The sequence below is a fragment of the Rhinoraja longicauda genome, chromosome 28, assembly GCF_053455715.1.
Source record: "Rhinoraja longicauda isolate Sanriku21f chromosome 28, sRhiLon1.1, whole genome shotgun sequence".
In the NCBI taxonomy this organism is placed as follows: Eukaryota; Metazoa; Chordata; class Chondrichthyes; order Rajiformes; family Arhynchobatidae; genus Rhinoraja; species Rhinoraja longicauda.
The window spans coordinates 8,233,312-8,510,134 of NC_135980.1; the positions used below are offsets into that span (position 1 = coordinate 8,233,312).

The 276,823-nt window shown below is 42.5% G+C and overlaps 3 protein-coding genes across 3 annotated transcripts; 2 read left to right on the forward strand and 1 right to left on the reverse strand.

The window, feature by feature from the left end:
- The first annotated feature begins 10,961 nt into the window (after positions 1–10,961).
- On the forward strand, positions 10,962–141,357 carry fgf22 (fibroblast growth factor 22). Its single transcript, XM_078423596.1, has 3 exons — positions 10,962–11,527; positions 129,772–129,875; positions 140,887–141,357. The coding sequence occupies exons 1-3, from the start codon at positions 11,239–11,241 to the stop codon at positions 141,079–141,081; spliced, it is 588 nt and encodes a 195-aa protein (XP_078279722.1). The 5' UTR covers positions 10,962–11,238; the 3' UTR covers positions 141,082–141,357.
- LOC144607423 (ribosome biogenesis protein SLX9 homolog) lies at positions 97,137–97,598 on the forward strand. The gene has a single exon (XM_078424282.1). The coding sequence runs from the start codon at positions 97,137–97,139 to the stop codon at positions 97,596–97,598; it is 462 nt and encodes a 153-aa protein (XP_078280408.1).
- A 42,627-nt stretch (positions 141,358–183,984) lies between the features above and the next one.
- Positions 183,985–233,579, reverse strand: rnf126 (ring finger protein 126). Its single transcript, XM_078423866.1, has 9 exons — positions 233,473–233,579; positions 219,202–219,263; positions 216,086–216,149; positions 208,917–209,167; positions 206,947–207,015; positions 202,030–202,099; positions 199,001–199,094; positions 191,493–191,608; positions 183,985–187,820 (listed from the first exon to the last, which is right to left on the reverse strand). Exons 1-9 carry the CDS (start codon positions 233,542–233,544, stop codon positions 187,671–187,673), a joined length of 948 nt encoding a protein of 315 aa, XP_078279992.1. The 5' UTR covers positions 233,545–233,579; the 3' UTR covers positions 183,985–187,670.
- Between the last annotated feature and the right edge of the window lie 43,244 nt (positions 233,580–276,823).

Genomic DNA, 276,823 nt, shown 5'->3' on the forward strand with positions numbered 1-276,823 from the left:
GGTACTAATTTGAATTTTTGTGTAGGAAAGAACTGCAGATGCTGGTTTAAATCGAAGGTAGACACAAAATGCTGGAGTAACTCAGCGGGACAGGCAGCATCTCTAGAGAGAAGGAATGGGTGGCGTTTCGGGTCGAGACCCTTCTTCAGACTAATTTTTACAGCGTTCCTCATTCTCAACTTAGTAACAATGAGGCTACAAGTTGGCATGGCTTTCTGTGGTAAACTAGCCTCCGATAATGTCTATGTTCAAATATGAAAAGCATAGGTATCTTGGAAAGATTAGACTTTAGACTTTAGACTTGAAAAACTTTAGAGATATAGCGTGGAAATAGGCCCTTGGGCCCACTGAGTCCAAGCCAACCAGCGATCATCCCATACACTATCATTAACCTACACACTAGGGGCAATTTACTATTTACAGCAGCCAATTAACCTACACACCTGTACGTCTTTGGAGTGTGGGAGGAAACCGGAGAACCTGGAGAAAACTCATGCGGTCACTGAGAGAACATGCAAACTCAATGCAAATAGTACTCATGGGCAGGATTGAACCTGGGTCCCTGGAACTGTAAGGCGGCAATTTACCACTGCGCCCCTATGCCACCCCCAGATATTAGATGCACATTGTACATCTGTGCTAGAGATGTGGGCAATGGTTTGAGGAAAATATTGGAGAACCATTGGAAAGTTTACAGAGGAAGAGCCTCTATTCAATAATAGAAATGCTTAATAAATAAATAAAAAATCACGACAATAAGCTATCATTCCACTGGACGTTTCCCTGCTGATGAATAAAAAGTAGATCATCCGGCACGAGCTGTGTCTTCATTGTCTCACTATTATGTTACTTTTTACACACATAGAGATAGGGTGGGACAGTGATGCAGCTGGTAGAGTTGGTGCCTCACAGCGCCAGAGACTCAGGTTCGATCCTGGCCTCGGCTGCTGTCTATCTGGAGTTTGCATGTTGTCTCTGTGACCGCCTGGGTTTCCTCCGGGTGCTCTGGTTTCTACCCACATCCCAAAGACCTTCACAGTGTGTAGGGAGTGGATGAGAAAGTCGCAGAACATTGAACTATTGTGAACGGGTGATCGATGGACTCTGTGCTTCCCTGCTGTATCTTTCAAACAATCGATTAAATCAAAACCAATCTGACTGGTGTGGCCTCCAGCAGAAAATTGTTTAATCCAATCATTACTAATGAAGCCAAATAAAACTATTGGAGCATAGTATGTCCAAATGATTCTACAGAAAAGTCCCAGGCCACAGAGTTCATTGTCGGCACAAGGAACTGCAGATGCTGGCTTGCAAATAATGAAACGAAGTGCTGGAGTAACTCAACAGGTCAAGTGGCATCTGTGGAAAACGTGGATAAGTGGCATCTCGGGTCAGGATTCATCTTCAGTCTTAAGAAGGGTCCCAACCCGAAACGTTGCCTATCCATGTCCTCCGGAGATGCTGCCTGATCCACTGAGTTACTCCAGAACTTTGTGTTTTCTTTTTACTCCTTTTCATTGCTGAGGAACCAGCCATTCTTTCATCTCCTTGCTGTAGTTTCTCCTATATGTCCCATTTTAATATAACGCTCTTGTGGAGCTTCTACAGACGGGTGCTGAAGAAGGGTCCCGACCCGAAACATTGCTGTCCATTCCCTCCACAAATGCTGCCTGACCCACTGAGTTTTTCCAGCAGATTGTGTTTTGCTCAAGAGTCCAGAATCTGCAGTTTCTTGTGCCTCTAATTGTATTTAGCTGGCTCCAATTCAATTAATACAAGTCTAATTGCGCCCCCTTGGGGAATTCGAATGATTGAATAATATTCATTTTTCACTGATTTAAAAATAACTTATCAATTAAACTAGGGGATGCAATGAAATAAAAGATAAACCTGACAGTTGTAGGATACATTGTAAGCTGCAATTTGGACATTTTTCTATACAATGTACAGGTACACCACTGATTGTCCGGCAACCGATAGTCTGGTACCTCCTTTAATCCAGTCACAATTATGAGAGCGCACTTGTATTTATTTGGAAAGTAACTACAGGGTTTACTGAGATGAGTATCGTGAAGGTTTAAGTATCATCAGTGTTTAAGAACCAATTAGACAGGTACATGGATAGGACAGGTTTGGAGGGATATGGGCCAAACACAGGCAGGTGGGACTAATGTAGATGGGACATGTTGGTCGGTGTGGCATGTTGGGCCAAAGGACCTGTTTCCACGCTGTAAGACATTATGACTATGACTCTAAGATCATTTAGGTCATGTGATACAGTAGACAGACAGATAGATAGATAGACAGATAGACAGACAGACAGACAGACAGACAGACAGACAGATAGATAGATAGACAGACAGACAGACAGACAGATAGATAGATAGATAGATAGATAGATAGATAGATAGATAGATAGATAGATAGATAGATAGATAGATAGATAGATAGATAGATAGATAGATAGATAGATAAGCCTTGAATGGCAGAGTAGATTTGATGGGCTGAATGGCCAAATTCTGCTCCTATAACATGAACTTTTGATACAAGGAAATGGGGAGAAGGTGCCTAGAAATTGGATCCGACCATTCCTTGGCAATAGAAGCTTAGGCGAGTGGATGCTTGATGCAGACCACTGTTGTGATATTGCAAGGACTACTTTGTTATATCACAAGGACTACTTTGTTTGCCCGCGTAGCAACATGTATATATGAGAATGACGTAATATTGGTGGGCACTCTGGTTCCAGGTGGCCGTGAAATAAACTGAGCCTGGATTTATGCTCGGCTTTCAAACCCCTAAATATGTGTACTTGTGGTCATTCCAGAGTCATAACAACGGTATAACAGATACCGGACCACGAAGTACAACATGGTGGCAGCGGTGGATTGATGGATTCTTGATTAGTAAGTGTGTCAGGGGTTATGGGGAGAAGGCAGGAGAATGGGGTTGAGAGGGAAAGATAGATCTGCCATATTTGAATGGCAGAGTAGACTTGATAGGCCGAATGGCCTACTTCGCTCCAAGAACTTGCGAACTTATGACCTTATGAAACAAGGGATAAAATGGTTAGTAAATGAAAGTAGCACTGAGATTATTGACCAGCTGTAATGATTGAGTGGTGGAGCAGGCATAAGCACTAAATGATCAACAGCTTCTTTTCCTTATAGTCATATACTATTTCTTCCAAACATTCAGAAGGATTATGCAGACTTGATCTTCCCTTTTTGTAATCTATTGATTCATTTGTAAACTTACAATTTCTAGATGTTTCTATTAAATTTATAGGTAATGATCAATTTATATTGTCTATTTTCCCCCACACTCGCTCCAAAATCATTTAAAAATATGTTTAACCTTAACTACTCTTCATACCTTGTGCAATATTCCTTTTGCTGATTATTTTCCGCCCATCTGTCATATGCTCCCTGGCACATTTTAGAATATTATTCCTCTCCTGAGATTTTGAGTATTTGGCAGGTGAACTCATTTTTTTTACTATTTCACACAATGGTGATTTTGAAATTGGCATTTCCCTTGAGTTTTTATTTTATACATGTGCTTGCCTACATGTTTCAGCCTTTCCAATTATGAATGAATTAACAATTATCTTCCATCTTAAGTGTAAAGACTTCCGTTTTGACTTCTCCAAATCTTTTTCTCATCACGCGTAATTTTCCCAGTAATTAAAAAAGCAAAATAATTCTTCAATATTTTGCGGTCATTATCAGCCAATTTTGCATCTCCCACTGACCCGGATCCATATACTGATTTCCTTTTGTTAATTAACATGGCTGCAGAATATTTCACTGTTTGGATGGTTCACTGAACTTCACAGCACAAAGCCACAACTGGCAGAGCTGCTGCCTCACAGAGTTAGAGACCCAGGTTTGATCCCGACCTCGGGTGCTGTCTGTGTGGAGTTTGCACGTTCTCCCTGTGACTGCGAGGATTTCCTGCGGGTTCTCTGTTTTTCTCCCACATCTCAAAGGCGTGCGAGTTTGTAGATTAGAATTGACCTCTGTAAAATTGCCCCTAATGTTTATGGAGTGAATGAGAAAGTAGGATAGCACAGAACTAGTGTGAATGGGTGATCAATGGTTAATGTGGACTCAGTGAGCTGAAGGAGCTGTTTCTATGCTTATCTCTAAACTAAACTCAACCACTTATAATTCAGTGGATTGATTGAATCATTGAGTATCAATCTCTCCTGTAAACATTACAGCAACTCAAATATTCCTGAATACTATGATGGAAGACACACGAGAATGCAGAAGCTGGGATCTTGAGCAAAAAGCAAAGTGCTGGAGGAACTCAAGTGGTCAGACAGCATTTGTCGTGAAAAATGGACAGGTGATGCCCAAAGATAGGTCCCGACCCGAAACTTCTTCTGACCATTTCCCTCCACAGAAGCTGCCTGACCTGCTGAGTTCCTCCAGCACTTTGTTTTTTAATATCATGAAAGAATTTAGTTATCATAGGGCCTGATCATATTTATTCTGAACGTCTTTTTATTGGTCCACCGAGTCATAGCCAACCAGCGATCCCCAAACACTAACGCTATGCAACACACACTAAGGACAATTTGCAATTATACCAAGCCAATTAGCCTACAAACCTGTGCATCTTTGGAGTGTTGGAGGAAACTGGAGCTCCTGGAGAAAACCCACGCAATTCACAGTGAGAACATAAAAACTCCGTACAGACAGCACCCTTAATCAAGATCGAACCCGAGTCTCTGGCGCTGAAAGGCAGCAAATCTACCCCTGCCCATCTCTGTTATATTTACACCACATGCTTCTCTTGACAATATACTTCCCTTTGCTACATTCAGAGCTGAGCTAACTACACTATTACACTTGTGGTAAGAATCACAGGTAGTACATTCATTGCAACCCTTAAATATAGCATCCTGTAACAAGAGTAAAATTATATAAGACTTAAGAGGAGCAGGCAATTCAACCCCACGAGCCATCCAATAAATCCATGCCTGATCCAATGTCTCACATTCATAGTCCCCCAACCCCCCAAATCCTCTCATCCCTTGGTAACTAAAAATCCATTGATTAACATTGGCGAATATTTCAAGCGACCATTTGTAAAGATAGTTTCAAAGATTCACAACCCACAGTATCTCATCATACATTTATCACCAGTTTTTTTTCGTCAAGGGTGGCACGGTGGCGCAGCGGTAGAGTTGCTGCCTTACAGCACCAGAGACTATGGGTGTTGTCTGTATGGTGTTTGTACGTACTCCCCGTGACCGTGTGAGTTTTGTCCGGGTGCTCCGGTTTCCTCCCACACTCTAAAGAGGTACAGGTTTGTAGGTTAATTGGCTTCGGTAAAAATTGTAAATCATCCCTAGTGTGTGGGATAGTTCCAGTGTACGGGTGATCGTTGTTCAGCACGGACTCCATAGGCTGAAGGGCCTGTTTCTGCACTGTATCTCTAACAAGAACAATATACTTCTACCCCTTCTATTTTGTGATCAATCACCTTATAATTTAATAAACTACAACAAAACAATATAAAATCAAGTTAAAATTCGACAAATTTGAACATCTAGTTTTTGCTGCTATACCGTCACAAAAAATAATCGGTAATATCGATAGCGTATTTGAAACAGATATATAACAAAGTGTATTATTTTAATATTCCATAACATTTATCCATTCCTGTCACATGTTGCTACCTCGGTGTGAGCAGTATCATTCACAATTTGGTATTACAATACAATACAATACAATACAATACAATATATCTTTATTGTCATTGTACAGGGGTACAACGAGATTGGGAATGCGCTTCCCATACGATGCAATAAATTAATTAGCTAATCAGTATTAATTTAACAACCCAATGAAACAAATGAGAAACAGTTTTAAAACAGAATAAAGTGCAAGTAGGTCTGTGCCAGTTCACTGTGCGATGTGGCCATCCGGCTCAGCAGGACCGGTTCATGGCAGCTATGGCCCTGGGGATGAAGCTGTTCCTGAGTTTGGAGGTGCGGGCGTAGAAGGCCTTGTAGCGTCTGCCCGATGGTAGAAGTTCGAACAGACTATTGCAGGGGTGTGAGGAGTCTTTGTGAATGCTGGTGGCTTTTCTGAGGCATCGTGTGTTGTAGATGCACTCCAAGGCTGGTAGCTGTGTTCCGATAGTCTTCTGAGCTCTATGATAGTCTTCTGACCTGCTGAGAGGTTAGAAATTCCAAACAGATTATGAAAAGTAAATGATTAAATAATTCTGAACATCCTTTAGTTTTATTTGTAACTGTGGACATGGAACAGGTTGAAAATGAATTAGATTTCTTCCCCACTTTTCACGGAGCAGGTAATGCTACAGGCAAAAATTCCAATCCAGGCTATCCTTTTCAGATCAAAGATTTTCTGTGAAATTTATTATGTTTGTCTACTATCACAGATGTTCTCTTCTTTTTGCCTTCTTGAATCCTTGAATCTCTTCAGTCAAAAGTTAAAAGGAAATTGGAGGCCACACACTTCTACCTTTTTTTGACCATGTACCCCAATATAATTCACACTTTTTGAAAATGGGCAGATAACGGGCATTTTCTCCTGCTTATGTGATTTGGATTTAATAATGAGTAATATAAACATGATTTATTTCTATTCTAATGTTGCTCCCTTTCTCTAGAATGCTTTGACAGAGCTACTCAGTATCCATTTGTTCGCAGATCATGCTTGAGTTGCTTTATTTTTGACCGTGAAAACTGTGAAGCTATTATTTCCATTCATTATTGGAACTCAAAATTATATTAGCTCACTTCTCCGGGGATGATTGCAATTGGCACAGGGATAGCACAGTAGCGCGGCAATAGAGTTGCATCCTTACAGCGCCAGAGACCCGGGTTCGATCCTGCCTACAGATGCAGTGTGGATGGAGTTAGTACGATCTCCCTGTGATCGCGTGGGCTTCCTCCGGCTGCTCCGGTTTCCTCCCGCACTCCAAAGACGTACAGGTATGTAGATTGGCAGCATCTCTGGATAGAAGGAATGGGTGACTTTTGGGTTCACGACCCTTCTTGACCCGAAACATCACCCATTCCTTCTATCCAGAGATGCTGCCTGTCCCGCTGAATTACTCCTGCATTTTATGTCTATCTTCGGTGTAAACCAATCATCTGCAATTCCTTACTACACAGGTTTGTAGGTTAATTGTCTTTGGTAAGTTGTAAAATTGTCCTAGTGTGTAGGATAGCGCTAGGTAATTGCTGGTTGGTGCAGACTCGTTGGGCCGAAGTGCCTGTTTCTGCACTGTATCTCTAAAGTCTAAAAGTCTAAAAGTCTAAAGTGAAGTAAAGTCTATTGCAATCATGGGCCATGCTGAATGTGCATGGGCCACGCTGAAAGTCTATTGCAATCATGGGCCATGCTGAGTGGTCTGCTCCACACTATATGATTCATTATCTCCAACATCCTGGTTGATATTGAGCAAGAGATTAAATTGTCGGGATTCCTGATCTTGAACGCCAAACTTTAGATTCAATAATCTTACTGGGTCATTGGAGATTACGGCTAAAATTTTGTACCTTTATATCTGCAGGGCCATTTTTTTTTACAGGTTAAGGATGTATTACCTTTTCCACAAATTGATTGATTAAATAGATTAATTGAAAGGCACAGCATGGAATCAGCCCACCAACACCCACTGCCGTTCATCCATTCACACAAGTTCTATGTTATCCCACTTTCTCATCCACTCCCTGCACACTAGGGACAATTTACAGAGGTCAATTAACCTACAAACCCACATGCTTTGGGGTGTGGGAGGAAACCAGAGCACCCGGAGGAAACGCACGTGGTCACAGAGAGAACATGCATACTGGATCAAACCTGGGTCTCTGACGTTGAGACACAGCAGATGAATGGATAGGAAGGGTTTAGAGGCCTATGGATCAAATGCTGGCAAATGGAGCTTGTGTAGTAAACCAAGCGTTGTGAATCAAACAGGTTTTATTAACGAAACAGAGGTTGAACACACGCGCTTAGTTAGGAGAACAGTTAGGTGCTAGTTGCTGTTGAGAGGAGCACCACACATCTGTTCACTCGAGGGCTCGAGCAGAGCTTCTCATCTCCAACTGTCATCTCCCTGTCATGTGATCGTTCCAGTTCTGTTCGATCAGTAAGTGGCTTGACCCCTAGATGGCACCACACTTGCTTAATATGTCAGCTTGGTCGGCATGGACAAGGTGGGCTGAATGGCCTGCTTCCAGGCTACATAGACCTAAGACTCTGTGGATGTTGCAAGTCCATTCAGACTGCTATCTTGTTATATTCCCCGTGTGACAGTATGTGCTTTGTCCGGCTAATCCGGTTTCCTCTCACATCCCAAAGACTTGTGGGTTTGTAGGCTAATTGGCCTCTGTAAAATGCCCCCCGAGTATGTAGGGAATGGATGCGAAAGTGGGATGACATAGAATGGCTGATCGATGGTCGGCGTGGAATCGGTGGCTTGAAGGGCCTGTTTCCATGTTGTATCTCTAAACTAAACTAGAGATTTCAACCTGTTTTAAAAATACTCTAATTACTTATCATTGTAACTGAAACTTCTAACTAATCACATGGCATGTTAGCAAATAGACCATCACCTGCTCTTTGGGTAGGTGTTAGATCAGCCAAAGTCAAGATATTGGGTATACATTTTAAACTTTAAAAATGCTAATTTTGCTATCTTTTCAACTTCCAGTAACTCGTATATATTGTGATGGACGGGCCCAGAGGGGCTGTCAGATTTTTCCTTTAGCAGAGGAAGATTGTGTTCCTGAAAGTGAATGAGGCATGAATGTAACTGGTTGGAGGTAACGGTCTCCGTTCCCTTTGACTACACGGGGGACTGACAGGGCTGCCGTCCAGCAGTGCCTGGCTAAAATGGTTCCTCCACGTCCGTGTGGCTGCATTTGGAGCCCCGACTCTGCACGCCACTTGGACCTGTCAGCCAACATGTTTGATGAGGTCCATCACTTCTTAGCCCGGGCTATTTGATGGGGTATGTCTTCCCTTGAAAAACCATGGTGTCAAAGGGACCATAAAACATTTTATTTTTTTTAAACAGGCTTTCCTCGTCACTTACTGATTGAAAACACAGGAAGCTTAAGTGGTTAGGTGGGAGATGTGGGGGAAGGGATTGAGTCAAAGTAATATGCTCAAAGTGAGCAAGGTTTCTGTATTGCATCCTTGACTCTCAAATATCACTGGCCTGAAAGAGTTAATGTTTGCTCTGGATAAACCATATCACCCATTGTCGAGTGCGGGGCAGTTCAGTTCAATCTCACTGAATACTGCCAGGTGAATACATTGCCCTGGTTGGTGAGGCAGATAATCGGCGTGTGGGACCACTTCTGCCTGGTTAAAGAATCCTCTTATAAATACGCCACCACTATCACAAACAATATTTTCTTTCACAATATATCATTCGAAGTCTTCCTTTCGTACCTTAGTTAGCCACAGAGGCATTATCCCCGTTGTGAGTCGTTTCAACAAAGCCACTAATGTATTTATTTTAAGTCAGCGTTTCACCTGAAGCTACATCAGACTCCTGGTTAGAGACCCCAATTAAACTCTGTGATGTGCTGTGGAGATTCCGTTTACGGAGCATTACAGCAGTTTTAACATCATTTCCAGCTGAAAAGAAAACGTTTTTGTTCCTGCACTCTCTAGTTGTATCGCTTGAAGCAAAAGTTGATCAGAGAAGCCAAGGGCTGCTTTCTTCTTTGAATAAGAGGTGATTCGACTGAAAGACTTTGTAAGGGGCAGAGGCATGCACACACAAACACAAATGCACACGTGTGCGTGCACACAGAATCTCACACACACACACATACGCGCACACGCACACACGCACACACATGCGCTCACATACACACAAAACCCCATACACACACATACACACACACACACACACACACATACACACAAATGCGGTGCTGGCTCGAAGGGCCAAATGGCCTCCTCCTGCACCTATTTTCTATGAGCGCATGCATACGCACATGCACACACACTTGGACACACACAAGCACACACACTCTACTGAGACTCTCCAGAGGACATCGGCCACTTATTAAGCTAGTATTGATTCTTTGAAGATTTTTGGAAGACAGAGAAATAAATGAACAGTAATTCAAATTTTAAAAACGGATTTTTGCTTCTAAAATAAGTCTGAAATACTGAACAATCTTTAAGGAAGTAAACTGACCTTTTTCAGCATTGAAGGAGCACTGTGGACTTGCAACTCCTGATCACTAATGCATTAGCCTAAAACTCCTCTCTTGCTTTTCAGTCACCCCGTTTACACTGTCCATGTAATAAAGTGATGAGCATTTTAACGTTGATGCCCCAATTTCCAGCAGCTAAATGCAAGAACTCAGACCATTGATTAATGTCCATCCTCATTTAAGAATTACTTGCGATGATGTAAGAAATGTTGAAGGTTTTGTGTAAACACCCTGTAATCCTGATGGAACTAACTACACGTTCGACTCTTCTGAATCAGGAGCAATTGTGCTGTTATTATTTGGAAATGTGAGATATGATTGCCAGGAGATATGGAGCAAGGCTATATAATGTCATTAAATTGGAAAGCACATAGGTGAGCTGTTAACTATAACCACTGCAAGCTGTTTCCCTGCCTGCCGCTGTTAAAAAAGTGACTTGAGTCAATGCCCAACCCTCTTAATGACATATCTATCGCCAGGCGACAAACTACTGGCTGTTAGGACAAAATAAAACATCCTCCTATCTGAAAAGGGCCAACCCTTTTGCAGCTGTCAGTTGAATGGTAAGCAGATGACAGGCTGCTTGCGATTTGTAGTGTCTGAAGCATTGATAAAAACACAACCCATTCCTTCCCACACACTGCAGCCTCTCAATGCTCTCACTTTAATGAGGCCAATTTAGAAGAATTGAGAAACTCAAGACTGAAGTGTTTTTTTTTCCTCTCATTTTCTTTCCTCCAAATTGCAGATAGCACCAGTGTGAAGGAGGAACTGCTCATCCCTCCAAACTCTGCACGGTTGCTTTCAAGGGAATTGTTGAAGTCAGTGGGACAGATGCTTCAGGTGTGACTGGGTCATGGATGTAACGGTCTCGGGGCAAGTCGGACAAGTTGATGGAAGGCTGGCCGTGAAGGGATGTCTTCGTGAGGTGCTCCCGCTCTGCCCAGGTGAATTCATTGCTGCCTCAGCATGCGTCTCTTCCTAGATCCCAGCCCAGGAGTTTCACCACAATGTGGAAATGGATGCTGACTGGCGGCATCTCCCCCTTGCCTCGCCTCGCCTGCTTCCTCGTGCTGTCCCTGGCCTGCTTGGTGTCCGCCAGCTGCCGCGGAGAGCCGGACGATGCGCTAACGCTGGATGCTACAAATTGCACCTCGAGCCTGGAGCGCCACACGCGCAGCTACAACCACTTGCAGGGTGATGTGCGGTGGCGAAGACTCTACTCTGCCACCAAGTACTTCCTCAAGATCGACAGAACAGGGAAGGTAAATGGGACCAGAAAGAAGAACTGTCTGAACAGTGAGTAATCAAACTTTTGATCTCAAGTCCATTTTTGGCCACGCAATGATGACTGGCCATCAGAGCTACTGTAGCGGTGAGAGCAGGGAGGAATTGGTGGGGAAAAGTAATTATGACGTAGCGACCATCTCATTCCACAACAGTTATCTTTAAACTACTCAACGATGTGAATGCGCACTTTCCTTCATTTTACAGGAATAAAAATAATACAATGTTTGATTGAGGATAAATGTGATTTCATGCTATCTAGACAGCATTTTCTATTTACGGTGGTGGCACCACTGTGGGATGTGACCATTTTCTGAGAGCCTACTTGTGTGTCAGTGGGTAAAGTCATCTAAGTCCATCGTTTCCCAGCCCGGGAACGTCTAACGCAACTTGAAATGTCAAAAAAATTAGCTTCATAATGAATTACTGCAGGAATATTAAAAGGAATATTAATATTAAAATATTATTAATGATAGCTCTGCAGGAATATTAAGAATGTTAATATTAAAATATTATTAATGATAGCACTTCAGGAATATTAAAACGCCTGCTAAAATGTTGGCAGCATCAAACATCATCAGATTATAATGGATATCTGGCTTTTCATTGAAATTGCCAACGCTATTAGTTGTTTTAATGCAACACATGGCTTACGACCTGAGCTACTCATTTAACATTTTATTTCATGCAATGTAGCTGTGGGTTTTTAAAGGTGCAGGCACTCTTGCTGTGGTATTTAGTGATGCAGAACGGTTCAACAGCAGTGTTATTTTAACTTGCATCCTCAACCAGCGTCGATCTTGCGGGAAAATCTCACTTGTGGCAGTGAGTCGATTTCGCCACGCGTTGTCTGCCTTTATTTTTAAAACATCGCTTTCAGCCTACTCGCCGTTCGCTCGAAACTTGTGCGAGACATTTAAATGAATCTCTGCTTTATGTCCACTCTCTGGCTCAGGACAGTGCACAGATGTTACATGTTATTGACTGTGCAGAAAAAAAAGACACTAGACAGGGACCCTCATGAAAAATGCAGCGATAAGGATTTTCGGGCATTGAAGCAACAGTCTTGAATAGAGATGAGCAAAAGCTTCCGATTGTGCATGTTCCTTTAAAAATGTTGGTGCTTTACAAGATTTGGACTAGTTTTCCAGTGATGGTCCGTGTCTGCACTTTGCATAGATTTTCCGCATTTGGCTAATTACATTTGGCAAGCTTCTAATCTATAATTTTGTCTGTATTTTGAATATGTTGTTGGCTCCCTGATTGTTCCCCACCACCACCACCACCACCACATCGCACTCCCCCCTCCCCCCCCCAACAACATGCGGCATCCTTGGGCACTATTAAAGTCGATAAACAACGGCTCAGAGGTGTGAGAGCGCGGCCCGGGCAAATCAGCTGCCAATTTTCACATCCTGTGGGAAGTGCCGGACTCTATGGGGTGCCTCCTCCTGCTGACTGGAGCTGAAGGCCGGGTCTTCGTCCCTGAAGGAAATTGCCAGGCAGGAGCTCACCGCTGTTCCGCTGTGCACATCGTTTTAGCTGATCAAGCAAACACTTCACTTGGGGCTCCGACTGGATTTAACCCCTTGTTATCCAGGTCACCGCAGAGGAGTGCTCAGCTCGCAGTGCAGGCCAAGTGGGGAATCATGGCCAGGGAGCCAGCTGCCCATCAAGCATGGCGGCACAGTAGCGCGTAGCTGGTAGAGCCGCTGCCTCGTGGCGCCGGAGGCCTGGGTTCGATCCTGACCTCGCGGAGTTTGCACGTTCTCCCTGCGACCGCGTGGGTTTCCTCTGGGTGTTCTGATATCCTCCCACAGTCCAAAGACGTGCGGGTTTGTAGATTAATTGGCCTCTGTAAAAACTCCCCTAATGTATAGGGAGTGGGTGAGAAAGTGGGATAACGTAGACACAAAAAAAAGGATAATCACTATTTCCATTTGGGTGCCTTTCTGGGCATTGTTGCCTGGTTCAAACACAACTAAGAGACGTGATTTTCAAAACCTTGTTCAGCCTGCCAGTAACGTGAATCAGCAATTAATCAAACTGAACTCAACCCTCTATCAGATGTTTAAACGGCAGTAAAATGTTGCTCAATTATAAGTTGCTCAATTATGTAAATGAAACCGGTGCCTCGAAACCTGCCAGCAATCAGCCGGAACACAGCCAGCCAGCAATACCTTTTCAGTCTGGGGTATTAAGTCAGTATTCACTGTGAACCCACTTCAGAAATATCGAAACATCGAACCCATCTCACAAAATTGGCTCAGAGCTCGTTCTACCATCAGCTGGAGCTTCGGGTTACCTGACTTGAGGAAGGGACAATCTTTTTACGAAGAATCCGAGCTGCAGTTCTGTCTGGTGCGGTTGGCTGTGCGGAGGTGCAATTGATACCATGGCCCTGTCACGACTCGAATGATTCATCCTTACTGCCCTTGACCTATGAAGTTATTTTCTCTGATGTTACTCAGAGGTTGGAGTTGTTCGCACTTGTGCGCAATTAAACCATGCTTAAGATTTTCCAGTTCGATTTCCGAAGTTTGTTATTAAAGTTTATATTGAAGCTGGTATTTATATCTTGGAAGCAACAGAAAATCTATTTTTTTATATCGAACCTTTCATGGTTTAGGATATTGTAACCCGTCTTTGCGAGCAGTGTAGTTCTGTGGAATTGTAGTCACTGATATGTTACGGTCGAGAAAATGCACACAGTTTGCCCACAAGCCCATTGTGAATAGGACCAAGCAGATTGCTCTGTAGTTGTGAGATAGGGGGTTAAATATTGACTAGAGAGTATTCGCATCATCCTTCTCTTCTTTGATATAGCAGCATGTAATATTGTACTTCCAGAATAGAGACAAGGCCCCGATTTAATATCTCCATGAAAAGACAGTGCGGGAACAGCCTAAATTGTTGTCCTTTTTTTTGTCCTGGAGTGCGACGTGACTTACCAATGATCTGCTTCAGAGACAAGATAGCCACTGAGCTGGTGTAATAATTCTTAAACCACTATATTTAGTAGATAAAATTAAAACGCACAAAGTGCTGGAGTACCTCCGCGGGGTCAGGTAGCATCTCTGGAGGACATAGACAGGCAACGTTTCGGGTCAGGACTCTCCCTCAATAGATTCTTCTTCGGTATTTAGCAGTTCTTACTGTTTGCACACTGCAACTTTGTGTAGAAGCTAGCTATGTCCAAGTGACAACAAATCACTTGCTCTAGAAAAATCAGATACCTGAGTATTTTAGATAGAAGTTCTTTAACATTATTTTCTTCATAATTTGGAGTTATAAATGATAATTACTGCCTCTCCGGTGTGAAGAGTATGACGTATGTTACGTGTTGCATTTCCTTTGTTTCCATTGTTGAACAGACCTGACACTATCACTGATACATGAGCAGACAGGGGTAGCAGGTAAAAAGAGAATTGATATATCATAAGATCATAAGTGAGAGGAGTAGAATTAGGCCATTCGGCCCATCAAGTCTACTCCGCCATTCAATCATGGCTGATCTATCTCTCCCTCCTAACACCATTCTCCTGCCTTCTCCCCATAACCTCTGACACCCGTACTAATCAAGAATCTACCAATCTCTGCCTTAAATATATCCACTGACCTTGCCTCCACAGCTTTCCGTGGCAAAGAATTCCACAGTTTCACCATCCTCTGACTAAAGAAATTCCTCCTCATCTCCTTCCTAAAAGAACGTCCTTTAATTCCGAGGCTATGACCTCTAATCCTAGACTCTCCCACATCTTATCCACATCCACTCTATCCAAGCCTTTCACTATTCTGTAAGTTTCAATGAAGTTCCTTCCTCTTTCTTCTAAACTTCAGCGAACACAGGCCCAGTGCCGTCAAACGCTCATCATATCTTAACCTACTCATTCCTGGGATCATTCTTGTAAACCTCCTCTGGACCCTCTCCAGAGCAAGCACTTCCTTCCTCAGATAAGGTGCCCAAAATTTCTCACGATATCGGTTGGTAGAACGACTGCTGGATGTAGAACTGATGCATAGATGCTGGGGAAGTCACATCTAAAGTCCCTCTTCTTAGGTTGATTTGACTACTCTTTGGAAGGTGAATAGAGGAGGTCCACAACTGATGTTGAATGGTTCAATAGTTCAATTGTTCTTTATTGTCAAATGTACCGAGGCACAGCGGAATTACTGTATTTGCATACAGTACTGAAAAGTATTACCATACATCAGCACAATGTTAGATTAAGTACAAGGTGTTCAGAAATAGTTTATTGAGATAATATACAAGAGTCGCAAGGTTTTGGCCCCATTTTCCAAGTCCAAAGTTCAAGTTGTGTTTAAGACCAGCTGGCCATAAAGGCCGGATGTCCTGGTGGTGTTGAAGGGTTCGCCTGGCCTGGCCAAGCAAAGTTGTAGACATCCTCTACAGCTGCTCCACCATTCTGTGCCACTGAAGGCCACTTTGGGGCTCTTAGAGTGGCGCCTAACCCAGTCAAGCCCCAGGCTGCTGCCCCAGGGCCTCCAGCTGTCACCTCGATCTTACGTCAGGCAGTGAACCATCGCCCCCCTCCTCGCCACCGCCACCGTTTGACCTGGAGAAGGGTCCCGACCCGAAACGTCGTCTGTCCATTTCCCTCCACAGATAAAATCACAAGAAGCTGCAGATGCTGGAACCTTGAGTAAAATATAAAATGCTGGAGTACGTCAGCAGGCCTGGCAGCACCTGTGGGGAGAAGTAGCCAGACGACGTTTTGAGTCTGTACCGTTCTTCAGACTGAAGAATTGTCCCAACGTGAAATGTCGTCGGTCCATTTCCCTCCACACATGCTGCCTGGGCCTGATAATTTCCTCCAGCAGTTTGTTTTTTGTTGATGGCCGGGGAGAGGTGGACAGGAAAAGATATCAGACATGGCTTCCACCTACGAAGCTAGAATTTCAGCCGTCTGGAGTAATTTGAGATGAACATGCTGCCAGACATTGGCAGCAGCCTCTGCAACCTCAGCTCTCCTCTACCACTTATAGCATTTCCACCAGTTCAATGCTAGTCTGTCCAAGAATGGTTGATTCAGCAATAGACACATAGAGAATGCATCTTGTGACAAACGCCACACTGTTTCCACCTGGGCAAAAGTGAAGACGATTTATAACTTCAAATTAACATTTTTGTGTACATGGCTTGGGACTTAAGATAGACACAAAAAGCTGGAGTAACTTTGAAGAAGGGTCTCGACCCGAAACGTCACCCGTTCGTTCTCTCTGGAGATGCTGCCTGTCCCGTTGAGTTACTCCAGCTTTTTGTGTCTATCTTTGGTTTCAACCAGCATCTGCAGTTCCTTCCTACCCATTTTATTTGGGACTTACTTGCAGCAGATTACTCCAATAATCCAGGTATAAAATTTTCAAACATCAGGCATGAGAAGATGATGCCACTGTTACTCTGTTACTCTTCCTCTTTCCTTCCTTTAAAGCAGTTGAAGAAGCATATTTCACTTTAAAAGCCAGAAAGTGCTGGGGTAACTCAGCGGGTCGGGCAGCATCTCTGGAGAACGTGGATAAGGAGACGTTTCGAGATCCTTCTTCAGACTCGAGGAGAACTTTAGTCTGCATCCCTTGAGGAGGTGTCACAGTGGAGCAGCGAGGTACAGAAACAGGGAACTGCAGAAAAAGGGCACAAAGTTTTGGAGTAACTCAGCAGGTAGGCAGCATCTCTGGAGAAGATGGATGGGTAATATGTCATTTTGGGTTCCTTCTTCAGAAACTGCACTTTAAAATGTTCTTTACTTCCTTATTTCTAATGCAATAAAAAGCAAAGATGAACACATCTGAAGAAGGGTCCCGGCCTGAAACAGTGCACATCCATTTCTGCCGAAGATGCTGCCTTGCCCACTGAGTTACTCCAGCACTTTGTGCACTTTTTTGTACACCTGCATCTATAGTTCCTTCCACCTACATTAATCCTTTGTTTTAAACTAGTATTTGCAGCATTTTGGGGCTGAACAAATTCTCCCCTTACGACAGGTGCAATTATATTTAGAGGATTCTTATAACGGTCATGATTTTACTTGTGCAAAGAACTTTAAATATAATCTGAATGTACCATCCAATGGGATCCAGTTAATCCACTGCAGAAACAATACTCTCTAACCCATCACTTTGTTATCTAACTATACTCAAAGTACGTCACATTTTTCTGCTTAAAGCACACAAGTGCTGGAGAAACTCAGTAGGTCAAGCAGCATTTGTGGAGGGAAGAGGCAGGCGATGATTCGGGTTGGGACCCTTCTTTAGTCTGAAGAAGGGTCTCAACCCGAAAGTCATCTGAAGAAGGGACCTGGCCCAAAATGCCATCGGCCACTCTTGAGAACTCAACTGGTCCTCTGAAATAAGGTGACGGTCTTTTACATTCTGCTGGTTTAATATCTTAATCTAAATGATGCTCCCTGACCTGCTGAGGTCCTCCAGACTTGGCGCGTTTTGTCCAAGATTCCAGCATTTGGAGTCTCTTATGCAATTCCTTGCTAACCTATTCCCTCATAAATCAAAGTTTTAATGTTTATTAATGTTTATTAAGCTTTATTACAGAAAAAAACCCACACCAACTATTCAATCATTACGTAAGCTATGCTCAACAGAGAGACTCGGGGGAATTTTACCATAATCAGCCTGATTGTTCGTGCGTACATTAAAAAGATATTCTCAATTCGCGGAGAAACCCGTGCCATCTACAAGCAGAATCTGTGGTCTCTGAGGTTGTCGTGAGAGTGTGGTCAGCTAGCGTTTTAAGAAATAAGATGAGACTTGTTAAATAAGCAACATGTGGTGTAATTCACGGGCACGATAGCACTTGGTGGTTTTCGAAGAAATGAACCGCAGTGTCCTGTTATGCACCCTCTGCTCATACCTGACTGTTAAGATAAAATAAATTAACAAGAATTTTTTAAAAAAAAATACAAGGTTGCAATTACACAGCACCACCCATGTTTCCTGTAGAACATCCCAGACAGTTCAGTAATTTTGAAGATTAGTTAGCAGGGTAATCCAGGAATTAAGGCTGATCAGTTATTCATAACACAGTTCTACAAATGGCTAAGTGATATGATTTTGTCTTCAGTGTTGGGTAAGATGCTGGCCACCCAGGATAGTTAACCTGCGAGACACAAAATGCTGGACAGGCAGCCATCTCAGGAGAGAAGGAATGGGTGTCGTTTCGTGTCGAGACCCTTCTTCAGAGTTAACCTGCTCCTCTTCGAAGTAAGGCGTTGGTCGTTCACATCCAGCTGAGAGGGCATATCAGGCCTGTCTCATCCATAGAATAATGCAATTGATAGTGCAACATTTCATTTTAATACCATAGTGTTTACAGTGAGATTCAAATCAGTCAAACCGTCAGAAGTATTTTTGAAAAGGTTTAAGGTTGGTCAGTCTTGACCAGGGTATAATGATCATTGGGGTGGCACAGTCACACGGCTGCTAACTCAGCGACAGAAACCAGGATCGATCCTGACCACGGGAGCCATCTCTGTGGAGTTTGCATGTTCCCCCTGTGATCGCGTGGGTTTCCACTGGTGGGTGGGTGTGTGGGTTGGTTGGCCTCAGCAAGTTGCCCCTACCATGTCGAGAGTGGATGCGAAAGTAGGATTACATAGGGCAGCACGGTGGCACAGAGGTAGAGTTGCTGCCTTAGTGTGCTTGCAGCACCGCAGACCCGGGTTCATTCCCGACTACGGGTGCTGTCTGTACTGAGTTTGTACGTTCTCCCCGTGACCTGTGTGGGTTTTGTCCGAGATCTTCGGTTTCCTCCCACACACCAAATACATACAGGTTTGTAGTTTAATTGGCCTGGTATAAATGTAAAATTGTCCCTAGTGTGTGTAGGACAGTGTTAATGTGCGGGGATCGCTGGTCGGTGCAGACCCGGTGGGCTGAAAGGCCTGTTTACGCGCTATGTCTCGAAACTAAACTAGTGTGTAGAAACAAGAAACTGCAGATGTTGGTTTACAAAAGAGAATACAAAGTGCTAGAGTAAGTCAGCAGGTCAGGCAGCATTTCTAGAAAACATGGTCGTTTCATGTTGGGACCCTTCTTCAGACTGATGTGGGGGAGGGGATAAGAAAGGTGGGAGAGAGGGGGGCAGGAAAATGCATGGTAGGTAATAGGTGAACACAGGTGAGAGGGGGTTTTGATAGGCAGATGGTTGGAATGAAGGCCAGTGTGAATGGATGATCGATGGTTGGCATGGATTGGATGGGCCAAAGGGCCTGTTTCCATGCAGTATCTTTCAATCAATTCAATCAATCAATAATGGTGGGTGAGGTATAGACCACTCATGAGAACTCACCTGCTGCTCTTTGGTCTTTTCCATCAAGCTGGATGGGCAAATGGGGCCGTGGTTTAATATCTCATCTGAACCATGGAACCATTGACAATGCAACACTCCATTTTAATACAAACATTTTTGGAATGAGATTCAAATCAATTTAAAAGTCAAAAGGTTAAGGTGGGACATTTTGGGCAAGGTATAATGATCATCTCATAAGGTTGACTCATTATATCACAGGTACGATATAGAGAAAGATAGTGAGTGTTTAAGATCAATAGAGACACTTGGAGATGGGCCAATATCAATGGGATAAGAACAGGGTGCAGAATAGGCAGAGTGCAGAAAAGATTCACAGGACTGGAGCGTTTAAGTTAAACGGAGAGATTAGATGGTTTTCCCAAGCACAAAAGGAGGCTGAGGAGTGACCTTATAGTGGTTTATGAATGGCATAGATAAGTCACAGACTTTTACATGGAGTAGGGGAGGCTAAAACTAGAGGATTTAAGGCGAGAGGAGAAAGATTTAAGCACTTTGTGTTTTATTCACCAATTAATAAGATGCTGGCAATATCCCAACAATGGAAGACCTAATTGAGATTCTGGATAGATTGAAAATTGATAACAAGGAGAATTTGGAAAGGCTCGCAGTGCTTACGTGGATAAATCACATCTATATGGGATGCATCCTTGATGGCTTGGTTGCTAAGGAAAATAAGGGTGGAATTTGCAGAGGCATCGGCTATAAAGCTCCAAACATTTATAGGTGCGGGCGTGGTGCTTGAGGAGTGGAACGTTCCGAATGTTACACCCTTGGCAAAAAAAGGTTGTAGAGATAAACTCAGTAATTGCAGACTAGTCACTGTAGTTAGATAATGAAGTGATGGATCAGAGGGCATTGTGTAGGAAGGAACTGCAGATGCCGGTTTAAACTGAAGATAGACAAAAAATGCTGGAGTAACTCAGCAAGACAGGCAGCATCTCGGGAGAGAAGGAATGGGTAACGTTTCAGGTCGGGATGCCTGAAGAAGGGTCTCGATTCTTGCTATTGAGGGCGTGCAGCCTAGGTTTACTAGGTTAATTCCCGGAATGGCAGGACTGTCATATGTTGAAAGACTGGAGGCTCTAGGCTTGTATACACTGGAATTTAGAAGGATGACAGGAGATCTTATCGAAACATATAAGATTTTTTAGGGGTTGGACACGTTAGAGGCAGGAAACATGTTCCCAATGTTGGGGGAGTCCAGAATAAGGGGCCACAGTTTAAGAATAAGGGGTAGGCCACTTAGAACTGAGATGAGGAAAAACTTTATCAGTCAGGGGGTATGGGGAGAAGGCAGGAACGGAGTGAGGGGGTATGGGGAGAAGGCAGGAACGGGGTACTGATTGATAGTGATCAGCCATGATCGCATTGAATGGCGGTGCTGGCTCGAAGGGCTGAATGGCCTACTCCTGCACCTATTGTCTATTGTCTATTGTCTATTGTCAGAGAGTTGTGAATCTGTGGAATTCTCTGCCTCAGTGGGCAGTGGAGGCCAATTCTCTGAATGCATTCAAGAGAGAGCTAGATAGAGCTCTTAAGGATAGCGGAGTCAGGGGGTATGGGGAGAAGGCAGGAACGGGGTACTGATTGAGAATGATCAGCCATGATCACATTGAATGGCGGTGCTGGCTCGAAGGGCCGAATGGCCTCCTCCTGCACCTATTGTCTATTGTCTATTGTCTATCGATCAGAAATGTCACCCATCCAGAGATGCTGCCTGTCCCACTGAGTTACTCCAGCATTTTGTGTCTATCTTCGATCAGAGGGCATGCTTCCTTCGGTGCAATCGTGTGTCCCAAAGGTGGCATACTGAGATTATCCTTAAGGTTTTCTATCCTCTCAAGTTATTTTACCTTTAGCAGTCAGGTATAGGCATCGGGTACATAACAGGATATTGTGGTTAATTTCTTTTTGAACCACCAAGTGCTATCGTGCCTGTGGACTGCACCACAGGGTCTTCTTTCACGAGATTCATCTTATTTCTTTAAACGCTAGCTGGCCACACTTTCACGGCAACCTCAGACTCTGTTCACAGAATTAAAGATGAGCCATGGGTGGCGGGAAAGATCAAGGGACCAGTAATCAGGGACACGATTAACAGTCACAAAATAGAAATGTGTTAAAGATATTAAGGTGAGAGGAGCAAAGTTTAAAGAACTAAAGTGCAGGCTAACCTTTTTACAGAGAGGGTGGCGGGGGCCTGGAACGCACTATCAGGGGAGATGGTGCAGGCAGATATGATAGTGGCGTTCAAGAGGCTTTTGGATAGGCACATGGATACGCAGGGAATGGAGGAATATGGATCATGTACAGGTTTGCCTTGGCATCATGTTCAGCACAGACATTGTGGGCCGAAGGGCCTGTTCCTGGGCTCTACTGTTCTATGTTTTATGTTCTAAAATGCACAAATAACTTGATAGAATTCTTGGTAAAGGAACAGACAGGTTATTGATGGATACGTCATTGACGGAGTATATATTAAGCATTTGATATATAGCAATCCAAAACAATCTTACTATTGGTAAGCAGAATCATACTTAAGTACACGGGTGCGATGATTATGATGTAAGAATAGAGACTGTACACAAAGAGTCATCACATTTACGGCACCTTCTTGTATCCTTCAATTTTTAAAGTTCTTAAAAACATTGAGCCATATCGCCATTGGAGTCTTATTATGGATGCCATTATGGATACCATTCCTTAGTACCTAATCAGATGTACAGCACTTTGGTCAACGTGGGTTGTTTTTAAATGTGCTATACAAATAAAATTGACTTGACTTGACTTTGACTTAATATGTATATTAATAAATTGGAGTCTGCTGTACAGGGCATGTCCAGTCACAGATCTGTTCACCTCAGCAAGGGTCGGCATGGTGGCGCAGCAAGGGGCAAGGTGGCACAGCGGTAGAGTTGCTGCCTTACGGCGCCGGGGACCCAGGTTCGATCCTGACTACGAGCGGTTGTCTGTACTGAGTTTGTACGTTCTCCGTGACCTGCGTGGGTTTTCACTGGGATCTCTAGTTTCCTCCCACACTCCAAAGACGTACAGGTTTGTAGGCTAATTGGCTTGGCATAATTGTAAATTGTCCCTAGTGTGCTTAGAATAGTGTTACTGTGCGGGGATCGCTGGTCGGGACGGACTCGGTGGGCCGAGGGGCCTGTTTCCACGTTGTGTCTCTAAACTAAACTAAGCTAAACAATGGGACCTTTGGGTAATTCCATCTACTCTAATCTCATTTGGTCACATTAGGACCATTATCTCAATGCCTTGCCTATTTAAAGGTGTCTCTGAAGACTACTTAAATATCGTAATTGTATCTCATTCCACCACCAACTCTCGCAGTGCTTTCCAGATATCAACCACTTTCTATGTAAAATTGTTCTCCTCAAATACCCTTTAAAACTCTTACCTTTTACCATAAACCTATGCCTTCTTGTTTTTGATACCCCTACATGGGAAAAAGATTTGGATGGACTACCCTGTCTATGCCTTTCAGAATCTTATCTTCTTCCATCAGGTCACCCCACAGCCTCCTTTGCTCCAGGGAAAACGAGCTAATATTGTCCAATATTCCCCATAACTACAATCCAGGCACCATCCTAGTGAATCTCATCAGCTCCCTCTCCAGTGTAATCACAGTCCTCCATTAGAATGGGCAAAATGTCAACATTTGCAGGTGACAAAAATCTTCGAGGCATGGTGAAAGGTGAGGAAGATCGTAATTTTGGTAGGAAAAATGAGAAGACGTAAAATGAGCTCGAGGGCATAATTCCAAATAGGATACAAAAATTGAGATATTTGAGCGTCTGTATGCATTGGTGATGGCTTATTATTGTCATGTTTGCCAAGATACAGTGAAGCGCATTTGCTTGCGGGCTATCCAAATCATACCTTTGCATGAGTACAATCAAGCCATGCACAAATACGCAGGCAATGCAAAGAGAAAAAAATACAGAAAATTGCAGAATATAGTTTTACAGCATTGTAAAAGTTGCAGTTACAGAGAAATAGTCCAAGGTCTGCAATGAGCCAGGTTGGAAGATCGGGACTACACCTTAGCTGATGGGAGCACCATTCAGTAGTCTAATTAGAGAGGGGACGAAGCTGTTCCAGAACCTGATGGTTCGTGCTTTCATACGTTTGTATCTTCTGCCAGATGGGACAGGGGAGGGAGAGTTCATTAGTCTGTGGAGGTTGCAGGGTAGGTTGAGAAACTGGTTAAAGAGGTAGATAGAACCCCTAGGTTTTACGACTAGAGGAACAGAGTACAAGCGCAAGGAAGATATGATGAACCTTTCTACAATCTTGGTTAGACCGTAACTGGAGCACTGTGCCCAGTAGTCTGTTCCACAGACTACTGAATGGTGCTCCCATCAGCTAGGGGGTATACCCATCAGGGGGTATGGGGAGAAAGCAGGAATGGGGTACTGATTGAGAATGATCAGCCATGATCACATTCAATGGCGGTGCTGGCTCGAAGGGCCGAATGGCCTACTCCTGCACCTATTGTCTATTGTCTAAGGTGTAGTCCCGATCTTCCAACCTGGCTCATTGCAGACCTTAGACTTTTTCTCTGTAACTGCAACATTACAATGCTGTAAAACTATATTCCTTTACATTAGAGGAATGGAAAGGATGCGGGAGAGATTTACCAACGTGATTCTAGGGATGAATGGCCTATGTTCTCGGGATGGACTAATGAGATTGGGGTTGCTCTCTTGAAAGCAGAGGCGATAGGGAGTTGATCTGATAGAAGTGATTAACATTACCAATGGTGTGAACAAAATGGCTCGAGAGAAACTGTTCTTCCTGTCAAGAGTCAAGAGTGTTTCATTGTCATATATACCAGCAACAGAACAAGGAAGTTCTTATTTACAGCATCATGATGGCCTTGCAAACACAATGCACATTGATAATATACAATAATAATAACCAAAAATTAAATAAAGTAATAACCCCCAAATTTTTGCAAAGTTCCTAGTGCAACCAAAGACAGTCCTTAGCTCATACTTGAGGTTCGTGTTCAAGAGCCTGATAGTTGTTATGAGGAAGTTATTCTTGAGCCTGGTGGTCACAGTTTTCACACACGTCTACCTTGTTCCTGATAATAGAAGTGAAATGAGCTGCCTAGGTTGGTTTTGGTCTTTGATGATACAGGGTTGCCTTTTGTAGGCAGCGCCTCCTATACAGTAGATTCCTTCGACATTGGAGATGGTGAGGAGGTTAGTGCGTGATGCACTGGGCAGAGTCTACTGTTCTCAGTAATCTCCTTTTTTCCTGGACATTCGAGGTGCTGAAGCAACCAGTCAATATGTTCTCTACCATACACCTGCAGAAGTTAAGGTTCTGAGAGAAAAATCAATTTGAGCAGCATGGTAGCGCAGCGGTAGAGTTGCTGTCTTACAGCGCCAGAGACCCGGGTTTGATCCTGACTGCGGGTGCTGTCTTTATGGAGATTGCATGCTCTCCCTGTGATTGCATGGGTTTCCTCCGGGTGCTCTGGTTTTCTCCCACAATCCAAAGACGTACAGATTTGTAGGTTGATTGGGTTAAGTAGAAACTTGTAAATTGAACCTAGTGTGTGGGATAGTGCTAGTGCAGGGGATGATCACTGGTTGCAGCGGACTCAGGTGGCAGAATGGCCTGTTTCCACGCTCTGTCTCCGAAGTCTAAAGAACTAGGCGATACAACATGAAGGAGATTGGCAAAAAAAGGGGTAGTTGTGGAGACAGAATTAATTGATGCATTTTTTTAAAAGTATCTGAAAGGAAAGAATTTATAAGGGAGGTGCAAGGATGGAGCAATGGGCCCAACTGATAGCTCTTAGACTTGATGAGTCAAATGGTTTAGTTTTGCGATGTAAACACTCTGAGATGTTTTGATTCTTTGCTGAAATAAACAGATACTGAGATAGAGGGCTAGAGAATGAAACAATAGACCTGAATTTAAATCCCATCATTCGCGCAGTGGAATTTTAATTCAAGTCAGTATATAATCCTGAAATTTATTTTTGTTAAAATTGATAATAGCGCTAACTATAACGCCACCAGATTGTTGTAAAAACCCATCTGGTCCATTAATCACTTCAATGGAAGGAATTTGACCATGCTTACTTGTTCTGGTCTCCAGACCTTTAACTGCCTACTGACTCCTCTTTTTCAGGGGCAATTTGGGTTAGCAATCAAAGACCTCCATGTGATGTAAAGGAACAAATAAAACAATAAGGGTTTTCCCACGGGAGTGACCAAATTGTTTGGGAGGTGCTTCCCACACACAAATGAACGCAGCACTTGGTGGGTCAATTTAGAAGGAACATTCTCGGTAAACAATGGAGCTGAAACTGACTTTAATGTGTGGGGAGAATGGGATGTAGAGCAGAATGTGTCAACAACCATGAGTCAAGAATCAATAGTCAAGAGTGTTTAATTGCCATATGTGCTGACAAGAGGAACAATGAAATTCTCTTATTTGCTGCAGCTTTACGAGCCCATTAACGCAGTAATACACAAATAAATATACACTGATCAGTAATACAATAAATTAATAATCAGTAATACGAGGTAACCAGACCCTAATAGTGGGAAACTAAAGTGTCAAGTCAGGTATGAATATGTCGTGCATTCCTAAATTAACCTGCATATAGCGTTTGAATACTGTTGACTTGAATTAATTGTAAAGTTAGATAAAATAAAAATCCCATAACTTATACAATCCTTCTTGCTTAATTAAATGTGAATATTGGTAAGCAAATAGCTAGAAGAGTTTACGGGAGAGGATAAAATTATGAAAAACATGAACGTTTTTCACTCTGCTAAACAAGTGAATAAAAGTTAAAACCTTAAAGATTGGTGATACAAGTTGTTTGTAATGTGAGCCATTTCCACCTAGTACTAGGATGCATTAGTTGCACTTAAAAGGTCATGGAAGAAAAAAGAAGCAAAGAATACAAGTTGAACCAGTTTACTTTTATTCACATTGATCCTACTTATTTCAAATGTTGAATTAGTATATAGAACATAGGCTGAATCATGCATATTCGCACATGTGTTTAAAAGGTGCCAGCCTTCCTGTGGTTTTAAAAATTGCATTGTTACAGCTTATCTCTACAGGATAAACTCCTTCACTCATCCCATCAAATATTCTTAGTGCAAAATTCCAGCAACTGGGCACAGCGGTAGAGTTGCTGCCTTACAGCACCAGAGACCTGGGTTCGATTCTGACTATGGGTGCTACCTGTATGGAGTTTGTGCGTTCCCCCTGTGACTGCGTGGGTTTTCTCCTGGTGCTACCATTTCCTCCCACACTCCTAGGACGTACAGGTTTGTAGGTTCATTGGCTTTGGTGAAAAAATAGTAAATTTGCCCCTGGTGCGTATGATAGTGCAAGTGTGTGCGGTGTGCGGTGTGCGGTGATCACTGGTCGGCGCAGACGCGGTGGATTGAAGGGTCTATTTTGGTGCTGTGTCTCTGAAGTCTAAAGTCTAAACTGGTTCAAAGTTACATCAGGTAAAAATTATATTGGTATTTGTTTGTTGATGAAATTTGCTTTAAGGTGTTTGAAACTTGAAAAATATAATGTTTATGAAACAAGAGTAGAATCTCAAAGAGTTACTCAGTTTTAATTGTGATTAATTCTGATCAGCTTTGGGTTGCTACCGGAGGGACCAGTGACGCTCTTAGAAGTCCAACTGGCTTATTAATACTATTCTGAGTCTGCAATCCATCGCCCCTTGCTGAAGTGACCTAAACGGCTACCGTAGCACACTAATTGGTGGACTTTTAACACCCTCTGAGGTGGTCTAGCAGTTACTCAGTAGTCAGGGCAACTAGAGGTAGACAATGCAAGTGGTTTTTCCGATGTGTTCCTACCCTGTGTGCAGACAACACTAAAATGTTTGAGGCTGTTTTCATCTCCGGAGACAAATTGTTTACTAATGTCTTTGACCGATTTAAATGGCTCGATTGTAAACAAGTATTGTCTTTGCTGATGGCTGGATAGCAGGCCACAAAAGCTTTTCACTGTACCTCGGTACACATGACGGTAAACTAAACAAACTAACTTTAGCCACAGAAGTGGGATCCAACATTACTGGATCACTAAATTTTATTCCCTTGTCATGTATCAATGTACAGTAAATGGCTCGACTGTAATCATGCATTGGCTTTCCGCTGACTGGTTAGCATGCAACAAAGACTTTTCACTGGTACACGTGACAAAAAAACAAACGAACTAACATTGAGGGGAGCGTTGCAAGGCTAGCAATAATCAAAGCCCATTTTTGAGCAGCTCATGACAGAAGGGGTTAAAATCGACACTAAGTCTCAGCAATGGCTTTCCGCGTTACCTGTTGTTGTAACTGTACACCTTTGCAGCTGTTCTGAATAAAGATACACCATAGCACGGTGGATTTGGACCAACTGAAAGCCCTTTTCCTGTGAAGCTGTTCCAAGGACCCTTTCGGTTTAAGCATTTCCAATTCTCGCTTCCTTGATATCTGCTGAAGAAGCCGCCATTATTTTGACTGGAAGTCGAAGATATCTCGAATCGCATCAAGGGTGCGATTATTCTTTGGGAGGTCTGCCCTTTTACATTCTCCAACAATTAGTCCCCCAGAGCATTAGTCTTGTACGTTCCAGATGCACTTTAAAGAAGGAAAGATTTGCCTTCTCAAAACAGCTTTCATGTCTTTTCCTACAGAGAACTTTACTTCCTCATTGTAGTCTCTGCTGTAACATAGGAACACAGCAAGTTACAAATGTGTCACAAGCAACATGGTAAGAGCAACATGGTAATGGGCATAGACAGTGCTGTTGGTTGAAGTATAGGCAGAGGACACAGCTTAACTCCCCTTTTCTTCAACTTCACAGTAGCACTGGAGTATCTTTTATATTCACCTGAGTGCATTTAATGTCCCACTTGTGAGATTGGTGTTCCAGAGGTGCTGCACTCCCTCAGTACTTCACTGTCATATTTATTAGCCTTGTTCTTTTGTTGTCAAGCCTCTGGCATGGAACTTCAACCTATCACCTTTTGACTCTGAAGTGCCACCAACATAGTCACGGCTAATGCCATTGGTAAAGGTACTATCATGTGTAGCCTGTAATCATTGATATCATTTTGCACTTCATCCTCATAACATCATTGGATCAAACAGAGTTGTCATAGAGTCTTAGTTTAGTTTAGTTCAGAGATACAGCGCGGAAACAGGCCCTTCAGCCAACCGAATCCATGCCGACCAGTAGTATAAGAAAATAACTGCAGATGCTGGTACAAATCGAAGGTATTTATTCACAAAATGCTGGAGTAACTCAGCAGGTCAGGCAGCATCTCGGGAGAGAAGGAATGGGTGACGTTTCGGGTCGAGACCCTTCTTCAGACTGATGTCAGGGGGGCGGGACAAAGGAAGGATATAGGTGGAGAGAGGAAGGTAGAGGGAAGTCTGGGAAGGAGGCGGGGAAGAGAGGGACAGAGGAACTATCTAAAGTTGGAGAAGTCGATGTTCATACCACTGTTCGACCAGTGATCCCTGCACATTAACACTATCCTACACACACTAGGGGCAATTTACAATTTTACCAAGCCAATTAGCCTACAAATTGACCTCGTGGGTTTCTTCTGGGTTTTCTGGTTTCCTCCCAAAGACGTGGGGTTTTGTTCGTTAATTGGCCTCTGTAAGATTGCCCCTAATGTACAGGCAGTGGGATAACAGAACTAGTGTTGACTGGGTGATCAAAGGTCGGCATGAACTCAGTGGGCCGAAGGCCCCTGTTTCTGTGCTGTATCTCAGAACGAAACTCGACCAAACCAGATGAATAGCTACTTCTCTGAGGGACATTTGGCATCATTGTCTGTGGCATCACATTTTGGTCTCTCTAGCTGGACTCGTGTAAGTCTGCATCTGGCAGCAAGGAGAGATGATAGGGTTTTGTATTCAGGTAGATTACAGAGAGTTTTCACATATTTCCATGCAAGGGCATGATGGCCTGTCTCTTTGTGCTTTTGCTATTCCACGATTAGTTTCACTTCCATCCCCGTCCCCCCTCCCTCAGCCTCCCCACCCTTAATCAAGGTAGCCCCGGGTTAACCATTTTGTTTTGTTTCCATCCTGGCTCCCAGTCCATTTGCTGCTTGGCCAGCTCTTAGATTCGTCTTTCTAAACTGTTTGGAGAGTTATGGCCTTCTCCGTGGGAAATGAACCTAAAACCCATTAAAAAAAATCCAAGTTACATTATTACTTTATTTCACATCATTGCTCCCCCCCCACCCGCTCCACCACCCCCCCCCCTCCCCCACTCCTCCCTAGTTGGCAAGGAAGCATGGCTTGCGCTTCATCTTATTTTGAAAACCCTTAATGTGAAGCCAGCATTGAGATGAGTGCTGATTTGAAAAGGCATAGTTTTGATGGAGAATTGCCAGCAAAGAAATAGAGGCATTCTGGGCAAATATAAGCCTGCTCCCTACTGACATGTCAATGGTACAAGATGTTTATGAAATAGTTATGAATACATGACAAAAACAATATCATGTTATCTTCCCGTAATGGAGGGACCTTTCCTCTTGGTGCTTTGCACAATGATGCGTCCAAAACTTTATAAATGTATCACATTAGTTCAGTTTAGTTTAGAGATACAAAGCGGAAACAGGCCCTTCAGTCCACCGAGTTCACCCCGACCAGTGATCTATTCACATTAAAACCATCCTATGCACACTCGGGATAATTAGCAATTTTATCAAGCCAATTAGCCTACAAGCCTGCACGTCCATTTTGGAACAGCAAGAGCATAAAGGGGCAAGCCATCATGTTAAGATGAGACCTATTGGACTCATGTAGCCTGCAATAGAAGCTTTTCACTATACCCCTGTGCACACGACAATGTGTAAACCAAACCAAACCAAACCAAACCAAACCAAACCAAACCAAACCAAGGGAAGAATGAAAGTCAATGTTATAGAATGATAAAATATTCTGAGGGGCCTTGTTTCTGCGTGGATAAACCCCCTTGTGGAGATATATAGAACAAGGGAGTCATAGAACAAGGGTAAAAGGCTTCTGATTAAGACTGAGATGAGGGATGAAGTTTGTTTTGAGGAGGGTTGTGAATCTTTGGAATACATTCTGTGGGAATTCATGAACAGAACCTGGGCACATATGGTAAAAAAAGAAAACAATAAATGGTGGATGCAAGGGTTTTGTATTGAATTGAATTGAATTAAAAGATACAGCATGGAAACAGGCTCATCGGCCCATTAAGTTCACGCTGATTATCATTTACACTTTTGCATCCACTCGCTACACATTAGGGGAAATTTAGAGGCCAGTTTACCTACAAACCTTTTGGGATGTGCTTTGAAACCGGAGCACCTGATGGAAACCCAGGCGGTCTCAGGGAAAATGTGCAAAGTCCACACGGACAGTACCCGAGGTCAGAATCAAACCCGGATCTCTGGTGCTGTGTGGCAATAGCTACACCACTGTGCTGCCCTTTATTATCATATCATATCATCATATATCATATATATACAGCCGGAAACAGGCCTTTTCGGCCCTCCAAGTCCGTGCCGCCCAGCGATCCCCATACATTAACACTATCCTACACCCACTAGGGACAATTTTTTACATTTACCCAGCCAATTAACCTACATACCTGTACGTCTTTGGAGTGTGGAAGGAAACCGAAGATCTCGGAGAAAACCCACGCAGGTCACGGGGAGAACGTACAAACTCCTTACAGTGCAGCACCCGTAGTCAGGATCGAACCTGAGTCTCCGGCGCTGCATTCGCTGTAAAGCAGCAACTCTACCGCTGCGCTACCGTGCCGTACCGTGGTTACTTAGTATCACGGTTGTTGGTTTATTGTATCTTTGATTATTTTATATTTATCTGTGTGATTATTGCATTTACAGGCCTGGTAGGCTGCAGCAAGTAAGAACTTAATTGTCCCGTCACTGGTACATATGACAACGAAACGCTCTTGACTTCTCTCATGACTCTTGATTAATTACACAATGCGGCATTTTCCAATTTCCCGTTAGAAAAAACTCTAACCATCCTGATTCACAATGCCATTGTGCCAAGATTCAGCTGTAGGCCCATGACCCCAGGACTAAGACTGGGTCTTTCCAAATTCTTTCTATGTGATACATTTAAAGCTGTATGCAGCATAATCAGTCCCTGCTGGAGCGAATTCAAGACCAGAAACTTCATAAATTCTTTATCTGTTTAGTTCTGGGTACTTAACATTTGTAGGAAACATTTATAAGTTTATATGTTGAATTTTTCCCAAACTGCGGATATTAAACAGGCAACACTGTGCTGGGAAGAAGATGTAGAATGATACCATGTACTCAAGTCAATTGGGATCCAAATCTAGTGTTTAAATGTTACTCAGTCATCCACAAGATAGAAAGCAAAATCATCAGTAGATTAAACGTTAACTACCAAATGCTTCACATTTTGAATAGATTTATATCGCTGAGTGAATATTTTCAGCATTACAACAACATTTTTTTTATGAAACAAAAACAGAAAATGCTGGAAATACTCAACAAGTCAGCAGCATCTGTGGAAGGAAAAAACAGTTAGTATTTCAGGTCAATGCAATTACTGAAGAAGTGTCTCGACCCGAAACGTCACCCATTCCTTCTCTCCAGAGATGCTGCCTGATCCGCTGAGTTACTTCAGCATTTTATGTCTATCTTCAATGCAATTACTCCACCTGTTTTAACAAAAATGGTAAGATTCAATGATTCAATGCCATTTTATTGTCACATGCATCTAGGTAAAGTGATTTTTTTGTTGTTTTTGCATACAATACACAAAGTACACAAGTGTCGCCAAGTTTCTGGTGACAACATAGTTGCAAAAGTACTTCTCATTTGAGTCATGTTGGTCCTTTATTCTCGCCCCCCCCCCCCCCCCTCCCTCTGGGTCTCTATTTGAATAAGGTGGCCCCCTCACCACTTTCCTCTTTGTTCTTGTCGGCGGGCCCGTCTGACTCAGCCCGTCCACCGGAACTTCAATGCTATTGAGTTCAGCTCAGTAACATGACAAATAGAAAGAATATCCATTGATGTTATCTATTGACGTCTATTGACGGGGACTGAGATAGGGTAGGTGTGGAGAGATAGGGGCAAATGGGGTTAGCGTAGATTGGCGAATTCAGCAGGCTTGGCTGCATCTGTGGAGGGAGGTGGATGGATGATGTTTCGGGTGAGGATGTGGACGCAAGGAACTGCAGATGCTGGTTTATTAGAGAAGGCACAAAATGCTGGAGTAATTCAGTGACTCAGGCAGCATGTCTGGAAAACATGGATACGTCAGCACAGTGGCACAGCGATAGACCTGCTGCCTTGCAGCGCCAGAGACCCGGATTCGATCCTGACCACAGATGCTGTCTGTAAGGAGTTTGTATGTTCTCCCTGTGGGTGTTCTCCGAGATCTTCGGTTTCCTCCCACACTCCAAGGACGCACAGGTTTGCAGGTTAATTGGCTTGGTATAAATGTAAATAGTGTTAATGTGCAGGGATCGCTAGTCGGCACAGACTCGGTGGGCTGTGAAGGGCTTGTTTCCGCACTGTAGCTCTCAACTAAACTAAGGTGATGTTTCGAGTTGGGACCCTTCTCCAAACTGATTGTGGTATGGGGAGGAAGCTGGAAGAAAGATAGGGATGGGACAAAGCCTGACAAGTGATAGGTGGATTCAGGGGAGAGGAAGGGGGGGGGGGGGTTGGGGAGGGGGTTGATTGGCAAATGGTTGGACAATGTCCAGAGATGAAATGACAAAAAGTGTGAGATAAAGATAGAACAGTTGCAAAACGTGAAGCCAGAGGAAGGGATATAAGTGGGAATTAATGGAGGGAAGGGGAAAGGGAGAAATAGGAGCACATCCAAGTGGGGAAAAAGGAAGAGAAGGGATAAATAAGGGGGAGAAAGAGGGGGTTAGTTACCTAAAATTCGAGAGTTCAATGTTCATACCATTGGGTTGTAAGCTACCCAGATGAAATATAAAGTGCTCTTCCTCCAGTTTCCATTAATGGCCTCACTCTGGCATTAGAGGAGGCCCAGGACAGAAAGGTTAGTATGGGAGTGGGAAGGGTAGTTAAAAAGGTTAGCTACTGGGAGAGCCAGCAGGCCTTGGCAGACCAAATGCACTTGTTCAGTGAAATGGTCGACGAGTCTACATTTGATCTAGCTGATGTAAAGGAGGACCCATCGAGAGTACCTAATGCACTAGATTCAGGAACAGTTTCTACTCAACTGAATCATCCTACCACAACCAGAGAGCAGTCCTGAACTACTATCTACCTCATTGGTGACCCTCAGACTATCTTTGATCGGACTTTACTGGCTTTACCTTGCACAAAACATTATTCCCTTATCATGTATCTACACGCTGTAAATGGCTCGATTGTAATTGTGTATTGTTTTTTCGCTGACTGATTAGCACGCAACAAATGCTTTTCACTGCACCTCAGTACACGTGACAATAAACTAAACTGAACTGGTAGATGATGTTAGAGGAGGTGCACGTGAAGGGGGTATAAGAGGATAAGCAAAATGCGTAAATTGAGATCATGGCCGGAATGGATGAAATGGGCCAAAAGGGCCTGTTTCCGTGTCGTATGTTTCTATGATTCAACACTTTCTGCCTTAGTGTTATGCAGGATTAGGTCCAATTAATTGCCTACTCCAAAGGGCCCCAGACAGCAAATAAATGACAAGATAATCTTTCTATTAAATAAGTATTAGCCTTTTGTAAGAATTCCCCATGGAGGTTCACATCCTCTGGGCAACACAACTCCCCCAAATGACATTTCAGCGAATTTCTGATCTTCGGTATTCAGTTTAGTTTAGAGATACAGCGTGGAAACAGGCCCACCGAGCCCACACTGGCCATCGATCACCCGGATTCTAGTTCTGTTCCACACAAATTATGGACAATTTACAGAAGTCAATTAACCTACAAACCCGCACTTCTTTGGAGTGAGGGAGCAAAAACCCGGAGTACCTGGAGAAAACCCTCGCGGTCCATTTGGAACTGAGATGAGGAAAAACTTTTTCAGTCAGAGAGTTGTGAATCTGTGGAATTCTCTGCCTCAGAAGGCAGTGGAGGCCAATTCTCTGAATGCATTCAAGAGAGAGCTAGATAGAGGTCTTAAGGATAGCGGAGTCAGGGGGTATGGGGAGAAGGCAGGAACGGGGTACTGATTGAGAATGATCAGCCATGATCACATTGAATGGTGGTGCTGGCTCGAAGGGCCGGATGGCCTTCTCCTGCACCTATTGCCTATTGTCTATTGTCACAGGGAGAACGTAGAAACTCCGTGCATTGAGCACCCATACTCAGGATCAAACCGGGTCTCAGGTGCTGTAAGGCAGCAACTCTACCGCAGTGCCGTCCCCACAGTTTCTAGATAGCGAGAAGTGATTGTAGCGAGCAACCGATCCAACGGTGATATTGAGAGAGTATCCGGACATAAAGTGCCCATTAGGCCATTGCATTTCAGAGACATCAGGAAGAGATAGCTCTATCGACAACTGGCAGTTAACTCCGATGTGTAAACTAACTGAGCCACCCGGGAAAACACAAACTGCCTTGGAACTCAAATTACATCCAGAGGGAAATCATGGAAGGAAGGACGGAAGACTACAGCTGTAATTGGGATGGATGAACATGAGAGATAAAGTGGCTGCCACCTCCCTGACAGTGATCCCTTACAGCCTCTGAAGAGAAACACTTATGAAATAGGTCAGTGGCTGTACAATTCCCACATGGTGAATAGAATAACATAACTTCATGAAAATAACGTAAGTACTTAAACTCTGGTGAGAATGATATTTAGAAAAGACCAATAAACAAAGTCAAAGACAAAGATCGTGGCATTTTAGCTATTTCCTACCTAAGATATAACAGTCAATTAGACCATGCATCTTCGACTCCAGAGATGATGAACACAAGGACAAAGGAAGCAAAATTGGCTTCTCTGGAGCTTCAAAGGCTAAGATCCTAATAATGGTTTTGAAAGTTATGGGAGGCATTGATAGAGAAGACAGTCAGAGTCTTTTTTTACAGGATGGAATTGTTGAATGTTACAGCTTTAAGGCCAGAGAGGGATAATTTAAAGAAAATGTGCAGGGCAGGTTTTTTACACAGAGTGATGAGTGCGTGGAATGCGCTGCTTGCGGTGGTGGTATAGGCAGATATGATAGTGGCATTTAAGAGGCTTTTAGATAGGTAAATGAAAATGCAGGGACTGGAGGGATATGAATCATATGCAGGCAGAGGAGACTAGTTTCACGTAGTATTGTGGGCCGAAGGGCCTGTTCCTGTGCTGCACTGTTCTAGTACAGCACAGTCTCAGTTGATAAACTTGTCTCTCAGTTCCTGAACTTCAAAGATAGTTGCCATTTTTGGAAATAGGCCTCACCAAACCACAAGTCCTCAGTTTGGACTATTTGAGAATTTCCACCAAAATGGTGGGTTTGACTTGATAAAGTCATTTTGACATTTAATGAAGACGGCACGTGGCGGCACGGTGGCGCAGCGGTAGAGTTGCTGCCTTACAGCGAATGCAGCGCCGGAGACTCGGGTTCGATCCTGACTATGGGCGCCGACTGTACGGAATTTGTACGTTCTCCCCGTGACCTGCGTGGGTTTTCTCCGAGATCTTCGGTTTCCTCCCACACTCCAAAGACGCACAGGTATGTAGGTTAGTTGGCTGGGCAAATGTAAAAATTGTCCCTAGTGTGTGTAGGATGGTGTTAATGTGCGGGGATCGCTGGGCGGCGCGGACCCGGTGGGCCGAAGGGCCTGTTTCCGCACTGTATCTCTAAATATAAAAATCTAAGACGGAAGAAACTGCAGATGTTGGAATCTTGAGCAATATGCAAAGTGCTAGAGGAACACAGCAGGTCAGGCAGCATCGCTGGAGGACGTGATGAGGTGAAGTTTTCGGTTGGGAAGTATCTTCAGACTGATTGTATTAGAGAGGGGATAGCTGGAAAGAAGGTGGGGGGGGGCAGAGGGACAAAGTCAGGCAAGTGATAAGTGAATCTTCCTTGGGTTCCTGACCTCTGGGAAAATAAATATCAACAAAAGAGTTAAGCATTTTATTTTTTTCCTGCAGACACAAGGAGCCTTGCCTGTCCATGTCCTCCAGAGAAGCTGCCTGACCCATTCAGTTACTGTAGCACTTTGTATGTTTTTATTCTTTTTTTCTGTATCCTCTATTACTCAGCGACAAATGCTAAAATGATTGCCAATAAAAATCACAACCAGACGGTAGTAAAATATATAGCTGATAAACTAATTACATTTCGACCAGCAATAAGAATTAGAATAAACTTCCCAGTAGCTCAGTTCCCAGGGAGGGGAATCATGAACTAGAGGGCATAGGTTTTAAGGCGAGACGTGAAAAAATTAATAGGGACCTGAGGGGCAATTTTTTCACATGGAGGATGGTGGATTTATTGAACTGTGTGCAGTTTTGGTCTCCAAATTTGAGGAAAGATATTCTTGCTATTCAGGGCATGCAGTGTAGGTTTACTAGGTTAATTCCAGGAATGGCGGGACTGTCATATGTTGAAAGACTGGAGCGGCTAGGTTTGTATACACTTGAATTAGAAGGATGAGAGGAGATCTTATCGAAACATATATGATTATTAAGGGGTTGGACGCGTTAGAGGCAGGAAACATGTTCCCAATGTTGGGGGAGTCCAGAACCAGGGGCCACAGTTTAAGAATAAGGGGTAGGCCATTTAGAACGGAGATGAGGAAAAACTTTTTCAGTCAGAGAATTGTAAATCTGTGGAATTCACTGCCTCAGAAGGCAGTGGAGGCCAATTCTCTGAATGCATTCAAGAGAGAGCTAGATAGAGCTCTTAAGGATAGCAGACTCAGGGGGTATGGGGAGAAGGCAGGAACGGGGTACTGATTGAGAATGATCAGCCATGAGCACATTGAATGGTGGTGCTGGCTCAAAGGGCCAAATGGCCTACTCCTGCACCTATTGTCTATTGTTCTGCCGGAAGAAGTAGTAGAGGCAGTTACAATAACAGCATTTAAAAGACATTTGGACAGGTACATGGATAGGAAAGGTTTGGAGGGATATGGGTCAAATGCAAGCAATGGGGCTTTCTGGTCGGCATGAACATGGTTGGCCAAAGGACATACTCTTATGTTGTAAAACTCTGTGACGCCATGCAATTAGTGTTCATGCAGACTCGACCCAATATTGTGTTTTAATGTTTGCTCTGCAGTCATAATTAATCTAAGTATTTCTTGTACCAATTATATCATCATTTCTCTTTTAAAATTACACAGAATTAATTGAATCTAGAGCAACATTTTATCAGTTAGTTCAGAGGTGATGGGTGGATTATCAAACCCTGGATGTAGCTGACTAACGATCGTAGATTACTAGTTAATTAACCACCAACACATTTTGTTGAGCGATGCAGTCAAACACAAACCAGAAATAGTACAAGTTTACATTTATATTTCTGATCTCTGCCTTTATTGAAAGTACAATCAAGTTTTCAGCAAGGACAATGTTGGAATTATTGAGACATGCCACATTAGAACTGAATGTACTCCTAGCAAATTCTCTTTTTTATTATAACTAACCTTTTCTTCAAAATGAATTTTTGCACAACTGGAATAGGAGAGAGATCAACATGGCTGTGAACTGCACATATCAGGGTGGAGATTAAATGGAGGAATCCAAGTTTAATGCACCCTGTCCTAAACCAGAGACTTTGATGCTAATGTTCCCAGCTAAAATCAACCACTTTAGTTTAGTTTAGAGATTCAGTACAGAAACAGGCCCTTCGGACCACTGAGTCTGTGCCAACCAGCAATCCCCACACACGAGGGACAATCTGCTATCTTTACCAAAACCAATTAACCAACAAACCTGTACATCTTTGGAGTGTGGGTGGAAACCGGACCACCCGGGGAAAACCCACGTGGTCACGGGGAGAACGTACAAATTCCGTACGGGCGGCACCAATAGTCAGGATCGAACCCGGGTCTCTGGCGTTGTAAGGCAGCAACTCTATCGCTGCGCCACCGTGCCGCCCTATTAACTAACACGGTTTTCTTCAAAATCTGCAATGTTCACCAGCTGATCACCAAACTACCAGTGGGCTCAGGGGGAAGCTTTGCCACTGTAGACTTGTATTAGTTCTCTAAGCATAGTGAATCTGTTCGTATCAGTACAGTAAAGGGATCACCATCTCCAGCAGACAGGCCTAGAATTGTGGGCTACATTGTAGCTCAGGAGGATAAGAGCCATGCTGGTGGAGTATGTTCAGGGACATGGTGAAGACCAAGAGCCAATAGGTCATGGGGGAGCTATGGGGCCTGGCTGAGATATAGGTGGGGTAGGGAGGCAGTGGCTTGGGCGATGGGGAGATGGATGTGATTTACTGTGGTGATGGGGGCTCACTAAGTATGAGTGGGATCTTCAGACCAATGCAAACACAGTTAGAATCATCGAGTCTTAGAGAGATACAGAATGGAAACAGCCCCACTGGCCCATCAAGTCCACGACGACCCTCAAACACCTATTTTTACCCACATCCCACCCTAATCTATTTTATCCACCCCACAATCCCATCAACGTCCCTCCAGTATCTATCACTCACTGCACACCAAGAACAAGCAGTTGCCAAATAACCTACCAGTCCGCAGGTCTTTGGGAGGTGGGAGGAAATCAGACCTTGCAGTCCAAGGGAGGAAGTGTGAAGTCCACATAGACAGCACCGGAGATCAGGATTGAACTGGGGACACTGGAGCTGGTGAGGCAACTACTGGGCTGCACAGTTGTCTTGGGAGAGACCAGAAATGCTTCCAGGCCAGTGGGACTAATGTTACTGGATGTGCATCTGACCTGAAAATCATCTCAGATGTGCAATTACAACTTACATCAGGAGGTGCCCTGTTGAATGTTCAGAATGGAACATATACACGTGCACACAAACATGCACACACATACAAATGCACACATATACACACACACAGAAACATACTCACACATTCATGCATACACATGCATACACACATAAACACATACATGCACTTACACACCCACACATCACGTACATGCACAACACACATATTCGTACATGCACACGCACACAAACATGCATGCACATATGCGTGTGCACACGCACATGGCTGTTCTTCGGCCCACTGAGTCCTCACCGACCAATGATCCCCGCACATTAACACTCTCCTACACACACTTGGTACTATCTTTTTTTACCAATGCCAAGTAACCTACTGAACATCTTTGGAGTGTGGGAGGAAACCAGAGCACCTGGAGAAAGCCCACGCAGGTCACAGGGAGAACGTATAAACTCCATAAAAACAGCACCCATAATCAGGATTGAACCCGGGTCTCTGGTGCTGTATGGCAGCAACTCTACCGCTGCATCACCATGCTGACCATTGCCTATTTAGTATAAAATACCTGCAGATGACATTGTAACTGGGTAGCCTCTCCTGATCTTCACTATCTGAACTATGGGAATCTCACCCAACCTCTGTGTCTGGCAGCAATGCCGAGAACAAACGGACTATGGTTGGGGAAAGTAAAGACAGATCATGCCCACAAACCTGCAGTCAACCTAACAACAGCATGCATTTGTTCCTCTCACCCTCTCTTCCCCAGTTTATCTTCAACATCAAAGGTGAATTTTAACTGCTCTCTTCCTGCACTTTAATTTCAGGACTTGATTTTCACAGCTTACTTTGTGCCTGCCCCACTTCCAGTAAAGTGAGGCTATTTGCTGAGTCAATTATTGGCTTCAATTGTTCCAGCAGACAAGGAACACAGAAAGCACCAGAATCAAACCGTGCACCAACTTCCAAACTGAATCCCCAGACTGTATCAGCCAACTGTTCCATCCTTTTTCGAGAAAATATGCAATTAAAAAGCCAATCTTAAACCTTCCCCAGGCTTACAAAGAACGAGAACGGTGCCATGCAGCAGTAACACCCCACCCTCCCCCCACCACCAACAGTTTATTTTAAGTGGAGAATAAGGTTTGACAATAGACAATAGGTGCAGGAGTAGGCCATTCAGTCCTTCGAGCCAGCACCACCATTCAACGTGACCATGGCTGATCATTCTCAATCAGTACCCCTTTCCTGCCTTCTCCCCATACCCCCTGACTCCGCTATCCTTAAGAGCTCTATCTAGCTCTCTCTTGAATGCATTCAGAGAATTGGCCTCCATGAGGCAGAGAATTCCACAGAATTGAGAGCAAGCATTTCCATGAGTTCCAAGTCTAGAGAGTACATCACCAGAGATGCTGTCTTACCCACTGAGTTACTCCAGCACTTTGTGTTGATCTTTTTAATTTTTCTATGTTCTATACTCAGTGCTTTTTGTAGACAAGAAGGAATTTATATGCAAATTGACCCTCGCCGTTGGTATTTAGTTTAGTATAGAGATGCACATGGAAACAGGTCCTTCGACGCACTGAGGCCACGCCGACCATTGATCACCGCTTGACACTATTTCCGTGTTATCCCACTTTCTCATCCACTCCCTACACACTAGGGGGAATTTTACAGAGGCCAATTATCCTACAAACCCGCACGTCTTTGGGATGTGGGAGGAAACCAGAGCACGCTGAGGAAACCCATGTGGTCACAGGAAGAACGTGCAAACTCCACACAGACGGCACCCAATGTCAGGATCGAATCTGGGTCCCTGGTGTTGTGAGATGGCAGATCTATCAGCTGTGCCACTGTATCTACGGCGGATAATCATCCTATATGTTGCTTCAGCAATTTAAGGACTAGACCATCTGAGTTCATTAATATATTTTATTGTTTAAACTTTAGTAAATTTTTGTAATATTAAAAATCTAGTTTATAACTTTTTGGAGGTGTTGGCAGCTACCATCACGTAAAACGCACAGGTTCAATTGAGATGGAAGTTATTGCACTTGGTCTTGGTCTCCCTTGATTTGGAAGGCTTGAAAGAGAACAATTAACCAGTGTTCCCGATAATTTCAATAGTGGCTCAGTTGCAGGAACTCTTTCCTCTGGATGACTGAAAAAGGAAGCACCAAAATTTAGATGAAGTTTCACGAAGGCACTGAGAGAATGATGTAATATCAATGGTGAGTCATTAAAGAGAGACTCCATCTGCTTTCTCAGGCCAATGTCATAGATCCCAAGGCACAACCTCAAAGAAGAACAAGGTTCTTCCTAGAATCCTGACCAATATTTCTGCTCAAACCAACATAACACTAAAGTTTACCATCAGGTCTGTGTGCAGATTCCAAGATGTATTGGGGAAGATGCTGGAGTCAATTATAAAAGACGAAATTGCGGAGCATTTGGATAGCAGTAACAGGATCGTTCCGAATCAGCATGGATTTACGAAGGGGAAATCATGCTTGACTAATCTTCTGGTATTTTTTGAGGATGTAACTAGGAAAATGGACAGGGGAGAGCTGGTGGATGTAGTGTACCTTGACTTTCAGAAAGCCTTCGACAAGGTCCCACACAGGAGATTAGTGGGCAGAGAGTTGTAAATCTGTGGAATTCTCTGCCTCAGAAGGCAGTGGAGGCCAATTCTCTGAATGCATTCAAGAGAGAGCTAGATGGAGCTCTTAAGGATAGCGGAGTCAGGGGGTATGGGGAAAAGGCAGGAACGGGGTACTGATTGAGAATGATCAGCCATGATCACATTGAATGGTGGTGCTGGCTCGAAGGGCCGAATGGCCTACTCCTGCACCTATTGTCTATTGTCTATTGCCTATTCCTATATTGCACATTTAGCTTCACTTCAAACGGTCTTGTGTAGGAAGGAACTGCAGATGCCAGTTTGTTAACAATAGCCTGGTTCCTTTATCATTGTTATATTTTTGGCATATCTTTCATTCATTTGTTCTATATCTCTCTACATCACTGTCTATATACTTAGTTTCACTTTCCTCTGACTCTCAGTCTGAAGAAAGGTCTCGACCTGAAACGTCATCTATTCCTTTACTCCAGAGATGCTGTCTGATCCGCTGAGTTACTCCAGCTTTTTGGGTCTATCTTCAAAAGTTCATTGGCTGTACTGTACTTTGGGATGTTATAAAAATGGGAAATAAATGCAACTTCTCCCTTTCAAACTGTGCAAGTTATAAAAGCACTGATGGTGACTCAGAGAACTTTAATAAATCTATCTCAGATGAAGACGGATTGTTTTTGATGCCCCTTCAGACCAACAAGGCTGTTGGATGCAATGTCAAAAGCTCGCACATGAATAAATCTCACTTTGCAGATCTACCAGAAGCTGTTTTTATGACTCCATTTATACCTCACGCTGCCTCGGCAAGGTCACCTGCATAATCGCACCCTGGCCACTCCTTCTCTCTCCCATCGGGCAAAAGGTATAGATGTGAAAACACCCACCTCCAGATTCAGGGACAGTTTCTTCCCAGCCGTTATCAGGCAACTGGATGCAAGACAACTGGAGAGCAGTCCTACTATCTACCTCATTGGTGACCCTCGGACTATCTTTGATCGGACCTTACTGGCTTCACCTTGCACCAAACGTTATCCGCTTATCATGTATCTGTACACTGCAAATGGCTAGATTATAATCAAATATTGTCTTTCCGCTGACTGGTTAGCATGCAACAAAAACTTTTCACATTACCGCCTTACACATGACAATGAACTGAACTGTTTACATCAACTGTTTAAAACGTGTAAGAATGGAGGAAGAAAACAGCCGAAGAAGGAGATAGAGTATTAACCAAACCCATTTTTACTCCAGTATAAGATCCCTTCAGACCAATTATTCATTTTCTGTGGGATCTGACCACATACAGCTGCATAATTGCTGACATTTTAGCATCCACACACAAACACCAAACCGATCTGGGCCAATAGAATTTAACAATAAAACAAATGAAAAAATTCTGCTTGAAGGTCAAAGTTTGACATTTTAAAAGCGATTGGGGGCTGTTTAACCGAATGCCGCTGCAAGAAGCTACATTAAGAAGCAAGCACACGTGGTGAGTTTGCTGTAGTGTACAGGATCTGAGATAGAATAAGGCACAATTATAAAGTTGCAGCAGCTCTTTGATGTGTAAACAGATACAGCTGAAGTTTTTTTTTACAGAAAATGCCTTTTAACAAAAAGAATAATTGTTATCATAGGCACAAATGTTTTCTGTTTTGGCAAGCTTTTAAGCTAACCACATGCCAAATTAGATGGGCGGATTTTTCTCAGCCGATTTGGTAGCTGTATTGCAACTATCTTTCCTCACCTTTCCTTCTTGTTAGTAACCCGATCTCTGATTTATCTACAACGTTGACAGCTGATGGTGCACTCTTGAGAGAATTACCAGTGAGCGAAGGGTAGCTTTTATCCTTTTCTCCCCCTCTCAGTCCTTACAAGAATAAAGCTCAGTTGCAATGAACGTGAATGATATTTTAACCGGCTGAATAGTTTCCAATTCATCATTCCACAGAGAGTCTCACTAAGCCTATACTAGTCCATTGTCAGTTTTTGACAACAGTCTAGAATGAGGTAACATGTTTTATAAATGGGCCGTGCTTAATTTTTTATGTCATGAGACATTTTGAAGATATGCTTTACGTTCAAACAAAAAGTCGTTTTAAATGGACAGAGAAAAAAAGAAAGCATCTTGTCATATTCCCAACATTCTGAAATGCACTATTATTCTGTGATTTCTTAGCGATACTTTTAGTTTTTTCATAATCAAACCAGCAATTGAGCATTTAATAAGAAAATATCAACCTTTAATAATCAGGCAATTGATAAAGTCCCACACGTTAGTCTGATCCAGAAGATGCATGTTGACTTGATCATATGGATTCAGAACTGACTTACTCATAGAAGGTAGGGGGATGTGGTGGAATGTTATTGTTCCTGCTGGTGGTCCGTTACCAGTGGTGTTCCACACGGCTCTTTGCTAGAACCTCTGTTGTTCATTAATGTACATACATGGCTTTGACGTATATGTAGATGGGTTGGCTAGTAAGTTTGGACAAGGCACAACAATTGCTGGAGTTATGGACAGTGAGGAAGGGTGTCAAAGTGGACAGCCAGATATTGATCAATCTACAGACATGGGCAGAGAATTGGCCGATGGAGTTTAATCCGAGCAAGTGTGAGGTGTTTCACTTTGGGAGGTTGAATATAAGAGGAAGGTGTACGGTCGATGGCAAGATCCTTAATAGCACCGACTTGCGGTCCATGTCTATAGCTCCTTGAAAGTGGCAACATCGAATAGATAAAGTGATAAAGAAGGCATATGGTACCCTTGCCTTCATTGTTCAGGGCATTGAGTATATGATTCAGAAAGTCATGATGCAGCTCTATAAGATAGGTTAGACTGCACCGTGTATTGCATGCAGTTCTGGTCATCCCATTAAAGGAAAGATTTGGGTGGTTTGGAGAGGGGGCAAAAGAGGTTTACAGGACTGCTGCCTGGCTGGGGTGGATAAGCTACAAAGAAATGTTGGACAAACTTGGAGTGTTTATTCTGGAATGCCAGAGTTAAGATGAGACTTAATAAACGTACATGTGATTATGAGAGGCATAGATAGGGTAGACGGTCAGAACCTCTCTGAGTGGAAATCTCAAAAACTAGAGTTCATAGCTTTAAGGTGAGACATGTAACGTAAAAAGGCTTTAGAGTTTAGACTTAATACTTTAAACTTTAGAGATACAGTGCGGAAACAGATCCTTCAGCCCACTGCGTCCGCGCCGACCAGCGATCCCAACACTAGGAACAATTTACAATTTATTTACTGAAGAGTCTTTTGGAGTGTGGGAGGAAACTGGAGCACCCGGAGAAAGCACAGTCACAGGGAAAACGTACTCCGTACAGACAGGACCTGGAGTCAGGATCAAACCTGGGACTCTGACGCTGTAAGGCAGCCACTCTACCGCTGCGCACCATGCCACCTCGAAAAAGATTGTCAAAAAATTGAATTTGAAAGGTAAAGTCGGTCTGATATTCCTTGACGTGAGCAGATCTCTCATTTGCCACTTTGGATGGAATGGAGTTGCAGGCCCTCCTTGTCATTCACTCACAGATAGAAACCGTTATTGATTTCATTGCTTAAAACGTGATTCTTCCGTCCTTGAAAGCTGCATAATGTAATGGGCAGTTGCATCAATTTCATCTCTGAGAAATATGATCATTTTCAAATCTGCTCTGAGCCCTGGATCAATAGAACAGGTAGGCTAAATGGTAGAGGCCGGCTCAATAGCTGCATCTCACGGCCTGCGCTACCCAGGAACTGCTCTTATCGACATTAATCTGGTTTGAAATGTTTTCCCATTGTCTTTAATATATTATTGAGCTAAAAAGACAAAGTTTCCTATCCATAGTCTCCCTCCCTTTGCACTTCACTTCCTTAAGATTCATCTTCATGCCTTCTGTGGTAGCAGCGATGCGTTAGATACAACTTTAGACTTTAGAAATACAGTACAATGTGGAAACAGGCCTTTCGGCCCACGAAGTCTGTGCCAACCAGTGATGACCCCATACACTAGCATTATTGTACACGCACAGAAGCCAATTAACCTAAAACCTGTACGCCTTTGGAATGTGGGAGGAAACCGGAGTAACCGGAGGAACTCAGCAGGTCAGGCAGCGTCTGTGGAGCGAATGGAACACTCTGAAGAAGGACCCAAATTGTTATCTGTCCATTCTCTCTACAGAAGCTGCATGATAAGTTGAGTTCTTCCAATGCTTTTATGGTTTCCAGAGTATTAAGTCACAGATAAAGAGGAGACACATTCTTATCTACCATGTTAGATGGGAAGACAGAGTTAAGGAAAACATTTCTTAAAGCCACGAGTGTAGAAAGTTTTGTTATCAGAGCAGATACAACGGATTCAAAGAAATTGGCAGAATGGAATGGAGTCCTTAAGGAAAGCAGGTGTGCTCAGGTAGCTATGGGAATCTGTGGACTTGCTTGTGACTGAGACGGATTACAGAGAAGTCAAAAAAGGGAAGGAAAACATCAGAGAGGACTACATGAGGGTGAGAGCAGGGTGGAAATTGGCAGCAAAGCTAATGTATGGATGCAGGAAGCAACCCCAGTGCTGCCAGCATGGTAATAGGCAAAGAGTTGATGGAGAGGGACTGAATAGAATTGAAACAAGGACTGTCTCGTGTACCTAACAAAAAAACAGACATAACCTTCGGCCCGTGCAGGTTCCCATATTGCACCTTCGACTAAGGAAAGCGAGTTTAGTTTAGTTTAGTTTAGAGATACAGAGCATGGAAACAGGCCCTTCGGCCCACCGAGTCCACACCGACCAGCGATCCCCAGACACTAGTAATATCCTACATACTAGGGACAATTTCCCATTTTTACTGAAGCCAAATTAACCTACAAACCTCTATGCCTTTGGAGTGTGGGAGGAAACCAGAGCACCCAGGGGAAACCCATGTGGTCACGGGGAGAACGTACATAAACTCTGTACAGACAGCACCTGTAGTCAGGATCGAACCCAGGTCTCTGGCACAATAAGGCAGCAACTCTATCCCTGCACCATTGTGCCGCTCATTGACGGCTTGAATGAGACAAGTGATAGCGAATGTTGGTGGAGCGGTCTAGTTGGATGAGGTGGAGCTCCCTCAAACTTTGCTGGCGTGGAATGGGAGTGCAAGGGAGTGATGTCCATTATGAAAATGGCCCTGCTGGGACCAAGAAATTGGAAGCTGTGGAATTAAAGAGGGCATCGGATGCAAGTGGGTAGAGAATGGACAAGTGGATAAAAAACAGCGTCAAGGTGCTCCAAGCAAGCTTACCTGGCATAAGCACCTAGTCTTCAGATCCTGTGATCCTCCTTCAATACCCAGTAAAAGTCCATTGGCTTTAGAACACAGCCCTCAGATGTAACAGGAGTCTGCAACATGACAGCAGATTTAGCATTTGTCTGAAATTTAACCCCATAAAAGGTCAAAGCAGGACTTTGGCCAAATATAAGACTGAAAATCAATTGTGCGCATGCGCGACCAATCAATAGACATCTACTGAAAAAATAGCTCCAGTACCTGAGTATAGACATATCCTGTCATGGTTTTGATGTGAGTCCCACACCAAATAAGAGCTTCTTCTCTCAACCAGGTTCCCACCCCTCATCCGAAAATTAATGTGTAGGAAGGAACTGCGGGTGCTGCTTTACACCGAAGAGAGACAGAAAATGCTGGAGTAACTCAGCGGGTGAGACAGCATCTCTGAACAAAAGGAAAAGGTGACATTTTGGGTTAAGATCTTTCTTCAGGCCCTTCATTTGTGGGTTAACTTGGTTTTGCATGGTGTTTGCAATAACAAGCTAGTTCTATTTTACTTCATTCCTGTTTTCAGTTCAATCTAGTTGAGTTTATTGTCAAGTGTACTGAGGTGCAGTGAAAAGCTTTTGCTGCGTGCTATCCAGTCAGCGGAAAGACAATACATGATTACAATCGAGCCATTTATAGTGCATTGATACATGATAAGGGAATAACATTTAGTGCAAGGTAAAGCCAGCAAAGGAAACGATCAAGGATAGTCCCAGGGTCACCAAAGAGTTTTAGATAGTAGTTCAGCACTGCTTTCTGGTTGTGCTCTCCGTCTCTGTTTTGCTCTTTATCTTAGGGGGCTTTAGTACATTGATCCATCATCAGGCAGCAAGCTGTCTTGCTGAGGTAACTGAAGGCAGATGCAAGGCCAAAACCATGTCATAATGACCTGAGAAATGTACTTTCCCTTGTCCGGTCTACTCCAAATTTTCACTGGGGTTTTGCATTGTGTCACTGTTCTCTGCTGTTGGTGCGTACGATCATTATAATGTGTAAGATGCTTAGAATATTGATCACAGTGACATCAAGAAGTAAAACTCTGTCCCTGATGAGATGCTGAGGATCGATGGACATGCAGCAGCAAAAGAGTATGCACTTACATGAAACAACCTTGGGTGCTCCAGGCTCCTCTCCTTCCTGATAACACTCTATAATGTTACTACATTATAAAACAACAGTTGCAAAGGACACAGCCCCTTTTACGCGGCAGACAAGGTTATCTTTTTAAAAGGTTCTCTTTTTAAAATGAGAGCACATACGACATATTGAGAATGCTTCGCTGACTGTCTCTAAGAAGCTGTGCCGATCGATTCAAGTCTCTATTTCAGATTGATCTCCTGCAGTCTGGAATGGATTCATATCACTAAATGTAGCTGTTAGGCTTTTACTGGCTGTATCTGAATTGACCCAGTGTTCACAATGAGAGAGAATGGATTTGGTTCAAAAAACCTCTTTGTTCTTACAGAAATGAAAGAGCGAGTGATGGGGCTTTTGCTGTCCTCAAGAAAGGCATTCCTTTCATACAATCTCATCTGGACTTGTCACTGTTAAACTCAGAGTGGTTTTTAGTTAACAAGCGATGTGTCTGATACAACTAAGATATTTCAATTGCGTTATTTGGAGTCAGGTACGTTTGTGAAATTGACCTTTAATGTTACACAGGTGGATATCTGAGTCAAGCAACTCATCGGCAAATGTTAACAAGAACATTACATCTTACTGTGGAAAAACTAAATCAACCCAGATCATAGGAATAACCATAAATGCAGCATTTTATCAAACGATGCACTTGGTTTTCACATTAATATACATGACATCTTCTCAGCAGCATTTCAATAAAAGGCTGCTTATAAACAGTCATTTAATACTTTATGTACATATAACGACAAATTAAAAATGGCAAAAGCTTTTGGCCAAGCATATCTTTGCAATAGTGTAATGCCACCAAAATGACAAAAACATGTCCATGTTAACAAAAATTATAAGAAATACACAGGATATGAATCAATATTTACCACAGCGGAAATATTTCAAATGGAGAGGATAGACTACTGGGGAGGGTTTACTAATTCAGGGGGAGAGGGGGAGAGGGGGAGAGGGGGAGAGGGGGAGAGGGGGAGAGGGGGAGAGGGAACTGCAGATGCTGGTTTACACATAAGGGCACAAAGTGCTGGAGTAACAATGGGTCAGGCAGCATCTCTGGTGAATATGGATAGGGACATTTCAGGTTGGGACCCTTCCTTGTGTGTGTACAAAGCACACATATGAGTTTGCATGCTTCTATGTGCATGTGTGTGCATAGAGGAGGTGAGGAGGGGCAGCATTTAGTGGTGGGTTCCTTAAGGAAGGGGCCTGACGTAGAGGAAGTAAGTAATTGGACTTAACTGAATGACTGAATGAGGCCCCAGGCCAGACTGGCAATATTCAGACCTGGTTGTTCCCGGAACCGTCAATGATGGCTGGTTCTGAGAGCAGGGCTCACTAACTTCACAGGCATTGCTCAGCGTGGGAATGATATCACCCCATCTATTAGTAATGCAGAAATTGCACCATCTATGCAAGGATGACTAATGTGGAAATGGCCCTTTCAATTTCCAGAGTGACGAGGTTTGTGTTAAAACTCAGACATCCCACACTGGAATAACTGACATCAGTTGCACAGTGCTGTCAAAACATTCTGCTCCCAATGCAATGAATATTCCAGGCACCATTCTGTCAGATATATTCTTAAAGCAAGGTTTCTTGACTTCCTTCGAGTGAAATGAAACAGTCCGGTTTTGAAGGGGAGCAGGAGATTTTCATTGGTGCCCTTGCCAACATTGTCTGAATTGTTAGTACATAAGTTACTAGATAATTGTTACTCAATGAAGTTACTAGATAATGTGCTGTGGAATCTTACACGTCAAAGTTTAGAATGGCATCAAGCACAGTCAGTGTGGGTTGTTAAGAGAAGATCACACTAACTAACTTGTCTACATTTTTTTGAGCGGATAAATGATGTTAATGAAGACCTGCCATTTGGTGCTGGTGCCATTTTTTGCAAGGTATTTGACAAACATCAGATCAGAAAAATAAAAGCTCATGGAATCCAAGGACAGGTTGGATCCAAATTAAATGCAGTGGAGGAAGTAAAGTTATTTTAGCTATATCTCCAATGCTGTTTTGAAAAGCTCTATAAAGATCAAGAATTTGTTAGTGCACATTCAAAAAGAGTTGCGGTGACTTTAAACTTCCCTCTTTGACCTCAATCTGTGCCCTCTGGACATTTTCTCAGAAAAAAAAGATTTTCACTGTCTACCCTATCTACACCTCTCGTAATTTTATTTACTATCAAGTCTTCTTCACTCAGTCTCCAACACACTCCAGAGAAAACAATCCTAGTTTATTCAACCTGGCCTGAGAACTAATACGCTCACATTCCAGGCAGCATCCTGGTAAACCTCCTGCACCCGATCCAAAGCCTCCATATCCTTCCTGTAATGGGGTGACCACAATGCACACAATGCTCCAAATGCAGCCTGGCCAAAAGTCTTATAAAACTGGAACAGGGCTTACTGATTCTTATATTCAATGCCCCAATTTGGATCCCAACCTGGATCCCAACTTGAACAGATTTTTAGAGGTTTGTGTTATAGGGTTTTGCGCTCTCTGTGAATGAGGAGAAATACTTTTGGCCTTAAAAAAACCCTACAGTTTCAGCCTTCAATCTTATTAATAGCTAGTCTCTCTATGAATGACAGTAACCATCTTATTTACAGAAACATTGTAGGAAATCTTGCTGGAGGCAAATCTTAGGTTTTGCATGTCTTTTGATATTATTTGGACACCCTAGTAGAGCCAATGAAACAGCAGCAGCATTCTTGATCTTTCACACTAATGCGAAAGAAATATCCTTTTTTGACCAGCATTGAATCCTATGGGGGAAAAAAAAGACAGATATTGTTAATACAAATTTATCTTTGCAAGTTGATTTGTTTTTCGCATTGGATTAATGAATTTTAAGGCCATTGTGTTTGTATCTTGAGCATGGTGATGAGCCCATGCTACCAAATGAAAATAAAGTTATATTTCCAAAAGCATAGTTTAGACAGTGATCTGTGCATCTCATGCCAATAGGGGTGGAAGCTGGCACAGTTAACAACTAACATTCTCCATACATGATCTTCTCTTGTCAAAATAATGTAATAAAACATAATTTACTTGAGATGAGAGACTTTTCTTTGGATTAAAAGAAAAACTGAGAACAACAGCTCAGTGTGTTTTAAATCTGGAACTTTCTGCTGAGCTGTAAATAGCTAGTGTTTCATTCACTATTGTAGCTGTCTTGCTAAATTTGATATTAACCACAGTTTCTTCTGAATTTTAAATATAGATAACAGAACAGATTCTTTTTTTGTCACATTGTTTTATATAGTTCCCAGTCAAATAAAATGAGTAAATGTTTACAAAATTCATCAGCCAATCTGGAAAGATAGAACATAAAACAGCACAGCATACGAACAGGCCTTTTGGCTCACAATGTCTGTGCTGAACATGATGTTCATTGAACTAGTCTCATCTGCCTGCACGTGATGCATATCCCTCCATTCCCAGCATATTCATGTGCCTATCTCAAAGCCTCTTAAATACAACTATCGTATTGTATTTTGTATTAACAAAATACGGAAGGCACTGTGGTGCAGCTGGACGAGCTGCTGCCTTACAGCGCCAGAGATCCAGGTTCGATCTCGATATCGTATGCTGTCTGAGTGGAGTTTGCACATCCCTCTTGGGTGCTCCAGTTTCCCACCACATTCCAGAGACGTGCACGTTTGTAGGTTAATTGGTCTCTGTAAATTGACCCTGGCGTGTAGTCAGTGGACGTGCAAGTGGGATAACACAGAACTGGCCTGCCCAATTCTTTGGGGCCGAAATTCCAGAGATTAGATGTTTTTAAAGTGACAACCTCTGAATCTCCATTGATTGCCTGAGGGAAAGGTTTTCATGGGCTTCCACGCCCTGGCAATGTTTACCACAACAAAACTGCTATAAGTGTTTTTGAAATAATTCAAAATGGGAACCACATAGTTGATGAAAAATACAATAATATTGGGGTTGACAAAGCATATTATTGAAATGCTGGGGAATTATACCTACAGCACAGTCCTCGGCTACATTTTCACTTTCAGCTGCCAGAGCTATAAAAGTATCAAGCAAATTATAGTGATTCTGAAGGGAACATTAAATTAATAAAGCTATGCTTGACATGAAAGGTAATTGATTTTTTTCTTCCGGGCATTACAAACTAAAAGTTGCATAGAATAGAAACAAGTTTGAAAATTCTTTCCATTAATTCAGTTGTTTCAATATTCTATTTCATTCATAAAACATCTTCTACGGACTATGTCTTTGGTTGCATTATGGACTTTGGTTTTTGGACTATTATGGTTACCCACTATTACAGTTATTAATTTATTGTAATATCATTATATGTTTATCTGTGTGTTATTGCATTAATGGGCCTGTTGAGCTGCAGCAAATAATAATGTCATTGTTCCATTGCCAGCACATATGACAATTAGACGCTCTTGATCCTTGACTGTAAACTTTTCTGGCTCGGCATCTGTGTTTGCTTGACTCCTTAATACTTTACCTTTATAATTCCCTTACTGCATGCCTCACTTTTGTTTTGGTTGATTCTTACCTCTACACTTCAAGTTTTCTATTATTTACCTCTTCTTCCATACCCTGAACCTAGTTTTATCTCTCCCTGTCATGGGGAAAAAGTCCCTACCTTTCATTACCTCTCATCAATTTTTATGCCTCAATCATGTCCTCTCTTAATATCCTCTGCTCCTGGGAAAACAGACCTAGTCCCTCCAGAGTTCAACCCCTGTCCCACTTAGGCGATTTTTTAGGTGACTACAGGTGACTAGGCTGTCGCCACACGGTTGCCGGGGTGTTGCCTGTATGGTCGTGAGTCGTCTCCAAAGAGGCGTAGCGTTTTTCTGAGCACCGCTGGATTTTGAAATGTTGAAACATTTTTGGCGACTGTTGGTTTGACGCCAATGAGCGAAGCTTGACGTCTCCTGACGTAGGTGCTGTTGTAGGTTTTAGCCAGGTCGTCGCCAGGTGACGTAGGTTGTCACCGGTGCTGACTTTGTTGAATTCCATTGGCGACTACCTACGTCAACCAGTGCCAGGTACCGGCATCAAAACCGGAGGCCAAAATTACATGAATTGTCTTCAGTTGTCGTCGACACGGTCGTAGCTTGTCGTAGCTTGTCGCGGGTAAACGTAGGTTGACTTCAGTTGTCGTAGGTTGCCACCTGTATGGTCGTAGGTTGTCATAGGTGCGATCGTAGGTGGACATCCTAAGTCGCGACGGTTGGATCGCCGGTTGTCGGTAGCTTGCCATAGCTTGACGTTGACTAGATGGTAGATTGTTGTAGCTTGTCGTAGACATTGTCGTAGGGGGGGTCCAGTCGCCGGTTTTTCGGCGAACTGCTACGACTAGTGCAGTCGCTGGCAGTCGCCTAAAAAAATGCCTAAGTGGGACAGACCCCTTACTTATAGAATCGGTCCGAAGACTCAAAAAGTCGCCTATCCATTCCCTCCACAGAAGCTGCCTGACCTGCTGAGTACCACCATCACTTTTTAGTTTAGTTTATTTAGTTTACTTTAGAGATTCAGCACAGAAACAGGCCCTTCGGCCCATCGAGTCTACACCGACCAGCGATCCCTGCACATTAACACTATCCTCTACACACTAGGGACAACTTTTACACATACACTAAGCCAATTAACCTACAAACCTGTGTGCATTTGGAAAGTGGGAGGAAACTGGAAGATCTCGGAGAAAATCCATGCGGTCACGGGGGGAACGTACAAACTCCGTACAGACAGCACTCGTAATCGGGATCGAACACGGGTCTCTGGCACTGCAAGCACTGTAAGGCCACCGTGGGCGCCCACGTTTTTTTTTTTTTCCCTCAAGACTCCTGCTCTTTACTTGTATGTTATGCGTGTGATTTTAAAAAACTTTTGCAACAAATTCTTGAATAAGCGGAACAAAATAAAATAAGCAGGATGGTAATCCCCAAAACATAAAAGGCGGTCAAAACCAAATTACCACTTTGGATTCCAACTTCAAAATTCGTTACATATTTGGTTGCTGAAAGCTAACATCACTGGAGAATTTACTCTGCTCTTGTCTCACAAAGCATTCAAATTATTTGCAGCACATTTAATTACACCATTGGATCAGGAACTCTGCTGAGGTGATATACAGACAAAGCCCACCTAATTCAACAAAGCACATGCAAAAAATGCCTTCAATTAATTTTTCTTTCAATAATGTGAACGAGGCTGACTTAAAAGATGCTGTGTTCAAATATTGAATGATAACATGTTTTAAAAACTTGGCTGGTTCTTCCAATCCAATAATTACAGTGGGGACGCAGGAATTTTATGCTTGGATGTATTTCAAAATGTCGATTGTTTTCTGCTGATAGATTTAACACATCAAACAGCTGTAAATATGTCACAACATGGGTCAAGGAGGGTTGGGGGAGGGGGTTTGGGTGAGGGTAGAAGAAGGAAATGGCCTAATTACCAGACACTAATGAGGTGGGATGATCATACAGGGTTGGACAGAAGAGAAGATAGCCTCTGGGTACAACTGTCTAACACCAGCAGTTCAGGCCGCTTAACATATCTACCATAGTCAGAGGACATATCCTTCTATCTCTGTCCTATTTAGCATGCACTTCACTTCTGCTAACTCACTTTTTCTGAATAAGCAAAAGTGCTTCAAAGGTCAAGAAACCAAAGATTGGCAGGTACCAGTTCGATGCGTTTACGCAATTGGGCCTCTTGTCTGCTGAACTAAAAGTACTGGTTGCAAAGCAGCAAAGAAACACATTCTTTTGCACAGTTTGGAGCAAGACTAAGCAAGAGAAGGAAGAAAATCATATGAACCTGAAGAAAAGCTGAACTGAAAAGACGAAAGAAACTGCAGAGTTTGAGAAAACCCCCCAAAGTTCTGGAGGAACATTGAGGGGTCAGGCTGCATTTGGGGATGGATTGAACAGATGACTTTTCAGGACGAGGCCCTTCTTCAGAGAAGATTCACAGATGCTGCCTGACCTACTGAGGCCCTCCAGCACTTTATTTGTTTTGCTGGAAAGCTGAACTTAGCTCTGGCTGACTAAGGAACAAATATGTCGTTGCCGATCATTCTCATTATTATTTTACTGATGGAATTAAGTGTTGGTCTTGTCGATGGTGGCACTTAAAAATCCTTCAGGATTTTTCTTTTTGCAAATTTACCTCCTGAATTACAATTAAAACACAAAGTACTTGTACGAGAAACATCAGGATAAGCACTCAACCAAGAAAACCAAGCCCAAAGCCATAGTACTATCTAAACTGAATATATCAACTTATGCTAAGGACAATAACCAACTCCATATGCAATAACCAGCGACCTACGTGTTAACAAACTCTTTTTTTTTAAATGATCGTGTAGATGGAAGCATATCATTGGGGTTAACAAGTGGGCACCTCACGTCACTGGTATTTTGTCGAGGTAGGCCCAAGACACCTCGGGAAGGCTCAACAGTTAGTTCTGGCATCTGAGAACAACAATAAAGTATTTTGCAGGAATGCGAAAACAAAACCATAAATGCTGGAAAACTCAGCAGGTCAGGCAGCATCTGTGGAAAGTGATACTGAATTAACGTTTCAGTTGATTACTCTTGAGAACTCTGCTTCTCGCTCCACAGATGTGGGCTGACCCTCTGAGTGTTTCCAGCATTTTTTTCTCCGTTTTGGGTTTCCAGCCTCAACAGATTTTTTTTACAATTTGTATTTGTAAGTCTGCATAGATCTATGAGCTAGACCGTGGATTTTCAGTAAAAACTGTTTAATTAGTATCTTTCCCCTGAATGCATCCAAAAAAAATGATATCTTTAAAACCTGTAGTTGGAGCTGTGCCTGAATGTAGAAGGGTTTTGCAGGTTGGAATCTGAGTGTGATCCCATTCAGAAAGGATGCGGTCATAGAGTCAAACAGCACGGAAACAGGCCCTTCGGCCCACCTTGCCCATGCCGACCAAGATGCCCCATCTACACTAGTCCCACCTGCCCTTGTTTGACCTCTATCCCTCTAACCCTATCCTATCCATGTACCTTTCCAAATGTCTCTTAAATCCATCTCAAGGAAGTGGGGAATGATTTTCCTTAAATTAGATTGCAAAGAGTCTGTGTGTTTTTACATGCAGTCTGAAAGTGCCAGAACTGTTCAGGACATCCTTGCTTATTACAAAATAAATGTTCCGTGAATTAAGGTCATAATGAGTAAATAATAAGCCATTCCAGCTGCAGATGCTTGATTATATTGCTTGGCGCAGACAGAATATCAACAAACAGTTTTAATTAGACGGTGGTACTTAAAGGAACAATGTCAGGCTGTAGGCAGTGTTATGTCCTTGATCTTCTTTTCTCCAAGCTATAATGCAGCAGATATAAAGGGGAAGCTTACCTTAATGTCCTTTAGGGCTGAGGCGAGCTTAATTTGATGCCTGGCCAATTTTACTGTCTGTTGAATTCAATCCTAGGGACTTCCCTTGCCGTGAGTTAGGCTAATGTTAGCAAAAGTGCTGAAGCAACTCAGTGGGTCAGGCAGCATGGTGCAATGGTCTGGAGAAGGGTTGCACCCCAAAATGTCATCTGTCCATTCCCTCCACAGATGCCGCCTGACCCACTGGGTTCCTCCAGTACTTTGTGTTTTGTTCAAGATCCCTGCATCTGCAGCTCCTTGCTTCTCCATTGGGGTAAATGTTAGGAAATCCATAACCACATTGTGATCATTATTATGGAGCACCCGGGTCAGCACGGATGAGTTGGGCCGAAGGGCCAGTTTTTGTGCTGTACGACTGTATGACTCTATGACCTCTGAAGCACTTGGCACCACTGTTACCGTGTAGGAAAGACAAAGTGATGATGGGTTGTACTGAGACGTGATGTTATGAAGACCACCACCCATCCACCCCAGTGGATTAAACATCTGATTACTCCAATGCAGAGATTGTAAGCCTACTGGAGGTTAGCTTGTGCAAGTAACATCCAAATTTGCTGATGGGCTTACAGCTCGGGGCTCTGAGCTGACGGCTCATGTGTACCAGATTCACTCCCCATCGGGATACTGGTGAAAAAACACCAACCTTATGCATTCAAGTAGAGTCATCAGCCTTCAATAGAAGGATAAGTCATAGTTTCCCTGAGCTGTTCAGCATGGAAACAGGCCCATCTGCCCATTTTGTCCATGTCCACTTCCTCACATTAGGATCATCTCATTTGCTTGCATTGAGCCCATAGCCCTCTAAACCTTTCCTATCGATATATCTGTCCAAATGCCTTTAAAAAGTCATAATTGTATCTGCTTCTATAGCTTCCACAGGCAGCTCACTCCAAATACCAACCACCCTCTGTGTGAAAAAGTTGCCCCTGAGGTTCCTCTTAAATCTCTCCCTCTTAAATCTCTTCCACCTCACCTTAAGCCTGTGCCCTCTAATTTTTTAATCCTCTATCCTGGGAAAAAGAGTATGAGTTCCAGTTAAGTCTTTTGTTTTTTTCACTTGATTGATTGATACTTTATTATCACATGTAACATGTCACGGTGAAATTCTTTGTTTGTAAACCACACACAAGGTATGCAAAGAGTCGCCATATATAGGGTGCCGACAAAGTTACAAGTGTTCAACACAATCCCCAATGGTCCCCCTTTGTTCTTGATGCTCCCCCCCTCCCACTCATGTGGGGTCCCTGAATTTGCAATAGTTTAATAGATTGTTAACTAATTTTTTCAATTGATTTTGCTTATATTAATTTCTTAAATCATTTATAACTGTTTTTAATGTATCTGAATATCAGGGAAAATTCAAATGGTGAAAATGCCTGTGACAGCAGCAAGCCACCCAGATGGGTTAGACTTTAGCTTCTGTCACCTAGGGGCTGGTTGTCTTTGGAGAGGATGCTTCCAATGCAATGGATTCCATGCCATGAGGTTAACTGATGTTAACAATGCTTATAATTCTTATAGATATGGAATTATATTTAAAAGGTTGGAATAATTTACATGGCCTTTCATTTTATTTAGAGACATAGCATGGAGGCAGGTCCTTCGGCTCACTGAGCCTATGCCAACCATTGACCACCCGTTCACACTAGTTCCATGTAATCCCACTTTCCTGCACACTCCTTACACACTAGGGCACCTCAAACAGGGCGGCACAGTGGCACAGTGGTAGAGTTGCTGTCTTACAGCAGCAGAGACCCAGGTTCAATCCTGACTAACGGAACTGTCTGTACAGAGTTTGTACGCTCTCCCTGTGACAGCATGGGTTATCTCCATGTTCTCAGGTTTCCATCTACACTCCAAAGACGTACAGATTTGTTGAATAATTGCCTTCTATAAATTGTCCATAGTGAGTATGATAGAACTATTGTACGGGGATTGCTGGTCGGCATGGATTCGGTGGGCTGAAGGGTCTGTTTGCACGTTGTGTCTCTAAATTTAAATTGGTTGATGTATTTCCGAAATTACACCTCTGACTAAATTTCAAAAATGCTACCTTGTTTTTTTTGTTGGAGATACAGCATGGAAACAGGCCCACTGAGTCCGCGCCGACCAGCGATCCCCACACACTAACACCATCCCACACATTAGAGATAATTTACCATTTTACCAGCGCCAATTAGCCTACAAACCTGTACTTCTTTGGAGTGTGGGAGGAAACTGGAGATCCTGGAGAAAACCCATGCAGGTCACGGGGAGAACATACAAATTCCTTACAGATATCACACCTGTAGTCAGGATTGAACCCGGGTCTCCGGCGCTGCATGGCAGCAACTCTACCGTTGGGTCACAATGCCCCCCTAATTATACCCGTTTGTAAAATACATTTGGGCCTCAAAGTTACGAAAATCATTGTATAAAGGCAGGCTTCTTTATTGAGTACTTTTTCCTTTTAAATTTAAAATTAAATCGAATCATCTTGAGGACTAATTCAGCTTCTTTATAACCCTTGAGGAACTCATACCTAACTGATGAGACTAGCTGAAGTCATATTGAAACCTTCTCCTGAACAGTTAGCAGCTGGGTTGGTTGAGACATATTTTCAATTAACTCCAAAGTATTGGTCAGACCTCGGAGGGTATTTGACATGGATCCAGATGTCTCATCCCATTGCACCGTTCTGTGACTCTGGTTAATTTTGTGGTGAGCAATGTAAACTATGATCTGCAAAGTTGTTTTTCAATAATGTCCCCTGTCGTGCCAACCTAGAAACCCAAGAAACAAACACAGGATGTGGGAGACACAAGTAACACGCAACCAGATCGGCATGATTTGTGAGTACAGTGTCTTCTGTAAATGCAGTGAGCAAACCTTCTTATTAATCGCAATGGTGGCGAACTAACTTACACTCGACAAGTGGCAGAGTGCAGTTCAGCACTGCGATGCCTCCACTGGTTCAGTACATGTGGTTCCCCGTGCAGTGGACAGAAAGGTGGACCAGTGGTTTTTAGTATCTGTCACTAAAAGAGACATTGAATGCTGTGGATCACATGCTGGATTGTGACATGTAGATGTGTACAATACAAATAGCATTCTGCAACTGAAATAGAAAAAAAAAAAACCCTCATGATAATAGAAAAACGTTTATTGTAGGTTTCTGGACAAAAGGAGCTGAAGATGTTGGTTTACAAAAGTATCTGACAAATGTGGGAGTAGTTTTAGTTTAGAGATACAGCATGGAAACAGATCCTTGGCCCACCCAGTCAATGCTATCCATCGATCCCATGTATGAGAATGTGCAAACTCCACACAGACAGCACCCAAGCTTAGGATCAAACCTGGATTTCTGGTTGGTGCTGTAAGATAGCAGATTTGCCCACTGTGCCAGTGTGTTACCCAACTGAGTGGGTCAGGCTGAATCTCTGGAGAACATGGATATGTGATGTTTGGGTCCATCAGACTGAAGAAGTGTCCCTACCTGAAATGTTACCTATGCACGTCCTCCAGAGATGCTGCCTGTCCCGCTGAGTTACTCCAGCATTTATTAGTGTAGGTTTCTAAACTGATTTAGCTGACTGATCAGTTATGATCTTATTGAAGGGCATTGCACGCAAGGGACAAAATAGGCTACTTCCTCATCTATTTCTTAAGTTCTTCTGAAAACAAAATATAAACAGAAAATGCTGGAAACGCTCACCAGATCAGACAGCATCTGTGGACACGGAAACAGAGTTAGCATTCCAAAATATTAAATCAATTGTTCTACGATGTGAAACCGTTTAAATTAAAACAATGTCTAACCTAAATTAAAATAGTCTCACCCTGGACTGTGTGAAATTCCGCATATTCTTGCTTTGCTTTAGAAAGGTCTTACCTGGTGCTTTTCTTAGATATGTGATGAGATAACTTAACCCAAGCATCCGTTTGAAGCATTTCACATCACGCATTGTGGTTTGATGGTTCGATGGTGCCTTACTGTCACATTTACCTAGTGACAGTAGGCACTAGGTAAATTCCTTTTTTGCATATAGTTCTGTAAAGTTCCTTTTTTGCAGTGAAATTCCTTTTTTTGCATATAAATTCCTTTGAAATTCCTTTTTTGCATATAGCTCAGTAAAAATCGTACTATACATAGGCTCAATCATATTTAAGTACAAGAGTCTAGGAATAGTAGATTACACTGAGACAGTATACAAGATTCAAGTCCATATTTGTTAAAATTGTTTAGTTTAGTTTAGTATTGTCAGGTGTACTGAGTGAGGTACAGTGAAAAGCTATTTGTTGTGTGCTAACCCATCAGTGGAAAGACTATACATGATTATAATTGAGCCATCCACAGTGTACTGATACACAATAAAGGGAATAACATTCAGTGCGATATAAAGTCCAGGAAAGTCCGATTAAAGATAGTCCGAGGGTCTCCAAAGATAGCCCAGGAATGTTCTCTAGTTGTTGATAGGATGGTCCAGTTGCCTGATAACAGCTTGGAAGTGACTGTTCCTGGAATCTAGAGTCTTAACTTGGCCATAAGGGTCCGTTGTCCTGGCGGCGGCACTGGGTCGGAGTTCAGGGGTCGGCCTGGCCTAGCGATATTGATGCCCTCCATTGCTGCTCCACCACTCTGAGCCGCTGCAGGCCGCGTCCGGTCGAGAGATACATAGGCAATGTCACGGTCACTTTTATGGAAAACTTTAAGAAATATTACTCGGTGACATTTGCTAGCCTTTCAATAGTTGACTGAGAATTCCATAATTAGTGAAATAAAAACACATATATAGGAGACTGAAAAAGGGTCCTGACCAAAACATCACCTATCCATGTTCTCCAGAGGTATTGCCTTAACCACCGAGTTATTCCAACACAGTGTGTCTGTTTTTAATATAGGTTTCTCAATGATTTAGCATGGAGAAGTAAGCATGATGACACATTTTTAATTCAATACCTTTTTTAAGAAGTACCTAATTAAAGCATTAAATTTGGCTTTCTTTAAGGTATGTAAAATTTGAATTAGTCAAACAAAAAAACATAAAATACTTGAAAATCTTTTTTAAAAAGCTGTTCAAAAAAAGCTGGGGAAAATAATTTCTTACAAGCCTTGTTGTTTTTTGCCATCTGCCCCAATATTAATAACTCTAAATTTATAACAAAGTGTGCAAATAAATGGAATTATTCAAAATAAAAATCCCAATAAGTATACATCCAATCCTTCAATAATACAATGTTTACCAATGGTCATCCCATCCCTACCCAAGTTTAAATTTATCTCATCACTTGTTCCATTATCTGACATCATCCTCTGGATCTTTGGTTATAAGACCTCAATGCGTCTCATTGTTGCTGACCATAAGACCTTTCTCTGGATTCTGTTGTGTATAATGTCGGCTTGGACATAGTTTAGCCTTATTGTTGTCACATGTACCAAAGTAGAATGAAAAGCATTGGTTTGTGAATAAATCAGATACATGTATACCAAACACAAGTACAAAGAGGAAAGTATCAGTGTGCAAGCTATAGTTTCTCAGCATTGTCACGTAACAGTTCTAGAGAAAAGGTCCAATGATCGTATGTACTGTAGTTTAGTCAGTTTAGTTATTGTCACGTGCACTGTGGTACAGTGAAAAGATTTTGTTGTGTGCTAACCAGTGCAGGATAAAGTCCAGGTACCCTGGGCTTACAGAAGGGCAGTTTAGAAGTCTAATCACAGAGGGTAAGAAGCTGTTCCTCAGTCTAGTAGTATGTGCTTTCAAACTTCCACGTCTTCTGCCTGATGGGAGTGGGGAGAAGGTTTTATCAGGGTGGGACCTGATTATGTTGAAACAAGACACAAAGTGCTGGAGTAACTCAGCGGGTCAGGCAGCATCTCTGGAGAATATGGATAGGTGATGTTTTGGGTCAGGACCCTTCTTCCTTCTAAAGAGTCTGAAGAAAGTTCCCAACCCGAAATGTCACCCATCCAGAGATGTTCTCCAGAGATGCTGCCTGACCCGCTGTTATTCCAGCAATGTTGCTTTTTTTGTAAGCCAGTATCTGCAGTACCTTGTTTCTACTTCTCCTTGATTATGTTGGCTGCTTTCCTGAGGGAACCCCATAGAATATAGATGGAGTCAATGGTGGGGAGTCTAGTCTGTGATGGACTGGGCTGCATCCACTATTCATTGCAACTTGGGCAACAGATGTACCCTGATGCGTAGGATGCAATAAAAAGATACTTCAAAATATTTAAAGCAATTACACAAAAATGGATCTAAATAGTGTCATTCAATAGGCTTATAATGTAATAAAAGTTGTAAAAGACCATTTTTACAGCATGTTTAATCATTGTAAAAATTAAAATGTTTGTCAGTATATTTATTTTTTCTTTCTATTTATAAACAACTGGTGCCAGATATTGGTGCTTATTCCAGTAATTAATAAACACAACTAAACTCAACATATTTAAAAAAGATTTTGCATATTCCAGTAAGAACAAATTTTGGCTTTAAGAAATAAACAGTTATGTCCTAAATTTTAAATCAGGCATCGATGGATTTTCAACTTTTTGGTACATTCATTTCTTTCATTACACTTTCTTGCCACATTTTTAAGAAATGTTGCTTTTAGTTTAGTTTAGTTTAGAGATACAGCGTGGAAACAGGCCCTTTGGCCCACCGAGTCTGCACTGACCAGCGATCCATGCACATGAACACTATCCTACACACACTAGGGACAATTTACATTCATACCAAGCCATTTTACCTACAAACCTGTACGTCTTTGGAGTGTGGGAGCAAACCGAATATCTCGGAGAAAACCCACGCGGTCACGGTTAGAACGTACTAACTCTGTACAGACACCACCAGTATGGAACGCGGGTCTCTGGAGCTGCAAACGCTGTAAGGCAGCAACTCTACCGCTGTGCCACTGTTTTATTGAATCTGGTATTTTATTTCATTCCTCACATGTTTAAATTATAATGTTTTATTCTTAATCATTTACTGTACATCGTGTTGTTACTTGCGAGCAAAGCACCAAGGCAAATTTATTGTATGTATACATACTTGGCTAATAAAATTTATTGAATTCTTTCCAATATTCAATTAAAAAATTATTACACTTATGGAAAGAATCTTCTCAGAATCTATGCATGCAGTGCCATGGAACATATGATCGAGTACAAGAATATCAGATATGAAGAGTGTTTTACTATCATGCATTAGAACAATTAAATTCTTACTTAGCAGCATAACATGTCTATAACTCAATATACAGGGATAATAGATAATTAACAACATGAAAAAAAATCATTAACGCCAACACCAGTGCAAAAAAATAGTTGAAATCCTTAGAGTAACCAAAGACAGTCCATAGTTTATAGCTTAGTGTTGTGTAGTGTTGAGTCTGATGGTTGTTGGGAAGAAGCTGTTCTTGAACCTGGTGGTCATGGTAGAGGTTCTGAAGAAGGGCCTCGACCCGAAATGTCACCTACCCATGTTCTCCAGAGAAGCTGCCTGACCTGCTGAGTGTTGACCTCCAACACTTTGTGTCCTGGTGGTCATGGTTTTCATATTCCTATAACTTCTTCCCGATGCACAAGAGGTCCAGTTCACAAGAGGAACTTCGGGTGGCCTTGAACTTTGTCAACATCCATAATGGACAACTTGAGGTTCATGGGCTACTAAATGGATTCACATGAGGTAGACCCGTTCCCGGGTGTCCTCTGGCAATATGTTGACTGCTGGAGATTAGCAGTGGGAAACCATGGAGTTCCGCAAACGTTGGTCGATCGTTGGACAATTTTGCTCAGAACCCATAAATGGTGTTGATGGGTACAGTTCAGCTGAAAGGCCACAGCTGTTGATCAGTCTGCATGTCATGGTAGACACAAAGTGCTGGAGTAGCACAGCAGGCCAAGCAGCATCTCTGGAGAAAAAGGATGGGTGATGTTTCGGGTCAGGACCCTTCTTCGGACTGAAAGTAGAGTGAAGGAAACTGGAGGTAAGATTTCTTACCCTTCTTAACCTTTCTAACCCTTTTTCCCCAGAGATGCTGCCCCACCCGCTGAGTTACTCCAACACTTTGCGTCTATCTTCGGTATATACCAGTATCTGCCATTCCTTTCTACACACTGGTGTTGGTCATGGGTGGGGTTTAGTAGTCTGGGGGCAGAGCAGGGCGGTCAATTGAGGGAAGTGGATGCCTTATTTTTAAAAAAGGAGGAAATTGGCTAGTCAGGCAGCATCTGTGGAAGGAAATGACGTGGGCAGATGACGTGTTGGATTGGGATCGTTCTCAAACTGATGGAGTAAGGTCCTGACACCAATTGTGTTGCCTGTCCATGCCTCTCCAGACATGTTAGGCTTCTCCAGCAGTTTGCCTTTGGCTCAAGGTTCCAGCATCTGCAGTCTCTCGTGTCTCTGTTTGTCTTATCTAGTGTTCATTGGATCATGGTCGAGAAGATCCTGGGTGGCGCAGCGGTAGAGTTGCTGCCTTACTGCGCCAGAGACCTGGGTTCAATCATGACTACGGGTGCTGTCTGTATGGAGTTTGCATGTTGCTCGGGATTTCCGATTTCCTCCCACACTCCAAAGATGTATTGGTTTGTAGGTTAATTGGCTTGGTATAATTGTAAATTGTCCCCATTGTGTGTAAATAGTGTTAGTGTGCGGGGATAACTGGTCAGTGCAGACTCGGTACAAAGTACAAACCAGCAATCCCCGCATATTAACACTATCCTACACACTAGGAACAGGTTTTTTTACATTTACCAAGCCAATTTACCTACATATCTGTACTTCCTTGGAGTGTGGGAGGAAACCGACGGTCTCAGAAAAAAACCTATGCAGTCACAGGGAGAACGTACAAACTCTGTACAGACGCCACCCGTGGTCAGGCAGCAATTCTACCGCTGTGACACCGTGCCGCCCAGTTCTTGTACAAACTGATTATTTTTATCAGCAACTTTTATAACTCATAATTGCTAACTAACTCAGGTTTATCAGGATTTGTTGTGCAAAGTTTAATAAAATGTAATTAGAATCACATTTAATAAATGTAATGATTTCAAATTATCTCAAGGTAATCATTCTGGTGGCAATATTCCCAAATTTGCATTTGCAGACACTGCAATGACTTTTACTTCATTTCAAACTTCATTTCTGCTCTTCAATCCAAAGATGGTTATAGAAACCAATGTAGCCAAAGAATCAATGATAAATTAAGTCATCAATTGGCGGAAGTGGCTGATCAGCCATGATCACATTGAATGGCTCGAAGGGCCGAATGGCCTACTCCTGCACCTATTGTCTATTGTCTAAGTTTAGAACGCAGGGCAATGGGCTCGGAGGGGTGGCTTTGGTAAAGATTGTAAATTGTTCCTAGTGTGTAGGATAGTGTTAGTGTATGGAGATCGCTGCTTGGCACGGGCTCGGTGGGCCGAAGTTCCTGTTTCTACCCTGTATCTCTACATTAAACTAAACTAAATCTGTTGAAGTGTGGGCATAGGGTTACAAAATTAAGGCCTCTGCTGAGGACCGAATGTTCTGCATTTGGGCTCAGAACTCGGAAACTCAACAACTAATTGTTTTACCTCCAGGCTAAAGGTAAGAAACTAGTTCACACCATAGGTATGAAAGTGTCTTCTCTGAACCTGTTCTTAGATCTTCCATAAAAGAACAGGTAATTAAAACTGTGAAGGATGTGAAAGTACAAAATAATTTTATTCATAATTCATCAAACTAAATGGTTGAGCAGACCGGGGGCATGGATGAAATCAATTGATCACAGTCTTTTTTTCCAGGGTAGAGGATTGGTTTATCTTGGCATCATATTTGGCACAGGCATTATGGGCCGAATGGTCTGTGTCTATACTGTACTTTATTATGTACTACGCTCCAAGTGCCTTTATTTGCAGATACAGCAGTAGATAAAAGGTAAAACAGGAGATAAAAAACAATATTAAGTCTAATAACTTGTATTGGAAACATATCTCTCGCCTGTAGAAAAATCAGCACTCACTGTTTGGTGAGCAGAGCCAATATTGCTGTCAATCTCAATTCTATTGCTTGAAATGTCAAGCAGTTGGTATGGCAGGTGAATGATCCAGTTAGAAGGTCAAAGGTCTTGACCAAATTGAATCAATTACATGGTGACACTGTTGCAAGAAATCTACCTGACTGATTCTGAAAAATCTACATTATAGCGAGAGTAGGCGAGGCAAAGAAGTCAAACCTCTTTGCTTGCTGTTGTCTGAAAGCACTTCCCAATGAAAGCTTCAGGGAAAGTTATATTTTGAAAATATATTAATGCCGGAAACATTATAAAGACTGAAAATTCACAATGTGTCATCCGACGTTTAATCTTCAAGGAATCTAAGGAGCAGGTTCAAAAGAAAAGTTCCCAAAGCATTAAACTATCTTTTCTGAATTTGAATTCAAATCTGTTTATTTCTGCTGTTTCTGTTCCATCTGCGAAGAAAGTAATTGCTATTTTTACATCATGAGTTATCATCTTTGCAATTTCAATTTAATCATGCGAGGAATTTTACAGCAGTTTTGCGGAAAATATTGACCTCATATTTTAACACAGCCAATTGCAAGCACAAGTCTTTCCAGTTAAGTGGTGATATATATTTATTCATATTTTTGGTGTGGCTGCATTTATGTGGCAAATCTGAACGGCAGCGTATTTATGAGTAAAGATGCTTAACCATCCCTTCATATGTTTCAGAGTTATTTTTTGAAAACCCTCCACATCTGACTTTGCAGGGTGTGTTGGACCCATCGTATTGAAGGTAATCCCAGGATTGCTGGCAGATCAGAGAGCACAATGCATCTCCATATAGAAGCTTCCATTCTGTTTTACAACAAAGTACATGCTTCACTTCACAGACCCCAAGTTCTGGGCCATTTTCTTTCAGCTTCAGTCTCTCAGTAATGAGACTGCCCTGTAATTTGTGGAAATAGTATAATTGGAGACCTTTGACTCTGCTCCATGGCCACACTGCTTTTATCAGCTTCCCATCAGTAATTGCCTAATTAAATGTTTCCTTCTGGTGAACAGATCTATTTTACATTGCAGTCATATTTAACAACAGGTATACTAAAATGAAAATTACAGATACGCTCAAGTGAAAATAAGTGGAGGATTTTATTGTCTGAATATTAAAAAACATAGGGAATATAAGTGCACTAAACTCATTGTTTGGAAATTATCACAGATGCTCTACTTCTATTTTGCGACGTTATTTAAAAATTGTGTACCAAATTACAATTCAAACTGCAGTTCACTCCCACAGTCTTCAGTTGAAGAATAGTATTGTAAAAGTAAGCTTCATTTATGCAGAAAAAGGAGAATAAAATATGTCAACTTGGTAGCTAGTATGTAATCCCAAGAAGCAATTATATTCAGATTAGGTTTATTTATTCATTCCCGTATTACAATAAACCCACACAAGCAAACATATCCTAAAAACAGTGAACCAAGGAAGTTTGCGCAAGCTTAATAAGTATTCATTCACTGAGAAGTATCATAACTAACATTAAAACCTTTACTTGGAGGAGGGGCTGTAGGGGGGAGATCATTATGGGTTAGTGGTGAATCATTAAGTTCATGACCACAGATGTTTTTGCTTTGCAATGGTTAATACTACATCTTGCAATATTGCACTGTTGGTATTTTGATGCCCTCTCTTATAAACAAGTGGAATGGAGGAATCGGAATTCTGCAGCAGAGAGGAAAACCATTCTCTTTCTCGTCTTGGTTAGCAAAGAAGCACGGTGGCGCAGCAGTAGAGTTGCTGCCTTACAATGTCAGAGTCTAGGGTTCGATCTTGGCACGTGGAGGCCAAATCAATGGATATTTTTAAGGCAGGGATTGATCGATTCTGAATCAGGACGGGTGTCAGGTATTATGGGAAGGGAGGAGAATGGGGTTGAGAGCGAAAAATAGATCAGCCATGATTGAATGGTGGAGTAGACGATGGGCCAAATGGCCTAACTCTGCTCCTATCACTTATGAACCTGAGACATCAGTGGAACTAAGTGATCCAGAAGAAGAGAATAAGTTACTGTTGCTAAGAAATCATTTTCTAAAGTGTTCATGTATGAGTGTGCAAACACTCTACTTCACTGAGAACATGAACTCCACTAACACAGCCATTTGCAAAAAGAAAATATAAAACCCACTGTGCATAATCAAGGTTACTCAAGAGTGTTTTAACGTCTTATGTATCGCCTGTGGAGCAATGAAATTCTTACTTGCTGCAGCCGAACAGGAACATTAACACAATATCTCACAGATAAATAAATAATAATCAATGATAAAATAACTTAATAACAGTAATACTAGGTAATCATAATAGTACAACCAAAGGCACAGTCCGTAGAATAGCATAGTTGCTAAATCGTGTTGTGAAGTATTCAACAGCCGATGGTTACTGGGAAGAAGTTGCTAATGAACCTGGTGCTCACGGTTTTCAGGCTCATGTACCTTTATCCCTATGGTAGTAGCGAAATGAGAGCATGGCCAGGATGGTGTGGGTCTTTGATGATATTGGCTGCCTTTTAGAGGTGATGGAAATGGTGAGACAGAATGATGATATACAACCATGCCTGGGAATTAAGGTTTGACTTGAAAAATAACCAATAGTTCTGTCACCTCTACAGCCCCAGTCCACTAGCTTGACACAGATGAACTATGGAGATACTGCTAGATTGTTCAAAATGCTGTATTTCTGATGAAATGCTGAATTAATAAGCCTCATCAACACTCTAAAATGGACTATTTGTAGAAGAACCAAGATTTCTCCCATTACTAAGGAAAATACTTGCCCCTTAATTCCAATCAAGGAGAACAGATCACCAAGTTATCACTATCTATGGGGCCAGCAATCTATAAGTTCCATGCCTGACTTAATTAGATCCATCCAACCAGTTATCATTTAGTTTAGTTTAGAGATACAGTGTGAAACAGGCTCTTTGACCCACTGAGTCCGTGCCAACCAGCAATCACCCACACACCAGTTCCATACACAATAGGGCCAATTTACAGAAGCCAATTAAGTTCTTAAGTTATAGGAGCAGAATTAGGTCATTTGGCCCATCGTCTACTCCGCCATTCAATCATGGCTGATCTATCTTTCCCTCTCAAACCCTAATAAACGTACAAACCTGCATGGTGTTGAGATGTTGGAGGAAACCGGAGCACCCAGAAAGAAACCCCATGTGGTCACAGGGACAATGGGCAAACCCTGTACAGACAGCACCCAAGGTCAGGATCGAACCCTCTCTGGCACTGTGAGGCAGAAATCCTAAATTGCTCACTTTAACAACTTGGCTAAAAATAAAGTTGTACAATGCGGTAAAAGTGGAAAATGCCAATAAAATATTTCCATAAATGGGAAAGTAAAATCTCCAAATCCCATCTGTGGCCTCCTTCATGAAACTGAGGAGAGGTTGTTTACAGCTACTGCGTACAGACAATGTTCAAGGTGCTTTTAAATCCTTTGCAGCTCTCAGCTGCTCCACATTTTTTGTTTCCTCTACATGTGGGGAAAGATAATGTATTGGAACTGTTAGCAACTAAGAACTAAGGGCGGCACAGTGGTGCAACAATAGAGTTGCAGCCTCAATAGACAATAGACAATAGACAATAGACAATAGGTGCAGGAGTAGGCCATTCAGCCCTTCGAGCCAGCACCGCCATTCAATGCGATCATGGCTGATCACTCTCAATCAGTACCCCATTCCTGCCTTCTCCCCATACCCCCTCACTCCGCTATCCTTAAGAGCTCTATCCAGCTCTCTCTTGAAAGCATCCAACGAACTGGCCTCCACTGCCTTATGAGGCAGAGAATTCCACACCTTCACCACTCTCTGACTGAAAAAGTTCTTCCTCATCTCCGTTCTAAATGGCCTACCCCTTATTCTTAAACTGTGGCCCCTTGTTCTGGACTCCCCCAACATTGGGAACATGTTTCCTGCCTCTAATGTGTCCAATCCCCTAATTATCTTATACGTTTCAATAAGATCCCCCCTCATCCTTCTAAATTCCAGTGTATACAAGCCCAATCGCTCCAGCCTTTCAACATACGACAGTCCCGCCATTCCGGGAATCAATAGCAAGAATATCCTTCCTCAAATTTGGAGACCAAAACTGCACACAGTACTCCAGGTGCGGTCTCACCAGGGCCCGGTACAACTGTAGAAGGACCTCTTTGACCTCTTTGCTCCTATACTCACAGCAGCAGAGACCCGGGTTTGATCCTGACTATGGGCGCTGTCTGTACGGAGTTTGTATGTTCTCCCTGTGACAGCATGGGTTTTCTCGGAGCACTCCGGTTTTCTCCCACACGCCAAAGACGTACAGGTTTTTAGGTTAATTATAAAAATTGTCCCTAGTTTGTGTAGGTTAGCGCATGGGGTGATCTTTGGTCGACGTGGACACAGTGGAGCTGAAGGGCCTGTTTCAATGTTGTTTCCACCTACAGGACTTGAGTATTGCAGGGGTGGTTTAATAATATATTTCATGATTGTTAGATGGAATTCTAAAACGCATTGGTATAGAAACTTGTGATAGATCTCATAAACTCAACTGCAACATAATAGAAAATAGGTTTTGTGTAGGCTTTCCAAACTTCACTTCCAATTAGCGTATGCTATCAAGATGAAGTTTCTTCCCCATGTTGTCTGATAAATACCATTCTCTTTCCACCTAACTCCAAATGTTCATTGAGCCAGGAGAATCCACAGATGCTGGGATTTTGAGCAAAAAAAAGTGCTGAAGGAACTCAGTGGGCAAGCATTTGTGGAGGAATGGACAGAAAACGTTTCAGATCTGGTGATATCATTAAACGTAAAGGTTAATTGTTTGCATTTTCTCTGTCATAGAGTCATACAGCACAGAAACAGCCCCTTTGGCCCAACCTATTAATGCCAACCAAAATGCCCGATCTATGCTAGTCCCAATTGTCTGTGTTTGGCCTATATTCCTCTAAATATTTCCTATCCATGTACCTGTCCGAATGGCTTTTAGATATTGTGATAGTGCTTCCCTCAACTGCCTCCTCCGGTAGCTCATTCCAAATACCCTCCAGCCTCTGAGTGAAAAGGTTTCCCCTCAGGTTCCTATTAAATAATGCTCCTCTCACCTTAAACGATGCTCTCCCTTTCTTGATTCCCCAACCCTGGGGAAATGACCCTGTGCATTGACCCTACCTATTCCTCTCATGATTTTATACCCATCTAAATGATCACCCTCAGCCTCCTGCCCTCCAAGGAATGAATTTATTTCCAACTTCTCCCACTAATACAGGTCCTTGAAGTCTTAGCAACATCCTCATATATCTTTGTTGCATTCTTTCCAGCTTACTGGCATATTTCCTGTAGCAGAGGAACTTAGCACAATACCTCAGGTGTGGGCGCACCAACATCTTGTACAACTGATTTTTCTGTCTTTTCACCGTTGTTTGCAATGGGAATATTGCCATTAATGCCCGGATACCAAAACATAATTAAAAATTACAACTTGATGATTTACAACCTCTTTCCTATTTTCGAAGAAACTGTTTTTTTTCCTCCCGTTTTGCAAGGATATTGCCAGGACTCAAGGGCCTGAGCTGCAGGGGAAGAGGGGCAGGGTTGGACTTGATCCCTTGAACCATTGGAGGCTGAGGGGTGATCATACAAGGGTGTATAAAATCTTGAGGGATTCTATATCAGAATTTAAAAGATACTTGAACAGGTGCATGGAAAGGAAAGGTTTAGAGGGATTAAGGCCAAACGCGGACAATTGTGAAATATTGACTTATTTAGATGGGATATCTTGCTCGGAATTGGCAAGATGGGACAAAGACTCTGTTTCTATACACTTTGACTTTATTTTGGGCCTTTAATATTCAATTGATTTGAAACAGTCGAATGAGAAATATTCCAAGTACCTTTAGCTCCAATGTACATTTGGAGAATGTGACTGTGTCACACTTCATTACAGACTTTTTTTAAACCTCCTTTAACAAATGAAGCAATGAGCAAGAGGCTTAAAAAGTAAAATCAATTTCTTATGCTTCAAAGTGGCTCCTTCATATTACCTGTTTCAATAACAGCAGCATCTTTAGAATTAAAACCAGAATTAGCGACATTCTCAAGAATCAAAAATGGTCAATAATGAGGACATTTCGTTTTGAAAGGAAAATGCTATTAACTATCCGATATACAGATCTATGTGGCTTTCCCTAGAGGCAGGAGTTAATAAACATAAGTTTCCCATTACACGTGGAGTTCCTGCTCGCTTTTTAAATAATGTATTAATGTAAGGACAGGCTGAAATCTTACTTATTTGTGCTAAATGTGAAGCAGAAAAAAAGGACAATTTTGAGAGCCTGACTTTGATAGAGCTGTTAAAATTTGATGATGGAGAAAACAAACTAAAATCGCCAGATCAGTGCTTTCGTTTGTGGACAATAAGATACCAGTATGCGTTTCAATTAAGTGATATTTAGCAACAATTTTTTTTCCATCAATGTACCCAACGTTGGAGACACTTGAACTTGTAATATAATAACTGAACTCTAACATCCAAGGAAATAAATGTTCTAATCCATTCACCTACGCTATCCATTAGCTAAGCACGATTAATATCTACGTGCCATGTTAAAGGTGCCGGTATACCATCACAAAAGAAGCACTGGGACAGGATATGATAGTCTTCTTCTTGCGTTTCAGGCAGCAGAATTTATGTGATGCCCTCCAGGCGCTGTAGCCAGTGCAATGTGCTGTTGTCGAGGGCCGTGAGGTCTACCCCTCCACCAGGGGGACAGAGGACAGCGCAGTCGAAAATGCTGTGCTGCGCTGTTTGCTGGTCTGCTCCACACACGCAGGCTGCTGATGCACGCAACCCCCAACGATACATGTTGGCGTTGAACCGGCCGACCCCTGTGCGGAGCCGGTTCAGGGCGACCCACTCCTTGCGGGGCATGTCCGTGCCGGGTGGGGCTGTGGTGTTCGGTGCGACAGTGAATTTAGGAGGTCGCGATGTCTGTTCCCAACTGGTTCTCCATGCTCCTAGTATGTTGAACCCGGAGCCACAGAGGGTCGCTGCATGACGGGAGAAAGGGTGACGAGGTGACAGGCATTGAGGTCCCAGTTGCTGTGAATCCTGGGCGAGGTGGTGCAAAGGATGTTTGGCGTCCGATGGGGCTTTGCACACCAGCCTATGAGTGAAGAACTCTCTGCGAAGCTTGGCGGGTGCGATACCTGCGAGCACCGGCAGGAGATCCGTCGGAGTAGGGCGTAGGCAGCCAGTGATGAGCCGCATGGTGTCGTTGAGGGTGGCGTCTAGCTTGCTGGTATGAACGCTGCGGCACCATGCTGGGGCGGCGTACTCAGCGGCGCTGTACACGAGTGCAAGAGCACTGGGTCGAAGAGTAGATGTCCTGGCGCCCCATGACGATCTGGCCAAGCAACGCAGGAGGTTGTTCCGTGCCGAGACTTTAGCACGGAGAGCTTCAAGGTGTTGCTTGTAGGTCAGCTGCCGATCTAGTTTCACCCCGAGGTATGTAGGAAATGGGTTGTTGGGTAGGGGTGACCCATTGAGGGTGACGGTTAGCTGGCGTTGAGCTTCCTTGTTGTTCAGGTGAAAGGCCGTTGTGGTGGTTTTTGCCACACTCAGTTTTAGTGTTTTAGATATGATAGTGTAAAGTGCTTAGTCCTGGGCATAATTTGGAATACACGGGCGCTGTTGGCAGAGTTGCCATTTACTCCCCATCCCTACCACCACTGAATGTTTTGCTGAGTCACATCAAAGGGTAGAGAGGAATCCAATATATTGATGCAGGACTGTTGTCACTTTAATTTAGTTTAGTTTAGTTTACAAATACAATGTGGAAACAGGCCCTTCGGCCCACTGAGTCCGCCCCGACCAGCGATCCATGCACATTAACACTATCCTACACAGTAGGGACAATTTTGCATTTACACCAAGCCAATGAACCTACAAACCTGTGCGTCTTTGGAGTGTGGCAGGAAACCGAAGATATCGGAGAAAACCCACACAGTTCATGGGGAGAACGTACAAACTCCGTATAGACAAGCACCCATAGTCAGGATCGAACCCGGATCTCTAGCTCTGTAAGGCAGTAGGTCTACCGCTGCACCACCGTGCCGCACTTGTAGACTAAATGATTAGCTTTCTTTAGCTTTCTTTCCTAGATGTCATCAGCAAGCTTGCTGAGTTTATTTGACATTTATCGGAACCTGTACTTTTCATTGCATTTAGTATGTTGTGGTAAAACTGGATTCAAATTCTCAAGTTACACCAGTGCTTCTAGAATTCATTTCCTACTGAATTATTGACGTGGGCTTCTAGATTACTAGCAATGCAACCACCATGTTGCTGTACTTGGTTAAGGAATGATCTAGATCGAGCTAGATAGGCTAGATAGAGCTCTTAAGGATAGCGGAGTCAGGTGGTATGGGGAGAAAGCAGGAAAGGGGTACTGATTGAGAATGATCAGCCATGATCACATTGAAAGGCGGTGCTGGCTCGGGCCGAATGGCCTCCTCCTGCACCTATTGTCTATTGTTGGTCTGCATGTTTTTCCCACCGGACACTAGTGAATCAGTGCATGGAGTCACTAGGCATCAGGAATAAAAGTTGTTTTGCATCACTCCTGAAATTTGATCCAAATGCACCCCCTTGTACTCTCTCTACCAGTCCTTTTTTTTGTGATGGGAGGTGCCAGTGTGGAGTACCAGCATCTCTAAACTCCCTCTACACTTTACTCCCTCTACACTCACGACTGCGCCCCCACCCATCCCACCAACACCATCATCAAGTTCGCGGATGACACGACTGTGGTTGGACTCATCTCAGGAGGAGATGAGACAGCCTACAGGGATGAAATCCAAAGGCTGGCAGCATGGTGTTCAGTGAACAATCTTGTCCTGAACTCCTCCAAAACAAAGGAACTTATAATTGACTTCAGGAAAACCAGTGCAGAATACGACCCACTCTACATCAATGGGGTCTGTGTGGAAAGGATACCCGCTTTCAGGTTCCTGGGTATGCACATCGCAGAGGATCTTACCTGGTCTACCAACACCATCACCACAGTGAAGAAGGCACAGCAGAGACTCCACTTCCTGAGGAACCTCAGGAAAACCAACCTGCAGGAGAAGCTCATGATGTCCTTCTATCGCTGCTCCATCGAGAGTGTGCTGGCATACTGTATAACCACATGGTATGCCAGCTGCTCAGAAAAGGGCAGGAAGGCCTTCAGAGGGTCATCACGACGGCCCAGAAGATCATCGGCTGCTCACTGCCCTCCTTGGAGCACCTGTTCAGCCTACGCTGCCTCAGTAGAGCAGGCAAAATAATAAAAGATCCATCCCACCCCGGCCACCGTCTGTTTGTTCATCTGCCCTCTGGTCGACGTTTCAGGTCGATCAAATCCCGAACAAACAGACTTAAGAACAGTTTTTACCCCAGGGCCATACGAGAACTGAACACTACCTTCTGCACTAGGTCACACTGTTAAAACTTTTGTACTTAATATAATTGTATTTATTTGTTTTTGCATTTATTGCATATATGTTTTTACGCACCGTCAGGATTGGCTATTTTTTAATTTCGTTGTACTCGTTGCAATGACAATAAATGAATATTATTATTATTATATTATTATTATTATTATTATTATGTCATTAAGCCTGGCAAGTAATCAGAGGAAACGTGCATGAAGGAACAGTAGATGCTGGTTTAAACCGAAGATAGACACAAAATGCTGAAGTATCTCAGCGGGACAGGCAACATCTCTGATGAGGAATGGGGTGACGTTTCAGGTCAAGACCCTTCTTCAGACTGATGTCAAAGGGGAGGGAGATACATAGATAAGGAATTGTGAGGATTTGAAAACAGGGCAAAGGGAGTGAAGATCAAGGAAAATGATTATTGTTAGCTGGGAGAAGGTAACAACAAAGCAAACATAAATAAAATGTAGTCGGAGACATTAAGACTGGTCGGAGAACTGGGAAGGGGTAGGGATGGAGAGAGAGGGAAATCAAGGGTTACTTAAAGTTAGAGAAGTCAAAGTAACCAGAGGATACAGTTGAGGGGAAGTTTTTTGATAAGTAGATAGTTGGCCAAAGGCCAGAGATGAAAAGACAGAAGGTGCGAGATAAAAGGATTGAAGAGTTGCAAATTGTGAACATTTGAACCATTGAATTGTGAAGCTAGAGGAAGGAATGGTGGTAGAAGAGGCGGGGGAAGGGGGGAAAACAGTGCGAATCCTGGTGGGGTATAGGAGAGTAGGGGAATCAAGAATCAGAGGACACAGGTTTAAACTAAGAGGGGAAAGATTTAATAAAAACCTGCGGGGTGATTTTTGGTGGGTATATGGAATGAGTTGCCAAAGGAGGTACTTGAGCGAGATACAATAACAATTACTTGAGTTTGGCTTGATTACATTCATGTATGTATTATCTGATCTAATCGGATAGCACGCAAAACAAATCTTTTCACTGTACCTCGATACACTTAATAATAATAAATCTAAACCCATTTACTTGAAGGTCAGGAACACACAGAGTGCTGGAGGAACTCAGTGGGTCAGGCAGCACCTGTGGAGCGAAATGGACAGATAGCATTTCAGGTTGGGACCTTTCTTCAAACTGATGGAGTAGGGGGGAAAGAAAGCTAAATAATGATGGTCAGCATGGACATAGTCGGCCGACGGGCTTATTCAAATAATTTATGACCAGTGACTATGTCTTAGCCACAGACTAACTGCCACAGAGATGATGGAAAATGCTGGAGAACTTGGATCTTCTGCATCAATGTCCAGACCCATTTACTAATTTGCCCTGATGAAGTCCCCTGACACAAGAGGTCACAACCTCACTGCAAGGTGAGGGGAGGAGAGTGAGGCACAGATTGCACCATGTTGCACGGAGGTGCAAAAGCTAAAACAGCAAAAGCACATACAACAGTACGGCACAAGAACAGCCCTTCAGCCCGCAATGCCTGAACAAGACGAATAAGATGCTGACAGCATATCTTATCTACCTGCATATCCTTCCACTCCCTGCATATCCGTGCGTCCATCTAAAAGCCTCTTAAATGTCACTACTATATCAACCTCAAATGCCAACCCCGACAGCACCTTCCAGGCACCCACCACCCTCTGTAAATAGGCCCTGCACATCTCCTCTAAACTTTGCCCCTCTCACCATAAAGCTATGCCCTATCGTATTTAATTTTTCCATCCTGGGGAAAAAGGTACTGACTCTCGACCCCATTTATGCCTCTCATAATTTCATATTCTCCTATCAGGTCTCCCGCAGCCTCCGGCATCCCTGAGAAAACTATCCAAGCCTGTCCAACCTTTCCCCATAGCTAATACCCCTGAATCCAGACTATAATCATTGAAGAACCGAATACATTTTTACAGATAATTGGACAGCTGCAGAAGGAGGGTTGAAGACTGTCTGCGTAAAACACATCAATAATAAAATGGACTTTCATATTTCATGTTTCAAAGGCCATTTTCGGTGTGCTTTGTTCTCTGATCTCAAAAATTCCCCGACTCCACCCCCCACATAAAACAAACCAGAGAACATGAACACATACTTTTAAAAACACACTAAAAATAACAAAAAAGACGAAAAGACAGACAGACCGTTGGCGAGACTGCCATCGCTGACGACGCCACCTGGTGTAAATGCTACAATTGGTGAGACTGAATTTGGAGCATTTCAGTTTTGGTCACCCTGCCATAGGAATGATGTCAGAGAAGAGTGCAGAGAAGATTTACGAGGATGTTGCCAGGACTCGAGGGCCTGAGCTACAGGGAAAGGTCAGGCAACCTCGGACTTTATTCCTTGGTGCGCAGGAGGCTGAGGGCGATCTTATAGGTGTATAAAATCATGAGAGTTGGGGTACACCCAGGATAGGGGAATCAACAACCAGAGGACATAAGGTTCACAAGTTCACAAATTATTGGAGTAGAATTAGACCCATTCAGCCCATCGAATCTACTCCGCCGTTCAATCATGGCTGATCTCTGCCTCCTAATCATGGCTGATCTCTGCCTTCTTCCCATAACCCTTGACACCCATTCTAATTAAGAATTTGTCTATCTCTGCCTTAAAAATATCCATTGACATGGCCTCCACAGCCCACTGTGGCAAGGAGTTCCACAGATTAACTACCCTCTGACTTGCGGTGCTGGCTCGAAGGGCCGAATGACCTCCTCCTGCACCTATTTTCTATATTTTCTATGTAAAGAAGTTCCTCCTCTCATCCTTTCTAAAAGAGCGCCCTTTAATTTTGAGTTTATAACCTCTGGTCCTAGACTCTCCCACCAATGGAAACATCCTTTCCACACCTACTCTATCTGTGGATATGGAATAGAATATGGATGTGGAAAGGTGAGAAGGAAAGAGTTAATAGGAACCTCCTAAGGGACAACCTTTTGGGTGGTGGATGCATGGATAAGGTAAGTTGAGGAGGTAATTAACACTTTAATCCTGTCTTTCGTCTTTTCAAGCATTTAAAAAGACACTTAAACAAGTACATGGGCAAGAACTATTCAGAGGGGTATGGGCCAAATGTGGGAAAATGGGCCAAGCTTAGAAGGGGCATTTTTGTCGGCATGGATGAGTTTGGGCCAAAGGACAGTTTCTGTGCTGTATGACTCTACGCCTCTATTAACCTCTGTAGCTTCCTTAAAAATAACTACAAAGGGATTTCATTAAGCAATCATAGGCCAATATGATGAACGATACGTTTAAGGATATTTCTATTCGAGTCATGGATTCATAGAGCTGTGCAGCACAGAAACAGGCCCATTGGCCCACCTTGTCCATGCCGACCAAGTTGGCATCCTGGGCGAGTTCTATTTGCATGCATTTGGCCCATTCCACTCTTTATCCATCCTATACAGATATCTGTCCAAATGTCTTTTAACATTAAAGTCCACATTTGTATTGCAAGTGTCTTACGCTTATCGAGTACAGATTTTATTGTGTGAATTACCCCAGGAGGACAAATTATATAATTTGAATATTAGTTGCCTTTCCACGTAATACATTTGAGTAACAAAATAGTTAAACTAGGTATCCACGACCAATGAAAAAGCTCTGTACAGACGCAACAGGAAACAGGTGAAACAGTATACACTTAATCTAATTACAGGCATCTCAGGTTCTCGCCTAAGTGAAATCTTTTGCATTATTAAGCCAGTAAATTAGATTATTGAATGAGATAGGCGACAAGGTAATCAGCATTAAAGAATCATTAGCTCTTTATTCTGCATCTAACCGCTGATGATAACATCAGCATCATTATTTTGGAAGCTAATGATTCTGTGGGCAAACACTCTGCTCATCAGCATGGCCTTTGGATTGTTGTGCGATGCATTTTCTGGTACAGTGGCAAAATATTTTAGTTAAACAGCTGAACGCAGATTGAATTCCAGGGGATGATTTATATTTCAGGCTCCACATTACGAGTTGTGCTTCTTTCTGGTGAGAGAGCGGTTACAAATGGATGTTCCGAATGGATTAGCAAAGATTCAGAGCCGATCATATTTTAGAAAACAATTGGATACACATTCGAGTCAGTTGCACTGGAGGGTAAAGAGGTGAATAATTGTATTAGTCGTGCAGCACAGCATCCTTAGCTGCGTGAATGGTACAACAGGGGCGGCACGGTGGCGCAGCAGTAGAGTTGCTGTCTTACAGCACCAGAGACCCGGGTTCGATCCTGACTAAGGGTGCTGTCTGTATGGAGTTTGTACGCTCTCCCCATGATCTCCCATTTTCACCCACGCTCCAAAGACGTACAAGTTTGCAGGTTAATTAGCTTCGGCAATATTTGTAAATTGCCCATAGTGTGCAGGACAGTATAAGTGTGCGGGGATCACCGGTCGGCGTGGAATCGGTGGGCCAAAGGGCCTGTCTTTGTGCTGTATTTCTAAACTAAACTAAACTTCTTCTTTCGTATGTCAACTACAACAGTCAAAAGTGGCAATTGGTGCTTCAGAGTACCATAGTTGACGCTTTGCTGCAAATTTTGCCAGTTCCGTAGAACTACCCAGGGTGGACGAAGGGGACTTAAAGCAGCTCCCACCCCTAAACTAAAGTAAACTAAACAAAACTAAACTAATAGTGACGTACAAAACTGGCAGCGTTCTCCTCCCTGAGTATTTTGAAGGATTTAAGCAGCAGCAATTTTTTTTAAAATCTGCATTAATCTGCGGCTACCTGTTCCTTAAATGGATGATAAATGTCTGTGTCTTATCTGAAACGGAATTGTAAAATGTCAGTGTGGTTCAACACTTCTAAAGTATAGGCTACAACAGATAGCCAACAGTGTAAAGCCACGAATATAGTCTTTTTAAGTATCACTTGATTTGAAAACAGAATGATTCTCTGATGGTTTCTATGGCAATGTGCTCTTTCAAGTGTTTAGTCTTGCAATCCATGCCCCTATTCTCCCTTTGTAAAATTCTCCTTTAATCATTCATCTGGTAGAGTCTAGCCAGTGCAACCATTATGCATGGCGCTATTGTCAACCGCCCTAATATTGCAAGTATATTGAAGTAAATATTTCCCAGGTACAATGGATTTTGCCCCAAACACCCCATCCTTCAGTGTATGCCTTGAAAAGATCCAAATGTGGCAGAAACATAATAATAATAATAATAATAATAATAATAATAATAATAATAATATTCATTTATTGTCATTGCAACGAGTACAACGAAATTAAAAAATAGCCAATCCTGACGGTGCGTACAAACATATATGCAATAAATGCAAAAACAAATAAATACATAAATACAATTAAATACAATTATATTAAGTACAAGATTTTTTAACGGTGTTGCCTAGTGCAAAGGTAGTGTTCAGTTCTCGTATGGCCCTGGGGTAAAAACTGTTCTTAAGTCTGTTTGTTCGGGATTTGATCGACTTGTTCGGGATTTGATCGAGACAATCCACAGGAAATGTGTTCATTTGATATATTAACGTGGCATATGCTGCATTGAGCACATCAGTTCTTTTCAAAATGTTATTTTCCGAAGTTGCTATATTTGGTAAATCAGGCATCATCTCTCTATGTATCACGTTTATGACACGGTTTAAAAAAATTAAATACATAATTGACATCATTGGCAAAATCATAATTAAATGCCCTCACAAAGATAATGGCGAGATATCTTTTTTATTGTTGCAGCTCTTCTGCTGTGGAATTTTGCACGTTGCTGTTGGGCAGGGTGTTCCAGGATTTAGATACGGTGAAGATGAAGGAATGGTGTTGTGTTCCTCAGACAGGATGATGTGTGTCTTGGAGGGATTAGTGTTCCCATGCATCTACTGTGCTCGTGCTAGAGTTTCAAGTATGGAAGATGTTGTTAGAATAGCCAAAGCAAGTGGTTGCAGTGCATTTTGTAGATGGGACATCGAAGCCATGGTATTGAAGGGGCGGAAAGTATTCATGTCCAGGATGATGAAAAGGGAATGCCAATTAAGTAGGTTGTATCATCCTAAATAGTGTTGCATGGTAGAAAACAAAGAACTGCCAGATGCTGGTTAGGAAACGAAGGCCCAAAGTGCTGGAGTAACTCAACGGGAGGGACAGCATCTCTGGAGAACATGGATAGCCAACGAATGCAGGTAAATGCGGGTCTGAAGGGTCCTGACTTGAAACGTCTCCTATTTCCTTTCTCCACAGATGCTGCCTGACCTGCTGAGTTACTCCACCAATTTGTGTGCCTAATGTACAGTATGATTGTCACTGAACTGTATGCAAACTAAAAAAAATTCACTGAACTTGGGAAGGCATGACAATGGAGTAGCTTTGAACCATTTAACAATTTTCAAAGATCCAAGGCAACAATTGTTTTTCTAATTATGTGAAAAACGTAAGGTCAAAATTGTGCTTTTCGTGCCCCAGAGCAAACTTGAGCAGAATAAAGTCGAGGGCAGCAAGTTCCAATCGTGCATTCTGAAGCCTGACTTTCTGAGTTACTGTTGGTAAGATTAACATTTATTCCAACATCCATGATACGGAAAAAGATAAGAGGAAGGATAGGATAAGGGGATGAGTTGCATTGTTTATGCCCAGGACAGGATGGCCCTGCAGAGAGTAGTGCGTTCGGCAGAACGCACCATGGGAACTACACTCGTCCCCCTGCAGGACCTATACATCAGAAGGTGCAGATCCAGGGCAAGCAAGATCATGAGGGACCCCTGCCACCCCAGTAACGGACTGTTCCAGATGCTACGATCAGGCAAATGCCTCCGCTGTCACTCTGTGAAAACGGAGAGGATGAGACGGAGCTTCTTCCCACAGGCCATCAGGACTGTCAACTTTTATAACCCCAGAGACTAAATTTTTGTCGACACTAATAGTAACTTATTAACTTTATTTATATGCTGTAACTGTAATTCTTTTTGTGCACAACCCGCAGGCATTGCCACTTTCATTTCACTGCACATCGTGTATGTGTATGTGACAAATAAATTTGACTTTGACTTTGACTTTGACTTTGAAATGAAATGGCACTTTTTTGAAGGGATAAATGGCCTTTTTCCATTGCGATTATTTTTCCATTCACCTATAATTCCCATCTATTGTTTGCAGCATCACTTGGTACTGAATGAAATAAGAATAGGAAATGCTGGAGATACTCAGCTATAAATATTACCGGGGTGTCACAGTGCACAGTAGTCTTTGCTGCCTTTTAGCGCCAGAGACCCGGGTTTGCCCTGACTACGAATGCTGTCTGTACAGAGATTGCACATTCTCCCTGTGAATGAGTAGGTTTTCTCTGGGCGTTCCAGATTCCTCCCACCTTCCAAACACGGTTTAATTGGGTTTCGTAAATTGCCCCTACTATGTAGGATGCAAAACTGGGACAACATAGAACTAGCATACGGGTGATTGTTGGTCAGCGCAGATTCGGTGGGCCGAAGGTCCTGTTTCCAGGCTGCATTTCTAAACTAAACTAATATAAAGTTGAACTAAACCAAACTATTTGTAAAAGCACATGATGCATTTGGATGAATGCATTAGGAAGCAATCTGCGTTCTTCCAAATCTGCAATGCTGATCGATCACCTGAAGGAAAATGATAGCAGACGCAATCAAATTTCACATCTTCCCTTTCAAATTGTACTCTATCAGAATTAGCAAATATATCCCTGGTCCTCCATCAATTGTAAATTCAGGAGCTCCCAACCCCACATCAATGTCGGAACATGTTCAACAGTTAAATTGCAATGATTTAAGAAAGCTCACCACTATGACCTCCTCAAGGGCAATTAATGATCAGCAATAAATCAGGCAGTGGAGGCCAATTCTCTGAATGCATTCAAGAGAGAGCTAGATAGAGCTCTTAAGGATAGCAGAGTCAGGGGGTATGGGGAGAAGGCAGGAACGGGGTACTGATTGAGAATGATCAGCCATGATCACATTGAATGGCGGTGCTGGCTCGAAGGGCCGAATGGCCTACTCCTGCACCGATTGTCTATTGTCTTGTCTATAATAAATCCTGGTCTTGTCAACAATGTTTATCACCTTGCTATAATTGTTAAATAGTTTATATTTGCAAAACTAAAATTTGACACATATTGTAAGTAGCCTGGTAATTTTATTTAGATACAGAAAAATTAATCATGATAATTGACAAGAAAAACACAAAATACTGGAGTGACTCATCAAGTTAGGCTGCACCTCCTCTCTCCGATGGGAGTTCTGTGAGACCCTCTCTCACTGCCCACCCTCTGTGACTCCTGCTGCTGCCTAAAATATTCCCTCCACAGATGTTGCCTGACCTGCTGAGTGACTCCAGCACTTTGTGTTTTCCTCAAGATTCCAGCACCTGCAGTTCTTTTGTCTCCATAATTGATAAGCACTTGGAAACAAGGGCAATAGATTGAATGTAATGGCAAGAATGGAGTCGTCATGAACATTGCAAATAACACGTACACATGATATATGGACACTGACAAAGGAAAGTGTATGCAATGTTTAAAGAAAGCAGATGCAGATAATGGAAGATGCCAACAAGGTTAATAGAACAGGGCAGTTTCACAAATCCACATGTATTCTATGGAAAAGCTGCAGAAGATTAGTCTCCTCAACTTTCAACACCAGAACTGTGCTGACTACCATGACAAACAGGACTGTAGCAATATGAATATATTGTTAAATAAATCTCACTCAGATCTGAAATAAGCCTGAACACTTACGCTGAGATATGTACTCATAATTACCATCTTCTTTATTCATCAAATGCTTGAGAATGACATGCAAAATTACTAGATTGTAATGTTTGGAAAAATAATCTGAATTATTAGGCAGTCATACACACATACATATTAAGAATAGCATTACGCCAATGGGCCCTTCAAGCACACAAAGAAGAGCTTTTCACTGTTCCTAGGTAACTTAGGTACATGTGACAGTAAAGTATCATTCATTCATTCAGCAGCTCCGCCATTCATTGGCATTGATTTATTATTGTCACGGGTCCTGAGATACATTGTTTTGAAAAAACAAAGTGAAAAGCTTTGTTTTGTGTGCTATCTAGTCAAATCATACCGTACCCGAGAACAATTAAACCATATGTGAGGACGAAAGAGGAAGGAAACAAAGCACATGTCAGTCGTGTTATCTGCAAATTTGTAAATGCAATTAGAGCAGAATTTAGTTGCAGAATCATGAGTGCATAGGGACTATAGTGAGAGGCTGAGAATGCAGCCTTGCTCGGGCACTGGTTTTGAAAATAATCATGGAGGGTGTTTTATCAGCTATCCTTAATGATCAAAGATTGTAGGTCAGGAAGTTGAGGATCATTTACTGAGTGGGTGCTGAGTCTTAGATCCAGGAATTTGGAGATGAGTGCGGATGTAATGGTATTGGTGGTGGAGCTACAATTAATATGTAGATGTCTTGCATATTCAGATGTTCCAGGGATGAGTGTGGAGCCTGGGAGATAGTGTTCATGAGTTCATAAGTTCTAGGAGCAGGATTAGGCCATTCAGCCCCTCGTCTACTCCGCCATTCAATCATGGCTGATCTATCTTTCCCTCTCAACCCCATTCTCCTACCTTCACCCCATATAGTGGTGGTCCGTACAGGGTTTGAACCCGTGACATTGGAGGTATTAGCGCCGTGCTCTAACCAACTGAGCTAAACAGTCCTGCTTCCAGTGTCTGCCATGAACCTATTGTGGTGGTAGGCAATATGATCAAGGCCGTGTGGGAGGCTGGAGATGATGTGTGCCAAGACCAGCCTCTCAAAGTACTTCATGATGGTGGATGTCAGAGCCACTGGACAGAAATCATTCGGGCATGCTTACTTGATTTTCTTTCACACCGGAATGATAGTACAACCTATCTAACACTACAACCTCCAAATAAGTTCTGAACTACATAGACTTGGTGGTATTAGTTTTGTCTTTCTGCACTATTATTGTTTGCTGTCTTTATGTGTATGTACATCTATAAAATATATATATATATATATATATGTGCATGTGTGTGTATGTGTATATGTATATATATAGAGAGAGATATGTGTGTGCGTATATATGTGTATATATATTATATAGTTATACATATACATGTGTGTGTACACACATATATATATATTTATATACACACATATTACACACACACACACACACACACACACACACACACACACACACACACACACACACATATATATATATATACTGATCTTTCTTTACTCGTTTGTTATATTGTTTACAGTGTACTATGTTTACATATTCTGTTGTGCTGCTGCAAGTCAGAATTTCATTGTTCTGTCTGGGACATATGACACACAACACACATATAGGCACACACACTCACACAACACAGAGAGACACACTGCACACAGACAGACACACACACAGAGTCAGAAATCAAATACATATTATTACATTAAATTCTTTAGAAATGAGTGATTAATTAATTAAAAATCAACAGGCTGAAGGAACTCAACGGGTCAGACCGATCTGTAGAGGAAATGGATAGATAATGTTTCAGATCAGTTCAGTGCCCTTCTTCACACTAATGGAGTAGGGTGAGAAAGTTGGAGAAGAGAGATGTAGTGCCAAACTCTAGAGAGAAAAAAAAGTATTTTAAAAGCCAGCCTGGTATTTGTAGTGGAGGAGACTCTTTAACGGAACCTTACGTTTTTTTTAATGTAATGATCCCATTGAAGCCTCTCCTACAATGTGTGGAAAGGCGACAATGGAGAAAGACTTTGTGAGTGTGGGTCGAGCTTTGTGTCTCAAGGTTGCGGAATAGCAGATAAGCCCAGCTCGCCTCCAGAGACACACACGTCTTGCCGGCTGATCGCACAGAATGGCTTTGACAATGACCATGATATCAGACCGTTTCTTTCCTCCTGAGCGCAGAGGAAGCTTGGCAGTGGGTGGCAGCAGTGTGGGCGGAGAGGTGGGGAATTGATTAGGGCTGGGATAAGAAAGAATCCCGGCTGAAATTCGGCTTTGGAGGGGGGGGGGGGGGGGGTGGAAATCAGATGAGTTAGTCGTTCCTTTGATCAGATCACTCACCCCAGTAGCCTAATGCAGGGCAGTGACTGTCAGACTGAGCTACTGAAAACTGACAAGAACAAGATCAGACCAGCATGACATCTGGACACATAAACTGTCAGTCACACCAGAGTGAACTGCCTGCTAATTATTCCTTTGATAATGCATTGCATATGTTTAAGCAAGGATGGTGTGACCGAGGGCACATGGTAACCAGTACTAAGCAGATTATTTTCATCCATCACTGCAAATATCCCACACCTCCACTGCTTTAGACTGCTCACTGGTCTGGTAGTTTTGACCCTTTCTGCCGCACGATTGTCTAAATAACCTTCTCGCACTGCCCTGAAACAGAACGAGTCACGCTATTGAAGGAATCGGATACTTCTAATTCACTTAATAGCCCAAGAACATCCTAGCTAATTCCCTTAAGTACACATTGAATAGCTACATTTCCGAAGGGAGTGATTTTTATCTAGTCATTTGCAGTGAGGGGGGAAAAAAACACAGAAGAATACAAATTTCTTTTGAACTTTCTTCCTTGATCAGGCACAATTTAAGGTAAAATAAAAGCAGCTGTTGGGAAAATTGCTGCATCTGTTCCGGCTGATCTTATCATTGAAAATATATCAAATGAAGGGAAAACGGTGCATCCAGCTCAATGCAAAATTGCTCTGGTGTAATTGTTTCGTAATTGGCGTCTGAAGGGAGGGGAAAAAAATCCTTTACACAGGAAACTTCCCATAAGAAGACATATGATCTGCGCGGCACTCAGCGGCTCCAGAGTGCACCAATCCTCATTCGGGAGCACAGACAACCAAAACCTGCAAATGGATATTGACTTAATAGAAGTCAAATTCCAGGTTGTGTTTTCTGTGTCCTGATTACGCAAATGATAATCTCAAGGCCGGCACTAACGATCCCAGATTCCAAGTCCCACCACACTTGCCTTGGAATTTAAATGCAGTTAAGCACCTGGAATTTATAACAGTAACCACTCTTAGTAATGTCAACTGCAAACGCTGTCCAGTTGTAACAATAACCTATCTGTTTAATGTCCTCCAACAGAGGACGGCACTGGCGACACGGTGGCGCAGCGGTAGAGTTGCTGCCTCACAGCGCCAGTGACCTGGGTTCGATCCTGACTATGAGTGCTTCTCTGTATGTTAACTCCATGACTAGTTAGACCTCTTAAGGATAGCGGGCTAGATAGAGCTCTTAAGGATAGCGGAGTCAGTGGGTATGTGGAGAAGGCAGGAACGGGGTACTGATTGAGAATGATCAGCCATGATCACATTGAATGGCGGTGCTGGCTCGAAGGGCCGAATGGCCTACTCCTGCACCTATTGTCTATTGTCTATTGACGGCATGGGCTTCATCCGAGTGATCCGGTTTCCACCCTTGGAAACATGGACTTGGGGGCATTTTTTGTTGTCTTTTTGTACTATTTGTGTGTGTTTGTTTTATGTATGTGTATGTATGCATGCATATAGACAGTATATATATGTGTGTGTGTGTGTGTATAAATATTTGTGTGTGTGTGTGTGTATATATATATATATATATATATATACACACACATATCTATCACATATCTATACACACACACACACACACACACACACACACACACACACACACACACACACACACACACACACACACACACACATATATGTGTGTGTGTGCATGTTACTTACAATGGTTTTTTGTGGACAAAAAGGTGCCTGGGCACACGATTAATAAACGCTCATGTCACAGGGTCGGAAAACATAATAAGTACGCTTAACATTTTAGAGGTGTTGGTTTGTCGTACTGCTTCATACTGCCACAGAAAAAAACATTGGTTTCTTACACAAATGGTTCTTTTCTTGCTTTCTGAATACAGGGTAAGTGCCAGTTACTTTGACAGCAATCGTTTATGTAAGGAACTGCAGCTGCTGGAGGGAAAAAAATGCCCCCAAGTCCACCCCCAAGACACCCCAAAAAATGACCCCATAGTCCAAAAGACCTACAGGTTTGTAGGCTAATCGGCTTGGTATAATTGTAAATTGTCCCTAGCGTATGTAGGATAGTGTTAGTGTGCGGGGTTCACTGGGCGGCTCAGACTCGGTGGGCCGAAGAGCCTGCTTTCACCCTGTATCTCTAAACTAAAAGTAAGAGCAAATTTGCCAGTCTACTGCTCCAACTGTTGTACCCACCCCACTTGGTTAATTCTTTAAAAATGCCCTCTTCTCAAGGAGAAATTAGGATTGGAGAATACACGCTAGCATGGCTAGCAACAGCCAGATCCTGAGCAATGAATACAAGAAAAAATAAGACATAAATTCCCTCCAAATATCATCCCAAAACATTGGCTATCCGTTCCCTCCATGCTGCATGTCCCTTGGAGTTCTTCCACACTTTGTTTAGTTTTAGTTTAGTTTAGAGATACAGTGTGGAAACAGGCCCTTCGGCCCCTCCGATTTCATGCCCCCCCCATATACTAGCACTATCCTACAATTTATAATGTTGATTCTTGATTAGTACGGGTATCAGAGGTTATGGGGAGAATGGGGTTAGGAGGGAGAGATAGATCAGCCATGATTGAATAGCAGTGTAGACTTGATGAGCCCCGAATAACCTAATTCTACTCCTATCACTTATGATCTGATGAATATTTACCAAAGCCAATTAACTTGCAAACCTGTATGTTTTTGGAATTATGGAAAGAAACTGGAGCTCCCAGAGTAAGCCAAGGTGGTCACAAGGAGAAGGTGCAAACTCCATGCAGACAGCATGCAGAGTCAGGAACGAACCCGGGTCCATGGCGCTGTAAGGTAGCAACTCTACCACTGCGCCACCGTGCCGCTCTGTTTTGTGTTTTGCTCAAGGTTCCAGCAGCTGCAGTTCCTTGTGCTTCCCTCCATAAACGATTGCTGTCAAAGTGACTGCCGCTTACCCAGTATTCAGAAAGCCAGAAATGAACCGTTTGTGTAAGAAACCAATGTTTTTTCTGTGGCAGTATGAAGCAGTATGACAAACAAGCACCTCTAAAATGGTAAACATAATTATTATGTTTTCCGACCCCGTGACATGAGTGTTTATTAATCGTGTGCCCAGGCATCTTTTTGTCCACAAAATTCCATTGTGAGTAACATGCACACACACATATATATATGTATATTATATATATATATATGTGTGTGTGTGTGTGTGTGTGTGTGTGTGTGTGTGTGTGTGTGTGTGTGTGTGTGTGTGTGTGTGTGTGTGTGTGTGTGTGTGTGTGTGTGCGCGTGTGTGTGTGTGTGTATTTACATATATATATATTTTTAAATATATATTTATATATATATATATATATATACACACACACACAAATATTTATACACAAACACATACACACATATATATATATACTGTCTATATGCATGCATACAAACACATACATAAAACAAACACGCACAAATAGTGCAGAGACAACAAAAAAATGCCCCCAAGACCATGTCATTCAAAGCTTATTTGGAGGTTGTCGTGTTTAATAGTCTGATGGTTGCAGTGAAGAAGCTGTTTCTGAACATGGACGTCACCATTTTCAGGCTTCAATATCTTCTTACTGATGGCATAATTAAGACTGTGAATATCGTCACTGCGATGTGTTGGTCTGTATACTGAGTTAACTCGGGTGACAGATTATACTGCAACTGGTCTCGGTACCATTGAGTTAACCACAAAACACCAACAAACTCTGACCACTGATTGGGATTTCACCCCTGCAGAAAAATGTGCATGTGTAGACATCAGTTAACAACTGGGTAGCACGTAAGATTGATGCACTACGCGGTCAAATAATCAGTTGATGTTCATTGTCCTTCTCAGACAAGAGGAATAACACATTGTCCTGTATCACAATTGTAGTAGCAAAGGCCAATATGTTGGTGTTGGTTTATTATTGTCACATGTACTGAGATACAGTGAAAAGCTTTTATTATAACTGAAGGTTACAACAATTAACCTTCTTGGTTCAGAAGAAAAGATAACTGGAATTTTAAAGAAAAGAAAATAAATAAATATAAATGCATTCCTTTTCTCCAGAGATGCTACCTGACCCACTGAGTTACTCCAGCATTTTGTGCCTATTTTTGAAAAATATAATGATTTTTTTTTGTTGTATTTCATGACAACAAAGTAATTTCAGTCTGGATATAAACTGTTGGTGTCAGCATGGGCTGAAGGGCCTGTTTCTCTATCTATGACTCTAACTAAATTTTAAATTATACTAGACCAAGTGGACCCGTTGGGCCCAAACCTCTCCTGCATTGGTGCAGCACTCTCTCCTCCCCCCTTCCCCTCCCCTCCCCCCCAATTCATCCCCCTCAAGCCCCCTTATCCTCCTCCCACCTCCCTCCCTCTCCCCCTCCCTCCACCCCCCTCCCTCCCTCCCTCCCCCTCCCTCCCTAGAAGATAGATTTAAACTTTAAAATGTGAATAACTTTAAAATATAATACCGATTTCAATGAAACTTCTTCCATTAGCACCAAAGGGACAACGGTGAGTAAGGTGGGCCTAAAATTGTTGCGCTGTCGTGTACCGTTTTGGCTGTAGTTTAGGAACAAACAAACGTTTTAGTATATAGATTACAAAATATTTTATTTCAAGCAAATTTAATCCGAGTTTCACAAAATATGTTTATAAATTCTGACAAATGCCTTGAGAAGACCAGTGTTCAAAATGTACTAGTCATTTAAATCATCTTTGCAATATATTTCTCTTACCTTGTTCATTGAAATATTCCATGGGGGAATGCCAGTGTATTGTGTAAAGGACAGGCTTGAAATATAACACCAGTGGTAAAATCATTCAACAAGGGCAAGCAGAACACAATTAATGCATTAATAAAATCAGTCTGGATTTAACTAAACATCTGAGTGCTACAAGCCTCCACAAAATGCAACACTAATGTGCGTATCAATGCAAAAAGTGGCCAATTTCATGCTTGAATTGGTTATAGTATTTATAAAGATATTTCAAACAAGATTTCTTGCATGTGACCAGAGTTGTATTTCCATTATATTTTCACAATTGGAAGTCAGGTGTCTTTATGTGTAGCGTATAGGTTTGTGTCCATTAGTCCAGCGATCACCAAGAATTAAGAATCATCACCAGGGAATTTAGTATGGAACTCAGGGTAAGAGAAAAATGGGCTGAAAATGTATGTCTTTTTACTTAATAATAAAATGATTGGCAATTGGTTAAAAAGATATCTGGGCGACAGTCTAATATGATTGAATGATATAATAAATATTCTTAATTTCTCATTGGTACTGGAAGCTGGCATTATGAGGCATTATGAATGAGAAAACCAATGGTATTCTTAGTCTAGAGACAAGTGTTAATTGGATAGGAAAGGTTTGGAGGGAGATGGGCCAAATGTGGGCAGATGAGACTAGTGTAAATGGGGCATCTTGGTCGACATGGGCAAGTTGGGCCTAAGGCCACTGTCTCCGTTCTGTATGACTCTAATTGTCATATGTATCAAGAACAGTTAAATGAAATTCTAACTTGCAGCAGCAAAACAAGCCTGTAAACGCAATACATAAATATCATACATAATAAATAAGATAATAACCCCAATACCATTGCAGAAAAAAACCCTAAGTCCTTACTGCAAGCAAAGACATTCCATTGTTCATAGTTGAGGTTAATATTTCGTAATGTTCAAGATCCTGATGTGTGTTGGGAAGAAGCTATTTTTGAGCCTGGTGGTCACGGTTTTCTTCCTTCTGATGGTTTTAGATTTTTATTTTTAGATTTAGAGATACAGCGCGGAAACAGGCCCTTCGGCCCACCGAGTCCGCGCCGCCCAGCGATCCCCGCACATTAACACTATCCTACACACACTAGGGACAATTTTTACATTTTACCCAGTCAATTAACCTACATACCTGTACGTCTTTGGAGTGTGGGAGGAATCCGAAGATCTCGGAGAAAACCCACGCAGGTCACGGGGAGAACGTACAAACTCCGTACAGACGGCGCCCATAGTCAGGATCGAACCTGAGTCTCAGGCTTTGCATTCACTGTAAAGTAGCAACTCTACCGCTGCACCACTGTGCCGCAAGGAGGTAGGAGGGAAATGAATGGTTGGTATGGTGTGGGTCTTCGATGATACTGGCTGCATTTTGAGATAGCATCTCCTATAGATACCTTTGACGATGGGGAGGTGAGAACCCGTGATGGGCCTGGAAGCGTCCACCACTCTTTGTAATCTCCTTCGTTCCTGGGCATTCGAGTTGCTGAATCAGGCTGAGATGCAACCAGACAAAATATGATCAGGCAGTGATAAAACATGGTGGGATTGTGAATGGGAAGAAGAATGCAAGAAAACTTCGAGAGGATATAGATAAGTCCAGTGAATGGACAAGTGGACAGTAGATGAAAGATCATTTCGAATAATATGAAACTATCCACTCTGATGCACCAAACAGAAAAGCAGGGTATTTTTGAATGTTTAGAGAATGGGTAATACTGATACACAAATGGACCTAGTTGTTCACAAGTTATGGGAGTTGAATTTGGCCCATCGAGTCTACTCCACCATTCTTCTCTGCCACCTAATCCCATTTTCCTGGCTTCTCCCCATAACCCTTGACACTCGTTCTAATCAAGAACTTGTCTATCTCTGACTTAAAAATATCCACTGGCTTGGCCTCCACAGCCCTCTGTGGCAATGAATTTCGCAGTTGTCCTTCAAAAAATTCAAGAGAGTGTTTATTTGTCGTAAGCACCGGATATGAACTGGAACAATGAAAGTTTTACTTGCTGCACCTTTACAGGCGTATTAGATGCAACAACTATAATACATATACAATAACTTATTCGTTATTCTGACTAGACCACGATAGTGCAAAATCCAAAGTTTCTCGAGCAACCATAGTAGTGAAAAGTCTATAGTGGTTCGATGCTGAGGTGGGTTTGTAGTTAGTGTTGTTCAATAAATATTTTTGTCTCCCACAATTTTAAGTTGAGAGGCAGGGAATTTAAAGGAAACTTGTTTTTCCACAAAGAGAGCGGTGGTTATCTGGAACAAGCTGTCAGAGGAGGTGGTGCAATGCAATGCATTTGGACAGGTACTTAGATAGGAAAGGGAGATGGGTCAAATGCAGGCAAATGGGATTAGCGTAGATGACTTTGGACAAGGTGGGTTGAAAGAGTGTGTGCCTGTGCTGTACAGTTTTCTGGTTCTATATACACAAGGCCGAAACAGATTTATATACTTTAGTTTAGAGATACAGCAGAGAAACAGGCCCTTTTTCCACTGGGTCCCATGCTGACCATTTCACACTAGTTTTATGTTGTCCCATTTTTTCATCCATGAGGAGCAATTTACAGAGGTGTGTCTTCGGGATGCGAGAGAAAACTGGAGCACCCAGAGGAAACCCATGCAGTCACAGGAAGACCTTGCAATCTCCACGCAGACTAGGGTTGCCAACTGTCCCGTATTATCCCGGACATCCCGTATTTTGGGCTAAATTGTTTTGTCCCGTACGGGACCGCCCTTGTCCCATATTAGGCCTGGATGGCACTGTAGGCTCAGACACTGTAGGCCCCGACGCTGTAGGCCCCGACGCTGTAGGCCTGGACACTGTAGCCCAGGGGCCGCTGCAATCCCTGACAGTGTAGGCCCGGACGCCGCCTAACGGAGGTTGCGTAGCAACCTGCCTCCCGGCCCAGGTGGCCGCCTTTGATGGAGCGGGAGCATGTGGCCGCTGGCTGGGTGAGGTCACGTGGGGCGTGGGGCACCTTGTCCCGTATTTGGGAGTGAGGAAGTTGGCAACCCCTAACACAGACAGCACCTGAGGTCAGGACTGAGCCTTGCTCTATAGTACTGTGAGGCAGCAGCTCTGCCAGTACATCTTAGTGAAATAAAGAGTTATAGGGAACAAGGAGAAAAAGTGAGAATAAGATCAAACAAGAAATGCATAGACTTCTGCTCCGATATCTATTTTTAGTTTAGTTTAGAGACACAGCAGGGAAATAGGCTGTTTCACTGACTGAGGTCACGATGACCATCGATCACCCATTCACATTATGTTATTCCACTTTCGCATCTACTCCCTACACTACAGTGGGAATTTACAGAACGTGCAAACTCCACACAGACAGCACCCAAAGTCAGGATTGAACCCACATCTCTGGTGCTGTGGCTCTACCAGCTTTGTCAGCAGAAGCTCCACCAGTGCCAGAGACACGGGTTTGATCCTGACCTCAGATGCTGTCTGTGTGGAGTTATGCCTTTTGTCTTTTTTTCTGGTGTCTTTTGTTCTATAATATCAGTAATATTTACATCCTGAGAATGTAGTTTTGAAACAGCATCAGAGAACGTATGGTGGTGCAACGGTAGAGCTACTGCCTTACAGCGCCAGAGACCCCAGTTCAATCCTGACTATGGGTGCTGTCTGTATGAAGTTTGTACATTCTCCACGTGTCTGTGTGGGTTTTCTCTGAGATCTTCGGTTTCCTCCGTCACTCCAAAGATGCACAGGTTTTTCGGTTAATTTGCTTGGTAGAAATGTAAAATTGTCCCTAGTGTGTGTAGAGTAGTGTTAATGGGCGGGGATCACTGGTTGGTGCGGACTCGGTGGGCCGAAGGACCTGTTTCCACGCTGTTTCTCCAAACTAAACTTTTAGCCTCGTCACTGGTGAATGAATCAAATGCAGAACTTTGATTTAGCTGTTTGGGTGGTACAACATAAAAATTCTGCAGGAAAAATGAAAAAATAATTAATAAAGATTACGGTTCCCCAAATAATTTCTTCACCTGAAGTTTAGAAGCTCTGTATGGAAACTTGAACGAGACCAAAAAAAAGCCATAAGTTAAAATCCAGCCCAACATTATGACAGTCTATTGACGTTCAGCAGGATAGACCTAAGAAATCATTCAAGTTTACTTTTTTTTTAAATCTTGGACCTTCCCACAGCACTGCAGTCTCTGAGGAAATCACTGTGGCAGATTTTCCTGATAAGGCACTTTAACTGTTTTCTTATTACCCCAGGGAGAGATGTTTTGTGTTCCCATTGCGTGATGACTTTAATTATCACAGAGCCATTGATAACAGGCCTGCAGCAGGAACATTGATTCTTCCCAATTGGAGCTAGGTCTTATCAGTCAAACATGCCAGATGAAAGTGCTTATCAGATCTACCAGATGCTAGGTTATATACTAACTCTTTCATTAACTGTATGTGGCTCAGAGTGTAAAAGTCCCATTTCAGGTTCATTCAAGTCTGTGCCGTTTTAAACAGTGCCAATGAGAAAAACTTGCACCGTGCTTACTGTGGATGCAGCCCAGACCAGCCTCCCTTCCATTAATTCCATTTATACTTCACACTTCCTTGGCAAGGCCAGCAGCGCTTCACAAAATCGAGATGATCAAACTGGCAAAACAGAAGAAGAAAGACCGAGAGAAACCAAAATCTGCCCCTGTTGTGGGAGACACGCAGCCACTTTCTGATGCGCTGCCAAAGTTGACAGAATTGATCAGTGAAAGCAACAGTTCAATGGTCAATAAATCAAAGAGCCATGCAAAGAAGAAACCAGAAAGGATACAGTGCAGTAGGATGAAGCAAGCTCAAAAACGGAAATTCATAGAAGAAGAAGTTGCCCAATTCAAAGTTACCATTGAGAACCCAGCATTTAAGGCAAACCCTCTTGCAGCAGTCAGTGAGCATCTTCACAAGATGAGTAGGAAAATAACTGCAGATGCTGGTTCAAATCAAAGGTATCACAAAATGCTGGAGTAACTCAGCGGGTCAGGCAGCATCTCAGGAGAGAAGGAATGGGTGACGTTTCGGGTCGAGACCCTTCTTCAGCCAAGAAGATGAAATCTGAAGATCTGTAAAATACAAGGACTTCTGCCAAAGGGCATGTGAAATAATTTGCAAGTTGGCCGCATTTGACAGACCTTGTGTCAAAAAGTATTATTTGCATATACTGTTTCTGAATGGGAATCTTTCACACAGAATTTTTTTTTAAACAGCGTAATCAAGAACGAGTCGCACCCTGGCCACTCCCTCTTCCACCCTCTCCGATCGGGCAAAAGGTATATAAGTGTGAAAATGCACACCTCCAGATTCAGGGACAGTTTCTTCCCAGCTATTATCAGGCAACTGAACCATCCTACCAACAAATAGAGAGCAGTCCTGAACTACCATCAACTTTTTTTGGAGACCCTTGGACTATCTTTGATCAGACTTTACTGGCTTTATCTTGCACTAAACATTATTCATGTTATTCCCTTTATAAAGTATCTGTAGACTGTGGATGGCTCGATTGTAATCATGTATTGTCTTTCCACTGACTGGTTAGCACGCAACAAAAGTTTTTCACTGTACCTCGGTACACGTGACAATAAACTAAACTTAAACTCAAACACCATCAAGTTTGTGGTCGGCCTCCAGGTTGTGTTGTGGAATCGAGAACTAGAGAACATAAGTTTAAGGTGAGGGGGAAGGAAAGACTTAATAGGAACCTGAGGGAGAACCTGAGAGGCAACATTTTTACACAAAGGGTGGTAGGTATAAGGAACAAGCTGCCCCAGGAAATGGTTGAGGCATGTACCATCACAATGTTTAAGAAACATTTAGACCGGTACATAGATAGGATAGGGATATGGGCCAAATGCAGGCAGTTGGGACCAGTGTAGATGGGGCATGTTGGTCACCATGAACAAGTTGGGCTGAAGGGCCAGTTTCCACACTGTATCACTCTATGACTCTGTGACTCTATGAATTGTAAAGGCGACTCACGGCAGGAAGTGCATAGTTGAGTTTCACCATTGGCATGATTTGACCCAGAAAAGGTTGTGTTTGTGATTTAATTCTGGTTTACATTGTGCTGAAGAAATATGATGCAATTTAATCTCTTGGCTTCTCTGCATTGATAGCCATTGGTGCAATGCTTTAAGAGTTGGGTATTCAGAGGTTTGGTCTTTGGTTTTTTCAAAAGCGGTCTTTGGCTTTCCTCTCCTACCATGCCCTTGATATATTATTGATGTGTTGATATGACACCACTCCTCTTAACAGTGTCTGTTCTGCAGCGATTGAGCAATACTGATCACTTTGAAGTGGTAGCAATGAGCCAACTAAAACATTATTCCAATCCACTGCCCTTTGGAGCGATGCTAAATCTATTTAAGGCCAACTCGATGGAAATATTATTAAATCACCAACTAACTGAGGGATGCTGTTTATTTTGTATTGATGATAGAGAAAAGTTATATACTCTCCGTTGGGTTGCAGGAATTTGCAGTGAATCGGTCTGCCGAATTATGGAAGCTATTAAAGTGTTATACTTTCTCCCCATTGCTATTGGTATGGTAATAATTATGTTCCTAATCAAGGTTTCTAAAGTGTGTAAGAAGGGACTGCAGATGCTGTTTTACACCAAAGATAGACATGACATGCTGGAGTAACTCAGCGGGTCAGGTAGCATCTCAGGAGAAATGGAATAGGGTCTGATGAAAGGTCTCGACCCGAAACATCATCTATAACTTCTCTCCAGAGATGCTGTTCCACCCTCCCCCAACACCTACATTCCCTCCTCTAGCTTCACAATTTGCAATTCTCCAATACTTATCTCACATCTTCTGTCATTTAATCTCTGGTCTTTGAACAACCATCAAAAAATCAACCCACTACCTCCCAGGTTTTGTCCTGCCCCTCTTATCTTCCAATTCCCTTCACCCCCCCCCAACCTAAAAATCAGTCTGAAAAAGGATCCCGACCCAAAACATCACCCATCCATGGTCTCCAGAAATGCTGCCAGACTTGCTGAGTTACTCCAACATTTTGTGTCTTCTTTTGTAAACCAACGTCTGCAGTTCCGTGTTTCTTCATAATGGTTTGGAAACTGTACCATTCACATATTGTCAAATACTTTTTATACAACAGTTTTATTTTTTAAAAACAGTACATTATTTGCCTTCGGGCATCTGACCCAATTAGTTAAGGCTACTGAGGGGAACGGGTAATTTTGAATTAGCAGGTAACAACTATTCTCATATTCATTGTCCACAACACACAAGCAGTTCCCAGGATTACGAATGACCTGACTTTTCCCAACATTTTTCTCATCAGTAATAATAACATTAAAATCTTTTGTGCTATTCATTAATCGTTGCATACGGTATATATTCCATTATTAAAGACACAAAGTGCCGGAATCACTCTGCAAATCAGCCAGCATCTCTGGAGAATGTGGATAGGCAATGTCTCAGTCAACCCAAAACATCGCCTGTTCATGACCTCCAGAGATGCTGCCTTACCCGTTGAGTTACTTCAGCACTTTGTATCTTTTTTTGTAAACCAGCATTTGCAGTCCTTTGAGTCCACATATATTCCGTTTATTTAATTATGGCTAGTTTAGTTTAGAGAGACAGCGCAGAAACAGGCCCTTTGGCCCACCGAGTTTGTGCCAACCAGCGACCCCTACACACCAACACTATCCCATACACACAATGTACAATTTTATCAAGCCAATTAGCCTACAAACATGTAGCTCTTTGGAATGTGGATGGAAACAGGAGCTCCCGGAGTAAAAACCCACGCCGGTCACGGAGAGAATGTACAAACTCTGTACAGACAGCACCTGTGGTCAGGATCGAAACCACGTATATGACACTGTAAGGCAGCAACTCTACCGCTGTACCACCGTTCCACCCTTCTAGTGTTAGCGTGATTATTCAATGAATTATAACAAGTGTTATGTAGAGCAATATGGACATCACTGACTGATGGAGTAATCGACTTTTGGGCAGTTCTCAGGAAAGAAACCCCAACATAACCAGGGACCGCCTGCATTGCCAAGTCCTAGTCAACAGCACTAACTCTGAAGGTTCCCCCAAGGTCCAAGGGATCAGTATCGTTTCTTACAGGTAATCTTTCACATGGGCACATTTGGTAAGGTGGGACGTGTCCATTGAGAATACCTACGGCTACTGTTTAATTACTTCAGTACAACTGTAAAAGCGATGACTCTCATGGACTTGAATTTGGGAATGGCTAGTTAAACATTTGATTGATTGCCGATACAAAGGGATTATCTTGCTGGGAAGATGAGAAGGTTTGACCTTTACATACTGAAGGTTGGAGGAGTGATGTTAATGAAGTAAGAAAGGGCTCGACAATATAAATGCTGGGACAATGTATTCCCTGGTGTGCAGATTTAGAACTTAAGGGTACAGCTTCAGATAATGGGTCACCCACTGAAGACTGAAATGGGTCACAAAGGTCATCTCTCTCAGAGGAGGCTGAGTGATACAGTACATTCAAGACAGGTGGGATTGACATTAAACTCCGATGGAATGAAAGGTCATGATGATCATGCAGTAAAGTTGAATCCATGATCTTGTTGAACAGGTTGGAAGATCTGTAAGCTCTTGTGTTTTAACATGTGACAGGCTAGGCCTGTTCCCAAAATTAATCCATGGAGAGAATATTTCAAACTCCAGTCAGCATCTGCGATCTATATACTAAAACTCTTGTTTGTTTGTTTGTTTGTTTGTTTGTTTGTTTGTTCCTGAACTACAGCCAAAATGGTACACGATAGCGCAACACTTTTAGGCCCACCTTACTCACCATCACCCCTTTGGTGCTAATGGAAGAGGTTTCATTGAAATCGGTGTTATATTTTTAAAGTTATTCACATTTTAAAGTTTAAATCTATCTCCTAGGGAGGGAGGGGAGAGGGGGGTGGAGGGAGGGAGGAGGGAGGATAAGGGGGGTTGAGGGGGATGGAGTGGGGGGGAGGGGAAGGGGAGGGGGAGGGGGAGGGGAGGGGGAAGGGGGAGGGGGGCTGGGGGAGGGGAGGGGGAGGGGAGGAGGGAGGGAGGGGGAGGGGGGAGAGGGGAGGGAGAGGGGAGAGAGGGGAGGGGGAGAGGGGAGGGAAGGGGAGGGGGAGGGGGAATGGGGAGGAGAGGGTGTTGCACCAATGCAGGAGAGGTTTGGGCCCAACGGGTCCACTTGGTCTAGTCTTCTAAATAACTACGGAGCTCTCCTGCCAACAAGTTGGGATGTTTATTGGTTTAAGTATCTGTACAACCTCAAATATATAGGAGTATGGTTGCTGAGTGATTAAATTGCTCCAGTGGTTTGCACTAACCAACTAGAGGCATGAGTTCAAATCCCACCATGGTAGCTGGGGAATTTATATTCAGTTAAGTAAATTATTCTTGAATAAAGAGATTAAGGAATAACTGCAACCACAAAACTACAGAATTTTTATTGCCAATTAAGTCCTTATAAATTTGATCGATATGTGACCCCAGACCCTTAGCAATGGGTTACATTTTAACTGCCCTCCAGCAAGTGTAAGATGATTTAGAAATGTCCAATACATTTCCATATCATGCAAAAGAATGAAGATAGCTTTCAATAATGTGAAGAGGTTAATGCACTGATCAATACATAGTCAGAGTTTGACTTTATTGAAATAGTTTGCAGAGAATTTAGACTTTAGAGATACAGCATGGAAACAGGCCCTTCGGCCCACCGAATGCGCGCCGACCAGCGATCACCTCGTACATTGGCACTATCCTACACACAAGGGACAATTTACAATTGATAGGAGCCAATCAACCTACAAACCTGTACACCTTTGAAGTGTTTGAGGAAACCGGAGCACCCAGAGAAAAACCTTGCGGTTACAGGGAGAATGTGCAAACTCCGTACAGGCAGTACCTGTAGTCAGGATCGACCCTCGTCTCCAACAATTCTACTACTGTGCCACTGTGCTGCCTCAATTCAGACATGATAATTCACTGATATTGTCTATCTATATTACCCAAACGTGCCGCGTCTAACATGGAATATTTGAGGGTTGTCATAGTAGAAGATGACAGATTATTATATTGATTACACTTGCAATTAACAGAACTGGTTTTGGTTACTATAGCACTTCTCTTCTTGATCACATTGTGCTCCTCAATTTTCCATCTGGAAGATTTAAAGAAGATTTGGAGGCTGAGGGGTGACCTTATTAAGGTGTACAAGATCATGAGGGGCATGGATAAGGTGAATGCTTACAGTCTTTTTCCCCCAAGCCAGAACTGGAGGACAAAGGCTTAAGGTGAGAGGGGGCTAGATGGGAGAATGACTTCTGGGGCACCTACCACATTGAGAGGGTAGACCAGCCCAATATGCCAACTTGGTTGGGATGGATAAGGTGGGCTGAAAGGGCCTGCTTCAATGGTGTACAACTCTATGGCTCAATCAGTGATGATCGTATTAAATAGCAAGAGCAAGATCAAGGGCTTACACCTGCTCTTAATTCGTGCGTTTGTATGTTTGTATGTTCCAATGCCTTCCTGTTTCCAGGTGTATCCAGAGCGCTGCAGCAGGGAATTTCTGGTTCAATTTAGTTTTCCCCTCCTCTCAGCACTCCCGTTTTCCAAAGTGCATCGATGCCCCTCTGTGACATTAGCACCACCTCCAACTCCTCCCTCATTTATATAACTTGGCTCGTGTGTCAGCTCTCGGAGTCATGTTTTCCATTTAGTTTGTGTCTCCATTTACTTTCCTTCCACAGCTTTTCCATATTAAATAACAGATGAGGCAATGACCACTCTGTGGGCTGCACTGCACAGCACATTGCTGATACTTAAGGTGGCAAATCATCCTCCCTATTGCATGTTGGTCTTGTTCTACATCATATCCCACACTGGGTTCACTTAATGAGTGCTATTTAAATCGCCCCCTAACACCACTCCCTGACAATGCTGCCACTGGCAAACACAGAAAGTGTTTGAACCCATTTCCCTCCCCGTCCTCTTCTGCTTGTATTCCTTCACAATCATCTCATCTTCTATCCTTACCTCACACCTTTTGTCTTTTCATCTCTGACCTTCGGCAATCATCTGCCTATCCAACCACCCCCCCCCCCCCCCCCCCCCCCTTTCCCCATCACCTGTATCCACCTATTACTCACCAGAGATAGGCACAAAATGCTGGAGTAACTCAGCGGTTCAGGCAACATCTCTGAAGAAAATAAATAGGTGACGTTTTGGGTCGGAACCCTTCTTCAGACTGCTAATAAAGATGAGGGATTGGGGGCCTGGAAACTGATAAAGACTTGGTCCTGCTCCTCCTCTCTTCCAGCTTGATCCTACCCCCCCTCCCCCATCACAGTCAGTGTGTAGAAGGGAACCAACCCGAAACGTCACCTACCCATGTTCTCCAGAGATGCTGCCTGACCATCGTCTTATAAAATGACTTATAAACCATCGTCCTTGTGTATACTTATTATTACCTATCCTGATGGACTGAAAGCATTTGTGTTTCCAAGGCCATTTAGTGACATGGAGTCATGCAGCATAGACACAGGCCCTTCTGCCCATCATATCCATGCTGACCGTTTTGCCCACTTCCACTAACCCCTTGTGACTGCATTAGGTCTACATCTTTCTATACCTTGCCAATTTAAGTGCATTTCAAAACAAATCTTAAGCATGGTCACTGTAAATGATCCACCACCTCCTCTGGTAGCGAGCTCTAGATATCAACTACTCTCTATGTAAAAAAAGCCCTCCCCTCAAATCCCCTTTAGAACCCCTTCTTCTCACCTTGAACGTATGCCGTCTTGTTTTATGATAACCTACCACAATAGAAAGTTTCCGACTAGCTACCCTATCTGTGCCCCTTATAGTTTTGTATACCTCTATCAGGTCGCTCCTCAGCCTTCTTTAGTCCAGGGAAAACAAGCCCAACCTATCCAATAAATATACCCAACCCACCCCATAAATATAGTCCTCCAATCCAGGCAACATCACGGTGAAGAACACAAAGTGTTGGAGTAACCCAGTGGGGCTGGAGGACATGGGTAGGTGACGTTTTGGCTTGGGATCCTTCTTCAGTTTTCTAGCAGCCTAAAGGTCGCCTATCCATGCGCTCCAGAGGTGCTGCCTGACCCAATGAATTATTCCAACACTTTATGTGCTTCGCAAGATTCCAGCATCCGCAGTTCCTTGTGTCAACATCCTGGACAATCTTCTCTGCACTCTTTCCAGTACAATCACATCCCTCCCATGGTGTGGCACCCTGAATTGCCCACATTCCTCCAAGTGTGACTTAACGAGTGTTTTGTACAGTTGCAATATAACATCCCGGCTTCCATGAAACTAAACATGTCATATGCCTTCTTCACCACTCTGTCCACCAATGCTGTCTCTTTGAGGGAGCAATTACCTTGAATCCTAAGGTTACCCTGTTCCTCAATCTTCCTTAGCACCTTACCATTTACTGTACATAACCGACCTTCATTTGACTTCCCAAAATGCATCACCTCACACTTGCCAGGATCTAATTCCTCTGCCCAACTTTCCATTTGATCTCTATTTTGCTACAGCTTTCATGCTATCCATCACACCAGTAACTTTTGGTCATTCACAAAATTTGGCTCAAAAAGCGCACACCACCAGACTCAGAAACAGCTCTGTCCCCTCTATTATCCGGCTATCCATAAGCTAGACTACTTTCTGATTAATCTCTATCCCATTGTGGACATGGACTTTGTCTACGGAACTGATGCGTTACAATGCTGAGAACTATATTCTGCACTCTGCACCTTTCCCTTTGCTCTAACTATTGTGCTTGAGTTTGATTTGATTGTATTCATGTATAGTATACCTGATCTTTATGGCTAACATGCATAACGATTTTCACTGTGCCTTGGTACACATGACAGTAATAAACTTAGACCTAAACTTAAACTTATTAATCATATATCCAAGCCATTAATATATATTGCAAAAAAAGAGTTCCAACACTGATCCCTGTGGTACACATTATTCGGTCAGAAAAGCAATTTTCTGTCACTACCCTGTGCCTCCTATCACCAAGCCAATTATGGATCTAATTACATAGCTCATCTTGGACCCTATGTGCCTTAATCTTCTAGACCAGCCTAACAAACCCACCAAATGGCTGACTAATGTTGATGTAGATAACATCTATTATCCTCCCATCTTCAATCTTCTTATTCACCTCATACAACATACAAAAACACAGAAAAATAGGTGCAGGAGTAGGCCATTCGGCCCTTTGGAGGCAGCACTGCCATTCAATATGGTCATGGCTGATTATCTAAAATCAATACTTTCTCCCCATATCCCTTGATTCCTTTAGCCCTTAGAGCTAAATCTAACTCTCTCTTGAAAACATCACGTGAATTGGCCTCCTATGGCAGAGAATTCCACAGATTCACAACTCTCTGGGTGAAGAGGTTTTTCCTCATCTCAATCCTAAATGGCCTACCCCTTATTCTTAAACTGTGACCCCTGGTTCTGAACTCCCCCAACATCGGGAACATTTTTCCTGCATCTATCTTGTCCAATCCTTTAAGAATTTTATATGTTTCTATAAGATCCCCTTTCATCCTAAATTCCAGTGAATACAAGCCCAGTCGACCCATTCTTTCATAATATGTCAGTCCCTTCATCCCAGGAATTAACCTGGTGAACCTACACTGCACTCCCTCAATAACAATAATGTCCTTCCTCAAATTAGGAGACCAAAATTGCACACAATACTCCAGGTGCGGTCTCAGCAGGGCCATGTACAACTACAGTAGAACCTCCTTGCTCCTAAACTCAAATCCTCTCGCAATGAAGGCCAACATGCCATTAGCTTTCATCACTGCCTGATGTACCTGCATGCTTACTTTCAGTGGCTGATGTACAAGCATACCCAGGTCTCGTTGCACCTCCCCTTTTCCTAATCTGAACCGAAGATAGACACAAAATGCTGGAGTAACTCAACGTGTCAGACAGCATCTTTGGAGAAAAGGAATAGGTGGTTTCGGATCAGAACCCTTCTCTTCCCTTCACACTTTTCTCCTAAGATGCTGCCTGGCCAGTTGAGTTACTCCAGCACTTTGTGACTACTTTAAACAAATTAGTGGGGACAAGAATCTGAAGAAGGGTTCCCACCGAAAACCTCACCTATTCCTTTTCTCCAGAGATGCTGCCTGCCCCGCTGAGTTACTTCAGCATTTTGTGTCTATCTAAGATTTCCTTTGTATTAAGCCATGGTGACTTTTCCTGATCAGCCCCAAATTTACATCCCATCCCATCCCATAGGATTTCCCCCAATAATTTCGCTATCACTGATGTTAGGTTCACTGGCCTGTGATCAAAGATACTAGAGGAACAAGATGAACCACTCCGTTGAATTCGCCTATACTGAAGTGTAGTACGCAAAGGAGCTTAACGTCCGCCATTTTAGTAGGCAAAACCGTTATGCCTCTCACAGTGTAATCAGTGTTTTGGGAGAACAGTATGTGTGATGATACCATTAAAATGCAGAATATATCTCATCTATCAATTCACAGATTTTTGTCATTTTTCTTTTTAAATGTTTCTGCAAGTTTCTGCCTACTAAAATGGCGCCATGACATACTGCGTTTTTTAGGGTCGAGTGGTCTATCTTGCTCCTCTAGTATCTTTGCCTCCTCTAGTATCTAGTATCCTATTGCTTCATAAATAACACATTAGTGATCACATTGGCTGTCCTCATCTTCTAGCATATTATCTGTGAGTAACACAGTTGCAAAAGTTTCATCAGTGCCCCAGCTACCTCCTCCCTTGCTGCCCATAGCAACCAGGGAGAGGCCTTATCTGGCCGTGGGGGTTTATCAGCCCTAATGTGTTCCATGACATCTACCACCTCCTGCTTCTTAATACTGCTCCAGATTATCGATGTGCCCCTCGGAGAATGGAGGGATATGGATCACGTGCAGGAAGATGAAATTAGTTTATCTTGGCATCACATTTGGCTCAGATATAGTGCATTAACCTCTCTATCTCCATGTCCTTCTACTTGGTGAATTCCTCTCCATTCATTAAGGACCTGGCTCTACAGATGGGTTACTTCTTTGGTCTCTAAGCAGACCCACTCTTTCAGAAGATGGGTCCTGACCTGAGATAATGTCTATCCATTTCCCACCTTGGATGCTGGCTGATTCGCTGCGTTCCTCCTGGTACAGTTTCTCCCAGCCTCCCAGTCTCTCCTTGATCACCCTCCTGCACCTGATATATTTCTCAACTGTCTTGGGACATTGAGACAATAGATAATAGACAATAAGTGCAGGAGTAGGCCATTCGGCCCTTTGAGCCAGCACCTCCATTCAATGTGATCATGGCTGATCATTCTCAATCAGTATCTCGTTCCTGCCTTCTCCCCATACCCCCTGACTCTGCTATCCTTAAGAGCTCTATCTAGTTCTCTCTTGAACGCATTCAGTGAATTGGACACTTCTGCCTTCTGAGGCAGAGAATTCCACAGATTTACAACTCTCTGACTGAAAATGTTTTCCTCATCTCCGTTCTAAATGGCCTACCCCTTATTCTTAAACTGTGGCCCCTTGTTCTGGACTCCCCCAACATTGGGAACATGTTTCCTGCCTCTAACGTGTCCAACCCCTTAATAATCTTATATGTTTCGATAAGATCCCCTCTCATCCTTCTAAATTCCAGTGTAAGGCATTCAAGTCCTGCCACACTGAGGCTTCTCTGTTTAGAAGCTGCATTTCATGTCTAATTTAAATAGTTAATTATCCATTTATTTGAAGATATAGATCTTCCAGCAAGGGTGACACAGTGGCACAGCTGGTAGAGCACCGCTGCCTCACAACACCATAGACTGAGTTCGATCCTGACCTCAGGCATTGGCTGTGTGAAGTTTGCACCTTTTCCCTGTGACCATGTGGGACTTCCCCGGGTGCTCCAGTTTCCTCCACAAACTAAAGACATGCGGGTTTGTAGGTTAATTTGCCTCCCTAAATTGCACGCAGTGGATGCAGGGAGTGGATGTGGAAGTGGGATAACATAGTGTGAAGGGGTGTCGATGGTCGGCATGGACTGAAGGGCCTGTTTTCATGCTTTACCTTTCAATCAATCGATTGATTACAAAGAAGTCTTTAATATTTACAAAAGTCTGGATTTATATAAAAATCTGAATGATTCTTGATTAATTCATATCTAGTGGAGTAGATTTGTCAAACAAGATCTACTGTTTTATGATTAACCTATTAACGACTTGAATAGATGTTTATCATTGGTAGATAGTGCTAAGTGCACTACATCATATCACTGTTATTTGCCTGCTAAAGACAGTCGTATTTCAGGGGCAATTTACATCTATACCGCATATTAGTGCTACCAACTAGCGATGAATTGTTGGACAACTCTGTTCTGATGGTCAGATTTCTGCCATCTAATTTCATTTTGCTGATGATGTCAACGGCATTGGTTATAGTTCTCAAGTTTACAGATGAGACACAAAGTGGTGAAATAACTCGGGTCAGACGGCATTTCTGGAGAGAAAGGATGAGTGACGATTCAGGTCGGGACTCAACTTCTGAAGGAGGATCCCGACCCACAAAAATCCCATGTCCATTTTCTCCAGAGATGCTGCCTGACCCGCTGAGTTACTCCAGCACTTTTGAGTCTAGATTTGGTATAAACCGATATCTGCAGTTCTTTGTTCTATACTCAGGTTTACAGTTCCCTGGAACATCATATTCGTTTTCCTTCAGAGTTTTAGCACAGTTTCCATATACAGTGGTAAGAATATTGTTGTTTCTTCATCGCTAAATGCCTACTTACCTCCTCAAAAATACAGTAACAGGATAAATGTGGTATTGAAAGCTACCACTGTTGATAGATTGTCTTTAGTGGAACATTTTTTATGGAGAGCTCTTGTTTGCCTGAATTGGATGTGAGATCCTTTTAAATGATTCTCGATGAACGATCTGCTCTGTAATAGTCAGAAGGTTTATTGAAATCCAGATCATGATGTTAAGGACACTCCAGGCCTCGAGGTTCTGAGCTGTAAGGAGAGGTTGGGCAGGTTAGGACTTTATTCATTGGAATGCAGGAGTCAGAGGAGTGATCTTATGGAGGTGTATAAACCACGAGCGGATGAATATAGTCTGTTTGAGGGCATAGGTTTAAAGTGAGAGGGAAGCGTTTTCATTGAAACCTGAGGGGCAATATTTTCCACACAGAGGGTGGTTAATATATGGAACCAGCATCCAGAGGAAGTAGTTGTGGCAGATGCAATAACAGCACGGTGGCGCAGCGGTAGAGTTGCTGCCTTACAGCGAATGCAACGCCGGAGACTCAGGCTCGATCCTGACTACGGGCGCCGTCTGTACGGAGTTTGTACGTTCTCCCCGTGACCTGCGTGGGTTTTCTCCGAGATCTTCGGTTTCCTCCCACACTCCAAAGACGTACAGGTATGTAGGTTAATTGACTGGTAATATGTAAAAATTGTCCCTAGTGGGTATAAGATAGTGTTAGTGTGCGGGGATCGCTGGGCGGCGCAGACTTGGTGGGCCGAAGGGCCTGTTTCCGTGCTGTATCTCTAAAACTAAAAAAAATCTAAAAACATTTATTGGACATTTGGACAGGTACATAGATAGGAAAGGTTTAGAGGAATATGGGCCAATCACAGGCAAATGGGACTAGCTCAGAAGGGGCATATCATATCATATCATATATATACAGCCGGAAACAGGCCTTTTCGGCCCACCAAGTCCGTGCCGCCCAATGATCCCCGTACATTAACACTATCCTACACCCACTAGGGACAATTTTTACATTTACCCAGCCAATTAACCTACATACCTGTACGTCTTTGGAGTGTGGGAGGAAACCGAAGATCTCGGAGAAAACCCACGCAGGTCACGGGGAGAACGTACAAACTCCTTACAGTGCAGCACCCGTAGTCAGGATCGAACCTGAGTCTCCGGAGCTGCATTCGCTGTAAAGCAGCAACTCTACCGCTGCGCTACCGTGCCGCCCATCTGGTCAGCATGGACAAATTTGGTTGAAGGGACTGTTTTTATGCTGTATAACTATCACTTAATCAATGTTATTTTTGTTTGTCAGGATATGATGTTCTGAGTTATGTTTGATGGTCACCAAAGTAGCAACACTTGGTATTTATTAAGAAAGTGCAACAAAGTAAAGCTAGAGTGATTTCTAATTATTTTGCTGATGACATGGGTGGCATTGCAGATGATACTAAGCTGGGGGGTAGTGTGAATTGTGAGGAAGATGCAATAAGGCTGCAGGGTGACTTGGACAGGTTGTGTGAGTGGGCGGATACATGGCAGATGCAGTTTAATGTAGATAAGTGTGAGAGGTTATTCACTTTGGAAGTAAGAATAGAAAGGCAGATTATTATCTGAATGGTGTCAAGTTAGGAAGAGGGGATGTTCAACGAGATCTGGGTGTCCTAGTGCATCAGTCACTGAAAGGAAGCATGCAGGTACAGCAGGCAGTGAAGAAAGCCAATGGAATGTTGGCCTTCGTAACAAGAGGAGTTGAGTATAGGAGCAAAGAGGTCCTTCTACAGTTGTACCGGGCCCTGGTGAGACCGCACCTGGAGTATTGTGTGCAGTTTTGGTCTCCAAATTTGAGGAAGGATATTCTTGCTATTGAGGGCGTGCAACATAGGTTCACTAGGTTAATTCCCGGAATGGCGGGACTGTCGTATGTTGAAAGGCTGGAGCAATTAGGCTTGTATACACAGGAATTTAGAAGGATGAGGGGGGATCTTATTGAAACATATAAGATAATTAGGGGATTGGACACATTAGAGGCAGGAAACATGTTCCCAATGTTGGGGGAGTCCAGAACAAGGGGCCACAGTTTAAGAATAAGGGGTAGGCCATTTAGAATGGAGATGAGGAAGAACTTTTTCAGTCAGAGAGTGGTGAAGGTGTGGAATTCTCTGCCTCAGAAGGCAGTGGAGGCCAGTTCGTTGGATGCTTTCAAGAGAGAGCTGGATAGAGCTCTTAAGGATAGTGGTGTGAGGGGGTATGGGGAGAAGGCAGGAACGGGGTACTGATTGAGAGTGATCAGCCATGATCGCATTGAATGGCGGTGCTGGCTCGAAGGGCTGAATGACCTACTCCTGCACCTATTGTCTATTGTCTATTGTCTATTGTCTATTGTTTATAATTCCCAAGTTTCCAGTTTCCAGGAACAGCAGTATATTTGTCTTTCTTCAGTGTCTTGTCACAGTTTCCATATTCAATGAGGAAAGAGAGCCGGTTACAAAAGAGAAGCAAGTGTTATTTTCTATTAATAAGAAATAAAATAGAAGTTCAACAACCAGGGCGACATGGTGGTGCAGCATTAGAGTTGCTGCCTTACAGCGCCAGAGACCTGGGTTCGTTCCTGACTATGGGTGCTATGTGAACGGAGTTTGTACGTTCTCCCCGTGACCTGCGTGGCTTTTCTCCAGGATCTCCAGTTTCCTTCCACGCTCCAAAGACGTCCAGGTTTGTAGATTAATTGGCTTAGTGCAAATGCAAAATTGTCCCTAGTGTGTGTAGGATAATGTGTGGAAATCGCTGATTGGCGTGGACTCGGTGGGCCAAAGGGCCTGATTCTGTGCTCTATTTCTAAATTAAACCAAACTAAACTAAATTAAACTAAACTAAAACTTAAAATAACAACAGCATGTTAGAGGGGCAGTTAATCAAACTATTTCTGAGAACAGATGTTCAGGTACAACAGTTGGAATGCTTATTTCATTCATATGTCAAAGAAACTAATCCAATGAAAATATTTTAACACACCTTTATTTTGAGGCATTTATTCACAAAAAGCTGGAGTAATTCAGCAGGTCAGGCAGCATCTCAGGAGAGAAGGAATGGGTGACGTTTCGGGTCAAGACCCTTCTTTTGAGGCATATATCTGTCCTTGCAGGACTAAGCAGCATGTTTTTTACAGAATTACTCATTTGCTTATATAGAGGGCACAGCTCTAAGGTGAGAGGGGCAAAGTTTAAAGGTCATGTGTGGAGAGAGTGGTCTTGCGCAGAGAGTGGTGGGTGCCTGGAATGCTCTGTGGGGTGCGGTTTTGGAAGCAAATATGATCGTGGCATTTAGGATTAATAGATTTGAGTTAGAAACATGGATATGGATATGGATATGTAGGGAGGGATATGGATCACCTGGTGGATTAGATTCATTTAAATTGGCATCGTGTTTGGCACAGACAATGTGGCCCGTTCCTGTGCTGTACCGGTTTATGTTCCCTGTAAGGAACTTGTTGAAATTAATCTCTGTCTGGATGGAGTACTGTCTCTCTGTCAAATCAAGTCGAGATTATTGCCAAGTACATTGAGGTACAGGTACGACGAGAAGCTTCCATGCGGCAGCATGTACGCACACATTGAATAAACCTACCCTTGGAACCATAGTCATAATCACTGCATGTCATTCGTGTTGTGGTTTGTGTTGTTTTTCTACAATCCAACTGGAGACAGAGCTGTAAAGGACAGGCAGCTGCAAAAACGACGGGACATTTCGGGAGGAAAGGAAGATTAATGATGGGTAAATGTTTACAAGAGTAAGATAGCACGGTGAAGAATCAACCCTCTAAATCACTTTTCAGAGTGCCATGGGAGATGTGTAGTTCAAAATAAATAGTTTGATGAGTGTTTTGAAAACAGGCAGAGGAAGTATAAACCAATACACTGAACGTCCTGCCTTGTGCAAGCTCATTAAAACTATTGACACAGAGTTTTGCACCAATGGAATGAAAGACAAACAATTAAATAAATGTGGGGAACATAGTCAAGAGACAGGGAAATGATTTTTTTTCATCTCAAAATACCTTTAAGAGTGGCAACAAAGGCTACCCCTATGAAAGACTGCCTCTTTTGGAAGTTTGCTATCATTTTATCAGTTGCATTGGAAATTGTTTTAATGGTTCAATGAAACTTTATTGTCCCATGCCCAGTGAAATTCTTTTTTTACTTTAGTTCATTGACTTTCCAACTATACATTAGGCACAATCATGCTAAGTATAAGTGTGTAAGATAGTAGACCACACTGAACCAGTGCACAAATAGTGCCATCTTGCACCTTTTAAATGGATCTCAGTGTATGATATCCTATATGCTAGTGTGATGCTTTACCAATATCAATGTCATTTTTGTTTAGTTTTATAGTTTTTTAGTTTTAGACATACAGTGTGGAAACAGGCCCTTCGGCCCACCGAGTCCACACCGAGCAACGATCCCTGCACATTAACACTTTCCTACACATTCCAGTGACAATTTACACTTAAACCAAAGCCAATTAACCTTCAAACCTGTACATCTTTGGAGTGTGGGAGGAAACCAAAGATTTCGGAGGAAACCCACGCGATCACGGGGAGAACGTACAAACTCCGTACAGAACAGCATCCGTAGTCGGGATCGAACCTGGGTCTCTGGCGCTGCAAGCGCTGTAAGGCAGCAACTCTACCGCTGCGCCACCGTGCCTCCCTGTTTGCCAAGACTTGAAATTCCGAGTTCTGTTTGACTTTTCAGAGCAGTTATTCTTAGCAATTGTTTCAACTTCTGAAGGAAGTCCTAGATCAGAAAGGGATACAAAATATAGTTTGCTGCATCTACAGATTCCTCTCCCCTACACAAAACCAACACTCAACCACCCCCCCTCCCCCATCCCCCCCCCCCCCCACACACACACAACCCAACACACACCCCCAGCCCCCACCCAAAGAAAAATCCAAGGGGTGAAGAAAGGCTTTTGTTCACATTTAACTGTGCCAGATCACCACTGCAGGGCCAGAATGAGAAAGGCGTGTTGTAATGGGAAGGTAGACCTTAAGCCTACACAAGTGCAGCCAGCATGGGGCACAGAGTCCCAGATCAAAGGTGCTAGTCACGGTCATTAGCCTCAAATGCAGAGTCAACATGAAAAGATGTCTTAGAAGCAGGCCCTCTCCATTTATAACTGAGCAAACTGTGAAATAATTGAAAAGGTATGTCAATCAGGGGAAGGCCACAGTAGGATTTGATGAGTTCCCATGCAGTATTGTACTAACTGGGCTGTGGAGATGGGGCCAGCACAGGAAAAGCTTACTAAAGCCTTAGAGGACTTTGGGGCTGCCCTTTAATCTGTACAATTAATAAGCCTTTTACTCTTTTTTGTACACTCATTGAATATAACTGGGAGCTATTGTTAAAGGCACTCTCAGGTGAGCACTTTGGGGTCAAAAAGGAGCCTAGTCAGAGCTTTATTCTATAGACCACACAGTATTTGAAACCTGACAAAAGGCCCTGTCAGGCCATCAGGTCAGAGACGGTTGATTGATCTTATACCCAGTCTTTTTTTTTCTGCGAAGGCCTGTTTCCTTTTGGAAGGAGCAGAGTCACTCTTATGTTTCGACCATGTTACAGCTTTTATTTCAAAGCCAGGAACATTTAACTAGTTTTCTTGCCCCGGCTCACCAGAAGCCGAAATGCATAACAACAAAGAGTTCTGAAACGGCTTTGTGTTGCTTCACTAAACAGCCCGGGAGCATTAGAGGCAAGCGTATTTAAAAGACAAAAATAGGCCGCACTCAGTAGCCAGACAAACAGGTGGACATCATATTGTGGGGTTTTTTCCCCTCTCTCTCATTCTATAATTAAAGCGCACTTAAAGATGTTTTTAATACAATTGTACTTGCACCAAAACAAATATTTCCCAATGAAGTCTGGCACTGAAATTTGGAACATTTCACAAATAAAAAGACCGGGTAAGCCTGGCTGAATTGTTTACCATTCCTCACTGCTGATATATGAAAAGTATGCGTGGAATCGTGAAGTACAATTCCAAGAAGATTGGAAAATTCATCGCCCGTTATAGTTAAAAAGAGAATCTGAATTCTCTTTCATCATTCCTCATTCATCTTAAATCAGTGGGCAGAGGTATTGATGGGTGGATTTCAAGATTGTGATGCCCGCAACCACAGGAAAGATATCTGGGAAATCCATGCAATAAAATGGAATTAAACTTGTCCGATTGTGGTCAGATGGTGGCACTGCTAATAATGGACGTATAACATGAACCAGAGGTTACAGGGTTAGTTAGAAACATAGAAACATAGAAAATAGGTGCAGGAGTAGGCCATTCGGCCCTTCGAGCCTGCACCGCCATTCAAAATGATCATGGCTGATCATCCAGCTCAGTAGCCTGTACCTGCCTTCTCTCCATACCCCCTGATCCCTTTAGCAAAAAGGGCCACATCTAACTCCCTCTTAAATATAGCCAATGAACTGGCCTCAACTACCTTCTGTGGCAGAGAATTCCACAGACTCACCACTCTCTGTGTGAAGTTAACGAGGAATGGTTTGCTTTAGTCCTCCTTCATTAACAGTTTTGAAAACACACGGGAATAATTGCTCTGATCGCTATTTCTAATGAGATTAAAAATGCGTCCTTGCTGGATCAGTTAGAGTGGAACTGAGGAATGGATCGGCCATGATTATGAAACTACAATAGTCTGGTAGGAGGAAATCAGCTTCATATTTAGTTTAGAAATCATATTTAGTTTAGAAATTTAGTTCAGAGATACAGCAGGGAACCAGGCGCTTCATCCCACGGAGTCCATGCCACCCATCGACCACCCGTTCCCACTAGTTCTGTGCCATCCCACTCCCTCATCCACTCCCTGCACACTGCGGGCAATTTACTGCAGCCTGTTCACCTACAAACCCGCACGTCTTTGGGACGTGGGAGGAAACCGGAGCACCCAGAGGAAACCCATGCCACCCCTTTTCCGGGGTGTCATCCGCGCCCGGGTGGTGTTGGAGAGGGACTACGCGCTGTCCACGGGCACCCTGGAGGATTTCCGGGACCGCTGGGCACCGCGGGGGATTGGATGTATCCTGGATGGGGATTGTCATATAATTATATAATAGTTTCTTTTGGTATATTTGTTTGTATAGTATTCTGGTGGTGGGTTATGTTCTGTTTTATTGTATTGTAAATATTGTTTTTAAATAATTGAGTATAATTTTTGATAATAATTTTTAAAAAGAGGAAACCCACGCAGTCGCAGGGAGAACGTGCATACTCCACAAGGACAGCACCGGAGGTTAGAATCGAACCCGGGTCTCTGGTGTTGTGAGGCAGCAGCTCTACCAGCTTCGTCATTGTGCCACCCTGCTAAGTTTGATTGAAGCATGAACTGAAGAAATTGATGGATAAAAACCCAGAACCATAACATTGTTCTAAAGGAAGCTTGTTATCCATAGAAAGTGTTGGAAGTGGTAAGGGACACTTTCTTCACTCAGAGGGTAATCCTTATTTTCAATGAGCTGCCAGACGAAGCTGCGGAAGTGGATACAACTACAACTTTCAAAAGACATTTGGACAGATATATGGACAGATAGGAACAGTTCAGAAGGGCCAAATGGACTCACATGGGACTAACCCAATATGCCGACATGGACAAGGTGGGCCGAAGAGCACATTTCCATGTAAACAGCTCTATGACCCAATGATTATAAAATACAGTGTGCGCTGCACATGACAACAGGAAGGTATTATGGTAGATCAACTTACTTTGTAACCAATTACAAATACATGGTTTGTTATGAACTCCAGACTTGTGAATTATGTAGAAAGGATTAGATTCTAATTAGCAAAAGAAAGAGGGTCGGGAACTTGTAGGTTATCTCAGGGTACCAAGTGTTAATGTGAAAAGAGCCATGGTGCTCTGGATCATCTGCAGGTGCTCTGGATCATCTGCAGGTGCTCTGGATCATCTGCAGGTGCTCTGGATCATCTGCAGGTGCTCTGGATCTTCTGCAGGGCTAACTCAGCCCAGGACGTGGAAATCACCAGCCATAATTTTCAAGTCAGAAATTTGAGTAGTGACCACGTCCATTTACCCAAACAACACAGCCCACAGCTGTTGTTCAATGTCAGATCCACTGACTTTTTGGTTTTAAAAACATAGAAAATAGGTGCAGGAGGAGGCCATTCTGCCCTTCGAGCCAGCACCGCCACCTGGTTTTGGGGAGAAGGCAGGAGAATGGGCTTAGGAGGGAGAGATAGATCAGCCATGATTGAATGGCGGAGTAGACTCGATGGGCCGAACGGCCTAATTCCACTCCCATCACTTATGAATATGACCATGGCTGATCATCCAAAATCAGTACCCCGTTCCTGCTTTCTCCCCAAATCCCTTGATTCCGATTTTGACGTTCTCCTGTCCGTTGACAATGGTAATTACTCTTGAAACATGATTAGAACTGGATCAAGCACATTTTTTGGAAAGACCTGACCAACTCACTCCAGCGAGTTTGGTCAATACTCCAACCCTGGTCTGGGAACTCTGTATTTGTTGATCTCTTTGGGGCAGGGAGGGTCCTGGTTCCTATGCAGTTTTGCTTTCTGGAAAGGGCGTGTCATCATTTTTTCATTCAGTCTTGGAATGTAATTCTCGCCAGTAAGGCCGGCATTGATTATCATCCATTAAGGACCTTGAGAAAATAGTGGCCAACCAGTTATTTCACAAGTTAGTGGCTTGTTTGGCCACTTATAAGGATAGTTCAGGCTCAACCACATTGGTAAGCTTTCAAGTCATGTCGAAGAGTCAAGCATCAAGAAGAGTGTTTAATTATCACATGTGCTGGCAACAAAACAATAACATTCTTACTTACTGCAGCTTAACAGGCCTATTAACGCATTAACACACATATAGTAACAAATATATAGTAATCAACAATACGATAAATTAACAACAGCAATACTAGGTAATCATAATAATGCAAAACTGAAGTCCATACTGCAACCAAAGAAGACCATGGTTGCTGAGATCATTGTTAGTGTTGTGCAGTGTTCAAGATCCTGAAGCGTTCTGGGAAGAAGCTGTTCTTGAACCTGGTGGTCACAGTTTTCAGACTGCAGCAGCGAGATGAGAACATGTCCAGGGTGATGGGGGTCTTTGGTGATATTGGTTAGGTTTTTGAGGTAGCGCCTCCTATAGATCATAAGGTCATGAGTGATGGGAGCAGAATTAGGCCATTTGGCACATCTCTTCTACTCCACCATTCAATCATGGCTGATCCCTCCTAACCCCGTTCTCTTGCCTTCTCCCTGACACCCGTACTAGATCCCTTCACTACTGGGGAGGTCAATACCCATGATGGACTGGGCAATGTCTACCACTATCTGTGTAGCCTCCTTCACTCCTGGGCATTCGAATTGCCGGACCAGGCCGTGATGCAACCAGTCAGTATACTCTCTACCATACACCTGGGGAGGTTCGGTAGAGTGTTGGTCGACATATCGAATTTAATTAAGGCCTGGCAGCTTCAGTCTCTTGCGTAAATGAGGATGGCTTAGGGAACCAAGTAGTTTGTACAACAGCATAGTCACCTTTGTTGATAAAGGTCATTATTAAACTTCAGACTAATTTTCATATTTAAGTTCTGCTGTAATGGGATTTGAACTCATGTCTGCAGATTAGCAACTAATAAAATGATAATGGTGCTATTGTACCAGTTTGGTTTAGTTTAGTCTGGTTTAGCTCGGTTTACTGATACAGCGTAGAAACAGGCCCTTTGGCCCACCAAGTCCACGCCAATCATCGATCACCTGTTCACACACAAGTTCTACAAACTCCCTACACACTAGTGGCAATATACAGGGGCCATTTAATCTACAATCCTGCATGTCTTTGGCATGTGGGAAGAAACTGAAGGAAACTCACGCGGTCATAGTGGGAACTTGCAAACTCTACGCAGACAGCGCCCAATGTCAGGTTCATACCAGAGTCTCTAACCCAGTGATGTAGCAGCTCTACCAGTTGCGCCACAGTGCCTCCCATGTGTGTGTTAAATGGGTTTAACACACTCATAGGGGGTTAAAGTGTGTGTTACATGAAGCAAGATATGGGCAGCTGGAATACCACGCTCACAAAACTCACAACAACTGATAGTACTGTCATTTCAGTGCTTTTCACTGTACCTCGGTACATGTGACAATAAACTAAACCAAAGCAAAATAAACTAATTTGCTGTCTAGATTCAGACAGGAAGAATGACGGCTTGAAAATCAGAGAGTGCTGATTCTAATCTAAAATGAAATCAGAGAGTGCCTGATTCTAATGGACCTCATCACCAATAGTGATCAATGGTTTACAAAACAGACCCAGAGAACAAACGCTAACAATGAGTAAAAATGACTGTCATCATCAACGAGTGCATTCTTGAAACCCAGTTCATTCTTTTATCTATGATTATTGGTGTTGCTTTCTTATTGTCACGTGTACAATCAAGCCATACACAAGTTCAACAGGTAGTGCAAAGAGAAAACTACCAGAGTGCAGAGTATTGTGTTACAGCATTGTAGCACTTACAGAGAAAAGGTCCAGCATCCACAATGAGGTAGGCTGGAAGATTGGGTCTACACCCCAGTAAATGGGAGGATCGTTCAGCAGTCTGATGCAGAGGGGACAAGACTGTTCATGAGCCCAGCGGTATGCGTTTTCAAGCTTTCGTATCTTCTGCCTGATGGGGGAGCAGAGAAGACGGAATATCCGGGGTGAAAAAGATATTTGATTATGTTGGCTACTTTCCCGAGGCATCGTGAGTGTAGATGGAGTCAATGGTGGGAAGGCGGGTCTGTGTGATGGACTGGGCTACATCCACAACTCTCTGCAATGTCTTGTGGACTTGGGCAGAGCTGTTTCCAAACCAGCTTTGTGCATCCTGAAAGGATGCATTCACAGCTTGGCTTGGAAACATCCTGATAGGATGCATTCCATGGTGAATCTGTAGACGTTGGTAAGGGTTGTTGGAGATATGCCCACTGTAAGTAGGAGATAGCATGTTTGACCATAAATCACATTTAAGATAATGTGCATCTTATCCCCACATTCTTAGTAATGGAAACCTGGGGAAAAAACATCTTCACTGTAAATGCCTAAAAATGCTTGTATGATCTTTGTGACAGAAAGAGAGAGAGAGAGGGTGAGGAATTGAGGCTAAAATTACCTACAGATCAGTTTATATCAGTCGTGAACTGCCAATTGGATCAAAAGCTTAACTATTACTGCCACAACATGGCGGCATGGTGGCATAGCGGTAAAGTTGCTGACTTAAAGCGCCAGGCAACCAAGGTTCGATCCTAACTACGGGTGCAGTTTGTACATTTTCCCTGTGACTGCATGGATTTTCCCTGGGTGCTCCAGCTTCCTCTCACACTCCAAAGATGTTCAGCTTTTTAGGTTAATTGGTTAATGAGGTAAGAGATAGGCCGACTCACCCGGCCTAGATGCCACATTTTCTGGGGGAGTTCCGGGGAGGGGGTATTTTTCTAGATTAAAAGGGAGGACGGACCATCAGTTACTGGCAAATTTGAGGAAGGACATTCTTGCTATTGAGGGAGTGCAGCATAGGTTCACTAGGTTAATTCCCGGAATGGCGGGACTGTCGTATGTTGAAAGACTGGAGCGACCAGGCTTGTATACACTGGAATTTAGAAGGATGAGATGGGATCTTATCGAAACGTATAAGATTATTAACGTTAGAGGCAGGAAACATGTTCCCAATTTTGGGGGAGTCCAGAACCAGGGGTCACAGTTTGAGAATAAGGGGTAGGCCATTTAGAACGGAGATGAGGAAAAACTTTTTCACTCAGAGAGTTGTAAATCTGTGGAATTCTCTGCCTCGCCAATTCTCTGAATGCTTTTAAGAGAGAGCTAGATAGAGCTCTTAATGATAGCAGAGTCAGGGGGTATGGGGAGAAGGCAGGAACGGGGTACTGATTGAGAATGATCAGCCATGATCACGTTGAATGGCGGTGCTGGCTCGTAGGGCCGAATGGCCTCCTCCTGCACCTATTGTCTATGTAAAATCAGTGGTGCTGTATCCAATGCTGCTGCAGCCTCTGTTCTACAATTGACAGATTAGAATCAGAGGACTTTTCTTAGTAGTGATCTCAAAGACGCCCTTCCAACAATCACTGATGAAATTGCTTTTAATTTAACAGACTGGCGATAATTGTTACGGTCACGCATATTTTGCTGTTAATGTCAAATTGTGAATGATAATACGCTGTGCACAGAATGAGCAAAGCCTAACATGCAATGCTCAGTCAGATTTGATTGATAGGAAAGGTGACATATTAAACAGGATCATCTTGCCTGTAGCAACAAGATTGTAGATAATACAAGAATAAACATATTGATAGTTGCGTGAAGATGCAACTTAAAAACGCATAACATGATGATGATAGGTCAACAGATAACACAAGTAGCATGCCTTCATCCTCAAGTAGCTTTGAAAACTGGATTCGCTTTGATATGGGTTTTCTGATTTTACATATAGTCAATCATTCTGTGCCAACAATATATATAACTTCTTTTAGAATTGCATTCAATTGGACAATTGTAGGTGTAGCAACATAACCTCACCTGGCCCTCATGTTTTCAAAAGCAATGTATCAGCTGGTAGATAATTCTCATCTTCTGTAGAGATAGCATGTGCTGAAGAGCCTTCACTTAACAATGCATTGAAGTAAAGAACCACATCTTCTTACAAATTGATGGCTCCCTTGGAAACTTGATAATCCGATTAAAAATGCATATTTCATTTGACATCAGCTTGACTGGACAGCTCAAAAAAAACCTGACTATCTTGGCTATGCTGTGCAACAGAGACTTGGCATAAAAAGCTGGAGTAACTCAGCATCTCTGGAGAAAAGGATTAGGTGACGTTTCGGGTCAAGACTTCTTCAGACTGAGAGTCGGGAAAAGGCAATGAGAGACATAGATGGTGGTATATTACATCTCTCTATATCACCATCTATTATCTCTTGTTTACCTTTCCCCTGCCTCTCAGTCTGAAGAAGGGTCTCAACCCGAAACGTCACCTATTCTTTTTCTCCAGAGATGCTGTCTGACCCGTTGAGTTACTTCAACATTTTGTGTCTATCTTCGGTTTAAACAAGCATCTGCAGTTCCTTTCTACATAGGGGTCTGGCAATGAGTCCTGTAGAATTCTGGAGGTTTAAGGTATAAAATGAAACCACTTGGTTTCAGCCTGTCTTAGAAAACTATTTAAATCCAAACTCAGACTCTGCTGTGAAAAAAAACTCCTTTCCTTCTCGGACACACGCTCTCTCCCAGGTCTTTGACTCTCTCATGAACTTATCAGTTCCGACGGCCGGCGTGACACAAACCACCTCAACCTCACCCACCACAACCCCCCACCCACCCACCCACCCTGCACCCCCGACAGCACAGTTTCCTGCTCTCTCTGCACCCATTCCAACCTCGTCATCAAAACAACAGCCGTCCCAGACATGCTTCACCTGCCCACACTTCGGCACGCTATCGCTGGAATATTATGGAATGTTATTTTCCTTCCTTAACTGAGAAACATTGGGAGGGTATGTATCGTACAGATTCATGACCAAAATCCTGAGTTCTTCTTGGCTCACGTAACCACCCACAGAACTCACGAAACCAAAAGGAAGTTCATCTCCCAATCCATAAATATCTTCTACACATCCAAGTTTCTTTAATTGACTTTAAGAAACCGTGAATTAATATTCTACACCTAAAAGTGTATCTTCCTGAAGTGGCTCAGAATATGAAGCCAGTAAGTATTGCCGTAGAGGGCCCAGTTAGTGCACCCCATCCAAGGGGTTTTGCAGGAGTCCTTTGATTATCATTCTTGGTGCTGGATTTTGGTGAATCTGGAAGTTGTTGTTTCAAAGTAAAATTTGAATTTTGGGTGCTTTCCTGATTTGAAATAAGCTACACATACTCACTGTCACCTTACCCCCCTGGAAAGTAAATGTTCGCTGTTAGAAAACAAAATGTTACCCAGCAAGGACCACATGTAAAGGTTACTAATATAATTTATTTCATTGGGAACACTAGATTCATAGTCATAGAGTTGCATTGTACAGAAAGAGACCCTTTGGGTCATCTTATCCATGCCGGCCAAGTTAGCATATTGTTCTAGTCCTATTTGCCCAATTTCCCATAGCTCTTTAAACCTTTCCTGTCCATATATCTGTCCAAATGGTTTTTTTAAATCGTAATTGTATCCGATTCTGTAACTTACTCTGACCGCTCATTCATGATACAGACTACCCTCTGAGTGAAAACGTTGCCCCTGAGGCTCCTCTTAAATATCTCCCATCTCATCTTAAGCCTGTGTTCGCTAATTTTAGAATCATCTACCCTGGGAAAAAGACTAAAATATTATCAACTAATTTCATTGTATTGTGATTGCTACAATATAACCCATTGATTTAGACTGTTACAGCCATTTATCTAAATACAATCTGAGCATAATGTATAGGAAGGAAATACAGGTTAATGCTGAGAATAGACATAAAATGCTGGAGTAACTCAACGGGCCAGGCAGCATCTGCGGAGAGAAGGAATAGGTGGCGTTTTGGGCCGGAATCTTTCTTCAGACTTTCAGTCTGCCCCACCTCTATTTTTCAACCTGGAGAAGGGTTCTGACTCGAAACGTCACCAATCCCTTTTCTCCAGAGATGCTGCTTGACCCGTTGAGTGATTCCAGAATTTTGTGTCTATCTTCTGAGCATAATGTTATCTACATATTTATCTTCATTTCAACATACTAAGAGAGATACAGTGATAACCCTTTTGACCTCATTGAACAGGTGGTAGGTACAGTGATTTCCACTATAATTCACCCAGTGCATTGACATTAACAATATCCTTGATTTCAATCCATTTCAGAACAATTACCAATTATGTCAATCCATTGAAAGAATTGCAATGATAGATTACCCATTGATATGGGTTGTTACAGTGTAGAACAGCACGGTGTACAGGGCAGCATGGTGACGCAGTGGTAGAGATGCTGCCTTACAGCGCTTGCAGCGTCGGAGACCCGGGTTCGATCCTGACTACGGGTGCTGTCTGTACGGAGTTTGTACGTTCTCCCCGTGACCTGCATGGGTTTTCTCCGAGATCTTCGGTTCCCTCCCACACTCCAAAGACATACAGGACTGTAGGTTAATTGGCTTGGTAAATGTAAAAAATGTCCCCAGTGATTGTAGGATAGTGTTAATGTGCGGGGATCGCTGGTCGGTGCGGACCCGGTGGGCCGAAGGGCCTGTTTCCGGGCTGCATCTCTCAACTAAACTAGACAAACCATAGCACAGTACACCACAAGAACTGTCCCTCCGGCCCACAATGTCTGTGGCAAACATGATGCCAAGATAAACTAATCCCATCAACCTGCACATGAATCCCATTCCTCTATTCCCTGCATATCAATGTGCCTATCTAAAAGCCTCCTAAACACCACTGTTTTATCTGCCTCCACCACCAGTCCTGGCAGCCTGTTGCAGGCACACACCACCCTCTGTATACACGTAGCAGTGTGAGCTGCTGCCTCATAGCACCAGAAACCTGGGTTTTATTCTGACCTTGGGCACTATCTGTGGAATTTAGACGTTCGCCCTTTGTGGGAATACTCCAGGTGCTCCGGTTTCCTCCCACATCCCAAAGACATGGGGGTTCATAGGTTAATTGGCCTCTGTAAAACTGTCCCTAATGTGCTGGGTGAGGATGAGAAAGTTGGAATAACATAGAACTAATGAGAACGGGTGATCAGCATGGACTCGATGGGCCAAAGAGCCTGCTTCCATGCTGTATCTCTGAAACGAAACAGATTTTGCCAGGCATTTAGATACAGTGGATGTAGGTCTATTCTTCAGCTCTGCTTTCTCACAGTAAGATCAGCTGTGATCTTACTGAAGGATGCAGCAGGCATGAGGGGCCAAATGGACTAGTCCTGCTTTTATTTCTGAAGCAAACTGTAACAAAGCAAGGCTTCCTCGTGTACAGTGTGTGGACATAATTGGCTAATATGTACCTGGAGACAAGGTCAAAGGGTACGATAGTTAATCACCACTGTCGGACATTTAACGATTTCAGCAGAGGTCTATCCTACTGGTGATGACGGGCACGAGGAGTGGGCTGGTAGGAGAGGGCTGGTAGGAGAGGGATCGAGGTATTGCCTCCAGTGCCTTCAAGGTCAGCTGTGGGAGGTGCCCTCGGGACAAAAAGGCATTTGGGCGAGGAGAGGGACATCAGTTCATGGGCCAAGCTGTCCGAGGGTGACGGAGGAGGCCCTGCAGCAGCCTGGGGGTTACCTGGAGCTCTCCAATACATCCAGCAGGTGGACCGGACTGTGGATCTCGGACTTTTTCTTTGTGTAAATGGCGCCAAAACATGGCGACTGTGCAAGTGTGAGCTAAGCAAAAAAGAATTTCACTGTGCAGTGCGTACGTGACAATAAGACATTGAACCATTGAATTGCGAAAGTAAGTCTCAACGAGATGTGGCAATGTCCATGGCCAATTAAGGATATCACAGAGAGCATCAAACTGAAAGAAAAGATGTTGTAAAGATTAGTGGCAAGTCAGTGGATTGGGAATTTTTAGCAAGCAGACTAATAACATTTTAAAGAAGGGGGAGATGGGACACAAGGGTAAATTAACAAAGTACAAAACAGATGGAAAGAACTTCTATGGGTGTGCATAAGGAGAGCATCTAAGGTATATCTGTCTGAGGAAGGGTCCTGACCAGAAACGTTGCCTGTCCATTCCCTCCAGAGTCTGACCCGCTGAGTTCCTCAAGCACTTTGTGTTTAGCTGAAATAGTTGCTGGTCTGTCAGAGAACGAGACGTGGGAATCGAAGTTGGAAATAAAGAAATGGCAGTGGTTCAAATGATTATTATGGATCTTTCCTCTCCGGATGGGGCAGGAGGTAGCTGACAGAGTGAGCATTTCGGAAGTTTATAAGCTATGGATTCCCAAGAATTAATGACGAAGTGGCATCTTCTCAGCTCAGAACTGGGGCGGCTGAGTGCCTTAAAACCTAACACCACCAGAGACCCAGGTTCGATCCTGACTATAAAATGCATGTTCATATTTTCCCATTGCAAAGCTTGGAATTAAAGGGTTGTTTTAGGAATCTACTAGACCAAGTGGACCTGATGGGCCCAAACCTCTCCTGCATTGGTGTAGCACCCTCTCCTCCCCTCTCCTCCCCCTCTTCTCCCCCCTCCTCCCCCTCTTCTCCCCCTCCCCTCCCTCCTCCCTCCCCTCCCCCTCAACCCCCCTTATCCTCCCTCCCCCCACTCGCTCTCTCCCTCCCCCCTCCCTCCTTAGGAGATAGATTTAAACTTTAAAATGTGAATAACTTTAAAAATATAACCGATTTCAATGAAACCAAAGGGATGACGGTGAGTAAGGTGGGCCTAAAATTGGTGCACTGTCGTGTACCGTTTTGGTCGTAGTTCAGGAACAAACAAACAAACAAACAAACGAGAGTTTTAGTATGTAGAATACACTTTGCCATCAATTGTAACCAAGCAAACTGTCACAATCAGCTGTAATCTCTTAAGATGTCACTGTAGATACTGTGAACTGTAAACTGTATATAACCCACTTGTACTTTGACCAAAACTGAAATCTTGGAAATGTTGGAAATCAGGAAAGATGCTGGGAATATTCAGGAGCTCCAGCAGTTTCTGCAGAGAGTGAAGCCTCATGAACCTTTCTGATTGAAATCTTTTGTCAGGACTTTATCTCTGGACTCAAGGAGAACAATTGCCCCAACAAATCAGAGGTAATTGGAAAGGAAAACTCGAGTGTAAACACAGCAATAAAAGAATAAAAAAATGTGCGATTGGAACATTGTTTAACTGTTGATAGAGAATAAGTTGAAGTAATTCAAAGGTATTTATAGTTTTAAAAGCTTATACAAACCACTTTGACTCCAGAACAAATGTCATGTCTCAATTTTATAGAGATTTCGACACGTGTTTTGAGCACAGTACTTCTGTCACCTTTTGGAGCTTATAATATTTTTCTGTTTAAAGCAAGCAGTCCATAATGATTAATTTCCCATAATTTTTAACAGAACACCTGGAACAGTAAAACACACTCGGTGATGTTTTCTGTTCAGTAAAAGCTGATGAATCTGGTACATTTTAGTGAATTCAAAGGTTCTGACTCAGCACAATCTCACACAGGTTAGGGTCGAATTGCCAACACAGACACCCATTAATGAATACAATCTCCTGGTAGATTTAAGAACCTTTCCCTGCACTGCCTGTCAAATTGTCCAGAAACTCCAAACCAGCCATATAAATGCTACATGTTACAAAAAAAAATGAGACCACATATTCTCTGCCAACATTCTCACCCCTTGACTCCCTAAAATCATTTCACCATGTATAAGGCACAGTTTGGTTTAGTTCCAATTAGTTTAGGGATGCAGCTCGGAACCAGGACCTTTGGCTCACCAAGTCCGCAAGAGCCAGCAATCCCCGCACATTAACACTATCCTACACTAGGGACAATTTCCATTTATACCAAGCCAATTAACCAACAAACCTGTACGCCTTTGGAGCGTGGGAGAAAACCAAAGAACTTGGAGAAAACCCAAACGGTCACGGGGAGAACGTACAATCTCCGTACAGGCAAGCACCCATACTCAGGATCGAATCTGGGTCTCTGACGCTGTAAGGCAGCAAGTCTACCGCTGCGCCACAGGATCTCTAGAGAAAAGGAAATGATGACGTTTCGGGTCAGGACCCTTCTTCAGACAGAGTCTGAATAGGGATGGGGAGCTACCAAACAGCATTGACTTTGGCTTGTGAGTTCAAAACCATGACAGATCGAGGATAAAGGAAAGTAAGAATCATCAATAAACGGGGCAAGAACTAGACAAGATATATTTGAAGCAAGCTCTCCCTGTATCTAAGGGATGTGGGACGAAAACAGAGGAAACCGACATGGTTTCAGGGAACCATTCAGTAGCCTAATAACAGTGGGGAAAAAGCTGTTCTTGAGTCCATTGCATGTGTTTCTTCTGCCCAACAAGAGCAGTAAGAAGAGGGAATGACCGGGATGAAAAAGGTCATTGATTACATTAGCTGCTTTCCTGAGGCAGCATGAAGCGTATGGTGGGGAACCTGGTCTGTGTGATGGACTGGGCTACAACCACAACTCTCTACAATTTCTTGCCGTCTTAGGCAGAGCTGTTCCCAACCAAGCCGAGATGCAACCCGATAGGAAGCTCTCTGCAGTGCATCTGTAGAAGTTGGTAAGCGGCGTTGGAGTCATGCCAAACTTCCTTAGTCTCCTGAGGAAGTAGAGGTGTTGTGCTTTTTTTTGTCTTATTTGCATTTACGTTTTTAATCAGAGGCACAATGCTCTTGTTCAAATAGCAGGTCTGTCCAGCCCACCAACTCAGCCCACTAGAACTCCAACCTGGACCCCATGCGAGGCAGGAGGGGAGATGTGCTTGCATCTGACCTCCAGTGCACTCCTGATTTCACTCCCGAAATGCATGCAGAAGCCAGGAATATACAAACCCAAACTGCACCATGAGCCAGCACTCCCCAGAGAGCCCCAAGCTAACCATCAAGCAGTCTGAAGAAGGGTCTCGACCCAAAACATCACCTATTCCTTTTCTCCAGAGTAAATTTCTGGTTAACGACCTCTGCCTCCAAAACCTCCTTTTTCTAAAACATATTAGATATTTCTCTGTATGATTATTAAATGTTAGCTTAACCGGGAATGGTAGTATCAAGGTGGGCTGAAAGGCCTGTTTCTGTGCTGTTCAGCTATATAATTCAATTGATTTAGTTTACATTAGTTTATTGTCACTTGTACCAAGGTACAGTGAAAAGAGTTTGTTGCGTGCTAACGAGTCAGCGGAAAGACAATACATGATTTTATTCGAGCCATCCACAGTGTACAGATAAAGTAATAAAGGCTGCATTTGGAGTAGAGATTTAAAAGAGTGGAGCGATTATAATGCGTGATTGCAGATCCACTTCTGTGACTCAAAGAGTCGCCTGGGTTGGACGCCATCTTGGATAAGTTGAGATAAGTGTCATAGGAAAAAACACAATTATTATATATTAGATATTGATGGGGAAGGTACAATGGTTTTGCCTACGAGTGTTAATACGCACACGGCAGCAGGGAGCTACAACGAGGCAGCGTTATTTAAAACCCTGCCACAGCATAATGTGGCATTAGGACTGTCACACAATAGGGCAGGAAAAGCTGCTTTAATAATATAGTTTCCTTTTCGTTTACAGGCATAATGGAGATCAGGTCAGTTAATGTTGGAGTAGTCGCAATCAAAGCGGTCAACACTGGCTTTTATTTGGCCATGAACAAGAAGGGAAAACTATACGGCACGGTAAGGTTATACAAACATCTCAATTTCTAAGTGATTAGGTCCTCATATTTCTGTGGCGAGTTATGCGGGCTTGTTTGGGGAATATGGAGGGAGCGCTGGTGTTGGATAGATCATTCGTTTTAGCTTTTAGTTTTAGAGATACAGCGCAGAAACAGGACCTCCGGCCCACTGAGTCTGCGCCGACCAGCGATCCCCCACACTATCTTACACACACTCGGGACAATTTACAATTTTACCAAGCAAATTAACCTACAAACCTGTACGTCTTTGGAGTGTGGGAGGAAACCAGAGCACCCGGAGAAAACCCTCACAGGTCACGGGGAGAATATCCAAACTCCGTACAGACAGCCCCCATAGTCAGGATCAAACCTGGGTCTCTGGCGCTGTAAGGCAACAGCTCTACCACCGGGCCACCATGCTGCCCTTGTGGTTAGCTCACCAGTTCTTTCTTTAGGGTGCAAGGTTCAATCTGAAGAGTCTGAAGAAGGGTCTTGACCCGAAACATCACCTATTCCTTTTCTCCGGAGATGCTGTCTGACCCGCTGAGTTAGTCCAACTTTTTGTGCCTATGTTTTGCAGATGGTTGTTTGGACTGGTGAAACTAACATTAGTCTGTGGCCAGCAGCTCATAGAGGTTTATCTAGTTTTTAGTTTAGTTTAGAGATACAATGCATAAACAGTGATCTCCGCACCGAAAAGCGATCTCCGCACCCTAACACTATCCTACACAGTCTAGGCACAATTCTTTTTACGTCACCTATCTTTTCTATCTTCATTTTTGTGGATATACAACTAAGTTACATCTGTGCATTATATATTGCTTCCAAAATGCAACCGTGCAAATAGAACCAAAATGCACAGATGCACAGCTGCTACTAAAATGGAACAAGTACAAAATTGAATCTCAATTTGCAATGTTTTTGCTAAATTCTAATAAATTTATATTAAGTCACACACGATATTATAACAGGTAGCAAATCGAGTGGTAAATGCCTACCCTTTAAGGAAATGGACAAAGGCACTCAATCCAGTTTCTAGTAGACCAGGGCTTACTGCACAGGAACTCCCCAAAATTCTCATTTAAACAAGCTAGGCGATACCAAAGGAAAGGCTATGTTTCAGGTCAGGACCCTTCTTCAGACTGGAGAAGGTTCCCGAATTGAAATATCACCTATCTATTCCCTCCATAGGTGCTGCCTGACCTGCTGAGTTACTCCAGCACTTGTTTTACTCAAGATTCTAACATCTGCAGTTCCTTGTGTCTCCTGTCCATCAACATCAATCAACAGAGATACATCACAGAACTGGAACTGATGGTCTCAATATACAGATGTAGAAACGACTGAAATCTAGAAGATTTCTTTCGCTGAAACACCATTGCAATGAACAAAAAATTGTCTCAGCAATGGGGAACAATACAGTCGCTAGAGGCCCAGAGCGCGAGAGACTCGCGTTCTATCCTGACTACTTGTGCTGTCTGTATGGAGTTTTACACGTTATCCCCGTGTTCGCATGGGTTTTGTCCGATTTCCTCCCACATTCCAAAGACTTCCAGCTTAATTGGTTTCTATAAATTTCCCCTTGTGCGTAGGATACAGGCGTGGATTCGTTTGGCTATTTCCACGCTGTATTTCTAAACTGAATTAAAATTTTCAACCTCTGTGGCCTTAATACTGGAGTAAAAATTCCTCCAAATATTTCAGAAATATTTGACCAATCCAGAATTTGCAAAAAATAGAAATTTAGTGTAGGCACTGGCTGTGAATAGTCACAAGCTTTTAATCCCAGCACAAACACCTGAAACTTTTTCTGACTCCATTAGAGAAGGATTATAGGTATGGGTGGGGATCTAGATGACGTTGGTGAGCACCTGAACCGCTGAAAGGAGCTATTCTCAGGGTGGTGAGTCTTGGCTACTATCGATTAAAATATAAGAAAATAACTGCAGATGCTGGTACAATTCGAAGGTATTTATTCACAAAATGCTGGAGTAACTCAGCAGGTCAGGCAACATCTCGGGAGAGAAGGAATGGGCGACGTTTCGGGTCGAGACCCTTCTTCAGACTGAAGAAGACCTATTAAAATATCATTTGTTACTTAGATTGGATCGCTGGAGGTTGAGGGGAGATGTGACAGAAGTATATAAAATTATGAGAGGCATAGATAGAGTGGACAGTCTGACCTCATACCCAGGGCTAAAATGTCAAACACTAGAAGGCATAGCTTTAAGGTGGGAGGGGCAAAGTTGAAAGGAGATGTGGTGGTTGCCTGGAACGCACTGCCAGGGTCGGTGGTGGAGTCATATAGGATAGGGCCATTTAAGACGCTTCTAGATCTTCTTGCGCTCTTGATTTTCCAACAAGATTCTTGCCCCCTGGTAGGAAAGGACACTGGTTCTAGTACCATTTACATTGAAAGATTATCAACCAATGATTTCTTGTTGAACAAAAAAAACCATTAAATCGATAATAAAAACAAAGAAAATGTTAATTTAAAAGAAATCGTGTGAAGAAGGGTCTCGACCCGAAACATTGCCTATTCCTTTTCCCCCAAGAGATACTGTCTGACCCGCTGAGTTACTCCAGCTTTTTGTGCCCTATTGGGATGTCGTCTGCTCTCAGATTAAATTAATTACATTGGAAGTATAGTCACTATTGTCTTGCAATGTAAAGACCAAACTGCTGGTCTTTACATTGCAAGACCAGCAATGTAAAGACCAGCAGTTTGGTAGCTGTAACATTCCATTATTACAGAATGGAAAGCAGTAACATTCCATTAACAACATTAAGATGCTTGACAATATACTCCCAGAATCTTAGATATGATCTGGCAAAGGAGACCGTGCGGCCTATTGTAGGCTCCTTGGAGACATCCAGTCCCCTGGTTCTCCCCCATAGCCTCCTTGTGCTGATCCAACTCCCTTTGGAAGGAACTGCAGATGCTGGTTTACACCCAAGATAGACTCAAAATGTTAGAGTAATTCAGCGGGTCAGGCAGGTCCGAAGAAGGGACTCGACTTGAAACGTCACCTATTCCTTTTCTCCAGGGATGCTGCCTGTCCCGCTGAGATACTACAGCATTTTGTGTCTCCCTTTGAAAGGTGCTGACTGACTTTGTTTCCACAACCTCCCTGTGCAGTGAGTTCCAGATTATAACCGCCCAGTCCTTGTTCTTCCCCTTATGATTTTTGCCCAGAGCTTCAAGTGTGCCCCTCGCTCCTCTCATCTTTAAACTACCCATTAATAAGAGCAACTTCATTCTCACCTAGCTAAACTCATCTTGATGTCGATCTTATATTTAACCTCAGATTGACCATGGACTCCTGTTAACCGTCTTTGTTTCAAGGAGAACAATCGCAGCTCTTTAGTCTAACCCTACAGAGGAGATCTATCATCTATATATGCACCAGTGAGACAATAGACAATAAGTGCAGGAGGCCATTCGGCCCTTTGAGCCAGCACCGCCATTCAATGTGATCATGGCTGATCATTCTCAATCAGTACCCCGTTCCTGCCTTCTCCCCATACCCCCTGACTCCGCTATCCTTAAGAGCTCTATCTAGCTCTCTCTTGAATGCATTCGGAGAATTGGCCTCCACTGCCTTCTGAGGCAGAGAATTCCACAGATTCACAACTCTCTGAGTGAAAAAGTTTTTCCTCATCTCAGTTCTAAATGGCCCACCCCTTATTCTTAAATTGTGGCCCCTTGTTCTGGACTCCCCCAACATTGGGAACATGTTTCCTGCCTCTAACGTGCCCAACCCCATTAATAATCTTATACGTTTCGATAAGATCCCCTCTCATCCTTCTAAATTCCAGTGTATACAAGCCTAGTCGCTCCAGTCTTTCAACATATGACATGTGAGGTTGACTGTGGCATCAATATAGGCCGGGACATCCAACTCTTCTTCTACAGTCACATCCAACAGCCTGAGATAAAAACAACATTTATCAGGTCAGGCAGCTAAAGTAAAAAAATTTAAAAACACAACCAAAATGACGTAAGGCAGAAATAGCCAGTTACGTAACAGCCCGAAAGAAAGAGCAAGTTACCCAAAGTTGGAAGATGCATTATTGAGTCTGAAAAGTTGCAGCATGCCCAGAAGCAAGATAAGGAGTTGTTTCTCAATGTTGCGTTGGACAGGAGTTGTAACAGGAGACTCTTTAAACTCTGATACTGATCACAACCACCAACACTGCAGCCTAACATAGATCATCGTCAAGTGTCAAGAGTTTTTTATTGTCATGTGTCCCAAGACGGAACAATGAAATTCTGGCCTGCGTAGCACAGAACAGTGCAGGAAAAGGCTCTTTAGCCCATTATGTCCGTGCTGAACATGTTGCCAAGTTGAACTAATTTCTTCTGCCTACAAGTGATCCATATCCCTCCATTCCCTGCATATCCATGTTCCTATCTAAAAGCCTCCTGAATGCCACTATCCTGTCTGCCTGCCTCCACCACCAACCCTGGCAGCGCATTCCAGCCACCTACAACTTTTGTGTAATAATCTTGCCTTGCACATCTTCTTTAAACTTTGTCCCTCTCACCCTGTACCTATGCCCTCTAGTCTGTGATATTTTCCACCATCAGAAACTGTTTCTGACTGTCAACCCTATCTACATCTCTTACAATTTTACATACATCTCCCAGCAACCTCTGATGCACCAGGGAAAACAATCCAAATAAATACAGTACTATCTTACTTTTCCCTTCCATCGTCCTGCGTTGTAAAAATGCCACCTATAAGTGACATCTGAATACTTGTTACTTTGTTGGACAATAAGCCAGAAGTCTGCACTAATATGCAGAAATCTAAATTTCAATTCCATCAATTATATACTTAGAATCTTGAAAAAAGCTGGAAAAGCAGAAATGACCACAAAACCACTGATTGTTGTAAAAATTCACCTAGCTCACGAGTGGGTAAGACATCTGCCATCCTTCCCTGCACATGACTTAGGAGCCTCATTATCATGGCTAAATCTTAATTGGAATTGGGATACCAGGAACTGCAGACACTGGTTTACAAAGAAAGACACAAAGTACTGGAGTAACTCAATGTGTCAGACAGCATCTCTGGAGAACATAGATAGGTGACGATTCGGGTTGAGACCCTTCTTCAGGGCCTGAAGAACGGTCCCGACTCAAAACGTCACCTATCCATGTTCTCCAGAGATGTTGCCTGACCCGCTGAGTTACTCCAGCAATCAGTATCTGTTTTATCTTAATTGAAATGGTCTAACAATTTGTGCAGCTCAAGGGATCAGGGATGGGCAATAAATGTCGGTCTAGCCAGTGGCATCCACATCCTGTGAAAGAATAAAGTCTTTGCAAAATGTTCAATTTTCGCTCCATAATAGGAAACATGATCGCAGTTTCTGTCATTTCTGGGCTGTTGTCCTGCCTAAATAATGTACCAAAGTTTTGCGGACCTATTGACTGCAAAGGACAAGGAGATCAGCCCAACCCTGCCCACATTACTTATTTACTAAATTACCTCACAGCTGTTAGAATAATACCTTCCGCCCAACTTCACAGCCAACCTTGAGGTTGAGTGGATTCTGATACCTGCCACCGATACTGGTAATGTGATGAATTTCTCCACTGATAAGGACAACAAAAGGGTGAAATACAAAGGAAACCGACGGCCTGGCTCAGCTTTCACAAACCTGACACACAATAAATTCCTACTTTATCCCCGCTCTTCCATATCAGTGTTACTGCTCTGGGCTAGAACACAATGCACCAGACTATCCTGGAGACATCTTAACAATTTTTTTTATGAACACTTGTTTTACTGCACTAATTACCCAATGAATTGGTTTGTCTTTATTTATAAGGTGGGTGGACATGGAGTTCGTTGTATGCGTTCATCACCAGCATCCTATCTTAGCAGCTGTACAAAAATCAGGGAGCACGCAACCAGAACTCTTTTGGAACAAGTGGCACGTTGGTGATGTTCTTAATAGATTTTGCCCGCTAGTTTCAATAATTAGCAGTGCAGCCTCCAAAAAGCCTTCATCAGCACATACGAGATCATTTTCTGAGGACATCTACATGGGTGCCTGGAAAAGTTCCATTTGGTGACAATGATCCATTTTTCCCCCTTTAACAATAATGACTGAACCCCAGCCCCAGAATAGCACTCACTTCAAGAGTTAAGAGTCAAGTCAAAAGTGTTTTATTGCCATATGTCCCGAAACGGAACAATGATTTTTTTCCAGCAGCACAACAGATATGTAAACATAGTACTTTGTAAAACTCATAGTAAACAACCAAAAGAAAGAAAAAAATATATATATATGTGTGTGTGTGTGTATATAACGATCTCGACTCGAAACGTCACCAATTCCTTCTCTCCATATATACATATATATATATATATATATATATATATATATATATATATATTATACGAATTCTAGCCCGAAGAAGGGTCTCGACCCGAAACACCACCCATTCCTTCTATCCAAAGATGCTGCCTTTCCCGCTGAGTAACTCCAGCATTTTGTGTCTACCTTATGTATATTTCTTTATATATAAAACAATTGTTAATTGTGTAAGGACACAAATAATGTTCCCAAGTCTTATGTGGTTCAGAGCTTATTTGGAGGTTGTAGTATTTAATAGTCAGATGATTGTAGGGAAGAAGCTGCCCCTGAACCTAAACGCTAGAGTTTTCAGGCTCCTGTACCTTCTTCCCGATGGCAGGAGTGAAATTAGAGTGTGGTCAGGGTTGTTTGGGTCTCTGATGATGCTGGCTGCCTTTTTGAGGTAGCGACCTTTGTAGATCCCTTCGATGGTGGGGAGGTCAGCACCCATGATGGACTGGGCAGTGTTCACCACTTCTAGCATGGAGGAACATTTTTACTTCCAAGAGCAACTTCTCTCTGATCAAGATTATTTTTCTGTGCCAAGTAGAATTCATTGTCCTCTAAATTTCATGTGCAATTGTCCATTACACAAATATTTGACTGCAGTACCCATACACTGAGCTATGTTACATTTCTAATGAGATATCCCAAAGCTTAACTACTAAATACCTGGCACATATTGAACATTTCTCACGCTCTGAGTTGGCTAATTATTTAAACCTTGCTACAGATCTATCAATTTTCCAATTACATTTGTTTCATCTATTTCTCATATTCTCGTAATATCAAACAACAGTTGTAACTTATTCACCCTCAAATGCCGAGCGACTCACCCCGATTCTCCTGCCTGCATCTACACTGGGTTAATTTACAGAAGTCTGTTGCTCTGCATGTAGAAACATAAACACCCACAGAGTCACAGGGAGGATGTGCAAACTCCACACAGACAGCGCTGAAGGACTGAACCTAGTTTTCTGGAGCAGCAAGAGACAATAGACCATAGTAGGCAGAACATTAAATATTACAGCTCAGGAACAGGTTCTTTGGCCCACAATCACTGGGCTGAGCATGACGCCAAGACCATCTCATCTGCCTGCACATAATCCACATCCCTCCATTCCTCGCATATCCACGTGCTGATCCAGAACTCTATTAAATGCCACGATCGCATCTGCTTCTACCAACATTCCCGGCAGCTCGTTCCAGGCACTTAACACTCTCTGTGTAAAAAACCTGCCATGCACATCTCCTTAGAACTTTGCCCCTCTCACCTTAAACCTATGGGCTCTAGTATTTGACAATCCCATCCTGGGGATAAGGTTCTGGCATCTGACTGAAGAGCACTCCTCCTGCACCAGTCTGATACCATAGAAATATAGAAACATAGAAAATAGGTGCAGGAGGAGGCCGTTTGGCCCTTCGAGCCAGCACCGCCATTCATTGTGATCATGGCTGATCATCCACAATCAGTAACCTGTGCCTGCCTTCTCCCCATATCCTTTGACTCCGCTAGCCCCTATCTAACTTTCTTTAAAATTCATCCAGTGAATTGGCCTCTACTGCCTTCTGTGGCAGAGAATTCCACAAATACACCCAACTGCACCATTTATTATAAAAGGACGTTTATATTTACCATATTCATGAGGATGTGGCCAGGACTGCAGGGCCTGAGCTCTAGGGAGAGGTTGACAGGCGAGGACCTTATTCCTCGGAGCGCTGGAAGCTGAGGAGTTATCTGATAGAGGTCATAAAATCATGAGGGAAGTAGATAGCGTGAATGCAGAGAATATTTTTTCCAAGGTACGAGAATCATGACCTACACACTGGGGGCAGTTTACAGAGGCAAATTAACCTACAAACCTGCACGTCTTTAGGATGTGAGAGGAAACCGGAGCACCCGGAGAAATCCCAGTGGTCCCAGGGAGATTGTGCAAGCTCTATACATCCAGCATCTCCGGGTGCTCTGGCTGCCTCCCACATCCCAAAGGCACGTGGGTGAGAAATAGGAATAACATAGAACTAGTGTGAACGAATGATCGATGGTTGGCGTGGACTCGCTGGACTGGAAAGCCAGTTTCCATGCTGCATCTCTAAACTATGCCTATCTAGAAGCCTTTAAAATAACATTATCATATCTGCCTCCATATCCATCCCTCGCCACATGTTCCAGACACACAATGCCCTCTGTGTAAAAAAAAAACTTCCCTGCGCATCTCCGTTAAACTTTGCCCCTCTCACTTTAAAGCTGTGCCATCGAAGTCCTTGATATTTCCACCCTCTGAAAAAGGTTCTGATTGTCCACCCAATCAATACCTCTCATCATTTTGTATACTCCCGTCGGGTTTCCCTCAACCTCCGACATTCCAGAGAAAACTATGAATGTTTATCCTACTGTACCTGTAACTAATACCCTCTAATCCAGGCAACATTCTGATAAACCTCTTCTGCATCCTTTCCAAAACCTCCACACCCTTCCTGCAATGGGGTGACCAGAACTGCACACAATATTCCAAATGCAACCTAACCAAAGTCTCAAGGAGCCAAATCTTGACTTCCTGGCTCCTGTACTCAATGTCCCGACCAATGATGCCGCACACCTTCTTTACCTCTCCATCCACCTATGTTGCCATTTTCAGGGAGCAATGAACTGAGGACCCCAAGACCCCTCTGTACATCAGTGCTGCAAAGGGTGTTGCCATCAAACACAAACATTCCCCTTACATTCGACCTCCCAAAGTGCAACACCTCACACTCGCTCTGATATAACTCCACCTGCCATTTCTCCCCCAATTTTGTAGCTGATCAATACCCCGCTGGGCACTTTGATTGCCTTTCTCACTGACCACAACTTCAGCAATCTTGGTATCGTCTGCAAAATTACTCCATAAATCCATCTACGTTTACGTGCAAGTCAATTAGATATTTTCACAAGCAGCACAGGTCTCTGCAGAGCTCCATTGGGTCAAAGAGCTCCAGCTAGAATAACACGCTTCCACCACATCCCTCTGTCTTCTATGCGTAAGGCAGTTCTGAATCTATACAACCAAGTCACTGTGAATCCCATGCATTTTAATCTTCTGGGTCAACCTACCATGGGGGACTTTATCAAATGCCTTACTAAAATCCATATAGACAACATCCATCAGCTTACCTATCGATTACCTTTGCCACTTCCTCAAAAAGCTTGATCAAGTTAGTAAGACACAACCTGCCTATAATATAAAGTAATGCTGACTGTTCATAATTAACTCATTCTCTTTAAAATGGAGAAAATAAAATTGCAATCCATGCATATAGTGCATATATTTCCTAAATGTTTTGTGTATTGGTGGCCAATTTTACCCCCTTGCCAAGCAATCATATAAAAATACCAGAATCCACAGTCTCTTGTGTCTCCATTAAAAATTACTTCCCTGTTGCAGTCACCCATTCTACTGCAACACTATGTCCCATGGACACAGTGAAGTGAAAAGGGTCTTCAAGATAACATGGATGAGTGTTCTGGGATAGGATCAAACTGAAAAATTCATCAGCAAAACACAAAAAGCTGGAAAATGCAGCAGGTCAGGCAGCATCTGTGGAGGGTCATGGTTGAAGAAGGGTCCCAACCTGAAATATTGCCTTTGAAATCCGTAGAAGGATCCTGACCTGAAACATCATCTGGCGTTTCGTCCACAGATGCCGCCTGACCTATTGAGTTCTTCCAACACTTTGTGGAGGTAATGGACAAGGTTTTGGGTTGAGACCCTTCTTCAAACTGTGGCTTGAGTCTGAAGAAGGATCCCGACTCGAAACGTCATCTGTCCATTCCTTCCACAGGTGCTGCCTGACCTGCTGAGTTCTTCCAGAACTTTGTCTTGAGCTAATAAATTCTTCCTATCCCAAAACATTCATCCACGTCATCCTGAAGACCTTTTCACTTCACTGCGTCCATAATGTTGCAGTAGGCTGGGTGGCTGCAACAGGGAAGCAATCTTCAATGAAGATACAAGAGACTGCAGGTTCTGGTATTTTTAAATGATTGCCTGGTAAGGGGGTAAAATTGGATTTATTCTCCAGGTGCTCAAACTTGCTCCCACACTCCAAAGAAGTGCAGGTTTGTTGAAAGACGTGAAAGATATGTTGAAAGACTGGAGCGACTAGGCTTGTATACACTGGAATTTAGAAGGATGAGAGGAGATCTTATAGAAATGTATAAGATTATTAAGGGGTTGGACACGTTAGAGGCAGGAAACATGTTCCCAATGTTGGGGGAGTCCAGAACAAGGGGCCACAGTTTAAGAATAAGGGGTAGGCCATTTAGAACGGAGATGAGGAAAAACTTTTTCAGTCAGAGAGTTGTAAATCTGTGGAATTCTCTGCCTCAGAAGGCAGTGGAGGCCAAGTCTCTGAATGCATTCAAGAGAGAGCTAGATAGAGCTCTTAAGGATAGCGGAGTCAGGGGGTATGGGGAGTAGGCAGGAACGGGGTACTGATTGAGAATGATCAGCCATGATCACATTGAATGGCGGTGCTGGCTCGAGGGCCGAATGGCCTCCTCCTGCACTTATTGTCTATTGTCTATTGTCTTATGCTTTTTTTTAAAATGAAAAGATGGTCTCAACAATCCTCAACTGTCGATTTGTTTTCTTTTCCAGGAAGAGTACAACAACAATTGTAAGTTTAAGGAGAGGATAGAAGAAAATGGTTACAATACCTACGCCTCGTTGAAGTGGAAGCACAAAGGGCGACAAATGTTCATCTCATTGAATGGGAAAGGGTCTCCCCGCCGTGGGCATAAAACAAGGAGAAAACATCTCTCAGCACACTTTCTACCCATGATGGTTCCCTAAAGGTCAGCTCGCGCCCACTCGTCCTCAAACCTATACCATTTACAAGTCTTGCCACTTGACGCTTCGAAAGAAAGAAATGCACATTTTTTCTTTTTCCCTGGATCTTATATACTGAGCTTTTTTTTTCCCGCTGCATAACGCTTGCAGAGGCAACAGAGCATAGACTGTTGTAAATATAGGTTTTATTGGGACCATTTACAAAGCCTCTTCATCAGTATAACTTTAGGACTAATGTAGAGGTAAAGAAAAGCCCTCCAGTCACAATAGACAAAAGACGTGAAGCAGTAGGATTTAATGGAACAATTTGGTCTTTTTAAAAAAACCTGAAAGAAGCTGATTTTTTGACTTAGAGTGTGGACAATGGACAAACAGTGCTATACTTGTATGTGGGGGGCGGAGGGGGAGGGAGGGGGGGGGGAGGTAACAGGGGAGGTTGAGCTATTGAGCACCTATACCAAAGTTCTGAATTTGTTGCAATGCACAGAAGACTATGCTCTAGTCAAAGAAGACAGCGTTTGTAATTTGCACCAGCTTTAGCGAGACAATGTACTTGTAAACCATTAAAATCTAACTTCCACAAGTTCCTGGACTGCATACCAACTGCACTCCCACCGTGGAAGATCCGCACTCGACCACTGTGAACTCCGAAGACTTGCGACTCTTCTGTTACGCACAGACATCAGGGTGACACAGCCCGGCAAGGCGACCGTTAGATAGGCTGGTGATTTTGTAGGAAAGGGTCATATTTATACAACTATAAATCGTGATGTTACTCCTAGATTAATGCAATCATGGGAACATTCCTGATGGTGGTTTCGCTAAATGGCCAACGTCACTTCAGAACAGGGGAAGCTGCCTTTCATGTACCGTAACAATTCAATAAAGCTCTTTCTTTCCCAGAAAGCACATGCAAAGAGATATTGTTTTCTGAGGGATTTCTAAAGGTTTACAATGTGTTTATTAGAGTGTTGCAACTCTTTGATAACATAGTGAATAAAGTGGTATCTTATTAATTTTATCCTTGTAGTTTATCATATTAAATGAACCCTTTCATTGTGTTATGATCATATTTGTGCAAAGGAACTTGTGGCATAAAAGTATCACTGACATTGATAGGGGGAGTGGGAATTATTGAAGGCAAATCCTGTTTTGCTTCTTGTATGCATAAATGTCAATTGCACTCCTTCTCACCACTGCAATTTAGTTTTTTTTAGTTTTAGTTTTAGAGATACATCACGGAAACAGGTTCCACTGAGTCCACACTGACCAACAATCACTCATGTACGCTAGTTGAATGTCATCCTTCTTTTTCATCCATTTCCTACACATCAGGGGCAATTTTACAGAGGCCGATCAGCCTATAAGACCCGCATGTTGTTGAGATGAGGGAGGAGACTGGAGGAAACCCACGAGGTCACAGTGAGAACGTGCAAACTCCACACAGACAGCACCCGAGGTCAGGATAAAACCTGGGTCTCTGGCATTATGAGGCAGCAGCTCTATCAGCTGCACCACTGAGCCACCATAGATTGAAGAGTGTTTTATTGTCACATGTCCTGAAACGGAACAATGAAATTCTTACTTGCAGCAGCAGCAGCAGCAGCAGATTTGTAAGCACAGCACTCAATAGAAAACAAAACCAAAAAAAAGTTCATAACATTAAAAAAAACAATATAGAGATTAATACCTAGAGATTTCCAAATATCGGTTTTCTATTTCCCCTGCCTTAATTGCAGTTGATTGTGACCTGTTCTCCAAACGATTTGTGATGTTTACAGGTAAGGAAGATAGACACAAAATGCTGGAGTCTCAGCGGGTCAGGCAGCATCTCTGGAGAAAAGGAATAGGCAATGTTTTGGGTCAAAACCCTTCCTCAGACCCGAAACGTCGCCTATTCCTTTTCTCCAGAGATGCTGCCTGACCCGCTGACTTACTCCAGCATTTTGTTTTTTATCTTCGTTGTGAACCAGCATCTGCAGTTACTTCCTACATATAAGGTTATTTGTGTTTCATTGACTGCTTGAACATTGTACTTTCTGCGTACGATTCATTCTTTGAGAGTATCAGGGTTTGCTGGAAGACTTGGTAGTTCACTATATCCCAGCATTTCTGAAAATGTTCTCATTGCCACCCTTAACTGAATATCGACTCAATATGTGTAGCAGGTCTTCAAGCGGTTTGAGCAGATGCACTCTCTGTTGAATAAATCAGTGAAGGTACATATAATGTGCTGGCTTTACTGCCCCACCTTGTGTCTGCCAGGCTTTAAACACCATTGACACCAGAATTTCATAAAGCCTATTAGAATCCAATCTTTCAACGGAAGACTAACTCTCTGTTCAAAGATCCAACGCTTTCTTAACCTCCTGCATTACAACTGTGCCCTAGCAGAGGAATCACGTACAGAAGTCTAGGGTTTTATCATTTGAAACATTTGAGAACGTCTCTGGAAAGATGTACATAAGAAAAGTAAAGAAGAATTCAAGTCCACAAATTCTTGCAGCAAATGTTCGCTTAGAAGCATCACAATTGACAAATTCATGTGCAAAATGATCCTTTAATAGGGTTACACACAAACTGACCTTTATTCAATGAGTTGATGCATTGCCTTGTTTAGTTTAGTTTCGAGATACAGCGCGGAAACAGCCCACCGAGTCGGCGTCGACCAGCGATCCCCGTACACTGGCACTGTCCTGCACACACAAGGAACAAGTTACAATTATACCAGGTCAATTAATCTACAAACCTGCACGTCTTTGGAGTGTGGGAGGAAACCGGAGATCCCGGAGAAAACCCACGCAGGTCACGGGGAGAACGTACAAACTCCATACAGACAGCGCCCACAGTCGGGATTGGACCCGGGTCTTTGGTGCTGTAAGGCAACAACTCTACAGCACTGCCACCATGCCACACGGTTGTACAGCTTTGATCTGCTCCTCAATAACCATAAATAAAAATAAGAAATAATTATATCAAATGCACCCACCTCGCTTCCAGGGACCACCAGTTTTGCTTTAAACATAATATTGAGCAAGATACAACTTAAGGTATATAAACTTAATATCTGCTGATTGTAAAGACAATGGTTTACATTTACATCTAGTGCCTTTCCCTATCTCAGTCAACACTCATTGGGTTCAAGTCTAACTCTGGAGAGTTGAGAACAAAACCTAGGCAGACATTTGGATGTGACACTGTTATTACATCTCTAATGGTGCCATGTTATGAGATATTAAGCGAAGAGCAAGCAGTCCTTTCAGGTGGAAGAGAGATCCGATGACACAACCTCAAAGAAAAGTAGGGAGTTCTCCCGCAAAGCACAAAAGTGCTGGAGGAACTCAGCGGGTCAGGCAGTATCTGTGGAGAGCATGGACAGATAACGTTTCAGGTCGGGGCCCATCTTCAGACTGATGGAACAGGAAGCTGGAAAAGAGATGTGTTGGGGGGGGGGGGGTGGGGGGGGTGGGGGGGGGGGCAAAGCCTGGCAAGTGATAGGTGGATACAGGTGAGAGAGGGGCGATTGGCAGATGGTTGGAGTAAGCGACAGAAGTTAAGGGTCAAAAGGATGTCAGGAAAGAAATTAAAAGGAGTGAAATGTGAGGCAGAAGGGAGGGGAGTGCCTGTAGGGGAATGGGTATGGGGGATAATGGGGGTATAAAGGAGAACTGTGAAACCTAGGGATTGGAAATGATTGTCCACAGGAGAGGGAAGGAGCAGGGTGACTGGGATGATGGGAGATGGTAGGAGAAATGTGTGGGGACAGAGAAAAACAAGGGGGGTAGATGGATATCATTTGAAATTGTAGAATTCGATATTCATGCTGTTCGATTGCAAAGAATAACAGTTCTCTCAATGCTTTTGCAATACAAATATGATTGCACGTTATCGACTACAGTTGTTGCTTCATCTTAGGTTATTGTTGTGTAGTCATTTAGTTACTTGACCAAGAACCCATAGCCCCACATCTAATCCCATCACAGCCAATGTGGAAGCTATTTTTTAAATAATTAGGGGAACACATTAACAATTATTTTTAGCGATGCTGATCACAAAAACTGCAGGATAGTCATTGAAATCACACTTGGTCACAGTGTCATTGAGGGGGGGGAAACAAATTGCTTGTCCTGACTGCCCTATATACAACCACAGACTTACCCAAGGTAACTGATTGTTAAAACGAAAATGATCTAACGAGCCACTAATCCACTGATTTGGCACCATTATCATCTTAAAGTGCATTTGGAAACAGGCAATATATACTGTGTACAAAATCATGAGAGGAATAGATCGGGTAGATGCACAGAGTCTCTTGCCCAGAGTAGGAGAATAAATAGCCATAGAGGGCATAGGTTTAAGGTGAGGGGGGAAAGCTTTAATAGGAACCTGAGGAGTAACTTTTTCATGCAAAGAACTGCCGGAGGAGGTAGTTGTGGAAGGTACTATTCAATATTTAAGAAACATTTAGACAGGTACATGGATAGGACAGGTTTAGAGGGATATGGGCCCAAAGTAGGCAGGTGGGACTACTGTGGATGGGACATGTTGACTAGAGAAGGCAGGTTAGGCCGAAGGGCCCGTTTCCACGCTGTAAGACTCTGTGACCATGACTCTATGATCTCGTCATTGGTGCCCAGATCATAGAAAATGAATAAATAAAACTAAATTATGTGACATGGCTCTATACTCTGGTGCAACTCAGTTTTTATGGTGAGCTTTGGACTAATACTTCAGCATTGCAGGATGGCTCAGTTTAAACAGGTCAGCCGTAGGGGAGGATGGAGCACGGTGCAAAATGGAGCTGTCATCTTTCAATCCATTGAAAAATATTTTTTAATCCCTGTTATAGGAAGGAGAGGAAAATTTTCTGACATGCCCCCCAAAAATACCTCCGCGTCTGCATCCAGCTTAAGTTCATTCCAAGGAATCTGTCAACACACCACCCAACTGTCCAGCACAATACAGAGCGCGCAAAGGTTTTGAACTGCACATTTGCAAGGCTTCTTGACAAGCACGGAGTAACCAATTCGCAGGAGCTTAATTATCAATGGCAGGTCGTCTGTCAGTGCGGAAGAAACACTGGGTTTGGAATTTACCAACCTGGGCCCATTTAGCACCTGTTGCTTTCTACGTGGCTGCCACTTCTTTGAGACAAGTGAATCTCATGCACAAAAAGCTACTGACATCTCCCTGTTACTGCAATTTGAGGGGGGGGGGTAAAAATTCTGCAATAACCAAATCATTTTGTTTCTTAACATGAACGCTGTTTCATTCTCCAAAAATCCAAATCGTTTCAATTTATCAAAATACTACTCATTCAGTACAAAATCCTTGACATGGATGAAAAACAGGCAATAAATGCAACTGTATAAAATTCTAAACATTTGTTATTTCATGTCATCAATATGAAAAGTCAGAGGGGAGACACAAGGAATTGCAGGTGCTGGTTTATAAATAAAAAACACAAAATGGCAGAGTAACTGCTGGGGTGGGGCAGCACGGTGGCGCAGCGGTAGACGTGCTGCCTCACAGTGCCAGAGACCCGGGTTCGATCCTGACTACGGGTGCTATCTGTTAGGAGTTTGTACGTTCTCCCTGTGACCACGTGGGTTTTCTCTGGGTGCTCCAGTTTCCCCCCACATTCCAAAGACGTACAGGTTTGTAGGTTAATTGGCTTTGAAAAAAGTTGCAAATTGTCCCTAGTGTGTAGGATGGTGCTAGTGTACGGGGATTGCAGGTGGGCCTGCACTCGGTGGGCCAAAGGGCTTGTTTCCGCACTGTATCTCTAAACTAAATTAAACTGCAGCCTGACCCACTGAGATACTCTGGTACTTTGTAAATTTTTTATTTGTAAATCAGCATCTGAAGTTTCACGTGTCTCCATTTTATTGCTCCAAAGTCTCCTCAAGGTATGGCCACTTTGAAGAAGTTTTCCTCCTCTCTCTGGCCGGAGTTCTGCCCGACCCTCTCTCACTGAACCCCCTCTGTGATTCCTGATGCTCTCCTGCCCTTTGACCATGTTCTGACCCAGTGTCTGAAAAAGGGTCTGGACCCGAAACGTCACCTGTCCATGTCCTCCATAGATGCTGCCTGACCTGCTGAATTTCTCCAGCACTTTGTGTTTACTCAACATGAAAAATCAACACTTCATTCTCCACAACTGCTTCATTCTCCACAGAAGCTGTCTGATCTGTTGAGTGTTTCCAGCATTTTTTTCAAATACTCAACATTTGTGTCTTTTTTGCACTATGATTATTTCCGATATTAACTAGTTTGCTGCTGCAGAATTAGGTAAGCAAATTGAATCAGTCTGAATGAAATTAAAGTCCAACAAATACTCAATTAATGGTCTTTTCTTACGGTTGGTCAACAGAGGAATCTTAGTGTCACCCGCAAGGAATGGATTTCTTTGAGAAAACTAGTAACCACCTTGATAGGTGTAAACTCGTGATCTACAACAACAAAGCTAGGGGAGAGATTTATGATGGACCTTAGATGCAACCTTTTCACACAAGGATAGTCCATATCTGGAATGAGCTGTCAGAGAAAGCTATAGAAACAGATACGACTTTTAAAAGACTTTAGAGAGATATATGGGGTGAGAGGGATGCAGGAAAATGGGACTATTCCAGTATGCTAACTTGATTGACATGGATAAGATGAGTCGAAGGGCCTGTTTCCATGCTGTACAGCTCTGTGACTCGATATGCCAATTATGTTAAATTTACTCCAGCGCTTTGCGTCTTTTTAATGTTAAAGTATTACATTGATTTGGTGGAAGTTGCAAGTGATGCTCTTAAATTTCTATCAGTACATGCAAAGTACTTTGGAAAACTGGATACAACAAACCAAATGGGTCATTAAACTGGTGGCGTTACGAGAATCAGGCACAATTTCATCTTTATAAGTGAAAACAGCATCAATGACATAGATAGACACAAAATGCTGGAGTAACTCAGCGGGACAGGCAGCATCTCTGAAGAGAATGAATGGGTGATGTATCGGGTCGAGACCCTTCTTCACACTGAAGGGTCTCGTCACCCATTCCTTCTCTCCAGAGATGCTGCCTGTCCCACTGAGTTACTCTAGCATTTTGTGTCCTCAGTTTAAACCAGCATCTGCAGTTCCTTCATACACATCCATAACATAAATCCTAGTTGATATATTCCTGCGCAATAACTTACCAGTAAAACCACTAAATTGTTAGAGGGGGTTTGAAGAGAAGACTATTGCATCTTCATTGACCAGCTAGTTATTTTCCATGCAACCAAGAATTGATGAAGTAGGCAGAGGGTAGCCTGTATCTGGAAGGAGCTGCCAGAGGAAGCTATAGAAGCAGCTACAATTACCACTTTAAAAGACATTTGGACCAATAAATGGATAGGAAATAGAGGACCATGGGCTAAATGCAAGCAAATGGGACTAGCCCATCATGCCAACTTGGTTGGTATGGATAAGGTAGGCCGCAGGGCCTGTTTCCGTGCTGTACAGCTCTCTGGCTCTAAGTGGCAAAGCAAAACCCATTGTCCACCACAATCAATAGAAGAACCACAAGTCCAGGCTGACACTTCACTACAGCTCTGAGGGAGCGTGGCACTGCTGGAGTGCTGCCTTTTCAGATCAGTATTCCCTCAGTTTAGAAGGATGAGTGGGGACCACATTGAAACTTACCAAATAGTGAAAGTCCCGGATAGAATGGAGGTAGAGAGGTTGTTTCCACTAGTGGGCGAGTCTAGGACTAGAGGGCATAATCTCAGAATAAAAAGACGTACCTTTAGAAAAGAGAAGAGGAGGAATTTCTTTTTCTCAGAGGATCGTGAATCTGTGGAAGGCCGTGGAGGCCAAGTCAATGGATATTTTTAAGGCGAAGATTGATGGATTCTTGATTGTACAGGTGTCAGGGGTTATGGGGAGAAGGCAGGAGAACGGGGTTGAGAGAGAAAGATAGATCAGCTGTGTTGAATGGTGGAGTAGAGTTGATGGGCCAAATGGCCTAATTCTGCTCCTATAACTTATGAACTTTTGAAGAACAGCAAGATAACATAAATGCATTGGTTTGCAAGATAACATAAATGCAAACCAGATATGGTTGCAATGGATATCATAGGTCAATAAGCAGCAAAGTTTATTTCTGGTCCTTGTTCAGATATTCCATTCCCTCATTTTGATGTTGTAAGGGTGTTTTATCAATTGGTTGATTATATTGTTACTGCATTCCTCTGTGGTCTCGGTGGTCTTTAAAGTCGTGAAGTCATGCAGCACAGAAACAAACCCTTCAGCTTAACCTGTCCATGTCGACCAAGATGCCCCATGTACTTACCGTATTTAATGTATTTATTTTACATAGAGTATAGGATGGGATTTTTTGTTCAACACAAGGTGATTTTTAGCATTCAACTGCATGGACATTGCTGTGAAGATCTAGCAGCTCATCGTAGGAGTAGAAGTAATTCCCTCAACTAAACCAACATCAACACCAACACTTTAGTACCATTAACCTAAATTTTTACACCAAGGTTTAAGAAGTACACTGCCAATTTGGCATTAGACAATGCCAAAAATGTTTGAAAATATATTTCCAGTCTTCGGCCTACACACAAACGGGTTTTTCCTCCTTATCACAAAGGCATGAATAACATTATTATAAGAATAAACGTCTGATGCGATTCTTTGTTAAAAGTTTCTGATGAAAACATTTTTTTTTTAAACTGCATTTCTAGGTGCAACTCATAAAGGCAGTAAAACGTATTTAAAATTTGAGAGGAAGACCATTGGCCCCATCGTAGGCAGGTGGGACTACTGTAGATCAGGCATCTTGGTTGGCGAGGGAATCCACTCTGTGTGTGTGGTAGCATCTTTGGGAGACATGGACAAGCGACGTTTCATGTCGAGACCTTTCTTCAGACTGATTGTAGTGGGGAATAGCTATCTGGAAAAGAGGTGAGGGTGGGACAAGTGATAGTTAAATAGACACAAAATGCTGGAGTGGCTCAGCGGGACAGGCAGCATCTCTGGAGAGAAGGAACGGGTGACGTTTCGGGTCGAGACCCTTCCTCATTTCCTTCGCTCCAAAGATGCTGCCTGTCCTGCTGAGTTATTCCAGCATTTTGTGTCTATCTTCGGTGTGTGAACCAGCATCTGCAGTTCCTTCCTACACAAGTGATAGTTGGATAGTGAGGGAGGTTTTCATTGACAGATGAGTGGACAACGACTAGAGACAAAAAGGAGACAAAAAGGTGACAAGAGGGTGTTTATAAGGAGAGAAGAGGTTTGAAAGAATAGTGAAATGTAAAGCCAAAGATAGTGATATATATGAAAGGGGGAGGGAGGGATAATGGAAGAGTGCATGTGCACTAGAGTTGGGAAAGTGGGGCGGGGGGGTTGAAAAAGAAAAGGAAGACTGAGTCCCCACTGGAGTCTGGATAGAGAGGTGGGGGGACGAAGGAAAAATAATGGGATGGGGGATTACTCAAAAATTAGAGAGTTCAATGTTCATACCATTGGGTTGGGTTGTGTCCCCCCCCCCCCCCTCCTCCACCCCTCTACTTTCAGTCTGAGGAAGGGTCCCGACCCAAAACGTCACCTTTTCCTTTTCTCCAGAGATGCTGCCTTACCCGATGAGTTACTCCAACTTCATGTGCCTATCTTCGGTTTAAACCAGCATCTGCAGTTCCTTCCTACACAAAGTACAAACTACCTTTGTTTTTTTGTGTCTATCTTTTGTTGATAATGATTTTGTGTTTCACTCTGCAGAACATATAACGCAGAAGGGTCTCGACCCGAAACGTCACCCATTCCTTCTCTCCCGAGATGCTGCCTGACCTGCTGAGTTACTCCAGCATTTTGTGAATATAACGCAGAATTCCACGCGAGCATTTAGCAGATCAGGGAGGCTCTTTTGATGTTGATATTTTCTTTAAGGACCTGCAGCTGATACACCAGCGTTAGTCAAAATGAACATTCAGATGTGATATTACACATACACAACTTGACCGACACAAAGCATGCTAGTGCTTTCTGTGTTTTTATATTGGGACAAACACAAACCCGCTACACTAGGATGTTTTGCATTCTGTGCATTCAGTGGTCATTACTCTTTTTTATCAGACTGTGTTTTTGAAGCCAGATATGGCCGGCTAGAAGTGTAACTTAGATACTTAATAAATTGCAATATTCATTCTGTTTTGCTTCCGACTGGCAGATGTTTATTTTCATGACTGAACGAATAAATTGAACAAACCCTGAAATGCCACATTCTTTTTTTTTTTTTAAAGAAGTACAGAAGAGTTGAGCCACTCCACAAGCACGGGGTCTGCAAGAGTGACAGAGTGCCACAAATTTAATTCCCCAGCCATCACAAGCGCAAAAAAACATTCTAAATCCCTCATCTACGGTCTGCAGTTGTTCCTGCTTTTCAAAGCACAAGAATTTGGGATTAAGCTTGTTTTGTTTAAAGAAAACAGTTCTATGGTGCTTTGTGAATGAATCTTTGGACTCCTGGGCATAAAATACTCCTTAACCACACTGTGGTTTCTTTCTCCAAAATGTACAAGTCACTGTTTTACAGCCAGTGCTGTTACTAGGGAGGTCATATTTCAAACAAATACATTTTCAATATAAAATCTTCTTAATTTATTTTGACCATGAGATCTCTAAAAATTTAAAGCACTCCCAATACCTTTGGGATGTTTGTGATGTTTGTGTTTACATATTGTATAATTCATTGATACTGGAATCACATTCTGAATGTCCCTTAAAATCTTCACTCAAAGTGGAAAATTACTTTTTGCATCAGACTTCATTGGACTTTGGTAATTTTTATTAAATATATATGTGCAGGAATTTAAATTGCTTTTTAACCTCATCTTCCTTCCAAGTCAAATTCAGTCTTCTGTGATTGTAATTTGTAATTTCAATCTTTTGAATGGAAATGGAACAAAACAATACGTGTTCCTCAAATTTGTATTGAACAAATAAAGAGGCCATTCAGCCCATCAACTCTACACTAGCTCACAGTACAATCTCTTCAATTCCATTCCTGCACTTATATCCCTGTAACATATTCTTTATGTTCTCCTCCGCCCACCCTGATTCCCCTTCTACCTACCTGGGTGATTGAAAACAACCTATTCTCCTACCAAACAGCATATATCTGGGATGAAACTAGAGTATCTATGGGAAACCCATATAGTCACAGGAAGAACAGGCAAACTCATAAGTGATTGGAGCAGAATTAGGCCATTCGGCCCATCAAGTCTAGCCCACCATTCAATCTTTAAAAAAAATCAAAATAAACTTTATTCAAGATAAAAATATGTACAATACAGGAACCATGCAAAAAATTCTTCCAACATTCTCGAAGGCTATACATACATTGAATACTGTTTACACAAATCACACAATTTTACCCCACAACCAGGCCACATGTGGCCCCCTGGCGTGAAATCCCTTCCCTTATCTTGGGGGCAGTCTCCACCACACTCTGCCCCTGGTCCAGCAGCAGAAGGACCCTAGACTGTGGTCCTCCCCCACAGAGTCTTGGCGTTGGCCCAACCAAGCTTCAGTGCGTCCCTCAGCACATACTCCTGCAGTCTGCAGCGGGCCAGTCGGCAACATTCCCCGACGGACTTCTCACTCTTCTGAGAGGCCAACAAAGCTCGGACAGACCAAAGAGCTTCTTTCACCATGTTGATGACCTTCCAGCAGCACTTGATGTCCGTCTCTGAATGATGTCCGTCTGGGAACAGTCCGTACATCACAGCTGATCTATTGTTCCCTCTTAACCTCATTCCCCTTCCTTCTCCCCATAACCCCTGATATTCGTACTAATCAAGAGTACTCCATAAGAGAGTAGGATTATTCATTGCAAGAAAATGAAACGTTAAAGCCATTTCACAGCCAAACATTCACCGATTACATAATTTGCCCTGATAATTACCACTCCTTAAATCTTGGCCCAAACTATAACAGAGTAAGAAGATGGTATAGAACTACATTTCTCTACATGAGCCTCAGAAATGTTGGATTAACCAACATTGATTAGGAATGTTCCTGGTTTAGGAAGTGCAAATCAAAAGAAGCTGTTTCCATGAATGAATTGTTCAAAAACAGGAGGAGATAGATAGTGACACAGCGGCAGAAACACGGGTTCGATCCTGACCTCAGGAACTGTCTGTGTGGAGTTTGCACATTCTTCCTGTGACTGCGTGGGTTTCTTCCAGGTGCTCCCCTTTCCTCCCACAATCTAAAGACCTGCAGGTTTGTAAGTTAAATTGGTCTCTGTAAGTAGGTTTGTAAGTTAAATTGGTCTCTCTGTAAGTACCCCCTAATGTGCAGGGAGTGGATGAGAAAGTTAGATAACATAGGTAAAAGAGACACATATTGCTGGAATAACCCACCGGGTCAGGTCGCGTCTCCAACGAACATGGATAGGTGATGCTTCATGTCAGGATTCTTCTTCAGAATGCGTTGAAGAGGAGGGGAGCAGTGAGAGGGACTGGGACATCTGTTGGAGAGAGGAGGAGAACTTCATCAAAGTAGGAGATATCACAATGGAGCAGTTAACAAGGAACTGCAGATGCTGGTTCACAACAAAACACACAAAGTGCTGGAGTAATTCAGTGGTTCATGGATAGGTTACGTTTTGGGTTAAAACCCTTCGAACATAAAACTGGTGTGGTCGGATGATTGATGGTTGGTGTGGACTTGATTGCCATGCTATACAGTGTCTCTAAACTAAATTAAATTGTAAAAAATGGGCAGAGAGCACAGGAGGTGTTGATGAGGGGAAGTCGAAAAATTATATAATTAATGCAGAGAATGTGGAGGAGCTCACTGCCTGACTGTTGGTGGAAAAAAATAATCAGTGATTTCAGATCGGCACACAAGGGAAAGTAATTTTCTGGGCTGCAGGGAAATAATTCAGTGTATTCGGAATAAGCAAAGGCTTCCTTCACAGAATGGAAATGGAGTGAAATCGTACAAATATTGGCAAGGGTAATATTCAAGAGAAATATCCCATGTTATCCATCGTTTGAGTTCCCTACACTCATCTTTTGCAACCTACTTTGGTTTAGAGATACAGCGTGGAGGTGTACAAGATGCTGACAGGTTTTAGATATTTTTTTTGATTTTAGAGCTACAGCGCGGAAACAGGCCCTTCGGCCCACCGAGTCCATGCCGCCCAGCGATCCCCGCACATGAACACTATCCTACACACACTAGGGACAATTTTTACATTTACCCAGTCAATTAACCTACATACCTGTACGTCTTTGGAGTGTTGATGTGGAGGTGGAGGTTGATGTGAACCTTTGGAGATTGAATGGAGTGGCCATGCCAGAGTGAGGTCACAAGAGTTCATCCCGTCAATTCATAAAGGCTGAGTTTCTTGAAGTCTAGGAGTAAACTGCATTGTACCGCAAATTTGTACAAGATCAACATTTCTCTTGTTTATGTTAACTAATTTTTTAATGTGAAGGATTGGCAAGTCAATGAACAAACGACACCCACCAACATTTTAGATTTTAGATTTTGATTTTAAAACGCACCCAATAAATGATGACTTTCACTTGATTCAACGATTCAATGATACCTTGTGCCGTAATTATAGTTTATTGGTACATGTACCTAGGTTCAGTGAAATGCTTTGTTTTGCATACAACCCGGTAAAATTATGCAGCAGACCTCACCTCGGCGAAACCAAGCGCAGGTTTGGCGATCGCTTCGCTGAACACTTGCGCTCGCTCCGCATTGATCAAACTGATCTCCCGGTGACCGAGCACTTCAACTCCCCCTCCCATTCCCAGTCTGACCTTTCTGTCATGGGCCTCCTCCAGTGCCATAGTGAGGCCCACCGGAAATTGGAGGAACAGCACCTCATATTTCGCCTGGGCAGTTTGCAGCCCAGTGGTTTGAACATCGACTTCTCCAACTTTAGATAGTTCCTCTGTCCCTCCCGTCCCCTCCTCCTTCCCAGATCTCCCTCTATCTTCCTGTCTCCACCTATATCCTTCCTTTGTCCCGCCCCCTGACATCAGTCTGAAGAAGGGTCTCGACCCGAAACGTCACCCATTCCTTCTCTCCCGAGATGCTGCCTGACCTGCTGAGTTACTCCAGCATTTTGTGAATAAAAACCTTCGATTTGTACCAGCATCTGCAGTTATCTTCTTATATCACCTTGGCAGCACAGATGTTTTGGTGCCGACAAAGTTACATAGGTTCACCAAACAGTCCTATCTACTGCCTGCCACCACACATGGCAGCAGCCCCCCTCCGCTGGGTCCCCCCTTTGTTCTTGTTCATAGGTAACTGTGATGGCAATACCCAAGTCATGTACAGGTTCAATACTGTTTCATTAAATATTCCTCAGGATTGTGCGTTTATAGATACAGCATGGAAAGAGGCCTTTCAACTCTCTGAGTCCGCGCCACCCATCGATCAACCGTTCACATTAATTCTATGTTATCCCACGTTCTCGTCCACTCCCGACGCACTAATGGGAAATTTACGGAGGCCAATTATCTTACAAACCCGCACGTCTTTGGGATTAGGGAGGGGGCCAGAGCATCCTCAGTCATTGGGTGAAGTGGAAACTCCACAAAGACAGCACGCAAAGCTAGAATCAAAACCCAAGTCTGTGGTGCTGTGAGGCAGCAGCTCGACCAGCTGCACCACTGTGCCATGTGTCAAGAGAGTGCCAAGAGTGTTTAATTGTCTTCTGTGCCAACATCAAAACAGTTAAATTCTTACTTGCTGCAGCTTAACAGGTCCGTAAATGCAATAATAATAAAAAATACAAAAGATTAATAACTTTTATACTAGGTAACCATAATAGTGCAAAACTGAAGTGAGTAATGCAATCAAAGATGTACTCCATACAAGATCATAGTTGCTGAGGTAGTGTTGTAGTGAGTGTTGTGCAGTGCTCAAGGGTTTGATGTTCACTGGGAAGACGCTGTTCTTAGTTTTTCTTTGCCACTGAAGGCTGTGGAGGTTGTCAATGGCATTGAATTTTTAAGGCAGAGATAGATAGATTCTTGATTAGTATGGGAGCCAAGGGTTATTGGGAGAAGGCAGGAGAATAGGGTTAGGAGAGAGATAGATCAGCCATGATTGAATGGCGGAGTAGACTTGATGGGTCAAATGGCCTAATTCTGCTCCCATCACCTATGACCTTATGACTGACCAGCGATTCCCACACATTTACACTATCCTACACACACTCGGGACAATTTACCATTATACCAAGCCAATTAACCTACAAACTTGTACATCTTTGAAGTATAGGAGGAAATTTAAGATCCCGGAGAAAACCCATGTAGATCTTGGGAAGAACATGCAAATTCCCTACAGACAACACCCATAGTCAGGATCGAACCCAGGACTCTGGCGCTGTCAAGCAGCAACTCTACCGCTGCGCTACCGTGCCGCCCTTGATCCTGGTGGTCATGGTTCCCAGACCCCTGTACCTTCCTGCTGATGGTGGCAGCATCAGGAAGAAGATACAGGATGTGAAAACAACCCATACAAATGCACATACTTTCTTTGCCACTTACACCTCAGGATATCATCCATTTTCAGCTGATATGAGCACATTTGGAACTTTGCCAGAACCGGAATGACTCCAATAACATGGTTACAAAATAGAGATGAATGATCACGAGAAAGAAAAGAATACTGAACAGATCACAAGGATAAATTGGCAGCCTCCAGTTGAGTTACGAGCAATGTTTAAAAATAAACCCGAAAAATAATAAATGATACCAAAGTGTGACTGTGAGCTGACAAATTCTTACGAAAAGGAATAATTTGTTGTCAATTAATTTCTTATTTTGCCAAACATTAATTTATTTGCTTGGTTATGTCATCTAACTAGACATCCACTTCAGAGAATGTCTATATCTAACTGGCCTCCCAGGAATGAGGCCCACTGCAACATATGAGATACAGTGAAACTTCATCCCAGGCCATCTTAACTCTATCTGGTAATATCATAGAGCACCCATCACATCACCTCCAAGAACTCATCCACTAAATGCAGGGCCCAATATTACAGCTTTAATAAATCAATTTATCGATTTGTCTGTTTTCTGGGAGTAGAGACTGATAATAATCTGCTGATAGCCATTTAAATCCATCATAGTCTATAAAGTCTGTACAGCTAGTAAACAGGCTCTTCGGCCCACCTCGTCCACGTCCACCAGGTTGGCACACTGGGCTGGCCCATTTGCCTGCATTTGGCCCATGCGCTCCATTGATCTGTCCATCTACATCAAGCTGCCATGAGCTTGATAGGCAGAACGGCCTCCGTCTGTGTCATTTGAAAATCTGAGAATTAGAAATTGGTTTTCTATTTGAGGAAGAATGGGGGGGGGGGTGGGTTACGCCACAGAAATCCCTAATCTTGGTGCAGGTCTCTCTTTGCGATTGGTGATGAGAACCAATGGTTTACCCCTGACCACAACTTGTTGGCCACTGTCATTGCAAATGTGGATGTGGTTTCTCACGAGGTGTAGATGGTCTGTTCAGTCGACCACAGCTAATATTTTCCTGAGTGCTCACCAATAAATTGAATGCAAGGTCTGAGGAAGAACAGGGCTTATCTACAAAACATTTGAATTATTTCCCTTTTTTTTTTACTTTGAGCATCTCCATTGGCACAACTAGTGACCAATTAACATTCAGACAGGTGGCACAGCTGGTAGAGTTGATCCCTCACAAGGACTGAGTTCCGAGTTCAAGCCTGACCTCGGGTTACTGTCTGAGTGGAGTTTGCACGTTATTCCCGGGCCCACATGAGATTCCTCTGGATGCTCCGGTTTCCTCTCACATCCCAAAGGACATGTGGGTTGGTAGGTTGATTGGCCTTTGTAAAATTGCCTCTAATTTGTAGGGAGTGAATAAGAAAGTGGGATATAGTGCTTTAATGATACTTTATTGTCACATGCACCTACATTGTGAAGTTTTATACAGAACTTGTGTCAATGGATAGTCGATGGTTGGAGTGGCCTCGATGACCTGAAGGACCTGTTTCTATGCTGCATCACTAAATCAAACAAAAAACAAAAAACTAAACTAATCTAAACTAAACTAAAAGGGAGGAGGGAGGAGGGAGGAGGAGGGGGAGGGGGAGGAGGGGAGGGGGAGGAGGGAAGGGGGATGAGGGGAGGGGGAGGAGGGGAGGGGGAGGAGGGGAGGGGGAGGAGGGGGAGGGGGAGGAGGGGGAGGGGAGGAGGGGGAGGAGGGGAGGGGAGGAGGGGAGAGGGGGAGAGGAGAGGGTGCTGCACCAATGCAGGATAGGTTTGGGCCCAACGGGTCTACTTGGTCTAGTAGTTTATATAAACCACACCTCATTTAAAAGCAGTTCAGAGTGTAAATTTGAATTAAAGTTGCAGCCGAACCTAAAAAAATGCATCCATCGTGTTTCTGGAAATAGAAATCTCTGACTACGATCTCCGAGAATGTCCAGTTTTTCCCCCATCACTCAATAAATTACCTTGGATAAATACTGGCCAGGATTTCCCATCGTAAGTTAAAGTACTCGCAAGACGTAAATGTGACAAATCCTTCAGCTTAGTCTCAAACACCTGTGTTATTTAAATCGATATCTCCAGATTACCCTGCTTTCTTCCATTCACTGCATGTTTTCATTGCAACAAATCATTCCCTATTCACCTATGATAAAAGCACTGACGAACACAATGTGCCCCCATCGTACATTACTCCTCTGATCCACCTAAACTTTTACAAGTCTTTTTTTCATTTCATGAGACAGATAAAAAATGAGGTTCTTAAAACATCCCTGTCCTCAGTGTCACACGCAAGCCTTCTGACTGTACATCAAAATAATGTGTTATCTCTTTGTTCGTCTTGAATGTCAATGAAGTTTCAATACTACCAGTACATTTTAGTTTACCACCACAAAAGCCCTTAATCAGATGGAGTCAATACCACTTAAGTTATCTGCCCTTCAGTCTGAGAGATGCGTCTAAGAGATGACAAAGGAACATTAAATGCACGAGAAAGTTCGAAAGGAGGTCTGGAACCGGAGCTGGAAACCACGAGGTAGAAGATGGAGGTGCAGGCAAGTCCCAAGAAAGCAGATGTGGCTGTGGTAGCGAGTCTGGGTCAAAACGTAGTCGTAGAGCAGGAGGGCAGGAGAAATCACAGAGGGGGAGCAGTGAGAGAGCATGTTGCTAGAGTCTCGTCGAAGAGAGGAGGAGAACTTCTTCAAAGTAGACATACCTTGAGGAGAAATCGCAGTGGAACGGCAAGTTGTGTAGAAAATAACTGCAGATGCTGGTACAAAGGCAGCACGGTGGCGCAGCGGTAGAGTTGCTGCCTTACAGTGAATGTTGCGCCGGAGACTCAGGTTCGATCCTGACTACGGGCACCGTCTGTACGGAGTTTGTACGTTCTCCCCGTGACCTACGTGGGTTTTCTCCGAGATCTTCGGTTTCCTCCCACACTCCAAAGACGTACAGGTTTGTAGGTTAATTGGCTGGGCAAATGTTTTTTAAAAATTGTCCCTAGTGGGTGTAGGATAGTGTTAGTGTGCGGGGATCGCTGGGCGGCGCGGACCCGGTGGGCCGAAGGGCCTGTTTCTGCGCTGTATCTCTAAATCTAAATCTAAATCGAAGGTATCACAAAATGCTGGAGTAACTCAGCAGGTCAGGCAGCATCTAGGAGAGAGGGAATGGGTGACGTTTCAGGTCGAGACCCTTCTTCAATCTGAAACGTCACCCATTCCCTCTTTCCTAGATGCTGCCTGACCTGCTGAGTTACTCCAGCATTTTGTGATACCTTCGAGAAAGTTCGAAAGATAATTTTATTTTAAGTCAAAGTGGGAGAGGGTGGGCAAGAGCACGTACTAAGGCTTTCTAAGTATCCTATTGGATTATCAGTGGACATTGCCCGGTCCATCACAGGTACTGACGTTCCTGTCATCGGAGAGATCTATGGAAGGCGCTACCTCAAAAAGGCAGTTAATATCATCAAAACCCCACACCACCCTGGGCACGCTCTCATCTTGCTATTATCATCGGGAAAAAAGTACAGGAGCCTGTAAACCATACCAACAAGTTCAAGAACAGCTTCTCCCCAGCAACCATCAAGCTCTTGAATACTGCACAACACTAACTACTAACCTCAGTAATTATGATCTTCTATGGACTCTGCCTCTGGTTGCACTACGATCTTCAGTTTTGCACTATTATGGTGACCTAGTATAACGGTTATTAGTTTTTTGTATTATTGATTATTATATGTTTATCTGTGTGTTATTGTATTTACGACCCTGTTAAGCATCAGCAAGTAAGTATTTTGTTATTCCATTGCTGGGAAATATACCAATTAACCACTTGCCTATTGATTGTTGAGCAATTAGGCTAGAATCCCAGAGGAAGTAGTGAAGATTAAAATTGACCGCATATATGACTTATATTTAAAGCAAATAACCCAGTACATTTCATAAGGGTGTAATCAATCAACATTTTGCACCAGGTGCCACAGGAGAAATTAGGACAGACGACAAATAGTTTGATCAACGAGGGAAAAATCTTGTGAAATTAGAGAGAGAGAAATGGTTTACGGAGCAAATTCTCGAGCTTAAAGTCTTCGGATCTAAATACAGAGCAATTAAATTCACGGATCATGAAGAAGGGCAGCACGGTGGCGTAGCGATTGAGCTGCTGCTTTACAGCGCCAGAGACCCAGGTCCAATACTGACAATGGTCGCTGTCTGTACGGAGCTTGCACTTTCTCTGCCGTGACCGCATGGGTTTCCTCCGGGTGTTCCGGTTTCCTCCCACATTCTAAAGGCATACAGGTTTGTAGGTTATTGGCATCTGTAAATTGTAAGTTGCCCCTAGTGTGTACATGGTGCTGGTGTACAATGGTCAGTGCCGACTCGGTGGGGCGAAGAGCCTGTTTCCCCCCCTGCATCTCTAAAGTCTAAAGTAGTGCGGTACACGTGGCAATAATAAACTAAACTAAACTAAACACAGCACCTTGCATTTAGGGTATCGTCCTGTACCTCCCCATTATTCATACCTGCCTTATATAACCTGGCACCATATGCCTGCAATGACACACTGGATGGGAGGAGGAGGGGGAGGGGAATGATGAATGGCTAGTTATAATATCACATGAAGGGATATACTGGTACATGGATTAAGGATTACAAGTCACTGATTTGCTTGTGTTACTTTGAACATTCAGCAGACCACAGATCTCTTCTCCTGTCATTACTTCTTTGCCAAGAATGCCATCAAACTGCTTTTTTTTTTTAAATCACTTTTCAAAATTAAATAATAACCCACAGCTAATATTTTTGCAATATTAATGTATCATAAAGAAAAAATGACATTGAAAACATTTTATTATGCCTGTTATAAAACACCTGTCTTTCAGATGAGAGGGGGAAGTTTTAATGGAGATGTGTGGGGCAAGGTTTTTTACAGAGTGGTGGGGGCCTGGAACGCATTGGCAGGGATGATGGTGGTGGCAGATACGATAGTGGTGTTTAAGAGACTTTTAGAGAGTGCAGGAGAAGTGCTGGAGATAGATGGATGCACTTTAGAAGTGCAGGAGATAGACGGATATGGATCATGTATGGGCAGATAATTTCACTTCAACTTGGCATCATGTTCGGCACAAACTTACTGGGCAAAAGAGCCTGTTCCTGACGTGTACTGTTCTATGTTCTATTGGTATTTTTACTGTTTTATGAAGTAGTGAAGAGATGCAACATGTAAAAGACACCCTAGCTTATGTAAGAATCTTTCAGTAGGCTCATAACAGCAGGAAGGAAGCTGTTTCTGAATCTGATGGTACGTGCTTTCAAGCTTCTGTATCTTCTACCCAACGGCAGAGTGGAGATGAGGGAATAACCAGGTTGAAAATAGTCTTTGGCTTTGTTAGGTGCCGTCGCGAGGCAGCATGAAGTGTAGATGGTATTCATGTGGGGAGTCGGGTCTTTGTGATGGACTAGGCTACATCCACATCTCCCTGCAGTTTCTCTGACCTTGAGCAGAGAAGTTTCCAAGCCAAGCTGCCATGCAACTTGACAGTATGCTTCCTATGGTGCATCTGTAGAAGATTGTGAGGGCCATTGGAGACACACTAGACCGCTAGTGATGTTGGTGTCCTGTCCGCACCAAGAAACCTGACCGAATAAGTATTTGAGCAGTCAACATCCAATTATAAATACAGCTTGAACGTTGCAGATTTTAACTTTTCATCAGAAACTGTTTCAAAATAGGTTTCATTGTTAAACGGGCTGTCCTGCATGTTGATATGTTTGCATTAGAAAATAACATGCATTTGAATTCTTAAATGTATCAGTTGAGAATGGACATAAAACATTTTTATGATCACTATATCGCTGAGCTATTTGTCACTGCTGGTGGTGCACTGCCATCTGCTGGCAAAGAAGACAGAAGCTCAAATGAGCTCCTCACCACGGTCATAGAATCATAGAGCTTTTCAGCACAGAAACAGGCCCTTCGGCCCACCTTGTCCAGGCCGATCAAGTCGGCATGTTAGGCTAGTCCCATTTACCTGCATTTGACCCTTCCTATCCATGTATCTGTCCAAATATCTTTTAAATGTCGTCATGACATTTGCTTCTATAGCTTTCTCTGGCAGCTCGTTCCAGATACCGACTACCTTCTGAATGAAAATGTTGCCCCTGAGATCTCTATTTACTCTCTCTCCCTCCTCACCTTAAGCCTGCGTTCCCTGGTTTTAGAATTTTCTACCTTGGACAAAGACTGTGACGTTCACTTTATCCATGCTCCCTGTGATCTTGTACACCTCAATAAGGCCACCCCTCAGCACCTTTAGATTTTTTTTTAGACTTAGAGATACAGCGCGGAAACAGGCCCTTCGGCCCACTGAGTCCACGCCACCCAGCGATCCCCGCACATTAACACTATCCTACACACACTAGGGGCAATTTTTACATTTACCCAGTCAATTAACCTACGTACGTGTACGTCTTTGGAGTGTGGAAGGAAACCGAAGATCTCGGAGAAAACCCACGCAGGTCACGGGGAGAACGTACAAACTCTGTACAGACGGCGCCCGTAGTCAGGATCGAACCTGAGTCTCTGGCGCTGCATTCGCTGTAAGGCAGCAACTCTACCGCTGCGCCATCGTGCCGCCTTGTTCTCCAAAAGAAAATTCCCAGCTTGTCCAACATTTCCCTATAACTTATGCCCGCAAGCCCAGATAACATCCTGATAAATCTTTTCGGCAGCCAGCCAAATTTCACGTAAAAGAACTATTCCAAATGCTTTATTCCATTCAAGTAAAGTGTTCAGTGACTATTTAGATCTCTTAGGCATTTTTCCAACATATTTGAGACTGATGCGTAGATTCAGGCTGCTTGAAAACATATTGAAGTACATATTGAAGTTACACAAGTAATGTGTAAAAGCAAGAGACTGCACAAATAAAAAACAGAAAATGTTGGAAATATTCAGCAGGTCAGGCAGCATTGGTGGAAAAAGTAACAAGAGTCAATTGCCGTGGTCAATGTTATTTCAGCAGGAATGTTCTGACTGACCTGAAGATTGATCTTAGTTGGAGCAGCAAAACAAGCTGCTGATACAATGGTAAAGAAGGAGTATGATTTGCTTGTCTTTATCGGTTGGGACATTGAATATAAGAGTCAGGAAGTCATGTTGCAGCTTTATAGGGCTTTTTATTAGGACATATTTGGAGTACTGTGTGCAGTTCTGGTCAGCCCATTAAATGGACGCAAGTGGAGACTTTGGAGTGGGTATAGAAGAATTTGACCAGAATGCTGAAACTAAGAACTCCAGATGCTGGAGTAACTCATCGGGTCAAGCAGCATCTCTGAAGGTGAAGGTAAAGGACAGGTGACATTTCAGATTGTGACTCTTTTTCAGACTACCAGAATGCTGCCTGTATTGGAGAGTATTAGCCATAAAGAGAGGTTGGACAAACTTGGATTGTTTTCTCTGGAATGTCGGAGATCTGATCGAAGTATATAAAATTGAGAAACATACAGTCGATAATCTTTTCCCCGGGTTTGGAAATGTCAAAGACTAGACACCATAGCTTTAAGGTGAGAAGGGCAAAGTTTGAAGGAGATGTGCGGGGCACTTTTGTTTTACACTGAACGAGGTAGGTGCCTGGGATAATGGAAGCAGATATAGAGGCAGATATGATAGGGGGTTTTAAAAGGCTTTTAGACAGGCCCATGGAAATGCAGGGAATGGAGAGATATGGATCACGTGAAGGCAGAAGAGATTCATTTAACCTGGCATCATGTTCACCATGGACATTTTGATTGACTGTTTTGGCTGACCAATTCTGCACCAGTGTAACAATTTTAATACTTGTATAAAATGCTCATATGGTAACAGCTGCAGTTAGAAATTACACCTATTGCTCATTTGGAGGCAAAAATGGCAGGTGGGAAGGAAGTCCCAGCTTCATTCAGCTGACCAAGCTTGCACCTTTCGTCAATAGGACAATGAGAAGTCTAAACATCAAGTAAAAATAAATATGGTCATAATCGGCAAGCTGGTGCTGATACATCACAGAGCATTCATCTTTGCAAAAGGAACACAGATTTATGTGCAGTTGTGACTGTTGCTGAAGGGAATTAAAAGCCCATTCATTTTCAATTATTTTAATCTACTTGTCATCTGCAAAATGAAAAGCAAAACCGCTATCTTCTTTGACACAAATTATGCTCATCCAGCAATCTCCGTTTCTCCAGCGACTGCTGGAATTTTTGATAGGGTACGATTATCGTGACACCTGCAACTGAGGCAAGGGATAGTTTTGTGAGCCCAGGCAGCAGGGGTTAAAAGGCTACTCGACATGGGAAGCATCAGCAGCCACCCTCGAGCCTTTGTGGCAGGAGTCTGAGCCCAGCGATCTGGAGCCCAAACCATGATCAATCTTTCCCTCGTTGACATCGGGGTTAATCTCGATTTTTTTTTTGTTAACCACTGCTTCAGCCGAAGCCTGCTACCTCTGCTCCACCTGGGAATCGAACCAGGAAACCACTGTTCAGCATTAGTTGGCACGCACACTGATTAACCATTTTTATATTTGGTTGTCTGCAGGGTTTCAGCACTTAAGCTACAGAGAGAGGTTGAACAGGTTGGGTCTTTATTCTTTGGAGCGTAGAAGGTTGAAGGGGGACTTGATAGAGGTTTTTTAAATTTTAAGAGGGACGGACAGAGTTGACGCGGGTAGGCTTTTCCCTTTGAGAGTGGGGAAGATTCCAACAAGGGGACTTAACTTCAGAATTAAGGGACAAAAGTTTAGGGGTAACATGAGGGGTAACTTCTTTACTCAGAGGGTGGTGGCTGTGTGGAATGAGCTTCCGGTGGAAGTGGTGGAGGCAGGCTCGATTTTATTATTTAAGAGTAAATTGGATAGGTATATGGATGGGAGGGGATTGGAGGGTTATGGTCTGAGAGCAGGTAGATGAGACTAGGTCAGAGAAAGTGGTCGGCGTGGACTGGTAGGGCCGAACGGGCCTGTTTCCGTGCTGTAATTGTTATATGGTTATATGGTTATATTTGTTTTGTAACTCCCGCTGTGAACTCAACGATGTGCATGGCTGAGAGTCATTGGGTTGCACATTCCTGGTGTCAGTACTCTTTATGGACTTGTTCAGTTAAGTAATAATACTTTTCTTAATTGCCCAATTCCCACTCTAGTTGAGATCTGTTTGCCATTGGTCGTCGAGGGGACAGCTGATGACTCAAGAGCTCTTACCCATCAGAACAATTGTGAAGGTGCAAAGTGTCAGTGCTTCCAACGACTCTGTGGTTGCAGCGGCTTGTCAGATTGCAACGTTAGTGAGGCAGCTCCAACTAAATATTGAGCTGGAAACAACGGTTAACTCCACCACAAACATCGTTTGTCATGAATTGCAGTGAAATGCAACCTTCTTGGGCATTTGCTAAGACGTTCTGTTCTGTTTGAGGGAGATTTACTATTACTGGATATAGCGGGTCGAGACCCTCCTGCTCTACGACCAGTCTCGACCCGAAACGTCACCCATTCCTTCTCTCCTGAGATGCTGCCTGACCTGCTGAGTTACTCCATCATTTTGTGAAATAAATACCTTCGATCTGCAGTTATTTTCTTACATTACTGGATATAGTCAGTGAGCATAGAATCAGACCCTGGTGCCCACTGAGTCTACACCAGCCAGCAAACATCTCTTTACACAAGTCCAAGACTAATCCAGGGCAGCACAGTGGTGCAGCTAGTAGAGCTGCTGCCTCACAGGGCCAGCGACCTGGGTTTGATCTTGGCCTTCCTTGGGTGCTGTCTGTAGGGAGTTTGCACATTCTGTCTGTGACCGCATGGGTTTCTTCCAGATGCTCCAGTTTCCTCCCACAAAGACGCAAAGACGTGCAGGTTTGTAGGTTAACTGGCAGCTGTAAATTGCCCCTAGTGTGTCGGGAGTGGATGTGGAAGTGGAAATAACATAGAACTGCTGTGAACGGCTGGCCAAAGGGCCTGTTTCCAAGCAGTATCTTGCAGTCAATTCCATTTTTCCTACATTGCTATCAACTCGCCCCGGATTCTACCGCGTACATACATACATACAGAGATCAATTAATCCACAAACTGCACATTTTGGAGATGTGGAAGGAAATTGAAGAACCCAGAGTCACAGGATGAATGTACAAACTCCACAAACGACCACCAAAAGGTTGGTTTTGAACCTGGGATGCCAGAGTGGTGAAGCAGCGGTTCCACTTGCTCCAACTACTTGCTGCAATCCTTACCGTACACGTTGCAGAATGCTCCTGCTGCTACCAGAGTCGGGAGCTATTCCTCCTCTCCATCAAATTGCTTTACGCTGCTCACCTCTGCTTCACCTCTGCGAGAGTGACCAATCTCCACCGACCTCACCAACCTCCCGTTTGGGAAACAGTCACGAATGATCGCCCATCATGGTCTGCAAAGAACAAAGCAGAAAATTGAGATGCACAGTGGGACAATCATCATCTAAACAAGAGAATGTGTTCTGATGTGGAATGCCCTTGGTTGAGTGAAGGGTAACCCCGCCACCTCCAGTTTAAATTCCATTTGGAATATTTTGGAGGACGAAAGAACCCTTATCTTAAGAATGTTTTCCCTTCTTCGCCTTAACTCCCCGAATTTTCAGTCTTTGACTTGTTTCATTCAGATGTCTGAGTCCGAAGGTTTCCAACCCGAAACGTCACCCGTTCTTTTTTTTTCAGAGAATCTGCCTAACCCACATTTTGCATCTACTTTCGGTATAAACAAGCATCTGCAGTTCCTTCTTACATATATAATTATAGGATCTATTGGAGGCGTTGTCACAACAAGGCAGCCAGGACCATCAAAGACCTACACCACTCTGGCCACGCTCTCATTTCAGTTCTACCATCAGGAAGGTGGTGCCTGAGAACCGTGACCTCCAGGTTCAAGAACAGCTTCTTCCCAAGTAACCATCAGGCTCTGAAACATGACACAACACTAACCTCATCGACTATAATCTTCTGTGGACTGTGTCGTTGGTTGCTCGATGGATTTTTTTGCATTGTTAGGGTTACCTGGTATTGATTGAAAGATACAGTGTGGAAACAGTCCCTTCGGCTCAACAAGTCTCAACTGACCATCGATCACCCATTCAAACTAGTTATGTTATTCCACTTTTGTATCCACCATGCACGCTAGGGGCAATATACAGGGGCTAATTGACCTACAAATCTTTGGGATGTGTGAGGAAACTAGAGCACCCAAAGGAAATCCATTTAGTCACAGGGAGATCGTGCAAACTCCAGACAGTACCCAAATTCGAGATCAAACCCGGTTCTCTGTCGCTGTGAGGCAGCAGTTCTATCAGTTTCTCCACTGTGCCTCATTGTGCTATTGCAGTTATGAGTTTATTTGATTAGTGATTATGAAATATTTATCTGTGTGTTATTATCTTCATGGGACTGTAAAGCTTTAGCAAGTAGAAACTTCATTGTTTTTTTTTATCAGTACATATGACAATTAAACTCTCGATTTCTGATCAGGTAACCGTTTTATCTCATACCATTTGGTTAGTACAAACAACATCTATTTTGGCTTTATTTTGAAATAACATTTTAGAAAGATCTAAGAGTTCTGGTGCAGTGAAAGATCCCTACAGTGTTAAGAGTTTAGAAGAAATTCAAAAGAATGGAGAAATCTGTTGTGGGTGCACAGAAACCAAAAAGAGTGGGGCATTTTAGCATGGGGATCATTTAGTCTGAAGATTCTCACCACTCTTGCCCGAGTTACCTTCGTGTTGATGTCTTGATCGGACAGCCTCTGAAAGGGAAGCCTGTTCATGCACCTTGTGGGTGGTGATGTTGACTGCAAAGACAGATGGAAAGAAATCCTTGTTCAAGAGATTCCAGCCTCGAAAATCAAGATGCAGCTATAATTACCGCTGAAAGATCAGCTGGAACCAAACAACAAGGACACTTCAACCCCCAGAGATATACTCTCAGATCAAGCAAATACTCCTTTCCAAAACTGTCAAAGGGCAAATAATCCAGCATTGAGTGCCGCAAAATCCCATCAATTTCATATCAGTGAATCTATTGTTTTGGCTTTTTTTCCTGCTTTTGAATCCAGTAAAGAGGTTTGTTACAAAAAGGCTGACTGTGTCATCAGGCACCCCCATTAAAGTGTCTGCAGAGCTGTCAGTGAGACGGTGCTCGTTGCTTTTACCTGCATGCCTCTGACAACAAGTCCAGATGCTGAACATTCTTTTAAATCAACAAAGTTTATCCCCTTCAAGTAGAATTGCGCTGATACGACTTTAAAGTTGCAAATGCCCTTCACTTTCCACCCAATTGCAGATGAAAGCCAATACTTGGAACTCAATATCTTACTTAGAAATTTCAATGAGACTTGGAAACCAGATCAAAACTGGACCTCTGCTACATGTTCCTTTGATTTTCCCTCTCTGTCCCAAGAATTTAAAAGACATTTGGACAGGTATATGGAGAGGAGAGGTTTAAAGGGACATGGGACCAGCTTAGATGGGGCATCTTGGTTGGTGTGAATGAGTTGTGCTGAAGGGCCTTGTTCCAGACTGTATGATTCTATGACTCCAACAGCAAGCTGCTGAGATAAGGCTACTTGGATATTCCAAAAATAGAGAATCAAAAACTCTTATATTTTAACGAGCATTGATGAGCTTTAAAAATGGGAGCAAGGGTTAGACCTGTAGTTACTCAACTCTTTTTTTGTATCTGCTCAATTACTGAAAAACACCAACTCTCTTGAGCAACCAATGCCATAGATGACCAGCTCTGTGATAAAATCATAGGAGCAGAAGTAAGCCATTGGGCCCATCGAGTCTACTCTGCCATTCAATCATGGCTGATCTATCTTTCCCTCTTAACACCATTCTCCAGTCTTCTCCCCATAACCTTTGACACCCTTACTAATCATGAATCTGTCAACCTTCTTCACCTTAAAAATACCCATTGAGTTGACCTCCGCAGTTGTCTGTGGCAATGAATTCCACAGATTCACCACCCTCTGGCTAAAGAAATTCCTCCTCAACTCCTTTGTACAGATGCAAAAGATGCAAAAGATTACGTTTAGGTTTATTATGGTCATGTGTATCGAGGTACAGTGAAAATCTGTGTTTCGCATGATATCTAATCAAATTAGATAATCCAAGTTTTCCTAATCTCTCCTTGTAGCTAGTACATCCTAATCCAGGCAGCGTTCTAGTAAATGAACATTATTAAAAGCAAATTAACTTAGCATCCACCCGACATATTGATGACCCCACCTTCAATGTCACTTAAGAAACTGGACACCATACAAGACATTACAGTCCACCTGAGATACCCCATCCACTCACTCCACCACCAACACACTGTGGCAGCAGTTAGTACCATATACAGGACATATTGCAGCAACTCACAAAGACTCCTTAGACAGCACCTACCAAACCACCGCCTCTCCCAGTGAAAAGGACAGGGGCAGCAAAAGCATAGAGACACCACCACTTGAAAGTTGTCCTCCAAGATACCCACCATCCCCCGGGACACAAAGGTGGAGAGGTGAGGAGAGTGGCTTCGTGTCCAAGGAAGGCGATAGCTGGGGGCCAGCAGCAGCCTGGGGCTCGCCTGGATCAGGCACCGCATATCAGAATTAGAGTGTGAAGTTTGAAAACGGTGCCAAAACAAGGTGCCTCGTGCATGCAGGCTCACCATCTCTCATACCATCTCAGTGTGCAGAGTAGACCATCTCTGTACACTTGCTAATTGAGGATGTGCTTGGGTATGGGAATACTGTAAAGGACTGTACGCAAGAAAAATAATTTGACTGTACTTTTGCACATGTGACAATAAAAGCACAATTGAACCATTGGAGGTTTATCACCGTTCCTTCAGTGTCATTTGGTCAAAATCCTGGAAATCAATCCCAACCGAATTATTCAATGGCTCAATTGCACTTTATGATTTAACATACCAAGTTTAGATTAGTTAGAGTTCCTGCGCTGAAACAAGCCCTTCGGCCCTCCGAGTTTGGACTGACCAGCGGCCACTGCACACTAACACCATCCTACACACATTAGGGACAATTTTACACATATCAAGCCAATTAACCTACAAATTTACACGTCTTTGCAGTGTGGAAAGAAATCAAAAATCTCCGAGAAAACCTACGCGGTCATGGGGAGAACGTACAATCTCGCTGCAGATAGCACCCCTAGTCAGGATTGAACCCGGGTCACCGATGCTGCAAGTGCTGTAAGGCAGCAACTCTGCCGCTGCGCCACCTTGCCGATACAGTGAAATTCTTTGTTTTGATTACAATTCAGTAAAATCATATTATACACAAGCACATTGCAGGTATGCATACGCCTCTGGAGCTGCAGCCATTCAAGAAGGCAGCTCGCCATCACCTTCCCACAGGCAATAAGGGATGGGCAATTTAATGCTGGATCGGCCTGAGTGAATGAAGAAAAGAATCGGCACTGATTGTCAGCACATGTACCTTGGAACCAGCCCACTCCAGAGCAGAGGGGGGGAACTGAAGCTTCCACTCAGCAGAGCACCAACCTGTTGTGTTGATGTTGTTGGGTTAATGGGTCGGTGGACTCCTCGTGGGACTTTTGTAAACTTTTACAGGCAGGGAAAAGGCGAGTTAAGCTTTTAATAAGTTAGTTTTAATCTTTTTTCAATAGTTTTCAAATTAATATTTCAGTGTCTGTCTCTGTTGGACTGTGCATGTCTATGCACAAATTTGACCATGTGTGTAGGTGTCTGCCCCGTGTGTATCTTTTTGAGCCTGTGTGTGACTGTATGTGTCTGCATCTATGTGTGTGTGTGTCTGCATCTGTGTGCGTGTGCGTGTGCGTGTGTGTCTCTGTGTGAGAGTATGAGAGTGTGTGAGCGAGCATGTGCGTGAGTTTAACCATTTAACAATTTAAAAAAATTATTTAAGTTTCGTTTTTTTTTAAAACAGGTGCTGAATGATCTTGAATACAACCTGGTCACGGTCTTCCCCACTTCAATGATTACGTGTCAAACGTATGTCAGCTGTCTGTCGAGCACTGAGGCAGCATGAAAATTAAAAGAATCATATCGGAGCTCAAGATTTTACATGTCCCTTTAACACAAGAAGTGCTGACAGAAGATACTGCCAGAAGAAAATGTGTTGTTTTGTTATGGCAAAACACGAAGTGCTGAAGGAACTCAGCTCAACAGCTGAGGCAGCATCTGTGGAGAGAAATAGCCAGGTGAAATTGGAGGTCAGGGCCCTTCTTTTCAGTGTGACAGAAGAATTTGTGTAGGGAGGAGCTGCAGGTGCTGTTTAAACAGAAGATAGACACGACTTTCCTACAACTGAACAGCGCCCGGTGCGGCTCGGCCGCGGGGCCTTCCATCGCCCGGTGCGGCTCGGCCGCGGGGCCTTCCATCGCCCGGTGCGGCTCGGCCGCGGGGCCTTCCATCGCCCGGTGCGGCTCGGCCGCGGGGCCTTCCATCGCCCGGTGCGGCTCGGCCGCGGGGCCTTCCATCGCCCGGTGCGGCACGGCCGCGGGGCCTTCCATCGCCCGGTGCGGCACGGCCGCGGGGCCTTCCATCGCCCGGTGCGGCTCGGCCGCGGGGCCTTCCATCGCCCGGTGCGGCTCGGCCGCGGGGCCTTCCATCGCCCGGTGCGGCTCGGCCACGGGGCCTTCCCTCGCCCGGTGCGGCACGGCCGCGGGGCCTTCCATCGCCCGGTGCGGCACGGCCGCGGGGCCTTCCATCGCCCGGTGCGGCACGGCCGCGGGGCCTTCCATCGCCCGGTGCGGCACGGCCGCGGGGCCTTCCATCGCCCGGTGCGGCTCGGCCGCGGGGCCTTCCATCGCCCGGTGCGGCACGGCCGCGGGGCCTTCCATCGCCCGGTGCGGCTCGGCCGCGGGGCCTTCCATCGCCCGGTGCGGCTCGGCCGCGGGGCCTTCCATCGCCCGGTGCGGCACGGCCGCGGGGCCTTCCATCGCCCGGTGCGGCTCGGCCGCGGGGCCTTCCATCGCCCGGTGCGGCACGGCCGCGGGGCCTTCCATCGCCCGGTGCGGCACGGCCGCGGGACACCATTCTGCTTTAGTTAAACATTTTGTTCAAGATGGCCGCGCCGTTGTGTTTGGCTGCCTGCCACCGTATGTTTCTTTTTTTTTTTTCCTAATCAGATGTGCAGCACTTTGGTCAACGTGGGTTGTTTTTAAATGTGCTATACAAATAAAATTGACTTGACTTGACTTGACAAAATACTGTAGTAACTCAGCGGGCCAGGCACCATCTCTGGAGAGAGGAAATGGGTGACGATTCTGGTCGGTCTGAAGAAGGGTCTCGACCCGAAACGTCACCCATTCCTTCCCTCCGGAGATGCTGCCTGTCCCGCTGAGTTACTCCAGCATTTTGATAGAAGGATTCCATCAGTTCTTGCACCTGGTTTCTCACTCAAGTTTCCAACATCTGCAGTGCCTTGTGTCTCCCTTTGTTTTGATATATAAACCAGTCTGAAGGAAATTTTAGGAATTCTAGACTAGAAAGATTATGAAAACCTGTACCATGGAAATGAAGTCAGGCACATATTAAGAAAATAAAATGTTTGCCATTGTATCATGTATAAAACAACGTGCAAACAATCTAATCAGTCAAATACTTAATCTGCAATTTGAAGGGCATTGTCAAGAACCCAAATCATAAGGACATACTTGATAGGAGCAGAATGAGGCCAATCAGCCCATCAAGTCTACTCCACCATTCACTCATAGCTGATCAATGTCTCCATCCCAACCCCATTCTCCTGCCTTACCCCCATAACCCTTGACACCGGTTGCACCAAATTTTAAAGAGCCATGAACCTCCTTAAACCTGCTGAATATGAAAGAGTCCGTTGCTACATTTCCCACTTTAGAGTTGATTATTTTTAATAGATTAAGAACAGTGTTGGAGGAACTCAGTGGGTCAGGCAGTATATGTGGGCTGAATGGGCAGACATTGGCTCGGATCGGGACACCTTCTTCATCAGAAGAGTCCCAACCCAAAACGTTGCATGTCCATTCCCGCTACAGATGGTGCCTGATTCGCTGAGTTCCTCCAGCACTTTGTATTTTGCTCAAGAACCCAGCATTTGCAGTTTCTTGTGTTTACATTTAAAAGGCACTTCAGTGATTGGGAAGATTTTGTAACAACATTAAGGGAATATAGAGCTTTTTATTTGTACAGAGAATATATTAAACATTACTTTAAACTCAGTTTCACTGGGAAATGGTATATTTTAAGATGCTTGTATATTTTTCAATGAGGTCATCATTTAATTGTGGAATAGTGCTTTTATTGTCACATATGTGAAATGCAAACACACAGTGAGATTCTTTACCTACAGTCCAGTAGGGTATTGCCATACTCAAGCACATCCACGATTAGCAAGTGTACATAAATAGTCCACTGATCCCGCATGCAAGAGGCGCCATGTTTTGGCACCATTTTCAAAGTCCAGACTGAGCTCTAGTTGTTAAGAGCGGTCCCCGTTCCAGGCAATCCCCAGACTGCTGCAGACCCCCCCAGCCATCGTCGTCCTTGGACGTCCCTCTCCTCCCCGGGGGTGCCACTCATAGCCAACCCCGATTTTAAAATTAGCAGAACAGATAATATTATCCCTAATTAAGTTTATAAATCCAATAAGGAGTGATTCCTATCAGTGAGGGGCATCTTAAATCTGCCTGCTGCAATGATGGAAATGATCCAGATGTTGGGGCAATTTTAATAAAGCTTTTAAATATTAAGGGAACTAATAAGATGAATATGGCCAAGTGATGGTGATGCATCGTTTTCTCATGCAGATGGGAGTCTATATCTGGAATGAGTTGCAAGAGGAAGCTACAGAAGTGGATACAATTACAACTTTTACAATTACAACCTTTAATATGTCTATAAGTGAACATGTGTACTTGTGTGTGTATATATAAATATGTGTGTGTGTGAATATGTATATATATTTGTGTGTATATAAATAGGTATCATAAAATGCTGGAGTAACTCAGCAGATCAGGCAGCATCTCAGGAGAGAAGGAATGGGTGACGTTTCGGGTCGAGATCCTTCTTCAGACTGATGTCAGGGGGGCGGGACAAAGAAATGATATAGGTGGAGACAGGAAGACAGAGGGAGAACTGGGAAGGGGGAGGGGAAGAGAGGGACAGAGGAACTATCTAAAGTTGGAGGTCAATGTTCATACCGCTGGGCTGCAAGCTGCCCAAGCGAAATATGAGGTGCTGTTCCTCCAATTTCCGGTGGGCCTCACTATGGCACTGGAGGAGGCCCATGACAGAAAGGTCAGACTGGGAGTGGGAGGGGGAGTTGAAGTGCTCAGCCACTGGGAGATCAGGTTGGTTAAGGCCGATTGAGCGAAGGTGTTGAGTGAAACGATCACCGAGCCTGCGTTTGGTCTCGCCGATGTAGAGAAGTTGACATCTAGAGCAGCGGATACAGTAGATGAGGTTGGAGGAGGTGCAGGTGAACCTCTGTCTCACCTGGAAAGACTGTTTGGGTCCTTGGATGGAGTTGAGGGGGGAGGTAAAGGGACTGTCCATAGTGAGGCCCACTGGAAATTGGAGGAACAGCACCTCATATTTCGCTTGGGCAGTTTGCAGCCCTGCAGTATGAATATTGACTTCTCCAACTTTAGAGTTCCTCTGTCCCTCTCTTCCCCTCCCCCTGCCCAGTTCTCCCTCTGTCTTCCTGTCTCCACCTATATCCTTTCTTTGTCCCACCCCCGACATCAGTCTGAAGAATGGTGTCGACCCGAAACGTCACCCATTCCTTCTCTCCCGAGATGCTGCCTGATCTGCTGAGTTACTCCAGCATTTTGTGATACTTTTGATTTGTACCAGCATCTGCAGTTATTTTCCACCATAATATGTATATATATATACATATGTATATACACACAAATATACACGTATACCCACACACACATTGAACTTCCTTGTTTATTATACTGTTTACAGAGTACTATTTTTAATTATTCTGTTGTACTGCTGCAAGAATGCATTGTTCTGTTTGGGACATATGGCAATAAAACAATCTTGACTTTTGGACAGGTATATGGACTGGAAGGGTTTGGAGGGATACGGGACAAATAGAACTAGCTCAGAATGCCAAGTTGGTCAGAGTGGACATTGATGGGTCCAGGGGCCTGTTTTCATGCTGCACATCTCTGACTCCTGGATACACTCAATACTTTCTATTTTTGCTTCAATAGGGAGAACATTGGCGTATCTCACTACATCATCGTCTATATCTCTAGTTTCCCTTATTTCTAACTAGAATCAAGAAAGGTCTTGACCCAAACGTCACCCATTCCTTCTATCCACAGGTGCTGCCTGTTCCGCTGAGTTACTACAGCTTTTTGTGTCTATCTTGGGTTTAAACCAGCATCTGCAGTTCCTTGCTACACAATGGTGCCATTACAGCATTCCACAGACCCCAATGACTCTGTGATTTCAGTCTCTGAGACCGATGTTCTGCCTTCAGTTTTTGAACTCTGTTGTTCCTCATCGGAAAATCTTTACTATCTCGGTTGAGAATGAGAATGCAACATTGCACCAATCATGCTTTTAATGGAATGGAATACTTTATTGTCACATGCGACAAGGCACAGTAAAGTTCTTTGCTTGCACACCCAAGGTATGCAAATAGTCACCACAACAAAGTTACAAAGTTAGAAAGTACCCCCGCCAGGTCCTCGATTGTTCTCCCCCCCCCCCCTGCCGGGTCCTCCATTGTTCTCCTCTCTCCCCCCCCCCCCCTTGCCGGGTCCTCCATTGTTCTCCCCCCCCTCCCCCCATCATGGCAGCCCCCCCACTCCTGGTCCCCCTTTCTTCTCTACCCCCCACCCTCCCCTCCCTCACAGCACTCCCCCCGCGCCCTCATCGACCACAGGTCGACCCAAGGGTTTCCCTGCTGCCACAAGGCTCCGTTGGTGACGAAGCCCCACCGCCACCGAGGCCCCACCGCCGCCTATCTCCTAGTTACCAAATCAGTAGAAATCCACCTTTAAAGACCACCACATGTTACCCACATTGGCAAATATGCAGCTTTGAATCAATGCTTTTTATTGGCAATGTCACCTTATTTACTTATTATTATTATTGTGACACGAGTTCATAAGTTATACTATGCAGAATTAGGCCATTCAGCCCATCAAGTCTACTCTGCCATTCAATGGCTGATCTATCTTTCCCTCTCAATCCCATTCTCTTGCCTTCTCCCTATAACTCCTGACACCCATACTAATCAAGAATCTGTCAATCTCCGCCTAAAAAATATCCATTGACTTGGCTTCCACAGCCGTCTGTGGCAATGAATTCCACAGATTCACCCCGCTCTGACTAAAGAAATTCCTCCTCATCCCCTTTCTAAAGTTACTTTTACTGAGATGTAACTGAGAGTCAGCCAAAATTGTTTTGCGTGTTATCCAGGTAAGTCGTACCATATGTGAGCACGTCAGAGCACAGAAGAAAATAAACGGAGTGTAGACTATAGTGCTACATCTACAGGAAAAGTACAGATAAAAAATCCAAGGGCATCAATGATGTGAATTGGGAGATTGGGAATTAATCTCTAGCATGCGAGAGGCCTGTTGTAGAGTCTGGTAGCAGTGGGAGGAAGCTGTTCTCGAGTCTGGCGATACGAGACATTAGGTAAACTGTAACCTTAGCACCATCTGTTGGATCAGTTTTAGACTGCAGTATAATGAGACTCTCATTACACACAGGAGTGCTTTCATTACTGATACAATCAGTGGCATCTGTCGAAAGAGATAGGATCAGTGTCTTGTGAACAGGAGCACTGTGCAACTGGTAACAGGTACTGAATTGAGGCAATTGCTAAAGTAGGTCAACCAAAAAAATGACATTGGTGGCAGTCCAGCGACAAAAGTATCAGTGGCAGCATCAAAGGGTGGCTTTCATTTACTGAGCATCAATAACATGATCCCGCAAAGTCCACTGATCTCACATCACTGAAGCTGAAATTCACAAAGCCCATGACTACCGAAAGAAAGGTCGTACTATCACGTTTCCAAATATTGTGACACTCCAATACCATCCATTTTTACCATGACAATGTGACACTGTGCATAATGAATATTTAGTCTAATCTTCACACCGACTTTTTAAAATTAATCTATTTTAATAACAATAAAGAGAAAACAAAACGTTATCTTCTTAAGCTCTTTGGATGTTTCACAAACACAGTATTCACAAATAAAACATTGCACAGCTATCAAGTTGCATTAATCTAATTTATTATGGGCTCATTATAAATAACTAAAAAAAATAGCTGTTGTCTTTCGGAGAATCATTTTCTGAAATACACCGCAATTTTTTCTTCTCAAGATTAAGAATTTTCAGTTATACAATTCACAACGCTTCATACGGACATTCATGTCAGTGGAAAGACAATACATGATTACAATCAAAACATCCAGTGTAGATACATGATAAGGGGCATAATGTGAATAATGTTTAGTACAAGATAAAGTCCAGTAAAGTCCGATCAAAGATAGTCCGAGGGTCTCCAATGAGGTTTACTGTTGCTCAGGACTGCTCTCTAGTTGGTAGAATGGTTCAGTTGCCTGATAACAGCTGGGAAGAAAATGTCCCTGAATCTGGGGAAGAAAATGTCCCTGAATCTGGAGGTGTACCTCTTGCCAGATGGGAGCGGGGAGAAGGGGGAGTGGCCGGGGTGCGACTCATCATTGATTATGCTGGTGGCCTTACCAAAGCAGCACGAGGTGTAAATGGAGTCGAGGATAGTTGGTTTGTGTGATGGTCTGGGCTGTGTCCACAATTCACTACAATTTCCTGTGGTCTTGAATGGAGCTGTTCCAAACCAGGCCGGTATGTGAATTTTGGCACAACGTTGTAATGCAATCCTTCATTGGATGAAGCGTTAAACCAAGACCTTGCCTGCAACCTCAAGAAGATTTCATTACACTATTTCAAAGAACACCACAGGAATTATCCATCGAGTCCAGTCCATTATTTATCCGTTAATCAATATCAAAACCAAAAGGTTATTTGAGCAAAACACAAAGTGCAGGAGAAACTTCAGCAGGTCAGGCAGCATCTGCGGAGGGAATGGACAGATGACCTTTCGGGTCGACACCCTTCTTCAGACTCAAGACCCAATGTGAAGAAGAGTCTCAACCCAAAACTCCATCTGTCCATTGCCTCCTCAATCCAAAGGGTTCCTCCCGCACTTTGTTTCTTGTGCCTCAAAAAAGCTATTTGCACATTTTCAAAAAGGTAATCAAGGTAATGTGGTTTATGAAAGCTTGCAATAAACAAATCGGATACAATTGGCTCATTTCAAGTAGTATCTTATTGGCCATAAAAAGTCTTGGTATGCCTTGGATGGAACTGAAAGGCTGTAACATACATATTGTTGCAATGCAAACAAATGCTGCAGCTATTTTGTATACAAGATCAATCAAAGAGTAGAAATGAATGATCCATAATATATGTATGTATGCTAATCTATACTTTAGATTGTGGAAATAGGCACTTTGGCCCACCGAGTTATCACCCTGTCCACTACCACTATCCTACACACTAGGGACAAATAATATTTTTTTACCAAAGCCAATTAATCTGCAAACCTGTACATCTTTGGAGTGTGGGAGGAAACCAGAGCTCCCATAGAAAACCCACAAGGTCAAAGGTCAAAGGTACAAACTCCATGCAAACATCATAGTCAGGATTAGGGGTGCCAACTATCTCACTCCCAAATAAGGGACAAGGTGACGTCACCACCCCGTGCGCCACATAACCTCACCCAGGCAGCGACCACGTGCTCCCGCACTACCAATGGCGGCCGCCCGGGCCAGAAGGCGGGTTGCTACGCAACCTCCTTTAGGCAAACACACTCGACCTCGCTCCCCGAACACACTCCGTTAGCCTACGCTGTCCGGGCTGACAGCGGCCCACGGGCCTACAGCGTCTGGGCCTACAGCGCCCCCCCTCCCCGGGCCTAATACAGGACAAGGGCGGTCCCGTATGGGACAAACCAATTTAGCCCAAAATATGGAATGTCCCGGCTAATACGGGACAGTTGGCAACCCTAGTCAGGATCGAACTCAGGTCTTTTGCGCTGTAAGGCAGCAACTCTACAGCTGCGCCACTGTGCCGTCCCGTAACTACCTACAATGCAAATATTGTCATGGGAATTGTAACATGTGTGTTGATTTCATCTTCATTTTAAGTATGGCGCTTCTCATAATGCAACGGTCTTGAATAGTCTCCGTAGGTCGTGTTATTAAGTTTTGGAGTTGGGCATGGATTAACAACGTTGTGAGAATGTAACAGATTGATATAGACATGGTTATGCATATGTGAAACACTTATCTTCACATCAGGAGATATCAGCAAAACTTGTTTCTAGGGTTCTCTTCAAACTGGAGTAGCATTGAATTTTTTCTACCACATACCACAATTGCTGATTAACAATAATAATAATAATAATAATAAGCATTTATTTTATATAGCGCCTTTCCAGAAGCTCAAAGCGCTTTACAAAAACAATCATAACATAAAAACAAACAGACAAACTATCCTAACGGAGAAGCGGCGAATAAACAGCGCCAGCGTCCTCTCACGTCAGGGTCCGGCAGTAGACAACAAAAAGCACAGGACACACAGATACAATTTATAACACAAACAGCCATCACAGTGATTGCTCTAGGCACACCCTCACTGTGATGGAAGGCAAAAGTCTTATCTCCAATGAATTGATTGAAAGAAAATAATGTGGAAAATAGACCATTCGGCCCACCAACTCCATGCTAACCATCAATCACACTAGTTCTATATTATCCTACTTTCTCATCTATTCCCAAAGCACTCAGCGCAATTTACAGAGACCAATTAACCTGCAAACCCACACGCCTTTGGAATGCGGGAGGAAACCAGAGCAACTGGAGGAAACCCAGATGGTCATAGGGAGAATGTGCAAACTCCACACAGACAACGCCAGAGGACAGGATCGAACCCAGGTCTCTGAGGCAGTGACACTAACCGCTGTACCATTGAGCCACCTAATAAAGTACTTTTTTTTAATGTATGTAGGCTTCTGAAGCAATTTAATGCAGTTAAGATTACTGATCATAGTTATATTTATCACCCATCAACCCAACTGATGACATTAATTACAGTGTCACATTCTCAAATCATTCTTGGTCTTTCTATATCTTACCATTCGGAGTCATGTTCTTGTATTTAAAGTAGTTATTTTCTGTTATCTGGTAGAACAATAACTTTTAAGCAGTAACTTTTAAATTATGACATTTTGTTCAATTTAAATCAGATTCCAAAATTTTTGAATAAAACTTATTCAATACACCTACAGTCTCTTTTGGAGAACTTATACTTCCAATTTGTCATATAAACATACATCAATTTTTAGCTACGGCTTGTGTCTAAATACACAAAGCAAAGTTTTACCTCTTTAATCAGTTCCAGTGTCATTAATATTCTCTTTTCAAAAAAGCATAACGTCAGGCAAAATACAGACGGGCATTTAGTTTCCCGGCATTACAAATGTTAAAGGTTATAAAATGGTTAAACTTTTAACAATCCATTTCTTTTTTAGTTAGGGTCCCAAGACACAAAAAAACCCCCAAAGAACTAAAGTTAAAACATAGCTGAAACAATTTAGTATAGTTTAGAGACATAGCATGGAAACAAGCCCTTCGGCCCACCAAGTCCACGCTGACCATCAATCACCCGTTCAAACTAGTTCTGTGTTATTTCACTTTCACATCCACTTCTGACACACATGGGTAATTTACAGAGGCCAATTAACCTACAAAACCTGCACTTCTTTGGGATGTGTAAAAAAAATCGTAACACCCAAAGGAAATCCATGCGGTCACAAGGAGAATGTGCAAATTCCACTTGACAGCACCCACCGTCAGTATCGAACCTGGGTCTCTAGCACTGTGAGGCAACGCTCTACCAGCTATACCACCATACTTCCCTTCTTTAGGGTGCTTAACTACATGAATCGTGGCTTCAATAATTTCCAGCTCAGACAATAAGATAGAAGCATTAAAACAATAAAACTTTCTGAAAATATCCAACAGATCAGGCACCAGTTAACATTTTTGATCTGTTTTTTTTGTTGTTTTCCTTTACAGATGGACTACTAGTGCATCCAAAATCATTTAAAACTCCACAGAGTAAATTGTTTCTTCTCCCATTTTAATACTGATTGGCCTTATAAATTGCCTGGTTCCTGGACATATAGCATTAATGTTAAAAGAGAACTGGAGAATTATACAGAACTATTAAGCTATGTGAAGAAATCAATTAGTCAACATATTTCCTTCTAAAAACCTTGAGATGTTAAAGTGCTCGAATATACTTAATTGATCAACGAATTACAATTTTGAGGGATACTACAAAAATAAATTGTTTAAGGACATGCCTTGGATCAATATACTGTAGAAAATAAGGAATATACAGTGAAAAGCTACCTATCCAGCTGAAGAATATTTATTTTATATAGGAAGAACATTGCAAGCATTCAAGCCTGCCTTCATGAGCTCCACTGCCAATAAACATCAGTAGCCCAATGGGAAGAGAATGCTTTTGATTAGTCCAAGGTCGATATGCAATCACACAACACTGGTATAAAACATATGATACATTCATTCATTGAAGAATATTTCTTTTTTTTTTATGGTTAATGATATATAATGGAGAAAAATTTCATAAATTCTACACCATCCTTGAAATTTTATCAAAGTTGAATAACTGCGCATTGACTTATAATGGGAATTCCTGCAGGTGATTTGTCCATATCTTGGAAACACATGCAAAATGTTTCTAATACCCTTCTATACCAACAGTAATACTAACAATTGGCTCACCTTTATTTAGAGGCATTGAAGATTACGATAACTGTGGAGGACACTCCAAAATCTGAGATCAGTTAACAGTGTAGATCAGGGCACCGCTATCAAACTTACACACGTCCATTTGCAGCAAATTGTTAAATTCACAAAGGTTCTTCAAAATACAACAAATCTTCCCAGATATCTTTTGTCAAATGAAAAACAAGAATTATTATATGTCAAGATTTTTCCATTTGTTTTTTGTTCAGACCTCTTTTCTATCTGGTTCACCAATTTTTCATCAATTCATTGAACAATACGGTGTGTATTATTCAACTAATCTCAACTAATCTCGTTGAGGTAAATAAAGTGCTCTGGTGGTGGTGGGGGGTGGGAGGCTCTACTGCACAAAACAGAAAGGGTTGTCATGTAAATACAGAAAGCAAGTGGGAAGGATAATGGAACAATGACCTTTATAAGTTTGATGCAACTTTATATGGTATCCATGAGATCACATCTGGAGTATGGTGTGTAGTTTGTATCTCCATATACAAGGATACTTTCATTGGAGGATGTGCAGAGGATCATTGGGTTGAGCCCCGAGATGAAGGGTTGACGCTGAGAGGCTCAGCAGGTTGGATCTGTACCCATTAGTGTTTGGAAGAAACAGGCAATCTGAGATTCTGAGGGCGAATGAGAGAATAGAAGCTGAGATTATTTCTTTTAGGATAGTATCTGGAACCAAAATACTGTACAAGGTATTTATGGGGATGGGAAGGAATTTCATTTTTCGGTGGGTTGTGCAACGTTTCTACATTATACAATGATAGACTTTGGAACATTCTGAAAGAGTTATGAAACGAAAAAAATCAAACATTTTTGGAAGAATACTGCAGGGAAGGGAAAGGAAGGAGTAGGAAGGGAAGTAAGTGATTTGGGAATGGGAGGTGAGCGTACAGAGGAGGGGAAAGGAGCAAGGTGGCTGATGGAGCGGGAGATAGTGAGACGGTGAGAAAACTGTGGGAGTGGGAGGCACAGGAAAGAGGGTGGATACTTGAAGATGGAGAATTCACTGTCTATATCTATGAGTTGAAGTTAAAATGGTTAGCAACCAGGCCTTGATAATTTAATAAGTTGCTTCCAAAATGTATGTAATTTGACCTTAATGCTCAGGAATTAAAGTTATTTCTTCAACAATTAAATGCCACTGAGCCGGAAAAGCTCCCAGCAGTTTATTTGTAGACTAAATTTGCTCCATCTCAGCAAAATCAGCGTTGGTCTCATGCATCCTACAGGTCAGTGCTTGGAAGTAAGAAACGATGGATGTCCCAGCCTATAAACCCATCAACATGGGGAAGCAGGGAAGTTACTGAGGAAAGTTGTATTATACTACCTGGTTGCACTTGTCACCTCTGCATTTTCATAGCAATCATTCTTCAATAAACAAAATAATGTTAACCATTTTATTAATTAAATTGTTGTATTTATAGTACATTTACAAGTATTGCAATTATTTTCACTGGAATAGGAGTGCCAAGTTCCGGACTTGCTAGCAGTTTGGTGATAATTTAAATATAGCCAAGTTCTGAAAACACTTGTGCCTAGATACATTGTCCTTAGATATTTACATACACGGTAAAAATGCTAGCAAGTCCATTCAATCTATCAGATCAGAGTTGATGGTCTCCTTTTGCCTTTAGTGGACATTCTTCTAATTACACTACATCTGCATGTGCATGGATGCAAAGCTTTTCAATTGGAAATCCTTCATGATTTAAAGTAGAAAGTTAAAAAGGGAGCAAAATTCCAGATTCCTCCAAAGCTGCAAACAAAAAATGAGTAATTAATTTCACAACCAAAGAATGCACTTCAAATCACCAGAGGTTTGGCAGTGGAACAAATCAGTGCTGCAAATCAATTTTAGTTATTATATCTTATTGATTCTGAATGTCAGTTTCAAATATACAAAGAATTAGGCAGGCCTGGTTTCATCGTGAGGAGGCAGGTGCGTGAATAAGTAGGCTGCCACATAAATGCAGGTGGTTGACGATTCACTGTACAGACCTCTGTCCAAAGGTGAAGATAAAATTGATTTTCATATTTTTGCAAGGTCTTACATTTTAATTATCCCAGAGGAAATTGTATACTGTATGTGACAGCCTCTAACACTGGGCATTAATCCAAGTGAAAATTACTCTAATGGAAGGCCATTACTCCACTTTCAAAAGTTCAGATTGACTTTGCATATTCCTTTACATGAAGAGAACAAATCAGGTCTTCCAAATCACACTAGATCACCCTCAAGATACGGGATTAAACACCGAGCTAACATGAATACATTTAGCATCAAGATGTCGCTGCTTGGGGAAATGTAAAACCCAGAAATTGGGAGGAAGTGAAAGACCAACATGCAGAAGATGGGGAGCTTTGTATTTTAAGCTAACTGAGGTTCATTGATATTCAGCGAAGCAAGAAAAGAACACAGGCAAGGAGAAAAGACAATATCTTCTTCTTACGGAAAAAAACAAGGTGGTAAAGTCTTTATTTAAAAAAAATTAATATCATCCCTAAGACAGCCAATCTAAATTCCACTGTGCAATGCATCTTAAAAATGAATCCGAAAACCCCATGCATGTACCTTTAATTCACGTTCCAAATCAATTACGGTATTCAATCAAAAGATGCCAAATGCAGAATATAACGTTTTAAAATATAATTTCCAATTTACCTACCTAGAAAAGATTTACTGATGTCAAAAACATCGTTCAGATGCTTGGTGAAATTCAGGGCACCAAAGCTATTGCACTCATCTCTTAGTCTGGAGCAGAAATATATGCATAGATATTCTTGTCAGTGGGTAATACAACAGTAGAGACATTACGCAAAATTCATAAATCTATTTAAAAATGAAACTTTGTAATTTGATGGAGACCTTTCCATTTAAGCTTGGGACTGCTATCTTCGCCCGAGATAAAAACTGGTAGAAGCAAACTTGATTTATTTTTGGTTAAGTGGGGACGGGTGGAAAACTAATTTTGAATTAATTCCCTTTACTCAGAGGTGACAAACACCAAATTCTTCCATATACCAAAGAGAGATTAATTTACTGCTCTAAAACACCTCCACAGTCAAAACCACAATAATTCAGTTTTTGTCCCAGGGGTCAATTTAAAATTCAGGCATGGAGTGTCAAGTTCTTATATATCTTAATAATATTCAGGTATATTCACCTATATTCACATCCAGAATTGTTAATGTATATTTACATTTATATGCTGTAATTTTATCAAGGTTGTCCGGAAACTTATTATGTTTAGGTTTTATGTAAAGTACTGTTCTGTTCTAATCAATTTAAAAAAATTGACATTAGGCAAATTAAAACTTCATACAATTTCTCCGTCTCTACTAAGTCTCACCACTTCAGGTCCCAAGTGTGTTTACTCAAGCTTTCAGTTTCAAATGCTTCCCAGCAGACATCCACAATTAAAGAACATAGTTATCCGTGTGGAAGTCCAAAGTCTATTCACCTACCAGCCTTGTAAGAAAATAACTGGTACAAATCGAAGGTATTTATTTCACAAAATGCTGGAGTAACTCAGCAGGTCAGGCAGCATCTCAGAAGGAATGGGTGACGTTTCGGGTCGAGAGCACATTTGAACTAAAAGATTATTTTGTAAGTTTGAGACTTTCAGTCCAAATCACCAAAGTGCATGGTAACAAAATTTAAAAATTCTCCCAGTATTGACTTTAACTAAGCAACATTCAAGTTTACGAGACTTTGAAATGTAAACTATAAATGTATTTCCATTTACTCTTTCCTAACTTTACACTAACGCTGTACCTTTCTCTGCTTAAAGCACAGACACGTCAAATCATTTAGGTCCTTGCAAAATATACACTATAATTTATTTCACTGACTAGTGTGCTATGCTAAAGTATACAGGTTTTGTTACGACAAAGGTAAATGAAAAAAATCTATGTTCTGTCATTTTAATGATTAAAGTGGGAAATGTTTCATGTCATTGATCAATTAGGTTGATGCCTTACAAGTGCTGCTCAGATGCAAAAAGTCAAGGACAATGCATTTTTTAAAAAATGTAATGATTATTCACTGACATGTGTACAATTGATGACGATACAATATTAACAAACTTAGTAAATGCCACAAGTTTACTGGGTACTTGCTTGTATCACATTCCTGTACACTGTGTGTTACCTACTGACAAGCATACCATTGGGCACATCTTTAGATTTTGTATCTTACCAGGAAACCCAAGCTTACAAAGTAAGTCAGTCTGGTTTTCTACATATACAGTAAGTGACAGATGATAGACAGGCCAGGCGCTGATTAATAAATGTTGCTGGACTGCATCTTAAACCACTTCAAATTAAGTCAGTAGAGGCATTGCAGTTCTTCCATGATTCAAATATTTTCAGATTTAAAGACAGCAAGAACTGGTTAAAAATCATTTTCAGCAGATATGTAATCATCACTTCAATGTTTTAAGATACATTTTCAAATAAATTTGCATACCCCATACCCACATGCCCTTCGATTTAATCTGAAGCAAACAATGCCCCACTTTCTACTAAATAAAAAATGGGATGGTGTTGTGTCCGACAGCTTTCCACAGCAACTATAAATTGGCCAATCCAATAAAAAGATACTTTTGGAAAAATAATCCCTTTTTAGTATGAGAAAAACAAAACCAAGGACTATAAAATAAAATGAAAATACCCAGAGATCCAACAGCTGTTAACTTAAAAATGCATTACGATGGTTAAAGCTTCAAATATGTTTGCAAAGGAACAGCAGAATTCTTCCGCTGCTTAAAATAATTCACAGCAGTATGATCACAGCAATGTGCACACAGGGTACGTCTACCCACAGTGAGATGAAATAAAATAAACATAGCAGCTTGTCATAAGAAATGTTTTAAATCGGTCCCGCAAGTTAGATCTATAAAACAAGTCAATATGGAAAAAAAGTGGGTGTTCATGTTTGAGTTGACATTTTTAGAAAAGAGTTCTTGGTTAAGAACCTCCATTTACTCTGGCTTTCTTTGCGCCATGCATAATACAATAATTTAAATTATAAAATGTATCACGGTAGTCATCAAACACTGTTGCATTATGAAAACAGTAGCCTTGGATGCTGTCTTTAAAAAATAGTTCAGGAATTGTTTGTTGAATTTTCGTTACTTGGTGAACTTGAGGCAGAGGAGGATGATGATGAGGAAAAGTTCATCCTTGATAAATCAGGAGGATTTGTTGCTGTGTTTTGCCCACTTAAGCTTTTTCGACAGACTGGACAAGTGTCATGCTAGGATTGAAGAAAGAAAGGCTTTAATGAAGCATGCAATAAAATTTCTGGTGCAGCATGTACAATGCTTTTTGTTTTGCTGGTGGAGTTACATATTTTCTCATCTCATTGCAGACGTTCAGCATTTGCAACATTTTTTTTTACTGATGCTATTTTAGCCAATCTGTTTCATGGTTTCAAATAATATCAATTTTGTTATAAGCATCGTCCAACAAATTAGTCTTAGGATTCTTCTCCAACTACTCTCACCAACTTCTACAGATGGGCCGTAGAAAGCATTTTATTGGGATGCATCACAGCACGATTTGGGAGCATCTTCAACCAAGGCAGCAAGAAATTGCACAATGACAGTCCCAGTAGATATTTGGATATCAACTGGGATTGGCCAATCATTAAGTCTTTGTCACAACCAATTTCCTCAGCTCACCTTCTTCCATTGTTCTGTCAATTTTGAGTCACCAAGTTTGAAAAATACATGGATTATTTTTGCTTCAAATTACATAGATCAGATTCTTCACTTTTATTGCTACCCCTTGGCTTCAATCCCATCTCAATAATCCCTCCTTTATTTATGCTCCATCTCTCAACACTGTCATTAGCATTCCACACCAGAAAAAGTTCTCTCTGGATCATCTGCCAGTCTTTCAGAAATGGGCAGCATGGTGGCGCAGTGGTAGAGTTGCTGCCTTGTAGTGCTTGCTGCGCCAGGGACCTGGGTTCGATCCCGACTACGGGTGCTGTCTGTACGGAGTTTTTGAATGTTGTCCCCGTGACCGCGTGGATTTTCTCCGAGATCCTCAGTTTCCTCCCACACTCCAAAGACGTACAGGTTTGTAGATTAATTGGCTTGAGTTTGTATACTCGATATTAGTGTAAATTGTCCTTAGTGTGTGTAGGCTTGTGTTAATGTGCGGGGATTGCTGGTTGGTGCGGACTCGGTGGGCAAAAGGGCCTGTTTCCGCGCTGTATCTCTAAAACTAAAAACTAAACTAAAGGAGCTTGGTCAGAATTTATATTCCAAGGTCCTAACACATTCAAAAGACTTACATTTTATTACAGTGACCATGCCAGGTTCCTTACTCTAATGTCAATAAGCTTCAATTCGTTAAAATTTTTCCCAATTTTTTTCCTATCTTATCTAAATAAGTTTAACTCAATTTATATCCATGTCCTCATACTTCACATTAATTGATCCATCAGCATTAACGTCTTAAATTGCTTCTTTATTTGCACTTTCAATTAGCAACTCAGACTATAGTATTTAACTACTCTGGGCACCATCACAAACTCCATTCCACCCATGATGTTCTTTGCAAGGTATTCATCAAAAGATTGTAGAGCACTATATAAATGGAAGCTGTTGTTAGAATGTAGACAACGATCAAGATGGATTTGTATGAAGCACATTGTTTAACGAGAACAACGTCCAGAAATAAGTCACCTCAGTTAACTGAAAATTGAAAGTGTACAATTCTTTTTTGGATGGAGGTGGTGCGAAGAAATATCAGAGGAAGTATAACAGGAAATACATATTCCCAGGGAATGGAAATTTACAATGTGTAGCTTATACCATTGGAAACTTTACATATTATTGGTTGCCCAGTTATTGTTATAACAAGGGCATTTTCTTTCTTCCTCAATTTTGAACATCAGAAACAAACAAAGAAATGTAATTGAGGCACCTGAGAGATGAATTCCTGCTGTTTTCCATCTCCCATAAATTAATCTAAAACAAGAGCCACTCATTCTTAGTACCACTCAAAACTGAACAGGAATTGAATTCGGGACTTCCTAATCTACTCAGTTTAATTTCATAACACTTTTTACAAATGAGCCACTTGGAACAATTCTTCCCAGTACTGAAAAGTTGATTTGTGCTCAGCAGCAGAAGCTTCTGACAGAATACAAACAAACCAAATCTGAAAAGAAACTATATGCTTGAACCACATTCAGGACGCTAAAAAAGGTTTGAAGGAATCAAAGCGAGATCAGCTTGCGACTGAACTGGAAGCAGAGCTACAGTGATCACCATCCCTGTGTATGGATGCAAGCCATGGTTCAATGCAATTATCCCATCACTTTCAGCCTGCATCTCCAAATATTCAGATGCATCCTGAATAACAGCAAAACAAAATACCTAGTTCAAGATCCTCAAATCTCAAGATTGCTGACGTTAAAGCTACGGCAATAACAGGACAGTTGAGTTGGCAGGTATGTCATCCATATGCAAAACCAATGTATGCCAAGTAACACACTGAAGCAACCCTAGATACATTTCAATCCCAGCACCATCTAAATATACTCATAAAGTGCTGACAAGTCGCATAAAGGCAGTCAGTTGAAACAAGTAATGGAACTTGGGGCGGCACGGTGGCACAACAGTAGATTGCTGCCTTACAGAGCTTGTAGCGCCGGAGACCCGGGTTTGATCCCGACTGTGCTGTCCGTACGGAGTTTGTGCGTTCACCCCGTGAGTTTTCTCCGAGATCTTCGGTTTCCTCCCACACTCCAAAGACGTACAGGTTAGTAGGTTAATTGGCTTGGTATAAGTGTAAACTGTCCCTAGTGTGTGCGGATAGTGTTAGTGTGCGGGGATTGCTAGTCGGTGCGGACTTGTTGAGCCTGTTTCCGCGCAGTATCTCAAAAATCTAAAACTAAAACTAATTGGATCACCAGAATATTAGCAAAGCATAGGAGCATACACTTGTTTCAGACTAAAAGTCAATGATTACTGAAGTTACAGTAGGCTGCTAGCCAATGGCCATGTGAAATTGAATCAAATTGTAGAATTCAGTTTAAAATAGCAAAATTTGTGAACAATAGGTTCTTTACTTGACTATCAACACCTACCAAAGGTGGTTAAATCTGTCAAAATTTTTGGTTTCAAGTTATTTGGATTATATTTGACTACGGTATTAGAATTTTCAAAACTGACAAAGGAAGGTGACATTTAAGAAATCAAACAAAATTGGGGCTTGTGAAAATCGTTGTGGATTAAGGATTAACAAAAAACAAAGAAACACAGCAACCACAGTAAAACTCCAGCACACTTGGACCTTTGGAAGTGCTGGACTAGCAAAGGAAAAGATTTATTCCTTCAGTAAGAGTCTAGGGACAAGGTGTAGATTTAAAGTGAAGATAAGGACACAAAAAGCTGGAATAATTTGGCGGGACAGGCAGCATCCCTGGAGAGAAGGAATGGGTGTGTTTCGGGTCAAGACCCTTCTGCAGACTGAAAGTCACGGGAAAGGGAAACGAGAGATATAGATGATGTAGAGAGATATAGAACAATGAATGAAAGATACGATGATAAGGGAAACAGGCCATTGTTAGCTGTTTGTTGGGTGAAAACGAGAAGCTGGTGCGACTTGGGTGGGCAGGAATGGAGAGAGAGGGAATGCCGGGGTTACTTGAAGTTAGAGAAATCAATACTCATACCACTGGGTTGTAAGCTGCCCAAGCAAAATATGAGATGCCGTTCCTCCAATTTGCGTTTAGCCTCACTCTGACAATGGAGTAATTGGTTGGTCTTTCAGAGGAGCAATGACTGGCAATGACAAAGAATGGCAATGACTGTCCATTTATGATCAATGCAGGTCAAAGTAAAATTATACAAATGTGTTAGTTGGCACAGATTAAGTAATACAACATTCAAGTAATTTTGCTACTTACCATTTCTAGCCAAGGTATTATACAATCATTGTGGAATAAATGGTTGCATGGGAGTTGCCTAACTGTTTCTCCAACACCATAGTCTTCTTTACACACGGGGCATTCTACACCACAACCTACAGAGAGAAAAAAAAATATATATATATTCAATTTGCCTACATTTTACTGTACAATGAAAATCTCATTAAAGCAAAATAGATTGTCCAACTGAATTTGCTTTTACAAACTTGGTCACAATCCTCGGGTACCATCTCAAAGGGCTGCTGAAAATCTAGTGATCTTACCATAAGAAAAAGTAATCACTAGAGAAAGTTGTTGTTTAAAGATGTAATAAAACTGAGGTAGGAGGGGATGGCGAGGATGGGGGTGGGAACAATTTAACTGCTGGTTGCACTTTCATCTGATTAACTAGCTTATTTTGTCAACCAATTATAATTAGTATATTAACATTTTAAAGGGGGTAACTCTTTGCTGCTTTCCCCAGAGCACGATAGAAAATAAATAACAACCAAATAATGGCATTGAGATCTGATACAGAACTACACTCAATACGACCCATGCATGCCATTCAAATCAGAAATTCTAAGCAGATTCAAAAATGGCAAACAGAGGCAAAGAAAAGTTACTGCAAAACCTAAATTATACAGGACATAAAAAATAAAAGAGGGCTGTTCAGCTTCTTTGCCTGCTCCTTCGTTTAATATGGTCAGGGCTAATCATTCCTGTGCTGACCCCTCTGGATTCCCTCAATAGTTAAAACTTCTGCCCATCCCTCTATCAAATGTAATCAGCAACCAAGTTTTCACGGCTCTCTGCATGAAGTAGTTTCCTCACCTCTGTCCTGAATCGCTGGCCTTATATGATGAGGCTAACCTAGTTCAGAGGAAACATCAAGTCTGCATCTATAAAATCGTAGCCTCATCAAATTTGTGTAACTTTCAACAAAATAATTTTTATGAACTTAAGAAAATATGGGCAGTCTAGTTGATCTCTCCTCAACTAATCAGTCATACCAGAAATTAATCAAGCGAACCTTTGCTGCAGTTTCTCCATTACTCAGGTTGGGAGATCAGAACTGTGCACAATATTCCAGATGCAGTCTTATTAGGGTTCTGTACAAATGCAACAAGTCATCCCTGTTCTTGCACTCCAACTTTCTTGCAACGAAGGCCAACATATTCTTTGCCTAGGAAGGAACTGCTGGTTTAAACCGAAGATAGACACAAAATGCTGGAGTAACTCAGTGGCGCAGGCACCATCTCCGGAAAGAAGGAATGGGTGATGTTTCAAGTCGGAAGAAAGGTCTCAACCAAAAATGTCACCCTTCTCTCCAGAGATGCTGCCTGACCCGCTGAGTTACTCCAACATTTTGTGCCTACATTCTTTGCCTTCCTGATTGCGTACTGAACCTGCAATGCCAACATTCAGTTATTTGTTTACGAAGATGCCACGAACAAACACTCGTACCCTTCAGTCTTACCATTTAAAAGAAATCTTAATTATCTATAAAGTGAATGACCTCATATTTTTCCACATTACATCCACTCAACATATCCATTCACCTGCCTTGTCCATTTTCAAAAGTTCCCCTGCATTAAGGGTGATACAGTGGTGAGCTTTCTGCATGGAGTTTGCATGTTTTCCCATTGATTGGATGGGATTCAGCTGTGTGGTTCAGGTATTAAAAAGAGGCCTTTTCCACGTTACATGACTATTTCCTTGCAATCACAACCATCCAGTTTTGTATCATCTGCAAACTAGAATATCCTATACCTGATCCCCTTATCCAAAACACTGATAAAGGTCACAAACTACTCGGACCCCAGCACTGATGCTTGTAGCACCCATTAATCATAGTCTCCCAATCCAAAATTGACCCATTTTGTCTACTGGCTTCTGTCCCATTAAGTAGTCCTCAGTTTATGCCGGCATTTTACTTTCAATATTGTGCAGACAAATTTTGTATATGTTTTTGTTATATGGGACCTCTGAATACCTGGTCACTGAACACCTTATCTATTCAGTTATAAATTCAAATAAAATCTAACGGCTTTCTTAAAGATGGATTTTGTTTTCATTGATTCGTGTTGATCCATTCTTATTTTCCCAGTGCCATGCAGCACGTTATTAATGTTCCTCTCTCCACTCTCTTCCTTGGGCCCCACCTGGATGTGCATCTATTTCTCCCATTACCCAACCACCCCTTTCCTGCTCCTCTGTCCCCTTCCATCTATAACCATTCCCTCTGGCTTCACATTCAGTGTCTCTTCTCTCCTTATGTCAGAGCCGTTTGTCTTCTTCCCATTTCTAGTCTTTGTCCACTCACTTGCCTGGCTTTGTCCTGCCTCCATCTCTTTTCCAACTTTCTTCCCCGTATCCCAACCCAAAATGTCACCTGCCCACGTTCTCCAGAGATACTACCTGACTTGCTGACTCCAGCACATTGTGTCTTTTTTTTCGTAAACTAGCATCTGCAGTTCCTTGTGTACAGTAAGTTCCAGTACTTTCCTTATTGGTGGCATCATGCTAAAAGATCAAATGTTCCTGGTTTTCTATCTATCCATTCACAAAGAGTAGGGTTACATTTGCTACCTAACTGTCTGAGGAATGGTTCTCAAATCTCTAAATGCTTTAGAATCAGTTTATATGTTTCTCCTTAGCCTACGTATGTATTCCACCATCCCTTTCATTATCAATGCCTTGGCACACTAGGCACATCAATTTCCCAATCCTCATTACCAGAAAAGCAGCTAGTCTAAGCGTTTTCATCTAATCTAATATAAACCAAGGTGTAGTTAGTTGTAACTTGGACAATCGCTTCATGTCTTGTTGAGAAAAAGGAAGCTAAAAAAAAGTGGCAAAGCATCATTAAGTGCTTTGGAATAATATCCAGGGTATTACCTAACCAGTCATCCGATGACTAACTTGCCAATCTGATATCAAATGCGTCCCTGGACTCATCTACGAGTAGAACCGCTGTTAGCTTTCAGGGGTGGAACCACACTTGGTGTACACTCCAATTCCAGGTACTTACTTTGAACTCAGTGATTGCAGAATTCCACAACACCTGTTAAATATTAAGTGTATTACGTGACGTTATATGTGAGCATCACAATATGCATCAAGCTAAAATACTTCACCCTAGGAGTAACGTATCATTGCTGACCACAAGTGATTTCACATTCCATTTTACCACCTCAGGGCAGCCTTAAGTTATCATTTTTTTTTCCATTTCGCCTTATCGCCAGTACAGAAACAGACAGACATGAAAAGGAGTATACAAGTACATAGCAAGTCTATTTTAAGTTGCTGCATAAAAATTAACAATGTTGTTCTGTTTGGCCATTTGTATAGTGCTTCTCTTCAGCTGCATTTGACAGCATTTATGAAATTGGTTTCTCTAAAAAACAAAACATGTTCATCTTAAATTAAATGAGTTAGGGCAGTCTCAACATATCTTCTTCCATATGCCTACACCAGTATCAGTTGGAAACTCAGTCAAATGAGTGATGAGCAATGGAAAAAGTAACAATTCCTGAGGGGCCTGCAATTTAGATCAATCACAAGTCCCATAGAAAGAAAAAGGAAAAACATTGACAAAACACAAAACTGTGTCTGTTCCCTTTCTTCTGTATCTTACTGTATTGCAGCTAACCATCTTGATGCCAACACGATCAAGAGTCAAGAGTGTTTAAATGTCATGTGTATGGGAACAGAACAACAAAATTCTTACTTGCTGCAGCTTTATAGACACATTACCACGACAAATAAATATACAGTAACGAATAAAAAATGAATTAATAGTCAGCAATATTGGGTAACATAATCTAAGTAGTTGGTGCAACTAAAACAAAGTCCATAGTAGATCGTTGCTGAGGTAGGGTTGGTCAGTGGGGATCCTGGGAAGAAGCTGTTCTTGAACCTGGAGATGATGGTTCTCAGCACCCTGATGAGATCATGGTTCTCAGCTACCTTCTTCTTGACAGTAGCAACAAGATGAAAGCATGGCCAGGAAGCCATGCTTCCTGTGGATCTTTTCGATGGCGGGGAAGTTGATATCTGTGATCGGCAGGGCAATGTTCACCATTTTGTACGGCCTCCTTCATTCTTGGTCGTTCCAGTTACTGAGCCAGGCCAGCATGCAGCTCGTCAGTATATTTTCTACCATGCACCATGGGGATTGATAGTTTTCTGCAACATGTCGAGTGTCCTCAATCTTCGAAGGGTGTCAAGGCTTACCAGTTTCATCTTTCAAGATGATTTCAATTCACCAGCAACAATGGGCAATTGCACACCAGTTGTTTGCAGTTTTTAGAGAACATAAATAAGACCACTAATTGCAAATTAACTATTTTTGCCATTGCCGGAGGACTCAACTCTGAAACAAGCGATCTGGACCCTAACAAGATGAAGGAATGTCATATTAACATAATGTCACATTGATCCATTGGAGCCGAGGGGAGAAAAAGAATGTAATACTTCGACAGAAGTGTAAAACTGGTTATGTCAATTTACACCTGTTAGATAACTCACCCAATTTCTTTTTCCATTGATTTTAGAGGGCCCAGAGGCAAAGGCGGCCATATATTTACCCAATAGACACAAAAAGCTGGAGTAACTCAGCGGGTCAGGCAGCATCTCTGAAGAAAAGGAATAGGTGACGTCACCTATTCCTTTTCTCCAGAGATGCTGTCTGACCAGGTGAGTTACTCCAGCTTTTTGTGTCTACCTTCGATTTAAAACAGCATCTGCAGTTCCTTCCTACACATATATTTACTCACTTAGTCCCAATTTTCTGACCTACTTGTACAATACCATTGAGCACGGAGTGTCGCACTATGCCTTACTTCCTGGGATTTCAACAATACACCGCCATTATGAAAGAATCAGGAGAAAATATTTGTTTGCATAAGTCACCCAATACCCAAAGTAAGTTCAGAAGCCTTGCTAATAGTTAAGGGCCTGTCCCACTTAGGCGATTTTTTAGGCGACTGCTGGCGACTGTCAAAGTCGTAGCAGATCACCAAAATGTTCTTTTACCCTACGACAATGACCACGACAATGCCGAGTCAGGTCGAGATTACACCGTCTTCGGAAACATTGCGAAAATTCCCACGCTGTCAATGCTTCTCCGGCGTCCTAATTTTCGCTGAAATCACTGACAAGTTGATAAGTACTTGAGAGTTTAGAAATATAACATCTTGCCCGGGTTACTTGAAAACCAAGCTTCATGGTAACAAGGCATAAATTGCATTTACTTCCAGTTTACTAATAGCAGTATTAAGAAATTTAATTTTAAAAGTGGTTAAATGGATTTTTGTGCGTCGTGTGGGCATTCTTTGAAAATGTACAGGAGATGCATATCTGGTTTCTGGGTTGCATATCTGGGTTGGGAGCCTACTTTAAATGTAATCGCTGATGGCCATAAACATCGCGAAAATTCCCACGCTTACCTGACTGTCAAATTGTCGCCTCCAATCTACCTGTCAAATGTCCTGACGGTAAATAAATTGGTTAAGCACAAGTATTTTATGGTATCTTCAAATGACTTTACTTATTTTATTATTATGTGCTTCTAAATGCATCTAAGAGAACCTAGCAAACCCGAGGACAGCATGCGACAGCACCCACAATTTCACTCTGGTTGATTTCTCAGCGACGCGCTGAGATCCACTACGATTCTTGGAAGACTCCTCATGATCATGCCCGCGACACCCCAGCGAACTGTCGGCGACAACCTAGTCACTGGCAGTCGCCTTAAAATCGCCGATGTGGGACAGGCCCTTAGATGTTGTTTTGTGTTTTCTTGGACAGAATCTTTTAAATATCTGTCTGCACAGATATAGAGCCTTTGACCCACTGACTTCATTCCAACCATCAAGAACACATTTACACTAATCCCTCTTTATTCTCTCAACATTTTTATCAGCTCTTTTCAGATTGAGAGTAATTTCCAACAACCAGTTAGCCAACCAACCTGCATATATTTGAGATGGGGAGGAAACCAGAGCACCATGTAAACACACTCAGTCACATGACAAACACGCAATCTTGACACAGATAGCACCAGAGTCAGAACTGAATGCGTGTTGCTGGAGCTGAGAGGCTGCAGTTCTACCAGCTGTACCACAGTGCCATTTTCTGTACTGCCTTTAGAGATACACATTCCTAAAGTTGTGCAGGAAAATAACTGCAGATGCTGGTACAAATCGAAGGTATCACAAAAAGCTGGAGTAACTCAGTGGGTCAGGCAGCATCTCAGGAGAGAAGGAATGGGTGACATTTCGGGTTGAGACCCTTCTTCAGACAGATCATCAGTCTGAAGAAGGGTCTTGACCCGAAACGTCACCCATTCCTTTTCTCCCGAGATACTGCCAGACCCGCTGAGTTTCTCCAGCTTTTTGTGACACATTCCTAAAGTATCATATAGCATAGAGATCACATCAATAGACCAATGGCCAACCTGTTCAAGGCTGCTTTGAATGCTCTATTCAACATCCACCCATCCTTCAGCAGAGTTCTCTATTCCTTTCATCTTCATAATTTTATCCAGCCCTCCCTTAAACACCTCTGTGCTATTTGCACTTTCAAAGATAACACGACCAATATTCACATTACTCTGTGGGCAAAGACTCCCCTCTGTCATTTTTTTCTTCTCAAGAAATGTTTTAATTTTGCAATAACTAAGACAAATAGAGAAAAAACTTACTTTTTCTCCTTATTATTACATAGGCAGTATCAATCAAATTTGGAAAGTATTAAAGGACTATTTGTTTAACATTATATTCAGTTCCAAAATCACTACATAAAACCATCACTCGGTAATAATGCAACGCCTCAAAAGCAACCTTATTTTGCAATTACATTTTTGCTACATCTCTTCCAAGCCATGTATTTAGATCATAATGATTTGGGTTCAGATTTCTTTAGGCTTATTTTGTTAATCACTGTGGTGAAGTTCACTCAACAAAGTTCACAAGTACAATTCAGAATTCTTTAACTCAATATTATGATGAAGCAGGAACATTAATTTATGTTGTCCAGATTCCCACAGTCAGTGTGAGATTCATAAATCAAAACCCATCACATTGAAAATTCTGTGACGTGCAGAATGGCATGCTTTTGGGCAGTCACCAGACTTGCACTAATGTTTGTCTGTTTTTGCACATCCTAACCGCACTAAAGGCCAGCATAAGCATGCTTTAAGGCTGAATAAAGAAGAAAAATCTTTCATCATAGTAGCTTAATACAAAGCTTCTGGAGAGTTCTGCTATTTTCTCTATATATTTTTATCAACCTCAAATAGCAAACAGACCATTATAAACTGCAATATTTCTGCTTTGAAGCCAGGAGACCAAAATGATAAGCCATTTAAAATATAAAATTGCATTGCTGATTACAAATTTCATGAAATGTGACACTTGATTTCGCGGTGTATTCCTGACTAAATTAAACAGGAGAAGCAAAAAATAATGCGATGTGTTGTAACAAAACCAAAGTACACTCACCTACATGTTCATCTGTTATTTGAACAGTGGGAAGAGTTTTGATTTTCTCTTTGTCAGCAGGAGGCGGGCCAGTATTTTCAAATTGATTCAGCAGCTGGTGGAAATAATTCATTTTAATTTAGCAATAAATTATTACAAATTAAATTTGTAATAAAATGCTGAAGCACGATCTAAATCTTTCATAAGAGATTTTAGGAATCACGATGACAGAAAATAAATTCTCAGTGACAAAATATCAAATAGACAAAACTCGACATTAAGAGCGAGTGTGTCAATCCGGATGTTACACCGTGCGACATTTATTAAACTGCTACAAATTGAAGTAAAACACATTGTTATCCCAATGAAAAGAGTCAACATCTTGTCTGCACTGAAAATACAACAAGAGAAGTGGTCATAATAAGGGCAGTGTTATTGCTTTCAAGTTTGCCAGCTTAGTTTTTAGTTAGCTTAGTATCTCGAAGCAAATTAGAGATACAGCGCGGAAACAGGCCCTTCGGCCCACCGAGTTCACACCAACCAGCAATCCCTGCACGTTAACACTATCCTACATCAGGGACAGTTTTTACATTTACACCAAGCCAATTAACCTACAAACCTGTACGTCTTTGGAGTGTGGGAGGAAACCAAAGTTCTCGGAGAAAACCCACACAGGTCATGGAGAGAAAGTACAAATTCTATACAGACAAGCACTTGTAGCCAGGATCGAACCCGGGTCTATGGCGCTGTAAGGGCTGTAAAGCAGCAACTCAACCGCTACACCACCGTGCCACCGAGAAAGTGAAATCACAATAATTCCCATTTTCAAGCAAACTCCTCCAGAACCGCTAAAATGGAAGTTATGCAAGAACAGGATTGGAAAGTCCAATAACACTCTCCCTTCCGAGACCCTTGTTTCAGTCCATCTTAGTTATCATGTGAAGGTTGGCTACTTGGATGAGGTACAGGAGGTCAAGTGACAGCTATGGAGATATAACTGAGCAGAAGGAATCCTCATGAAAAACATGAGAACGCAAGAAAATATAGGCAGGCCACATGATCTCGACCCAAAACGTCACCCATTCCTTCTCTCCAGAGATGCTGCCTGTCCTGCTGAGTTATTCCAGCATTTTGTGTCTATCTTCAGCCACTCAATGCACTGACAGCAGATCTGTCCCAGGCCTCATCCCTCCCAATAGGGATTGCTATTAGTTCTTCCATACTATTTGAAATTAGCTCACCTGTTAGCTTTGAGATATTTATAGTTTCATCCTCTGTGAAGATTGTTGTTAATTATTGATACAAATTATTCTCACCCTCTAGGTATTCAGGCATTCATTGGCTTTATTTTTATACAGGTTGCTGGTCGTTTTGATGTTAACCTCTCACTCGTGTTTACCGAAAAATTCCCATCTTCCGATGGATCATACGTTTTGCCACGTTGACTCTAGTTTATGTTTTAATGATTTCATTGACTTTCTTTGTTTTCTACACATGGTTCCTCTTTCTAATAAAGTCCCTTTTTTTTAAACTGGGGTAAATAACTGCTGAGCATTATGAAATTGCTACTGAAATATCTTCAGCTGTTTACTACTGACTTTCCTTTAGCTTATCTTTGCAATACACTCAAGTCAAATCTATCACCATTTCTCTGTAATTGTTCTTATTTAAGCTGTGGACACAGTTGGACCAGAGGCATTCTCCCTCAAATTGTACCTGGAATTCTACCCTATTATGATCTTAACTCCTTTGAGATCCTTAACTACAGTTATCACTTATTAATCTCAATTTATTACATATGAACAAATCTAAATTAGCCTGCTCCTTGTGGATTCTATAACAAACTGCTCTAAAAAAAGATTTTTTTCTACGATATCCTTGCCAGTTTAGTGGGTCCAAATAACATACAGATTGAAATAACTTATTAATTGAAGCACCCTTCTCGATACCTCTCTATTATGCTTTGTCCTGTCGAGACACAAAACCTTTGGAGCCTATAAGTTATACAACCCATCTCTTCTTTCCTCTGCCACATTTTATTTCCACTCAATCTGATTCAACATCATTTTCCGCCGCATCTTTATCACTACTCAGTGCCCTTGATTGTCTCGCCTCCTTTTAGGCTAATTCTCTAAGAACATTAAATACCTAGTCCTTAAGCTCCTAGCATCCACATCTCTGCCACTGCTATTATATCAGTTTCATTTATTACTATTTTACCATCAACTCATTCATTTTATCTTATGAATGGTAGGGGCTTTAGCTTTGATTTTTTTTTTGCATACTGATTGGACCAATTAAACTGGCAAGGACAGTAGAAGAAATTGTGGCATGCATGAGGAATCTGGTTAGATTAACCAGATTTGAATCACTTACTTCAGATTCATTCACAAAATGTTGGAGTAACTCAGCAGGTCAGGCAGCATCTCAGGAGAGAAGGAATGGGTGACGTTTCGGGTCGAGACCCTTCTTCAGACTGGGTGACGTTTCGGGTCGAGACCCTTCTTCAGACTGAAGAAGGGTCTCGACCTGAAACGTCACCCATTCCTTCTCTCCTGAGATGCTGCCCGACCTGCTGAGTTACTCCAGCATTTTGCGAATAAAAACCTTTGATTTGTACCAGCTTCTGCAGTTATTTTCTTATACTTCAGATTCATCCTCTGCCATACACCTTTGCTTATATTATTTAGTCCTTCCTGCCATGCATTGATTTTCATATTCGTACTACACTAACCAGTCCTTACTTAGTGATTTATTAACATTCCTTTCACTAGAATGCTGTCCTCTGAATCAGATTAAACCTATCTATGGCTCTATTTATGCAACAGGCATGGTTCATGTTAGCATGGGGACAAGAGGACGAGGGGACAGGGCACCGGGAATGGCAGTAGCAGATAGAGAGCCAGCAGATAAAAGGAATTTCCTAATTTTGTGGTAATTCTACTTCATCAAGAATCAAGGATCAAAATACATGCTTGTTGACTGTAATTTTGTTTCCATCTTTCATTACAGTTTTGATGTGAATATTATTGTATTACCAAAATAACTACCTGTGTAATGATCGTGTCCAAACCATTGGCTCCCCATGCATAATCCATTGGATTTGAGTGTAAGACACCCCTTTAAAGTACAGAAAATAACAAATTAAAAACCAACATTCAAAACAATAGGCAATGGTGGAAGGTTTAGTAAATGCGGCTCTTAATTTGCGTTCAAGTAGCTTAATGGGTAACTGAATTCTAAACATTAGACTCCACTACATTGCATTTAACTTGCAGTATGAAATACAATGCAACATAAAATAACAATTTCCTTCCCATTTCTTTATTCACCAGTTCTGAATATAAGTTACAAGTTTCACGGCTAATAAATATTCATATCTTGTCAAACACATTTTCTACACAAACCATATCAGAGAACCATTAAGTTAGAGGGACTCAGCAGGACAGGCAGCATCTCTGGAGAGAAGGAATGGGTATCGTTTCGGGTCGAGACCCTTCTTCAGACTGACGTCAGGGGGCGAAGGAGATAGATAGATAGAGAAGGAATTGTGAAGGTGTGACAACAGGGCAAAGGGAATGGAGATCAAGGAAAATGTAGAATAGATCATTGTTAGCTGGGCGAAGGTAATAACAAAGCATTCAGAGATAAAATGTAGTTGAGACAGTAAGACTGGGAAGGGGGAGGGATGGAGAGAGGGAAAGCAAGGGTTACGTGAAGTTAGAGAAGTCAATGTTCATACCGCTGGGGTGTAAGCAGTCCAAACAAAAGATGAGGTGCTGTTCCACTAATTTGCGCTGGGCCTTACTCTGACAATGGACGAGGCCCAGGACAGAAAGGTCAGTGTGGGAATAGGAGGGGGAGTTAAAGTGTCCAGCAAACGGGAGATCAGATAGGTTCAGGCGGACTGAGCAGAGGCATTGAGCGAAACGATCGGCAAGCCTGCACTTGGTCTCGCTGGTATACAGGAGTTCACACCTGGAAACAACGGATACAGTAGATGAGGTTGAAGGCGGTGCAAATGAACCTCTGCCTCACCTGAAAAGACTGTTGGGGTCCTTGGATGGAGTCAAGGGGGGGGGGGGGGGGGAGTATAGGGATAGGTGTTGCATCTCCTGCAGTTGCTGGGGAACGTACCTGGGGAGGGGGTGGTAAGGGACGAGTTGACCAGGGAGTGGTGGAGGGAACGGTCTCTGTGGAAAACGGAAAGGGCTGGAGATGGGAAGTTGTGGCTAGTGGTGGGATCCCGTTGGAGGTGGCAAAAATGTTGGAGGATCATGTTCTGTTTGCGACAGCTGATGGGGTGGAAGGTGAGGACTAGGGGACTCTGTCCCTGTTACGATGGGGGTGAGGGGGTGCAAGAGCTGAGCTGTGGAATTTTTTACTGGGGGGGGAAGGGGGAGCAAGAGCTGAGCTGCGGAATGTTTTACTGGGGGGGGCAGCAAGAGCGGAGCAGCAGGATCCCACCACTAGCCACATCTTCAGGTGAGGCAGAGGTACACTTTCACCTCCTCCAACCTCATCTACTGTTCCAGGTGCGGACTCCTGTATATCGGCGAGAACAAGTGCAGGCTCGGCGATCGTTTCGCTGAACACCTCCGCTCAGTCCGCCTATACTTACCTTATCTCCCAGTTGCTGGACACTTTAACTCCCCCTCCCATTCCCACACTGACCTTTCTGTCCTGGGCCACCTCCATTGCCAGAGTGAGGCCCAGTGCAAATCGGAGGAACAGCACCTCATATTTTGCTTGGGCAGCTTACACCCCAGCGGTGTGAACATTGACTTCTCTAATTTCAAGTAACCCTTGGTTTCTCTCTCTATTCATCCCTCCTCCTTCCCAGTTTTCCAACCAGTCCTACTGTCTCCGACTACATTTTATCTCTGTTTGCTTTGTTGTTACCTTCTCCAAGCTAACAATGATCTATTCTACATTTTCCTTGATCTCCATTCCCTTTCCTCGTTTTAACACCTTCACACTTCCTTATCTATCTATCTCCCTCCCCTCAGATGTCAGTCTGAAGAAGGGTCTCGTCCTGAAACGTCACCCATTCCTTCTCTCCAGAGATGCTGCCTGTCCCGCTGTTACTCCAGCATTTTGTGTATATCTTTGGTTTAAACCAGCATCTGCAGTTCCTTCCACACAAGTTAGAGGGATTATGTCTTCACACAAAATTAATACGCATCATACTAAAACAAAATCGCCAGAAGGAATTTAGATCACAGAGGACAATTCAGATACACAGCGCAAAAAGTGATCGAAATGGGCAATATCGTAAGATTGTACAGCCAAATATAACAATTCCATTGATTGAGGCATTTGAAGATTCTTTTTACATTAAAAAATCCAAATGGCACATTTAAGATCAACTTTATCTCAGGCAACCAATTATTGGAATGAATAAAAACAAACAGGAAATTAACAGTCATGAACTGACAGAAATGCTTTCAGCGAAGATGATCCAAATATTGACAGAGAACAGGGTGCCATCAAGACTAAATGGAGTCTCGGTCTGATATGTCTGATGAAGGGTATCGACCCGAAATGTCACCTATTCCTTTTCTCCAGAGATGCTGCCTGACCTGCTGCATTATGCCAGCATTGTGTCTATTTTCAGTGCAAACCAGCATCTGCAGTTCTTTCTTACACAAAATGGATAGGCTTATGAAGCAAAGATCAAGAGCAGAAAACTAATAGAAAAACTAAATTTCAAATGACTGCGATTGTGGACCAAGGTAATAGTCAACGCAAATTGCATCTTGTATCCAATTGGCACTGGTTAAGAGCATGAACCAAAGTATATTTTCTCCTTGCCCATGTGTTTTGCAGTTGACGACTTTACCATGTTTTGTTGCATCTCTAATTACAATTTCCTGTGATGATAAATTGGAAATAGCACAGTCCCCAGCCAATGTTTGTTACAATTCAGTGAGCAATAGAAAGCAGAGAAGATTTATCATTAGGTAAAATAATGCCTCATCTGCCTCCTACCACTCAGTTACCATGAGTTTACAAGATCTGAAAGTTGTTCACTTTACAAGAAACTATTTAACGAGCATAATCATGATTTTGCTCATTTGAATATAATGACTTTCAAATTGTCAATTTACACTGGAGTGTACAATGTAAAGTGACAATTTGAAAATCATTATATGCAAATTAGCAAAATCATGATTATGTTAAACAGTTTTTTGTAGGTTCAACAAGTTTCAGATTCTGTAAACTCGTGTTAACTGGGTAATAAATGAACACGGTTATTGAGTTATTGTCAGTTAAGTGCCCACATCTTTACATGTTAAAATTGTCACTGTACCTTCAAAAACATAACCTTTTGGCCAAGATAAAATGTATTGCTTGCTCTCGGGAAATGTATTCTCCCATTTCGTCCTCAGGGTACAATGTGAAAGTCACTTCGCTCAGGTGGGAGACTGGTGTTAGTTGGTGATGCAGAGGTGTATGTCGTTGCTGATTGAGGACCAATCTACTATACCTTTTACCAGAAACAGCAGTTTACCGTCTCAAAGTAGGCATGGCAGCTAATCAGACAGTTAGACAAGGTGAATGCAATACCGTCGAAGTAACAGTGAGGAATATGGATCATGGCTAGAGGGATTGCAAGTATATTCTCAGAACAATGTCTGAATGCTTGAAATTAAACCCACAGATATCTTCCATCTGCTGGATTTCGGAGGTGGTGACTATTCTATCATACCATTCAGAAATGGAGGGGAACGTTTGTAACTGCTAAAGGCCTTAGGAATGATGACATACAAATATCCTGTATTATGTATTCACAACTGTTAAGAATAAAGATAATTGGAAAAAGAAAATACAAAATTAGAATGCTGCATCCGTTATCATTTAGTTAAGCATGCACCATTCAGGTTAATGTCCAGTTCAATGAAAATCTGAATATTTTTAAGAATTTAAAATTTTCCTTTGAAAACATATCCTTGAATATGTGGAGCATCTTTGCTGGTGGCCTCGATTTGACTTTAATCACACACACACACACATACATTTTGTATTAAAACACACTATACGAATATATAGATATATATATAAACATAGCACAAAAAGTAAGGAAATTTGTGTTTGGTAGATTATTTCTTTGTTGTAACAATGCTTCTTGGCAATAAATCTTATACCTTTGGAAAGCCTGTTTATTTCCCTTTTAAATGGTGCCACATTTGTAAGGAACATGCATTTGTGGGATGAGCAGCAGAGCTGAGTATATGGGTTGCGCCCATGAAAAATGTGCCAAATCTTCTCTGCCAAGGCCAAACAGCTTATTCTGCTGTTGCTATTGACTCTTGTTTTGAGCTTCTGGTACCCCCAGGTGCTGACAATCAGGTGCCTCGTTGGCTGACTTGCGACAAATGCTGGTTGAAGAATGGGATGCCATCCCACAACAGTGTGTGACCAGGCTGGTGACCGGCATGAGGAGGAGGTGCCAGGCTGTTGTGGCTGTGTATGGTTCTTCCACACGCTACTGAGGCTCCTGTTATTAAATGAATAAATTGTTAAATTGCCAATATGTCTTGTTTCTTCAGACTTCAATCATCCAATCCACCAAACAACACCGAACAAGAGTCAATGGCAGAATAAGCTGTTTGGCATTGGCAGAGAAGATTTGGCAGATTTTTCATGGGCGCAACCCACATACTCAGCTCTGCTGCTCATCCCACAAATGCATGTTCCTTACAAATGTGGCACCATTTAAAAGGGAAATAAACAGGCTTTCCAACGGTATAAGATTTATTGCCAAGAAGCATTGTTACAACAAAGAAATAATCTACCAAACACAAATTTCCTTACTTTTTGTGCTATGTTTATATAAATAAAATTATTTCTGTACCATTCCATTTTGATGCAATGGTCTCAAATCAAATGTCACAAAATGGTCCTGAATTAACCATTTCAAACTTCAATATAAAAGTTATCAGCAGTTTTGCAATACAACTTACCATGGACCCAATCCTAAATGTGGCACTGCTGTGGGCGCAATGATTCCATTAACCAATTGTTGAATTATTCTGTAATAAAAACATTGAGTATTTTATTATTTCAAACTACTCTTGGTGCAAATATACAATACCCTCCATAATGTTTGGGACAAAGACCCATCATTTATTTATTTGCCTCTGTACTCCAGAATTTGAGATTTGTAATAGAATAATTCACATGTGGTTAAAGTGCACATTGTCAGATTTTATTAAAGGTCATTTTTATACATTTTGGTTTCACCATGTAGAAATTACAGCTGTGTTTATACATAGTTCCCCCATTTCAGGGCACCATAATGTTTGGGACACATGGCTTCACAGGTGTTTGTAATTGCTCAGGTGTGTTTAAATGCCTCCTTAATGCAGGTACAGTGCCCTCCATCTGTTTGGGACAAAGAACCATCATTTATTTATTTGGCTCTGTACGCCACAATTTGAGATTTGTAATAGAAAAAAAAAATCACATGTGGTTAAATTGCACACTGTCAGATTTTAATAAAGGCCATTTTTTTAATTTTGGTTTCACCATGTAGAAATTACAGTGGTGTTTATACATAGTCCCCCTATTTCAGGGCACCATAATGTTTGGGACACAGCAATGTCATGTAAATGAAAGTAGTCTTGTTTAGTATTTTAAATGATGGGTCTTTGTCCCAAATATTATGGAGGGCACTGTATATATAGTTTCCATTGACAAAAACAGAACATGGAGACTGAGATAATGCATGTATCAAAATATTTCTCACTTTATACTGGGACCAAAATCTAAAGCAGTCATAGTCAGGCATGTGAGTGAGGTAAAAAAAAAAAAGAGGAAAAGTGCCGAGCGAAAAGTGACAAAAAAAATTGGGAAAATTTACACACAAAGCCTCTTTTAGTGCATTTCAAAGTAAAACGGACATTACAAAATAATGTGAATATGTCACTGTATACTAATAACATTTTGAAGTAAATTCGCACATTCATTGATAATCAGCCCAAAAAGGTGGTAATTGGCTTTTCTGCTGTGTTTTATATTTTAACTCTGTCTTAATTAATTTAGTTATATAATCTTGCACTTAAATTTACTATTTACTCATTACAGTTCCATCACTGATTTTCTGGCACTCTTGGTTCCAGAGCTTTGCTGGTTTACCGAGCCAGCCAAGGAATAGTGGATAGATGTGCTGGCTCCAGCTGGGCTGGAGTTCCAGAGCCCCGGCCGCAGGTTGCAAATTCAACCCACCGAACGGCCGTGGAAGTCCCGATGAGGTCGAGATTGGCTGCCTTGCCCAGCCTAGGTGCCACATTTTCGGGGAGGCTTCTAGGGCGCGGGGGATTTCTCACGGAACCCCTAGCAACCTCTAGCGTGCATTACAAGTCAAAACATAGTTTCTTTTCTTTTTTTTTCCGATCCGATTTCTCCGTTGGTAAACACGATTTTGGCAAAGTGAAAAACGTGGAAACAATGCAAAAAGCGCGGAAAATGGATTTTAAAAACGTGGATATCCGCGGAATATTCACATGCCTGCATAGTGTGCAAAATGCATTCATAAACATTTGGGGTTTTTTTAACCAATTTATCCAAGTCAGTCATTCTGGGTAACTTTCATAAGAATACTACCAACAGACACTGATGCAAAATAAGCACCAAACCACATGAATACGGGCAATTTTACAGAATTCACAAACAACAAATGTCTGAGATAAGGACTAAAATTCACTCGCATGGTATTTTTGTGGGGAAAAAATAACGTTTACTTTTTTTCCCCACCCCAACTCATATTTCTTGCCCGCATGCATAGGTGACATGACCTGGTGTTACAGAAAATCGCACGGGACCCCTTCCTCCTTCACCACCAATAACGCGGAGTTTGCCTGTGATGTAAAGTTATCAACATTTAACACAACTGACAATGTTGAATTCTTAAACTCCAGGGAGAAACACCTACCCTTCTAGAGTTGGCACTCCTTCATTCCGTGTTGTCGGCCGCCGTGATGGGAAGCGTGGTGCTCGGGATTGCCTGGAACTATACCGCGGACGTGACTGGTGTTCCCGCTCCCTCCTGTTTTCAGAGTCTCTGTTTTCTTCTGAGGTATTATTCGTCCCGAAGGAAAAGGGATCAAAGGGATCATCCAAAATACCAAATGTAAACTGTCCATAGCTTCCTTGCGGTAAGGAAAGCAAGTGCTGGTCTAAACCCTAAAGTAAGCAGAGTTTTTGAAAATTAGGAATAAGCATTGTTTGGCTGTCATGTGAAAAATGACACTTCTAATTTGATGTTATCAATTACATTTTTTTTTTAAGTAATTTACCCATGGATATTGATAAACATGGAGGTTTAAATATTCGCTTCTCTCTCTGCAGATTACTGTACAAGAACCACATTAACCTACTGCGAAAGTGACAGGAGCAGAAACAAGAAAAAACACATTTCTGCTTGAAAACAATGTCAAAAAATAGGAACATGAGAAGGTCATCTGACTCTACATGCCTGGTCCCATCATTCAATATGACCATGGCTCATCTATCCTGGCCTCAACTCTTCTGTGCCAGTTCCCTTGAACAAAGAGGTCAAGATAGCTGATCCAGGAAATCAGGGTAATTGGGTATACGTGCATATGAAATTGTAAATGATTAAGCATCAATAGGTGCACAGAAACTAGACAAGAGCATATCTGACGTATTTAGATTACAATATTCATTCATCAATCTCTCATAACTCCTGAAATCCATAATTCTAATGGGAAAACTGAACTTTACTGAAGGTGAAATTTGAGTTTGTCCATGTAAAATCTCACATTTGGCAAACAGAAAAATGGTGTACTTACCAAACAGTACAAGAAGTGCATTTCAAAAGGAGTGTTTTAACATTCATGGTTATTGAAATGCTATTTTTTTAATCTCATACCAATTTTGTATCTTGTTATAGTGTTTGTTTCTGGATTAAATTTACCACAGAATATTCTACCCTGCTAAATTCAGACCACAGATATTGGTCCTTCATAGACACATTTTAAGTCTCTCAACTTCCATAAAGTTGAAAGAGTTTGGCATTTCATATGTGTAGGAAGGAACTGTGGATGCTGGTTTAAACCAAAGATAGACACAAAAAACTGGAGTAACTCAGCGGGACAGGCAGCATCACCCACGTCACCCAATCCTCTCCAGAGATGCTGCCTGTCCCGCTGAGTTACTCCAGCTTTTTGTGTCGATCTTTGCATCTCATATATTCTTCAGTGACATATATACAGGTTAATTGGCAATCCAAAATAAAATAATCTGTACAAGAAAGGCAAAAGAGTGTATTGAATTGAGACAAATGATTTGTCAGAATATGAATTTGCACTACTATTGTTTTTTGAGTATGTGTGTATATGTATATATAGTGTGTGTGTGTGTGTGTGTGTGTGTGTGTGTGTGTGTGTGTGTACTTGTGAGAATGCGTATATATACACACATTCGTTTATCATATTGTTTATAGTGTACTATGTTTACATATTCTGTTGTGCTGCAGCAAGTAAGAATTTCATTGTTCTATCTGGGACATATGACAATAAAACACTGTTAACTCTCTTGACTTGAATTTGCCATAGCAACCAGTTTTTGTCATAGCAAAAGACAAGTGAATATTAGGTAACGGTTAATCCATTACTGACAGTATTATTCCTTTGACATACTTAGTTGTACACATCAGACACTAGGGTCTTATTCCTATTTGCCTCATTTGAAGGTGGAAACATGCCTTTTCCATCAACATTTCTAACATCCCAAAGTATGGAGCAGCATATTTTCCCTTTTGTACCTAGGAGAAGGAGTTAGCTGCCATCTGTGTCAAATGATAATAAGTTTAAAACACATTATGTTATATTGATAAATGTTAACAACATTCAAGGAGGTCTAGATTATAAACATAATTTTCCCTGCTTGCGTTTACTCTACAATGAATAACCCCCACGCTGGGGCACAAGTTTCAGAATCCTGCCCACCTCCTCAGGGTCAACTAAGTGGCATAATTCAACTGCAAATGTTGATGAGTGTTTCTAGCTATTCAACAGAGGATCTTCCTAGATGTACACTATCCTGTCCTTACCAGATGACCATATGCATATTCACTTTGAACAAAAATAGCAAATCAAGAGCAGATTACAGGTTAAAGAAAATGCACTGAATTGAATAGTCATAAAGTCAGAGAGACAGCATGGAGCAATGCCCACTCGACCCATCGAGTCAATGCCTACCATCAAGCATCCATATTCGGTCAAATAAATTCACTCAATGGGGACAAATAATCAAACGTGGAACAAATTTGGGGCATTTAGCATAATACAAATGCATCAAATATAATTATCCTGACATGTACTCATCAGCAGCAATAAAAGGACAACACCTGATTTTAATGATTGTTTTATACTGATTGAACAACAATGCCTCAATAAAACATCATTTATCACATTTACAGATTTATATGGTAAAAACACCCCTCAACTATTGCCCTAATGTGCCCGACTCCCCACAATAACAGCAGTCAAAATACAGCAGTTCCATTAACACAATCAAGGAGATGAGAGTAAAGTAGAATAAAAGCAGAAAATGCTGGAAAAACTCAGTAGCCCGGTCACCGACCCTGGAAACAAATTATGAACGTTTCAGATCAATGACCATTTGACAAAACAATCAGAATTTCTGGTTTTAGCTCCAATGTCCAACATTGCAACCTTTTTGATTTTTTAAAACTCCAACATTGTCAGAATGTCAAAATGAGAAAAGTAGTAAACACAATATGAAAATTCTATTAATTTCTAGGACAACTCATAGCACACTACCACACCTGTAATTTAATGTCTCCAAACCAATGAAGCAAAATTGAGATCCTGCAGTGCCTAATTTTTGAGATAAATATACATCCACTCTAATATTTTAGTGAAAAATGTATTATTTTTGTAGGGATGGCAATTATTTTGGGAATAATTCCTTTCAGTCAACAATGGATTTTGGAAATATATCACAGAACATAGCATTCTCAGAACTGGGAACAAATTGTGGCACAGCAAAGTCAGCTCTCTTTCATCAAACTGGTCCTCCAATATGGACAACGAATACTTTGCCTCTTACTATTTTGGTTTGTGTCAAGAGCAGGTACTGACCACTGATACCCTCCAAAAGGAAAAGCAACATAGCCAGCAAAACTTGGAACAGCCACAAGAAATGGTCAAGTTGAGTCAAGCAAAACCGGCTCAGGTGGACTGGGCAGGTCGAGTTAAAATGGTCAATATACATGACAGGTACCAAAATAAGTGACATTTTGATAAATACAAAACTACACTTGCCACAGATACCGAGAGAAATTGCAGCATAGCTTCATCAATTGGTTTGTGCCGAGATGCTGCCTGACCCGCTGAGTTACTCCAGCATTTTGTGCTGAGATGCTGCCTGTCCCGCTGAGTTACTCCAGCATTTTGTGTCAACCTTCGATTTAAACCAGCATCTGCAGTTTTTTTCCTACACATCAATTGGTTGAAAGTGAGAGAAGCATGAGGGAGGAGAGAAGACTCTTAGTGTTCCATTAATAATGAAATTTTAAAGTATTGGTTTAAAAATATCCAATTTCCTGTAAATAGCACACAGAGACATTGACTTATTCAATTAGTAACCTGCTATTAATTTACACTCATTTCAGGAAATTAAATCCATTAAATACAATGGATCTAACAAAATAATCACCAGAAAAAAAACCTATTCATTTGAGCTGTGCTGCAAATCCAAAATATGGAATGCCATTGCAATCTTTTTCAACGAGATTTAACTCCATGGTATAGCTTTAAAAAAAACACAAAATCTTCTTTGCTTTCTCCATCGTGAACTCAGTGACTTCTATTGTAACCTATCCTGCTCCTTTCCCCTTCAATTCATCATATTCTCTTCCAGGGCTCATTGCACTACTCTCCTCTCTTAATCTCTCCCTCCCAATGCAAATTCAGATCATTTCTTTGGGCTTCACACATCACACAAGATCTTGTTATTCCTTTTGGCTTGATGTTGTTTTGTTTTGTTGTTTATTGTTTTGATATGGTTATGCTTTATTCTTAATTGTTAACTGTATGTTTGTGTTGTCATTTGTGAGTGGAGCACCAAGGCACATTCCTTGTAATATGCACATACTTGGCCAATAAACTTGTTCATTCATTCATTCATAACAATCAATGTTTCACTCATTGTACTTTGATCCAAACAAACATGCATCCAACAAGCAGCATTGGACAGGTGGAGTGAAGGGTGGGAAGAGGCAAAAACAAAAAATCTGTGATGCCCTAACTTGCAACTTACTTACATCTTACTTTCAAAATCTTAACTATTTTGGTTCTGGTTCTCGGTAGCCATAATATTTCTATAGAGCCATTGATTAGCTCAACCTCACACACCTCCAATTTGAGTCAGGCCCCATTGAAATCCTTACACTCACACACTCTCACACACAGAGATGCCATTTTCCTGGTATGGTCTTTGCTAAGGTATAAATCCTTAAACAAAAATGACAAGCAATTTGCAAAACTATTCATATTCAGATCTAGATCGTGTCTTGTGCTGCCTCCTTTCCCCACATCCACCAGGCCAAGATTCCTCCACAGATCCAAACAATTTTTTCTCTCGTTTCGCTCACTTCATGTTCACCTTGACCATCCTACTTTGCAACCCCGTGTACACTAATCATGTGGCCATCCAGCTGTTTCACTGTTCCATGCAACAATATTAATAGTCCTCACTCTCAAGGTAATCTTGTTATTGTGACTTCTTAATCCCCTCATCTCAGCCATTTAAAATATAAATGTAATTATAAATATTTCTATCCAATCAACTCTCAAAGTTTTATGCTTTGAGGTGAATATTCTAATGTTTCCAATGATTCGACTTGCACAATCTGTGTCCGCAACCTGTCCTGCCATGTGCAGCGAATTGTGCACAATCACATTTGACATTTTCTATCCTTACCACCCTTTAAAATTATAACATTTATATTTTGATAATATTCTTCATTTTTCATATAAAATGTCTCATTTCACACTTGCTGCATTAAATTGTATCTACTACATCTGTCCACATCACCAAGCCTGTATTCAAGGGCATACACTTATAGATATCTCCCTCACAGTTTACCATACTCATTTACAACTTTACAATATATATACATCAATAAGTATTTTATCAATATGGTTTCAAACACAACATGAGCAACATGTTTGATACATTTGCTGGTGTCATATATCAATTCTATATATAAAAAAGCAAGCCACTCAGTGCAACTATACAAAGTTGATATTTGTGTTGCAAATAAGTAGTATTATGGTCACAATATAGTGTGCAGATGTCGGTACGAAATTCCAAATTCATATTTTAATATACAAAGGAATGAAACGACTAACTCAACTCAAGTCAAGTCAAGAGAGGAAGAGTGGCTAATGACCAAATGTTTATGGTGTTTAATAAACGCCGCGTTTTGCTACATTTGCTACATCTTGAAATATGAACAAACCATTGAGCTCTTAATTAGTCTTCATCTCCATGTTACATTTTTTAGTGTTATTAAATAGTGCCATTCTACACTACATATCAATAAGGTTACAATCCTCTAATGATCTCTTAGGTACCAGTTCATGTTTGATTATCAAGCTGCTGCTTTCATCAAGATGACAGATTGCATATTGGAATTCGTCATTCCCAGGGTAGCAACAAAAAAAAAACCCCAGTTAGCACAGCTTTTATCTGCAGCCGGCAACAGGATCCTTGACTTTACAAAATGGAGTCACATCTATTCCTGCTACACAGTGGTAGCCTGTGAAGCTTGAAGAAAAAAAAAAATCTACTCCTAATATCTTGCAACAACTTTCATATACATATCAAGATATCCAAAAGATACAGAGTAATTAGACTAAAAATTAGACAAATTAACAGAATTTGGAAGGAGATTTTGTTGTCAGAGGTGGATTTTAAAGGCTTTCTTAAAAGCAGGGGGAGCCGGTTTCTGGAGGTAATTCTATTAAACACAGCTGACAGCAAAGATGACAACAGTAAAGCAAAGTAGGTACCAGACCAACAGGAAAACAGATTAGATGGTTTTATGGAGTGGAAATGTTTACAAATATAATGTTGGGTATGAAGATGTAGAAATTTGAACTGCAGAATGAATATATTAAATTGAAGGATTCAAAATGAAATAGCAATGGAGTGGGTTTAGTGGAACTTGTGGCATAAAAGAGAACTGCATTTTCAATGAATTAGTGGGGCCCAATGTTAAAAGGTAATGGTTTTTCTTTTGCGATATGAGAATTAATTTCAAACTGCCTGACAACACTGGAACAGAAGATAGATTGTCAGAAAGGATGGAGAGACATTTTATTCGTATGAAGTGGAACCTGGCCCCACAATTCATCTAATGTGACCAAGAAAATGGGGAGAAAGAGCTGAGGATAGCAGAAGTAATGATTCCAGAATAAAGCAAAAAGCCTACCAGAACAAGATCTGATCTCAGATGGATAGTTAAGAAAGCATGCAAAGGCAGCTCCATTATGCTACATACGAAGGACAGTATTGGAGACTAGTGGCATAGTTATCCAAGCCATCTGCCAGCGTTAGCGTATAGACGCCCTCCCAGCAATGAGGCAAAAGTTCCATATTTAATCTAAGCCCAAACCTGTTATTTTTAATCCAAAGTTCCGATCTGAACCCAAAGCACATAATCAGGTCTCTCTGAACTCAATTTACTAACCAGGTTCTGAAGCACAGATCTCCGCACAAGTGTTAGTCTAGCTTATTACAGAGAATTCAACCACTCATCGTTTCACAGTATATGCTATCACTTTCAAAAACATACTTTCTTTAAAAAGCACATTTTAAAAAGTATTGTTTCTTCTCAGGTTAAAACAGAGCAAATTGATAACATGAATTTTTTTTTCAATACACAGGACAAAAACAAAAAAGGGTAAAAAGAGGGTAAACTATTCACTTTGAAATTGCCATTCTCTCAGATACCAAGATAAGAATGACAAGACATTCATATGGACATTATTGTGCATGGTAAGGTTATTAAATATACTTGAAACCCTGGAAAATCATGCTACCAACCTCAAATAACTGCCGAGTCTGGTCACTTGTGGAAGCTGTTGAATTCGAGCCATTTTCAGCATTTCTACAAGAATTCCAAATATTGCATAATTAACAATGTCATAAAGTGTAGATGCCATAAGAATTTACAACTAGCTATTATGCACAGTAAGGCAGATGGCTTCATCTGCACCAACTGCTGAATTACACCCAGAGTACATCCAAAAGGAAAATATAATAATATTGTTCAATTTTGCTTCCAAAAACCCTAAAATGGTCGCTAAAGGGACAAACATATCACGCATCTAATGCTATTAGATTTGTGAACATCTCTATTTTTTTCTTTTACATCTTTCTTTAGAAAACTGCAGCCCACTATTTCTTACCAGGTGTTTATTTAAAATAAATAGCTCATTTTGTTCAAAAGTACCATAAATTGATCAAATGAACTAGCCTATCCTCAGCTGTATGTTCTTATTAAACAGAAAAGAGCTTGGGAAAGCATTCAGCCAAGAACTTAATTTCCCTTTCTTCATTTCATTACATAAGGTAGACAACACCAATATATTTTCGGAACTTCCGTTCATCAGGACGCTGTTGATGGTAGGATACCTTAAGCAGTTCTGCAGAAAATAATTGCACCAGAAGTCAGAGAGGGAGAAACTAACATTATTAGTAATGCTTGAATATATATCAGTAACATAACATGAAAAAGTCTCGTCAGTTTTGGGTGAAGAATCACATTAGGTAGATATATTGCCAAATAGCATTCAAGATGAATCTATAAAGAACACAATTGAAGACAGAGAACAATGATTTTTTCAAACATACAAAATACTAACCCAGACAATTCAACTACAATAGCCAGTTTCTATTCACTCCTGTTCTAGCAAGTCCACAATACATAATTTCCTCTTCTACCTCTTCCCATCTCATCCAGCAGAGTACACATGCATGGACTAAAGTTGGATTTGCAGTGGTAATTTTCCACATCTTACCCAAGGAGCTATTCCTGTTTAGACAGGACTGTTACTCCTGGGGCGAGGAAAAGCCAAAACAAAGAGGACCAATCAAATAACACATTGGATACTTTTAGACTTTAACTCACAGGCTCTGAATGATTACACATATTTGTTCTTCAAACACTTAGCTCAATAGCAGCTTGATCCTTCAGGCACCAAGAACAATACTGCAGATAATTACGAAGATATCTCGTGGTATCAAAAAATAACACCCAACTGGATACTCAGCTCAGTTAGAAATCAAACACTCAATGTTTCACCCTTAATGTAGCACGATAAAATTCTAATACCATAAAATATTTTGAATCGTTGAAGATGCTTAGAAGTGCTAGTACAGTAACTAACATGCAAGGTGTTTTCCTTTCGAGAACATTTAGTACTCATGGTGCTAAAACAACCTAGCAATGTTTATCCAATATTAAATCCAATACCTTTTTTTTTTGCAGAAAATTAGTTCTCTGAAACAGTTCATACGTTTGAAAATATTCATTTTCAAAATCTTGTAACAGATAAATTCATCATGACAGAAATAATTCTCTTTTACATTATTTTTCAGGTACTTAGCATAATTTTTAAGAGGGCATGTTAGATCAAGGCAAGTACTCCAAAGACAAAGACCTCCAATTGCATCAACAGGATATAAAGATGGAGATTAAGGCAGTCTACAAAAGGTGTAACAACAACCGGTTTAAACGCGAATCTAGGATATTGTGTTCTGGATACAGAGGCTAATTCACATGTGCCACTATTCAATCGCAACATTCAAGAATATGCAACAAAATTATGCATTATGGATTATATATAGAGTACAATATTTTAAAAACAAGAACTGCATTTATTCAGTCATTCCCAGATTTTCAAAAGTATTGTAAATAAACAGAATCCTAACTCCAGAAACAATTTAATTGCTGTTGGGTGGGGAAAATTCATTGATAAAACACAGAAAAATAGGAACATTGTGCTTCATTTCTTCAAACCTGTTCATCATTGATCTTCTATCTGCCTCACCTGGTTCCACTTTTATTCAACCCCTAAAAGCCATTGAGTCACAAGCAAAATCTGTACTGATCTTATATAATTAGCTTGAGTTTCCACAAGAATCTATCCCTGCTCAAACTTCCACCAGTTCCTACCGTTCCTACCATTACCTCCCCTACCTCCCCCCCCCCCCCCAAATAATTGTTATTCATCTACAGACACATCACCCAAAAAGGCCTCTCCCAGGTGGATGACACCCAGTTCACTTCTTCATCTCCCTTCACTCCTAATTTCCAGACTACTTCACCAGGACTCAGTAATGAATGAGAATATCCTTCAGTTAAATGTTGGGAAAATTAAAGCCATCAGAACATCATGCCCTAGCCTCCAAATTCAAAACTCACCTTGATCTTTGTTAAAAGCCAAAACAAACTTTGGAATCTGGGTGCCAAATATGGCCCTAAATAAACATTAGATAACTTATTTTCACTTATGTAACATGTTTAACTGCCATGCCTCAACTCATTTGCTGCTGAGTTCCTCATCTGTATCCTTGTTACTGCCTGACTTGATCATTTTAATGTGCTCTTGGCTGGTCAATTTTTCTCCATTAACCTGGTCATCCCAAACCACGCATGCCCGAATTAGCAACAGGCTGCAACACGCATTGCCTATTTCCACCCTTACAATACTGTGCTTGTTGACCTAAAAAGGCATTATATGAATGCAAGTTCTCTTTTTGCTTCATTTTATCTGCAAGTTCTCTTTTTAGCACGATATTGTTGTTGCAATTTAGAACTGCTCTGGAAAACCCCTGCCAATTATAAGGCCAGTTCTTAAAATGGCACCTCAAAAAAATTCAATATTTTGCAAACGTCTTGCTTATCATTATTTCTGGACAGGAAAATTACAAGACAGTATTTTCCAGTGAATTTGACTCTAATATCCATAATAGGAAAACAATTACAGAACCATGAATCTACAGTCAATTTATAATGTGTTCAAGTAATTTAATCTCTATCTCTCTCACACATTCTAGGGGCTACTATCATGTATTGATTTTCCTGTCCAATTCATAAACACTTTAAAAATCAAAAAGTTAATTGTGGCATTGCTGAGCACCTATGTTGTTTTTACCTTGGAGTTTGATCGAGTAATTCTTCTATAAAACCAGAGTCACATCTTGGACAGGTGTATTCCTAGGGAGAGAACACAATATGATCAACAAACACAAACAGTTTGAAAATAATAATTTGAAATCCCTTGCTAAAGAACCCTTTAACTAAAAAGTTTAGATTTTATATTTTAAATATACATTAAAGATCGTGCCCTGGAAGAGATATTCACAATTCGTACTTCAGCTGCAGAGAAGGTATCCGCAGTGATTTCTTTCACAAACCACATGCTTGACAACTTATTTCCGGTTAACCATTAGACTTATCCTTTCACCTCACGCTTTGGTGAGCATGCAACATTCTTTTGGTGCTCTCTATAATTATGATCAATTAGGAAGTGGATAAATGATTGCTACAGGGTGATGATTCTAGTGAATTCTCTTGCCTAGATCGAATTACTATAAAAGTGACAAAATATAAAGATGCAAAAAAACTTTCATAATCCCATTCAATTGGCATCAACGTTTAATTATATTTCTTTTTGATAATACGTTTCTAAGGGAAGGATAGAAAATGTATGGTCAACACTATTATCATGCTCCAGTAAAAGCTTTAAATCAATTTTTCAAGTTTCAGATTATTGACAATTTCTGTCGTAAATATGGTTTCTATTATCATATAAAAAACATTTATTATAATAAGCCTTGGTTTATTTTACATGTTAATTTTTATGAAGTTATTATTCCTGGCTGGAGAGAGAACATATGGCACAAAGCTTGCTACTGGTATTCAATGCAGATCATCAGATTACAACAGAATGCTCAGTTATGGTCAAAGATTGAATAGTTCCAACAAGTGCATTTGCCAATTTAGTATTTTTAGTTAACATCAGCTTCAGAAAGGAGATAGGGAGGAATTTCTTTTGTTAGAGGGTAGTGAATTTGTGGAATTCATTGCCACAGACAGCTGTGGAGGCCAAGTTATTTGGGTATTTGATTAGTACGGCTGTCAGGGGTTGTGGGGAGAAGGCATGAGAATGGCATTGAGAGGGATAGATTAGCTATGATAGATTTGATGGCCTATTTCTGCTCCTATAACTTATGAACATGAATAGCTTTCAATAGGCAAATACCCTGTCCAATTTATCTTGCTCATGGTTTAGTGTGCCTTCTTATTTTAGTTTCCTTTTCATTACTTGTTCATGGAGCATTATTTCTTTTTATGACCCTGTTGGCTTTCCTGGATTTTATGTAATTTGCACCACAATGTTCTCCAAACATAAAGCGACTAATAAGGATTTGGATTTCCTCTTCACCAAAATTACCTGCTGCCAGACAACAATTCTGGACTCTGCCAGGCATCAATTCTATGTACCTAGAAATTAAATGTTTGGATATTTTTGATGTATTAAATAAGAGTTGCACATTTTGCACAAAATTGGGACATGCTTACTTTTAAACTTATAACCCAACCAGTATATTTCATGGATATGGCTGTTTGCAAGGGAGACAGCCGAGGCATCATTAACATGTTGACTTGTAGGAATTTGTTCAGTGTTTTCCTCTCGAAGGAAAGAAGTAAAGCATGGAAGCACAAGAAACTGCAGATGCTGGAATCTTGAAAAAATAACAAAGTCTCAACAGGTCAGGCAGCATCTGTGGAGACAATGGACAGGCGACATTATGGGTGGGGACCCATCCTCAAACTGATTGAAGTGTGGAGAGAGAAAGAGGTGGTGGTTGGACAAAAGCTGGCAAGTGAAAGAAGGATGGAGGGGCTGAATGGCACGTGTGGAATTAGTGACAAAGGCTAAAAGTTAAAACAGAGACAAAAGGCTGTCAGATAAGGAGAGGAGGGAGAGTGAATATAAAGCTGAAGATAGGGAAATAAGGAACTTGGAAATGGGAGAGGAGCGTATGAAGGAGAGGAAAGGAGCAGCAAGATTGGGGAATGGAAGATGGTGGGAGAAATGTGTGCGCACTGGGGCTTCGGAAAGAGAGTGCAGGTAGAAGGTTATTACTTGAAGTTGTAAAATCCAAATGTTCATATAATTCGGTTGTAACCTACCCAAGCTGAACACGGGATGCTGATCCTCCAGGTTTGTGTGACCTCACTCTGGCAATGAAGGAGGCCAACGACAAAAAGGTAGGTATAGGAAGGAGAGTTAAAATGGTTAACAACTGGGAGATCAGCAGTTCTAGGCAGTCAGAAAGCAAGTGTTCGGCAAAATGGTCACCTAGTCTATGCCTGAACTTGCCAATTATAAAGGCCATGTCAGGAGCACCAAATATAATAGGCAAGGCTATTGATGAGATGCATGTGAACCTCTGTCTCACCTGGAAGGGCTGCTGGGCCCTGGAGAAAAGTGCATGTATGTGTTGGTGTTGGTGTTGGTGGGAGGGGGGGGGGGAGATTTCCTCCACCACCGCCAACAATGGAACAGATCCAATTGTACCCCATGGTGATAGGTGGTTGTAAATTCCCACAATCAGCAATAGCATCAGGCTCACAGATCAAGGGATGGATAAGCTGCAGCTAGCAGACTCTAGATCTTACACAGAGAGCTGCTAGTACCAATTAGTTTATTGTTAAAAAAACACAAAATGGTAAATGTGGAAACAAAGAACTGCAGATGCCGGCGATGCCCCAGAGGTCACTAATACACAAATAGTTCACAATCTTCAATGGGAAGTACTCCTCATTTCATTGAACATAAATTATTTACATTATGAGTCTCATTGGTTTGATGTAATTTCCATTAATAGCTAAATAAAATGTATCTCACACCCCAACATCATCATCTCATCTGCAAAATATGATAGTGGCAGGAAAACTGGCAGTGCAAGTAGGAGCTCAAAAAGGAAAAGACAGAAACACTTCAAAGCAAATGCAAAACATTATGCGCAGATTCATTTTTATAAATGCAAAACCCAAGACACATTTCTTTTCCTGATAGGTGTATTTAAAAAAATTGGATGTGTATTCTTTAGCCTGATTCAGTCAGCAAAAGGATCCCTGCCCAAAATATCATCTGTCCAGCCCTTCCACAGATGATGCCTGGCCCACCGAGTTCCACCAGCATTATTGATGGCCTCGCTGAGTTTTTGTCAACAGCTCTGTGCCAGCTTAAATTTTGGTCACTTAAAAAAGAAATGAATTCAGTTTCTCCAAATTGCCTTAAGGGGTTTGAACTTGTATTCTAGATTACCTCACACTGCAAATTTACACTATGCATGCAATTGTGTCCTAAACTGTTCCAACTATATCAAATGTTGTATGAAATTTCCAAACATCTTAACTCAGTATCAATCATGGATGTCAGTAGGATTGGTTAGTCTAGTTTGAAAACCGAGAAGGAAGTGATGTCAGGTTACTGCTTTCATTGTTTTTAGTGTTAGCCCACTGTTACAAAATCCTTTTGTGTCATGTTGAGAACATGGGTTGCTAGTCTATCAGACTATAGACCAGCAACCTAGTTATCAACATGACACAAAAAGATTTAGTAAAAGTGTGCTAACACTAGAAACAAAAAACAATGAAAGCATTAACCTGACATATCGCTTTCTACGCAGTTTTCAATCTAGACTAAACAAGATAGGCACAAAAAGCTGGAGTAACTCAGCGGGATAGGCAGCAACTCTGGAGAGAAGGAATGGATCATGTTTCGGGTCGAGACCCTTCTTCAGACTGGTTAGGGATAAGGGAAATGAGAGATTTTGACGGTGATGTGGAGAGATGAAGAACAATGAATGAAAGATTTGCAAAAAAGTAACGATGATGAAGGAAACAGGCCATTGTAAGCTGTTTGTAGGGTGAAAATGAGAAGCTAGTGCAACTTGGGTGGGGGAGGGATAGAAAGAGAGGGAATGCCGGGGCTACCAGAAATGAGAGAAATCAATATTCAAATCACTGGGCTGTAAGCTGCACAAGCAAAATATGAGATGCTGTTCCTCCAATTTGCGTTTAGCCTCACTCTGACAATGGAGGAGACCGAGGACAGAAAGGTCTGTGTAGGAATGGGAAGGAGATCAGGTTGGTTCAGGCGGGCTGAGGGAAGGTGTTCCATGAAACGATCGCCCAGTCTGCATTTGGTCTTGTCAATGTACGAGTCTAGACTAAGCAATCCCAGTTAACCGAGATGAATAAAAGCTGCACCAGGTAGGCTTGAAGACACCATCCAACATACTGAAGCTACAAATCAAATCTACATTCATGTTAAATAGTAGAACCAACATCCTATAGACCATCTAAGAAATCATTTAACCCATCAGTTCGGCTGTCCCTGCATTTCCAATAGCGAACAATGAAGAACCATTAACCAACTGCAAGAAGGCTTCATGAATATTATCTTCCTCGTGATGCTGGAGTGAACCAATGCAAGTGCTGAAGACAAGTGTTGAAGCAATTGCAAACATCTTTTGCTAGAATTTTCAAATCAGTAATCTGCTATGATTTCCTTAAGGTCCTATCCAAAATAGACACCAGTCTTTAATCAATTCATACTCCTGGAAAGTCATCCTCTTGAAATATTTACTCGCATCCATAGGATTTCCCAGTTTAGTGCCAGACTTTGAGTATTTTGCTTTTATTTCACCTTCTATATTTTGAATTGATAACCGTTTTATGTAAATGAACAAATATGATCCAATGATAAAGACAAAAAGTGATGGAGTATAAGAAAATAACTGCAGATGCTGGTACAAATCGAAGGTATTTATTCACAAAATGCTGGAGTAACTCAGCAGGTCAGGCAGCATCTCAGAAAAGAAGGAATGGGTGACGTTTCGGGTCGAGACCCTTCTTCAGACTGATGTCAGGGGGGCGGGACAAACTAAGGATATAGGTGGAGACAGGAAGATAGAGGGAGATCTGGGATCAGCTCCTTGGTCTTGGTGGTATTTAGGGACAGGTTGTTATCCGAGCACCAGTCCGCCAGGTTCTGCACCTCCGCTCTATAGTTTGTTTCATCCCCGTTGGTGATAAGCCCGATCACCGTTGTGTCGTCTGCAAACTTGACAATGGTGTTGGTGTCGAATGCAGGAACACAGTCGTGTGTGAAGAGCATGGGGCTCAGAACACAGCTCAGAACACTCTAGAGCAGCGGATGCAATAGATGAGGTTGGAGGAGGTGCAGGTGAACCTCTGTCTCACCTGGAAAGACTGTTTGGGTCCTTGGATGGAGTTGAGGGGGAAGGTAAAGGGACAGGAGTTGCATCTCCTGCGGTTTCAGGGGAAAGTGCCCGGGGATGGGGTGGTTTGGGTTGGAAGGTACGAGTGGACCAGGGAGTCACGGAGGGAAAGGTCTCTGCGGAACGCAGAGAGGGGAGGGGATGGGAAGATATGGCCAGTGGTGGGGTCCCGTTGTAGGTGACGGAAATGTTGGCGGATGATTTGTTGGATCCGCTGGCTGGTGGGGTGGAAGGTGAGAACGAGGGGGATTCTGTCCTTGTTGCGAGTGGGGGGAGGGGGAGCAAGAGCGGAGCTGCGGGATGTAGAAGAGACCCTAGTGAGAGCCTCATCTATAATGGAAGAAGGGAAGCCCCGTTTCCTGAAGAATGAGGACATCTCTGATGCCCTAGTGTGATACACCTCATCCCGGGCTCAGATGCAGCGTAGACGGAGGAATTGGGAGTAGGGGATAGACTTTTTGCAGGGGACCGGGTGGGAAGAAGTGCAGTCCAGATAGCTGTGCGAGTCAGTGGGTTTATAGTAAATGTCCGTCACTAGTCTGTCTCCTGTGATGGAGATGGTGAGGTCCAGAAACGGGAGGGAGTTGTTGGAGATAGTCCAGGTATATTTAAGGGCAGGATGGAAATTGGAAGTGAAGTGTATGAAGTCAATGGGTGCAAGAGGTAGCACCAATGCAGTCGTCGATGTAGTGGAGGTAGAGTTCGGGGATGGGGCCGGCGTACGCCCGGAACAGTGATTATTCGACGTACCCGACAAAGAGGCAGGCGTAGCCAGGGCCCATGCGAGTGCCCATAGCTACGCCTCTGGTTTGGAGTAAGTGGGAGGAGTAACTCAGCTAGTCAGGCAGCACATACATACAGGACTTTTAAACTCTAAGTAACTTATATTTACACACCCCACCCCCCTTCCTCCACCACACTTATTTTACCTGTTCCACATTGTTTCCCTCTTGAGATCACACCTTCTCCAGTCAACAATGGGACTACCAGGCACCACCCTGCCTGAGGTAATTTGTGACCCGACTTGATTGGCCCTTGTCTTTTCTTGCCTCCAGCTCTTCATTTCCTCCCCCCCACCCACCCCCTATTTTCAGTCTGAAGAAGGGTCCTGACCTGACACATCATCCATCTTTTTTCTCCAGAGATGCTGCCTGACCCGCTGAGTTTCTCCAGCACTTTGTGTCTATAAACCAGCATTTACAATTCTTTGTTTCTAAATAAGAACCTGTGCTAGCTGTTACAGATTGGCTCAATTTTAACACGAGGCAAAAATGTTTAATATTCTTCATCATGCTGTGATTAAATATCAATCACAATCATTTTTATTGCGCACTGATGTTGTACAGTATTTGAATAGTGCCCATTTGTATCTGATAACGTTACACAAATTCAAAAAGTAGAAAATAAATATCTGCCAAAGATTAACTGCAGTACAGAAGACTGCACACATTCACTATATTTTGTTTCAGCTGTTTAAATATTAGGTGTTCAGTTGAAATATGTGTTTTCCCCTTGAATCAAGTAATGCGATGTGAAATTTCTTGCGTAAGGGCATACATAAGGACATTAACAAGTCCTGTACTGTTGGCACTAGATTTTCTGCTTTATTCAAATAAAATCAGTCAAAGGAGCGAAGACTAGTACAAGTACAGAGAAGCTCAGCCATTATGTTTTAATCGAAAAGTACTCCATTGTCAGCATTAAAAAACTTATTTTATAACATCTAGAATATGAGATTTCTAAACTATATAGATTTTCACAGTGATCTCACACCCGCTAAAATGTGGATTGACCTTGTCCTAATTCAGCTCAGGCAGGATCCTCACTGCTGGAGAAGAAAATCATATTCTAGCTGTCAGTGCTACATAAATCAGCATACCTCCCAAAGGGACTCCCTGGGCATAATTTTTTTTGTAGTATTTTGCAGCCTTTTTTTAATGGAAGGGTATACACTGGAAGGCAGCAAACCAGCAGAGAAAGATGTGACAGGCTGTGTCAGCTAAGGCCAGATAGGCCATGAAGTGGCAAGTAACCCAACTGAAAGATGGTGTTTTGCTGCAATGTAAACAGCCTCCGCATAAGTAATAGAAACCTCCAGCTAAGAAACTAAAAACATGCAATGAGCTTATTGGTAATCCAGATATTTTTCTAACACAACTCTGGATAAAGTATATGATCAATGTATTCCAAATAGACGTATAACATACGCCAATCTACAGATACAAACTATGACAAAAGGTCTTATTACGCTTCTTACTGGTATCAAAGGAAAATTACATGATAAAAGTTTCCATTGTACAGTGCTCATTAACTGTTTAATGATTCTTAAAACTGCATACAGGACTTTCGAACTAAGCTTTTCCTTTGATCAAAACACTTGGGGTTAAATTACAAACCTCAAGTGACCAATATCCAGTATTAGCATCTGGTGAATTACAGCACAGACCCATCCCGGGGTTACAAACACCTGACTTGTGGATACCCCTACATATAAATGAGCTCCCAGAATGTTAAGTTAAAAGTTCAACATACATGCATACAAACTATTTTCCTCTCTCCATTTTTCATTATTGTTCTCATCAGTCTGATGTGCTTTTAAACTCGTTCATTACAACATACGGTTGTCATAATCGAGTACAGGTGCTCCTCAGCTTATGATGGGGTTCCGTTCCAAGAAACCCATCGCAAACCGAAAATATTGTAAGTCGAAATGCATTTAATATACCTGATCACGTGATTGGAAGCGAGCTGCAGCTCGCAAAGGGTCGCTGCCGTTTGCACCATCGCAAAGTCGAAATAGTTTTGGGGGGTTTTTCCCCCGACTTATGGACAAGGTGGGTGTTTGTGAAAAATGAACCCGCTCATTGCCCAGGGACAGCCTGTAATCTAAATAACTTACTGTAAAGAAAATCCACAGTATTAATTCCTTCAAAATAAAATTTTGCTGCCAATATATCTCCATACAGCAGTATGAACTGACTTCTCCAACTTTAGATAGTTCCTGTCCCTCTCTTCCCCTCCCCCCTCCCAGTTCTCCCTCTATCTTCCTGTCTCCACCTATATCCTTCCTTTGTCCCACCCCCCTGACATCAGTCTGAAGAAAGGTCTCGACCCGAAACGTCACCCATTCCTTCTCTCCTGAGATGCTGCCTGACCTGCTGAGTTACTCCAGCATTTTGTGAAATAAATATCTCCATACACTGATCGGTTCACCCCTTATCCACGGCCTTGCTAATCTATATAGGCCGCTGGCCCAATAGGGCATCTATCTTTAAATCCTTACTAGACCAAGTTGGCCCGTTGGGCCCAAACCTCTCCTGCATTGGGGCAGCACCCTCTCCCACTCTCCCCTTTCCCCCCCACCCTCCCCTGCTCCCTTCCGCCTTCCCCTCCCCCCCTCTCCATCCCCCTTTTCCTCCCTCCCCCCTCCCCTGCTCCCTTCCGCCTTCCCCCCCCCCCCCCCACTACATTCCCCTTTTCCTCCCTCCCCCCCCTCCCCCACTGGGAGATAGACTTAAACTTTAAAATGTGAATAACTTAAAAAATATAACACCGATTTCAATGAAACCTCTTCCATTAGCACCAAAGGGACAACGGTGAGTAAGGTGGGCCTAAAATTGTCGCGCAATCGTGTACCGTTTTGGCTGTAGTTCAGGAACAATCAAACAAACGAGTTTTAGGATATAGATTTTTGTTTCCAAACTCCTGGTGGCTACAGCAACAGTATAACCTCAGAAAGGTACCTCCACTCTATTGGTGTCTCCCCATCACCAACCACATTGAAGACAAGACTGCACAAAGAGGTCAGGGGTTACAAGGATTCATTTTTGTGTGAGATATCAGTAACTGATAGGGGGATGGTGGGGTGGGGATGCTTCAGTCTGGACAGGATTCAGATTAAACCAAGACCAAGGTTTTAATATAATACCTGCTGTATATTTAAAATAACTTGAAACAATTCAATAATTTGCACAAATCCTTATCAAATCTGCAGCTTTTTCACCCATAACATTCAACTTCATAATGTACTAATGGTGCTATTTTCAAATCTTGTGAATTCTTTTCAGCAAGTGATTTCTCCTGCCCTCCTACTCTACGACCACATCTTGATCCTTCCTCTGTCCCACCCCCGACATCAGTCTGAAGAAGGGTCTCGACCTGAAACGTCACCCATTCCTTCTCTCCCGAGATGCTGCCTGACCTGCTGAGTTACTCCAGCATTTTGTGAATAATGATGACAGTTCCAGTCACAAGCTTTACTGTTAAAACACAATGCAACAAAGGGAGAATAATTCTCTACAAAAACAGATATAATTTTAACAAAGAAATACAATGAAAGAATGGGCCTCAAAGCCTGATTGTCAAATGAACACGGGTAAGGAATAAATACAGAAAAACACATTTTCCAAACCAAAAATCCAGATTTTCTATTTAAAAGAAACACCAGAAAGCATCATGTGTAGGCATTACAACTGTATTAATAGAACCAATTCAATGGGGGAATGAATATAATTTCATTTGCACCTGTAGCCTTGTCAGCCAGGACTGTCACAATCATGGCAACACTACCACTGGAATTATGCATGTTTAAGCATGGAGAATTTAAAAACAAAAGCAAATCATTTAGAAACAAAATGAAACATGATTACTGCACACCTATAGTTAGTTCCCACAGGAAATAAAATACAGATACAAATTTTGGGGTGATGTGGTAAAAATTTGTTGAACATCAAGTTCTAATACACTCTCAAACCCAATTGGATTTTACGTTAAGTGTTATACTGGCCTGTGTAATTACTTTGCCTTACACCAGCAAACTCCAATCCTATTTTATCGAAAACCAACCACAGTCCTTCTATTTACTTCGTCATATGTCCAGCTTTCCCCTTAAAATTGTACCTATTACAACTGAAACCAAAGATGCAGTGATCTCTTTATAATCTCTAATTTTAATGCAAGCTATTTTCAAACATGCAAAAGTGGAAGCATTTGCAAATGCCAAGATGGTATTCAATGAATTGTAGCTCAATAATGCCAGGAACAAAACTGAATTAAGCAACAGCAAAACAGGGGAAATCAGTCACATGTTAGGAGATGGCACTTTCCAGAGAATAGCATGCGAGATCCCACGAGAACTCCCTTGAATCTTTCACAAGCACAGACCACAGCACGAAGAAATAAATAAAATTGACTTGCGTACAGCACCTTTCTCAAACTCAGGTCCTTCCAAGGAACATTACAGCCAATTTATGGACAGCAAGTGTTGTAGGATGGAAATGCAGATGCTGGTTTAAACCATAGACACAAAAAGCTGGAGTAACTCAGCGGGACAGGCAGCATCTCTGGATAGAAGGAATGGGTGACGTTTCGGGTCGAGACCCTTCTTCAGACTGAGTCAGAGGAGAGAGATACAGAGATAAGGAAGTGTAAGGTGTGAAATCGAGACAAATGGAGTGGAGATCAAGGAAAATGTAGAATAGATCATTGTTAGTTAGAAGGTAACAACAAAACAAACAGATAAAATGTAAACGAGGACAGTCAGACTAGTTGGAGAACTGGGAAGGGAGGAGGGATCGAGAGAGAGGGAAGGCAAGGGTTACTTGAAGTTAGGGAAGTCAATATGAGGTGTTGTTCCTCCAATTTGCACTGGGCCTCACTCTGACAATGGAGGAAGCCCAGGACAGAAAGGTCAGTGTGGGAATGAGAGGGGGAGTTAAAGTGTATAGCAACCGGGAGATCAGGTAGGTTTAGGCAGACTGAGCGGAAGTGTTCAACAAAATGATCATGGAGCCTGTGGTTGGTCTCACCAATATAGTATAATCCACACCTGGAACAATGGATACAGTAGATGAGGTTGGAGGAGGTACAAGTGAACCTCTGCCTCACCTGAATATTGTTGGGGTCCTTGGATGGAGTCGAGGGGGGTGATATAGGGACAGGTGTTGCATCTCCTGCGGTTGCAGGGGAAAATACCTGGGGAAGGTATTTTGCCCTGATGGGGTCCAAAGCTACATTTCATTGGATTAGGCGGCATGGTGGTGCAGCGGTAGAGTTGCTGCCTCAGAGCTCCAGAGACCCAGGTTCGATCCTGACTGGTGGTGCTGTCTGTACGGCGTTTGTATGTTCTTCCTGTGACCGCGTTTGCTCTGGGTACTCCAATTTCCTCCCTCCCACAATCCAAAGACGTACAGGTTGGTAGATTAATTAGCTTTGGTAAAATATATTGTCCCTAGTGTGTAGGATAGTGCTAGCGTACACAGATTGCTGGTTGGCGCAGACTCGGTGGGCTGAAGGGCCTGTTTCCGCACTGTATGTCTAGAGTAAACTAAAGTAAAATTTCTTCTGCCTCCACACATTGCACAGTACTTAAATGCAAAGGAAACCTAAAATAATCACTCACATTTCAGCAAATACATTTCATCCCACTACCTACCAAGTCAGAACAAGAAAGCAACCGACTGACTTTCAAGTCACTGTCAGAAGTGACTGCAGTCATTACCCATGTTAGTAATCGAGACTGAATGTTCTAGAATGTGGAAAAAGTGCAACTACAAACTGAAACAGAAAGCTAAAATAACTTTGGCAATGACTGTTCATTACATGCGTCAACAGTCACATTTTTTGTTCAAATAAAGGTATCGAGTTCAGTAACATTAAAAAAATTATTCATGGCAAATCATTGTTAAATTCTTTACCCTCGGTGCCCTGGATTATACCTTTTTATGTTTAAGCAAAGGGACTGATTTTCATGATCACTTTACTGAGTAAAAATCTGTATCCCCCTCTTAGACCCAAAACATTCCCTTAAATTCCTACGGTCACTCCAGGAACCTGATTGCCACCATTAGACTTGTGTTCTGTAGAAAAAGGTACAAAATAGGAAAGGAATTTTTTTTGACAAGTCCCCATGTCATTCCTACTTCCTCGATTTAATTTCTGTGCACACTAGGTGGCGCTTGCAGAAATTCTGAAGAGAGACAGCTGCCAGATTGTGCTCCAACTAGACAGTGGCACAAGTCGTTCACTCACGTCCCAGAATGGGAAAAAAACTGAGATCCTTCCATATTAAGCACATTATATAACAAACATATCAACCCCTTACATTGCAGGATGAGATGAAATACAAAATGATAAAGTTAGCATCAGAGAAAAAGAAAGCCGAAACAGGTCCATCAACCCATTGAGTCTAAGCCGACCTTGAACCACCTAGGTACACTATTCCCATATTAATCCCAATTTCTTTATTCTCTCCACTTTCTCAATAACTTTCACAAGATTCTACCACTCATCTACCCACTGAAGCAATTTACGGCAGCAAATTAACCTTGCATCTTTGGAATAATACTAGCAGACCAAGAGGAAACACACAGCCACAGGGAGAACATGCAAACATCTTGTGTTTACTATCCAAGCTAAGCAAACCCATCATTCTTTTTCCCAACAAAGTAATCTCACTTGCACTGTCGATTTCCCTTATGAAAGCAGTAATTGATTTTGGTTCCATGACTATTACAACTAATGAATTACAGGATATAACTACTTGTCAAGCAAACATGTTTTTCTCACATCAACTTTACTATTTTTATTCATTTGTGGGATTCGGGCTTTGCAGGTTGAACCAGCATTTAGTTGCCCTTGAGAAGGTGGTGGTGAGCACCTTTCATGAACGACCACAGTCCTTGAGGTGTGAATAAATTGCTTAGAAACTTTAAACCTGTAGTTATGTTTCTATGTGAAATTTCCAATACAATGGTTTGTCTTTACAGTATGATTTATTCTCCAACCTGGAGGAATAGGAGGAAAGTAGACAAATTTTAAAAATTGAACCTAGAGGTATATTTACATTATTATTTTGTTTTCCCCAATCTCACGGTTGAAGAGGAAAATGGGAAAGTTTGACATTTTAAACCTGGAATAATGTTTCTATGAGAGATTTCTAATACAGTATTTTGATTTTTACATTATTATTTTGCTTTCTCCATTCTAGAGGTTGAGATGGAAAATGGACAAATTAATAAATTTAAACCTGGAGTTACGTTTCTGTGCGAGATTTCCACTACATTTCGCTTTATACGTTATTATTTAAACCCACAATCTGGAGGTAAATTGGCAAATGAACACAACATTAATTTGGTTTAAATCAGGAGCAGTCAAATGTGATCTGAAGAAGGGTCTCAACCCGAAACGTCGCCCATTCATTCTATCCAGAGATGCTGTCTGTCCTGTTGAGTTACTCCATCGTTTTGTGTCTATTTTCAAATTTTCAAGACAAGAAAATACTGGGATTGTTCAGATGAGCCAGCATGTATGGAAAGAGAAACGTTAACATTTCAGGTCAGTGGCCTTTCGTCGTTTTGTTTGCCTACACACTTTCTAAGTTCTACACACTATCCAAGTCCATATGTATAGTGATACTTGTACTGAACTGTATACAAAACCGAATTTCACTGTACCTCAGTACATGTGAGAAATAAAGAACTATACCATATCATACCAGACCATACTTTGGAGGGGGGGGGTGGGTGGAATGTGGTCTCTGCCCAGGAAGGAACTACAGTTCGATTTATTCACAAAATGCTGGAGTAACTCTACAGTTGCTGGTTGAAACCGAAGACAGACATAAAATGCTAGAATAACTGAGCGGGAAAAGCAGCATCTTTGGAGAGATGAGATGGAATGGTCTGAGGAAGGTTCTCGACCGGAAAGGTCACCCATTCCTTCTCTCTCCAGAGATGCTGCCTGTCCCGCTGAGTTACTCCAGCATTGTGTGTGTGTGTGTGTGTCTTATCTTCTGTGTCCCTGACTGTCGTGCATTGGTATTCCGCGCGCGCGCAGGGCCGGGCAGGGCGGTCACTTTGTGGCAGGCGGGCGGGCGGAGGCGCCTGCGCGGTGTAGGCGGCTGGCTCACTATGTGGCAGGCGGGCGGGCGGACGCGATCGGGCAGCGGCTCGGCTGCGGGCCCGGCCGGCTTCGTGTTACCCAGGAACGAAGGAAGGCGTTCGCCTTGCCGGCCGCACACGCCCGTACCCCGGTCGGCCGGCCGGCGGACCCCCGCCGCGGCGCTTTGAGGGTGAGGAGAGGGAAGCGGGAGAAGGTTGACTCACCGGCAGGCGGGGGAGAATCTCGGCCGAGCAGCGGTGGCAGAAGTAGCGCGGCTGTGAGGAAGCCTCCGCCATATTCACGTCGGTCGGCCACAGTGACGTACGGTACGGGTACCCGTACGCGTCAGCGTGTGACCTCACACGCCCATTGTGACGCGCCTTCAGTCTGTCAGTGTGCAGGAAGGAACTGCTGCAGGTGCTGCTTCACACCCAAAGACAGACACCAAGTGCAGCCTGGGGTAACTGTCTCAGAGGACTATGGAGCATCTCTGGAAAACATGGATAGGCACAATAATGGCTGGAGCAACTCAGGCACCATCTGTGTTAAACATGGAAAAGCACAGAATACTGGAGCAACTCAGGCACCAAGGCGTGAAACATGGAAAAGCACAGAATACTGGAGTAACTTGCTCATGCAACACACATCTGGAGAAAAGGAATAGGTGACGTTTTGGATCGAGACCCTTCTTCAGACTGAAGAGTCAGGGGAAGTGGAAACTAGTAGAGTGGTGAAAAGTTCACAAGTTGTAGGAGTAGAATCAGGCCAATCGGCCCATCGAGTCTACTCCGCCATTCAATCGTGGCTGATCTATCTCTCCCTCCTAACCCCATTCTCCTGCCATCTCTCCATAACCTTTGGTACCCGTTCTAATCAAGAACTTGTGTATCTAGGCCTTTAAAATATCCACTGGGTTCCACAGCCCTCTGTGACAATGAGTTCCACAGATTAACTACTCTCTGACTAAAGAAGTTCCTCCTCACCTTTCTAAAAGAGCGCCCTTTAATTCTCAGGCTATTACCTCTGGTCCTGGACTCTCCCACCAGTTGGATCATCCTTTCCACATCCACTCTATGCCTTTCATTATTCAGACTGTAACGCAGGCAGCATCTCTAAAACATCGATGGGCACAAAATGCTGGAGTAACAGGCATCATCTCTTGAAAACATGGATAGACACAAAAAGCTGGAGTAATCTGTAGAAAGGAACTGCAGATGCTGGTTTAAACCGAAGATGGACACAAAATGCTGGAGTAACTTGGCGAGACAGGCATCATCTCTGGAGAGAAAGGATAGGTGATATTTAGGGTCGAGATCCTTCTTCAGACAGAGTCAAGGGAGAGGGAGACTGAAAATGTTCAGAACAAATCTGAGCCAATGTGTAGAAAGGAACTAAATGCTAGAGTAACTCAGTCAATATCTCTGGAAAACAGGGAGAGGCACAAAATGCTGGAGTAACTCAGGCTGCATCTCTGGAAAACATGGATAGGCACAAAATGCTGGAGTAACTTAGGCAGCATCACCAGATAAAAGGAATAGATTATGTTTTGGGTCGAGACCCTTCTTCAGACTGAGTCAGGGACTGAGAGGGAAACTAGAGGGATGAAAAGAACAAATTAGGGCCAATGTCAGGAGTCAGTGTTTTATTGTCAAATAAGTGATTTGGAGCAGAATTAGGCCATTTGGCCCAACAAGTCTACTCTGCCATTCAATCATGGCTGGTCTATCTCTCCCTCCTAACCCCATTCTCCTGCCTTCTCCCCACAACTTCTGACACTCCTACTAATCAAGAATCTATCTATCTCTGCCTTAAAAATATCCATTGACTGGGCCCCCACACACTTCTGTGGCAATGAATTCCACAGATTCACCAGCCTCTGACTAAAGATATTCCTCCTCATCTCCTTCCTAAAGGAACGTCCTTTAATTCTGAGGCCACGTCTTCTGTCCCAGATAAAACAATGAAATTCTTACTTGCAGAACAGAATATGTACACAAAGGTAAACAATATAATAAGAAAAAAAGTTCAGTGTGTATATACATACACACATAAGCATACGTACATATATGCTGCTAGTTTCATTGTTTGCAATCATATTTCCCTTCGTTATTACCTCTTCATTGTGAACCATTGTGCTCCACCTTTCCTTGGTCATTGCTGCTGGCTCAGAATTGTTCTGAACCTTTTCATACCTCCCCCCCCCCCCCCCCCCCCGGACAGCCAGTCTGAAGAAAGGTCTCGACCCAAAACATCACTCATTCCTTCTCTCCAGAGATGCTGCCTGTCCCGCTGAGTTACTCCACCATTTTGTGTCTATCTCCAATCTGTCAATCGCCGGCTGGTGCTTGCAGAATGGGTCTGGGTCATTGTAATGCAGACACAAACTGCAGTTCCCTCCTTCCACATTTTGACTGCTCCACTGTGAAATCTCCTCTAGGTATGCCTACTTTGTAGAAGTTTTTCCTCTCTGACGGGAGTTCTGTCGGACCCTCTCTCACTGCTCCCCCTTCAGTGATTTTGTCTGCTTTATCATTCCCCCCCCCCCCATATCTATATCCACCTATAACCTATCATACGTTTGAAGAAGGGTTCTAACCTGAAAGATCACCTATTCCTTTTTTCCAGAGATGCCGCCTGACCTGCTGATTTACTCCAGCATTTTGTATCTATCTTTGGTATAAACCAGAACTTTGTGTAGGAAGGAACAGCAGATGCAGGTTTATACCATAGATGTGAAATTCTGGAGTAACTCAGTGGGTCAGGCAGCATCCCTGGAGAAAAGGAATAGGTGAAATATTATTTCATACGCCAATTGTGCTGTGCCTTTGATCTGTCAATCAGCGGCTGGAGCTTACAGAACGTGTCTGGGTCATTGCAATGCAGACACACACTGCAGTTCCCTCTTTCCACACTTTGACTGCTCCACTGCAAAATTTCCTCAAGGTATGCCTACTTTGCAGAAGCTGTAATATAATGACAGTGTATATATTACGACATGTCTCAGACACAACACAAGACACCTCACAACCCCTTCGTCTCTTCAATTACTTCTTTTTCCTAGGTCCCCACTTCCTCATGTTTACTAAGCTGAAGAAGGGTCTCGACCCAAAACGTCACTCATTCCTTCTCTCCAGAGATGCTGCCAGTCCCGCTGAATTACTCCAGCATTCTGTGTCTATCTTTGGTGTAAATCAGCATCTGCAGTTCCTTCCTGCACACTTAACTCTTGTATTGTGTATTACGCAAATCAGTCTTGGTCCAACAGTGGTTTATCCGCATTAAGAGCACAGCAAGATATTTCCAACTAATTAATACGTTCTTTCCAGATAGACACAAAATGCTGGAGTAACTCAGTGGGTCAAGCAGCATCTCTAGAGAAAAGGAATAGGTGACATTTCGGGTCTAGACCGTTCTTCAGACTGGGAAAGGGAAGCGGGAGATATAAAAAGGTGCATAGATAAAATGAATGAAAGATATGCAAAAGAACAAATCAAAGCCAGTAACAATGATCAAGGAAAGGTGGAGCCCACAATGGTCCGTTGTTAGCTGTGGGGATGGTGATAATGAGTGATACACACAGTAAAACTCAGCATTAGGACATTGAAACTAGTACGATGACTGGGATGGGGGAGGGACGGAGAGAGAGGGGATGCAAGAGTTACTTGAAGTTAGAGAAATTAATATTACTGAAGAAGTTCTCCTCTCTCCAACGGGGGTTCTGTGAGACCCTCTCTCACTGTTCCCGCTGTGATTTCTGCTGCTCACCTGCTCTATCACCACCACCCCCCTGCCTAAGCCCACCTATTACCTATCATCAGTTTGAAGAAGGGTTATGACCCAAAACGTCGCCTATCCATGTTCTTTAGGGATGCTGCCTAACCCGCTGAGTTACTCCAGCATTTTGTGTCTATGGTATAAACCAGCACCTGAAGATCCTTGTGTGGGAAGGAACTGCAGATTGTTTATACCAAAGATAGACACAAAATGCTGGAGTAACTCAGTGGGCTGGGGAGCATCCCTGGAGAAAAAGAATAGGAACACTTCTTCAGACCGGATGTTCCTTGTCATTCCACCTATTACCTGCCAGGCATTGGCCTGCCTTTCCTCTCTCCCAGCTCCCTCTCTCTGCACCCCTTCTCCCATCTAGATCAGTTCGAAGAAGGGGTCGTGGCCTGAAACATCACCTATCCATGGTCTCCAGGGATGCAGCCTGACCCACTGAGTTACTCCAACATTATTTTTAAACACAAGAAAGTGCTGCAATCTTGAGTACAACACAAAGTGTTGCCATAGTGAGGCCCACCAGAAATTGGAGGAACAGCACCACATATTTCACCTGGGCAGCTTACAGCCCAGCGATATGAACATTGACTTCTCCAACTTTAGATAGTTCCTCTGTCCCTCTCTTCCCCTCCCCCTTCCCAGATCTCCCACTGTCTTCCTGTTTCCACCTATATCCTTCCTTTGTCCCGCCTCCCTGACATCAGCCTGAAGAAGGGTCTCGACCCGAAACGTCACCCATTCCTTCTCTCCTGAGATGCTGCCTGACCTGCTTAGTTACTCCAGCATTTTGTGAATAAACACAGTGTTGGAGTAACTCAACGGGTCAGACAGCATCTCCAAGAGAGAGTGTCGAGAGTGTCTTATTGTCATAAATGCCAAAATAAAACAAAGAAATTCGTACTTGCGGCAGCAGCAACACAACAGGTTTGTTAACACAGTATTCATGGAGAATATAATAAACAAACACAGAAAAGCCCAATTTTTAAAAATCCAATTTAATGCAAAGGTAAAACAAAGCTCAATGTTCCTTGTGCAACCTAGGCAGTTTGTAGTCCGGAGTTTAGTTGGAGTTTGTAGTGTTCTGTAGCCTGATGGTTGTCGGGAAGAAGCTGTTACTGAACCTGAACGTTACAGTTTTCAGAGTCCTAGACCTTTTTCCCAATGCAGGAGTGAAATGAGAGCCAGCCTATCCATTCCTTCTGTGGAAGGCTAGTTCACGATGTCTACATTGTCTCTCTCCTTTGTTACTATTGGAATTTAACCCTTTATTGTGGAAAGTTGCATTCCACGCTTACTACACGGATGTTTTTGCAAAAAATAATGATCACGGTCAGGCAGCATCTATGGACGGAGAAGCAGAAGTAATGTTGCAAATGGTGGAACTTGAAACAAAAAGGAGATGCAGGTGGCTTCTGTTATGATGTGTCTTCACAACGTAAATTTAATAATTGAAAGCACTTTTTCTATTACATGGCACTAATTGGTTATAATGCCATTTTGATGGGGAACTAGAGAACCTATTAAAAGTTACTTTGGAAATTGGCAAGAGGAAAGAAAGCTGTCTTGGGAAAAAAAACTGTTTCCAAGTAAACTCCCTGCAGTAATCAGATACCATTGTCTCTCAAAAACAGCTGCTGCTCTCACCGTGGGAGGCCATGACATTTAAATACCTGGGAACTATAGACCCAGTAAGCCTAACAGGTGTGGTAGGAAAGTTACTGGAGAGGACTCTGAGGGACAAGACATCATGCATTTGAAAAAAACGGGAGGTAATTAGGATAGTCAGCATGGTTTTATGTGGGAGATCATGTCTCACAAATTTGATTAAGATTTTTGAAGAGATATCCAAGAAGGATGATGAGGGCTATGCCATTGATGTAGTCTATATGAACTTCAGAAAGGCCTTTGACAAGGTTCTGCATGTAGACTGCACTGCATGGATAGATTCAAGGAGAGCTAGCTCACTGGATATATAATTGGCTTCATTGTAGGACGCAAAGGCTGGTGATGGAAGGTTGTTTCTCGGACTGAAGTCCTGTCTACCTGTGGTGTGCCTCAGGATTTGGTGCTTGGCCCATTGCAGCTTGTCATCTACTTCAATGATTTGGATTAAAATGTACATGGCATGATTAGTACGTTTGCAGATGACACTAAATTAGGTGGTATTGTGGACAGTGAAAGTAGTTGTCAAGAATTACAGCAAGATTGCGATCGCCTGGGCAAGTGGATTGAAGAATGGTTAATGGCATTTAATGCAGATAAGTGTGCGGTGTTGTATTTTGGGTCAAATTAAACCAAGTCAAACCAAGGAAGGACCTTCACAGTGAAAGGTAGGGCCTAGTGTTATGGAACATAAGAATCTCGCAGTACAGGTACATAGTTCCCTGAACTCGGCATCACAGGTAGATAGCATGCCAAATCAGACTTTTGGTACATTGGTCTTCATCAGTCAGGGTACTGGGTTTAGAAGTTGAGATGTTATAATACAGTTGTAAAAGACGTTGGTCAGGTTATATTTGGAGTATCATGTTCAGTTTTGGCCAGCCTGCTGTAGGAAAGATACCATTAACGAAGACCAACATCAATTCATCACCACACTTCCACTTCCTTGGGTCACTCGGGTATAACCTTTTGGCATCACCTATTCCTTTTCTTTGGAGATGCTGTCTTACCTGCTGAGTTACTCCAGCTTTTTATGATTATTATTTGTGATGTTTTAGTGGCTGTGCGTCTTCCTAGGGCATGCTTTGTTCTTTGAATTAGCCCTTTCATGTATTTTGCGTATTATTTTGCTTGCCTTACAATCTTCTGTCATGGAAGCTCTCCTCCTTTCTTCCTGTTGAGTTTTACAGCCTTGAGTTCCTCTTTCTTCAATTGTTCAATTGTTTGCTAGTCCCATTTAACCCTGTCTGAATCATATCATATCATATCATATCATATCATATCATATCTATACAGCGCAGAAACAGGCCTTTTCGGCCCACCAAGTCCGCGCCGCCCAGCGATCCCCGCACATTAACACTATCCTACACCGTGGGGCTATGTAATAGAAAAGTTAGAACAAACTTAAACAAACTTAAATTTAAAAAGATAAATAACAGCAAACAGATGGCTGGCAGATCAGAAGATTGGGCAGAATATTAAAAAAATAATATAAAGACTGAAGGATAATAAAGAAAGGAGGGAGAGGGGCGGGGGGGGGGGGGGGGGGGGGGGCGGGAATAGATTGAGATAAAGCCAGCCAAACCTAAAGTGAGTTTTTCTACAAGCATTAAAACAACAAAAATTTTAAAGAAGTGAGCATTGGTCCAATAGAAATTATATCTGGAATATTAATAATGAAAAATATCGGGATACCAGATGAATTAAACAGACATTTTACAGTAAGTTCCTCTCCAAATCATGCATTGAAAAGAAGGGGGGGGGGACTCTGGGGAGGTGGGGGGGAGGAAGGAAATGTGATCAACAGGGCAGGGAAATTTAGCAAGTTGGAACTGCGGTCTAACATGTGCCTGGGTCCTAATGGACTGCATCCTGTGATTGTAGACGTGGCTGGTGAGATGGTTTACATTGATTTTAAGTTTTAAAAAATTGCTACATTTGAAGGAGGTATAAGTAGTTTGAAAATCAGCAAAGGTAACTCCATTACTCCAAAGGGCAAGAAATTACAGACCCTTGAGAAAATGGGACATTTGAAAAGTTACTGGTAATTAATCAAAGTCAATATGATTTTATGGAAGGGAAATTGCGCTTAGCCAATTTATTTTGAATTTTTGGAAGAATTAGCATACGATTTGTGTATATGCTACATTTTGGAATTAAATAAGGCACTTCATAAAATGTCACAATTAAGGTTATTAAGGAAAATAAAAACTCTTGCTTAAGGAGGTGATATATTGCATGCCAAGTCGATTGGCTGGCTTAAAAAAAGCAGGCAGGCATAAATGGACAGGTTTGGAGCGATATGGATCAAACGCGGGCAGGTGAGACTAGTGAGGCTGAGACACGTTGGCCGGTGTGGACAAGTTGGGCCAAAGAGCCTGTTTCCACACTGTATCACTCTATGACTCTATGACTACGAATGGATATGTTTCTGGTTAGCAATGAGTGGTGTGCCACAGGGACCAGTGCTGGGACCTCAACTTACAATTTACACGAATAACTTTGATGGAAGCACCAAAGGCGTGGTTGCTAAATTTCATCATGACACAAAAATAGGTAGGAAAGTTAGTAATAAAGAGAACATGATATTACAGAGGGATATAGGTAAGTAAAGCTAAACTAAACTAAACTAAGATCTGACAAATTAAGTATAATGTGGGCAAATTTACCATCATGGTAGAAGACAGAATCATTGAGCTGGCTTGCATGGAAACAGGCCCTTTCGGCCTACCTTGTCCATGCTGACCAAGCTGTCAGATTGTTTAGTCTATAGATACAGTGTGGAAACCGGCCTTTCAGCCCACTGAGTCCGCGCCGCCCAACAACCACTTGTACACTAGTTCTACCCTACACACTAGGGACAATTTATAGAAGCAATTAATCTACAAACCTGTATGTTTTTGGAATGTGTGAGGGAACCAGAGCACCCACACGAAACCCAGGTGGTCACAGGGAGAAGGTACAAATTCCATACAGACAGCACCCATAGTCAGGAACGAGCCCGGGTCTCTTGCGCTATCAGGCAGCATCCTTTCCACTGCACTACTTGTACTGCCCTATTGGGTTAGTCCCATTTGCCTGCATTTGACCCATATCGTTCTAAACATTCCCAATCAATATATGTGTCCAAATGTCTTTTAAAATAGCTTCCTCTTGCACCTCATTGCAGATATAGACAACCCTATGAGTGAGCAATCTTGCCCTGAGGTCACTCTTTAATCCTTTGCCTCTCAATTTAACCCTCTAGTTTTTCAATCCACTATCCTGGGGAAAAGACCGTATGCATAAAAGACCTTATCCATGCCCCTCATGATTATGTACATCCCAGTAAGGTCACCCCTCAGCTTTGTCCTATGTCCCAAATATGTCCCAGCTCATCCAACCTCTCCCTATAACTCAAGGCTGCAAGACCAGAAAGAATGCATGTTATATAAATAGCGAGAGGCTGCAGAGCTCTGAGATGCAGGTAGACCTAGGTCTTTGCCTTCACAAATGCCTTTATGCAGGTTTTGCAAATATAATAAGCAATTAGGAGAGTTAACGGAATGTAACATTTTATTGCTTGGGAAATTAAATACAAAAGTAGGAAGGTTACGCCACAATTAAATAGACAATTGATGAGACCACGCCTGGTGTGATTGTATTGAATATTAGTCATGTTATGTGAGGAAACATTTTAGTACATTGGAAGCAATTCCTAAAATGTTTACCAGACTACCATTTGGAATTGTCTTTTTGAGGACAAGTTGAAAATGCTGGGCGTATTTTATCTGCAGGAGTTTAGAAGAGTGAAAAATATATTGACTGACTCATGTATGGTGTTTTGGAATGGTGGATGTTCCCTCTTGTGGAGGAACCAAGAGCTGGAAGTCAGTGTTAAAAAATAAAAGGTCGCACACGTTTAAGGCAGATGAGGCATATCTTCTTTGCTCAAGTCTTTAAACTCTCTTCCTCAAACTATGGTAGTAGCAGTCTTTCAATATTTTATAATGTTGACATGGATAAATACTTGATAAGCAAGGAGGTGAGAGGATACTTTGAGTAATCGCGAATACAGGGCTGAGGTCTCATTCAAATCAGACACAATCTTGTCTGGCAGAGCAGACAAGAGGGGTCAAACAGACCACTCCTGCTCCCAATTTGTATACTCCTAGCCTGATTTTCAGTGTGAGTTCTGCAAGCCTTCCATGATTTTGGTGGAAACTGAGGGTAATCATGTTTTTGTCCACATCAACACAAAAAAATATTGAAAGACTGCTTATACCATTGTTTGAGGAAGAAAGTTTAAAGACTCACCATTTAAGCAAAGAAGATATGCCTCATCTGCCTTAAACGTGTGGAACCCTTGATTTTTTAACAGTGACTTCCAGCTCTAGCTTCTTGCAGAAGAGGGAACATCCATCATTTCAAAACCGTTATTTAAAAGTGACGTTTCGGCTCAGGACCCTTCTTCAGTCTAAAACGTCGCCTATCCATGTTCTGCGGAGATGCTGCCAGACCCGCTGTTACTCCAGTACTTTGTATCTTTTTCTGTGTACTGGGATCTGCAGTTTCTTGTATCTTCTCTCTGGAATTATTTAAAATTGGACCTGTGAAGATTGATGGGACAGAGTATTTTTTGGCCTTTTGGTTAACTTTGAATTTAACATCTCACATTTCAGGTCAAACATGCTTTACATTTGTAAATGTATCGAGCTTGTGACCTAGTTTCAGCGATAACTCTGCAAAAATATATTTGTTAACAGGCTTAACATTATTAAATCAGTTTGTTGTCAATACATTGCCGGTATAATATTATAGTAGAAAAATTATTTATGATAACAAGCTAGCAGAAAATTGTGGATGTAGCCCAGTCCATCATACAGACCAAACTCGTGTTGCCTCAGAAAAACATAAATATGTCCCACCCCGGTCATTCCTTCTTTTCCCCACTCCCGTCAGGCAGAAGAGACAGAAGCTTGAAAATATGCACCTTCACGCTCAGGAACAGCTTCTTCCCCTCTGTTATCTGAATGGCCATTCCATAAGCTAGGATACTGTCTGATTCACCTCAACCTCATTGTGGGCATTGGAATTTGTCTATGGATCTGGTGACTATAATGCTGAGAACTATATTCTGCACTCTATGTTCTCCTTTGCTCTACCTATTGTACTTGAGTGTGTTTGTGTTTGTGTTTGCATATAGCATATATAATTTGATTGAATATCATGCAAAACAACCCATTTCACTGTACCTTGGTACACGTGACAATAATAAACCTCAACCTTCATTGAGTTATCAAACCGATATGTTCAATATATAAAGCAGCAACACCACTGCCTTTTATTGGCCCTTGCAAATTGCCGCTGAACTGAGAAGGTAGTTGAAAGTCAACCACATCTGTGAAACACAGACATGGTCCACACTGACTCATGATGACAGCTTCCCTTTTCTGAAGAACATCGTAAAGCAGGTCAACAATTCAGTAATCTCATTGTTACTGAGACTGCCTTTTTTCCCCAGAGTGAAGAAAGCAATCTCGGACAAAATTTGTAGGAGGTAGATTTGAATCGTGCCCATCTCACCCAAACCATAATCACCCAGCTGATACTAAATGCAGGAGACTTTTCTTCCTCTAATTTAAGGGAAAAGAAAGTAAAATAAGATTGACACAAAACTCAGCGGGTCAAACAGCATCTTTGGAGAAAATAGGTAATTATTTGGGTCAGGACCCTTCATCAGTCTGATGAAGGATCTCGACCAGATTCGGTGTAAACCAGATTCTGCAGTTCCTTCTTACACAGAAAGTGAAATAAGTCCTGCCTCCAACCTAAAGTAGTCTCTCTGGCATTTACTCGTTTGCATTCTGCACCGCCAAATAAAATGATCAAAAGCAAAATCTATCCCAAAGTGGTCATTCAGTCTTGGCATCACAGGACCTAGCTCTGCTTTTCTCGAATAATTATTTTCTTTTGGAAAAGATATCAAACTAAACCATGGCAAAGCCCCAAAAAAACAACATACTATTGTTAACTTTATTGCTGTGCCGTTGTGAAAAATTGTTTTATGTTTAAAATTAATGGTTATGTGGAAATATAAATATCTCCCAAAGGCTTTATAATATTTTATTCTTATTTACCTGATGATTAATATGGGTGTTATTTTCTATTTAACTTTTCTTGAATTTGTATTGCTATTGGGAGAATTTATTATGAACTGAAAAACAACATTAAAGGCATAAAAATAAACTAGACCAAGTTGGGCCCATTGGGCCCAAAGCTCTCCTGCATTGGTGCAGCACCCTGAACTCCCCCGCCCCCCCCCCCTCTCTCCTCAACCCCCCCCTCTCCTCTCCCTTCTCCCCCACTCCCCCCTCACACCCCCCTCCCTCCCTCCACCCCTCCCCCTCCCCTCCTTTTAAACTTAAAAATGTGAATAACTTTAAAAATATAACATAATTTCAATAAAACTACTTGCATTATCACTAAAGTGACAACGGTGAGTAAGGTGGGCCTAAAATTGTGGCGCTATCGTGTACCGTTTTGGCTGAAGTTCAGTCACAAACAAGATAACAAACGAGAGTTTTAGTATATAGATTATGAGAAAGAAAGCGAGCACAAGAAAGGTAGCTAAAGATTAATTAATTAATCCCATATTTACCGCCATTAAGTCTTAAGTGCAGATATTTTTATTTGGTGAAATTAAAGGATTTTGTAATTATATTTGTCAACCTGCCTGTAGAAGGCGCTATAAGCATGTAGAATAGTTTTCTTGCAATTCAGTACAAATAGAATCAAAAATATTTCTATGGGCCTGGTCTCACAGTGACAAAGACAACACTGAGCATTTATACCGAATAAGGACTAGAAAGATGCTCCACCAGTTTAATCATTCATTCAAAATTATACTTATATTAAATGTGATGTATCATAAGGACAGGTGATATCTGTTAACCATCTCTCTCTGTTCATAAGTCTGAACATTACAGATCCAGGTCTCTCTTATTCTCTTGAATTTCTGCATCAAAAGAAAATGAAATGGTTATCGTGTCAACTATTTAGTTGGCGTGATCAGTTATCATGCATTATTAGTTGACACGATTAGTCATCAGCAGCATAGTGGTGCGGCTGGTAAAGCTGCCACTTCACAGCACCAGAAACCCGGGTTCGATCCTGACCTTGGGTGTTGCCCGTGTGGAGTTTGCACGTTCCCCCTGTTGAATGTGTGAGTCTCCTCAGGGTGCTCCGGTTTCCTCCCAAATCCCATCAAAACGTGCAAATTTGTAATGGTAATTGGCCTCTGTAAATTCCCCCTAGTGTGTAGGGAGCGAATAAGAAAGTGGGATGACATAGAACTAGTGTGGAGGTGATCGATGGTTGGCATGGGCTCAGTGGGTTGAAGGGCCTATTTCCATTCTGAATCTTTCAATCTATCAATTGGCATGAAATGGATTATTAATTAATAACTATAATAAACTATTAGTTATCATATTAGTTGACATGATTAGTTATCCTGTCATTGCTGCCCACCTATTCTTTAGTTAACTCTCAATGTTATTCAATTTTGCCTGTTCCTTCTCTCCAGTGATGCTGCCTGTCCTGCTGAGTTACTCCAGCATTGTGTGTCTATCTTCGATTTAAACCAGCATCTGCAGTTCTTTCCTACACACTTTTCAATTTTATTGAACGGGTACATTGTTCTTTCTGTGCTGAGTCCTATGTTATCCTCAAGCATTCAGTAATTTGAGGACTACTGCTCAAAATTGCTGTGAAATTCCTCATTTACTATTATGCTGAAGGTAAACGATTCCATGTGATTCATTGTTGCATTCAGTGAACAATTTATCTTGCTTGACATGCTATCGCGGACATTGCAGATAAGAGCAGATTGTTAATGTAAATAGTAAAGCAGAAGCCTGGATACATGGTATAAGAACGTAAGATCAAGTCCTGTCATGATAACTGAGGAATTTAAGTTAAACTTATTTAATAAATTTGGAATTTAAATCAGGTCTTATCAGTATTAGTGACCATGACACCATAGGATTTTCATAAAAATTTAAATATGGAAATGTATACCATTCATTGTAATTCTCTATCCATCCTGCTGCTTGAACAGACTGCAAACAAAAAAAATGTGTTTAAAGTCAATTTACACTCCCAATCAAAAATAGCATTTATTAGTATTGATTCTGAGACCTATGTCCATCGACGCCCCTGATACTGCTGTAATTCCTCCAAAGATTAGCAGCAATTCACAGTCAGCATTCAACCTACATTTTTGTCGTGGGCAAGGAAAACAGATACCTGGTGTAAACTCAGTGACTCACAAAAATGACATGCAAATTCCACATACAGCATCCTAGTCAGGTTAGAACCCAGATGGCTAGAGTTTAGTTTAGTTTAGTTTTGAGATATAGCGTGGAAACAGGCCCTTTGGCCCACTGAGTCCACGCCGACCTGCGATCCCTGCACACTAACGCAATCCTAAACACACTGGGGACAATTTACCAATCCAATTCACCGACAAACCTATATGTCTTTGGAGCATGGGAGGAACCAGAACACCCAGGAAAAACCCGCGCAGATCACGGGGAAAATGTACAAACTCCATACAGATAGCACCCGTAGACAGGATGGAACCCAGGTCTCTGGCGCTGTACAGCAGCGACTCTACCGCTGCGCCAGTGCTGTGAGAGAACAATACTAGCTTTCCACACCATTGTGGGTTATTGCCTTCAAATCTGCAGTAACCCTCTCACTTCTACTCTCCCTGTTGCTCCCATTCTGATGGGAGGTACAGCGGCGAGGCAATAAAGATTCTGCCTTACAGTGCCAGAGACCCAGGTTCGATCCTGACTACGGGTGCTGTCTGTACGAAGTTTGTACGTTCTCTCTGTGACCGCGTGGGTTTTCTCCGGGTGCTCCGGTTTCCTCCCACATTCCAAAGACGTGCAGGTTTGTAGGTTAATTGGCCTCTGTAAATTGTCCCTAATGTATCGGATAGAACTAGTGATCGCAGGTCGGTGCAGACTTTTAGAGATACAGATGGGTATGTCAATGACTAGAGGGCATTGCTTTAAGATGAGAGGGGGCAAAGTATAAAGGAGATGTTTGGGTCTAGGGAGTGGTGAATGCCTGGAACATGCTGCTAGGGGTGGTGATGGCTGATAGATTAGTGGTATTTAAGAGGCTTTAGGATAGACACATGGGTATTAGACAATAGACAATAGGAGCAGGAGTAGGCCATTTGGCCCTTCGAGCCAGCACCACCAGTCAATGTGATCATGGCTGATCATTCTCAATCGGTACCCCGTTCCTGCCTTCTCCCCATACCCCCTGACTCCGCTATCCTTAAGAGCTCTATCTAGCTCTCTCTTGAAAGCATTCAGAGAACTGGCCTCCACTGACTTCTGAGGCAGAGAATTCCACAGATTTACAACTCTCTGACTGAAAAAGTTTTTCCTCATCTCTGTTCTAAATGGCCTACCCTTTATTCTTAAACTGTGGCTCCTGGTTCTGGACTCCCCCAACATTGGGAACATGTTTCCTGCCTCTAACGTGTCCAACCCCTTAATAATCTTATATGTTTCAATAAGATCTCCTCTCATCCTTCTAAATTCCAGTGTATACAAGCCCAGTCGCTCCAGTCTTTCAACATACGACAGTCCCGCCATTCCGGGAATTAACCTAGTAAACCTACGCTGCACGCCCTCAATAGCAAGAATATCCTTCCTCAAATTTGGAGACCAAAACTGCACACAGTACTCCAGGTGTGGTCTCACTAGGGCCCTGTACAACTGCAGAAGGACCTCTTTGCTCCTATACTCAACTCCTCTTCTTATGAAGGTCAACATTCCATTGGCTTTCTTCACTGCCTGCTGTACCTGCATGCTTCCTTTCAGTGACTGATGCACTAGGACACCCAGATCTCGTCGTACGTCCCCTTTTCCTAACTTGGAGGGAATGCACGGATATGGATCACGTACACCCTGAGGAGATTTGTATAACTTGGACATTGTGGGCTGCAGACCCCTGTTCCCGTGCTGTACTTTTCTATTTTCTAAGCACTGAATGCCATGAAGCTCTTGTATAAATTATAGAATACCGCAGTAAATGTATATAGAGACAATGGAAAGAAATGGATCTATATGTAATGGGTTTGGTAGCTTTTAAATCAATCACATAGATTTTTAAATTCTGAAAATTGGTGATTATATAAGGGATAGAAATCTCTTGATCCTCCAACTATAAGGCATGTCATTCTCATTTTATGCCACATTGCTGTATCAGATATTTAGAAATTCCCTCATGCAGTAAATGGAGCCAGAGCTTGGTGACTTGGTGCTATTCCCAGAAGAGAATAGGCCCCATAGCTGAGGAGGGATGTGCTGGCTCTGGAGAGGGTCCAGAGGAGGTTTACAAGAATGATTCCAGGAATGAATGGGTTAGCATATGATGAGCGTTTGACAGCGCTGGGCCTCTACTCGCTGGTGTTTAGAAGGTTGAGGGGGGACCTCATTGAAACTTACAGATTAATGAAAGGCATAGATAGAGTGGATGCGGAAAGGATGTTTCCACTGGTGGGAGAGTCCAGGACCAGAGGTCATAGCCTCAGAATGAAAGGGCGCTTTTTTGGAAAGGAGATGAGGAGGAACCTCTTTAGTCAGAGGGTAGTTAATCTGTGGAATTTATTGCCACAGAGGGCTATGGAAGTCAAGTCAGTGGATATTTTGTAAGGCAGAGATGGACAAATTCTTGATTAGAACAGGTGCCTCGGGTTGTGGGGAGAAGCCAGGAAAATGGGATTAGGAGGCAAAGATTAGCCATGATTGAATGGCGGAGTAGACTCGATGGGTTGAATGGCCTAATTCTACTCCTAGAACTTGTGAACTTGCGAAGAATCTATAATCATCCACGACACTATGGGGTGGCGCAGTGGTGCAGCGGTAGAGTTGCTGTCTCTCAGCGCCGGAGACCTGGGTTCAATCCTGACTAGGGGTGCTGTCTGGATGAAGGTTGTACATTCTCCCTGTGGGTTTTCTATGGGTGCTCCAGTTTTCTCCCACATTCCTGGTTTGTAAGTTAATTGGCTTCTATAAATTCTCCCCAGTGTGTGGAATAGAACTAGTGTATGTGTGAGTGTTGGTCGTTGTGGACTCGGTAGGGTCTGTTTCCACACTGCTCGTTGTGGACTCGAAGGGTCTGTTTCCACACTGCATCCCTAAACTAAACTAAACTAAACACGCCACAATTGTTGTGTAGGAAAATTAACTGCAGATGCTTGTACAAATCGAAGGCATCACAAAATGCTGGAGTAACTCAGCAGGTCAGGCAGCATCTAGGAGAGAAGGAATGGGTGACGTTTCGGGTCAAGACTTCAGTCTGAAGAAGGGTCTTGACCCGAAACATCACCCATTCCTTCTCTCCTAGATGCTGCCTGCCCTGCTGAGTTACTCCAGCATTTTGTGATACGCTACAATTGTTCCACTCTTTTTAAGTCTCTATTACCTCGACACATAATGATAACATAATCATATTGATAACATAATCAATCAATGTTATGGCTTGATTTTGCTCATGTTTGGTATGATTTATTGTCATAGAGTATACAGCATGGAAATAGGCCCTTAGGCCCAACTTGCCCATGCTCGTCTACACTGTTTTGGGGACAGATTTTCTATCATTCAGTTCCAAATCCAGTGGCAGAAAGAGAGATCAGCTATGCTGGCAAGTACGAAAGGCAGGAACATCTAGACTCACCACGAGGCCCCTGCCAGTGATTCTCTTCCCAACCGTTGGCCAGAGGTAAATATGTTTTAGCTCAAGCAGTCTGATGGCAGTTAATTCATTCTAGGTGAATAGTCTTTGCTTTCACTTCCAAACTTTTCAATAATAACATTCCCACATAAAAGCTTGGCTGAACTGTGGAATTTTAGTAATTACCTATTTTTATTATGTGTTATTTTTAACAGTTTGCAACAGACATTAATATCAAAGCAGCCCAACACCTAATAGCTTTATGTACATGTGCTTTTGTGCAAAAGGCAAAATATGGGAAAACTTTGTAAATTAGTTCCCTGGAGTTGGCTTTATATTAAAGGGTAAACTATTAGTGGAAAGTTGCCGGATTTACGTGGCCTGGTTTTGCAGGTTTCTAATAATAAGTTCCTACAGACATGTGCCTTTTTCATTGCTTAATTTAAATCTTTAAATGATTTAATTGCCGAAAGCATGGTGTGTTGTTTAATCAATTTCACTGATTAATCAGGTTCATTCATATGAAGTAAATTAGTATTTACTTTTTATGTAACCGTTTAAAATTTCCATTTTTCATAAATCTGAAAAACATTCACTGCATCACATGTAAGAGTTTAACTGTTATTTTCTGCAAAAAGAGTAAATATAGAATATAACAGTACAGCACAGGAACAGGCCCTTCAGTCTTCAATGTTTGTGCCAAACATGGTGGTAAATTAAACTAATCATTGCCTGCATGTGATCCATATCCTTCCATTCCCTGCATATCCTTGTGCCTGAATGAAACCCTCTGAAATGCCATCGTTGTTTTAACGTACACCACTACCACTGGCAGCACAATACAGGCACCCCCACTCTGTGCAAAAAAAAACTTGCCTCGCGTTTCTCCTTTAAACTTTTCCCCCTTCACCATAAAACTATGCTCTCTAGTCTTTGACATTTGCACTCTGGGGAAAAACTCTCAGTGGTAGAGTTGCTGCCTTACAGCGAATGCAGCGCCGGAGACTCAGGATTGATCCTGACTACGGGCGCCGTCTGTACGGAGTTTGCACGTTCTCCCCGTGACCTGCGTGGGTTTTCTCCGAGATCTTTGGTTTCCTCACACATTCCAAAGACGTACAGGTATGTAGGTTAATTGGCTGGGCAAATGTTTAAATTTTTTTTTTTATTTATTGTCCCTCGTAGGTGTAGGATAGTGTTAATGTGCGGGGATCGCAGGGCGGCGCAGACCCGGTGGGCCGAAGGGCCTGTTTCTGTGCTGTATCTCTAAATCTAAAAAAATCTAAAATCTAAAAATCTAAGTCTTTCAAAATTTTAAATACTTCTATCAGGTCACCCCTCAACCTCCGACACTCCAAAGAAATCAATCTAAATTTGTCCAACCTCTCCTTGTAGCTAGTAGCCACTAATCCAGGCGGCATCCTGGTAAAGTCCTTCTGCACCCTCTCCATAACCTCCACCACTTTCCTGTAATGGGGCAACCAGAACTGTACATAATACCCCAAATGTAGCCTAACTAAAGTCCTATAAAATTGCAACATGACCTCCTGACTCTTATACTCAATGTCCCAACCAATAAAGGCAAACATACCATACACTCCTTTACCATTCTATCTACTTTTATTACCACTTTCACATAGCTGTGGACTTGGACCCCAAGATCGGCACGGTGGCGCAGCGGTAGAGTTGCTGCCTTACAGCGAATGCAGCGCCGGAGACTCAGGTTCGATCCTGACTACGGGCACCATCTGTACGGAGTTTGTACATTCTCCCCGTGACCTGCGTGGGTTTTCTCCGAGATCTTCGGTTTCCTCCCATACTTCAAAGACGGTACACGCTTGTAGGTTAATTGGCTGGGCAAATGTAAAAATTGTCCCGAGTGGGTGTAGGATAGTGTTAATGTGCGGGGATCGCTGGGCGGCGCGGACCTGGTGGGCCGAAGGGCCTGTTTCTGCGCTGTATCTCTAAAATCTAAACAAAAATCTTTAAAAAAATCTAAAAAATCCCTCTGTGCATCAGGCTGTTAAGGGTTTTGCCATTAATTGTGTATACTTTCACCTAACATTTGACCTCTCAAAGTGCACCATCACACACTTTTGACTGAATTGATTGAAAGATACAGCATGGAAACAGGCCCTTCAACCCACCGACTACACACTGACTATTAATTACTTGTTCACATTAGTTCTATGTTATCCCACTTTCACATTCACTCCCTATGCCAAGGAGCAATATGCAGAGACCAATTAGCTTCTAACGTTGCATGGTTTTGTATCGTGAGAGAAAACTAGAGCACACAGAGGAAACCCGCAGGGAGAACGTGCAAAGACCACACGGACAGCCCCTGAGGTCAGGATTGAACTCTAGACATTTGCTGTAAAATAAATCTGTTGGATAAAAAATAGGAAGTTTTTTGTTTTTTTTTAATTCACTGTTTTGGAAGCATGAAAGATTGGAATATGTTTAGTCAGGATATTGGGTAGAGCATTTTCATTTAGGTATGACACTAGTCTTTGTAAAGTTTAGAACTAAACAGATATTTGTATGAATATAATATTGTTTATGAACAGACCTTTCGAACATCTTATTTACTCCGGCAAGTAAAATTGATAATCAAATCCTCTGACCTCTCACTAGCAACCTCTAGATCCACCCATTGCAGCTTTCTTGTCCCTTTATTTATCATCACTCCATCTTAATTTAAGATTCATTGAACAATATCGTCCGATAACTCATTCTCCCCTGGAATCTCAAGGCTTAAATTTGAAACATGGATGTATCCCATGGAGTCTAACTGAGGTAAAAAGATCGTAGGGTTCAGATTAAATTTAATTATAAGTAGCAACACCGTTTAACACACCCTCAAGATGGGATTAATTTCTGGTGGTATGTTGTCGACAAAACAGGAAAGCAGCAGTAAGGCAGCAACTCTACCACTGCGCCGCTGTGCCGTCCAAATGAAAGGATGATCTCCACAGAGAACACACCTGTACTATTTGCAGATATTCCTCAGCTGTAATACAGGCCAAATATCGCCACAGAGTTCGTTCAGACTCCACAATGAGCCCTAAGGCTGAGAAATTGGTCTGAGCAAGATTCACAGTGAGAAAGGCAAACAATTTCTCATCCAAGATCTGTTTTCACTGAATTACAATATCAATGGCTTGGAATTCTTCCTGAAGTCTTTACCTTTCCCTCCAATTTTTGCTTCAATTATTTGTTGCAACAATCTGAAGAAGTTTAGAGCGGCAAGGTGGCGCAGCGGTAGAGTTGCTGCCTTACAGCGCCAGAGACCCGAGTTCAATCCTGCCTACTGGTGCTGTCTGTAAAGTAAGTGTTTGTATGGTCTCCCGGTGCCCGCCTGGGTTTTCCCCGGGTGCTCTGGTTTCCTCCCATACTCCAAAGATGTATACAGGTTTATTTTTAATTAGCTTCGGTAAAGATTGCAAATTGTTCCTAGTGTGTAGGATAGTGCTAGTGTACGAGGTCACTGGTCGACCCAGACAGTGGGCCGAAGGGCCTGTTTCCACTCTGTATCTCCAAAACTAAAACTAAAACTCGAAGAGTCTCGACCTAAAACTTTGTCTGTCCACTCCCTCCACAGATGCCGCCTGACCCACTGAGTTCCTCCAGCACGTTGTATTTTCCTGCAGTCTCTTGTGTCTCCATCTTTTGGTCATGATTGAACCCTGCATTAATAAATATTTATTTATTCACTACAAAGACTTTAGTTTCAGAACGCATCAACCTTTCAGCCTACGTTGTGTATCAATTGGCACACATGTTTGTACTTGAGTAAAATGGTGAATCATTCGAAGGCCAGCTGTGGTATTTGGAGTCTTTCTTGTGGTTTGAATCAAACTAAGTGGGTAGTCAGGGATCAGGTCGCAGATTAAACTGGGAATAAAAAAATTGTAACAACCCAGCCCATTTCCGAGTTGGTAGCCAATCGACTTGGGATAATAATATTGTACGCTTCAATAATAAAATAAGGTGGCCTCTCTTCATTTTTAAAGAATGACAGTTTTAAACCACATTGCTTGGAAACATCTGGCAGCTGAACACAGGGGAAATGACTAAATCCATAGCCTGATCATGGTTTTCCTCAGGGCTCAAGTGTCTCCTCAGTGAGCAACACTCACCCACTACCGTGATCTGCCCTCCCCAACCAACCACTTCACCATCATCAGTTTCCCCCATTCTGGTCACCGTCAACATAAGGTTATCCACCGTGGATTATGGGGTATTGGCTATAAGGAGAGGTTGGACAAACTTGGATTGTTTTCTCTGAAACGTTGGAAGCTGCGAGGAGACCTGATAGAAATATATAAAAATGATGAGAGGTGGAAATATCAAAGGCCAGAGGGCTCATCTTTAAGGTGAACAGAGAAAAGTTTGAAGGAGAAGTGCGGAGCACGTTTTTTTCCCCCACAAACTGTATTGGGTGCCTGTATTGGGTGCCTGTATTGGGGGTCGTTGCTGGAGGGGGAGGGGGTGGAGTCAGATATGATAGTGGCATTTAAGAAGCTTTTGGATGAGCACATGCACATGGATATGATGGATATGCAGGGAACGGAGGGATATGGATAACATGCAAGCAGATGAGATTGATTTATCTTGGCATCATGTTCAACAAAGACATTGTGGGCTGAGAGACCAGTTCCAGTTCTGTACTGTTCTATGTTCTACATTCTATGTAACATATAATCCCAGTATGATCCCAGGAATGATTGGGTTAACATATGATGAGCATTTGATGGCACTGGGCCTCTACTTGCTGGAGTTTAGAAGGATGAGAGGGGACTTCATTGAAACGTACATAGAAAAAAAACATAGAAAATAGGTGCAGGAGGAGGCCATTCGGCCCTTCGAGCCAGCACCGCCATTCATTGTGATCATGGCTGATCATTCACAATCAGTAACCCTTACCTGCCTTCTCCCCATATCCCTTGATTCTACTAGCCCCTAGAGCTCCATCTAACTCTTTAAAATTCATCCAGTGAATTGGCCTCCACTACCTTCTGTGGCAGAGAATTCCACAAATCTTGTGCCCAACAAGTTTACTTTCATTATAAACTCGTGTGCCTTTCCCTTACATGCATGATGACCTATATTAACAAATCTCGTCTCATTTGAAAAAAAACCCCATCCTTCATGAAGGACGCAACACTCACATCTGCAGTTACCGAACTATGGCCTTATTGATCTCCTTGAATATAAATTGCTGTCTTCTGTTGCCAATAATTCTGGAATTACCTCACCAAATCCATCCCCTCAAGAGTCCTGTAAATGCAATTTAATGGAGAACCCTAGCGAGACCATGCTCTGAATACTGCATACAGAATTGGGTCCCATTGAAAATTCTCATAGGACATGACAAGGTAGATGCAGAGTGATGCTTCCTCTGGCAGGGGTGTCTTTCGGAAAGGATCAGTCACAAAATAAAATAGTGAAAGTGAAAGTGAATTGTACCGAATAGTGAAAGGCCTGGATGTGGAGAGGATGTGCCCACTTGTGGGAGAGTCTAGGACTGGAAGAGGAGGAATATCTTTAGTGAGAGGGCGGTGAATCTGTGGAATTCTTTGTCACAGAAGGCTGTGCAGGCCAAGTCAATGGATATTTTTTCAGGCAGAGATTGATAGATTCTTGATTAGTGCATGTGTAAAGAGTTATGGGGAGAAGGAAGGAGAATGGGGTTGAGAGGGAAAGAGAGATCAGCCACGATGAAGTAGACTTAATGGGCAGAATGGCCTAATTCTGCTCCTACAACTTATGAACAAAACTACTACCTGCTCTCCCACCTCCTACCTTGTGTTCATCAGTCTCCCCTACCAAAGAATCAAGCCCTGAGAAGTATTGAGACACAGTCCAAGCTTCTAGGCTTGTCCCCTGGCAATAAAAGCCCTGCCCCAACAATCCCCCTTGTTCTTGCCAACCTGTTTTCATCAGCTTCAGCTTACAGAAGCAAACTTTCCACCCAAGAAGACTTTAGCCTGTCTACCTGAGAGCAGGAGCCAAAAACTAAAGGATCTCTGCAGCCAAATTCAACAGGAATCACCAAGTTCCCCAGACCAGATTTGAGGACATGAACCCTGACATTGATATTGCATTTATTTTTGAGTAAAGGGAAGCGAGCGTGCGGTCCGGTTAGCGGGTGGAGTCGGAGTCGGAGTCGGCCATGGAATGGGCGCCGCCATCTTACCGCGGGTCTCCGGCGGCTGCCGCCTTCGCCCCGCCACGCTGCCACGGCCGCCACCCCTCGTACAACGCGGGCGGGCAGGGCCAGGGCCAGGGCGACCCTGCCTCCCGGGGGCAACACGGCCGGGTTGGAGGCGACTGGAGGCCGGGTCTCCCAGGCCGGGACAGAATCCTCGCCGGCGTCCCGGGGAGACTGGAGTCGGCGGCCTGGGCCCCGTATCCGGGGCCTGAGGAGGAGCAACAGCCGGATGGCGCTTCCCTCCCTGCCCGTGGGGCTACGGACCACCGCCCGGAGAACACCACCCTGGTCTCGACCGTCCCCCCAAACCGTGGGATCAGCCGCTGGACTACCCCCGCCCCCACGATGTCTCCACTGTCTTGTGTGCATGCCACAAGTACAGTCGGCAACTCATTGGTTCCAGCGGCTTAGGGCTTGTCTACCTAGCATGTGAAGGCTGGGCTCGGCGGATTGCGCGGGGGAAACCACCAGAAGGTTCAACGGGCAGAAAGACGATCCCAGCAAAGCGCCGTGGAGCGCAAACAGGGCAGAGTGAGACACGTAGGACACTTCTGATCATCCACTGCATCCTGACCTGTCCCCAGCCATCCCGACTATGTCTTGCTGCTGGAACCCGATAGGCTGGGACGAGAGAATGAGGCCGACGATCTGCGCAACTCCCCCTCACTTAAATCCAAGTCAAGCGCAAATCATGACTTCAACCTCGGCCAGCGTACCGCGGCTGGCGGCGATCCCAATCAGCGGTCGAAATAATAAGATTGAAAGTGAAGTCATGGTCATCTTCGAACCCGAAGGACGAACAACAACAAACCCACTTTATCATTTCATGTCTTGCATACTCTCTATGACCTGAGTTTTCAGGAGTCAGTCCTTCAGGTATCTTTTACCAATAGTTAATTTAGTTGCATGTTTTCCGACGATGTGTGACACGGTAAACTCAGTACCAAGACTCCCATCACACAAACTCCCCACCATTGACTCCGTCTACACTTCATACTGCCTCAGGGAAAGTAGCCAACGTAATCAAAGACTTTGAAGATAGACACAGCAAGCTGGAGCAACTCCGCGGGACAGGCAGCATCTCTGGAGAGAAGGAATGGGTGACGGTTCGGGTCGACACCCTTCTTCAGACTTTTTCCTCTCTGTTCATTCCATCTTCTCCCCGCTCCCATCACAAAAGCTAGAAAGTGAGCACCACCAGACTCAGGAACAGATTCTTCCCCTCTTTTAACAGGCTTCTGAACCGTCCTTTCATTAGCTGGGGTACAGTCCAATTCCCTTGTACCTCATTGCAAACTTTGTCTCTGGAACTATTGGTGTCATAATGCTGAAAACTATATTCTGCACTCTGCATCTTTTCCTTTGCTCTACCTATTACACTTGAGTTTGGCCTGATTGTATTTATGTATTTTATTATTTGGTTTGATTGGATGGCATGCAAAAGAAAGCTGTTGACTGTGCCTTGGTACATATGACAACAATAAACCTATACCTAAACCTAAATTAGAATTGACTGGTTGTGGACTATAATTTTGCCAAATTTATGGGATAATCCTCGTTCATCTAATGATTCATATTCCTGCTTATCCACAATTCAGTGTATATTTTCCCACATTCGAGGTGGATAGTTTGATAATACCAGCCTTTCAATAGACAATAGACAATAGGTGCAGGAGTAGGCCATTCGGCCCTTCAAACCAGCACCGCCATTCAATGTGATCATGGCTGATCATTCTCAATCGGTACCCTGTTCCTGCCTTCTCCCCATACCCCCTGACTCCGCTATCCTTAAGAGCTCTATCTTGCTCTCTCTTGAATGCATTCAGAGAATTGGCCTCCACTGCCTTCTGAGGCAGAGAATTTCACAGATTCACAACTCTCTGACTGAAAACGTTTTTCCTCATCTCAATACTATAGTATTATAGTATTATAATACTATAATACTATAATAATAGTGAGCTCCAAAACAGATGTACTTGCAAACACAAGCAAAGTAGGGTGGGGAGGGAGGGAAAAACATTTGTTTCTTTTCACCCCTCCCCAACTATTAGTATTTGATGCCCTCCCAACCCACAAAACCCTTCACGAAAATGTTGTGCCTCTCCCTCGGCTTTATGCTGAGTTTATTTTATCCTTATTCCTGATATAATAATGAGAAGGGATATGATTTGCAGCAGTCTAACTTCAATAGAAGAATTATCAAAAGATCTAGGGTCAGATTATTCCTTGCGCTGAAGATCCGTGCTCTGGTACACTCATTCTCCCACCATTGCATTTTCCTGGTGATGAATTAATGAAGATTATTGGATGTATGTGTTTTGGCCCAGTGCAACTTGCAGTGACACCCCAGATGGTCAGTCGGAGCAGCGCATGTAAAATGCCTGGCAGAATACAGAAAATTGGCAAGTACACCACGAGGTGCACATGGGAGGGTATTTTAGCTCCTTAAAAACATGTGCCAGGCAGCACGGTGGCGCAGCGGTAGAGTTGCTGCCTTACAGCGAATGCAGCACCTGAGACTCAGGTTCAATCCTGACTATGGGCGCCGTCTGTACGCAGTTTGTACGTTCTCCCCGTGACCTGCGTGGGTTTTCTCTGAGATCTTCGGTTTCCTCCCAACTCCAAAGACGTACAGGTATGTAGGTTAATTGACTGGGTAAAATGTCCCTAGTGTGTGTAGGATAGTGTTAATGTGCGGGAATCGCTGGGCGGCGCGGACCCGGTGGGCCGAAGGGCCTGTTCTCTAAATCTAAAAAAATCTAAAAAGCCAGAAAGCTTGATGCAGTTTCGGGCTCCAAAATTTCCTACAGATTTAACACGATGTTACTTATAATTTCAATGCATAAGCTGTATTCACTGCCCATAATATTATTGGGGTGTGTTGATCTTATAAAGGCACCAACAGCAAGGGAAGATATGGGTATCAGCAGATAAAGCGGTAGAATCGATTTCTATGGCAATAGGAAATTACAAGGAAAAGAAATCACCTTTTGTCTACAAATGAAGCGATGGTCTCCTCTACCCTCAACCCTACTCAGCGGGTCGGGCAGTATCTATGGAGGTAATGGACAGGTGAGACAATAGACAATAGGTGCAGGAGGAGGCCATTTGGCCCTTCGAGCCAGCACCACCATTCAATGTGATCATGGCTGATCATTCTCAATCAGTACCCCGTTCCTGCCTTCTCCCCATACCCCCTGACTCCGCTATCCTTAAGAGCTCTATCGAGCTCTCTCTTGAATGCATTTACAGAATTGGCCTCCACTGCCTTCTGAGGCAGAGAATTCCACAGATTCACAACTCTCTGACTGAAAACATTTTTCCTCATCTCAGTTCTAAATGGCCTACCCCTTATTCTTAAATTGTGGCCCCTTGTTCTGGACTCCCCCAACATTGGGAACATGTTTCCTGCCTCTAACGTGTCCAACCCCTTAATAATCTTATATGTTTCGATAAGATCTCCTCTCATCCTTCTAAATTCCAGTGTATACAAGTCTAGTCGCTCCAGTCTTTCAACATATGATAGTCCCGACATTCCGGAAATTAACCTAGTAAACCTACGCTGCACGCCCTCAATAGCAAGAATATCCTTCCTCAAATTTGGAGACCAAAACTGCACACAGTACTCCAGGTGCGGTCTCACTAGGGCCCTGTACAACTGCAGAAGGACCTCTTTGCTCCTATACTCAACTCCTCTTGTTATGAAGGCCAACATTCCATTGGCTTTCTTCACTGCCTGCTGTACCTGCATACTTCCTTTCAGTGACTGATGCACTAGGACACCCAGATCTCGTTGTACGTCCCCTGTTCCTAACTTGACACCATTCAGATAATACTGGGTTCTGGGTTGGGACCCTTCTTCAGTCTGAAATGTTGCCTGTCTATTCCCTCCAGCACTTTGCTCAAGATTCCAGCATCTGCAGTTTCTTGTGTCTAAAATATTTCCGCTGTCTGTTTGAGGCAATCTGCCTTCAGACTTTCTAATTGTTCATTTAAGTTTAAGACAATGGTTTCAGACTCAAGTCTTTTGCCCTCAAATGGAAAATGAAACTCAATCATGTTATTACTTTTCTGCCGAATATCTTTTCCTATGAGTTCAGTATTTAATCTTGTTTTAATATATACAATCAGATTGGAAATAATCTGTTCCCTGGTTGGATCCATAAAATATTGTTCCAATAATTTGTCTTTAATACAGTCCATGAACTCAACCTCAATCCATCTTTGCCTGTTTGAAATGTCCAATCTACATCAAGATTAAAGTTGCAGACAATTACCTGTCTTGATTTATACTTTAGCAAAAAGATTACTTTCACTGGTGACTTCTTCCCCAAGTTATTTCTTATCGCCACAAAAACTGACTGTACTGCTTTACCATTTGAAACAAGATAATTTCTCACTCCTGTGCTCATTTCTCATCATTAAGATGCCTCATTTGATTCCTTTCCTGCCGATGCTTCAAGATTATTTATTTCACAAATCTGGTCACCCTCTGATAATGCATCAGAAATCGCTATCACATAGTATGGTATGCACAGTGGCACAGCTGGTCGAGCTGGTGTCTCAAAGCGCCAGAGACCCGGGATCGATCCTGACGTTGGGCACTATGTGTGCGGAGTTTTCACAATCTCCCTGTGACCATGTAGGTCCCCTTTGGCTTTCCCACGCATGCTAAAGATGTGTAAGTCTGTAGATTAATTGTCCTCTGTAAACTGACCCTAGTGTGTAATGTGTGGATGCAAAAGTTGAATAACATAGTAGTGTGAACATGTGATCGATGGTTGGCATGGACTCAACGGGCCGAGGGGCCTATTTTCAAAAATCCACTTATGCTATTAATTCCACTACCTTTCTGCAAATACAGCGTTCAGAAGAAAATCGAAGAAACTTTAACTTTGCCTTTTTCCAATTGACCTTACTCTGAATCTGTCCACAGAAGAATTCACATGTTTGCACACTGTCTCTTTCTGTCTCACCTTGATTATCATTATCCATTTGCCACCTTAACACTCACTTTGTTCTTTCTTTCTAAACATGCCCTCATCTAAATCCTTCTCCTTCTATTTAATTATCGTCATACAGTGAAATTATTCTTGTAAACACTTCTACCTCTCTTGTTCCCTCTCTGTGTTTATGCACTGCTTAAAACTCCCATGTGTTATAATCACTCTTAATTGATGTTTTGATAACTCCTTTGGCCACGGAGGTCAGGCTTATGGTTCCTCTCATTTCCTTTGGCTCTGGACCATCGCAGGCTGCTGACTGTCTGCCACATGTTAACGTCTGTTATTCACTGTTGTTGGAGGGCCTCAACTACAGGAGCGAGGACTTCGTCAGTTTATCTTTCCGCCCAATGAGTCAGGTTGAACGAGCACAGACGTTTGCTTTCCCAAAGCGTAAGACTTCATAGACAGCACTCATGTCCTTAGAGGTCCTTGTCAGAACCTCCCTGGAGGGTCGCTGTGGTTTCCTCACTAAATTGATCATGGTTCCGGTTGCTTGATTGTGCTCTGACCCTCTAAGCGCTGGCTGCAAGGATCACATCTGTGAGGCTAAATGCTGGCAGCTGCGGGAATTTGGAATAGATTTGAGGACAATACTGCAGTTGACTTCAGTCTTTATGGGGCTTTCACAATCAACATTAGGATGACCCACGATGCTGTTTAAATGCCATTAAGATGTAACAAAGTATTTTCTAGTGGTGTGTTTTATTTGATTTTGTTTTAATGTTACTATTATTAGCAATCAGTTGCAGCATATATCGCAAGTTACTTTGGCAACTGCTCTGCCCAAGACTGTAAGAAATTGCAGAGCTGTGGATGTAGACCGGTCCATCACACAAACCAGCCTTGCCTTCACCTCCATTGGCTCCATCTGTGCTTCACACTGCCTTGGGAAGGCAGCCAACACAATCATGGACCACTCACACTCTGTGCTTCAGACTGCCTTGGGAAAGCAGCCAACACAATCATGGATCGCTCACACCCGAAGCATTCCCTCTTCATATCATATCATATATATACAGCCGGAAACAGGCCTTTTCGGCCCTCCAAGTCCGTGCCGCCCAGCGATCCCCGTACATTAACACTATCCTACACCCACTAGGGACAATTTTTTTACATTTACCCAGCCAATTAACCTACATACCTGTACGTCTTTGGACGTCTTTGTACGTCTACACCCACTAGGTAGAAGATACATAAGCTTGAAGGCACATATCACATATCACTCTTCACTGCCGTTAACGGGACAATCTTCCAACCTACCTCATTGGGGCCATTGCACATTTTTTGAATCTGCACTTTCTCTGTAAATAAGACTATATTCTGAACTCTGGTGATTCTACACTTTGCACTATCTGGTGTACTTGTGTATGACTTGATTGGTACAATAACATCATTTGAAAGACAATTGGACCTGTACATGGATAGGAAAGGATTAGAGGGACGTGGGCCAAATATGGGAAAATAGAACTAGCTTAGATGGGGCACCTTGGTCAGCATGGCTAATTCGGCCTTAGGGCCTGTTTCTGACACTATGACACTTCTCTGTTGATAGAGAAGTTGGCTTTTGCCTCAGTGAATGACTCAGAGCACGGAGCCCTGTGTAACATGGCTGCTGATGAGAACCTCTGCAAAGACTGTCTGCAAAAACCACCGATCACGCGTTCACACTAGATCTATGTTATCCCACTTTATCATCCACTCCCTATAACACTAAGAGCAATTTACAGGGTCAATTAACCTACAAACCCACACGTCTTTGCGATGTGGGAGAAAACTGGAGCACCCAGAGGAAACCCACGTGGTCACACGGAGAATGTACAAACTCCACCTGAGGTCAGAATTGAACCCGGGACTTTGGCTCTGTGAGGCAGCGGTTCTCATAGCAGCACTACTGTGCCACCTGACCTCTATAGACCTTCTTGTCAAACATGTTTTCCACAAAGAAGATGGATAGCAAGTCTTGCTCTCAGCTCAGTGAAAAATGCCTTCTGCTGCCTGAAACTTGCTGGTCTTCCACTGAAAGGAAGGGTACGTGACCGAATGTGGCAGACTCCGCAGTCCATGACTTACGTGCTGAGAGGCGCAAGTGAAGCTTGTTGTAGCCACGACAAAGTCACAGGTTAAAGCCCTCCTTGCATTGCACATTGAGAGGCTTGGTCCCACGTATATAAGAATTGGACTCCTTGCTTGTGAACACACATGTAAAGGAAAACAGATGCCATGATGAAAAAATGTAGACAATTTGGTGTGGCTTGTACTGGAAATGAAAACAAGTGAAAATATTGTATTAAATATTTTCAACTTTTATGAATAAAATAATATTTTTTAAATAACAAAGAAGTAAAATACTCCATTTTACAGTACAGTTGAGATGAAGAATCTCTTGACGAGACTTGAAAATAACCAGATGCAGAAGTAGTTTTGCTGTGGCAAGCATCAAGCATGATTACATCTTCAATGCCAAAGAAATGTTCAAAGTTGCATGATAATTTAAAATTGGCTTTTGGTCAATGCCTACAGAGCATAATACTTTCAGGGCCATGATTTATATAATTTTGCGGCTTAACCTTTCTTTAAACTGATCAAGTAAAAAAACATGTAAAATTATGAAGTTAAAGTTGAACAGGATGAATCAAGCATAATCCAATAAATATGAGAGCTATGTACTGTCAAACCTCACACTAAATGAAGGTATGGGCAACCTTATTCTCAAAGTAATTGGTGAAAATTTGTCGGAGTTAACCACGCTGTTGCAAATGGGAATTAATTGATGCCTTGTCATTTCTTTAATTGACACAACTAATGGACACTGATTGCAGTCTCGGTAACATGTACCTTAAAATCTTGAGACCTTGAATTTGTTTTTAATGCTTTTTACTCAACCACACAGCAACTAGAAACAAAAACTAATTAATCCGTTTTCATAGAGCATAGAAAAAGTACAACACAGGAATAGGCTTTTGGCCCAAAATGGCTGTAATCGAACGATGAGTCCAAGTTAAACTAATGTCATCTGCTTGCACACAATCCTTACCCCTCCATTCCCAGCATATCCACATGCCTATACAAATTTATTTATTTTACTAATTAAAACCGTTGAAAACATTAGCGACGCAGTGGTGCTGGTTTCCGACGGGCATGGTGATGGACGCCCCACACATTTCTGTCCTCCCTACAGCTGCCAGCTCCTCTTTTGTCTATTCATACGCGTCTTCCATCAACGTCTTCAGTATCGTCTTGTTTGGTCGTCCCGGGTTCCGTCTTCCATGGGTGGGTTCCCACAGCACAACCTTGTTTGCTGGTATTTCGGGATGGTCAAGTCAAGTCAAGTCAATTTTATTTGTATAGCACATTTAAAATTATAAAAGGACTGGATAAGGCAGGAAAAATGTTCCCAATGTTGGGGGAGTCCAATGTTGGGGGAGTCCAGAACCAGGGGCCACGGTCTAAGAATAAAGGGGAGGCCATTTAAAACTGAGATGAGAAAGAACTTTTTCACCCAGAGAGTTGTGAATTTGTAGAATTCTCTGCCACAGAGGGCAGTGGAGGCCAATTCACCGGATGAATTTAAAACGGAGTTAGATAGAGCTCTAGGGGCCAGCGGAATCAAGGGATATGGAGAGAAGGCAGGCCCGGGTTATTGATTGTGGAAGATCAGCCATGATCACAATGAATGGCGGTACTGGCTCGAAGGGTCAAATGGCCTCCTCCAGCACCTATTTTCTATGTTTCTATGTTTCTAAAAACAACCCACATTGACCAAAGTGCTGCACATCTGATTAGGAAAAAAAAAAGAAACATACAGTGGTGGGAATGACCAGCGAGCCTCATCCTTCTCCATCTGATCTTCTCAGTCAGAGGTGGAATCTCCCCGTAGAACTGGGTATTGGTGGTGTGGTCCCTCCAACTGACATTTTGGAAGCCTCTTAAATGCCACAATCGTATCTAAGCGCCACAATCTCTTATAGTTTGTTGAGCAAAATGTTTATCGGCATGTTTAAATAAATCTCCACGTAAGTCTAACAAATGAAGATTGTGGCTAAATAACTGATTTAGTTAACCAGCACACTAATCAATAATCTATAGGTTGAAAATGCATCTAGCCTATATTAAAAAATTCTAACAGCACTAATAATGGGGGAAATATATTTTCTCTTGTCTGAGGTTCAATCATGAAATCAGCAGAATTGAAAGTAGATGTGTTTAAAAATACATTTTCACATGACTAAACTCAGGTCTTGACTTTAAATAATGTCCATTATTTATTCATTTAAATTAAAAGATATGAATTTAAATAGTTAAAATCGGCAGGTTCATACAACTAGACATCTTTAACAAACAAAATGTATGTTCGTGAACATCTGTCTAGACTGTAATTTATGTAATTGAGATCGGCTTAAATGGCATAAGCAGTGGATGCCGGGGTAATTACTACAAGCTTTAGACGTTGGCTCAGAATAGCTCCCAACCAGGAGGGTTCAACAACCGGATCTTGCTGTTGTTTGGGTCATTGAACTCATCAGAATCACCCACAAATGAAGCCAACTTCCTGAACTAATTATCTACCTCCAGGGAGAATGAGCTTATTAGGTTGTGCATATTATAACATTTATCCTTGAAGTAGTGTTTTTTGGCATTAAAGTAATGGCGGACAAGTTGGTGCAGTGTGTTTCCTGCAGGATGTGGGAAGGTAGGGACACCGCTGGAGCTTCTGGAAGCTACACCTGCAAGAACTGTGTCCAGGTGCAGCTCCTGAATGAACGTGTGGTGGTGTAGGAAAAGCAGCTCGCTGACCTCAGGGCCATCCGGGAATGCGAGAGTTTCCTGGACAGGACCTACTGTGAGGCTGTCACGCCAAGAGTCCAGGTTGAGTGAAGGTGGGAGACCATTTCAAAAGGGAGTGCACGTGGACTACAGGAGACCTCGGTGGCTGTGCCTATTGCAAACAGGTACACCCTCTTGGGAGCTGTCGGGGCAGAAGACGCTTCCAGTCCGAGCGGCGATCAGGTTGGTGGCTCTAATCCAGGCAAGGAGACTCGACCGGGGAGACCGAAGTCGGGAAGAGCCATAGTAGTGGGTGACTCCATTGTCCGAGGTATGGACAGTAGATCCTGTGGCGGCAGGCGGGACTTGTGGATGGTCTGTTGCCTCCCTGGTGCCAGGGTTCAAGACATCACGGACTGGCTTCAGAACATCCTAGCGAGGGAAGGCGATCAACTGGAAGTAGTTGTGCTCGTGGGCACGAACGACATCGGGAGGAAGAGGAAGGAGATACTGCAACGTGAGTTTAGAGAGTTAGGAAGAAGACTGAGAAGTAGGACGTCAAGGGTGGTTATCTCTGGACTGATACCTGTACCTCGTGCTGGTGAGGGCAGGAACAAAGATATCGGGGATATGAATGTATGGCTAAGGGGCTGGTGCAGGGAGCAGGGATTTAGATTTCTAGACCACTGGGATCTCTTCTGGGGTAGGGGTGACCTGTACAAAAGGGACGGGTTACACCTTAACAGCAGGGGGACCAACATTCTGGCAGGCAGTTTTGCTAGTGCTACACGTGTGGCTTTAAACTAAGTAGTGGGGGGGAGGGGTTGACAATTTGGGAATATGAAGATGGAGTTAAAGGGGAAGCGAATATAGGAGAAATTGCAAAGTACTCTCGAATAAATGGGAAGGGAAGTTCTAGATGGGTTAAGAGAGTAAGGTCAGGGCCAATTGTGACCGGTGTGAGAGGGGAGGTGAATACCGAAGTTAAAGTGTTGTATTTAAATGCGCGAAGTATAAAAATAAAGTGGATGAGCTTGAGGCTCAGTTAGACATTGGCAAGTATGATGTTGTGGGAATCACAGAGACATGGCTACAAGAGGACCAGGGCTGGAACTGAATATTCAGAGGTACACAACGTATAGAAAAGGCAGACAGGTGGGCAGAGGGGGTGGGGTCGCTCTGTTGGTAAGGAATGACATTCACTCTCTTGCAAGGGGTGACATAGAATCAGGAGATGTAGAATCAGTATGGATAGAGATGAGGAATTGTAAGGGTAAAAAGACCCTAATGGGAGTTATCTACAGGCCCCCAAACAGTAGCCTCGACATAGGGTGCAAGTTGAATCAAGAGCTAAAATTGGCATGTCGCAAATGTAGTGCTACGGTGGTTATGGGAGATTTCAACATGCAGGTAGACTGGGAAAATCAGGTTGGTACTGGACCCCAGGAAAGAGAGTTGGTGGAGTGCCTCCGAGATGGATTCTTGTAACAGCTTGTACTGGAGCTTACCAGGAGAAGGGAATTCTGGATTTAGTGTTGGGTAATTAACCTGATCTGATAAGGGGACTCGAGGTAAAAGAGCCATTAGGAGGCAGTGATCACAATATGATAAGTTTTACTCTACAAATTGAGAGGGAGAAGGAAAAATCAGAAGTGTCAGTATTACAGTATAGGAAAGGGGATTACAGAGGCATGAGGCAGGAGCTGGCCAGATTTGACTGGAAGGAGGCCCTAGCAGGGAAGACGGTGGAACAGCAATTGCAGGTATTCCTGGGAATAATGCAGAAGTTGCAGGATCAATTTATCCCAACGAGGTGAAAAGATTCTAAGGGGAGTAAGAGGCACCCATGGCTGACAAGGGAAGTCAAGGACAGCATAAAAATGAAAGAGCAGAAGTACAACAAAGCAAAGAAGAGTGGGAAGCCAGAGGATTGGGACTCTTTTAAAGAGCAACAGAAGATAACTAAAATGGCAATACGGGGAGAAAAGATGAGGTACAAGGGTAAGCTAGCCAACAATATAAATGAGGATAGTAAAAGCTTTTTTAGGTATGTGAAGAGGAAAAAAATGGTCAAGGCAAATGTGGGTCCCTTGAAGACAGAAGCAGGGGAATTTATTATGGGGAACAAGGATATGGCAGACAAGTTGAACCGGTACTTTGAATCTGTCTTCACTAAGGTAGATACAAACAATCTCCCAGATATTCTAGTGGCCAGAGATCCTAGGGTGACAGAGGAAATGAAGGAAATCCACATTAGGTACGAAATGGTGTTGGGTAGACTGATGGGACTGAAGGCTGATAAATCCCCAGGGCCTGATGGTCTGCATCCCAGGGTACTTAAGGAGGTGGCTCTAGAAATTGTGGACGCATTGGTAATCATTTTCCAATGTTCTATAGATTCAGGATCAGTTCCTGTGGATTGGAGGGTAGCTAATGTTGTCCCACTTTTTAAGAAGGGAGGGAGAGAGAAAACGGGAAATTATAGACCAGTTAGTCTGACATCAGTGGTGGGGAAGATGCTGGAGTCAATTATAAAAACCGAAATTGCGCAGTAACAGGATCGTTCCGAGTCAGCATGGATTTACGAAGGGGAAATCATGCTTGACCAATCTTGAATTTTTTGAGGATGCAACTAGGAAAATTGACAGGGGAGAGCCGGTGGATGTTGTGTACCTCGACTTCCAGAAAGCCTTCGACAAGGGCCCACATAGGAGATTAGTTGGCAAAATTGGAGCACATGGTATTGGGGGTAGGGTACTGACATGGATAGAAAATTGGTTGGCAGACAGAAAGCAAAGAGTGGGGATAAATGGGTCCCTTTCAGAATGGCAGGCAGTGTCTATTTACAATACACATTAATGACTTGGATGAAGGGATTAAAAGTACCATTAGCAAATTTGCAGATGATACAAAGCTGGGTGGTAGTGTGAACTGTGAGGAAGATGCTGTGAGGTTGCAGGGTGACTTGGACAGGTTGTGTGAGTGGGTGGATGCATGGCAGATGCACTTTAATGTGGACAAGTGTGAGGTTATCCACTTTGGTGGTAAGAATAGGAAGGCAGATTATTATCTGAATGGTGTCAAGTTAGGAAAAGAGGATGTACAATGAGATCTAGGTGTCCTCGTGCATCAGTCACTGAAAGGAAGCATGCAGGTACAGCAGGCAGTGAAGAAAGCCAATGGAATATTGGCCTTCATAACAAGAGGAGCTGAGTATAGGAGCAAAGAGGTCCTTCTGCAGTTGTACAGGGCCCTAGTGAGACTGCACCTGGAGTACTGTGTGCAGTTTTGGTCTCCAAATTTGAGGAAGAATATTCTTGCTATTGAGGGCGTGATCATTCTCAAATCAGTACCCCGTTCCTACCTTCTCCCCATACCCCCTGACTCCACTAGCCTTAAGAGCTCTATCTAGCTCTCTCTTGAATGCATTCAGAGAATTGGCCTCCACTGCCTTCTGAGGCAGTGAATTCCACAGATTTACAACTCTTTGACTCATTTGCCTGCGTTTGGCCCATATCCCTTCAAACCTCTCCTAGTGGCACAGTGGAGCAGCGGTGTATTGCTGCCTTGCTGGTTCGATCCAGACTACGGGTGCTGTCTGTACAGAGTTTGTATGTTCTCCCTGTGACCGCGTGGGTTTTCTCCAGGTGCTCCCACATTCCAAAGATATGCAGGTTTGCAGATTACTCCGTTTCTGCAAATTGTCCCTGGTGTGTTGGATAGAATTAGTGTATCGATGATCATGGTTGGCGTGACTCGACGGGCCAAAGGGCCTGTTTCCACACTGTATCTCTTATTTGTATTCATGTACTGGGCTTGATCGGATTTTACTGGGCTTTATCTTGCACTATACACTATTTGCTTTATCCCTGAGAGCTGATCAAGGAACTCTAGTCAAGGCCCATTCAAGATGGCGCCCGAGCCAGGCAACTCTCGGGGAGTTGCTCCTGGAAGTGGATCTGCAATCATTCATTACAATCACTCCACTTTTAAACACTGTGGATGGTTTGATTGTAATCATGCATTGTCTTTCCGTTGACTGGCTAACACCCAACAAAAGCTTTTCACTGTACCTCGGTACATGTCACAATAAACTAAACCAATCAAGTGTCTATTAAATGGTGCTATGGCATCTGCCTCAACCACCTCGTTCCATATACCCACTAGCCTGCCTTTTACTTTTGTCTTGCTTTTAGTTGCAGTACATACAATGAGCAGATTCATCAGACATGCTCCCACTGAAGACTTCTGCTCACAATGTTAGCTTAATAGCATTGTGGCCCAGTCTCATATTGGCTGTACTGCAGCTTAAGACATCTGCTGATAAAGTTGAAAAGCTGAGTTTACCTTATATAGTCAGATTAAGCACTGAACAAATTTGAAATAATATGACTAAAATCCAGATCTGATAAAATATTGTTGGATCCTAATATGTTCTTGAAGCAGACTTGTGGTGCAAAACATTTGGTGGTTGCCTTCAGCAGTTGCTGGTCAGAAAACCTACGATGATCTGATGTTGAAACCCCCCCCGCCCCCCAAAAAAAAAGAACATGTCAAAAATATACAGATGGTCTCCAAATTATTCTTCCCATGATGGACAATTGCTTTGCTGAAATTAGCAAACGTGTTTTTTATTACTGAGTACAGTGAATAGAAATACAGAATTTATTATTTAAGTTTCTTTGTACATGTCCAGAATGATAGATCATACTTAGAGCAGTACAGCATGGAAGCAGGCCCTTCAGCCCACCTTATCCATGCCAACCAAGTTGGCATATTGGGCAAGTCCCATTTGCCTGCATTTGGCCCATGTCCCTCTGAACCCTTTCAATCCTACATTACACAGTACAGCGATGTATGGTACACAATGTACGTTACATCAGTGTGGAGTGACGTACGGTTGGATAATAGAAAATATAAAATTCTGAAATGACTACTCACGATAAACAACTTTTGGTCTGCAAATGTTTCCATAAAATAGATTTATGTAAAGTTTGGCTGCCAATCTTCTGAAATATTCAACTAAAGATCTGAAGTACTTTATGAACAAATTATGAAAAGCTCATGTCAAAATCACAGGACTATTTAGCTCAGGAACAGTTTAGAGGCCAAATACAACAAGGAACTGAAATGTAATTAAGAATAGAAATTCTGGAAATGCATATCAAATCTCGGGAATCCAAAACAGACAAACAATGAAGTTATAAAGCAGCTCAGCAGATTTGTCAGAAAACTTTGCAAAACTTAGTGTTCTTAAGTATATAGCAATTAGTACCTTTAAGACACTTGTCAAAAACATTCCGTTCCCATTCTGGAAATTAACATATGATAGATTAGAAAATTATTAGAGGCCGGCACGGTGGCGCGGCGGTAGAGCTACTGCCTTACAGCGCCAGAGACCTAGGTTCGATCCCGACTACAGGTGCTTGTGTGTACGGAGTTTGTGTGTTCTCCCTGTTACTTGCATGGGTTTTCTCCGAGGTCTTCGATTTCCTCACACACTCCACAAACGTACAGGTTTGTAGGTTAATTGGCTTGGTATAAATGTAAAATTGGCCCTAGTGTGTGTAGGGTAGTGTTAATGTGTGGGGATCGCTGGTTGGTGCGGACTCTGTGGGCTGAAGGGCCTGTTTCCTTGCTGTAACACTAAACTAAATCATAGTATAAAAAGCAAAAGAAGTGGAAAATACAGCCACATTATGCTTTCCCCCCCACCCCCAAATCTCTTGTAGTGCTACACAAAAAGACCATTTTGCCAATTAGATCTTGCAAGCTTTTTAGAATAGTTCAATCAGTCTGAATTCCACTTGCTTTTTCAGTAGTCCTGCATTTGTAAATATTTCAACTTTAGACTTTAGACTTGAGATACAGAATAGAAACAGGCCCTTCAGCCCATCGAGTCCACACGGGTCAGTGATCTCCCCGTATACAAGCACTATCCTACACCCCTAGGGACAATTTACAATTTTACAGAAGCCAATTAACCTACAAACCTTTGGATTGTGGGAGGAAACTCGGAAAAAACCTACACGGTTACAGGGAGAACATACAAACTCCGTACAGACAGCATCCGTAGTTGGGATCCAACCTGGGTCTCTGGCGCTGTAAGGCAGCAGGAAGGCAACAATTCTACCACTGTCCCACTGCGCTGCCCCAATTGATTTGCAAAAGCCACCATTGAATCTGCTTCCATCAGCCTTACAGGCAAGAGTTTTCAAGAACAAGGCACAGCGGTAGAGTTGCTGCCTTACAGCACCAGAGACCTGGGTTCGATCCTGACTGTGGGTGCTGTCTGTATGGAGTTTGTACGTTCTACCTGTGACCTGCAGGGGTTTTCTCGGGAAGCTCTGGTTTCCTTCCACATGCCAAAGATGTACACAAAAAGCTGGGGAAACTCAGCGGGACAGGCAGCATCTCTGGAGAGAAGTAATGGGTGACGTTTCGGGTCGAGACCCTTCTTCAAGCTGGTACCCTTAGGCAGAGTCTGAAGAAAGGTCTCGACCCGAAACATCACCCATTCCTTCTTTCCAGAGTTACTCCAGTTTTTTGTGTCTATCTTCGGTTTAAACCAGCATCTGCAGATCCATCCTACACAAGCCAAAAATGTGCAGGTGTGCAGGCTAATTGGCTTGGTGAAATTATAAATTGTCGCTAGTGTGTGCAGTAAAGTGTTAGTGTGCGTGGATCGCTGGTCGGCGTGGACTTGTTGGGCTGAAGGGCCTGTTTCTGTGCTGTATCTCTAAACTGAACTAAAACGAATTAAAATTACAATGTGTAAAAAAGTTTTTTTCAAGTGTCCTTCTGCCAAGTCAGTTTAAACCTGTGATATTTGATTATTGACTTTTCTGCAAATGGGAGCAGTTTCTCTGTGATAGGGATGCTTGTAAACTCAGGGTTAAAGCCACATTTGAAGGTCAGAATGGAAGACTGTGAGCTTGCACTTCCAGTATCTTTATAGGGGAATGAAGACTTGCTTTGGCATTCAATAAAAGACTCAGCCCAGAATTGATCACCAACAGATGTTCCTGTCCGCCTTTCTCCTGCATAAATGTGAAAATTGGCAACAACATGTACCATCATGTTAACAGTGGTATTGGTTTATTGTTATCATGTGTAGCGGGATACAATAAAAATGATTTGTTTGCGTGCTATCCAGTCAAATCAAATAATTCTATACATGAGTACAATCAAACCATATACAAGTACAACAACGTGCAAAGAGAAAAATGCCGGAGTGCAGGATATCGTGTTGCAGCATTATAGCGTTGCAGAGAAAATGTCCAACTCCAGCAATGAGGAAGGTTGGAAGAGCAGGGAAACACCCTAGCTTTTGGGTGGACCATAAAAGTGGGGAAGAAGCTGTTCCTCAAACCAGTGGTACGTGCTTTCAAGCTTTTACATCTTACACCCAATGGGAGCAGGGAGAATAGGGAATGACCAGGATGGCAAAAGCCCTTGATTATGTTGGCTGCCTTCCCATGGCAGCTTGGAGTGTAGATGGAGTCGATGGTGGGGAGGATTCTCTGTGTGATGGACTGGGCTACCTCCAGAACTCTGCAATTTCTTGCGGTCTTAGGCAAGCTGCCTTGCCTTGCAGAGATTGCCCCTAACGTGTAGGCAGTGGGACCACACAGAACTACTGTGAACGTGTGATCGTTGGCCAGCGTGGACTGGATGAGATGAAGGACCTATTTCCTTGATCTTTAGTTTTTTTTAATTTATAGATACAGCATGAATACAGGGCCTTTGACTCACTGAGTCCGTGCCGACCATCGATCGCCCATACACTAGTTCTTTGTTATCTCAGTTTCGCATCCTACGCACTAAAGACAATTCACAGAAGCCTGTACGTTTTTGGAGTGTGGGAGGAAACCAGAGCACCCGGGGAAAACCCACGCGACCATGGGGGAACGTACAACTCCGTACAGATGGATCCGTAGTCAGGATTTAACCCGGGTCACTGGCGCTGTAAGGTAACAACTCGTCCGCTGTGCCATTGTGCCTTACATGGTGGAGTCAGTTGATACCTGTAGAAATTGTCAAACATACTGGCAATGGAACAACAAAATTCTTACTTGCTGCAGCTTTACAGACCTGTTAACACAAAACACACATATAAATATACAATGTAGGCACAAAATGCTGGATTAACACAGCGGGTCAGGCAGCATCTCTGGAGAGAAGGAATGGGTGACCCGAAACGTTACCCATTCCTTCTCTTAAGAGATGCTGCCTGACCCGCTGAGTTACTCCAGCATTTTGTGTCTACCTTCGATTTAAACCAGCATCTGCAGTTTTCTTTCCTATAAATATACAATAATCAATAATATAATAAATTAATAATCAGTCATACTAGGTAACCAGCCCATCACAGTACAATACCGAAGGCCACGGTAAATCATAGGTACTGAGGTTAGTGTTGTGTAGTGTTCAAGAGCTTGGGAAGAAGCTTTTGTTGAACTTGGTGGATGCGGTTTGCAGGCTCCTGTACAATAGACAATAGACAATAGGTGCAGGAGGAGGCCATTCGGCCCTTCAAGCCAGCACCGCCATTCAATGTGATCATGGCTGATCATTCTCAATCAGTACCCCGTTCCTGCCTTCTCCCCATACCCCCTGACTCCGCTATCCTTAAGAGCTCTATCTAGCTCTCTCTTGAATGCATTCAGAGAATTGGCCTCCACTGCCTTCTGAGGCAGATAATTCCACAGATTCACAACTCTCTGACTGAAAAAGTTTTCCTCATCTCAGTTCTAAATGGCCTACCCCTTATTCTTAAACTGTGGCCTCTTGTTCTGGACTCCCCCAACATTGGGAACATGTTTCCTGCCTCTAACGTGTCCAGCCCCTTAATAATCTTATACGTTTCGATAAGATCTCCTCTCATCCTTCTAAAATCTCCTCTCATCCATCTAAATGGTAGACCCGCTGAGTTCCAGATGGTAGTAGTGAGATGAGAGCGTGGCCAGGGTGGTGGGGGTCTTTGATAATTTACGAGCTGTACATTACAGTAACATGACAAACATTTAAGCAATAATTTCTGGCAGAATGGGCTAACGTAACTGAACAGCTGTCTTTCATGAGCTCTCACTACACATAAAGAAAACTGGGAAATGAACAGCAGCGTGTGTGTATTTATGAGATATAAACCTGGACGTGACTCTACACTCCCCCACTACTGGAAACATTATTTCCACGTCCGCTCTATCTAGGCCTTTCGTTGAAACTTGAGCAGAACACCATGTGCCGGAGGAACTCAGCGGGTCAGGCAGCAACTGGGGGTGGAGGGGGGAGGGGGAATTGACAAGCTGAAGTTAAGTGTGGTGCAACGTTTAAAAGCCTGACGGTTGCTGGGAAGAAGCTGTCCTTGAACCTGGTGGTCACTGTTTTCAGGCTCCAGTCTCTCCTTCTAGATGGTAGTAATGAGATGAGAGCATGGCCCCAGGCAGTGTGGGTGTTTGATGATATTAGCTGCCTTTTTGAGGCAGTGCCTTCCTGTCAAACTACTCTTCAATGGTTCAGATTTATCTAAATGTGTGGGATGTTTCCTTTTATATCTTGCAAGGTTGTTGATAACACAAGGAAAAGACAATTCAATGAGAAAGATCAAATATATTTTCAATGAGGGGGAACCTTCCTGAAAACAAGCACAGAGGATAGACACAAAATGCTTGAGCAACTCAGTGGGACAGGCAGCATCTCTGGAGAGAAGGAATGGGTGATGTTTCGGGTCGAGACCCTTCTTCTGACCGGAGAAGACTGGAGACTCCATGGTCTGAAGAAGGGTCTCGACCCGAAACGTCACCCATTCCTTCTCTCCAGAGATGCTGCCTGTCCCGCTGAGTTACTCCAGCATTTTGTGTCTATCTTCGGTTTAAACTAGCATCTGCAGTTCCTTCCCACATACTTCCTGAAGATAACTAAGCTTTGAGAACATAAACTATCGCAGAACCAAATAGAACTACTAAGCAGACTCCTTACAAAATAAAGATAAATATGAGTTTCAACATGGACAGCAAGATAGAAAAACTGTAAGCAAATAGCAACAATATAGTCAGTGAAATTTCAAATGTATCTGTTTTTAGAATGTTTGTCATGCTACGAATATTTTCATAAAATACTATTCCCAGATTGTACTGGTGTTGGAATATTGTACAATATATAATACTGCACCATATTTCTTTAATCACAACTCTTTAATGACTGGCATAAGTTAAATGTTGTACATGAGTACAGTCAAGCCATTTACACAAGCACAGCAGGTAGTGCAAAGAGAAAAATACCAGAGTGTAGGACATAATGTTACAGCATTATAGCATTACAGTTACAGAGAAAAAGTCCAATATCTGTAATGAGGTATGCTGGAAGATCAGGACAACCCCCTAGCTTATGGGTGGACCATAA

What these genes read in the sequence shown, in the direction of transcription:
- fgf22 (XM_078423596.1), top strand. Translation starts at nt 11,239, where the DNA reads ATGTGGAAATGGATGCTGACTGGCGGCATCTCCCCCTTGCCTCGCCTC. An exon ending in AAAGAAGAACTGTCTGAACA is followed by an intron (nt 11,528 to 129,771) that starts GTGAGTAATCAA and finishes TTTCGTTTACAG; the next exon opens with GCATAATGGAGATCAGGTCA. An exon ending in AGGGAAAACTATACGGCACG is followed by an intron (nt 129,876 to 140,886) that starts GTAAGGTTATAC and finishes TTTCTTTTCCAG; the next exon opens with GAAGAGTACAACAACAATTG.
- LOC144607423 (XM_078424282.1), top strand. Translation starts at nt 97,137, where the DNA reads ATGCAGCCCAGACCAGCCTCCCTTCCATTAATTCCATTTATACTTCAC.
- rnf126 (XM_078423866.1), bottom strand. Translation starts at nt 233,544, where the DNA reads ATGGCGGAGGCTTCCTCACAGCCGCGCTACTTCTGCCACCGCTGCTCG. An exon ending in AGACTCGGCAGTTATTTGAG is followed by an intron (nt 209,168 to 216,085) that starts GTTGGTAGCATG and finishes TGCTTACTTTAG; the next exon opens with GGTTTAGACCAGCACTTGCT. An exon ending in GGAGTGCCAACTCTAGAAGG is followed by an intron (nt 207,016 to 208,916) that starts GTAGGTGTTTCT and finishes TTTTTATTACAG; the next exon opens with AATAATTCAACAATTGGTTA.